The following is a 258,947-nucleotide window of genomic DNA, read 5'->3' on the forward strand; positions in this document are numbered from 1 at the left end:
ACTTCAATACAAGTTTTCCCTATCCTGAATAAGTTTTAGTGAAAACATTCTCTGTCTTTCAAAAAGAACAATTCAAAAATGGTCTTTCAATATTATCTACATATTGACTAAGGATTTTATGCCCAGTAATGGCAGAACCTGTGTTTTCATTCTGAGTACTGAAATGGCAGGTAAAGAGAGAGAAATAACATGCCTGTCTTCTGGATCGCGTGTGTCTCGGTTACAGGGACTCCGTCTCACTCATCCTTGTGCTCTGGTGCTTCGCACAGCATCTGACTCAGGGGAGGCGTTTAATTTTTAATCAACAGCCATAGTACTGCCAGTGAGCCAGGCACAGTTCAAAATACTTCATGATTATTAACTTCATTCTGATAAGAACTCTATGAAAAGGAAACTGGTATCATACTTAGGTCACAGATGGGGAAACTAAGGCAGAGACGGGATAAGCAACTTGCCTAAAGCCTCAGAGCGAGTAACAGATCCGGGATTCAGCCCAGACAGTCTGGCTCTAGCATTCCTGTTCTTAGACACTCCGCTCTGTGCCTCTCATCCATTTTGAATGAGTGCATGATCATTGGATTTATCCATGAAGAATGCTTTTGTTATTCAGGTCATTATTTTATCCTGCAAACACTTCATAAGTGCTTCCTATATGTCCAGCATCCTGAAAGAAATGTGGGAGAAGTACAGACCTACCAGGAGTTTATAATATTATTAGAGAGGACAAATGCGCTTACATACACACATATACCCACAGATGAACATTGCAGAAAGGACCTTGTGTCATATTAGCAGTTCCCATGTATGTTACAGTAATTCAGTAGAAGAAAAGGATTCTGTGAGGTGAAGGACCATGTGGCCAACAGACCTCAGGTGGCCTCAAGATTCCTGCCCCTGCTGTTTACATCCTTGAGGGTAAGACAGCACCTGTGACTTGCCTGCAGCTAATGAATAGGAATAGCCATCATGGTCAACAGAAGAGTCCGAAATGCAGTACTTGGACGCAATCTCAAAAACCAAAAAAAGATCTCTGTTTGTTTCCAAGGCAAACCATTCAATATCACAGTAATCCAAGTCTATGCCTCAACCAGTAACGCTGAAGAAGCTGAAGTTGAACGGTTCTGTGAAGACCTACAAGACCTTTTAGAACTAACACCCAAAAAAAGATGTCCTTTTCATTATAGGGGACTGGAATGCAAAAGTAGGAAGTCAAGAAACACCTGGGGTAACAGGCAAATTTGGCCTTGGAATACGGAATGAAGCAGGGCAAAGGCTAGTAGAGAGAGAGAGAGAGAACACACTGGTCATAGCAAACACCCTCTTCCAACAACACAAGAGAAGACTCTACACCTGGACATCACCAGATGGTCAACACTGAAATCAGATTGATTATATTCTTTGCAGCCGAAGATGGAAAAGCTCTATACAGTCCGCAAAAACAAGACTGGGAGCTGACTCTGCCTCAGATCATGAACTCCTTATTGCCAAATTCAGACTGAAATTGAAGAAAGTAGGGAAAACCATTAGACCATTCAGGTATGACCTAAATCAAATTCCTTATGATTATACAGTGGAAGTGCAAAATAGATTTAAGGGCCTAGATCTTATAGATAGAGTGCCTGATGAACTATGGACAGAGGTTCGTGACATTGTACAGGAGACAGGGATCAAGACCATCCCCATGGAAAAGAAATGCAAAAAAGCAAAATGGCTGTCTGAGGAGGCCTTACAAATAGCTGTGAAAAGAAGAGAAGCGAAAAGCAAAGGAGAGAAAAGGAAAGATATAAGCATCTGAATGCAGAGTTCCAAAAAATAGCAAGGAGAGGTAAGAAAGTCTTCCTCAGCAATCAATGTAAAGAAATAGAGGAAAACAACAGAATGGGAAAGACTAGAGATCTCTTCAAGAAAATTAGAGATACCAAGGGAACATTTCATGCAAAGATGGGCTTGATAAAGGACAGAAATGGTATGGACCTAACAAAAGCAGAGGATATTAAGAAGAGGTGGCAAGAACACACAGAAGAACTGTACAAAAAAGATCTTCATGACCCAGATAATCATGATGGTGTGATCACTCATGTAGAGCCAGACATCCTGGAATGTGAAGTCAAGTGGGCCTTAGGAAGCATCACTACAAACAAAGCTAGTGGAGGTGATGGAATTCCAGTTGAGCTATTTCAAATCCTGAAAGATGATGCTATGAAAGTGCTGCACTCAATATGCCAGCAAATTTGGAAAACTCAGCAGTGGCCACAGGACTGGGAAAGGTCAGTTTTCATTCCAATCCCAAAGAAACGCAATGCCAAAGAATGCTCAAACTACCACACAATTGCACTCATCTCACACGCTAGTAAAGTAATGCTCAAAATTCTCCAAGCCAGGCTTCAGCAGTACGTGAACCGTGAACTTCCAGATGTTCAAGCTGGTTTTAGAAAAGGCAGAGGAACCAGAGATCAAATTGCCAACATCTGCTGGATCACGGAAAAAGGAAGAGAGTTCCAGAAAAACATCTATTTCTGCTTTATTGACTATGCCAAAGCCTTTGACTGTGTGGATCACAATCAACTGTGGAAAATTCTGAAAGAGTTGGGAATGCCAGACCACCTGACCTGCCTCTTGAGAAACCTACGTGCAGGTCAGGAAGCAACAGTTAGAACTGGACATGGAACAACAGACTGGTTCCAAATAGGAAAAGGAGTTCATCAAGGCTGTATATTGTCACCCGGCTTATTTAACTTCTATGCAGAGTACATCATGAGAAACACTGGGCTGGAAGAAGCACAAGCTGGAATCAAGATTGCTGAGAGAAATATCAATAACCTCAGATATGCAGATGACACCACCCTTATGGCAGAAAGTGAAGAGGAACTAAAAAGCCTCTTGATGAAAGTGAAAGAGGAGAGTGAAAAAGTTGGCTTAAAGCTCAACATTCAGAAAACGAAGATCATGGCATCTGGTCCCATCACTTCATGGGAAATAGATGGGGAAACAGTGGAAACCGTGTCAGACTTTATTTCTGGGGGCTCCAAAATCACTGCAGATGGTGACTGCAGCCATGAAATTAAAAGACGCTTACTCCTTGGAAGGAAAGTTATGACCAACCTAGATAGCATATTGAAAAGCAGAGACATTACTTTGCCAACAAAGGTCTGTCTAGTCAAGGCTATGGTTTTTCCAGTGATCATGTATGGATGTGAGAGTTGGACTGTCAAGAAAGTTGAGCGCCGAAAAATTGATGCTTTTAAATTCTGATGCTGGAGAAGACTCTTGAGAGTCCCTTGGACTGCAAGGAGATCCAACCAGTCCATCCTAAAGGAGATCAGTCCTGGGTGTTCATTGGAAGGACTGATGCTAAAGCTGAAACTCCAATACTTTGGCCACCTCATGCGAAGAGTTAACTCATTGGAAAAGACTCTGATGCTGGGAGAGATTGGGGGCAGGAGGAAAAGGGGATGACAGAGGGTGAGATGGCTGGATGGCATCACCGACTCGATGCACATGAGTTGGGATGAACTCCGGGAGTTGGTGATGGACAGGGAGGCCTGGCGTGCTGCAATTCATGGGGTGGCAAAGAGTCGAACACGACTAAGCGACTGAACTGAACTGAACTGAATGAATAGGAACAGATAAAGGATTTTCTTTTCCTTTCTTTTTTGAAAGTGCTTGGTCTTCCTTTCAGCTTCTCTAGTTGCTCCGTGGTAAGTGAGATCTTAGTTCCCTGACCAGAAATAGAATCTGCATCCCCTGTTTTGAAGGGATTCTTAACCATTGTACCACCAGGGAAGTCCTCTGGATGATGGATTTTGCAAATGGAATTAAGACCCTAAATCACGATTTGGGTGTCAGGCCCTTGGATATTGAATACTGTGTGTGTGCTCTGACTGACTGACTCTTTGTGACCCCATGGACTGTAGCCCACCAGGCTCCTCTGTCCATGGGATTCTCCAAGCAAGAATCCTTGAGTGGGCTGCTATGTCCTCCTCCAGGGGATCTTCCTGACACAGGGACTCAACTCATGTCTCTCGTTCTCTCCTGCATTGGTGGGCAAATTCTTTCCACTGAGTCACCTGGGAAACCCTGATTTAATCAAATAAAAGCCCTTAAAAGAAGGACTGGGCCTTCCCTGAGCTCAGAGTCTCTCTCTCCGAGCTTGATTTAGTGAGCAGCCATGTTGGAGAAGGCCATGGTAAGGAAGTGTGGGCACATCTGTGACCTGAGGGTAGTATCCAGACAACAGCTGGGAAAAAGCTGAGACCCTCACTCAATAAGCTTCAGTAATTCTGCTTACAATCTAATCAAGCTTGAAAGTGGCTTCTTCCTCAGTCGAACCTCCAGATAAGAGCACAGCCTTCCATATGGGCAGGAGAGAGACTGCTTTCTATGCTTATATGATCAAGGACAGGGAATATTAAACTGCTATTAATAGAAACAGTAATGTCAGGCACAGAAACCAATCTGAGTGGAGGAAGGGGAAGAATAGGAAGATTTCAGTTTTGATGTGCTGGCTTTGGAGCAAACACAAATGCCTGTATTTATCTGGAATTTGGGACTAGGGTTTAGGTGAGAACTCGAGGCTGATGGATATGAGAGTTGGACCATAGAGAAGGCTGAGAGCTGAATAATTCATGTTTTTGAACTGTTTTGCTGGAGAAGACTCCCTTGAGACTCCCTTGGACTGCAAGGAGATCCAACCAGTCAATCCTAAAGGAACTCAATCCTGAATATTCATTGGAAGGACTGATGTTGAAGCTGAAGCTCCAATACTTTCGCCACAGGATGCGAAGAGCTGAGTCATTGGAAAAGACCCTCTTGCTGGGAAAGATTAAGGGCAAGAAGAGAAGGAGGCAACAGATGAGATGGTTGGATGAGATCACTGAGTCAATGGACATGAGTTTGAGTAAACTCCAGGAGCTAGTAAAGGACAGAGAAGCCTGGCATACTGTAGTCCATGGGGTCTCAAGGAGTCAGTCACGACTCAGCAAGTGAGTAACAAGGCTGATGGAATATTCAACTATGATCATTACAAAGGTGAGAGTAGAAGTCCTGAAAATTAAATACTTCTCCAAAGAAAGGGATTTCAGAGAGAGGAGCAGCAAGATTAAGATTAAATTTGGGGAAAAGGCCACCGAGGGATGAGGGACCAGAGAGGCAGAACCAGACATAGGAGAACCAGGGTAGTTGTGGCATCAAAGAAACGACTGTGATGAATTGGCTGTGAGGCACTGGGTATTCCATTTTTCCCTCCAAGTGTGATTATAATGCAACCGCTGGGAGGCAGCCTCTATATCACACGTAGGAAAATTGACTGGAGACCGAATATCCAAATCACTATCACACGAAACCGCAAGTGAAGGCTGGATTCAAATTCAGATCTCACACCAAAGCCAGAGATCCTTCCCTGGCACGTTTAAACGTACTTAAATTCCAACGGGGAGTGCGGGCGAGGAGAGGGAAGGTCGGAAAGTCACCCACGTGCCGGGAGAGGTGGGGGGGAAAACCCGGGCCGCCGCTCTCCGCGCCGCCAGCAGAGGGCGCCAGGGCGCACGCCCCGCGGGCTCCAGTGCGCAGGCGCAGGCGCAGGCGCAGGCGCGCGCGGCGGGGCTCGAGCCTGTGGGGGCGGGTCACGCAGGGCGCGCGGCCGGGAGCGGCGGTGGCGGTCTGGCTGCGGGCGAGGAAGCCGGCGCCGGGCCCCTGGTCCGCGGGACGCCGCGCAGTGCCCGCCGCTTGCCGCCGCGGAGCCATGGAGATCGGCACGGAGATCAGCCGTAAGATCCGGGTGAGGCCCGCGTCGGCGGGTGAGGGCCCGAGGCGGGAGGCCGGGCGGCGGCGGGCGGCGGGCGCGCGGTCGTCAGGAGTAACGGGGGCGGTGGGCCCGGCGCGGGCGCCGCGGCCTGCTCGGCGCTGGAGGCGCTCTTGCGGGGCCGCCGCGGGCCTGGGCGCAGCCGCGGCCTCGGAGAGCGCGGCCGCCGTGAGGCGGGAGCCCCCGGGGGGCGCGGGGAGGCGCGGGGGGCCGGCGGGAGCCGGGGGCGGGGGCCCGGGCGGGGCGGCCGGGGCGCCTGCGGGGCGCGCTCCGCCGAGTCGGCTCCGGGCCGCGGCCGGGCTGTTGCCCGGGGCCGCCGGCCTCTCACTGGCTTGTCTGTCTTTTCGCCCGCAGAGTGCCATTAAGGGGAAATTGCAAGAATTAGGAGCTTACGTGGGTAAGTTGCTATTAGCCTACCAGACTGTGAGCGTTCGGCGAGTTTCATTTCGAGTGACCGCCTTTTTCCTGTCATACCTCTGATTTTGGACAGCCGCCCTTTTTACCTTCAGATCTCACCCTGCTGGGTGCTTTTGCTTTCCTGAGTCTTGTCATTGGAGGCTCTCCGTGCGGCGTGTTTTGTGTGTGTTTTGTACCGTCCGCCACATCCCTTTCTAGGACGGTGTTTTGAAATTGTTATCTTCTTCTGTTGAGGCTCTGTCATGTTTTCCTTCATGTTTGCGTTTTATTTTTCTGGGTTACTGTTTTGCATGTGAACGTTTGATGCTTTTCGGTATTTGCCTCTGTCATGGTTCGTTGCCGTTTACTTTCGGGTCTCTATTTTTCCTGTCGGTTTTTTTCTTAACCTCCCCACAGTAAGCTCTTTTCTTTTTCTTTCTTTTTTTTTTAATGTTTTATAATTTGAGTGTTGACTCTGGGCCAGGCACTGTGCTTAAAATTGTTTTATATGCATTAGGTCACCGTAATCCCCAGGAGAACGGTGAAAGGTAAGTGGTAATATCCTGAATTACACAAGGAAGGAAACTGAGGCTCTGAGTGCTTGATTTGAGCAGGGTTTTATACTTTGAGACCTGGGTCTGTTTGGCTCCAAAGCTGGTGCCTCCTGTAAAAATACTTGACTTCCCTGATGGCGCGGACGGTAAAGCGTCTGCCTACAATGCAGGAGACCCGGGTTCGCTCCCTGGGTCGGGAAGATCCTCTGGAGAAGGAAATGGCGACCCACTCCAGAACTCTTGCCTGGAAAACCCCACGGACGGAGGAGCCTGGTAGGCTACAGTCCATGGGGTCGCAAACAGTCGGACACGGCTGAGCGACTTCACATCACATAAAAATAATAGCTTACACTCATGATAGTGATCTTCGAGGTGTGGGAGACCCCAAGAGTCTCTGAATTCAAAATTATTTTCATATTAGTACTGACAAGATATTCGCTGTGCTGGCATTTGGATTGTGCGAAAGTGGTGAGTAAAACTACAGGTACCTTAGCCTGAGTCAGCATCTCAGACCAGACTTCACAAGAAATCCTAGTATTCACCACCCTTCCACTTGCAATTACAAAGAGAAAAAAGGCTAGTTTCACTTAAGAAGATAAGTGATAAAATAGTCTTTTAAACCTTGTCTTTGATTACATCTTTTTAATACACAGTGTTAGGACAGAGGGAGTACTCAAGTGGTTCTGCCATACAGAAGCGTGATGGATTGTCTTGAAACAAATTTGTGTGATTGGGTTGAGAACTGAACCAGCCATTTTTTTTTCATGGAATTTTTTTTTTCTTTTTTTTTTTTTGGAACTTTATTTTTTTAAGTTCAGTTGATTTACAATATTGTGTTAGCTTTAAGCATACAGCGCAGTGATTCAATTATGTACTTTTTTCAGATTATTTTCCATTGGACACTTTTACAAAATTTTAGAGTTCCCTGGGCTCTACAGAAAATCCTTCTTGCTTATTTATTTTATATATTGTAGTTGGTTTGTGTTAATCACATACTTAAAATTTATCTATCTCCTCCCCCCACTTTACCCTTTAGAACATCATTTTTAACTTCTAAGAAGGACTGACATGCTAGTTCCATACATTGGGGTATTTGGCAGTCATTTTTCTTGAAAGTGAGCAAAGATAAAGAATTAATAGACTTTGTTGCCAGTGACAAAGGGTTGAGCTTTCAAATGAAAATTGGAATTTCGGGAAATTTGTGTCTTCCTCTGCGAATTTGACAGTGTGATAATATCAGCAAGTGATTCTTTTACGTTGAGTAATGAAAGGTATCCACCACGGCAGTGGTTTGTATAGCTCATGGACCATTATTTTTTCAAATGACCAATGCGAGATGTTTTAAAATTGCATAGGAAAAAAAAAATTGCATAGGGAAAAAAAAATTCATTGAAAGTACAGAATGGATCAATGGATTTTCATGTAACAAAATACAAAAAGACAGTGATAAAGTTTTGTTTCGGTGTAGTGTCACAGAAAAATATCCACATTCTCTGAAAAGGCTACCAAAATACTCATTTTTCAATTGCATATCTTGTGAGATCAGATTTTCTTCACATTCTTCATGTAGGACATACAAGAGATTAAATGCAAAAGTAGAAATTAGAATTCTTTTAAACCAGATGTTTAAGAAATTTATAAAAATAACTTACTTTTTGCATCTTCTTTTGGAAAATTTAGTTATTGATAAATATACTATTAATATAAATAGTTTTATTGTTAATGGGATAGGTATGTTATTTTAAATGAATTAATAAAAAATTCTCAGTTTTAGTTTCTAGTATGATAAATATTAGTAGATACATGCACATGAGTAAAAACTGTTAGGGATCATCAATAATTTTCAGTGGTATAAAGGGGGCCCTGAGACCAGATGGTTGGCCACATACTAATTATTTGTTGTCAAGATTGTTATTAGACTTTAACAGATAAGAAAATTGAGACTTAGAGGTTAAAGATGAAGCTGAACCAGCATTGATTTATTCTTTTATTCATTCAGTATTTAATGAATGCCAGCTTTGTGCCAGGAACTTGATTTAAGTCAAAAAGAAATCCACAGAAAACCTGCAGTGAGAACCTTCTTCATTGTGGCACATGAAAGCATAAAGACATGTTAATTGGGTTGACCTTCAATCATAGTGGTGATTCTGATCATTTATAAAAAATCTCAACAAGAATTTTAAGCCTCTTAAAAAGCTGATTACAAACTTGCTGTAGTCCAATGTGAAATGTAGTGAAGATACCATATATTTTATAGTTTTAAAAGTATTTTCATACATTTCTGTTACCTGAACACAATGCTGAAGTGGGGATGGCAAGTAATTTACTTCTTTTTATAAATAATGAAATTAAATATTCTGGGAGAGCTAAATAAGCTTGGTCAGCAGCAGATACAAGACCCAAGAACTCAAGTCTTCCTGGTCCCTGATGTTTCTGTTATTACTTACAATAGAAACTTGATGAGCTAACAGAAGAACAGGAGTCACTGCTGTATGCTTCTGTAGAACTGATCTGTGCCAGCTGTTAACAGGTCAGCACAGCTTCTCAGCTTGTTTGCCTCTGCTGCTTAACTGGATGTTTCCTGAGGGCGGAGACATCATATTGGTTGTGTCCCAGTGGCCTAGCTGAGTGCCTAGTTTTTTTCATAAATGTTGATTAAGTGGGTAAACAGGGATCACCATTAGATATTTTAAATAAAAAGATATTTAAATAAAAAATTTAAATAAAAAGACCCTGATGTGGGAAGATTTAGGGCAGGAGGAGAAGGGGATGACAGAGGATGAGATGGTCGGATGGCATCACTGACTCAATGGACATGGGTTTGGGTAAATTCCAGGAGTTGGTGATGGACTGGGAGGCCTGGTGTGCTGCAGTCCATGGGGTCACAGAGTCGGACACAACTGAGCGACTGAACTGAACTGATATATTATTCATTTACAATTAGCTATTTAATTATTTGTATGTATATGCATAATTGTCCTGAAAAGAGTAACTTTCTAATCCCTTTCTTTGTGTTAGAATCTTAAAACCTTTAAGGTTATGGAAATGATCCTTTAATAAATATTTGAGTATCTATTTTCAAACCATTGGGTGGGATACAAAAGTGAACAACTTTTTGTTAAGAGTTGATAAGGTTTCATTCATGTGTTTGTCCAAAATGAAATGCTTCAGGGAGGTGGCAGTTACAGCTCAGAGCAGCCTTCAGTTTATAATTTAGATGCATAAGCTTGCAGAAACCTTCAGCATTTTGCAGTTTTTCAGTACATAGATTTCAGATGATGCTATTAGAATTTTGTAGGAATGTATCATGAACACATTTACTTTTCATTATCTTATTTTTCATATTATGAATTTCTAACATTTTTGTTAAAATATAACTGTATACCATAACCACCCATTTAAAGTGTAGTTTGCTGTGTCTTGATATGTATACATCATAATCAAGCTAATGAACATATCCATCACTCCCAAAGTTTCCTTTTGGATTTTCTTGGAGCTCCTTTGTATCCCTCCCTCCCATCTTTCCATGTCCCCACCATTTGCCAGAGCAGTCACTGATCTCATTTATATAAAATTTTATATAGTGTCAGAAAACAGCTTATTTGTTTTCATTAGTGACTTTATGAGGGAGAAAAAGTGTCAAGACTGCCGCAGCACTGCGGCTTGTTTCCCTTTTTCGGGTCACCAGTGGCAGCCTGTGGTGGGGACACTGCGTAAATAAGGGAGGAGGCTTTTTGACTGAAGTTGCCAGAAAGCAGTCGAGCCTTTCGATACTTTACAAAGAAATAATAAATGAATGGCTGCTTGTTCTTGCTTTTATCCTCAGGTTGACTTGCATGCTTCCAGCAAGTATTCTGATTTCTGTTTCCATTTGTAGATCGATCTTCACATTATATTTGTGCTTTTCTTGAACTAGATTTTTTGATGTTTCTTCTTGAAACAAATGTCTGATAGTACTTCTGAAATGAACCTTCCTACCTACATAGAAATGTTATGAATATTTAAGGTATTAAAGAATCTAAAAGAATTGTTTTTGGGATCAGAGTTCCTGATAAATGGCTTTTGCTTTGTTTTTACTGTGGTGGTTTTTTGTTTTGTTTTTGGTCTGTTAGGGTGTAAGAATGAAACAGTGAGTTGAGTAGAAATTATTTAATCTTTTTAAGATATGATTTTTTAAATGATGTAGAATTTTGGGGTCATTTTAGTTTACTTGATGTTTCTGCCAGTTTGTTACCCTAACTGAAATGTGCCTTTACCAAGGATAAAGCTGTTCCTTGAAAAATGAGTGTCATTTTGAAATACAGAACTAAACAGAACTCAATATTATTCTTGAGAAATGTCCACTATGCTTTCTGGAAGCTTGTCTGAAATTAATGAGCATTACTAAAAAGGTTAAAAGAAGTGAATGCTCTCTCAAGCTTGATACTGTGATTCAGAATATTTAGTTGTATAAGTGTTCATTAGTTATTCCTAATTCCTGTTCTTCTAGTAATTCAAAAACCTGTGGAATAAAGAGAAAGCTATAATTTAAACCATCGTAATTCCAGTAGAGCTGAGGTGTTCTTTCAAGCACGTCAACTTCAAGTAGAAGAAAATATTAAGGAAAGCGTAAAAAGTCTTTATATACTTTTCCTTTTAAATAGATGAAGAACTTCCTGATTACATTATGGTGATGGTGGCCAACAAGAAAAGTCAGGACCAAATGACAGAGGACCTGTCCCTGTTTCTAGGGAACAACACAATTCGATTCACCGTATGGTATGTTTCTGAATATTTACCCTCAGAACAAAGTTTGGCACGAGCCAAGAGCAGGTATTCTGTCTGCAACGTGGTTCTTGACAGGAAAGTCAGATTTAGCCTTGTGAGGTAGGTTGTGAGCGTTGACAGCACAGCCTCTGGAGCCAGACTGCCAAGGTTGAATCCTGAATCTGCCTGTTTCCTTGGTTTTTCCATCCACGAAATGGGAATAGTAAATCACCTTTATGGGGTGGTTGTGAAAATTAAATGAGCTAATACATGTGCTTACAGCTGTGCCTGGCCCATAGCAAGTCCTCAGTATGTGTTGACTGTAGTTACTGTTTCTTTTTAAACTTCAGCGTTTTATCATTCCTTTTCCTCCACCAAAACCAGTTATAGATGTTTTTTGGACTCGGTTGACTTCCTAAATTGCTTTCTCCAATGAGCTAATAATCTAGGGGGCAAAGTTTTTTTACAAAGTTACAAATCATTTTTTTAAAGTTTGAAATTTTGAAATTGGCTTTGTGTTCAAATATAAATTAATACTATAATTTTTCAACGTTCTTTTTCAAACCACACGTTCATTCCTTTAGTTGAGCATACTGATTGAAAGCATGAGGTCCAGCTTAAGAAGGGAGACCAGGTTCTTGTGTAAGGTTTGAGGTAGAGTGAGAGCTGGGGAGGGTAACGATGTGGCTGAGAACAGAGCAGGAAGGACTCTGGTAAACTGGAAACCGCCAGTTCAGCACGAGTGAGTGACGATGGAACAAAGTTGCCTGAGCAGAGTGGCCGGCTTAATTTGAATAGCAAGAGACTGGGAGATGAGAGAGGCGAGGAGGGACGGGAAACTGATTGACTTGCCATTAAACCACAGTTCCTCTTAAAGGCGTTTTTGCCCCAGCAGGCAGCTGTGTCCTTTAAAACTATCATGAAGCTTTCTTGAAATTCCATACAGAATTCTCTGGGTTTATGTTACACATTTTCGAAGAACGTTGAGTGCAGTGTACATTCCATGGGTACATTCAAGGCACGTTTTGGTCCATGCACTCCTGCAGTGTGGGTGGCTTAACCCACTTACTACAGTTTGTCCTCAGAGTTTACCAAAAGCCTGAGGGAGGTTGTGGTGCTTTTGACTGGGGAAATTAACATTATAATGAGTATTGCTTTTTTTTTTTTTTTTGATTAAAGCCTTAAGCAGTTCAGGTCCTTGTTTTGTTTCATGCACATTTTTTATGACTGGACTTTGGTTCAACATTCGGATCCCTTTGAGTCCCAGTAATACGGGAGATTGACCTAGTAGATCCTTTCTCAGATAACTTGAGGGAGTTAGACAGATTTCTTACGTAAACAAACTGAACTGAGTTTGAATTTAAAATCAGTTCCACTCTTTCATTTTACCGTAAATTTAGTTCTTTAACATGTTCCGATAAAAGTAATGGTGTCCCTCTTCTGACCCTTTTGCTTTCTTAAGCGTCCACCAGCACCAACCACAGACAGACTGTTCTCATTCTTTGGAGCCCTGCAATAACTGTGATCTTAGGGGACAGTGGCACTTGACTGGGTTCTGGGTGAAACATTATTGTAATATTTTCAGAAGGCACGGCCTCCTAGAAGGATTGTTAGGCAAATTTGCCTTGTACATAACTACTAAAATAGATTATGTTATAGGTAAGATGGTGGTTTGTTTACAGCATTAGTTTTGAAAATAATACAGTAAAATGATGATGTAGTAATTTTGAAATTAAGTTTTTCACCTTGCAGAATTAGGTTCTTCTAGACGCCATCTAAGTAGATAAAAAATAAACGGTGCTTTCAACAATTTTAGCAATGTTCTATTACATATTTATGGTATTTTGTCTTATTTTACCATAAACTACCTTGAATCTTTTGTCCTTTTGAAACAAAATACTATGCTTTGTGGATCAAGACTGTGTGGTCAGATGATATATTTGCCCTTATTTTTGCAGAGGCTAGATGACAAAAATAGTGATGAAAAAAATAAGACTTTTTTTTATTATCCTACAGTGTTTATATAAAGCCTTTTTTAGAAAAAATGTAAAACTTTCTTTTAATACCATTTATCAGTATTTAACTGAAGAATTGACCTGTAATGTCAGATTTAGAGTGACAGTTGAAATCCAGTCTTTCATGATAAAAGGAAGCTTTAACATTTTGGGTTTGTTTTTTTCTTTTAGGCTTCACGGTGTATTAGATAAACTTCGTTCTGTAACAACCGGTAAGGTTCATAAAAATCATGTTTGGGATTTTCTGGAATTTGCTGTAATGTGATTGTTTTTCAAAAGTTATTTATACTGCTTTGGGAAAAAAATCCATGAATTTGAAAAGTTCATTTGAACTTTTTAAGGAAGCAAATGTTTTTATGAATTTAAGAGCAATAAATTTAATATAATTTGAAGACAGTTTAAGTAAAGAACGAAGAAGGCAATGGCACCCCACTCCAGTACCTCTTGCTTGAAAAATCCCATGGACGGAGGAGCCTGTTAGGCTACAATCCATGGGGTCGCTAAGAGTCGGACACCACTGAGCAACTTCACTTTCACTTTTCACTTTCATGCATTGGAAAAGGAAATGGCAACCCACTCCAGTGTTCTTGCCTGGAGAATCCCAGGGACGGGGGAGCCTGGTGGGCTTCCGTCTCTGGGGTCGCACAGAGTCGGAAACGACTGAAGTGACTTAGCATAAGTAAAGAAAGTGAAACTAGGCAGTTTATCCTAAGGAAATAATTATAGATGTGCGCAATGATTTAGCTTCAAGGATGTCTCAGCGTTGAAAATTACTTAAAAGTGCAGTAATAATGAATTGGATAAATTTATATCACTATGGGATAATGTTCAGCCGTTAAATATGTTGTCAAGCACACATATTTATTGCCTTTAAGTAATTGATATAGCTTAAAGGGACCATGTGTTTTTCTTTCTAGACCCCGCTAGTCTGAAGTCTTCTGATACCAACCTCTTTGATGGTAACGTACCTTCAAACAAGAGCAGTTTCAGTCGAGGAGATGAGAGAAGGCACGAAGCTGCAGTGCCACCTCTTGCAGTTTCTAGCACTAGACCTGAAAAAAGAGAGTCTAGAGTTTCTACAAGTTCACAGGAACAGAAAGCCACTAATGTCAGGTAAGAGTCCTGTGTAGACCTATGGGCAGATGGGTGTGTGTGACATTTACATTAGTTAATATGTCTTTTAAGTTGCTGTTTTCAGGCATTTTGAAAATAATGAAGTCGTTGAGAGCAGTTTTTTGGAATAAAATAAAGATAAGACCAAAGAATGATTATATTTTGCATAAAATGTAGTAAATCAAAGTAAAAAAAAAAGAATGCAATTTCATAGTAGTTTTTAATAGAATACATAAAGTTATTATCTATACTTTTTCGTTAAGATGTATCTGACTAGTCTTTGAATAGTGGAAGATGCTGCCTTAAACTAGTAACACACCATTTTTGGTTTTGTTTTCATTTTTTAACAGACAGACTTATGATGATGGAGCTGCAACCCGACTAATGTCCACAGTGAAACCTTTGAGGGAGCTAGCACCCTCTGAAGATGTGATTGATATTAAGCCAGAACCAGATGATCTCATTGATGAAGACCTCAATTTTGTGCAGGAGAATCCCTTATCTCAGAAAAAAACCACAGTGACACTTACATACGGTTCTTCTCGCCCTTCTATTGAAATTTATCGGCCACCTGCAACTCGAAACACAGACAGTGGTGCTCATTTAAACAGGTTGCAGTTTCAACAGCAGCAAAACAGTATTCATGCTGCCAAGCAACTTGATATTCAAAGCAGCCGGGTATATGAAACAGGACGCTTGTGTGAACCAGAAGTGCTTAACAGCTTAGAAGAGACTTACAGTCCCTTCTTCAGAAGCAACGCAGAAAAGATGAGTATTGAGGTTTGTATATACTTTTGAATTCTGCGCTGTTCTGCTGCAAATTGTCCGTTCTTAGTTGTAAGTTGTATATGAAATAACATCACATGTTGCAAGTTTGTTTTAAACTGATTTCTGAGCTGCTCAACATAATACACCAGTCTCATTTTCCTCTCCACAACTGGCTTCTACAGATATTTTGCATCTTGTTTAAACTTTTCCTAGGATGCTAACATTTGAGATAGCTTTAACCTTACGGTATAATTTTGGGAGGATTTTAGGTCATGAGATCCTTCATGGCTATGGTAAACAGTTGAGGAGCTCCACTTCACAGGCTTCCTCAACAGTACTGTACGCTGCCATGTATGAATGACAGTAAAGCGCTTTTTGCTTTAGCTTAAGATTGACTATTAGAGATATTACTTTTATAAGAAAGCAGGGAAATAGCCCATGAACTTAATTCTTAATATTGCTTAAGATTTAGCTTAAGATTGATTATTAGAGATATTACTATTGTTACTTTTATAAGAAAGGGAAATAGCTCATGAACTTAATTCTTAATATTGCTTAAGATTTAGCTTAAGATTGATTATTAGAGATATTACTATTATTACTTTTATAAGAAAGGGAAATAGCTCATGAACTTAATTCTTAATATTGCTTGGCTTTTTCTTTATTAAGTATTCTGTAGTAGAACTTTATCTTCTGAGACTAGGTAAGTGGAAATTTATATGATTGCAGGAAGAAAACTTTCGGAAGAGAAAGTTGCCTGTGGTAAGTTCAGTTGTTAAAGTAAAAAAATTCAGTCACGACGGAGAAGAGGAGGAGGAAGACGATGATTGTGGGTCCCGTACAGGAAGCATCTCCAGCAGTGTGTCAGTGCCAGCAAAGCCTGAACGGAGGTATCTGAGCATGTCTGTAAATTAACCTTTCATTGCCTGATAGAGTCTTCTGGGTTTCTTGAAGAGGACATCATGAAAGTACAAATTTAATCCCATGTAAGACTTCTATCCCTGGGTCAGGAAGATCCCCTGGAGGAGGGCATGGCAACCCACTCCAGTATTCTTGCCTGGAGAATGCCATGGACAGAGGAGCCATGGGGTCACAGAGTCGGACGTGACTGAGTGACCAACACACACACATGACTTTTCCATTGGTAATCTTTTTCCGTTAAAAACCGTAACATGGGTGGGAGGAAAGCTGATCCAAATCTGTTGTTTGAAAAGTTATAAGGTTCCAGTCCAGTTGGTATTTCCTAAAGACTACAGCTAGTTTGTTCCAGACCAGAGAAGGCTGTAGTAAAGATACAGTGGATGGCTAGCATGTAAAGAACTCCCATCTAAAGTTCAATTAAAATACCCTTCTTTTTCAGACCGTCACTTCCACCTTCTAAACAAGCTAACAAGAATCTAATTTTGAAGGCTATATCTGAAGCTCAAGAATCTGTAACAAAAACAACTAACTATTCTACAGGTAATTTGAATGTTTATAATTCCTGAGTAAGCTGTAGATGATTGCTCCTCAAGTGGTGATAAAAATGCCTGCTAAACATTAGGGCCAAGGCGAGAATGATTAAAAGGAGATGTGACCACTGTGAGAAACTTTCTCAACCATCAGTAGAACTTAGTTCTTTGAGCAACTGTAATGCCTTTTATTCCCTTTTTCTAATAAGGGTAAAATATATAATGGAAATCTTAAAAGGAGTTTTGGTAAATAAGAGATTTTCACGTTTATAGCATTATAGCCAACGTTAGATATACATTTATGTTGTATGAAAGGGAGCAAAATCCAGAATCGGTGGGAATTAGAAAAATTTGTATAGCATATGAACAAGTTGGTTTCTTTCCTTTCAATAAAACCTGTTAATGGAATGTGAGGCAGAGAATTGACTCATGTTCTTGCCCCAGTCCTAGTGGAAGTACTAAATGGTTTTATGAAAGATTATAAAGTATTAACACATTTTTAAAACAGAGGAGAAGAATGAGCTATAATATCTTACACGAAACCCGTCCTAAAGTGTAACCAAATGACGGGCCTCACATTGCTGTCAGGCTCGGTGCTCTGTGCCCTGCGTGCTGTGTCTAATATGCAGATTTTCTGCGAGTAAGCTGTAATGGTTATGCACTCTAAATTTTTTAATTTTAATTTTGCTACGGATTTGGTGACTGTCCTTTTAGCATTTTTCTGCTTTTCTCTTCTCTTGCATCTCTGTGTGTGACCCTTTCTTAAAATGAAGTAAACTGTAAGCTAGCAACTTTGAAGCCTGGTAGTCATCTGTACCCTTACTTCTTGTCATCCCTGATTTAACCCTGAACATAAACAGCGTTTGAATTATTAGGTAAAGGCCAACTTGACGTAACAATTCCTCTATTTACATTTTCTTTTTTGGTCTGTCAGCAATATTGAGTGTTTAGAAGGGTGAGAAATTTAGATACCACTGTGAACTTGAAATTTCCTACTTTTGTAATTGGAGAGAGTCTCAAAAGATTTTTGAGACATAGCATTGAAATTCTTTATCCAGGCTATCTAGATTATAATTTGAAATTATTGCACAACCATGAAGCGGAACCCAAACCGCATGTGGTAAGAGCACGTGCGCTGCAGCGCGTTCACTCACGCAGCGCACGGTGTGCAGACGCTTTTACACAGGCGTGGGTGACTCGGTGCTGCAGGGAGACGCGCGCTGTCTGTGGGCTGTGCCTAACAGCTCACGTACTCTAAACCCAAGGAGGCATTTATCGTTTAGTGTGATGCTCACTGTTGAGTTTTGACACATCACTTCATTTGAATGTCCTTCTTTTTTTGCTTTTTATGTAAAAGTCTCACAGAAACAGACACTTCCAGTTGCTCCCAGAACGCGAACTTCTCAGGAAGACTTGCTGGCAGAAGTGGCCCAGGGACACGGCAGAGTCCCCAGGATAAGCTCTCCTGTTAAAGAAGAGGAGGCGCAAGGAGGCAGTGTAGACGAAAGGCAAGGTAATAGTGTCAATGGGGTTTCGTTTTGTTAAAGAAGAGGAGGCGCAAGGAGGCAGTGTAGACGAAAGGCAAGGTAATAGTGTAAATGGGGTTTCGTTTCCTACTAGACTTTTTTCACATCACATATTTTCCAGTGAGGATTTATGAAATCTTGGTTATGCTGTGAGAAAAGGGCCCAGTAGGCCCATGAATAGGAAAAGGGACCATGAGGGGAGTCTACACCTTTTCAGAATTTAAAAAAGCATATTACTGGGGAAATTTTTAGTGTTCTCAAAAGTGGAAAGAATAGTACAGTGAATTCCCATGAATCCAGTCACCCAGTTTTTTCAGTATTTTGCCAGTCTTTAGTTATGTGGATGCCTGCACTCTTCCTTCCTTTTTGGTAATCCTAGCCCTGTTCCCTTGAATTTGAAGTCTTGCCTTTTAATCTGCCCTTTCTGAGCATCACTGTCAGAGCTGCCTCATTGTCCCGGTACTACTAGTTTATCCCCTTGGGTCTGACATACTTCCAGCTAATCTTTCTGCTTGCTTTCTCTCAGCCCCTCACCCCCGACTCTTGGACAGACTCTCCTGTCTAAGTGTGACTCTGATGCTGTGACTGCTTTGTGATAGCATTTCTGGCTCCTCTTCCCACCCTGCGTCGTCCAGGAGTGATGCCAGCAGCTTGGCCTTTCGGCAGCTTCATTCTTTATCTGCCCCTGGGCCTGCCCAGCCCTTCTCCACTGCTTTCTACCCCGTTTCTTCTGTTCCCATTAGGAAAGACTAGTTTGTTCTTTCCCTCTTCTATAAAAAACTCCACCAAAGCTGCGTGCTAATTGTGACTTAATACTTCTACAATGCTGGAGTATATTTTTTCATTCCTCCTCAGCTGGGTCCTTTAAATTGTTCCATGGTCCTCCCAGATTTATTTGTTTCATGAAACCTTACGCTTCCATCTTACATTTGTCCCTCTCTCTCCTTTTATTTTTTAAAAAGTCCTTAACCTAGGGTGTGCAGTTTGCTGCGTCCATATGTGCGGTTCCAATAAATTATGGTCCTGAAAATGGGAAAACCCCAAAATAGCCAGTAGGTACTGATTCAAAGAATAAATGGGCCAATTTGTTTCAAGCAGTGGAAACTGGGATTTGAGCTTTAGTTAAGGATTTGCAGTGAATTGGCATCTGTTAAACAGGTTTGAATGTGTGATTTCATGATGGTTCCCCCCCACCCCCATGGTGGTATTTTTAAGTAAACCCTTGCTGGTGGTGGTGTAGTTGCTAAGTCGTGTCCGACTCTTTGGACCCCAGGGACTGTAGCCTGCCAGGCTCCTTTCTCCTTGGGATTCAACCAGGCAAGCATACTAGAGTGGGTTGCCATTTCCTTCTCCAAGTAAACCCTTAATTGGTCCTTTTGGAGGATAACAGATACTAATTCATTGCTGTGAGAACCAGAAAAGTAAAGTTGAGCATTTATGCTTTCTTTCCTTTAAGGGTGGTACCACAGGGTGACAGAGTCATACAGGAGTTAGTGCTTGTGTCTGTAAGCGACGTTTTATCAGACTGAGCTCTGTCCGTGTATTTATGTATGGTCTCTGGCTCTCATACTACAGCCACAGAGTTGAACAGTTGCAACAGACCATGAAATCCACAAACTTAAAATTGAAAGTATTTGCTATCCCTTTTGATATAGTAGATGAAGGGAGCATCTTTTAAAATTATTTCAGCTTTTAGAAGTGAAACAAAATGATAGAATTATAGTAGTTTCCCCCCCCAACTTACAGTGAATTAGTGAATCTAGGCACTGATAATGGCTACTAAAACTTTTAAAAGTGAAAATCCATTATTTTGTGCTTCCTGATGAAAGAATAAAAGACGACCCTAGTCTTGCCAGAGGATGTGAACCTGAGTGATCAAGCCTCTGGTGCAGCAGTCAGCTGGCAGGAGATACTGAGGCGATGAGTGTGCAACAGGCAAAATGTAGTTTGGGGGCATTATATACATCAGTGGACTTACAGAATGTAAAGGACAAGGGTAGGACGTCGTGTCTGTGTATGTACACTTGTATGATAAAATCACAAACTAGGTATTACTCCGGAGAAGGCCATGGCACCCCACTCTAGGACTCTTGCTAGAAAATCCCATGGACGGAGGAGCCTGGTGGGCTGCAGCCCATGGGGTCACTATGAGTCGGACGCGACTGAGCAACTTCACTTTCAGTTTTCACTTTCACGCACTGGAGAAGGAAATGGCAACCCACTCCAGTGTTCTTGCCTGGAGAATCCCAGGGATGGCAGAGCCTGGTGGGCTGCTGTCTATGGGTCGCACAGAGTTGGACACGACTGAAGTGACTTAGCAGCAGCAGCAGCAGCAGGTATTACTCTAAAAAGCATCTGTGACTCCTTGTGGATAGGAGTACACAGAGGGAGGCTAGTGGGGTGGCTTCTTGTTCGGTTGCCAAGTTGTGGCTGCCTCTTTGCGACCCGATGGACTGCAGCATACCAGGCCTCCCGGTCCCTCACCATCTCCCGGGGTTTACTCAAACTCATGTCCATTGGATCCAACGATCTCATTCTCTGTCTCACTCTTCTCCTGCCTTCAGTCTTTCCCAGCATCAGGTCTTTCCCATGAGTTGACTCTTCACATCAGGTGGCCACAGTATTGGAGCTTCAGCCTCAGCATCAGTCCTTCCCATGAACACCCAGGACTGGTCTCTTTAGGATGGACTGGTTGGGTCTCCTTGCAGTCCAAGGGACTCTCAGGAGTCTCCTCCAACACCACAGTTTAAAAGCATCAATTCTTTGGCGCTCAGCTTTCTTTATGGTCCGACTCTCACATCCGTATATGACTACTGGAAAGACCATGGTTTTGACTATATGGCCGTTGGTTGGCAAAATAATGTCTTTGCTCTTTAATACACTGGTTTGTCAGTAGCTTTCTTTCCAAGAAGCAAGCATCTTTTAATTTCATGGCTGAAGTCACCATCCGCAGTGATTTTAGAACCAGAGGGGAGATCTATCACTGCTTCTACCTTTTTCCCTTCTGTTTGCCGTGAAATGGTGTGATCTTAGCTTTTTTAATACTGAGTTTTAAGCCAGAGTTTTCATTCTCCTCTTTCACCTTCATCAAGAGGCTGTTTCATTCCTCTTTGTTTTCTGCCCTAAATTTAGAGTGGTGTCATCTGCATCTCTGAGGTTGTTGATATTTCTCTCTGCGATCTTGGTTGTAACTCATCCAGCCCAGAATTTCACATGTTGTGGGGTGGCTTACTTAGTTCTATTTTCTAGCTGAATAAGATTATAATGGTGTTTTGCCTTACAAGAACTCATTAGGTGTTTTTGTGAGGCTTTCTGTATCGTTTTATTTTAAAGTAAAAGGTTAAGAAACTGAAAAGGGGTGAAGTGCCTCTGCTACTGAAGACTAGTACTGCTAGTACTGGTATCATTTGTTCACAAGCGCAGAGCCACACTGCGAAATTCATTAGTGTGCTTAGTCACTGTTGGTAGCTTTGTCTCCGACAGGTTTTTAAAAATCTAAATATGCACACATAATGGCTGGAGCTGTGGGTAGTGTTCGCCCATCCTTCTGACCTCTGTATTTTAATGAGCCTAGCCACCTCACAGTGCTTTGCTTTTGTCTTGGGTTAATCTGTCGCTCAGAGTGTATTTGGCCAGTCTTGAAACATTTATCAGAGCAGCAGCTCTTGCTTTACTGATTCTCTTCTGGTGTGTGTTCCCTTTCATTGATTTTTGCTCTTACTTTTAATATATATGTCTATATTTTCTCTTACTAACTTGTGTTAGCCTGATTTTCGCAAATGTAAGCATCTAAACCCTGGGTTTCTCTCGACGCGCCATTTTTGCTGCACATCACAAAGTTTTAGTTATTCAAGTGCATTTAACATATAGAATATGGGAGTTTTGGTTTGTCTTTTAATCGTTTTAACTATATACTATGGACTTACTTGCATTGTGATCAGATAATGTGATTTGTATAATTTTTTTTAAAGTAGTTTAAGACTTAACATAGTCCATTATGTACATCTTCTATGTACATTTTGAAAGAAAGTGGATTCTAACTGTTGAATTGAAATTTCTGCATTTAGTAGTTAAAACTCTATAGCTAGTATTATTCAAGTCCTGACCTTGCTGAGTTTTTGGTCTGCTTATCAGTGATTGAGAGGGTTTTGAAATTGCTTGTCAGGATGACAGATCTGTCTTAATTTCTCTGTACTTCTGGTAGATTTTGCTTCTTTTACTTTGAGGCTATTGAACTAGGCGCATATATATTTAAAATTGTCCTGATGAATTGAATCAGGAAGGTACATCTTCCTGATGAATTTAAACTTTTATCCTTATCTGTAACCCTCCATGTATTAAATGATGCTTTCATCTAAAACTCAGTTTTTTCCGATTTTAATGTAGCTAGTTAGTATTTGCCTCATACATCTTGTGTTCCATGCATTTGTTTTTAGTCTTCTTTGTCCTTGTTAGGTGTATGTCTTTTAATATTGTAAAGCTACATTATTGTTTTAAAATTCCGTCTGAGCTTGCTTTTTATATGAGTTTAAACCCTTCACATTTATGACGATTATTGATGGAGTTGGACTAGTTTCTGTCACTTTTTTGGGGGGGTTTTGTGTTTGCCTGCTTTTATTTTTTGACCTTTTTTAAAGATTTATTAATTACATTACATTGTAATTGTTGTTGATTGCCCAGCTTTACTTGTGTTTTTTTTAAATGGTTTTTGTTCTTTTACTGGTTACCACTGACATTTTACCATACAAATTTAGTATTCTAAAAGTCTATTCTGACCCCATCTGCAAACAGTAAATGGATCTTAGAATATCTTCGCTGCAGTCTGTACCTTCTCAGAATTTACATTGTGTTTCCAGTGCCTCATCTTGGTCCTTTTCTTTTTTTTTTTTTTTTAACTGCATAAATTGGGTACCATTATTATTTAACCCAGGCTGTGTTTGTTCAGATTTACCAAACATATTATGTTTATTTTTTTTCTCAAATCTCTTGAATGTTACTTCAGTTCAGTTCAGTCTCTCAGTCGTGTCCAACTCTTTGCGACCCCATGAATCGCAGCACGCCAGGCCTCCCTGTCTATCACCAACTCCCGGAGTTCACTCAAACTCAAGCCCATTGAGTCAGTGATGCCATCCAGCCATCTCCTCCTCTGTCATCCCCTTCTCCTCCTGCCCCCAATCCCTCCCAGCATCAGAGTGTTTTCCAATGAGTCAGCTCTTTGCGTGAGGTGGCCCAAGTACTGGAGTTTCAGCTTCAGCATCATTCTTTCCAAAGAACACCCAGGACTGATCTCCTTTAGGATGGACTGGTTGAATCTCCTTGCAGTCCAAGGGACTCTCAAGAGTCTTCTCCAACACCACAGTTCAAAAGCATCAATTCTTTGGCGCTCAGCTTTCTTCACAGTCCAACTCTCACATCCATACATGACCACTGGAAAAACCATAGCCTTGACTAGACGGACCCTTGTTGGCAAAGTAATGTCTCTGCTTTTGAATATGCTATCTAGGTTGGTCATAACTTTTCTTCCAAACAATAAGCGTCTGTTAATTTCATGGCTGCAATCACCATCTGCAGTGATTTTGGACCATCATTTTACAGTATTTGGAAATATTTTTTGATGTGTATTCTTTGGAAGTTTCTTTAGAACGGGTCTGTTGGTGGTAAATTTCCCAAGAATCTGTTTACCTACAAGCATGTTCAGTTCCTCTTGTTCTTGTGCAATGGCTTTGCTGCGTATCTAAATCTGGGTTAGCAGCAGTCATTTGTTCTCACCACCTTGTTTATATTATTCCACTGTCTTCTGGCTTCCATTGTTGTTGAATGGACTTCTGTTATTCTAATTGTCTGTCGTTCCTTTGTAGGTGATCTGTCCCTTTTCTGGCTGCATTCAAGATCTTCTCTTTGTCTTTGGTGTTCTGCAGTTTCACTATGATGTGTCTAGGCATGGATTCCGTTTATTCTTCTATTTGGTATATGTTGAATAAAATTTTACATCTAAAGTAAAATACATTACAAAATACATGCTCACCCTGGAAAATTTGGAAAAAGAAATTGTAATACTTGCTGATAGATTAGAAGATAAATAGTACAGAGCAATTTAAAATAACAAGTGACGTATTTTGCTTCTTTATTTTCCACGCTGGTTCTCCTGGAGGCCACCTCTTATAAATGCTCCTGTTTCTTTCCTTTTCTCCATGTAATAATATGCTTGTACCACTGTTTCCTAAGTCAGCTATATGGTATGTTTTGATCTCTTGCTTCAATATATTAGAATCTAACCCGCAGTTTTCCTTGCCTCCATGCCTATATAGTAAATTAACTGTTTTTAGTTCATCGATTGATTACTTTTTATAATTTTAAGTAATATACCTATTTCTTGTGTAATTAACTGTGTGTATCAGTGTATTTTGACTCCTGAAAGATAAAGATATTTATGTCCTTAAATTCTTACGTGTCTTTTCTCATCCCCTTACTTTTTAAATTCTGTCATCTCTGCTTCTGTATTGCTGAAGAAGATCGGATGCACAGGATGTTCTGATTTTTGTTTTGTTCTTTTGTTGTTGTTCTGCTTGTCTTGTTAGTACTCTGCTTTGTAGGTTGGCTCTAAAAGTTGAGAACCAATAAGCAGCATTTAAATCTTTAAGATACAAAACACTTCTCAGGCCCAACTTTAGATCGTCTCGTCCAGTTCTTGGTCTAGGATTTCCCTGGAGTTGTTTCTTTTCTTTTCCTTGTGTTCAATGTTTTGATTTTTTTAGGTTCTTCCCCCCTTCTTTCCTTGCCCTCCTGTATTATAGTTGGTGTCTTTGGGTTTCCCTTCTTTCCTTAAGTGCCTTCCTCCTAGAACCTCTGTCCTTGTCTTCTCATCCCCCTGGTCGCTCTCTGGTCTGCTTCAAGGTTCCGTTCCAGGATTTACTCCTCCCCTGAGTTCACGTTGCATTTCCTAGATCCCCTTTGTCTTCCATTTTTGTCACCAGATCATGAAAAAACTTAGGAGAAAGTATGGGAAATAAATTTTCTTGGCCTTTAGAAATCTAGTGTTTAATTGATACTAATTGATTCAGTACAGAAGTTTAATCCTCAAAAGTTGGAAGACGTGACTTCTTTGTCTTGAGGTTTCTTTGTTTATGCTGAGAAGTTGATTGCCCATCTGATTCTTAGTCCATTATTAATACTAGGGCTTTTCCTCTGGAAATATTTAGGATTTTCTCTTTTTCTTAATGGAAGAATAGTTGATTTCTATTTCAGGTGTACAGCAAAATGATTCATCTATACATACATATGTACATACACATACATACATACATATGAATTTTTTCCTTCAGATTCTTTTCCATTGTGGCTTGTTACCCTGTGTCCCTGATGTCTAACATTTACTGTGATGAGTCTAGGTACAGTTAGTTACTGTCTCTTTTGGGTCCTCAATTGTGACTTGATCATGTTCTACTCTGAAATATTTTCTTTTTTTTTTTTTTGAAATATTTTCTTGACTTTCTCTTCACTTCCCCTATTTTTTCTTTTTTTTCCAAAACGGGCAGATTTTTTAAAATTTCCACAAGTTCTCTCTTGTTTTGTTTTTCATATTATCTTGTGAATACAGGATCATTTCAAATTGTCTGAGGAACATAGAGGGTTTGAAGGATTTTTGTTTAAGAATTCTTTTTTGTTCCCCCCAAAATAGTTTCCTATCAGTTTTCATTTGCTCTTTTTGCTATTTCATTTGTAGGCTCTTTTCAACAAGTCTGATCCTAATTTAAGAAAGTGTTAGTCACTCAGTCCTGTCAGACTGCGATCCCATGGACTGTAGCCCGCCAGGCTCCTCTGTCCATGGAATTCTCCAGGCAAGAATACTGGAGTGGTAGCCATTGCCTTCTCCAGGGGATCTTGCCAGCCCAGGGTCTAACCCAGATCTGCATTGCAGGCAGATAAATTCTCTACCATCTGAGCCACCAGCAAAGCCCCCAGTTTAAGAAAAGGCAGTACAAAGACTTAGCTAGAGTTGGGCATGGGCTGGAAGCTTTATCGTTGGCAGGTTTTATTTTAAATAAAGCAGGCAAGGAGCTGCTTTATCGGCCTTGAAATTGCAGAGGAATTTCCCTGGGGGCGCCTTATACTCCCACTAGCTGCCTGGATTTTCCCCAGATCATTTGCTGAGTTTCTTTGGAAAAGAGTATTTTTTTTAATTAAAAATTTTATCATTTAAATGTTGTGTGCCTATACCATTCGGAAAACCTAGTTTTTTGTTTCATATCCTTCGAAATCTTTGCTGATTGCTCCAGCCTCTCATCCGGTGCCCCTGTGTTCATTTCATCTGGCTCAGCACTGCCAACTCTCAGCTTTGTGTTTGGACCTTGGACCTGAATTCCTATCCAACTGTTTTATATATCTCCTTAGATATATAGTGAACCCTCCTAAACTTGTCTAAAACCAAACTGCTAACATCTTCCTAGCCAATCTGTTCTTCCTCCAGCCCTCCTTGTTTTAGTTAATGGTAGCCATTCTTTCCAGTTGCTCAGGCCAGAAACCTGTGCTGTTCTTTCTTTCACACTTTCTGCCTTTCTTCCTTTCTTCAGTCTCCTTTCCTTCCTTCCCTCCTTTTCCCTCCTCGTCATCATCTACCTTCAGAATATATTAAAGTTCACCCACCCCTTATATCTCTGCGTCTTTTGCCCTTGTGAAAGCCATCGTCCACGACTTGCCTTGATGACTGCGGCGATGTCCTTCCTGATCTGTCCCTCGCAAACTTCCCTGTTGCTGTCTGTTCGCACAGCAGAGAGGGATCCTTTTAAACTGTGAGTTGGATCCCAGCACACCCTTGCTCAGAACCCTCTGCTGACTCCCTGTTATGCTCCCAAGGACAAAAGCCCTCCCCGATCTCATCACCTACCCTGCCAGGCCCCCCATTCTGTTCCTCTTGCTCTTCCCCAGACCTGCTTGGTGTGTTTCTCTTTCGGAGCATTCAGAGAAGAGCATGTGTGAGCTGCTTTTGCCCTCTTCTGGGAATGTTTGCTTCCTGTCATCTGTAAGCTTGCTCATCTCTGAGGCCTTCCTTAGGCTCCCAGCCCCATTCTCCCTAATCCACTTTCCTAAAACTTTTTTCCTCTGTAGCACTTAACTGCCATCTTTTTTTAATCCAGATTTGGGACTTTAAATATCAGGAACATAAAATATATTTGTTTTTGAGGCTCATCTTCCCCTCACCACCTCAGTGGAAGCTCTTTGGCAAGGGCCGGGGGAGGGGGTGTGTGTGTGTGTGTGTGTGTGTGTGTGTGCGTGCGCTTTGTTGGGGGGTGTGTGTGTGTGTGTGTGGTTTGTTGGGGGGGTGTGTGTGTGTGTGTGGTTTGTTGCTCTGTGTGTGTGTGTGTGTGCTTTGTTGCTGTTACTGAGCACCCAGAACACGGCTGGCATGAGGTAGCAGCTGAGTAGACGTTTGTTGCCTTCGTGGGTGTGTCGCTGCTGCCGCGCTTGCAGCTCTCGCAGTGCCTTGTCTATGGCTCTTCTGCTGGGCCTCAGCCAGTATTCATGTGTGTGTGTGCTGTTTTCCAGAAGTGGTTGAAATCTCACCTGCTATAATCTGCTCCCTAACCACACAATGCTAAAGTCATTTTTCAGTCTGTACACTCAATGTATGTATTTCGTTTATATACACACACTCAAATGCTATTATTGATATGTAGGAACATGTAAAAACAGAGTTCTAAGGAGTATCGAGATAAAAAATATTTTTAATATAATAGAATTTCTGATTTCCTTTCTCCACCTTCGTGGAGGAAGTGGATTATTGTCTTGGAAACCCAATTTGAAATCTACTGCTATATGTTGGTAAGAATTTGCGCCATTTTCACATTCTTTACTTCATTTTTATGGACTCTCCAGAAGGAGAGGCTATAAATGTATATACTTAATGTATATCATGTTGAACTGGAATCACTGTGAAGACTCCTGGTAAAAAGGAGTTTTCGTATTCAGAGAAAACAGGGAAAGTCCCCTCCGTCCTGCCCACCGCCTTCTGCAGAGTGAGCTCCACGCTTGCAGCAGGTGTGCGGCTGCAGTCTTCGTGTTTTTAACAATCTGTTTGTACATATCCATCCTTTCTGGGCAGAGCAGAATTCTAAGTGTATTTCTGTACACACATACACATATGTATAAAAAGAGTTATACCACATGGGTTTTCTTTGTAATGCGTTTTGTTCCATTTACTGCATCATAGAAGTGTCATAATGCAGAGGTTATGAGTAGGGGCTCAGGGAGATAGACTGCTAGGGTGTTAAACCAGGCTCTGCCACTCACTCGCTGACCTTAACCTTTCTTGAGTTCTGATTTCCCAAGAATATGTGAACTTTCTCTGTTGATGAATATTTACATTGGAGTCTGTGGAAGGATCGTTGCTTACTTTGCATTCTGAAGTTGAGCTGGGCATGCATGGGTGAGCAGGAAGCCTCCAGGGGGCTCCTTTTGGGCACCTGTTTCTTTGTGACCCATCCCCTGACACCCCCCTGCTTCTCTCACTGCAGCAATGTCTGCTGCCCTCCAGTGGCCCCTGACGTGCAGGCGGTGCCGGGCCCAGGGGGTGCCACGCCACCACCGTTAGCTGGCGCTCCTGAGGAATTCCATGTGGCTCCAAAGCCTTGTTAACTTTGAAAATTATTTTCTGTATAAAGATTTTGAAGATTTAGGTTAGTTTACAGGTAAGAATGAAGAAGTAAATAAAGATTCTTATATAAATGTCAGTACTTTTTATTTATTCTGTTACAGGGAAGCCAAAGGCTGCAGTTCTTTATACAAATTCTTTTGGAGGGGCTGTGGGGAGTCGTGTTCACCATCTTGCATCATCATATTTTGCACAGCTTATTTGTTGGCTTAGTGAGTAAAACAAAGTAAAAACCTTTCTCAAACTATAGCCATGGAGAGATATACTCTGATGCATTCTCTGAATGCAGCAGACATTCTCTTGGATCGGAGGGCTTTAATTTTGTTAAGATGATGATACTCCCCAAATAGATCTTGGATTCAACTCAGTCTTTGTTAAAAATTTCTGCTGGCTTTTTTCCAGAAGATGCAGGCTGATTCTGAAATTTACATAGAAGGGGAAAGGACTTGGAATAGCCATAACTATTGAAAAATAATAAAATTAGAGGACTTACATTTTCCATTTTCAAAACTTACTGCAGAGCTGCAGCTATGCCATCTCCTGGCACTGGCATAAGGGTGTACATATAAATCGGTCGAATCGGGGTGAGAATCCAGAAATGAACCGGTGTGCTTGTGATCTGTTGTATTTTGACAAGGACGTAAAGACTGTTTATTGGGGAAAGAAGTCTTTTCAACAAATGATGCTCGAGAACTGGATAGCCACATGCGAAAGAATAAAGTTGGATCCTTACCCTGCACCATATATGAAAATTAACTCAAAATGGATCAGATGCATAAGTGTAAGAACTAAAATGACAACACTCTTAGGAGAAAGAGTTTGGTATAACTAAGTGAAGTCGGACTAGACAGTGGTTTCTTGTATGTGGCACCAGCAGCACATACAGCTAAAGAAAAAATAGGTGAAGTTGGGCTTTATCGAAGTTCAAAGCGTCTGTGCTTCAAAAGATAACTATCAAGAAAAAGGCAACCCACAGAATGGCGAAAAGTCACCTATGTAATAATTATGTAGCAGCAAACCAAGGCCAAATCCTCATTGTCTCTGTCTTTAAATTTCCACCAGGTCTCATATCAGTACAGTTGAATTCCGTCATCACCACCATTTTTAATAAGGTTTGTGTCTCATTAGAGACACATGGGTGTGATCAAAGGTCCAGTTAGCTTCCAGATAGTGTCCTATTACTATTTTCAAGGGGAAATGAAATTCAAAATACTAGATAAAACAATTTAAAAATAATGCGAAGCTTGACAGTTACAGGTACATTGATGAGCAAAAGTACATTAAGTTCACGTCATATTCAGGTATAAAGTACTTTATCTTATATTGCTTATTTATGCCTCAGGTCTTCAGTGGCCCTTTTCATATGAGGTAAATAATAGAAAATTCTTGGTGTGTCGTGTGTCTGCTTCCAGCCAATCACAAGCCAGAGTTGTTTCCTGTGTAATAATAGGGTCTGTTGTTTGGAGAGGAGCTGTAAGTAAGACTTACAGGATACAGGGGGCTGTGTGTTAAGGCTTCTCGGTTGAAGCAGAGAGAAAATTGGGTCTGGTTTGTTGAGCATTTTCAGATTTACTTTGAGTTCTGACTCCAGAAATGTACAATCCTGTCTTTTCAATTACAGGTTTTAAAACGTTACTGATGGTTTAATACTTCTTAAAGTCACAGCCTTAATGATTGCTTTTACTTTTGATGAAAGCTTAGTGAGCTGTGAAAGAAAAATTACCAAATATTAAGGAGAGAGAATTTTATGAAAATGTCATCAAGGTTTCCATCACCATCTTTACCAATTTTCTTTTCACCTGGGCCAGTTGACTTAGGTTCAGTAACAAGTTCCTCTTATTCACTGAATGAGCTAGACAGTATTTCCCATCTTTTAAGGAAAATATCAACTGATATCAATGAAATTAAAGGGATGAAAGCAGCAATTTTGACAGTGGAAGCAAATCTGTTTGATCTTAATGTTAGAGTGTCACAGAATGAAGCAAAAATTTCATCTTTGGAGGTTAAAATGAATGAGTATTCAACGTCTGAAGGCAGCAGACAGTTTGAAGATCTGCAGGAGGAAGTAGATTTTGCATCACAGTCAAGGACTACTGATGTAAAAATAATTGGTTTCCTTAGAAACATTGAGAAAGGTAAATTTTTAGAATGTGGTATTGGGTAACTTGACTGTCGCTTTCATATGGAGGCAGCAGGTCACAGAGAACTTGAATTTTTCGTGGACCTTTAATGACAAAATCTTGTACATGATTTGTCTTAGAAACCTAGACTTTAGAATTCCATCCTTTTTCGTGGATCTCTAAAAATGATGTTTTGAAAAGGTTAGAGAGGTGAAACAAAACTTGAAATGTGAGAGAATGGTCTTCTTTCATCTGTCTATTTGGTGAAATTACTTTAAAATGTATAATTCTGTCACTGTTCACTGTTTATGCTAAAGAGACCTGTTAGTATTTGAATTGGAAGAGCATACTCCCTGTAACCTAATCACATGTCAGTTTCCCAGGCAGCCCTTCAGGAATACAACTTGGCTAAGTATCTGTTTCGGGTCAGCTCCTGAGGATTTACTGGATTTTCAACCATGGTAATTTTGGAAGAAATTAACTTATTCTGGGGAGTAGGGCACATCATTAGGGAGTAATGTAGTGTAACTCATTTAAAAGAAAATAGCGGATAACAATTTGGCAAATTTTAAACTTTTTTAAAAACCTCTTAATGAAACATGATAGTTGGTAAGCAGCTGCCAACTTAACATGCTTGCACTGAGTGAGTAAACTGTCCTTGTGAAACTGATGCAGTAGGTTTACTAAGCAGCAGCATGCACGCTCTCACTGATACTTCAGTAGTGTTTAGAACCCTATCAACTGCGTCCCTTCCTACACCGTACTGTTTGGCTTCTAAATCAACAAGTGAGGACCGAGTATCTGCTAGGCTGGGGTGTTCGGAGAAGTATGACACCCTTGCAAACCTCAACTTGAAGATAGAAAAATCAGTTCTATATCTCTGTTTTGTTTTGCAGTGTAACTGAGAAAATTGTGAATCCATGTAAGAAATAATGCTCGAGCTGTGTGTCTTTCTTGCAGGATCGCTAAGTGCTTGTCCCGCGTTCTGTGGTAGAGGGCCTGGGCTGCAGCGCTCTGAGTGTCTCCTTCCCTGTGTGCTGCTCTCTGCCCGTCCGAGCCTCAGTGTGTCCTTTGGGAACTCTGTTCTGCGGTGGGGGCTGCCTTACCCGCTGAGAGCCCAGCAGCAGAGGGAGACCTCCTCGCGGGGATCTTGCCGCCGGCTGTCGCCCGTCTCCCCGGGAGCCAGCCGAGGGCCCAGGCAGCTGCCCCGCTGGCTTCTGCAGCCCTTTGCCTTCATCACTGTGCTTCTCTCCAGTCCAAGGAAACCACCTTCCAGACAGGGAGAACCGTGGTCATTTTTGGTTTAACCTGAGTACAGGTTTTTGTCTTACAGACGTTTGGTCTAGGATTATTATTAAATTGTATTGTGGAAGCTTTAAGTTATTTTAAAGACTTTCAATTAGGAACCCAGAAAGATTATTTTGGTCTTAATTCCTGGGAAGCACATGAGCTGCTATTGTTCGTTTTTTTTAAGCATAGTGAAGTTTTAAAATTTATGTTCTAGGAACTCAACAGAGGCAGTTGTTATCCCGATTGCAAATTGACCCCGTAATGGCAGAAACTCTGCAGATCAGTCAAGGTTGGTGCTAATATTAAATTTCCATTTGTAATCTAGCATTTTTCAGTTGCTATTTCCATTCCTTACACCTCATTTAATGTATCCTGTGTCTCTTAGACCGTGCCCTAAGATGCTACATTAAGATCTGTGAAAATATTTTAGGGCCAGGAGTCGGGACCTGCGTTTTCTTCATGCTGAGTGGTGTTTACATTGTTCACCTCACACAGAAACTTGCTTCCTCTGACACCATCTCACCCCGGTCCCTGGAAACCGTTGGCTGTTCATGCCTCTGCTTTAGGGACCTCTTGAATCCTTACCCTGCTTTCCATTGAACTTTCTCCATTGCTCTGAGCTGCTTTAGTGTCCTCTGGCCTGTTAAACCTTATTCTCACTTTGATTTCGTGTTAGAAATGTTGTGGCCAGGTGTTTACCCAGAGCTTATCATTCTGAGAGCTGCTGTAACTTGTTTGCCTGTCTCCCTGACCCCCAGCACACATAGGCACATCCCACGGGCTACCGCAGGACCGTGGTGAGCACCTGATTTATGTCTGGTGGGACCGTTGTTGGAAGCTCTGGTTCCTCGACTACTCCGTGTCGACTCCTACTGAATTTTCCTCACCTGTGTTCAGGACTCCACAGTCAACAACGATATTCCCTTACCCTTCCTGGCCTGCTCAGAAAGGTGTGCTTATTCTCTCCAAGGATTACCTTCTACCCAGATGCCACATCATACCCAGTTGGCAAATACTTTGGTGTTGACACCCTTCTGTGACTTTCATCTCTCCCTCTCTCTGGTTTCTCCCTTCTGTCCGTCAGAGTGTTGAGATACACTGCATCCTTGATTTTGCCCTCATTCCCCAGCATTCCATCCTGCTTCTGCGTAAGTACTTTCATTCACAATGTGTGGTAGCTGCGGTCGGTGTGTTATTGGCACCGTCGGCACTTGCGCATCTCGTGTCTCCTTCGCTTACTTCCGTCCACAGTGCGTATTCTGTCTGCATCAAGCCGCTCTCCAAGGCTTACGTGTGAGTACAGCCGTTGCCTGCCTCCCGCTTTCTGTTGTTTCTGAGAGCCCTTTTGTTTCTGCGTATCCCTTTGTTTTATTAACACCCTGGCTTTATTTCATGTCCTCGGTGCCTTCTTACTTCTCTGAAGATACGAAAGGTGGTTTTGGACATTTTCTCCCCGCCCTTCTTGGTCTTGTTTTCTCCAGGTGGTTTGTTTTGATCACTGTCTTTCACGATAGAGGTTCTCAGGTGTCTGAGGATCCTTGCTTAACTTGTAATTTAAGAGCGGGGTGCTTAAGCTGATTGGCCTTTTGGGTTCATTAATTAGAGGATGAGGTAAGGGACTTTTGACTTCTGAATGCAGGTCCTGCAGTAAAAGAGTGGCTTGTCCGGCCTGTCTGCTTTGGCGGTGCTGTGATGTCTGTGTCTTTGAGTCTTTTAGGTTGGTCAGCTTTTCCAGAGAAAGATGGTTCAAGAAGTGGATTGGGTGCCAGGGTTCTGGGAGCTCAGTGGGGACGGAACTGAGGTAGGCACCTCAACATTAACTTCTGTGTAATGTTTACTACACACACACACACACACACACACACACACAGTTTTCAGAACAGTACTTCTTTCAACATGGCTGGCATTCATTAGTCTAGAAACCCTCTGTTTTTACCTTTTCAGGAGTCTAAAGCTCCACTTTGCTCCAGGGGAGAAGTGGTCAAAGATTATCAGGAAATCTAACTGCTTTTTACAGTTTTAATAGTATGCATTGAGTTAATTTTGCACCTTTTCTGTCAGACCATGATGCTTCATCCGTAAGCCTCTTGAGCAATGATCAACAGGAAAGCATATTTCCAGTTATTCCAAGTGTCTTCAAGGGTCGCAGTAGGGGAATAGCTGTGGTAAGGATCACAGAAAAGAAAACGGATACATAGAGTTTAGGGAGAGCTACCTGCTTCTGGATGGACCCTTGAACCTGCTTCTGCTGTGCCCTGCCTTCTCCCAGCCCCTGCCCAGGCCCCCTGTGCTGCCCACTTCTTGGCCTCGGAAGAAGCTTGGGATCCATATTATTCATTGTTAGTTGAAGACTCAGCTTTTAGAGATCTACTAAGTTTTCCCCTTTTAAAATGTGCTTATTGCCCCCGACATACCATGTACCCACTGCAGTTGTAGTTAAGTGTAGACTCTTAACCACTGGAACATCAGGACAGTCCCTGGTTATCTCTTCTTTTACAATTATTTTCTTTGTGAGGTGTTTTTTGTTTTTTAATTTAACCCTTTACTGACATTTTATTAGAGTTTCAGTTCAGTTCAGTCGCTCAGTCATGTCCGACTCTTTGTGATCCCATGAATTGTAGCACACCAGGCCTCCCTGTCCATCACCAACTCCCAGAGTTCACTCAAACTCATGTCCATCGAGTTGGTGATGCCATCCAACCATTTCATCCTCTGTCATCCCCTTCTCCTCCTGCCTCCAATCCCTCCCAGAATCAGGGTCTTTTCCAATGAGTCAACTCTTCGCATGAGGTGGCCAAAGTATTGGAGTTTCAGCTTCAGTATCAGTCCTTCCAATGAATAACCAGGACTGATCTCCTTTAGAATGGACTGGTTGGATCTCCTTGCAGTCCAAGGGACTCTCAAGAGGCTTCTCCAACACCACAGTTCAAAAGCATCAGCTCTTCGGCGCTCAGCTGTCTTCACAGTCCAACTCTCACATTCATACATGACCACTGGAAAAACCATAGCCTTGACTAGATGGACCTTTGTTGGCAGAGTAATGTCTCTGCTTTTGAATAGGCTGTCTAGGTTGGTCATAACTTTCCTTCCAAGGATTAAGCGTCTTTTAATTTCATGGCTGCAATCACCATCTGCAATGATTTTGGAGCCCCCCAAAATAGTGTCTGACACTGTTTCCACTGTTTCCCATCTATCTGCCATGAAGTGATGGGACCAGGTGCCATGATCTTCGTTTTCTGAATGTTGAGCTTTAAGCCAACTTTTTCACTCTCCACTTTCACTTTCATCAAGAGGCTTTTTAGTTCCTCTTCACTTTTTGCCATAAGGGTGGTGTCATCTGCATATCTGAGGTTATTGATATTTCTCCCAGCAATCTTGATTCCAGCTTGTGCTTCTTCCAGCCCAGCGTTTCACATGATGTACTCTGCATAGCAGTTAAATAAGCAGGGTGACGATATACAGCCTTGACGTACTCCTTTTCCTATTTGGAACCAGTCTGTTGTTCCATGTCCAGTTCTAACTGTTGCTCCCTGACCTGCATATAGGTTTCTCAAAGGGCAGGTCAGGTGGTCTGGTATTCCCATCTCTTTCAGAATTTTCCACAGTTGATTGTGATCCACACAGTCAAAGGCTTTGGCACAGTCAATAAAGCAGAAATAGATGTTTTTCTGGAACTCTCTTGCTTTTTCCATGATCCAGTGGATGCTGGCAATTTGATCTCTGGTTCCTCTGCCTTTTCTAAAACCAGCTTGAACATCTGGAAGTTCACGGTTTCACGTACTGCTGAAGCCTGGCTTGGAGAATTTTGAGCATTACTTTACTAGCGTGTGAGATGAGTGCAATTGTGTGGTAGTTTGAGCATTCTTTGGCATTGCCTTTCTTTGGGATTGGAATGAAAACTGACCTTTCCCAGTCCTGTGGCCACTGCTGAGTTTTCCAAATTTGCTGGCATATTGAGTGCAGTACTTTCATAGCATCATCTTTCAGGATTTGAAATAGCTCAACTGGAATTCCATCACCTCCACTAGCTTTGTTTGTAGTGATGCTTTCTAAGGCCCACTTGACTTCACATTCCAGGATGTCTGGCTCTAGGTGAGTGATCACACCATTGTGATTATCTGGGTCGTAAAGCTCTTTTTTGTACAGTTCTGTGTATTCTTGCCACCTCTTCTTAATATCTTGTGCTTCTGTTAGGTCCATACCATTTCTGTCCTTTATTGAGCCCATCTTTGCATGAAATGTTCCCTTGGTATCTCTAGTTTTCATGAAGAGATCTCTAAGTCTTCCTCATTCTCTTGTTTTCCTCTATTTGCATTGGTCACTGAGGAAGGCTTTCTTACCTCTCCTTGCTATTCTTTGGAACTCTGCATTCAGATGCTTCTATCTTTCCTTTTTTCCTTTGCTTTTCACTCCTCTTCTTTTCACAGCTATTTGTAAGGCCTTAGAGTTTCAGGAGGATGCAAATGTGTGGATTCAGCCTGTGGTCCTCACCCAGGAGGTGTCGCTAACTCTGCCATCTGTCTGCTCTGCCTGACCCAGGCCGTGCTCAGGAGTGTTGATGGGGTGACGAGAGGCTCGTGTCGAGAATAAAGCTGTTTTCTGTGCACACTTGTCTGCACTCTGTGATGTGTGGCCCTGATGTTCCCATGTTTTCTTCCATCTTCTGTCTTTTGTCTTCTGGGACTTCACTGTCTGTTCTTCCACTAGTTCCTTTTCCTTCTCCTTCAGTTCCCTTCCTCTCCTGCCCCTTAAAATGTTACCTTTATCCTGTATCCTGCCCTGAGCATTATTTTCATCTCGTCCATATTCTCCCGAGATGCAGACTAGTAGAACTGCTGTGCCTCAAAGAGGGAGAAGAGGGGGGTGAGGAGCCGCAGCCCACAGACTGCACCCTGGCCCCTCCGTCTGCTAGCTGTGCGGACACGGTGAACCAGAGCAGAACTCAGTGCAAACCAGGCGTCTGCAACCCAGGAGGGATCTGCTTCCTGGGCTGTCTATGAGGGCTCAGGGAGAAGATAGCCATGCTGAATATGTACAGTTGACCACACGTTGTCATCTCACCATCAGCAGAGACTCTGTTTCTTTCTTCTTTCCCGCTCGTAATAATAAAATCTGAATTTTCAACTTCTTTCTGAACACCTGAGAGTCCTGCAAAGACCTGAAGAAGCCTGAAGTGGAAACGTGTCTTTGCCCTCTGTTGAGTCTGCTCTCTACCCTGTCCTGATCGTGCTCCTCCCCCTCCTCCTACACTCATCTGCGTCTCTCCTGCCCTTGCAGGGGGAGGCAGGTTGCCTCTTCCTGGGACAGTCGTTTAAAACGCACCTGCTGTCACTGCTAGTGCCGCGTGAGTGTAGAACGTGTCTCCCCTCCTCTAGGTGTGCGAGAGGAAGGCGGCGTGGGCAGGAGCCCCGTGGCTGAGACCTGGGGCTCCAGTCCATTCCTCCCACTTTCTGTTTTTCTAAAAAAACATGCTCATGTCACTTCACTACTTAGAAACCCTGGTTTACTTCTTACTTCTTGACCAGAATCCAGGCTCATCGGCACGGGGGCACATAGAAGACCCTTTGGGCCTCAAGCCTTCTTGCTATTCAATCTGTTCAGCCTGCCACTGGGGTCCCTCTGTTTCTCTGCTTTTTCTTGGCGTAGCTCGCGCAGTGCTCTTAGGTTTCCGTTTTACTTAACGGGTGGCCCTGAATCCGCGTGCTCTGAGCTTTGGTCTCTGTTGCCTGTTGAGGAGCAGAGCCGCTCCTGACGTTGGTCGTGGCACCTGCTGGTGTGCGGGCGGTCTGTGTCCCGGGCCTCGGGTCTTGGTGTATTTTATAAAGTACTTGAGCTTGAAAATTGTATTGTCGGTGATGTGATCTGTGGCTGCTTGCATTAAAGTTCAGTGTTATCCTTGCTGTATTTTTATCGATGTCTATTCATCTTAAAATTCTTTTTCAAAGTAGTCTGTCTTCAACCAGGCGAAACTATGCCACTTTTATTGTTTTCATTCGGGTGTGCTCTGTTCTATAAGTGTGCAAAATGAGCAAAACAGATTTTAAAGAGTTTTTTAAAAATAGCCTTTGTATCATGATTCTAGGGCACATTAGGAGTCTGTATTCTTTGTTTATAGAAAATATTGTTGTACTTTATATTGTTACTAATATCCCATTAGGTACCTCATGGAAGAACCTTTCTTCTATCTGTAGGCAGGAAGTTCATTAGAATGCCTTGGTAATACGCTGTATGAGCAAAGGAATGCTTGACTTCTTTGAAAAGATGTTTGGCATAGAACTGCAGCCTTATTCCTAAGTTGAAGCATTGTAATTTTCCTTTAAAATAATTACAAATATATAAAGGGTTGACATTCTTCTCGCGTGTGTGATGTTGGGAATGCGAGATAAATTCAGAAGTAAACATTTGTGGCCAATTTCTTTGGCTCAGATTACTATGACATGGAATCCATGGTCCATGCAGACACAAGATCATTTATTCTGAAGAAGCCAAAGCTGTGTGAGGAGCTCGTAGTGGCAGCGAGCCAGGCGTCGGGGATGGAGACTGCAGACGCCCTTCGGGCCCGCTCGGGACACCTTGTGCAGACACGGTAGATGGCCTCTTTGCTTTGTAGCTCACGTGTGTTGATAGACAGTGGAAGTTAACCGCCAGCGCCCAGCCCCCTCCTGCCCGTCCTGGCCCCAGTGTAGATGCTGTGTTGACTGAGAAGTTAGGCCGTGTGTCATAAGGCACACCCAGTTCTCAAAAATTTCAGTTCATCTTTCTTATTCAGAAATCTGTTACCATACAAGTAAGTCAGTATATGATTTAGCTCTTTTAATAAGATTATTTTCTTTATGCACATCCAGGAAATGAAATTTTAAAAGCCAGATGATAAGAATTAGGACATCTCAGTCAGAGAGTTAGCAGATTGGGTTGGGGTGATTATCGCCATAGATAATGGACTGAATGTTCTGTAAGGAAACAAACGTAGAGTTAATAAACTTAGTGTGTACAGAATGGCTGGCTCTTGTGTTCTGAGCATAGATGCTGACTTCTCCATTTGTTTCCACATGACCCTGTGAAGGTCCAGTGGGTGCCGGGGTCAGGGCTGAGGGAGAGCGCCCTGAGGGCAGCCTGAAGGGCTGGTGCCGACGCCACAGAGATTGGCCCTAGTCATCGTGCGTGAGCAGGAATCTGCTAGCTGTCCCTGGGAGTCCTGTCAAGGCTTGTTTGTTAGTGAAGAAACTGCAGACCAGTCAGGGCAGTGGTAGTTTTTTGAAGAGCGCTGTAGGAGGCTCGGCTTTTTGTGCGTTTCCCTAATTCTGTGGTATTTTCTATCTGTCTGGCAGAGATCTTGTACAACCAGATAAACCTGCGAGTCCCAAGTTTATAGTGACGCTGGACGGTGTCCCCAGCCCCCCAGGATACATGTCAGATCAAGAGGAGGACATGTGCTCTGAAGGAATGAGACCCGCACAGCACCCTGCAGCCTCACACGGGGGCCTCGCGGGCCTCCTCCACCCGCAGCGGTCGCGCGTGCTGAGCAGGCAGCTTGAGGACCCAGATGGTAGCTTTGCAAACGGTGTGTGGGGGCTCAGCCCGCCCTCTCAGGGTGCCGGCGTCACGAAGGACGTCTTTGCCATGTGTCTCTACCTCGAATGAATGTTGGTTGGAGGTCTTTTAATTGTAACTTGGTGGTGGCCTGTATACTTCTTCAGACTAAATGGCCAATTGAATTTGAAACTGTTTGTCCTCTGTGTATGCCAAAGCGGAGTTCCACCGTGGAGGCTGACAAATGCCTCTCCACGATGCTTGTTAAAGGATGGATTCTTGCTTGGTGCCTTGTTTATCCTTTTTTCCCATTTAGAAACTGTATTTGTTATGTTCCTCTTGAACCAGCAGCAGTTGGTTACTCTTGTAATCAGTAATTAACTGGACAGAAAACTCTATTTGGATTTTGATGTTATTTCTACTTCAGTGAAATTCCCTTGAAAGGAGTTTCTTATCTGATACTTCAAAGTACTTCTTGGAGGTTTAGGAAAAAACCTTGTTTAAATTAATATAGAAACATTGTAGTAGAGATGAACTCAGTTCAAATGGTGACATGATTTTAGGCAGATGGACACTTCTTAGCAGTGCTTCTCTCACTGGAATCAGTGGCCAGTGCAGTGCCTTGAGCATTTTCATTCTTGATAGTGAATAGCAGTCATATTCCTCACAGCTTATAAAGATTTTAGGAACACCTTCATTGGTAAACCAGAGAGACAATTACTGAATATTAAATATGAAGAGCCTCAAAGAAAAAGCAATAATGGGTTCTGAAATTTTCCCACAGTAATCCTCCTCTTGTTAGAGATACGAAAATGTATTAAATACCTTTTTTAGTCACTAAAAATAGCCTTTAGGGGGAGATCGTCAGTGAGCAAAGGACATATTGCTGCTATCTTGAACAAAGTGGAGTGCTGTGAATCAGTTCTGATTGGTGGAGTGAGTTATAAAATCTTGACTTTTCTTTCAAAGGAAGAAAAATTGTACGTGTTAATAACAGAGGTGATAACTGCAGTAGTCAGGCAGTTCAGATTTCTTGACCCCGTATATTTTGTTTAAAATATGAGAAGATTTCAGTGTTTTAGTACTTTGGATTTCAGTTTGGTAGTTTAATTTTTGGTACCTTAGGGTCTTGTTTAGTTGCCAAGTCGCATCTGACTCTTTGTGACCCCACGGACTGTAGCCCCCCTGGCTCCTCTGTCCATGGGATTCTCTAGGCAAGAATACTGGAGTGGGTTGCCATGCCCTCCTCCAGGGGATCTTCCCGACCCAGGGATGGAACTGGCGTCTCCTGCACTGGCACGTGGATTCTTTACCCCTGAGCCACGCGAGAAACGCAGTTTCAGGTCTAATTTGGTTTAAACGTAGACATGCGTGTGCAGCTTTATTGGTGTATGCGCCACAGCAGTGACCCTCTGGGTAGCGGAAGCTGTCCCTCAGGCTGCGCGGTGCTGTGGCCGTCACGGAGACGCCTGTGATGGGGCGCTGCCTTCACGGCTTTGACCCGGGCCTCTCAGTTTCTCGCTCCTGCTCAAAGGCAGAGCTCTGTGGCGGAGGACGCAGGGAGGCCAAGAAGGCCCCATCAGGAGGCTCTCGTCCGGCCTGCTCTGCCCGCCCGGGTGGGGGTTTGACACTCGGTAGTTGCTTTCCTGTCCAGTGTTTCAAGGATGCCACCAATCGCAGCGGCTGTTTTAAGCCACCCTGGCTGGCCTTTCACGGCAGCCCAGATTTTATACTTTGCGATAAAAAGTGAATTTGCCTCTTAAAACTTAAACAGGAAGAGTGTTCATAGCTTATGAAGTAAACGTTAGAGAAAACCAGAGTTGTGAACTTTGTGGCGTTTCCTCACTGTGGGTGGGGTTGTACGGGTGGCTTGTCAAGGTTTCCTGGTTAGGGAAGCTTGTGTGGGTGTTCTGGTGGGTGGAGCTGGATTTCTTCCCTCTGGAGTGCAATGAAGTGTCCAGTAATGAGTTATGAGATGTCAGTGGGTTTGGAGTCCTTTTGGGCAGCCTGTATATTGGCGCTCAGGGCTGTGTTCCTGTGTTGCTGGAGAATTTGCGTGGTATGTCTTGCTCTGGAACTTGTTGGCCCTTGGGTGGTGCTTGGTTTCAGTGTAGGTATGGAGGCGTTTGATGAGCTCCTGTTGATTCATGTTCCCTGGAGTCAGGAGTTCTCTGGTGTTCTCAGGATTTGGACTTAAGCCTCCTGCTTCTGGTTTTAAGTCTTATTTTTACAGTAGTTTCAAGACTTCTCCATCTGCACAGCACCGTTGATAAAACATCTCCTTTCGAAGACACTGGGCTGCCTTTCTGGGTGCCTACTGTCCTCTGCCGGCATTCAGAAGTTGTTTTATGGATTTGCTCAGCATTTAAATGTTATTTTGACGAATCTGTGGGGGAGAAAGTGGTCTCCCCGTCCTCTTCCTCTGCCATCTTCTAACTTTGTGTATGTATGACATTTTTTTGTCAGAAAGATACTGTCCTTGTCCAGTGTCTAACTTCTTAGTGTTGCTCCTGAGAGCTGTCAGGAGCTACTTTACTCCGTTTCCAGAACACCCTGCTCTTGGGTATTCTCTTAATGTCTGGGTTCTCATGTATATGCCAGAGTTTAAAGCATGTTCTTTAGGAGGGGAAGGTGAAACACATTTTCTCTGCAGGAATTACACATCAAAAAAAAAAATTAATAATTGGAGAAAACCCTTCCTTCCAGACTATCGTAATTTGAGACTAAGGATACTTTTCTATCCTGGAGCTAGATAATGACCTTCACTGAGTTTAAAGGCACTTGGGCGCAGTCTTGGCAGTCTGGGGGTGCTCGTGGTAGGCTTCAGGGCCAGGCTCTGTGCCGTGTTCTCGTTCTTGAAGATGGAGGTGGGCGCGCTGGAGCAGGAAGTACTCCTTAAACTGGCTGTGGAACTGCCTTTGATCGATTGCCTGTGCTACATTCTTGTTTCCATGGAATCACAAAGCTCTAAGGAAGACAGTTTCTCTTGGTTTAGATGAGGAAACAGGAGTTCGGAGATGTTGGAGCACACGCCTAGGGTGTCTAGCTCAGCCGGTCAGCGACAGAGCCAGGTTTGAGCTGCAGGAGGACTTGGTGGTGTGGTTGAAGTGCTGTTTGCTCTCATAAACATGAATGAGAAATTTGTTAGTAAGACCCTTGGGTTTTTTTCCTAGGGTGTCGGATCAGTAGCTGGCATCTCATTATGGTCTTCAGGTGTTACTTGGTTTATTCTGTGTTTTAAGTTTCAGTTAGTTGCTGTCATTTAAAAATTAGATGGCATAGGGGACTTCACTGACCGTCCAGTCGTTAGGACTCCCAGCTCCCACTGCAGGGGCCTGGGTTCCCTCCCTGATCGGGGAGTGGAGGTCCTACATGCCGCACAGCTCAGCGCAAAAACAGAGTAGAGTTTAGATCCCAGACGAAAAGGTGTTTGCTTCCTGAGTCGGGCGCAGTCTGGTGGCACGAGTACCGTTTGCTGACATCGGCGTTGTTGAGGGTGTCGTTTGACGCGCCCGGGAGGGGTGGTGCTGAGCAGCACCTCGGGGTCACACGTGTGCTCTCCCCACCGCTCTTCTGAGCAGGTTTCCTCCGTGAGGCTTTCTTCCATCGTCACCTCACATCTGGACAGCCTCACGCTGATCTGTTAAGTGATCCTCTGGGCCCCTCTAGGTCCTAGGACATTTGTGGCGCTTTGGGCAGAATCTTTGCCTTCCTTTGTCCATTGATGTGAATTTATCACCTGTACCTAGAAAACTGCGCATGCCTTGGCAAGTGGGGACACTTGTTTGTAGACACTGACCGTCCTGACCTGAACATTAGAATTCGTGCACGCTTTTATCTCCTCGTGTTTCCAGTTCCCATTTCATTTTATTGGTTCCCTAGTTGACACTCTTTTCTCTTTTAATCTTCATTCAGCTGAAATAATTCTGAGAATTGGAGTTCTTCGGGGAGAAGTGACTCTTGTTGAGTGTCCCTGTCCGCTTTCCTCTTCCCGTTGAGAACACTAGTCTACATCCTAGTAATCTTTCTAAGATTCTAGTTGTATTATTTGGACTCATTTGTTTTGTGTTACTGTAGACATGGAACGTAAGGCTCTAAGACTGGGTGTTGAGGGAAGTTTACTAAAGGGGTCACGTCCTGAGTTGGTTATAATAAGTGAAAGACTTTTGGTTCGTTCCCCTCTGTAGCTGAGATGAGCGAGCTGAGCGTGGCGCAGAAGCCGGAGAAGCTGCTGGAGCGCTGCAAGTACTGGCCTGCCTGCAAGAACGGGGACGAGTGCGCTTACCATCACCCCGTGTCGCCTTGCAAGTGAGTCGCAGCAGCTCGCGCCTGGCTTTCAGGTCCCTTCCTCGGGAGAGCCTCCTGGCGCTCCTGTGACCAGGCGTGGGCTTTGTAACTGCGTGCAGCGGAGGCACTTGTGAGCCCTCCAGGACAGCGCACACTGGTGTCGTCTGAGCGCAAGGTGGCAGGGGTCGCCTCTGTGCCTCTTGAGGTGCTTAAACTTCTGGGTTTGAGGATTCTGTACATTGAAGGAGTAACAGACAGGTTTGGCCTTGGGAGTTTAAGATGAAGCAGGGCAAAAGCTAACAAGAGTTTTGCCAGGACGCACTGGTGGTAGCAAACGCCCTGCTGCATAAAGTGTTAGAGAGACCTCAGTTACAGAGTAGACGGTGTCTCTTCTTGTCCCAAGAAACACTTCTGTCTCTCATGGTGACTTGGCTTGAGATGAAAGTCTGTGATTCCCCCAGGCCTTGAAGTAGGCATCTGTGCCCTGTTTTGATGTCTGGCGTCATTTAGAAATGGGAGTTTGCTTTTTTTTTCTTGTTACTTCAGTGTTTCTCAAAACAAGTAGTGATGGAATTAAGAGCACAATGGACCATCTCTACAAAAAAACCATGTATTTGGGAGATTAAATGTGAATAATACGTTTTATTTTGTTTTATAGAGCCTTTCCCAATTGTAAATTTGCTGAGAAGTGTCTGTTTGTTCATCCAAATTGTAAATACGATGCAAAATGTACTAAACCAGACTGTCCCTTCACTCACATGAGCCGAAGAACCCCAGGACTGCCTCCAAAACCAGGTCAGTGACTGCACTTCTGCATTTGAGTGAAGAGGGGAAAGTTTTGTGACTGTGAACTGAATTAAAAAGAAATAGTTTGAGGTCATTGTGTAAGAATCAGTTAACTAGTTTTACAGAACAGGTGTGTCCATTCTGTAGCATTCTAAAGTGTTGTATCTTGAGTAGTGAATATTATAAATGTCCATTTTTTAAAGTAGTTCCCATAAAAACATCCACAAACTGCACTGAAAATTATTTTGCCAAATCTCATCTCTGTCCGCAGTCACAGCACCAGCACCGCCTTCCAGTAGTCAGCTGTGCCGCTACTTCCCAGCGTGTAAGAAAATGGAGTGTCCCTTCTATCATCCCAAAGTAAGAACTTTCACCTTCCCAAAAAGGAATTTAGTGGCAGCTTGTTCACTAGCAAACTATATATTGTCTTCCTTTTTTTTTCTTTCCCAGTTTAACTTTTTTGTTAAAAGTTAACGTCACGGTTTTTAAGACCTTTAAGTTATTCCCTAGTTGTCCCTGAGCCTGTGTGTGGCCCGTTAGGCCCAGTTGTCTGAACTGGTTTAATGTTAGTAGACTAACCTCCCGTGGGCTCAGACGGTAAAGAACCCACTTGCCAAGCAGGAGACCCGGGTTCCATCCCCGTGTCAGGAAGACCCCCTGGAGGAGGGCATGGCAACCTACTGCGGTATTCTTGCCCGGAGACTCCCACAGACAGAAGAGCCTGTGGGCTGCAGTCAGTGGGGTCGCAGGGACTCGGACGCGACTGAGCGGCCCAGCGCAGCAGCCTCCCGTCCCGGGAGAGGGGCGCTCCCTGCTGCTCGTCGGGTTCCGCTCTTCTTTGCCCCAAACGTGTGTCCCTCTCCCCACCCTCATGACAGACGGGAGGCGCTGAGGCGCAGCGGTGCTCAGTGACGCCATCTGTAGTCCACACGGGTACCCGCAGTTGGTCGACGCGTCTCCAGCTGTCTGGCTGCTCGGCATGAATCACCTTCTCTTTGAAAGGCAGCCTAGTGGCCACGTGAGAGGCCTTCAGTTCCCCAGCTGCAGTCGGATGCAGATGAGGGTGAAGATGGGGGTGCTGGGCAGGATGGGCAAGTGGTTATTACAGGAGTGAGAGGAACTCTGTTATACGCTCAGCGTCCTTTTGAAGTTTACCTTGTTACTCTTCGATTAGGATTTTGTCTTGGTGGGCGTGCCTGTTTGAGGGCTTCAGTAGTAGTAAAGGAAATGTGAACAGTCTGTGTCTGCTGCCCCGTTGCCCTTCCAGGCTGGCTCCTGTCACCCCAGGGGGCTGTGGGTTTCTGCGTTAGCTTTGCAGGTGTTGTTGAAACTGCTCTCTGTCTTCAGCACTGTAGATTTAACACTCAGTGTACGCGGCCTGACTGTGCGTTCTACCATCCCACCATCACCGTACCACCACGGCATGCCTTGAAATGGATTCGACCTCAGACCAGGTAAAGGTTAGACGTAGTTTTCCTAATGTCATTTCAAATGCTTTTCTAGTATATGTAGTACTTTCTTACATTTGTAAGCATACAAATTTGGGGGGAGCATCACTTTTTGTCTGCTGTTCACTTAAGGGTCTTTGGCAAAATAATTTACTACATAAACCAAATTTTGTTTGATTCAGCAATTGCTTGTTTGCCTCAGACTTTAACTTCTGAACGCACTATGTGAGCTCAAGGCCTTCAGATCACAAACTTTCACATCAGTTTTCTTAGACATTGTTAAACGTTGAAATTAAGTTTCAAAATGTTTTACTGTGACCCTTACATTTAAATGCGTATATTAGTATCTTTTATGTACCTTATATAATTTATTCTTTTACAAACTTTATCTTTACATTGTAATCTGTAGAGCAAATGTCTGAAAATACTCAACTTCTATTAACTGACGTTAATTAAAGCAGCTAATTGAAAAACTTTTGGTTTTGTTTATTCAGTGACTGACACCCAGTCCTGCCTGACAGAAGAGTGTGGCGTTTGAGAGTTTCCACCTGCTGATGAAAGACATTCTACAGAATTTGTCAAATCTTTGAAACTTGGAATATATTGCTTTCATAATATGAAGTTTATTGCCTATCTGAAGTGTCTAATTTTTCAAGTTTGTAAGTTTATTAAGTGATTTTAACATTGGGTCTTTTTTTGTTGTTTTGTTTTGACTGCAAAGACAGTTTAAGGAGAAGCTGAAATCTATTAAAACACTTGAGGCGCGTTTGTACTCTGTGTTCAGGTATCAGAATTTACAACGTGGTGCCTTCACTGTTGCTACTGCTGATCCAGCCGAGGCCCAGCAGTGCAGTGTGGAGAGTGCTGTGTGAGGGGAGGGTCCTTATTCCAGAAGTTGGATGGCTGCTCTCACGTTCCGACTCCCCAGAAGACACGAGTGGCCCAAAGTGCTGAGGTGGCATAAAACAGTTATTCAGTCCTGCTCTTTCAAGTGACTTTAGCCTGAAAAGCATGACTATGAAGGCTTTTTGAGTTGAATGCTGCTTTGGTGAACGGCTGCCAAATACCTGCTCCCTTGCTTCTGAGAAAGGGTGAGGGAGCGGGGTGTGCAGGATGAACGTGGTTGGAATGGCAAAGGCAAAAAATAGGAACAGCTCCTTAAAATGCTTGCATTTACTGTTAACGTATGCTTTTTAAATAAGTATTTTGGGGATCTACATTATCACAAAATTATACAAAAATTTTTTACAAGTATATACATAAGGTTATCAGAACAAACTTTAACTCACAAGATGACAGCTATACATACATATTCTCACGTTCTGAAAAATAACATTCTCAAATAACTCCACAGAAAATATAATTACTGAAGATAGTTTTTTAAATGTAAAAATTAGATTTAAATAGTGTATTTGAAATGACAGTCTATAATTACAGAGATCAGATGGGTCAGCTGCAAAACAGGACTAGGCTTTTGGGAACTGAGTGAAAATGCAGAGTTTTGTGTGTGTGGTTTTAGAATTGTTAAGGCAAGAAGTGTCGAATGCTTTAGAATTAAATAACAGCTCACTGATTTTTAAAGACAATGTAGCTTTTCAAAAAGTAAAACTAAAAGTTGGTTAGAAAAAAAGAGTTAATGCAGAAAGGATAGTAAAGATCAAAATATTCTAAGGACCAAATTAAACTATATAAAAAAAAGTTGTTTGACATGCTTATTAGTCATACATCCAAGAGATAAAGGGATAGTAAAACTACATGTGTGTAAAAGTCCATGTTTCAGATGCTAAAACCTGCAGCCTTGTGGCCAACTCTTTGCTGTTGGAAGAAGAAAGAATTAACCAGTTATTAAACCATCTTCTAAGTTGCATTTTGCTGAGCTTATAAGACTTGAAACATCAGAACAAGCAAGAGAGTACACAAGGGCATACGTAAGGCTCTCGTGTTGGTAGCCTTGGCTGAAATGCAATTCCACTTCATTCTAAAAAGTTTACTCCACCGAATCTAAGGTATTTGTTCATTCGAGTGTTGACTTGAGATGCTTTATTTCTGCAGAAGAAATTTGTTTTAAATTGTATTTACAGAAATTTAAACAGACTTTTTAGTATCAGTGCTCATAAATGGAGTATATTTGTATTCTCATAATTTCACTGTAAAGAATGTAAGCGGGAGACAAGAGCTCAAGTGATTTAGTTCAACCGTTTTGTGAGGAAATAATGTGCTGAAATCAGATTTTTTTCTGTTTAAGGAGACACATTAAGAGTTGCATCTTTCAGCCGCTATGCTTTATGGGCAGGCAGAGGTTCACTATAACTTGGTCCAAAATGAACCACCATCAAAAAAGTTCACAGAAAAAGAAGGGAGCAGAGGTGGCCGTGAGTGGCACCAGGATGTCTGGGCATGCGTTTCCCTACAGAGAGGCAGCCAGCGGTGCCAGGGGAGGGCTCAGTCAGTACTGCACACGGGAACAACCCTTTGGGTTAAAAATAAACGGTGTAATGCACGCGGCCTGTCCCGGCTGTTCACCTGGCCTCAGTTGATGGTTGGTGTGAGGACGGCAGTTGTGGGCTGACGACTGAACTCCGTGGGACCATGTCAGGACTCGGACAGCAGGGATTGAGGCCGCCGCCCGCGGGGAGAAGGACGGCGCAGGGGAAGCAGGTCATCTTCCTGCTTGCTTAAAGCAGGTCATCCGTGTGGTTCCACGATTATGGCTGGAGTTTCTGCCTGCGCTGTAATGAGACTGAAATTTCTCTTCAGGCAAAAGCAGGTAAACTTGACCCAAGGAACATTTGAAGCTGCACCGCCTCAGACAGGGGGGAGTGCGCTTCAGGGGAGTTGTTAGCTTTAACTTACTGACTGCTCCTATAGAAGCTTTAAATATTAGTGTTTCATCAAATTGGGCTTAAGAGAATCCATTGACACGAAAATGAAAGAGAATGATCTTAGGGTTTCAAGCTTCTTAAACGAACACCCCAGTCAGTCCTTCAGACGCAGCTGTTCAGAGCTCTAAAGCCGACCAGGTTCAGTCACTGGTTGGGCTTCCATGATGTAACTCGGCCTTTTCTGGTTTTAATATTTACAGGGTATTGCACATAGGAGACAGATGACCAGAACCCGAAAGGCTCTATTGCACACACAGATAATCACACGTGAAAATAAAAATCCACAGGACCAATAGCGCATCTTAAACTTCTTCATACTTAGAAAAATATATTTTTAAATAGCAGTCTGCATAATTTCCAGTCCTCAGGAAACTAGAGAGAAGCTAAATAGGAAGTTCCTGAATGGCAAGTACTGATCTTTGGCAGCATTTAAAGGGAACAGGAGTAAAGACCTAAGGTTCAGCCCCAGTCCACCAAGGAAGAATTGTAGATGAGTTATATAAGTGGACTGATACTCACTGGAAGTCCGCCTATGGGGTGGCATACATTAAACAAAATTTTTCCATAGAAAAAAAGGCTATAAAAATTTTATTTCAATAGTTACTAAATTGTGTAACTTTGTAAATGTGAATTTAATGCTTTAGTTTCCATGTTAAATGTTTCTATTAGATTGCATCTTTAAATACTCAGCATTCTCTCCCAGTTAAATAGTACTACTGTCTAAAACCTTAAACTGTACATCACTGGAAATGATGTTTATCATACTTTTTCATTAATGAGGCTATAATCACGTTCTACTGTTTGAGTTACAGAGATGAATTCTGGATGTTAAGAGTGACAGCTCAGAAATGAAAATGTAGTGATCGTATACTACTGCCTTGGGATTTGTTCTTGAATTTAAAACTTGCAGGAGAAAAATGTCCTTTATTAACGCTTAGGAAGCATTATATTCTCCAGTAGACCTCCTGTATGTTTTCTTAGGGAAAATAATGTTTGCCTTTTAGAAACTGATCCTTTTTAGGGTGATGGTATATTTCCTTATGTAAAATAAACCAAGGATAAAATACTAAACAGTTGAAAAGAAAAATTCAAAAAAATTTTTGCTAAAAAAGAGGATGAAAATTATCCAAGTTGGGTTTTTAAGGTTTTGGTTCGTTTTTTTGAGGAGCTCTGTCTCCCAAACCTCCCCAGCAGGGCTGCCAGATTTGCATACTCCCCAGAATGGAGGCTGGCTGTCACCATCGGTTCATTTAATCCTTTCTTGACATGGGATTACCTGGCAGTGTGTGGATTATGGACAGTTACCTTGTGCATATTACAAATATTTTGAACCGATCAGTCTTCATTTTGACAAGTTTGGGCATTTATCCCTGTTTCAGTCTTAAGTTAGCACCACTGACTGCGCAGGGCTTGGTTCTGATTATTTTTTCCGCTTGTGTAGTCCTGCTTTTCTCAAGGCTGTTAATTTACAGAATCTTCTCAGCATCCGTATCTTTCAGTGAGGCATATGTACACATTTCCAGACAAATAAACTGCAATCAGAAAAAACAGCAGTGAGTTCATGATATTTCTAGATTCTCAGAACAGTTTTTCAATTAAGCTTTCAAATCATACATGCATAAAATCTTTCCTTTTAAAGTCCTTTTATTCTCTATTTACACAGTATACAAACTCCAAAGAGCCATCTGGTTTTGCTACCTTAATGATGTTGACTAGCTGAGTCCATACAATGAACCTGTCAGAAGAAGTGACATTAAATCTCTTAACTAGTAAGCTGGCGTATCTTGGGCTGAGAATGTCACCAACCTGCAGTCATCACCGCCAGCACTAACAACGTGTCGATCACCGCTGGTGAATCGGATGTTCGCTACGTGGGGTGAGTGCCCCAGGAACCTTTTGTGTTTTGCCTAAAAAACAATAAAGACCAAGGCTCAGTGTGTGTGATAGACACAGAAGTCAAAGTTCTTTCTATCAGGAACCACCATCTCCATCACAAAGACTGGAGAGGAAGCAGTTTGGACCGCAGCTATTGATTAAATGTTTTTTCAGAGTGATGGGTCTGCATTGAAAAGCACTTGCAGTTTGGTAACAGGTGGATTAAAGCTCTGGTAAAAGGCTGAGTGCAGCTTTGTTAGGGTTGTCTGAGAGACGGCGTGACTTGAGGGAAGGGGAGATGATTTCTAACCGCTTTTATTTCAGATTAATGGATTTAGGAAGCTTGGAACAAAGTTTAGAATCACAAATTTCAAAATATTTTCAAATCATGAGAGGACAATATATTTTAGCACATAGTATGTGGGAAAATGTACTAATGATTAAAAGTAAATTGGGGGTAAAGTTACATAAAATACTAAACCCAAGATAAACTTACAAATTTTTCAGGACATGGGAAGTCAAATAACTTAACCATGCCAAAGTCATCTCCCGTTACCAGGCTGATTCCTGAACGAGAGACACAGGCACAGCTGACATCTGCTTTCTCAGCGTGTCTGGACCAGATTCCCATAACTTCATCTCCTAGAATACTACAGAGAAGGAATAAAAAAAAACCCACCATAGCAAACACAGGTTTACCATACTGAAAAAGTTTCATGGTAATTAATCTCTACCTAATTACATTATGTAGATATAAGAATAAATTATGAAAAGGCATTACCTGGAAGCCTGAATTTCTCCTGGGATGTGAGTCCCCCACACATACACCTTTTCTTTTTGAAATTTTACAGTTTTAAGGGTTTATAGACTAAACAATCTTTCAAAAATTCAATTAATACTTTACAGTAGCTGACAGAACTATTTTAAAAATTAAGTGTTTGTGCTATAGGAATTTGATGGCATCTTTCATTTTCACTGATGATTACTGATGGTTAACTTCCACAGCCAGCAACTTTGAACCCATTCATAAGGTTTCATTTCTAACAGCTGCTATCAATAACATTCCTATAGAAAGAGAAATAATACTATTGCCTAACAGTACATGTTTCTGTTTGTTATTAAACCTATTTAAGGAAATATCATGGTATCTTTAAAGTCACAACTTTGATTTCCTTTAATTAAATGAACTGACATAGAAATACACTTGATCAAGAGGGGTCCCACCCTGAGTATATCATTTTCTTAGGAAGAATTCAAGATGGTAACAAAAACTTAAAACTCAGTTACTTTCCCTCGGCGAATGGCTCTAGCTGTTCAGAAATAGGATTTTCTAACTTTCCTGACTTTCAGTTAGTTCTTCCCTTCTGAAGACACGAAATATTTACCTAGTCCATGTAGCCCAAGTGATTCTGTCAATGGCAGCCTGATCCATAAGGTGTTTTCCTGAAGGCACTTCATAGACATGCCGTTTATAGCAACCAGTGGAGACCTTTCATAATATTAAAATGGAACAAGAATCCCATCATGTGAGAAGTAAAAATCCAGAAATAGTTCATAGTATACTGGCAAAATGCTACTTGATTTACACTTCTAATGTAATTAAGACTAAAAGATGACTATAAAAATCTGAGCAAAAGGACTCAGAAGAACAGACTGGTAAGGAATTATGCAGAAACTGCGCAGTGGTAGTGAATGAAAGGCAAGAGCTGAGCTGGGAGCAGGAGTCTCAGAAGCACTAACCATGGAAAAGCGGAACTACTCAGAAGTGCAGTGTGCGTGCTGTACCTGGAGGTGTCTGCCGTCTGCAGAGAAGTCCATCTGAATGACGAAGCTTGGGATGTCTTTGCAGTAGCTGATTCTGTTAAGGGTGGGGCCCAGTGTTAGGTCATAAAAATCCACTGAATTCTCACTGGAACCCACTGCTAGAAACCGGGAATCTGGACTAAATCTGAACATACAACAAGAGATGACATGCAAAGATGCATTAGACCACATGGAATACAGCAGTGTAAACATTGACGGGACCTCCCTGGTAGCCCAGGGGCCGAGAATCCACCTCCCAGTGCAGGGGACGCAGCTCAGATCCCTGGTCTGGACACTGGAATCCCACATGCCTCGGGGCAGCTCAGCCCGGGCGCCACAGCTCGGGCCCCTCGAAGCCGCATTAACTAAAACCAGCTTAGACCAGTGGCTTCCTGCTTAGTCCTTAGTAAGTATTCAAGACGTGAGTGTGTGATTCGGCCTCAGATTTACCTGATAGGCAAAACAGATTTTGTAGACTGATAACCATATTTGTTTTATATGAACAGGTTTATATTTTACGTCAGTGTTAAGTGGTTCCTGATTTTTCATCTGATTTCACCTTTAAAAATATCTCAGCTTTTAAAAAACCACTAACAATTTACATATATTACTAAGTTACATAATTCAGTAAGGATTCTTTTATCTGCGAAGATTGTATCTTAACAGCAAGGGACACAGACCAGCTTAACTCATGTCAGGCTATTAGATGAAGGGATGCAACTTGGAGCTTGGAAGAAGTTTTTTTAAATAAAATACTATCTGCCACATAAATACAGAAAGTACTATTTGCCTAGTGATCACGTGAAGCCATATGGTTTGGTGCTTTGAAAGTGCTCCATGGTCTTGCTGACATACCTTCGGAACACTGGAGAGCTTAGAGAAGCCATAATTACTGTTTTATATACTGACATCCTGAGGAAGGTGTCAACTGTAAAAACGGTCTTACTGGTAAAAAGAGTGCAAGTTCTGACAGACCTGGGTCCAGTGTTCTGTGTTGATCACACAAGTGCTCAGTAAACAGTGTGCACGCATGCTAAGGTCACTTCAGTCGTGTCCCACTCTGCGACCCCGTGGACTGTAGCCCACCAGGCCCCTCTGTCCATGGGATTCTCCAGGCAAGAAGACTGGAGTGGGTGGCCATGCCCTCCTCCAGGGGATCTTCCCAACCCAGGACCGAGCCCAGGTCTACACTTCGGGCACTTACCACTAGCGCCACCTGGGAAGTCCCGGGTTCAGTAAACAGTAACCACCGGTAACAAAAGCTTAAGCACTGAAAAAGGCTCCAGAAAAATTTTAATGCAGATTCTGGAGCACAGATGTTCAGTGACAATGGATTAAAGGAATGAACTATATATTCAGTAGAGATTAAGAGAAGTAAAAGGTGTTTGCGGTTTAAAGTTTTAATTTTCTAGGCTTTGTAAGAGATGTTAGGGGTTTTCATTTTCCAGGTTTTTTTCACTGTGCCATGCTGCTTGAGGTACCCTAATTCCCCGACCAGGGACTGAACCCAGGCCGTGGCAGTGAAAGTGCCCAATCTTGACCACTGGGCTGCCAGGGAATTCCCGAACTTTGCAGGCTTTCAAAGGGCAGGTGAAAGGTAAGGCTTGGGGAGATGAGCTTGCTGGACACGTGTTCATCGAGCATCCCCGAGGACTTGCTGCCACAAGGCGCTGTGGCCCAGCAGACCCGTGACTCAGAACGGAGAAGCAGGCACGCACATGAGCAGCCAGGTCTCAGCGCCCAGTTTCTGGGGGGTGAGATGCTACAGGCACTAAGGACCTTTTCTCCAAGTTCAAGCTGGACCAGTTAGAGAACACCCTAGACACCCCATTCCGCTGGCTGACTGACCTGATGTCATGGATCGCACACCGTCTGTCTCTCTTCTTTCCCCATATCTTTAGGGAGCTCACAAGTAAAATGATAAATTCTCCGTTTTTCATCCCAATGGCCACCATGTCCCCTTCCGGACTGTAGCATACGGTACGAGCGGCGTGTCCCAGATTCACTTTGTTCAGCATCTTCTGCATCAGAACCAGGGGGGTCAGAGAGAATGACATTAAGTAGAGAGCTTACAAAGTAAACAGTCTCCCCCAAATTCTCCACACAGTTGTGAACTTGCTAAGTGCAATTTAGGACTCTGCTGCTTAGAAACCATAACATCTTTGAAAAGCTGCACGCACTCTGTCGACAATGTCCCAGAGCCTCACTGTCCCGTCTTCCGCAGCGGACAGGAAGAAGTCCCTGGAGGGGTGGGTGGCGAGTCCCCACACAGGGCCGTCCACGTGCCCGCTCACCAGCACACTGCACGCCGCGTTCTTCTCTCCAACTTCAATGATTTCAGCGCTCCTTGTCCCTACCAGTATCTTGCCCTGAAACACAAGTGGGGCCAAAACAGTTACTGGACCACCACAGCGGCCGCTCTCAGCAACCCCAGGATGGCCTGCCGACCTCTGCGATGCTGTGACCTGCAGCAGGAAATGCACACACCCTCCTCAAGCTGCAGCGGGGCTGCCTCTGATAAGCCCGTCGCAAGGTGAAAATGTCAGAAGTGCACTTCACACACCTAACCTACCAAGCGCGACAGCCCGGCCTGCCTCACACACGCAGGACGCTTAGCTAAGCCCATTCTGTAGCAACATGCTGGACGCCTCGCGTTGCTCACTGAGTCCTGTCCTCAAAGTGAAGAACAGTGTGACTGCCTTGGCACAGACAGTCGCTGTAGGGGAACTGCTGATCCCGAGACTGCGTGCTGACTGGGAGCTGTGGCTGTGCTGCCCTGTGTCACGAGAAGACTGGACCAGAGGTCGCTGGCTGGGGAGAGCAAAACCAAACATCCGAAGCATGCTTTCCACTGAATGTGTATCACTTGCATTACCTTAAAATCGAAAAACCTCAACTTGCAGACACTCAGTATGTCTGGTCTTGTTCCCAGTTACTGGCATAAAGCTCCTGAAAGTGAAAGTCTGACTCTGCGACCCCGTGGACTACAGCCCGCCAGGCTCCTCTGTCCATGGGATTCTCCAGGCAAGAAGACAGGAGTGGGTTGCCGTGCCCTCCTCCAGGAGACCTTCCTGAACCAGGAATCAAACCCAGGTCTCCTGCATTGCAGGTGGATTCTTTATCAGCTGAGCCACTGGGGAAGCTTCTACAACCCTTAGAATTCCCTGGGTGATGAATAAGATAGGTATCTTTTATGCTAATCAGGTGACACCTGGACCTCACGTAAGGGGGTGGTTGACGGCAGACCCGTGTGCTTAGAGACAGCCTGGCACTTTCACTCTCTCTTTCCCACACCTCGGCGATGGGAGAGGGGCTGATGTTGACCGATAGTGAAAGAGTTAATCAGTCAAGACTGCATAAGAAGCCTCCACAAAGGCCAGGGTTTGGAGCGCTTTCGGGCTGGTGAACAAGGGGAGATGCAGGCTGCGGGTCTGAAGCTCCACACCGCTCCATGTACGTCACGCTGGGCAGCTCCACGTCTGGCTGTGCCCGAGCTACACCCTTTACAGTAAACTGGCGACCCAGTAAGGAACACGTCTCTGAGTTCAGTGAGCCGCTCAAGCAAGTTAACTGAACCCGAGGAGGGGCCGTACAACTCTCTCATTTATAGCCCGTGGGTCAGGGCACAGGTGACTGACTGGTGTCTTAAGTCCAAGAAGAATTGTGGGAACCTCCAAACGACAGCTGACCAGAGGTACAGGCAGTAACAGCTTGGCATCTGAAGGGCTGTGGGGCGGGCCAGTCTGGCAGGACTGAGCCTCCAACCTCCTGTGGAACCTGAGGCTTTCTCTGGTAGATACTTTCAGGATATAGTTGAATTATGGACGCTGGAGAATTCCTTGGTGCTGTGTGGGAAGCACTCCTGAACTCAGCACCCACACACTGGATCTGCATCCAAGCCAAAACCACCTGCTCTCAGAGAAGTCGTCGCCTGGACTGATCTAGCAGCAAGCCAGGCACCAGCTCACGCAAAGCTTTCTATGGCCAGACGCGCACCCCAGGGGCACTCGGCCAGGCGCTAGGCCACGCTGACCGCCGCAGGCCTCGCTTCTCCAGTCCTCCAAGTTTTGACGTTGACTGTGTATCGCAGTCTAAAAATCTCCAGGAGGAGTAAGTGCATTGGGATATGGGAAGAAAGTACTGAATTTTAGTTAAAAGTAACTGTAAATGAAAGTAAGCATACCTAATATTTAATAGACTAAGGATAACACATATATGCATTTCATAAACACACTGTGAGTGCATGTGTAGTCAAAGGGTTTTAGAGCAATGTGTGGTTTTTCATCAAATGGAGACAGCTGCCTTAATCAAAACGAGTCAACTGGCAAAGAAATTCAACCGTCTACCAGAGTGGATTCAAGAAAACGAGGCGCTATATAGATACAGAGCTTAGGGGAGCAGCAGCTTGTCTTTCTGCAAACCAAGTAGCAGAGAAGAGGCAGGGAAGCTGGACGGCGCGTCTTTGCAGCGCTGTCCCGCGAGCTGCGGGGCGAGAGGCGCGGGGCGCACCTTGCCTCTGCACACGGAGCGCACGCAGTCGCTGGCCTGGCCCGTCTCCAGCCGGAAGGCACGACACCGCCTCAGCTCCTGGTCCCACAGCTTGACGGCTCCTCCCTCCTTTGACCTGAGAAAAGAACCGCCCAGACCAGAAGACGCACTTACTGTTGGCGCTTACAGATACTTTTCATTATAAACAGACTACAAGCAGAACGCTAAAAGACACTCCAGTCTTTACATTACTCTAACTTTCTATGGCAATTTTAAAACACACTGGGTCTCAAGCATTCAGTTCAAGCAAATTCTATGGAAATTAATGTTTCCGATGTCAGCATAAGCCTGCTTAGTCTGTCCTCGCCATTTGTACCTTTTACTCTCATAATACTTTTTACCAAGGAAATGCGCGAAATGATTCTTTTTTTCTGGCCATGCCACGTGGCTTGCGGGATCTTAGTTCGCCCACTAGGGATTGAACCCAGGCCACAGAAGTGAAAGCATCAAGTCCTAACCACTGGATCTCCAGGGAAGTCCCCAAAATGACTCAATGGTAGGAGGAAAATGGAAATGTAAGGTTAGATAACAGGATTAGCACTGATATGCTACAGAATATATTTTCAGGGCCAAAAGGGCACATTTCTTTCCGCCTATTATTATTAGATATGCTACAGTTTAATAGGTTACTAGTGAGTAGGAGTGTGTGAGGTTAGTTAAGGTATGGAAACACCAGTGTCACGGTAATATATGCACAAGATTAAATACAGCCTATTTACGGTTTTTCTTTTGGAAGAGGTGGAAAATATATTCCTTTATTTTCTTCTAGACGAACTGTCTTAGGACAAAACCGTGCTCCCACAGCACTGTCACACGGTCCTCCTCTGTGTGACAGGCAGACGCTGCGTGTTTGTGGGCTCTTTCAATGCTGTGTAGGAACGCACTTATGTCCTGGTCCCATATACATTCCACTTTAACGAGGATATGAAGGTATCAGTAGAAAATCAATGGTAAGTATCTTGTTTCCACTGGGAGATTTAAGTCACTGAGCAAAAGGCCTTTCTTCAGACTTAATTTTGAGGTCTTGCCCTAACTTTATCTGACAAGTCTGCCTTGAGCACAAGCAAACAAGGTACAGTCTATTTCTGACAACCCCTCGTCCTTTTCTAGTCCAGCAATACGCATCTTATCCCTTAGTATCCAGTCTGAACAAAACAGAAAGCAGTCAAGATGCATCCCAAACCCAACGGCAAGGATCCCCGCAAAGGTCACCAGCAGAATTCTACTCAGCAAATATTTACACAGGCAGAGAGACATGAAGAAAATTAATTCCTAACCTGCAGGATAGCTACCCATGAATATTTCTGAAAAATGATCACCCCAGTTGCTGGACCTTAGATCTACCTACAGTGTCAAAAAAACTGGGAGCGATTTAAGGCCAGAAATAAGAATCATCACGAAGGCACTTTTATAAAAGGCAATAAAGGAGAAGCACTTGAGGACGAAGGTCAGAGAGGCTAATCCCCGTGACCCTGACGTAACTGCGAAGCACAGCATCCTGACGCGGGTGTGCGGTGAGGCTGCGAAAAGAAAGGGGACTCACGGTTTCTCCTTGCCCCCGGTGACGATCAGCCCGTCTCGAAGGGTGGTGTACATGGCAAACACAGGCCCGTTGTGAGCTCTGGCCACGATTCTACACAATATGTGGTCTTTCCACACACAGACATCTCCACTGATGGTACCTGTAAACGTCAAGTTATTCTGAAAAGGAGTGGGGAAGGGGAGATAAACTCATCAAAGGTTCAGGCAGAGTCAAACAGCAATTCTCTACGTAAGCGTGAGCTGCGGTCACCCTTTTGATACAAGGAGCACGGATGGCAGGAGGAACAGTGGGGTCAGGTGTCAGAAAACCTGAACTCAAGGCTGTTAGGGCCACTTCCTTCTCCATGTCTGTTGCCTATTACCTGGAATAACCTTGGTCAAGACTTCTAACCCCCACCAATATCAACTTTTTCATGTGTAAACTGAGAACATTCACACTCTCTGAGTTCCCTTTGAATTAACAATGCTGTGATCCTGGTTTATTTCACCCCTTTGAATCGCTTCCCTCTAGTTCCCCAAGGAGTAACTTCAAAGTCACTAGTAACCCAGAGTGAAAAAAAGAACAGGAAGTGAAAATAACTTTCATAATAGTTTTGATAGGTTTGATAAAATATTTTGTCATGGAAGGTGAAACTTATCTGTAGCAAAATAGTAGTCTTGCAGTGTATATGAAAATTAACATTTCCCATGATTTCTTAAAATATAAAAGTCAATGCATTTCTGCAATGAATCCAAAAATAAGATAAATCTGTTAAGGTACCAAAAGTTTAAGAACGCTTTAGGTGATCTCAAGAATTTCGGTCTTGATATAATTCATTTACACAAAAACAAGAGAAATCAAATCCTGCATTATGTGCTATTCTGTCTCCATTTAACTTCCTTTTTAGAGCTACTTGTATAAGATCCTGCACCGAAAACAATATGGAAAGAACCAATCAGAATATAAGATTTGAATTATACCAAAAAACAGACTTTCTTTACTCTTTCTGAGAATACTAGTTTGTATGTTTAAATTCCCTGCAACAATTTAATACTATTTCAAATTCCTCATATTTATGCTTAATCTCTATAACTCACATTTAGAAAACAATGATGATACTTTTCATACAGGAGCATCTTTAGTTTATGCCTTATCTGCGACTGGAATGTAAACACTAGCATTTTACTTGCCCTGCTCTTCGCATAGCCCCTAGCGTAGTGGTGGTTTAGTGGTTAGGTGGTTTCCAACTCCTGCGACCCCTTGAACTGTAGCCCTCCAGGCTTCTCTGTCCAAGGGGTTTTCCAGGCAAGAACACTGGAGTGGGTTGCCATTTCCTTTTCCAAGGGATCTTCCCGACCCAGGGATCAAAACCTGGGTCTCCTGCATTGTAGGTGGATTCTATACTGACTGAGCCACCAGGGAAGATTAGAGCATATTCAAAAAGGCTTAAACTGAGTCAGTCCAGTTCAGTTGTTCAGTCGTGTCTGACTCTTTGTGACCCTATGGACTGCAGCACGCCAGGCCTCCCTGTCCATCACCAACTCCCAGAGCTTGCTCAAACTCATGTCCATCGAGTCAGTGATGCCATCCAACCATCTCAGCCTCTGTCGTCCCCTTCTCCTCCTGCCCTCAATCTTTCCCAGCATCAGGGTCTTTTCCAATGAGTCAGCTCTTCGTATCAGGTGGCCAAAGTATTGGAGCTTCAGCTTCAGCATCAGTCCTTCCAGTGAATATTCAGGACTGATTTCCTTTAAGATGGACTGGTTGGATCTTCTTGCAGTCCAAAGGACTCTCAACAGCCTTCTCCAACACCACAGTTCAAAAGCATCAATTCTTCAGCGTTCAGATTTCTTTATAGTTCAACTCTCACATCCATACATGACTGCTGGAAAAACCACAGCTTTGACTGGACAGATCTTATTTGGCAATGTCTCTGCTTTTTAATATACTATCTAGGTTGGTCATAGCTTTTTTTCCAAGGAGCAAAAATCTTTGAATTTCATGGCTGCAGTCATCATCTGCAGTGATTTTGAAGCCCAATAAAGTCTGTCACTGTTTCCATTGTTTCCCCATCTATTTGCCATGAAGCAATGGGACCGCATGCCATGATCTTGGTTTTTTGAATGTTGAGTTTCAAGCCAGCTTATTCACTCTCCTCTTTCACTTTCATCAAGAGGCTCTTTAGTTCCGCTTCGCTTTCTGCCCTAAGGCTGGTGTCATCTGCATATCTGAGGTTATTGATATTTCTTCCAGCAACCTTGATTTCAGCTTGTGCTTCATCCAGTCCGGCATTTCACACCATGTACTCTGCATATAAGTTAAACAAGAAGGTGACAATATACAGCCTTGATGTACTCCTTTCCCAATTTGGAACCAATCCATTGTTCCATGTCTGGTTCTAACTGTTGCTTCTTGACCTCCATACAGATTTCTTAGGAGGCAAGTAAGGTGGTCTGGTATTTCCCATCTCTTTAAGGATTTCCCACAGTTTTCTGTGATCCACATAAAGGCTACAGCATAGTCAATGAAGCAGAAGTAGATGTTTTTCTGGAATTCTCTTGCTTTTTCTCTGATCCAACAGATGTTGGCAATTTGACCTCTGGTTCCTCTGAGATCTAAATCCAGCTTGAACATCTGGAAGTTCTTGGTTCACATACTGTTGAAGCCTGGCTTGGAGAATTTTGAGTATTACTTTGCTAGCGTGTGAGATGAGTGCAATTATGAGGTAGTTTGAACATTCTTTGGCATTGCCCTTCTTTGGGATTGGAATGAAAATTGACCTTTCCCAGTCCTGTGGCCACTGCTGAGTTTTCCAAATTTGCTGGCAGATTGAGTGCAGCACTTTTGCAGCATCATCTTTTAGGATTTGAAAGAGCTCAACCGGAATTCCATCACCTCCACTAGCTTTGCTCGTAGTGATGCTTCCTAAGGCCCAATTGACTTCACATTCCAGGATGTCTGGCTCTAGGTCGTGGTTATCTGGGTCATGAAGATCTTTTTTGTACAGTTCTTCTGTGTATCTTGCCACCTCTTCTTAATATTCTGTGCTTCTGTTAGGTCCATACCATTTCTGTCCTTTATCGAGCCCATCTTTGCATGCAATGTCCCCTTGGGATCTCTGATTTTCTTGAAGAGATCCCTAGTCTTTCCCATTCTGTTGTTTCCCTCTATTTCTTTGCACTGCTCACTGAGGAAGGCTCACCTCTCCCTGCTGCTCTTCAGCACTCTGCATGCGATGGGCGTCTCTTTCCCTGCCTCTGTCTTCTCTGCCTCCTCTTTTCTCGGCTGTCTGTGGGGCCTCCTTTGTGCCTTGCTTTGTCTTGGGGGTTGTTTTCATCATCGCCTCCAGTACAACGTCACGGATCTCCATCCACAGTCCTGCAGGCACTCTGTCTATCAGATCTAATCCCTGGAATCCATTTGTCACTTCCCCTGTATAATCATAAGGGATTTGATTTAGGTCATACTTGAATGGTCTAGTGGTTTTCCCTACTTTATTCCGTTTAAGTCTGAATTTGGCAATAAGGAACTCATGGTCTGAGCCACAGTCAGCTCCTGGTCATTTTTTTTTTGCTGACTGTATACAGTTTCTCCATCTTCGGCTGCAAAGGATATAATCAAACTCATTTCAGTATTGACCATGTGATGACGTCCATATGTGGAGTCATCTCTTCTGTTGGAAGAGAGTTTTGCTATGACCAGTGTGTTCTCTTGGTAAAACTCTGTCAGCCTTTGTCCCGCTTCATTCCATACTCCAAGGCCAAACTTGCGTGTTACTCCAGGTGTCTCTTGACTTCCTACTTCTGCATTCCACTCCCCTGCGATGAAAAGGACATCTTTCATGGGTGTTAGCTCTAAAAGGTCTTGTGGGTCTTCATAGAACCGTTCAACTTCAGATTGTTCAGTATTAATAGTTGGGGCATGGAGTTGGCTTACCGTGATACTGAATGATTTGCCTTGGAATCGAACAGAGATCATTCTGTCGTTTTTGAGATTGCATCCAAGTACTGCATTTCAGACTCTTGTTGACTATGAGGGCTCCTCGTTTCTTCTGAGGGACTCCCGCCCACAGCAGCAGATGCAATGAACACCGCCCATTTTGTAACAAAACATTTGTGCTGATTTGCACTGTTGCTTCAAACATAAAAAAGTCAATTAGGACTAAAATGCTTATCTTCAAGTTTATTTTCCATTAGGAATGGGCAATTGATTAAATAAGGAATTTTGTATGTGAAGAAAGTTAATGTATATGGGCATAATAATGTCAAGCATTTGAGTGTGTACATTTTTCATCCAGAAAGGAAATTACTGGTCTTGTATTAAGAAACTCCATGATATTTAGCTGAAGTTTGACATGGCATACGAGCATTTTCAGTGGTGGTTTTCCTCAAAAATGTAAGTTTTAAAATTTCAGAATTATACTTTTCTTCCTTCAAGTGTTACACACCCAACATAAATACGTAAAGAAAACCAACTTAGGTTTTTGATGCACCAAAGGATTGAAAAAGCCTGGCCAGGACAAGATATTAAAGGAAAGACAAGTGTCTTGTAAACCTTAAGTCCAAGTGGCATGGGGGGTGGGGAAGAGACGGCCCTGGAGCACCCTTCCTAGGAAGCCAGGGCAGGGCTGTGCTCGCGCTGGTGAGACACGGGTCCCGAGCACTTCCAACCTCAGGATAAGCAGTGAGTTAAGATGACAGGAAGCACAGGAAATCCTAAACCAAGCACCCTCTTAAACACTGGAAAGTCATATGTCACAATATGTCTTTTATTCTGACAAATTATTAGGGCCTCGGAGACGTAGGGTGACAGAAAGTTAAGGCCAGCTTTTGGGAATGGCCACAGCCCAAGGACTCAAGTCTCCATTGTAACCTTTCTCCCTCGTTCACTTTCTTTCCCACTCCCTGACTCCTCAAAGTATCAGAACTGGAAAGATGAAATACAGGCAGGACCGGGACACAGGCTAGAATTAGTGGACTACAGTGCCATACACCCCACGTTCGTGTGGCTCATCTATCTAAGGCGAAAATCCCCAACAGTCCAGTCTGGGTAGCTACACGACCACAGGCAATTGAAGAGACATACTGCACCAAACGCAACAGCAAGCATGGTCTGCATCCGCGCGTCCTCCAGAGTGCTCAGGAGCCCCTTCTTGCTAAGAAGAGCTCTTCCTGCCAGGGTCCAGAACTTGACGTGCTTTACTCCCACAGAGACAAACTGGGAGTCTGAATCTGGTCGGAATTCAGCCACAAAAATACGCTGGTTGTGACCAGCTCTGCTGGCAATTTTGGCACCTAAGAAAAAAGATACAACAGAATTTTCCAGGTGAGTATAAGAACTAAGTTGATTTTTTTTATAGGATTAAGCAGTTATTGAAAACATACAGTTCAAAAAACAAATGCTTATGGAAAGAAAGTGCAGGGAATTCCCCAGCAGTCCAGCAGTTAGGACTCGGTGCATTCATTGCCAAGGGCCCAGGTTCAGTCTCTGGTGGGAGAGCTAAGATTCCACAAGCCTCGTGGTGCAGCATCCACCCCCTGCCCCCTACACACACACACACACACACGGGGCCTGTCCCTTGCACTGCTATCTAGCAATCCTGTGCAGACGATTACTAGTGCCCAGGGTCCTTTTTACACACTTTGCAAGTGATGTAGGATTCAAGGAGAGCTTCATTATAATTGAAGGGGCGTTTTAGATTGTAGGAACCATTCTCTCTTTTCTTTTCTACGCAACTCCATGACTTTCACTTTTTATTTTTTCACAGTTTGGGTCTTTGTTCTCTCTGCGCCCATCAGGTCATGAATTCACAGGGAATGGGCTCCCGCAGCTCAGGCTCCTTTCCACTGGTTCTCAGGAAGTGTGCTTCTCTGGGTGGACCAGCTGGAGCTTTGGCTGAACCCAAGTCCCTTTCTCTCTGGCTTCCTTCTTCTGATCATTTTCCTTCAGGCATTTCGGGAAGCTATCTTGGCTGCCAGTGTGTTTAAAATGCTCAATGCACACATTAACTCCCTTGGCAGGGATCCTGCCCCAGTTTGTTCACAATAAAGCCAGACAGCATGCTGGGTTACACTGCAGCCTCTCCCATTGTGCCATGGTGTCATTTGTGGGGCGTTCCATTTTAAACAGTATCTGTTCCCTTGATGTCTACACTATCACCTTTATCCTGGATTTGCAAGTATGTGGCCAAAGGACCAACGCAGGGCCATGCTTTCTGAGAGCCAGAGAACACGCATTAGGGGCTGCTCCTCTTGCCCTTCGTGCTGGTCACTCTGGCGAACTACTGGAAGATGGCAGTTCTGGCTGAAAGGTGAATTTCACTTTTTTTAACAGCTCTGTAACAGCAAAGTTTTGTCTGCAGTGTATTAAAGTAGCATTACTTTATTGCTCTTCCATTATCACTTACAACATAATTCATTTCCATTCTTCAGTAAGATACTTTATAACCAACCAAATAATAACTACAAGACCCTTTTATGCACAATTTCTTACTGAAAGGAGAGAGCAGTGAATCATTTTTAATATTAGTAACTCATTAATTTATGCTTTGTTTGCAATTTCACTGGGTTTTTAAGTGGAACCCACCTACAACAGCTTTGTATGTGTGCTGAGTAGGGCTGTAATGAATAATGGTTTCAATCAAGAAGTTAATACAAATATGAAATAGAAAATTCATTTCACCCTATATTTATTTATTTATTTAAATTACAAAGAGAAAAATCCTACCTTCTTGCCATCTCCAAATGGTAACTGTATGCTCTGGGTCTAGCCCCACAGAGAGCAGGAGTTTCCCAGTAGCACTGAAACTCACTGAACACACCCCCTTTGAATGGTAGCATCTTAGGATGGACAAAGTCTGCTTGTTCACGGCATCCCAGATGTGAATAGATGGAGCTGTGGCTAAACAAAGACAGCATCCAACAGCTGTGATACACCTGTTACAGACGTTTCCATTGCTAAGGCTGACGCATACTTATGTCTGAAACATGGAAAAAATACATACCAAAGGACTATATACTTAATAAAAAATAACTCAAAACTAAGACTAAATTTAAAAAAAAGGAAAGGAAAGAGAAAGGAGAGACAGGGAGAAAAATACAGACTACTTCCTCAGGCTATAGTCCAACTGCACTTTTGAGAAAATAGATTTTAGACAAACAAATTAGGCAATCACAACTCTAAACAACTTTTCAAAAAAAAGCGTGTTCTAGACACATGTTAAGTCTTTGTATAATTATGTATATTATGGAGAAATATACAAACATTACACAATAATTAAATACCAAGATATATTTAGTACTTATGTTATATGAAGAAGAGAATGAAAGTGAATACAAATTGAGAAAGGCAATAGGTAGGAAATCACATGACTAGATCACAAAGGAAATTTTCAACCGAATAGACATACATCTGGTAAAAGCTAAGTACATATCACTCTATAAGACGGTATTTTTTTTAAAAAAAACAGGATTTTATGGGAGAAATACTACTGCTTATCCTTTTAAAATTATACTTTTTTTTTCTTTGTAGCCATTTTTACTGGCTAAATATAAATTAATTTATATTTAATATATAAACATATATATTTATAATATATAAATAACTGGCTAATATAAAAAGATTTTGAATTTTCTAAGTTAAAAAACCATAGTTTTGAACTGTTCTTTTTTCATGAATTGCACCCTATAAAAAGAAACAGATTTATGTTCAGTCTCAGAACACAAGTACTTTTAGTAAAATAATTAATACATGAAAGTGCATTTGCTTCAAATTATAAATCTGCTACAAATATTGCAAAAATAGAGAAACAGTACATCTTGACAAGCTGTCTTAAAATCACTTGATGCAGAAAGAAATTCTAGTCTCTAAAGAAAACAGTCTGATAAATTTAGACTATATTTTACACCATCTACAATTTATAGTATACAATGACAAATTAAAGCTGACAGTTATTCAAACAAGGTTATAATATATTAACCCAAGGAGTTAAATTTTAGTATCATTAAGTAAAAATTATTCAAAGATTTATGCAACTGTAAAAAAATAAAACCAACATGGAAATAGACATAAAAATTTACCACATAATAGAGCATTTATGTGTGAAAAATTGATCACAATAATTTAAGCACTGGACTAAAATTAGTACATTCCTCATTCAATAAAAGTGAAAGGATATGAGGAATTGGTAAACTTAATTCAGTAAGAAATGCTAGATGATTTATACATGCACACACACACACATATACTGGAGATCATTCTATAATTTTTTGCCAGTGACAAATATTAAACAGGTCTTCTGTAATACAGAAATGCTTTTATATCTATAAAAAGAAACTCTGGGCAATCCATACACTGTATTTGTCTAAATGTGATGATGTAGCTAATGGATTTTTAAGAAAGAACACTCAATATTCTCCAAATTTAATATTTCATAAATTACAAAGCAAGTAACTTTCAGTAAACTGAATTCCCGAACTTTTCAAAGTTGTATTAAAAAAATCAAATGAGATGGTAAGAACTTATACCAAGAATTCACGTCTTAAAACATATAGGTCTGACTATGTTATGAGACTGTTACACACTTAGAGTGCTCTAAACGTACATCAGTAGCAATATTTAGGACTTAAATTACTGGACATTCTCAAGGTCTACCTTACAAAAGGTTAAATTGTGTCGTTTGACTTTCTCCTGTAATTTGAAAGTGGTCATGCCTGAAGCTGGAGTAGCTGAGATCCTACTCCTGCTTCTGCCCTTCCTGAGGTCACCAGAGAGGCACGTCTCATGGATTTGGCGTGTGACCAGGGACATCTCGTCCTTTCCAATCCCTGCCTCTGGGCGGTTCTGTGTTCCTGTGGACTCAGGCTCAGAGAAGTTAAGTGCCTTGCCCTAGGTCCCACACCGCGGTGTGGCAGAGCCAGCCTCTAGAGGCGCGTGCTGTCAGCGCCTAGCTGCCACATTGACTTTCTCCGGAGAATCAACCCTACCAACGATTAGTAACCATTCTTCACTCTCCATCTCCAGGACACAGATGCCACAGGGTCCCTCTCTCTCTTAAGTAACTTATTAGTTTATTTACGGCTGTGCTGGGTCCTCGTGGCTGCACAGCGCCTCTCTAGCTGCGGAGCACGGGCTCTTTGCTGCGGGGGCCTCTCTAGCTGCGGAGCACGGTCTCTAGGCTGCGCAGAGCTCCAGGCCCTTCAGCAGCGGAGGCACATGGGCTCAGGAGTTGCGGCTCCTGGGCTCCAGGGCACAGGCTCAGGAGTTGTGGCGCCTGGGTTTACTTGCTCCATGGCCTGTGGGATCTTCCCGGACCAGGAGTCGAACCTGTGTCTCTTGCATCAGCAGGTGGATTCTTTACTATGGAGCCACCAAGGGAGCCCATAAGGGTCTCTTAAAATTACAAATGGATTTCATAAGAATCAACGTTTTAAAGGATTTTTTTTTTCATCCCCTAGTTTGCCTTGATGCAGCATAGTAAACAGTGCATTTTAAAAACAAGATTTTAATATGGACCATTAAGTGTACCAATGGCTGAGATGGTAAAAAGCATCTGCCTACAATGCAGGAGACCTGGGTTCGATCCCTGGGTTGGGAAGATCCCCTGGAGGAGGAAATGGCAACCCACTCCAGTATTCTTGCCTGGAGAATCCCATGGATGGAGGAGCCTGGTGGGCTACAGTCCACGGGGTTGCAAAGAGTCGGACACGACTGAGCAACTTCACTTCTTCTATACTGGACAACATCACCACTGACGTTGGACCCAGCACTCCTTCCTCCCTTCTTAATAAAGCTCTGATTTTATTCAGGAATCCATGCCTCCCTCATGCAAATACAAGCAATTCAGGGCAAAGACACTGCGTAGTCAACTTAATAGTCTACGCCCATTGTGGTAAGACCTCCACACATCCTACAATCCTTCTCGTCCCATCCCCTCACCCCCTGACATCAGTGATTCAGTTCAAGTCTTTGCTTACATCTTAAAATGACTCACTCAGGCTAAAAGGCAGTACTAATTTTATTATTATTTTTTAAAATATTCATTTATTTGGCTGCACTGGGTCTTAGTTGCAACATGTGGGATCTAGTTCCTTAACCAGGGCTCAATCCTGGGCTCCCTGCATTGGGAGTGAGCGGTCTTAGCCACTGGGCCACCCAGGGAAGACCCAGGGAGCACTGATTTTAGGTCGTGGTTTTGAAAATGGATTTTATTCTCTTTCCCACTTGATGAAAAGGCAAGGAAACATATAACTCCAACCCTTCTATAACACAAACACAGCCTCGTGGGTGAAGCCAATGCTGTGGATGGCAGAGGGGAAGGGCCGGGAAGCACACTGGGGCTCCTGAATCAGCAAAGGCAGGTGGGCGCCCTCCCTCTGTACTCCAGGGCAATGATCAGTTTCCTTCTTTTCGGTCATGAGAGGGTCCGTGGAAGACCACTAAGTCATGTAATGAACTGCCTATAGGGACAAACAGGGACCTATTCCAGACAGAGCTCTCTCTCCTTGCCTTAAGGATCACAAGTGTCAGATTCTTACCTCCTTACACAGTCTTAGGTGGGCTGAAAACACTCTGCCAGAGACAAAAGATGTTCCCTTAGGGTCTACTCAAAACACAACTATTGTACTCAGATGGTAATTAGACCATACCCTCTCTAATACACACGTTTATTCTCCCACATTCCAAAGTGAGACTTTTGAAACTTCTCCCACTACCTCAGCACCGCCTCACCCTCAGATGATGAAATATCAACAGAAGCATCAGAGAGGATCTTCCTTATTTTCCCACCTCCAAACCTACCAGTTTTCCTGCATTTGAACCTACACTCCCTTCATTCCTAATGACTGCAGATAATTTCTTCCTGCCCAACTCTCTCTCCCAAAGTATTGCGCTATCTCATTTAGCCAGCTGCTCAAGCAAGAAATTAAGTTACTCTCTATTCCTTGCTTTCCATCATGCCCTCAATCCACTCTATCAGAAAGACTGCTGGATCTACCGCTAAAATCTAAGCCATCTTTGCCTAGTTCTATTTTCACTCCTACCACCCTGGTTTAAAATGTCTTTTGCTTGAACTACTGCAAGAGCCTCCCAATTTTCTGGAGGCTCTTTCCTCTCTGTATTCTTAGTAGTGCAGAGAGTGATGTACTCAGAGTATAAATTAGATCACATAAACTCCCTTGCCTACAACTCTCTGGTGATGGACTCTGTACTTAGTAGGAATGCAAACTCCTCTCTATGACCTGCAAAGCCCCACGTGACTGACCCAACCTCTTTCAAAGTTCATCTCAGAGGCCTTACTCCAGTCACACTAACTTTCCTGTTTCTTGATTCAGCTTTAGGGCCTCCACAGCAAAAAGTTAACACAAGCAGGACTGAACTCACCATCACTAGAATGGCCTGCTTGCCAGCGTGTAAGAACCTGACTTGTGAAATGTTTCCTGTGTTGATAAGGCCATTCTGTCCATCTGGGGCACCGAGCACCCGCCTTCTGCTGGGAGCATGCTGTTTCAGTCGTTGCGGCTCTATGTCTATGCGATCAGCCCCCAATAACGAATCTTGGTCTCTGAGTCTTCAGGGGGCTGCCCTGGGCGGAAGCTGGTAGAAGCAGGTTGTGTGTGACCCCCAGAGCAGTGCTTTGAAAGAGACACAGGCCCAGGACCACCATGCCTCGATCCTCTAGGACCTCTGAAGGTGTGGGTGGTCTAGGAGTCTGAAACCAGGCCTGAGTCTGGAGCCCCCAGACCGCCCTGTGGCCGTCATTGTTTAGTACCATTTTTGGCCTAGCTAGGTCTTACCACTTCTGAAAAACCACTGCTTTGTTGCTATCACCCTGTTGTTTTTTTATCATGTTGATCACTGTCTTAGATCATGCTGTTTTTAAAAATGTACTTATTTATTGCCTGTCTCCCTCTAGAGTAGGACTCAGCAAACTGTTACTGTAAAAGAGACAAATTGAAGATATTATGCAGGTTCTTATGTAATATAAGAAAACAATTTTCTTTTGTGGAAAACAAATTTCCACAAAATTTTTATTGATGAAATTCACTGAGTGAAAATTTTTATAATATTGATCTACTAATGCGAATTCATTTTCTGAGGGGGAATATTAATTCACTTAAGTGGGGTTCAAAGTCAATGTTCTTTATTTTTTTTAAAAAATTACAAATGTTCATCTGTTAATGATGACCTATAATGATTTTCAATTCTGACAATGTCTCACAGATAGGTACTGTCAAATATGAACATCAATCCATAAGCAAATGATTTTAACTGAATATGTTAATCACTTGGAAGGCATTCAGAAAACTGTATTAGAGTTCTGGCCTGATGTTTGTCTTTTTAGCATGTATTATATTGCAGAATAATAACTATAAATTGAACATTAGGTGGAAGTTCCTCAACTGTACAGTTAAACAGATTTTTTAAATATGGCAATTTTCTTTACACTTGTATCAAGATCTAAAAAAAATGCTGCTGGAACTGAAATTTGAGCCCAGAAAATATATTTGCTGCAAATTTGTGTGGGAAAGGAATCTGGTGTCTTGTCTTAATCTCTGACGGACGAGACACACACAGCGCAGTCTGGCATGACTCGTGGCTCAGAGGTCAGTTGTCTCCACGTGCCCTTCCTGCAGCGTGAGTCTCACGTATAAGCACTGCAATTTCAACGTATGTGACTGTGATTGTAGTTTCCTGGTAACTTCAGGTTGAATCATTAAGAAACATTAACAAATCTGCAGCAAAAACTAATTTCCAAAGCCATTCAGTTTTCCATAATAGAGACTGAGGGCAGTTAGTCTCAGAAAAATTTCAGTCCTGGCTCTGAGTGACGGAAATTGCAAAGAACAACAACAACAAAATGTTACGACTGCTAAACCACTAAACTGCTGTGGTAGGGCGAGTCCAGACATTCACCTTCTGTTTCTGACAGAAATGAATAACTGATGATGGTTAAGGCTATGAGAGCAAATAAAGTTAACTGCTGACTCTCAAAAACAAAATACGGAGGTTCAATTATACATGATAGATTGAAATATTTTTCACAAAGCAGCTGCTGAGGAATAACACAGTGAATAAACCATAGGCTTCAAGTGCCTTTAAAGTTTATAAGCCTTGTAAATTTTACAAACTATCCTCTTTTCTGCTCTAGCTCCACACATATTTTTACCACCCTCAGTTCTAGTACATCTTCACAGATTCTACTTCAGGTTGTACTGAATTGATGTTTTCTTAAGTTATTTGAAAATATTATCTTTTCAAGTTGTTCCATGGAGACCATTTATAGAGGCAAACTGTCACTTAAAAGTCAGCACTGATTCCTCCAGTAAACAACTGGCAACACCTGTCAACCTATCAAGAACCAAGGGAAACCACTCAGAATCACCCGCCCCCTTTTTTGCCTGTTTTTAGTGACTACTGATGTTCGCAAAACCCTCAACTGTTTTAGCAATGGTTCTTGGCAAAAGATCTTAAACAAGTTTACTTTCTCTGGACACTCATTCATTGTAGTCAAACATGACTTAATTAAGCCAGCAATAAACAGCCTGTCTTAATTAGCTAACAAATGAGTCATTCAGAACCTTACTTAGGTTTTAGCCACATTTTATTTTTATTTTTTGAAGAAACTCTGTTGTGATGAGATAGTGTGTTTTTTAAATAATTTTTTTAAATTTTATTTATTTATTTTTGGCCACACCACACTGCATTTGGGATCCTAGCTCCCTGACCCGGGACTGGACCCAAGCCGCCTGTGGTGGAAGCCTGGAGTCCCAGGCACTGGGCCACCAGGGAAGTCTCAAGATACTGTTTTAAAGTTCCTAATTTTTCTGATTTTTGCTTTCCTGTGACCTGGGGATATTGCAACAAAGTCAGTATGGAAATGTTGACATATACTGTATTCTTTCAGCACAGCTACAGTATCACTGCATAAAAAGTACAATGTTTTACCATTTCATTTGACAACAAAATCCACACTTAACTGTGCCTTTATAGTTTGACATTCAGTCTATTTTTCCTTTCCCCTCTCTTGTTTTGCCATGATAGATATACTATGGTTAAAAAAACCAAATGGCAGCAATGTGGATACACCTAGAGAATGTTGTATTCAGTGAGATAAGGCAGATAAGACAAATACTGTGCGATATCACTCATATGTAGACTCTAAAACACAACCCACATGAACGCATATGCAAAACAGAAACAGACGCACAGATGCAGAAAACGAACTAGTGGCGACCTAAGGAGAGAGGGAAGCGGCTGGGGCAGATGAGGGGTAGGAGATTAAGAGATACAAACTGTTTTGTACAAAGTAGGTAAGGATATATTGTATAGCGCAGGGGAATTGTAGCCATTATCTTATAGTAGCTTTTAGTGGTATGTAAGCTACAGAAATTGAATCCCAATGTTGTATACCTGAAAGTTACATGATGCTGTACACCAACTAGACTTCAACAACAACAAAATGTTGTGGAATACAGCAATACATGTAGCACTCAAAACCTGTCAAGCTTTAAAACAGAACCACTGCGATCTGTAGTGTGCCAAGCTGCACGGGAAAGCAACGAGTGTTAAAACAGTCTCTGCTGCAACCCTGCCATGAGGGCACCATAGCTGCCGTGGCCAGTACGTGACTGAACAGGCAGGGCTGTGCCAGAAACCTTATCTGTGGACACTGAAATCTGAATTCCATACACTTCTCATGTTTTCTGAAATTTTACTCCTTCTTTGATATTTTCCAACTATTTTAATGACTAAAAACTATACTCAGGCGGTGAGCAGATCTGGCCCACGGGTTCTAAGTCTGCTAACCTCTGCTCTTGGGTGCAGCCCAAGAGAGCAAGGCCATTGTCTGCTGTGCTGAATACATTTGTGGTTAAATAGTCAAATCACAAAATCATGCTTTATCCTGGAGGAGAAGGAAATGGATACAAATCACTGGGAAATGTTTTTTTTATCAGACTGTTAATACTTACTACATTATATGAACTGAAATTGAGTTGAAAAAGCCTAGCTATTATAATATCTAAAAACAACTGACATGCATTTGTTCATCTAAGAGCTTTGTAACTTCACAAAGTCATGGTCAAATTCAATAATAAAAAGTTATTTTCAAATCTTTAAATGTTCTGTTGATCTAACATATGCAATAATTTTGATGATTATATAAAAATAGTAATTGAAAATTTTTTATTTCTAGGCAATAAAATGTACTGATTCATACTTAAGATCAAATTTTAGCCCCACCGTTATTCCTACCAGATATATGATTATGGCAAGTTAATACCTACTATGGAGAATTCTTGTGACGACTAAATAGGTAATACAAGTAAAGTGCTTACAACAATTCTGAGCATACTAAGAAAGTCAAAATTCAGTTAAAAAAAATTACTGTAGATTGGGCTCAGTATCATGACATTAAAATGATGTATTCTTGACTTTTAAAAAACCCAAAATAGTTCAGCTATCTTATTACTCTGTAAAAATGTAGGCTATCACGACTTAAGAGTATGAGTAAAGTAGAAAGTGATAGGTTTCCTTACCTGACATGTCTGCCGAGTCACCTGCGATGGAAAAGCAGCAGAGAAACAATGATCCAGAAACAGCATCAACACCATATGCAAAACTTACAAAACTCAACCACCAGAAGGTAATTTTAAATGGTTTAAATAATTGTGTCATATATAAAATTACGTAAAATTGAGTTACACTGTAAGTGAAGCCACTAATTTCAATTATATATGGATATTAGTATTATATGCATATGACCTTTCAATCTTTAGATCAGTATTTTCTTTAGTGAGTTACATGAAATTATAAAAACACTTAAAATAGTACTGATATGGTTTAAAATTGATATGAGTTTATTTTGGTTTACAAATGCCCTGCTAATAGATCCTTCGGGCTTTCATGTAGCTCTACTTGAAGGGAAGAATCAGATCTAAATCACCTGAAAGAAATGATGGTAAAAGCTGGCATGTAACTCAAGGAAAGGAAGGCTCTTAATTCAGGCCACAAACGAACCCCTTTCTTATTTTTTTAACTAAACATTTTCTGAGTAAAAGACTGCCAAAAAAGAAAATATGAAATTCATTGTATTTACAGTAGAAATATTTATTAATCAAAATTTTAGAGTCAATAATCTTTAGCAAGAAAGAAAGCAGAAAAATTTAGAAACCTTTTTTAGATAGACGATTGTTCTCTGCTTTATTAGAACTTTATGTCCCTGTGTGCTTCAGTTGTGTCCAACTCTGTGTGACCCCATGGACTACTGCAGCCTGCCAGGCTCCTCTGTCCATGAGATTTTCCAGGCAAGGATACTGGAGTGGGTTGCCATTTCCTTCTGCAGGGGATCTTCCCAACCCAGGGACTGAACCCACGTCTCTTACGTCTCCTGCATTGGCAGGCGGGTTCTTTACCACTAGCGCCACCTGGGAAGCCTATGAAATTATTGTTTCAAGGACATATTGATAATGTAGATGTAGTGTCCTGACCTGGAATATGAGAGAAAAGGCAATAATGTACTTGACTTTGCTGAGAAGACCAGTCAGGATATACCACTTTTAGATTTGAACATGCTCTGATGACAACTAAATGATGACAGTACTTGAAACTATGTCACATGAAGAATGGTTTAAAACTGAGGGTTTTGGTTTTGGAAAACAGGCTTATCCTGGAATGTCTGTGGGCCTGGGGCAAAATAAAGAGTACAGATAAAGACCTAACCATCACAGGTCTAAATATCTAGGTGCCCCCAAATGAGGACCGGTGAACTACAATGAAAGAGAAACAGATTTCTGTTCTATATGAGGAAGCATTTTACAACAAAGCTTCCTAAGGAGAGGTTAGGAACACTTACATATAATAACATTCCTTCAGGCCCATAATAGATAATTGTTTTTCCTAAAGTCATAAAGTCAGAGAAACATTAATTGATACAAGTAAAATTACGCAAAGGACACATTCTCCAATGGTTTCTTAGGTCAATTTACAAAGGCAATAGAAATAAAAAGCAAAAATAAACAAATGGGATCTAAGGAAATTTAGAAGCTTCTGCATAGCAAAGGAAACCATAAATAAAATGAAAAGACAACCTATAGATTGGAAGAAAATATCTGCAAATAATTTGACCAACAGGGCTTAATTTCCAAAATATACGAACAGCTCATAGAACTGAATGACAAAAAACAAACAACCCAATCAAAAATTGGAAGAAAACCTAAACAGACATTTCTCCAAAGAAGACATACTGTTCAATATCACAAATTATTAGAGAAATGCAAACCAATCACTTGATACAGGTCAGAATGGCTATCATCAGAAAGCCTACAATTTTTTGCGAGGGTGTGGAGAAAAGCGAACCTTTCTACACTGTTGGTACGTATGCACGTGTTAGTCCCTCAGTCGTGTCTGACTCTGCGACCCCATGGACTGGAGCCCGCAAGACTCCTCTGTCCATGGATTCTCCAGGCAAGAATACTGGGGTGGGCTGCCATTTCCTCCTCCAGGGGACACTGTTGCTAGGAATGTGAATTGGTGTAGCCACTATGGCAAACCATGCAATTCCTCAAGAAACTAAGAACAGAGCTGCCATATGCTCTGGCAACCCCACTTCTGGGCGTATATCCAGAGAAACTCGACTTTGAAAGGACACGTGCATCCTAACGCTCACAGCAGCACTGTTTACAAGAGCCAAGCCATGGAAGCAACCTAGACGTCCATCAGCAGGAAGCGGTTAGAGAAGACGTGGTACACATGCACACGATGGAAGAGTACTCAGCCATAAGACAGAATGCAACAATGCCATCTGCAGCAACACGGACGGATCTGGAGATGAGCATACTAAGCGAAGCAAGTCAAAAAGAGAAAGCAAATCCCGTATGACATCACATACAGTGCAATCTAAAACAGGACACAAAGCAGCTCACTAATAAACAGAAGTAGACTCACAGACAAGGGAAAGGACACGGCGAGGGAGAGACCGAAGCTTGGGGTTAGCGGATACAAACTACCATATATAAAACAGATGAACACCACGGTCTCACTACATACCGCAGGGAACTCTATTCAATTTTCTGTGATGACCCGTAACAGAAAAGAACTGAACTACCTGCTGTACATCAGCACCTAACACATCACGTATCAACTGTACATCAACAGGATGTAAATAACTAATAAATCCAAAGCTTAGAATATTGTGTATGTAACAGATTCAGAACTGACCTACTTTCTTTTTAAAAGGAGAAAATTTTTACAGAAAGGAAGAAAGGTCTTTGTGGCATAACTCTAGAACTAATAGATAACAGAGAACAAGTTTCTAACTGATCATATTAAAGCATAAATTATCTTATTCAAGAAGGAAAAAATGCCTGGAAAGTTGCCTTAGCCATTGAGGCTCACTGAAATCCAATAAACCCAATGATTTTGATCATTTTTACAAACTATACAAGGGTTGTGAAGATCTCACTGATCAGGTAGGTCTGTACGTAGCAGTCACAGTGATCAATTACTGGTAGATTTGTCCTAAAGAGATTTGCCACCTGCTCATCATTTTGCTTGTGGAGTTACGACTTTTGTCAAAGTTTTCTAGAGAGTTGAAAGAAAATAGCAAGACAGGGGATTTCAAAACCAGGTGGCAAATACGATCACCGCCAGAAGAAAGGGCAGAAGGGCTCACCGGCAGCACAGGCTCGGCTTCTCCGCTTTCCAGGGTGTCCCCTGCCGAGGCAGAGGCTCTGCCCGCTCACCAGTCACTTCTCAGCTCCTCTTACTTACCACTCCCGCCTCAGACTCTTCCTTCCTGCTTTACGTGCTATTAAATACAAACTTTCTGCTGCTCATAAATTTCTGCTAAAGGATTAAATCCAACTATTTCAACCACTGTAAAATACAATGCTCTTCATTCTGAACTGTCTGAACCAATACAGATAAACAAAGTGAAAAAAAAGTGCCTGGAAGCAAATAATATGGTAAAACTGGACGTGCGCTTCATGTATAAATGCGTTTCAAACAATACACAAAAATGTTTTAGTCTTTTCCCCTAGGATACTGAATTAATTTAAAGAAGACAATTACTTAATACTATTTCTTTTTAAAATACAGAAACATACCTACTTGGCCAGTTGCCACTATGTTGATAAATTTGGGGTGCTGATTTACAGTGAGGCACAGAATATCATCATTATGTTCCTGATAAAAACTCTGAGTCCCTATAAAAAAAGAATTTGAAAATTAAATTTGAAAACGTAAAACGTGAAATAGTCAAATGCACTTTACTCGGAGTAATAAACTGCTGTGTTTCACTTCCTTGCTTATTTAACATATATTTTTTGAGCATAGTATATATCCTGCATCCTAAGGATGTAAACGTGACTGACAAATCCTTAAAGTAGCGAACCCTGAGAGGCATAACCATGTAAAACCAGGCTGGAGACATCAAGTGCCACAAGAGAGTTAAAGATCAAAGCGCTGTGCAAATACGCAGTGATCCGTTCTTCTTACGCACAGATGGCACTCCTGAACTGACAACAGACTCTGGAAACGTGAATGTGGCTGGGGCACATGTTTCAGGAAGAGGAATGCTTGAAGCAAAGATACAAAGTCAGGGAAGCCGTGGGTATGCATACAGATGGCTCGTTTGGCTGAAATACAGGGTAACAAAAAAGAAAAGTGAGAAATACCGTTGGACAGGCAAGTTTGAACTAGAATTACAGAAGATTTTGAAAACAAGCCTATTATTAAATTTTATATTTATTCTGTAGTCAGTGGGGGGGTACTGAAAAAATTCTGATCAAAGAAGTAATCTGGTTCATCTTGTGGCAGCGACAGTGGACAGGCCCTGGCAGACCGTGGCTGTGCAGGAGGCAAGGAAGGGAGGCTCCTGCAAGCCAAACGGAGAGGCGGGGACGAGGCCAGGCTGGCAGACTGGGCCCAGGCTACGGAGCACTGTCGACACTAGGTCCTCCCAAGAGCAAAACGAAACCAAAGGAAAACATTTTAAAATAACGTTTAATATATCTAACATTGCTTTTGAACTTCTTCTCAAAGTAAAATGTGCTTCATATTTCCCAGGGCTGAGTTCAGTTAAAGGAACAAACAAATAATTATATATGCTACTGACTAAATCAATAGATTAGTTAACACATCAGGACTTCTTGGACTATACACACAGCAATGTACCCGCAGAACGGAGAGAAGCCACTGGGGCAGGGGCTTGGTCATCTCTCTACCCCGGCTCTCTGCTGCTGCTGCTAAGTCACTTCAGTCACGTCCGACTCTGTGCGACCCCATAGATGGCAGCCCACCAGGCTCCGCTGTCCCTGGGATTCTCCAGGCAAGAACACTGGAGTGGGTTGCCATTGCCTTCTCCAATGCATGAAAGTGAAAAGTGAAAGTGAAGTTGCTCAGTTGTGTCCGCTCTTAGTGACCCCATGGACTGCAGCCTACCAGGCTCCTCCATCCATGGGATTTTTCCAGGCAAGAGTACTGGAGTGGGGTGCCATTGCCTTCTCCGATCCCGGCTCTCTACATCCCATCATTAGGAAGCTGAGTAACTAAAAACCAGGAAACTGAAGCAAACTACATGTATAAATATGCAAGTGTGTTTACTCTCCCATCCTTATGTAGTGTGTCTTTTCTTATCTTCTATATTCTCTGTGAAGGATAAATGAAGCCTCAAAGAGGATTTTCTATTAATAAGAGATATTTTGTAATGACCTAAAGTATTGAATAGAAAATTACCATTGATTTGTATAATCTTGATGAATCTTTTTCTTAAGGAAACTAAAACAGATATACCATATTAATGATTAATACTGACCAGGGGTAGGGGATTATGACTCACATAATCCATTCTATCTAATTAGAGTGAAGCTACCAGAGGGAAAAAAAAGCCAGAAATGTTTGTACTAGATAAACTGTATCTTCAATGCAAACAGTGACAGACTATTTTGTTGGGCTCAAAATCACTGCAAATGGCGACTACAGCCATGAAATTAAAAGATGCTTCCTCCTTGGAAAAAAAGCTATGACAAACCTAGATACTGTATTTAAAAGCAGAGACATCACTTTGCTGACAAAGGTCTGTCTAGTCAAGGCTATGGTTTTTCCAGTAGTCACGTATGGATGTAAGAGTTGGAACATAAAGAAAGCTGAGCGCCAAAGAATTGATGCTTTTGAACTGTGGTGTTGCAGAAGACTCTTGAGAGTCCTTTGGACTGCAAGAAGGTCAAACCAGTCCATCCTAAGGGAGATCAGTCCTGAAAATTGACTGGGAGGACCGATGCTGAGGGTGAAACTCCAATACTTTGGCCACCGATGCAAAGAGCTGACTCATTTGAAAAGACTCTGATGCTGGGAAAGATTGAAGGCGGGAGGAGAAGGGGACGACAGAGGATGAGATGGTTGGATGGCATCACTGACTCAATGGACATGGGTTTAAGCAAGCCCCAGGAGATGGTGAAGGACAGGGAAGCCTGGCGTGCTGCAGTCCGTGGAGGTCACAAAGAGTCGGACACGACTGAGCAACTGAACAACATTCTGACTTTATGAAGTTTATAACTTTATGTAATAAAGCAATTCAAAATTAATAAAGAGTATTACTAGTAGGATTATCACATCCTCGGTCATCAAATGATGCTTAGAGAACTTTTTCAACAATACAATCAGTTAAATAGACGTCAAGAAATATTTTCCCATCTCTTGGATCTAACAGACATCATCAGTCAAGTCACAGGCAAGCAGCTTTCTTAGTTAACCTTTTTGGCTTTCCAAGCCCTCAGCAGGAACACTGCCACTCCATCGCCAGTCCCTAGCTATCACTCACCCAACATGTCCCTTTCAATCACTAACTGTCAGAGACAACCACTTTCGGGGAAACAGAATAAAGTTATCAATGTTTCTGCTGTGAAACATGCTTTCAACACACAGTCATCCTTCACTTCTAATCAAGATCTATAAGCACTTTGCATTATGAAGTCCTTTTCTGCTGTGCTATACTCTCAAGATTGTAAATTCCTTAAAATATTACTAGGAAGTTCTACAGTATGAAATATTCATATTCAAGATTCATGTATTTTAATTATTTATATTTTTAACAGAGTTTTAAGATGCTAAGTCAGAGAAGGCAATGGCAACCCACTCCAGTACTCTTGCCTGGAAAATCCCATGGACGGAGGAGCCTGCTAGGCTGCAGTCCATGGGGTCACTAAGAGTCAGGCACGACTGAGCGACTTCACTTTCCCTTTTCACTTTCATGCATTGGAGAAGCAAACGGCAACCCACTCCAGTGTTCTTGCCTGGAGAATCCCAGGGACGGGGGAGCCTGGTGGGCTGCCGTCTATGGGGTCGCGCAGAGTCGGACACGACTGAAGCGACTTAGCAACAGCACCAGCAAGATGCTAAATAAAAAATACTCAATTATAAAAAGAGGGGAATGGAGAATTAGGGTTTCCTACCTGTAGCAACATTGTGAAGAATTCCAACAGATGCGGTGTGATAAATTATATCATCACCATCATTTAAATAGTGAACATTATTCCTGCAGTCTCTGCCTCGATAGCCAAAAACAAGCTCCAACACAAGGTCCTAAAACAATGATAAAACCATTACACATTTGCTCATGTCTAAATGTTCACCATTATTTTGTTGCATATAGTACTGGTGGTCTTCAGTCAAACTGGAGGATGCATTTTTGATTTATAAATTTCAAACACAAAACTAAGCTAGATGCGCCTCTCGAAGCTTTTTTGAGCAGCTGAAACACACATTCCATACTTTTCTACATAAATCTATAAAAATGAAAAGGGAAGCATACTGTCATCTGACTCCAAGAATTTTAGTTCTTAAGATTTTGTGTGTTAAACACCGAAATACTTTGTGTCCAAAAGAAAAATATATCAATTTGTGTTAACTGTTAGTCAAAAATATTTGATCTGTATATATAACTGAAGATAAATTAGGTCCAAGTGATATGTTTCCAAGGATCCAAAGAGTGTATCAGCTTCATGTACTAAGCAGCCATCTCTGATGACTCAGGTAAAGATAATTCTGTGACTCCAAGTGCCCATTTTCACTGACCCTGTGAGGCTGAGTGGGGCAGGAGGTACAACAATCACCCTCCCACAGCCTTACACCTTGCTTTTGACCTCACAGAGCAGTCTGCTTAAGGACTTCCCTGTAGCTCAAATAGTAAAGAATCTGCCTGCGATGCAGGAGACCAGGGTTTGATCCTTGGGTCGGGAAGATCCTAAGAATTCCAAGAACAGAGAAGTCTGGCGGGCTACAGTTCGTGGGGTTGCAGAGTCAAACACGACTGAGTGACTAACACACACCCAGCAGTCTGTTTGTTATTGCTGATACTGGGATTATGAAATTATGAAATGTGGAAGAACTTTTCTCTTTTGCTCAATTATTGTGGAAAGTTTCTTTGCTTGGAAACAGGGCTGTTATTAAACTCTACAGTGAATATATCATGGGGTAAAAGCTCCTGATTTAGTATAAATATTAAATCCTTAACTTATAAGTTCAAACCACTAAGTACAGGACACTCTAAGGTGACTATGCTTCTTTAAGCCATAGATCATTCCATACATTTACATTTAGAAGTTCTCTGAGATATGGTTCAATTCAGGGTATTATTCACAGAAAACTAAAATACTAAAAAAAAAAGAAAAAAGGGAACAGAGGATGTCAATCCAAGCTCAGACTTGACAGTTAGGCAATCAATTTTTACAACTGAACAAAAAAGAACACTCAACACACTTATTTTCATAAAGAATAATGGTAAGATCTGGGTGTTCTACAAACAGGAAACAGAATAAGCCCTGGACACATTCTAAGGTGCAAGTTAACACCAGGGGTGGATTTTCCTCACCTCTATGGGCCTCTTTTTCTTGCCAACGTTGTTGGTCTGGAGTTTTTCTGGTTGTGGCGGGGCCCTGCTCACCGGAGGCCTGAAACAGAGAAGCGGGAGAGAGGAGGGGAAGCATCACCCGGCGTCCTCACCCAGCTCCTCTCAGCCCTCCAGAGAGCAATGTCTCTGACATTCCACCCCAAGAGTGAACCCCATCTGTGTTTCTCACTAGACTCCATCCTCTATATCTTGGCATCTTCTAAGGCAACAAGGTAGAAAGAAAATGTCAGAACTTCTGTTCACTTTTCTTTTAATTTCTTTGATGTATGTTCCATAAATGCAACTAATACAACAGCATAAGAACAGATTGGTGATAAAAATATACAAATGTTAGTTTTACAAACTCAAAAGCTTCTTGATGGGGTGCGTTACCAACAACAGCCTAGACTACTGCTCTAACGTAGCTATCTCAGTATCTTGCACATGGCAAGTACTCAATATATTCTTCTTGAATTTTGAAAATATTTCTATAAACTTTCCATACTGTTGGCGATGTAAATCACATCTGAGTTCAAAAGTGTGCTCATCACTGGGTCCTCTGTGCCCTTTATCTTCTCCTCTGAAGTTCCTAGTGTGTTTATGGCAACACAGTCAGTTAGGCACATAAGACATTTTACGGCGACTCTGTAAAAGGTTATTACTATTGCCTCCAATTCCTCTTCCCTCGTTTTCACTATGTACTTCATATTTTGCAAACTTACACAGTAGCTCTCAAATCTATTCCTCTCCCTCTGTTTCCACCACTAAGTTCAGAATCTATTTATAATGTGTCATTAGGTATATGGAGCTCCCATTCTCAGCTATTTAAATGTGGCAACTCTTCCATAAAGAAAGCCTTTTGTTTATTGTTTTTTTAAAACCCACATCATTTAGTTTAAACTCAGATAGTCATTATTCAAATGTTTAATAAGCTGAACAGTGAATCTTAATCAGTCATATATCAACTCACCCTTCAAATTTTAATATTGAGTAACAACTAAATCAGAAAATGATACAACTTTCCAGTCAAGAAAACTCTAACATTTCTGAATAAATTCATAAAATGAAAGGCATAACAATATATTTGCATCTTCAAAGTGATTTTCAAGGTACACACCTATAAAAGTAAATAAAGTGTTATGTCTTGAACATGTGATATAAATGTGTATTTTCATACACATGTGAAGCAGTATGTACAAGTATATAACCATGACTGATGACATACAAGTTTTGCACTTGCAACACTACATGAAGGGCTCTTCACATTATCACAAAGATTTTTGATTCCAAACCTTTTTCATATACTTTTAAAATGTCTATACGTAATAAATATAATTAACTTTATATTATTTAGTATTTTAAAATATTTCTGCTAAAATCATTTTAAAGAATGGGAGCAGCCTTGCCTTCTCCTCCAAGTTCTTGACCTTTATTCAGTGTTATTGTCTGACAGCTTTAATAAGTATATAATTTTTATCTCTAAATCCTGTATAACAATTAAGCGTATTTTAATTTTTGTAAAGATAATTTATATAGGATATATTATTGCTTAAAATTATACAACTTGGAAAATTACACAAGTCAAATGGATTAAGTTTTAGTAAGGCAGTTACTTATATGTTATGAATCCAATTATTAAAGTGAAAAAGTCATGTCCGACTTTTGTGACTCCATGGACTGTAACCCACCAGGTATGACTCCAATTACTAAGATATAGTCATTTCAGGGATAGTAATTTCAAAGGAGAAAAACATGGAAAGCTGTGAACAGAGGTAAAGAACACAGCTCATTAATGGTAAATATCAAAGATAATAAAAAGACAACATTAGGCCTCATGGACTAGAGCAAAGAGAGAGGGTTACCTGGAGCCTCTTTCCAGCAGCAGATAAAAAAGGGAAAAGATTACAACACAAATCTGAATTTAAAATAGTAGTAAAATATGTCCTGTAATAAAATACTTTTACACATTTAACCCAGATAAACTATATGGTATATAGTAAAGGCCTATTGTTTTTATTTATTGCTGTATATAAAAAAAGGCTTAAATTATTCCATTAATGGCAGGGAAATCAGAAGAAAAAAGATGAAATGGAAAAGAATTCAACATGTTCTATGTTGTATATAGCTTGCCACTCTTATTTTCCACAGTGCAAACTGAATTTCAAATAAAATATGGAAGCTTATTTAATGTTTATTAACGTAAAAGGCTGGTAGCACTGCACTGCTATTAAGGACTGTCTAAGGAACTGAACCTCCCCCTCCTCTGACCCCAGAGGGATTCCCAGTCAGCCAATGTAACCAAGCATGCAGAGGGAGTCTTGAGACCATGTGGTATTTGGGACTGTTCCAACAAAGGAGGTAACTATAAAAAAATTCCCCACAGCAACATAATGGCTGAACAGAACTGGAAGGATCATAGCTGTTAATCTCATCCCCCCTCCCAATGAAACCAGAATTCTCTTACATGTCTAGAACATCCCTTCACAACCCTGATGACAAGTGGGCATTTACTAAACCCTGCATGAACAACTGCTTGTAAGATGGCAATTATCTCTCCACTTAGTTTTCTTTTTTTTGGGAAATGCAGTGATTCCAAAAACGATGAATTATCCTTTATGTGAAGCAGCCACCCAACTTTCCTTTACCCTGTGTTTCTTTTTTTTTTTTTTTTTTACCCTGTGTTTCTTTCTAGTTCACTGTAAATTGTCAAGGTCCCTTTAAAATGCAGAGCTCAGTCCTGAAGAAGCTATTCCAGGTCTGATGCTAGGTCTGAATGTTTTACTTCCGATAAAATAGTGTAAGATTATGCAGGCCTTTTCAAGAAGTCACATCACACTCCAGACTCGTATCTTTGCACACATCACCTCCTACTTAAAACAGAGTGAATTCCTGCTGCCTGCCAAATTAACTAAGGAGTACCTAACATTTGAAGTTCTGCACAATCTTTCTCAATTACTTGTTCATCTTATCTGTCAGCATTTTCCTGCTGGCGCCTTTTTTAACTTCCAAAACAGACGAGGCTTTCCCATACTGTCCTGTTTCAGAAACTGTCTGAAGACACTTTTATTTGACTAAAGGCAGCTATCAAACGACCCCAAACAGTCCTTTCTGGCACATATAATTTTATTAAATGTGTAAATATCACTATTGCCCTATGTTAATGTTTTGAAATTAATGAATATATTAAACAAGTATGACATGAAACTAACAGCTTTGCTATCAACTGGAAAAGTTTTCACAGATAAATATGTGTGATTACTGTTTTTACAAGTCTTGAAATTTAAGGAAAAACTAAAACTATTAGAGTACAGGAGTTTCTGAAAAGTCATCTGTAAAAACACTGATTATAAGGAAGACCCTTACAACAACACTTACATATTGTATCTTCAAATGCAACTCTTTTGTAGGATTTGTGCTCTTTCATTTTCTAATTCTTTCTCAGCAAAACTAGTGCAGTGTTTTATAAGGAAAAAAATCAGTACCTTAAAATACCACAAAGACCAAACAGAAGAATAAATTTTTGAGTAAAATATTCTCTTAAATAAAATAACTTACCTTACTACTCCCTGCCTTCAAAAGAAGCAAGAGAAAAAAGTAAGGAGATGAACAGATATGAAAATTGATTATGAATAAAATATATCAGTTTAGTAGACAGAATAAAGGTAACATGTCAATAAAATTCTAAGGAAATACAATAATGCCTAAATTTTATGTCATGTTCTGATTTATTAAAAAAATTGGAAATTTGATTGACAAGTAACTACTTTAAATACATTAAGACTTGTCATAAAAATACTTAAACAGAAAAAGAAAAACATAAAATTATTAATGTCATTTAGGAAAAAAGAATCCACAAAAAAATCAACTAAATAAAGTCAAATTGTCATCAGAAATATTTTCCTTTTAAGTAGATATTTGACAAACATTTGTTTTGTTTATAAAATGTTTTGTATTTGATGATGATGTATTTTATTTAAAACAGAAGACAATTATGTATACAGACCATTTAACCTCTTCACAAAAGTTCAAAGTTGATGAAAAAAAAAAACTTCATTTTCATCTCCTTTGATTCTTGCATTTGATGAAAATGAAGACTCATAACTGTGAATCACACTAATGACTTTTCTGCCTTGGCATTTTCAGGAGAATTTAGTAGAACTAAATTATAAAATAATTTGAGAACAAAATGTAAAATAAATAAAAAATAATTTTGAGAATACAAGTTAACAGCAAAGATTACAATTATGACAGTGTCAACCATTCTTTGTGAGCAGTAAAATATTTCTGTCAGAACTTGGGTCACTTCCACAATGAAGGAGGAAATTTAAGTGTTTTACCATGAGGGATGGTCTACAGATTAAAATTAGGTCATATTTTCTGACATACTCCATTTATCTGCTAAATGATAATATTTTCTTTAAAAATCAATATAATAAATGAAAAATAATAATGAGAATATCTAGAGTTTCTTCTTCCCTATATTACATTTTTTATTATGTGAGATATAATTTCTTTTAGGGAATACTAAGTACTATACTGAAAATATTCTAATTATGAACATCCACATTTGCATACTGAGTACATCATGAGAAACGCTGGACTGGAAGAAACACAATTTGGAATCAAGATTGCCAGGAGAAATATCAATAACCTCAGATATGCAGATGACACCACCCTTATGGCAGAAAGTGAAGAGGAACTTAAAAGCCTCTTGATGAAAGTGAAAGAGGAGAGTGAAAAAGTGGGCTTAAAGCTCAACGTTCAGAAAACTAAGATCATGGCATCCGGTCCCATCACTTTATGGGAAATAAATGGGGAAACAGTGGAAACAGTGTTAGACTTTATTTTTGGGGGCTCCAAAAATCACTGCAGATGGTGACTGCAGCCATGAAATTAAAAGACACTTACTCCTTGGAAGGAAAGTTATGACCAACCTAGATAGCATGTTCAAAAGCAGAGACATCACTTTGCCAACAAAGGTTTGTCTAGTCAAGGCTATGGTTTTTCCTGCGGTCATGTGTGGATGTGAGAGTTGGACTGTGAAGAAGGCTGAGCGCCGAAGAATTGATGCTTTTGAAGTGTGGCAAAACTGAACTGATGGCTCTAATTAATAAATATACAGGTAGTATTTATTACTCTGTGGATATTTAATTTCAGTACTAAAAGAAAAAGCTCTTAGGGAGTTCCCTGGAGTCCAGTCATTAGGACTCAGCACTTTTACTGCTGTGGTCCTGGGTTCAATTCCTGGTTGGGGAACAAAGGTCTCACAAGTAGTGTGACATGGCCTAAACCACAGTAAAAAAAAAAAAATTTTTAAAGGAAGTCTGTCAGTATTAACCAGATATCTCCTTAGGTTACTTTGTATTTTAGTCCAAGAAAGGGGTGGTGGAGAATTACTACCTAAATTCTTTATATACATTACTTCATTTCATGACATACTCCATAAACTGTGGATTATAATATTTATTTTACCTCTGAGGAAACTGAGGCTCAGAGAGAATGAAAAGTTTCTCAAGGTCAACAACTGGCAAATAATAAAAATGAGTATTTTAACCCATTTGCATGCTAAGTTGCTTCAGTTGTATCCAACTCCGTGTGACCCCATGGACTGCAGCCTACCATCTCCTCTGTCCATGGGATTCTCCAGGCCAGAATACTGGAGTGGTTGCCACGCCTTCCTCCAGGCAATCTTCCTGACCCAGGGACTGAACCTGTGTCTGCCTGCACTGGCAGGTGGGTTCTTTACCATTGGCACCACGTGGGATCTTATTCCAAAAACTATGCCCTTTGAACTGTCTTCAGAGTCAAGTCACCTCAACCTTGAATACCGTACAAGTATTTAGATCATGGTATGTTCAGCATTAAAAAAAAAAACATACCTCTAGTTTAATATTCTGCCCCTTCTTATGCCTTTATGGCTTCCCTGATAGCTCAGTCGGTAAAGAATCCACCTGCAATGCAGGAGACCAGGGTTCAATCCCTGGGTCAGGAAGATCCCCTGGAGAAGGAAATGGCAACCCACTGCAGTAATCCTGCCTGGAAAATCCCATGGACAGAGGATCCTGATGGGCTACAGTCCATGGGGCCACAAAGAGTCAGATACAACTTACACCACAAACAGATCATCACTGTTCACCCCCGTTTTAAGTGACTCTATGCAGTTCACTGATCCATATGCCTCTTCACTGTTTTCTATCTTCTCTAATGATTTTAAAAGCATCAGGCTCACAATTTTTCTCTTGATCTGTCATTACACTAAGATACTTTATTAAATGAAGTTCTCTTTCCTCATAAGACTGCAGTGCACATAGCCTTATTTTGATTTGCCAATTCTTGACAAAGACCAATAATTCCCAGAGACAAGCTATACTTCAACTTGCCTTTTTGGAAAAAATTAAAATAATGACTTTCTATCCTTGATCAAATGCACATGGATAAAAAGGCCTTTTCAAAACTTAAGCATCTCTCTGGTTCATGTGCATCCTAAAACATACTAGGTATTAGATTCAGTTTGTATTATTTCTTGAAACCCTACCACATATATTTATAAAAGTTAGCAAGTAAGATTCCTTTAATCATACAGACTTTATATATAGCATCATTCCCTAAGCTACTTGCAAAGGACAGCGTCATTACCAAAAAGTATTTCAGGACAAACATGCTTTCTAAGAGAAGCTGGGGCTGTAACATGCAAGAGCACCACCGATACTTATTTTCTACAAAAAATTCATTCAGTTAAACAATTCAATTTCTAATACTGATAACTTTTTCTTCATCTAGTTTTAAACTTGATTGTTACCTCTCATCAGTTGAGGGTTCTTTTTGTTGTAAATGAGGCTTGATTCCAAACATTGGGCGAATATTTGTTGATAAGGCTCTGATGGTGTAACTGATTTCATTCTCCCTTGTGACATCACTGTCATAGCCTAACATCAAAATATAAGAATTATTCTCTACGTTATAGCTGAGGATCTCAATTATGATCTTAAAAATCAGATACAAGGACATTAAACAATATGAAATAAGTTAAATACATCGTGTTATGGTCAAATTATGAAATAACAAACAGCCAGTAAAAATGATGTAGAAGAATATTTAGTGATAAAGAATGCTGATTAAGTGATAATAGCAAGCTACAAAAAAAAAACCCTCAATATGATGCCATTTTTGTAAAAAAAAAAAAAAAAAGATAATGTATATAAATACACATACCCCTATGGGTAACATCTCAAATGTTAACAGAAGTTACCTCTCTGAGTGTTCAAATTATGGATGCTGTGTTCATTTTTTTATTGCAAAATGTACTTTCTAACTTTTCTACAATGAGTGGGTATTACTAGTATAATAGGAAAAACACAGAATTATTTTAAAGGATGAGGTTCAATACTATAAATTTATTTTAGTAGTGCTTCTTTAAAGTATGATTATCACACACTGCTAAATGAAGAATAAGTCATCAGTATATGCCAACCTGTTATTTTAGAGTCGCAAAAAAAATTCTGGTGTTAAACAGACCAAAAAGACTGAAATGATAATTATTCAAGCATTATTATTACTTATTAAACTTCTGCAGTTTAAATCAGTTGTGCTAAATTTTTTCTATGTTTTTGTTAAAATACCTTAAAATGACATACCCCCATCTTCTTCAGAATCTATATCAGATTCTTCGCTATCACAAGGTCTTTTTTCTCGATAGCCCTCCATTTCATTTGTCCAAACCATTAAAGACATATCTGCGCCTCCTAAGGTAACCAACATGCTGTCATCGTAAGTCCAGCGAACATTTGTGACATGTGTACTATGGGCCACGTACCTCTTAAACTTTCCAAATTTTCCCTAAAAATTAAAAAAAATTCAAATTTCTGAGAAATTTTATTACTTGAAAAGTTTTTATAATTTTGAACTTCTTTCTTAATCTCTGATTGGAAATTAATCATTGCAAAGGCACTTTGTTAAAAAAAAAAAAAAGAGAGAATACTGAAACTCACTAAAATAAAAAGTAACCGCTCCCAAACTTAGTGAAGATAGGATAAACTAGTATTTTTGCACTCTGCTGTGCTATGGGCATAACTCTTTTGGAAATCAACTTGGTATTCTACATTGAAAAATATGAAAATGCTGACCTTTGTCTCACCAGCCCTTTTTAAGAGTATATGCTAAGGAGACCTTATCTATACAAAAAACATTCACCATAGTACTGACTTACAGCAGTGAAACATTTTATTTTATTTTGAAACATTTTAAATACTGTAAATATTCAACATAGTAATAGTTAATTATGGTGGATATCTTTAAAAAAACAATGGCTATGCAGACATATTATTGTCAGAAAGAAACACAATAACTGGGAAAATCAGGATACGAATGCCTATGTACATACAGCACGGCCATATTAACAAAAAGTAATTAGCAAACATTTCACTATATACTCATGTACATATCTTTCATTGTAATTCATTAGTGTGTTTGATTATAAGCAGATGTTACACACAGTAGTGTATTTTTCTTTTAAATATAAGGACAAATCCAAGATACTGATAACTTTTAAATCTAGAACACTAGCACTACTGGATTACTTAGGTAAATTTCAGATCAACACGGTGATCTGAAATTTTATATGGATATCTTCTCAAGGGTGTTAAAATAAGACATGTCTTAAATAAACAAAACGTGTTCAGTCGCTCAGTCGTGTCCAACTTTGCAACCCCATGGATTGTGGCCTGCCAGGCAAGTATACTGGAGTGGGCTGCCATTTCCTTCTCTAGGGAAACAAAACATAGTAATAGTTAAATTAGTGGATTCTTTGGAAACGAGGAGTCAATAAAATCAGCTGAAATCGAAGAGAAATCTGTCATGAAAACACCAGAAGAAGATCATTTCCCTACGATTTTCTGGTTCTTGCTAGTAAGGAGAAGAAGAAATCTGTGGACCAGCATTCTAGAACATACTCTTAGGGCTTCTACACCATCTAGAACACTAAGAGTGAAGCCTTTATTAATAAATGTCTTGTTGGAACATTCGTGTCAAGTAAGGTTCTACAACTTCAGTGTATCTAAAACAAGGACTTGTGAAATATTTTCTTGGGTACCTGAGTTCTCTATGGGAATTTTTAAAACTTACAGTTTCATTTCAATGCTGAAATGAATTAATTAAGACCATCATGCACCGAATATCATGATTTCAGTGCCATATTTCAAACTTATATATATGTTCATGTTGGTGCTAGATTATAACATACATCTGAATTTGTGACAAGGAAATGCGTATCTATACTTGATGTCATGAATTTTATTTTTGTGCTAAGTGAAAGCCTAATGTTTCCCAGTAGTTTGAACAGAAGAAAGCAGTAAAAGGATTCAGTCATCACATAGCACACAGTTAACGTGGGCACGTACACTTCAAAGAATCTCTACAGTTTGGTTTTATAAAAATAGCATTATTCATCACATTAAACCAATGTTGTTTACTTTGATTTTAGAGGTATTATAATTTATAGTGTTTTACATTTAATCAGCGGAGAAGGCAATGGCACCCCACTCCAGAACTCTTGCCTGGAAAATCCCATGGGTGGAGGAGCCTGGTAGGCTGCAGTCTATGGGGTCGCTAAGAGTCGGGCACCACTGAGCAACTTCACTTTCACTTCTCACTTTAGTGCACTGGAGAAGGAAATGGCAACCCACTCCAGTGTTCTTGCCTGGAGAATCCCAGGGATGGGGGAGCCTGGTGGGCTGCCGTCTATGGGGTCGCACAGAGTCGGACACGACTGAAGTGACTTAGCAATAGCAGTAGCAGTATATTTAATCAGAACATTTTAAATGTTAAAGTTGTAAATATCAAGAGTTTGTATTTAGTGTTAATGATATATATTTTATCATACGAATACTAAAATTATTTAATATTAGGACTAAAAGAAGGATTCTTCTAAAAGGAATATTTATACTACTCAATACTCAGAAACCATACAATATAATATGTAACTTAAGATATGGGATCATAAATTATAATACTACTTCTAGATAAAAGCTATAAACATGATGTCAAGAACAGGAAATAAATTATGAACCTTTCATATTACAACATTATGTATTCCACATGTGATATTCATATTACAACAGTGAAACGCTATGAAAGGGCATTACCTTAACCATTTTTATAGTTATGATCATTAGAATTAAAGAAAAACACATACTTTAGCAGGATATCTAAATAACTTCACAAATCCCAAATCGTCCCCAGTAGCTAGGACTGTTTTGTCACTGGTGAGGCAAGAGGCAGTTACGTCCGTGACCTCTCCAATTACTGGCCAAATTCCCTCACAGCAGAAACCAAGCACACTTGTCCATGATGCCCAACCAATTTTTTCTGCCTAAAAAATAAAAAAAGACTGCTCTAAGTTTATAATATCTCACTCTAAAACATTAACAACAAAAAACTGAATATTCTTCTTTGTAATTAATTATAGATCTCACAAGTAAAATTAAAAGTTTAATAAAAACAGTGAAACAAATTATTAGTTGCTCTGGTTCTGTACCTTGCCAAGTCCACTAGTTCCTGCAGAAAAATTTTAACATAACTTCATTCAAGATTTATTTATCCACTGTGTATTCTAGATGCTGAACATACAGTGACAATATTAATAAATAGGACTTTTTCTGCTCTTAGAATATCAGAAACGGATTCTTTCATTTCATGTCTAAACTTCTACTAGTACTTTTATAAGCATGTTTTCCAATTAATCATTATTGGAAATTAAGAATCTGACTTACAATCCCTCTCCTTACTAAGCCACTTTCAAATTAAATTTAGTTTCTCTTCCTTGGCCGTGTCAAAAAGTTTTGCTAATAATGTCAGTCACAAAACCACACACATTTTTTTTTCTTTTTCTTTTTTCCTTAAATAGAAATTTGCCAATAAGCATCTCAGGTACATGGGTTCCAAAAGATTCGACAGAGATGCAGTAATCCAATCTTAGACGACATGTCTTTTACGTGCTATTGTATGCTTCTTGTCTTTTAAGTAAAGTAATTAGAGAAGAGCTAGCCATACAAGTAAGCAATTTATTCCTTTTCTTAACATAGCATATTTTCCTGTACCCAGACAGGCATCTGCTTTCTAACCACTATTAGTCATATCAACATTACAAGCACTACTATCTTCCTACCTCTCCACTGGGAATGGTTTGTTTTTTCCCTCTGGGAGCTTCAAAGAATAACTGTTCTTTAGCACCAGTGTTGACCTGTAAAAGCTTTCCTTAAAAAAATTAAAAAATATACACATATATAAAATATAAATACATACACAGTTAGTATGATGTTTAACTTTTTTGGGAAAAATTTAGCCTTAACATAAAACCATTTTCCTTTGCATCAACCATAATAAAGTAATTAATATATAATAAAGTAATTAAATTCCTAAATGGCTTAATGTGTGTGTGTGTGTGTGTGTGTGTGTGTGTGTGTGTGAGCACGCGCTTCCCAGGTGGCTCAGCAGTAAAGAATCTGCCAGCCAATGCAGGAGACGTAAAGAGATATGGGTTCAATCCCTGGGTGGGGAAGATCCCCTGGAGGAGGAAATGGCAACCCACTGTAGTATTCTTGCCTGGAAAATCCCACGGACAGAGGCTCCTGGTAGGCTGCAATCCATGGGGTTGCAAAAAGTCTGACACAACTGAGTGACTGAGCATGCACGTGTGTGTGAATAAGTTATTTCTGTCATCATGCATATAAAAATCCTAGAAATAAAATTTGAAGTATCATTTAAAATAGGAAAAGGAGTACATCAAGGCTGTATATTGTCATCCTGCTTATTTAACTTATATGCAGAGTACATCATGAGAAACGCTGGGCTGAAGGAAGCACAAGCTGGAATCAAGACTGCTGGGAGAAATATCAATAACCTCAGATATGCAGATGACACCACTCTTATGGCAGAAAATGAAGAGGAACTCAAAAGCCTCTTGATGAAAGTGAAAGTGGAGAGTGAAAAAGTTGGCTTAAAGCTCAACATTCAGAAAACTAAGATCATGGCATCCGGTCCCATCACTTTATGGGAAATAAATGGGCAAACAGTGGAAACAGTGTTAGACTTTATTTTTGGGGGCTCCAAAATCACTGCAGATGGTGATTGCAGCCATGAAATTAAAAGATGCTTACTCCTTGGAAGGAAAGTTATGACCAACCTAGACAGTGTATTGAAAAGCAGAGACATTACTTTGTCAACAAAGGTCCATCTACTCAAGGCTGTGAGGGGTTGGACTATAAAGAAAGCTGAGCACAGAAGAATTGATGCTTTTGAACTCTGGTGTTGGAGAAGACTCTTGAGAGTCCCTTGGACCACAAGGAGATCCAACTTATCCATCCTTAAGGAAATCAGTCCTGAATATTCATTGGAAGGACTGATGCTGAAGCTGAAATTCCAATACTTTGGCCATCTGATGCAAAGAGCTGACTCATTTGAAAAGACTCTGATGCTGGGAAAGATTGAGGGCAGGAGGAAAAGGGGACAACAGAGGATGAGATGGTTGGATGGCATCACTGATTCAATGGACATGGGTTTGGGTGGACTCCGGGAGTTGGTGATGGACAGGGAGGCCTGGCGTGCTGTGGTGCATGGGGTCGCAGAGTTGGACACGACTGAGTGACTGAACTGAACTTTTAAAATATATATTTTAACTGTATTTGGAAAAACTAATTTACAATACCATATTTACAGAGGTGACTATCTGAAACAACAACCCCTCAAAATGGAGCATTTAAAATATTAACCTTTATTCAAATTATTAACACTGACATATGCCACACATTCTGCTAAAAAACAAAGATATTCATTAAATCCTGTATGTTAAACAACTATGATAATTTTAGGGAATGTATTTTATTGAATGCTGGGGAAATTACATTAAAATTAGGAATTCCCTAGTGGTCTACCGGTTAGGACTCCGGGCTTTCACGGCTGTGGCCTGGGTTGAGTTCCCCTGATCAGGGAACTGACAGCCTGCAAGCTGCAGAGCACAGCCAAAAAACAAAGAAAAAGGTCAAACACTGCTCTTAAAAAAACCCTAATTAACAGAACTATTTTCTAAAATTTCAGTGACTATTTATATCAAACTTATCCGGCAAAAACTAGGACAAATGACTAAAAAAGAATAATATTTAAATTACTTTACAAATTAAGAATCTATCACTTACTGTACTATCATTTGAATTATATTAGACGAGGTATTGAAAAGTCTAAACTCCCAGCATTCATCTTTAGATATGAAATAAAGTAGTGAAAATCATTTTGAGAATAATGTTTCTTTTTCACAGTGCTTTTGAACTCATCTGTCGAATTATTTGTCTCTAAAGTAGCTGTACTAAATCAATGAAACTTTATCAAACAGTAAGTTACTGAAATTCTTACCTCTAATATCCCAGTCGACATGGGTTATGTAACTGGTAGCGCCTTTGCATATTCCTACTCGTTTACTGCTCATGACATTGTATATATCTATAAAGCTATCATGCGATGCTACAGCAAGATATTTCCCAGAACCTATAATAGAAACATAATTGCTTGAAATTTTCTACAGTTAGAAATATTTTTTATACTGTACAACTAGAGTTAATTTTCTTAATTTTTTTGGAGGAACTTTAGGTGTTTTGCATTTTATAAAAAGACATATGAGTCAAGCAATTAATGGTAATATTTTTCATATATAATTAACACAATGAAATAAAATTTTAATGTAGTGAGGTAGTGTGATGGAAAGAAAATGTCAAAAATTACACACAAAGTAATTTTGATATTCTTTGCATTTAACAAAACTTTAAATTTAGGAAAAAATATAAGTAAGCTAACATAAATAAAATTTGCCTTAACATTAGTAATTCCATAGTAGGTTTTGTCATTAGTAATGAATACATGGAAACTGATAAAGCAAAATTAATGTAATTTCAAAAGCATTAGGAATACAATGAAAAGTTATCTAATCCCTCATGTTACAAATGAGGAAAAGGAAGCTCAAAGAAATGCCTTGGCCCAAGTCACACAGAAACTTTAGTGACAGAACTGGCCCTAAACCAGATATTTTGCCACTGATCTACAGTGCTTTCACCTCTCACTATACTGCCTCTTCTAGTAAAAAACTAAAATTCCGAGATAAAATAACAGTAAATAAAAAATCACACATTGAGATATTCACTGTCATACTCAAATTAATAATCAAATATGATTTCAATGAGATCTTACCTGGTGAAAATCGAATATCTGAAATAACATCTTTTCTGTGGTGAAAAGAGACAAGATCTTCTAGAGTATCTGCATTTGCCATTAAGAAGCTTCCATCATTGAGACCTACAGCTAAAGCTTTACCATCAGGAGAAAAACAGCAACACCTTCCACCTAAAAAACAAAGAAAGCATGTATCAGGGGATTTTCCTCTATTAAACAAAGTATATGCTTAAGAAAACTTTGATTTCACAGAGGAGGATTCCTATGTTTATTATAGCTTCAAATCAATATTAGAAATAAAGACGCAGATAATAAAGTTTTTTATTGAGAACAATGGTACAGAATTCCAAGCATTAATTAAGACAAACCATTCCTTTTCTGAATGTAGGAAAAGTTAGTACTGATAGTGACCTTGAAAGAAACTAAGCTGATGAAAAGAATGAGAGATTTTAACTACATAAAAAGCCAATAATATAATATATGTGGAAATTTTGTTGTTTCTATTAGGGGAGTTTGCTACCTTTGCAGTTTCTATCCAACAAACAAGACATTTAAGAAATAAGGTCATCTTTATAAAAATGATTTCAAATTTAAAAAAACCTGAAAATAGGCAATTATTAGTTTAAGCCAGGAAGATTTATACACATTTTAAAACTATACATGAAGAAATCATAATATTAATATTATTAACTAAAAAAAATAAGGGTTAATGCCGAACTGGCAAACACAAAAAATGGGCTTAACCCAACAGCAAAGGATGTAGCAGGCAAACTCATAGCCCTAAGGCTTTTGATATCTTGCATAAACTCTGGAGTGGGACAGATAAGGTACAGCTGTTACAGAATGAAAAGTTATAGAATGAATTGAGAATAAGCAATCACTTTAATCAAGCATACATTAGAAATCTAGGATGTGATTTCTGATATTTAAGAGTCAAGAGATGATGGTGACCTGAAGCAGAGTAGCAGCAGTGGAAGTAGTGAGAAATGGTAGGATTTGTATACCTTTTGAAGAAAGAGATGGCAGGACCTTGACCAACTGGGAGTAAAGCAGGAAACAAGAGAGAAAAGTAGAGGCTATGTTTTTTGTTTGAATCATGATGTTATTTACTGAGATAGGAAAAACTAGGGGAGGTGTGAGTGTTTGTGGTTTTGTGCCCTTAAGAATGCCTGTGAGAAATTCAAATGAAGACATCAAGGAGGCATTTTGTTATATTAATACTTCTCTGGAGCTCAAGGGAGAATATAGGGCAGGGATATATTATACATAAAGGAGGTAGCGGTTACAGCCATGAGACTGGAGAAGGACTGTTATTCATTTACTGCCTCTCAACTCCAAATCCGCCCTTATTTTTCCTGCTCTCTGATTACTGGGGGCTTCTCAGGTGGCTCAGTGGGTAAACAATCTGCCTGCAATGTAGGAAACACAGGAGATATGGGTTCGATCCCTGGGTTGAGAAGCTCCCCAGGAAGAAAGGGCATGGCAACCCCCCCCTCCCCCCCGCCCCAGCACTCTTGCCTGGAGAACCCCGTGGACAAGAGTAGGTTGGTGGACTTCAGCCCACGGGGGCGCAGAGACACAACTGAAGCGACTGAGCGTGCACGCACTGACTGGGGCTGGACCCTACAGATGTTTTTCCTTTGCCAGCAGAGGGTGCTGGAGGGAAGGCCAAAGAAGAAGGAAGACCCTTATCTTCCTTCCGATATGCTGTAACCAGAGGGTTAATGAGGGGACAGGAGCTGGGGGTAGGGGGGTTTCTCTGCCTTCATAGCAGAAGATCTAGATCAGCCCGAGGGCAAGTTTCTTTTCTACTGGCAGGCAGTATGTTCCTGAGGCACCTATACCTTTTCCAAAGAGATCTGAATCTCCGCCCCAGGGAAGAGGGGAGGGTTCACCCTTTAAGTTTATTCCTTGATCACTGTCCATAGCCCTGTGGGTGGCAGCTGCTTTCTGCAGCTGCTACTTCCCCTTAGAATCCTCTTTCACATCTTTTAGTAGTTAAATCACCTTTCATTAGCTAACAATCCATATTAAAATTTCCCTGTTCAAATTACTGGGGTGGTTTCTGTCTGTGATTGATACACAATAGTACTAAAGTGGTCAAAGGAGGCATATTGTTAAAGATAAGATTTGCGGAATTGGTTCAGTCATGCCTTTGGGCTTCAGCGTAGTGCTGGGTCCCTGCCAATGGGAAATGGGATACAAGCCATCCAGGGTGTGCACTGGCATAGCAACAAACTAAGCTGTGCCCTGTGGGTGACTGAAGTACCCACTGCAGAAAGTGCCTGGGGAGTCCGAGAAGCTGCTGCCCTTCACCACGACAACAATGACGATGACCACGAGCTCGGCACTGTACAGAAGATTACACTGAACGCAGAGTTAACAGAATGAAATAACAAGCCCAGGTCCTTTAAACTCTCAGCATGAGTCATGGTCTGAAGAGAGAGCTTCCGTGACAAACCTAAATGAATTTCTGATGGGGCCGATACTGCCAAAAACCTAAATGAATTTCTGACGGGGCCGATACTGCCAAAAACTTACAATGGTAATTGAATTCACAGACTCGCCAAGTTTTCTTGTGTGAAAGTGAGGGCACTGGTTGGGAAAAGAACTCTTCACCATGGACTGGGAGCTCCTGGCCGGACTTCGACAAAACTGAGTCTTGATCTTCTAAGTTGTTTGGAGTTTCACTGGCAGAGCAGAGAGCTTCCTCTCCTGAAGACTCACCTTCTGCAACAGATGCTTGCAGAGGATGTCTAACCTCCTGAAAAACCATTACCATCATTCCTTTGCCGTCACTAGACCCCTAACTTGGATCAAATCTCAGCATGCTCTAAGGCAGAGGTTGGCAAACGTCTTAAAGGACCAGAGAATAAATATTTTCAGCTTTGCAGACCACATCAGCTCTGTCACAACTACTGAACTCTGCTTCTGCAGTGCAACAGCACACGGAGACAACACGTGAAAAAACGGGCATGGCTGGGTTCTGACAGAGCCTGACTTACAAACTCAGGAGGTGGAGTGGACTGGATGCATGGGCTCACCTCTGACACAGAGGAAGGGATCCTAAACCTCAGGGAGGTAAGGATACTGGAGAAGATCTTTCACATGCATCCTGCATACCCTCCCATCAATTACAGATCCCCTGAAGAAGTCCAGAAAATAGTCCCTTCACAAAAGCATTGAGAGATACATTCATTAAGGGCAGCATCTGTGTCACTGAAAAGCTCTGTGTCCTCCACTTAGAGGTCAGGAAGTGGAAATGTCACCACAGGCTCCCTGATGAAAAAGACACTCCTGGAGAAGCAGACGCCAAGCAGCAGTGCTTAATCAACAAAAACAAGGTATGTTCTTTCACCAGAAAGGGCAGGAGGGATGTACTACTAATCACAATATTTTGGCTTGTGGAGATTTCTGTTGGTGGTTAATTAATCACAGGGTCCCCAGGAATGAAATAAGTAAGTTACTAGATTAGTGTTTGATCTACATAATAGGAAAAACTCCAGACCTGGTGGCTAAAACACCCGACTTAAATCATCACAGTGGAGAGTCATAGACTCCCAGCAACTTTTCAGACCTAAGCAAATCCATATACTCAGAGCCCCCTGACTGAAGGGAAGGCCAAGTCCCAGTGAGGAAGAACTATGAAGCACTGCTGCAGGTATGTCGGTATGTAGCAAAAATCTTCCTCCAAGGTTTGGGGGCCACTTAGTAAAATGACTATGAACTGAAGAAAAGGAAAGACCCAAACTTCTAGGAATTACTAGACATGGGCTCCGCAGTGACACTAGTTCTTAAGAACACAAAATGCTGCTGTTGTACAAGCAGTAAAAGTGGGGCCTTAAGGTGATCATGTGATAGACGGATTCTAAGTCCAATTTCAAATCACAGTGGACCCCATCCAATTCCTGAAGTGGAACAGATACACTTGGCAACTTGTAGAATGCTCTACGCTGGCTCTGTGGATCCAAGGGGTAAGGAAGAACTAAATGAAAACCCGTGGAAATTTCTCTGCTACTAAGACAATAAACGGAAACAAAACCGCAAGCCTGAGAACTGCAAAAATCAGTGATATTACCTAGGACATGAAATACGCAGGAATAATAATTCCTATCATATTGTCATTGCTTGTTTGGCCTGTACTGAAGTAAGATGGAGTTAGCTAATAACTCTGGATAATAAATTTAATCAGGAGATGATTCCAATTGAAGCTACTCTTTCAGATCTTTACTAGAACAAATTAACATAGTCCCTAGCATTTTACAGCATTTTACAAGCAGCTACGGCCCTGGCCAATATGCCCTTTTATCTCCATACCAATTGTAAAGACCACTAGAAGCAGTTTGCTTTTACCTGGCTTGCATCTGTGGACACCTTCAAATCCTTGCCTCAGGGCTATTTCAACTCTCCTGTTCTCTGCCATTGGAGAAGGAAATGGCAACCCACTCCAGTGTTCTTGCCTGGAGAATCCCAGGGACGTGGGAGCCTGGTGGGCTGCTGTCTATGGGGTCGCACAGAGTCAGACACGACTGAAGCGACTTAGCAGCAGCAGCAGCAGCAGCAGTTCTTTGCCATAATAGAGTCCCCAGAGATCCTTATCATCTTGACACTCCATAAAACATCTCAGTGCTCTACTACACTGATGACATTGTGCGGAGCGGATCTGGGGAGCAGGAAGCAACAAGTACTTCAGATGTCTTAGTAGGACACAAGTGAATTAGGACAGTGGCAGATAATTTCCACAAAGACATAGGAACCCTGTCACCTCAGTGATGTTTCTGGGGATCCAATGATCTTGGAATATGTCAAGCCATTCCCTCCACCATGAAAGACAAATTGCTACACCTCCCATCACCTACCACAAACACAAGGAGCAAAATGCTTGCTAGGCCTTTCGGGAAGCAACACAGCACATCTGAGTGAGCTGCTCTACCCATGTATCAAGGTGCTTATAAGCTTCCGGTGGGGGCCAGGACAAGAAAAGGCAAGCTGACCTTCCGCTCTGATCTTAGGATCAAGCAGATTTAATGACCTTCAAAGCATCTGCGGCGCCTCTGGAAAGGTCCCAAAGGAACATACCTCAGATGGGAGAAAGGCCACGTCCTTTACAGGTAACTATTTTCCTTTTGAGACGCAGCTTCTGGATTGCTACCAGGTCTCACTAGACAGCAAGTAAATGCCTAACTATGGGATATCGGGTAACTGTGTCCCGAGCGTCCTTTCATAAACTGAAAATGACATGACCAGGCAAGTTACTGACTGGGTGTTCAGAAGAGCAATCTGTCATCAACTAGACACAGAATAGAAAAGACCAGGCTTGGCGAGATCTGGAAGTTACAAGTAATTTGTATGAACAGGGGGCTCAGAATCCTTCAGCAATAAATCCTACTGCAATGTCTCTTCTCTCTCTCAATCTGTACTGATGGCCTCAGAAGGGTTCATTATGATCAACTGAGTGAAGAAGAAAAACACTGAGCCAGATTTTCAGATGTTCCTACATGGTATGTTAGTCTTGATGAAACTGAAAGAGGAGAGTGAAAAAGTTGGCTTAAAGCTCAACATTCAGAAAACGAAGATCATGGCATCTGGTCCCATCAGTTCATGGCAAATAGATGGGGAAACAGTGGAAACAGTGGCTGACTTTATTTTTTGGGCTCCAAAATCACTGCAGATGGTGACTGCAGCCATGAAATTAAAAGACACTTAATCCTTGAAGGAAAGTTATGACCAACCTGGATAGCATATTCAAAAGCAGAGACATTCCTTTGCCAACAAAGGTCCGTCTAGTCAAGGCTGTGGTTTTTCCAGTGGTCATGTATGGATGTGTGAGTTGGACTATGAAGAAAGCTGAGTGCCGAAGAATTGATGCTTTTGAACTGTGGTGTTGGAAAAGACTCTTGAGAGTCCCTTGGAGTGCAAGGAGATCCAAGCAGTCCATCCTAAAGGAGATCAGTCATGGGTGTTCATTGGAAGGACTGATGCTGAAGCTGAAACTCCAATACTTTGGCCACCTCATGCGAAGAGTTGACTCATTGGAAAAGACCCTGATGATGGGAGAGATAGGGGGCAGGAGGAGACAGGGACAACAGAGGATGAGATGGCTGGATGGCATCACCGACTCGATGGACATGAGTTTGAATGAACTCTGGGGGTTAGAGATGGACAGGGAGGCCTGGTGTGCTGCGGTCCATGGGGTCGCAAAGAGTTGGACACAACTGAGCGACTGAACTAAACTGAACTAAAGCATCACAGCCACACTAGGGGTAACCCGGAGGGACTGTAGTAAAACTCCCCAGTGGGCAGGTCTTCAAGCAGTGCACCTGGTTTATCACTTCTGTAGTGTGAGATGACTACACAGACAGATTTATACTGATTCATTAGCAACTGTTCACTATTTGAATAGATAGAAACTGGAAGAAACAGGATTGGACGATGAGAGGAAAGGAAATCTAGAAGATAAACGTGTGGGTAAAACTCTCAGAAAGGGCATACATAGGCTGTGAAGATTTTTGTGTCCAAAATAAAGTCCAATACGTGTACCTATTGCAGAGGAAGCTCTCAATAATCAGATGGACAAAACAATATGTTTTATGGACAACAGGCAGCCTCTTTTCCTAGCCAGCTAGCACTTGCTTAGTGGGTCAAAGGTGGCAAGGGCAAAGTCTCTGCTTGGGTTCAAAACCACAGACTTTTCTTTACCACAGCTGGTCTTGGTACTGCTCAATCTGCTAACAGTAGAGACCTACTGAACCTCTGATAAGGAACCAGTCCTCAGGGAAAATAGCCCAGCATCTGGTGGCAAGCTGATTACACTGAGCCTCTTTCATTACGGAGAGGACAGAGTCATCCTCAGTGGGACAGACAGGACTTTTGGATTCACCTTCCCTGTCCACAGAGCTTCTGCTAGCACCACTATCCATGGCCAGGATACCTAATCCACCATCACCAAATTCCAAGGTTCTGATCAAGGAACTCTTTCATAGTGAAGGATGTGCAGCGTCTGGCTCATACCTACGGAATTAGCTAGTTTTATCACATACCCTCATCTTCCACAGAGGGCTACTAACAAAATGATGGAATGGCTTACTGAAAACTGATGTATAGAATCTTTTGCAAGCAATATCCTGAAAGACCAGGGTTTTGTGTTACAGGATGCAGTATATGCGTTAAAGCACAGATCATTATATGGTGCCATCTACCTCAAAGTCAGAATCCATGGGTCTAGAAATCAAGAAGTGGAGATGGGAGTCCCTCTTCTCACTATTATATCTAATTGTGTCAAATATTTTTGCTGTAAGCTACTTTGTCATAGACACTTTGCCACAAACATATTCACCACATAACTAACTGATTATGAGGCAATTTTGCTATAAGAGATAAAATAACTAGTTGACAGTCTGGTTTGACATATGCAAAACAAAAATATGAATGATGATGAATTCTTATTTTGAAACAAACTACACCAGATGAGAAAGAGGCTGAGGGCCTACAAGGCACAGAGTTGAACCCACAGATCCCATGGAACTTTAGAATGTTTATCAACAGACATGGGACAATCCATGTTCATTAGTAAAAATGTCCACCAAAGCAATCTAAAGATTCAATACAGTCCCTATAAAAATTCCACTGGCATTTGTCAGATACAGAACTAATCATCTTAAAATTTGGATGGTACTACAAAATACTCCAAAGCCAAAGCAATCTTGAGAAAGAGCAACAAAAGTGAAGACCTCACTCTCTCTGATTTCAAACTATATTACAGAGCTACAGTGAGCAAAACAGCATGATGTTCACATAAAAACAGACACACACAATAATGGAAAAGAATAGAGCCCAGAAATAAACCCATGTACATATGGTCAGTTAATTTACCAAAGAAGTCAAGAATGTACAGTGGAGAAAGGAGAGCCTCTTCAATAAATTGTGCTGGGAAACTAGAATGGCCACATGCAAAAGAATGAAACTGGATCAGTATCTTACACACAAACAAAAATGAACTCTATAAGGACTGAAGACTTGAAATGTAAGATGTGAAACCAAAGAATTCCTAGAGGAAAACTTAGGTGGTAAGCTCCTTGACATAGATCTGGGAAATAATTTTTTGATCCTGACAACAAAAGCAAAAACAACAACAACAAAATAAACGAGTGAGATGATATCAAACTACAAAGCTTCTGCACAGGAAAGAAAATCAGCAACGAAAACAAAGCAACCTACATCATGGGAAAAAGAACTGCAAATCATATATCAGATAGGGGGTTATACATCCAAAATGAATAAAGAACTCATAAAACTCAATAGCAAAAAATCCACATTGGTTTAAAAATGAACAAATACTGAAATGATATTTTTCTAAAGAAGATATACAAATGGCCAAAAGGTACATGAAATGATACAGAGAACAGACAGCAGCTACAAAGGGGTGGTGGGATGGGCTGGGGGTAGTGGAAAAACATTCAGGTTTGATTATAATTAAAAGCTAAAGTCACAGATACAAGTTTTAAATAGGACATTCTCAATATATCCCTATACAGAAAATTGCAAAGGCTGGCAAATATTTATTTTACAGATATTAAGAATACAGACATTAACTCATGTTGCATATTAATACTTCTGGTTATTTTTATAACTAGTTACCATAAAACTGAATTATTTGGCAAAATTCTAGTTTATATTAACTATAATGTTAAGCCCCAGGATCATAATATTTGCATATTCATTTTCTGAAGAAAACTGTATTTGCTTACTGAATGTTTAAAAGAAATAACTGTGTTTTACAATATTTAAACCATTATGATATCAGTATTTTGTTATAATTAAGTCAATCAGCATAAAACCACATGCCTCTTTAAAGTTATGAAAATCCACTTGTTTTTCTCTTGAATTAATGAAGAAGTAAAAATAAAAGTTATTACAGAAGAATATTTAAGAACAAAAATACAGTATTATGACTCTTCTAAACAACCTAATACAAAGATCTACTTCTAGAAGGAGCCAGTAATACCGGTAGACAATTTTTCTGGTCTAATACATGACATAAATCCAAAGATTCAGAAAAGACAACAAATCCTAAATAACAGACCACATACATGCACAATGTTATTAAACCTCGAAACTATAGAAAAATGTAAAAGAGAACAATGAAAACCACTGAAATAATAACTCTGAGTTAAGGACTCTAGAAGCAGTTAAATTAGCATTCAAGAATGAGAGTTACAAAACAAACAAAACACGTTCAGCCTGCAGTACACGAAGGGCAGGGCAGCGGCAGCAGCTCACCCCGAGTGACACTCTAACGCCAATCAGAGGTTTAAAAACAACAACGAGAAGCGGCATGAAACAGATCTGCTTTTAAAGAACTGCAGTATCAGTGATAGAATATTTCTGTTAGAATAGGCCATTCCCACCACCCTATTCTTATATACTACTGGTTCATTCAGAAGACGATGAGAGCACTTCCAACCAATCTTCATTATGGAAATTCTAAAACTCTATTTCAGAAGAAAATGACAGAAGAAAATGTTTGAGATACAAGAAAAAAAGGTGAACAAACAAATGCATATGCATAGATAAATCTAAGTAACACTGACTGCATGAAATGACAATAATGTCCACTTGAAGGGAGGTTTAAAAAAACAGAGATCCTCAAAAAAATTAAAAGTAGAACATCATATGATCCAGTAATTACATTCGTGGGTATTTATCTAAAGAAAACAAAAACACTAACTCAAAAGATACATAAACCCCTATGTTCACTGCAGCATTGTTTACAATAACCAAGACACAGAAACAGCTTGGTTGTCCATGAACGCATTAAAGTGAAAGAAGTGAAGCTGTGTGACCCCATGGACTGTACAGCCTACCAGGCTCCTCCATCCATGGAATTTTCCAGGCAAGAATACTGGAGTGGGTTGCCATTTCCTTCTCCAGGAGATCTTCCCAACCCAGGGATCGAACCTGGGTCTCCCGCACTGCAGGCAGACACTTCACCATCTGAGCCACCAGTGATTAAAGGATAAAGGAAATGTGGAAATGTGGTATAGATGTGTCTGTATGTATGTACATATACATGTGTACATATACATGCACACTAACATATTCAGCCAGTAAGAAGAACAAAGCCTTGCCATTTGCAACAACATGGATGGACCTGGAGGGCATTACGCTAGGTGAAATAAATCAGACACAGAAAGACAAGACTATATCCCACTTACACGTACAATCAAAGGAAAAAGCTCCAAGATACAGAGAACAGACTAGGCTGCCAGTGGTGGGGGGGGGCGGGGGGACTGGGTAAAACAGGTAAAGGGAGTCGAAGGGTGTCAACTTCCAGCTACAAAGAAAGTAAGTCATGGAAGCGTCATGGACAGCATGGCAACTACAGTTAGTAATACTGCACTGCGTATCTGGAAGTTTCCGAGAAAACAGGTCTTAAAAGTGCTCATCATAATACGAAAATTTTTAAGTATGTGTAGTGATGTTACGGTGATTATTTCACAATATTTGCAAATACTGGATCAATATGTTGTATACCTGAAACCAAGGTAAAGTTCTGTGTCAGTTATATATCAATGTAAAAAAAGAAAGAAAATCTGATGGCAAGTGTGTTCTGAATTTGACTGGTCAGGACAGCCAATGGACTTGGGAAGGAAAGAATTTTTTGACACTGGTTTTCTATGCACAAAGATGAGATTGTGGTTTTAGACTCTAACTATAACTGTTCACATTGAAAGTTCATGTATAAAACCACTGGCAATTCTCACTAGTTTCTGAGAAAAAATAAAGAAATACAGTATGTGCAGGCACATGCATACACACACGCCAGAGAATGAAAATGCGAGAGATCAGTAATTAGCAGAAACGGGTGTGGGGGAAGGACAGCGCCTGGCACTCTGGTGCTCCACAGACTGTGAGTAACTTCAGGTGTTCAGTTAGGCATATAGGACAGCAGCACGAGAAAAAGAGAACTGACTCTTTTAAGTCAACAGAAGGAGGGAAAATAAATCAGCTGAATGAACTATAACAAGTTACCTAATTTCAACTTGGTTCTCATATTGCCAGGTAATTCCTTCCTTGATCTGTGTACTCTATCATATTTCTTAGTCACAATTCCCAACTTTTTCAGCTAGAGCTCCTCCTAAAATATATCCATGCTACAAATAATATTCTCTACCACTTTCCCAAGAAATCTGAAGCTCATCTAGCCTAATAGTAAAAATTTTGCTCCAACAATTGAACTCTTTGTTGTTCTGTATTGACAGGATATCCTACAAATGTTCCCTGGCAGTCCAACTGTTCAGAGTCCATGTTTCCTACGCAGAAGTTCCAGGCTTGATCCCTGGTCAGGGAATCCCTGCCCACATGCTGTGCAACATAGCCAAAAAATAACAATAAAACAAAATAAAATTAAATATCCTACTCTCAACTCTGCTACCCCCTTTTAAGCTAAGGCTTTCTTAGTTTCTGATTCTAAACTACATATAATCTACAGTCATAAAGGGTAGAAAGCTTAGTTTCTGTTTCCTTCCTATATTCTTTTTTCCAAAATGATATGGAAAACTGACTCAGGATAGGCATGAGCAGAGAAGGTCCCATAAAGCAAAGACTGAATATAACTCATTTTATTTATATACCATTATGAGCAAGCAGATACAGAATAAATACTTAAAGTATTTTTTATATATTTAGTATAGCTTTCTTACATTTGTGAGGGTTAGAAAACTGTGACAGTTTAATCTATGCTCAAGTCAGTGAGGCACTTACCTTTTTTAAGTTTCCGGACGGCCAGCATACAATGACTAGGAGAAAGATCCCATATTCTCAAGGTCTTATCATCACTTACAGTAGCACAGATGGGCAGATAAGGGTGTGTAGCCAAACCCCACACCTCTCCTTCCATGTGTCCCTGTAAAGAAAACATAGTTAAGATCATTTCAACCTAAAGATATTTGTGTTTAGAAGAAAAATAAAAACATTCAATAATATATGATAATGAATAATAGATAACTCTAGTAAAACTTCTCTTTCTTTGGAATATACCTTAAAATATCTTTGTAACAACTTTATCTTCAAAGTTACAATTTAATCCAGTTACTATTGAAACTAGCTTCAAAATCTTATAACATATATGGTGGTGGTTTAGTTGCTAAGTCATGTCCGACTCTTGCAACCCCATGGACTGTAGCCTGCCAGGCTCCTCTGTCCATGGGATTCTCCAGGCAAGAATACTGGAGTGGGCTGCCATTTCCTGTTCCATATAACGTGTACAGGGTAGAGAAAATAGGAACTGGCTGCCCAGGAATGCTAATGATTGCCGTAGGTGAGGGACTTCCTGCATGACAGAGTAAATAGTACTGTAGACTGGTGCACCAGTGAAACTGATAGAAATTGTTTTTTAAAAATTAAGCCTCTGGAAATGGTTTCAAGAAGATAAAACAAAGGAAGAAACATTTACCTAAGAAAATCTGCTAAAATTCAGTAAGAACAGTGAGAGTTTGCTGTATCTGAACTGAGACGCACTCTTGTCCTCCCTGCTCAGTGACACGGACACTCCATACCAGATGGAACCAAGAACAAGGGTGTGCTCTCTCCCCAGCCACGAGCTGGGAGCCTCCTCCCACACAGGGCAGGTGTCCGTGTCCTCCACCTGCTCCCGGCTCCCTGTTACTCAGGCTAAACTCCAGCGATCGCTGCTGAGAGGTGCGAGCTCCCCCCTCACTCCCGGTTCTGAGATGCAGGCTCTACCTCAGGTGCAGTGGCCGGTGAGAACACAGGGCCTCAAAGGCAACCCAAGAAGGGCTGAGGCGACCGCCTCCTCCACACGAGTGGGCACTCACATCTAAAGCAAAGGACACTCAGAAAAACAGAAGCATTCCACTGTTTTCACCCTCAACTCCAGACCCCTGGATCAGAAATTTTTCCTGAAGGGAGAAGCAAGTCATAACACAGCATCCAGCTTCTTCTTCATTCACTACAGTGTGGAAAAGCTGAAGACTGAGGGTGCTCTCAAAAACAACAGAGGTTGTGATGAAAGGAAACTGGGAAACAACCGAGACTCCCTGGACATGGCTAAACTGAAGTCGAGGAGAAACAGGAAAATCTCATAGATGGGAAGAGACTGATTAAATTCAGAACAGATCTGGATGCTTCTTCCCTAAAATCAGAAACAAGACAAGGATGTTTACTCTCATTACTTTTGTTCAACACAGTACTGGCAGATCCAGGCAGGATAATTAGGTAAGAAAAATAAATAACAGGCATCTAGATTGGAAAGGGAGAAATAAAACTATCTCTATTTGCACATGACATAATCTTATACAGTATGCAGAAAATCCTAAAAAAATTACCAAAAAAACTCTTAGAATATATGAAGTTATTTAAACAAAATACATACATGTACACTGAAAACTAAAAAACATTGTTGAAAAAGTTTAAAAAGATCTAAATAAATGGAGAGATCCATGTTCACGGATCAGAAGATTTAATATTATTAAGAGGTGCTAGCAACCCACTCCAGTACTCTTGCCTGGAAAATCCCATGGACGGAGGAGCCAGGTGGGCTGCAGTCCACGGGGTCGCTAAGAGTCAGACACGACTGAGCGACTTCACTTTCACTTTTCACTTTCATGCATTGGAGAAGGAAATGGCAACCCACTCCAGTACTCTTGCCTAGAGAATCCCAGGGATGGCGGAGCCTGGTAGGCTGCCGTCTATGGGGTTGCATGGGGTCGCACAGTCGGACATGACTGAAGCGACTTAGCAGCAGCACAGCAGCCCACAAACTGATTCACAGAACACTGCCGCTACAAACACGGTTGAACGTGGTTTTTTGGTACATACAGGAATGCACTTGTGTGGTATACGTATATTCCCACACTTTAAATTACTATAGTTTTATATTATCTTTATTTCTAGCATGGAAAGTTTCCCAAAAAGACTTTTTGACTACTTTTAAATAGTTTCTCTTCTAGATGATTAAAAAAAATCTTTCCAGCATTTGTGAAAAATCTCATTAGGATATGGATTAGGATCATACTGAATTATTTACTTGTAACTCTCTTACGTCTTTAGTAAAATAGTATAGCTTTCTTAATACAGGTCCTGCATTTTTTAACCATCTTTACTTCTGGTTACTATGCAGTTCTCTTTGTGAGTACCGTTTTTGTGCCATTTGTTTTAGCTGGTCATTGCTAGACCAGCTAGACCACGCAGAAATACTACTGACTTCTACATGCTGATTTTGCATAAATGCTTAAGGACTTAATTAGTTATAGTAATTTTTCAGTTTATTCTCTTGTTCAAGGCATAAGGTTATAACATCTTACAATACTGACATCCATCCAGTGTCACCCATTTGTTTCTAATACATATACCTTTTATGTTTTGTTTTACTGGATTGGCTCAGACCTCACACACAGCGTTGGAAAATAATGGTGAGACCTGGTATCCTTGTCTTGTTTCTGACATTTAGGAGACAGTAGATATTTGAAATCTTTAACTCTATAATAAATATTAGAAAACAATAAGATGTCATTTATTACTTCTAAAAATCTTTTCTTACAATTATGAAACCATCTGTATTTTTTAACAAGCCCATATATGGATTCATCTGTAAAAGTGTATCTGTGTAACTATTTTCCAGGAGATCATAAATATTTAAACACCATGACTCCAACATCTTTTTACTTTAAAGGAATATCATGTGACTGAAATTAAAGAGTAAGACAAGAAGGTTTCACAGGTAATCTACCATACACTGTTTTGCTCTTTGCTCACAATCTCCTTGTTACAGAAGGACAGCCTGTTAACGTTAAAGCACAGTGTTTTCATCTACACGTGCTCTTTGGTGACTTAACAGGAATGAAGTAGGGGTTGGAAGAAATCAGTCTGCATTAAGAAAGAAAACAATTCTTTTTCAGGGTAGAAGACAAAACTCAAAGGGTGTTACTATACACAGTTGCATGAGGGCAATTTTCCATTAGGATAGATCCTACCTCACCTGCTATGCCTTATAGGATCAATACCCATAACATACATAGGAAATGTAAACTGAAAAATTAATATAGCATTCCTGATAGAAATATCAAGGATTAGCTAATTCTGCTATTTCATTTATATTTCTACCACACAAAGTTTGTACTTCTGGATTTTCAAAATTATTAACATATTTTCACTCATAAATGTTTTCAGGAGTAAAATTTTGGCACACATTCAGTTTTTGCTTTTCTAAGTTAGAAATTTGAGAAAGAATGAACTAAAGAGTTTCATAGGAAAAAAACTGCCTTAGGTTCAACAAATATATTTCAAAGAAATAAAGTATAAAATAAATGGACTGGGTTAAATTAACTACAACTAGCTTTTCTTTCTACTGGTTTGTTCTGTAATAAATTACTGAAAATATTGGTAATTATTCCACATGATAATGTACCTATTATTTACTGATACTACTTATTTAGCTATAATTAAATTTAATTTTTTTTGCAAATATTAACAAGTATTTCCCTAAATAATTTAACAGTATTTTTCACCACTGTCAGCTTTTGGTTTTTATGTATTAAACTCATTATATACAAAGGGGGAAAAAACACATTAACATTTAAAATTACCTGGACCAGAAGTGTTATTGGGCCACTTTTATCCACTTCTAGTATTTCACCATTCTTTGTGCCAACTAAAATATGACCATGTCCTAATGATATGGCACGTATAGATGGGTTATCTTCCAAGAGAAGACCTAAAATGTTAAATGGAGATGTTCTTCTAGGTATGAAGTTAATATAATACAAGGATGTATATACTGCCAATGATGCTATTTTGACAATGCAAATCATGTTACGAAATTGCTTTCTCCTATATCTTAAATATTCTAATAAATGTATCATATTTTTCTCAATCATTCAATTTACTAATCTCAAAAGTGAGAACCACTTACATACTACAATCCCATTATTATATATTATCCCAGATCCCCTACTACCGGTCTGACAACTGTTTCTTTTCCTTTTATATTTGCTCCTCACCCACCTCCTGCCCCTCTTAGAGCATGTACAATATTCTGGTTCATAATTTTAATTCAATTTGACTTAAGATTAATTCATTTATGTTTATTGTGCCCTAGGCAGGCTTCAGAGATATACTGGTAAATGTGACACAGCCGAGTGCCTGCCCTCACAGAGCATACAGTGAGGAAAACAGATCCTGTGTGAGGAACATATTGAAAAGGGAAAAAAGGGAATTAACCCTTTTTTGAGGTGGGAGCGGGTGGGAGTGTAAGGAATCATTCTAGAAGAAACAGTGTTTGAGATCTGAACAATGAGTGTGCATGTGTGTGCGCTGTCATCTCCGACTCTTTGCAACCCCATGGACTCCTCTGGACCACAGGCTCCTCTGTCCATGGGACTCCGCAGGCAAGAACACTGGAGTGGGTTGCCATTTCCTTCTCCAGGGGCCTTCCTGACCCAGAGACTGAACCCGGGTCTCTTGTGTCTCCTGCACTGGCAGGTGCATGCTTTGCCACTGTGCCGCCTGGAAAGCCCCAAAAATGGTACATGGCCAGGTAACTGGAGGCAGTGGGAGGTGGGGAAAGGGGAAATTCTAGGACAAATGATAGCAGACAGACAGGCCTGGAGGTCAGAGACAGAACGCTGCAGTGCCTCGATGCAGGAAGGGTGAGAGAGGGAGGGTCAACAAAACTCTACGGCAAAACAAAAGGCCAAGTCTGAAAACACATCCCTGACTGGCGGTAAATGTGACATCCACATGGCGACTTTCTTTGAAAAATTACAAATGTTAAAAACAACCGCCTTGTATTTGTTTACATTTTACTATGTGTATCACTGAGAATAGATTTTGAAAGGACAGCCATGATTCTGGGATCCAGATAAGTAGTTTCTCTTTTTAATATTGAATGCTGACGCATGTTTAGTAAAGAAAGAAAACTGTACCCCATGTGCTCCACCTCAGTGATCACCATGTTAATGAGCAATTAATCTTTTTTCCTACAAACCGGCAAATCTCAAATCACCTTTAGATCCTGGGGCCAAAGCAGCTCTTTTTATAGCGTAGGTCTTGAGACATCTTTCAAAGGAGTCATCCCAAAGAGCAACTACCCCATCTTTCCCTCCAGTTACAAACCCCTATGAAAGTGAAAGGTTTAGTTATGTTAATAGAAGTCTAAGTATTTTTAGAATAATCATCTTCCTTTATAATGAAAAACTCTAGAGGAAACAAAATTTACAGCCAAAAATTATAGCATGTGAAAAAACAAACATAGAATCCATTACATTTTTTAAACATCAACATGGAACCGGCAAAAACATTTACAGTGACACAAAACATTCCAGTTTCAGATGAGGACTTTAAAAGCAGTTTCCAGTATGGAACCATAACGTAGCTCTACCACCTTCACCTGGAGGCTTCATAATTCCATCCTTTAAAAAGAAGGGACAGTAATAGTAGCTACCTCACAGGATACGGTGACAACATATAAAACACTTAATTTTCGACACATAGTAAGTGATTAATAAATACTATTAATAAGTTAAAAATTTTTTAACAGCAGACATATTCTATTCTGGGTTCAGGAGTTTGAACTCAGACCTTACTTTAGGTCAGGAAGACTCCAGCTCACGTATCATTACTGGGTAGCTCAGCTAAGGAGAAAGGCAGTGCTCTTGTACTTGTGAAAATGTTTTACATTCCATAGTCAAACTATGTTTAATTCAGAATTTAAGTGACTTACTTTTTCCAGTGCATGCATACTGAACACTGGTCCATCATGTGCTTTAACTGTCTTTACAAGAAAGATGTCTCGCCAGATACACACGTCTCCTGTGGACGTTCCAGAAAAAGCCATGTCCTCGGTCCGTCCGTATACTGCACACATCATGGTGTCACTTTTCCCCAGGGTGCCCACGTAGCCTTTTCTTCCAATCAGTCCTCCCCCTGGTTCAGAGAAAATATTATGGAAGTGCAACTTTCAAAACGTGTAAAATACAAAGCCATAACATTTCTTCTCTGCTATTTTTCTTATTTAAAGAGAAAGACATGTAACAGTAAGGGGAGTTAAAAAAAAAAAAAAATACAGGTCTCTCAATCGGTGACCTGGACAACATCTTGCTTGGCTGAGGCAGCCATACCCACGGGTGCATGAGGTCATAGCTTTTGGATAAACAAAAATATATACTAAAAGTCAGTTCAAATCCATCTCTCGATTAATTTTTAAGAAAACTATATATCACAGAGTTGATACAAAAAGTCATAAAAAATACAACAAACTCATCTATATCCATTATCAACTTACACAAAATTACTACAACAACCAAAATGGGTGCTGACTGCATCTCCTTTTTTCTCCTCCTATTCTGGATGTGATGATGATTATTCTCACACATTCCCTTACACATATTTTACTACTTATTTATGCATCCTTAGGTAATAGATCTTTTTTCATGTTTAAAACTTTCCATAAATATCATCCTATATGCCTTCTTTTGAAACCTACTCTTTTTACCAATGATTTGCTATGGAGTTTTACCCCTAGAAACCTCATTTTCATAACTATATAGCATTCTATCATAACATTTTGTATTCCATATAACATTTTCCTATAAATGGGGACTGAATAAAGTCGTTTCCAAGATGTGGCTATTGAAAACAATGCTGCTCTAAACATTCTTGCAAGGGCCTTTTCTATAGAAGTGCAAGAAGTAAGCCAGAAGGAAAAACACCAATACAGTATACTAACGCATATATATGGAATTTAGAAAGATGGTAACAATAACCCTGTGTATGAGACAGCAAAAGAGACACTGATGTATAGATCAGTCTTATGGACTCTGTGGGAGAGGGAGAGGGTGGGGAGATTTGGGAGAATGGCATTGAAACATGTATAATATTATATATGAAACGAGTCGCCAGTCCAGGTTTGATGCACGATACTGGATGCTTGGGGCTGGTGACCCAGAGGGAGGGTATGGGGAGGGAGGAGGGAGGAGGGTTCAGGATGGGGAACACAGGTATACCTGTGGCGGATTCATTTCGATATTTGGCAAAACTAACACAATATTGTAAAGTTTAAAAATAATATAAAATTTAAAAAAAAGTGCAAGAGATTGTCTAGGATCGCTTAGGAATGGTCAGAGAATATCTGCAAAAAAATAGCGCAGAGATGAGAGCTATCATCTCTGTCGCCAAACTGTCCTCTAAAGTTGATATAACAATGTATAGTCCCATTAATGGTGAAAAGAGTTCCTCTGCCTTCTCACCTTTCAAGAACACTTGGTCCTTATTGGTCATTCATTACCTATTGATATGTTTTGCCCATTTTTCCAAATGAACTCATTATTTAATCACTTATTCAAGTAATACATACGGGCTTCCCTAGTAGGTCAGTCAGTAGAGAATCTGCCTGCAGTGCAGGAGACCTAGGTTCAATCCCTGGGTCAGGAAGATCCCCTGGAGAAGGAAATAGCAACCCACTCCAGTACTTTTGCCTGGAAAAGCCTATGGACAAAGGAGCTTGGTGGGCTACAGTCCATGAGATCACAAGAATTGGACATGACTTCACAACTAATCCACCACCACAATATATATATATATATATATATATATATATATATATAATGACTTCATTTGGAAAAACGGGCAGAACATATCAATAGGTAATAAATGACCAATAAAAGCTCATTAACAATTAGAGAAATACGAATTAAAACCACCATAAGGTTTAATCGATATTTTACACCCCCAGTTTGGCACAGGAGAAGCCCAGGACTCTCCTCGTCATTACTGGACTCTACGCTGTTGTCTCAACTGCAGAGGACAGTGTGGCAACAGCAGCGCTGTGAGCATTGTAAGGATTTAACTTTTACTCTAAATGAGATAAAAAACATTTGGGTAGCGGCATGGCAAAACTCTGCATATCACTTACTACCAGGTTCATTTGGATTTCTGTGTTAAGGGTAATTTGAATAGTGGCAAGGATGAAAAGAGTTAGGCTATATGGATCATCTGGGCAAATGATAACGGTGGTATGGGCCTGGTGGCAGCACAGAAAAAGACGAAAAGCAATCATATTTCAAATGTATTTGAAAGATTGTCTTTTCTTAACATAGCAGCCAGAATTTTGAGAGCACTTGCAAGGGCAGTTAAAGTCAAGTGGTGAGGGGGAGAAAACAGATTACACTTCTCTCAAAAGAAGGAGAAGATAAAGAGTAAAGTTAAAGTGTAAATAGGGGCTTCCCTGGTGGCCCAGTGGTTAAGACTCTGCACTCCCAATGCAGGCAGCCCGGGTATGATTCCTGGTCAGGGAACTAGAGCCCGCAAGCTGCAACTAAGATCTGGTGCAGCCACATAAATTAAAAAACAAACAAACAAAAACAGTGTATGAAGTGTAAATAACTATTGGACATGTTTTAGTAGGTAGATTAGAAGAAAAATCGATTAGCAACTGGAGGGTAGAGCTGAAAGAGGGTTCCTGATTTACTTATTTAAGATGGAGCAATCACACCCAAGTGTATGCTGAAGGGAAAGAGCAGAGAGGGAAACTGATGGTCCGGGAGAGACAGCGAAGGAGAGCTGGAGCGATGTCCTTGAACGGATGAGAGACACGTTCTAGTGCGCAAGCGGAAGGGACTGGCTTTCACTAGAGCACACTTGTCCATTCAGGGCAGGGCCAGCAAACTATGGGCTGTAGGGCAAATCCTGCCACCACCTGCTTTTGAATGGTGCCCAGAGGAGCACAGCTGCAGGGACGATGTCTGTCCTGCTCTGTTCCCCAAGACTGCCTCCCTAACCTTTGGCTGCCAACTATTGACTGCCGTGGCCCTGAGCGGGTCACCATGTGTGAGCTGAGAACTTGACTACGGCAACCGCTGGGCCCTTCCTTAGCAGAGAAATCACAGTCCCAGAACTGCCTTGCCTCTGGCCATCTGCCCAACTGAGAGGGCAGTGCTTTCCAGAAGAAGACGCATGAGAATCACTGTCGCCAGGGCAGGGTGAGGCTGGCCATGGTCCCTCCAGCCCAACCTGCCAGTCCTGTTCACCACTGGTCTTACAGGGAATGTCTCTAGGTGACGGCAACTGGGTAGAAACTAGGGAAGAAAACCCACCTGGGTAGGAGTTTTCTCTCTTGTCCTGTAAGTTCCTACATCATATTCTTGATTTTTGTCTCTGGGTCTGAAAAGCCTAAAATATTTACTAATTTGGCCAGTTACGGTGTTTTCCACCTCTGCTTTAGATGATCATTATTGAGTTTCCTGACACACACAGCATAGAATGTCCATACTGTACAAGTTCATGTCATTGCTGCATTTAAAAACTTCCAGTGGCCCCGGCCCCACCAGCCATGGAAGACAGTGCAAGCTCCGTAGAGTAAACTTCTCTAAGATTGTGTCTGGGACAGGAGGTAAGACGCCTTTTCAGTCTCAGTCCTAAGTCATCTTTAACTTCATGTACATAAAGCTATGCATGTAGAAGATAGTCAGATGGCATTTATTCAGATTAATAAAGTGGCTACTTGTTTCCCAGTTGGCTAGTGAACTCTCAATCAGAACTGCAAAAGTGAGAAATGCTGAAATGCACCAAAATCTTAACATCGACCCTTTCCTGGTGCAGTTTCAGGTCTACTTTATGTCTATTCAAAATTAAGGAAAAAACATATTCAATGGCAAGTCTTTTCAGTTTAAATATATGCTTTCTTTAAGTCTCTTATTTCCAACAAATTTACAGTTTAATTTTTTTCAATACTGCAATAATAAGCATTACTTGCCTTGCTGGGTATTTGCAATTCCAAGTTACTAAGATACTTAAAAGTTTTGTCTAAACATATGGGAATGAAAATTACAAATGTGAAACTACTTTTCACTTTGCAAATGTATTAGTAGAACACTATGATACAGTGAATTTGTGACAAAGTATTAAATTCGAATCTGAAAATCGACTCACGTTCAAAGCAGTTAACAATCTGAAAGCTAGTTCACCCTGGGAAGTACCGTCACCAACCCTCTTCTCTCCTAACCTGCGCTTCATCCTCTCTGTAACTTCACATCATGTCCAAAAAGTTTAAGTGTACTGAGACTTTGTCAAACTGCTGGAACTTCTAAGTATACTATATGATTTGGAAAAGAGACTTTTTAATTTTAAAATGTGAACTTCTACTATCAGTAATTTACTAAATTATTAAGGTAATAAAACATTCTATTTCTATATCATTTTATAGCACATAAACAATTTTGAGAAAATTTTTCATTTTTAGTTAGGACTACAAAACATGTCTTTAATAGAAGAAGGAAGTCTGGACATCACTTGATTAATTTCATAAATTACATTTTTTTTTGCAAATATGAACACTATCAGTGCAGCCAATAAATGATGATAAAATATTTGTTTAAAATGTATCAAGAAAACTGTGGATTGTTTTTTAAAATAAACTTTATTTTGGATAATTTTAGATTTTCATAGAAGATGCAAAGATAACACAGAGTGTCCTATATACTTCTCACCCACCCAGCTTCCTGTAACATTAACATCTTAATATACTGTAGCTACTTGTCAAAACTGAAAAACCAACATGTTTGATACATTACTACTGACTGAATTCCAGACTTCAATACCACATTGCACTTTATCAAATCACTTTCAAAAGTAACACTTACTTAAAATTTCAAAGGGAACAAAACAGAAGCACTTCCTTACCTGCTCTACGCCAAAATTTCATGTGTTTAATTCCAGCTGTAATTAATTTATCAGGCACGTACGGGTTCATTTTTACAACAAAAATCTTATCTTTACTTCCTCTGAAATAAATACAGAAATACTTTAACACTAAAGATAAATTTCTCCTGTAATAACCTTTTGCCTAGTCCATACCCTATCTTGATTACTCCATTACTAAATGCTTGGTCCACCTGGGCTATGTGATCATGCTTTTGTACATTTGCTATTCTGTCATTATTTTAATCTATTAACTCTTCCCAACAGAATCTTAAAAGGAACAGTAAGAACTGAACTTGTTTTGGGTAGCATCTACTATAGTACTGTGCAAAGAGAATGTCATTTGTGGCATAAATGAGTTAAAGAAAAAATTTTTAATAGTACTCAGTTATAGCTTAATATAATCTTTACAAAGTCCTCTTAAACTATCTTTTATCTGGGTACTGTTTACATAGTATGAGAAAAGTATTTATCTATATTTTAAAAATGCTTTATGTATCTCTTTAGGGAACTCAAAGTTAAAAAATAGTCTCTGACACTGCTGACTATTTCCTCCTTTAAAGCAATTGTTAATATTTTTACTATTACAGAAATAATAATGTTCACTGTAGAAATTTAGGAAATGAAAACTACAACAGAAAATAATCTATAGCTTCTTTGTGATATGTGTATATGTATCTCCTTTCACTCAAATACATGAGCATTTTATCATGTTTTCAAATGACTACAGATTAGCTTATCTTACAGTGAAATTCACTCTATCTACCTATAAGTGGACATTTTAGATAATAGGTACTTCCAGTATCATATTATAGTTACATTAATAAGTGTGTTCATAAAGGATAAACCTACAAATGAATTCTGAAATCATCTGTCTTTTTACCACAATTACACTATTTATTCAATGGTAATAAAGGCAGCAGCAACTAAAGATGTAACATGTTTACTTCATTTCAAAACTGTTATAATTAAAAAAAAATATAAGTCCAAAGGAATTTCAGTCTTTTGCCAATGTGATAATCAAGTTTCTTTCCCTACCTTGCTACTGAAAGTTTCTCTCCTTTCTTCCAGTCCCACAGCACAACAGTGTGGCTATCATCTATTCCAACTGAAGCCAAACGTTTCCCATCCGCTTTGAAAATTAATCAGAGAAACAAACTGACCATTAACATTCAGAAGATAAAAACAGTATGTATTCTGTCACCACAGTGCCATATTTAAAATTTTATAAAATAATGTTAAATGGTAGGCATGCATATAGCTGGGCTTTCCTGGTGGTTCAATAGTAAAGAATCCACCTCCCAATGCAGGAGACTTGGATTTAATCCCTAGGTTGGGAAGACCCCCCTGGAGGAGGAAATGGCAACCTCCTCCAACATTCTTGCCTGGGAAATCCCGTGGACAGAGGAGACTGGTGGGCTGCAGTCCATGGGGTCTCAAAAGAGCTGGTCATGACTTAGCGACTAAACAACAATGCACATAGCTCTGAAAAAAGCAGGATTCATAAGGGGGAAGGGTAGTTTCTCAGTGCATTTATCTGCTGACTTTTCCTCTGATCTCATTTACCTCATCTATCTATCAGCCTGGGATAGGGGAAAGGAGGAAGATAAGGAAAGTGGGAAAAAGGTATTTAAAAGATGAGAAGGAAAGAGAAAACTAAGAAAGAAGGAAGAAGCGATACACACCAATGAAACTCACCAGAGGAACTCTACTGTGATGAAAGAAGTCATAGGAATTATAAAACGTAAGTCAAGTGAAAAAGATATAGGTTATAACTTCTCATATAGCTCAGTCAGTTAAGAATCGGCCTGTGATGCAGGAGACCCGGGTTTGATCCCTGGGTCGGGAAGATCCCCTGGAGAAGAAAATGGCAACCCACTCCAGTATTCTTGTCCAGCGAATCCCACGGATGGAGGAGCCTGGCAGGCTATAGTCCATGGGGTTTCAAGAGTTGGACATGACTTAGTGACTAAACCACCACCACAACTACATATTGCCATTAATATGATTGTTGTGAAAAAAAAAAAAAAACTTAGTGAAGATCAATTATGTTAGTTGTTACTACTGTCAAATAACAAGTAACGGATATTAGACAAGTGATTGAGCTAAGTCAGCCACACTGGCAAGTGTGCATGTGTTTAGAAGTTGGAAAGATTCAATCTGTAACAAAATGTTTGCCACTCTGCCATACTTTCTGCAAACCTTAATTGGTTTGTTATCGCTACCAGTTGTAATTTTCCCGTTGACTCTGCTATAATTCCATTTCCTAACTTTTGGCAGATATGTGTACGTGTAAATACATTCCTTCCCAAACTCTACTATGAATAATTCACCATCTCTTCAGACAGAGCTGCAGAAAGCACAACTTTACTGTTTCTTAATATAAAATTCTCTATTAGAGGCATTTCACCCCTCTTTCCCTACTGGCGAGCTGCAGTCCATGCAGTTGCAAAGAGTTGGACATGACGCAGGGACTGAACTGACCCCTCTTTCCAATCAACACCCTAGCCTTCACTGTAGATCCAGGTGTAGTTGTTCAACTTTTATATGTGTAGCAAAGACTTAACTTTGAGACCTAAAGTTATTCCTGTAAGATAGATTAGAACTGTCACTTCAAAGAAATGTTATAAAACAAGTATTTTAGTTTTCATCTCTTTCTTTCTTAGCTTTCACCCTGGTGGTGGTGGTGGTCTAGTCACTCAGTTATGTCCGACTCCTGTGACCCCGCAGACTGTAGCCCACCAGGCTCCTCTGTCCATGGGATTCTCCAGGCAAGAATACTGGAGTGGGTTGCCATTCCCTTCTGCAGGGGATCTTCCCAACCTAGGAATCATCGAAGGCAGACTCTTAAGTGACTGAGTTATGAGGGAAGCCCTGCTTTCACCCTGAACATTTTCAAAGTTTACTCTGTGACTGAAAAACATTAAGGAAGATCAGGGTTTGCCCAAGTGGGACACATATACCACTAGAAGTATCTGAGACGTCCCCAGAGTTTATATAGACAAACATCTTTTATTTTAATAAAAACATCTTTATAATAATGGGTATTAAAATTACACTCATTACATTATAATTATAAACCAGCTGGCAAACCCACACTTTCATAGTCTTGATAGGCTACGATCACAGTATACACACTTGATAATTGGTCTTTTTTTAAAAAATGCCAATCAGATAACCTTATTCCCTTCTTTAAAGCTCCAGTGACCTCTCATACATTTAGAATGAAATTCACATCCTAGGTCCTTTACAATGTGATCCATCTGCCTTCTTGATAGTCTCTCATGAAAGTCATTTTTAAATGACAAGTTTAGGCCACACTGATTAAGACAAAAATACTGTATACTGCCTCTGAATTTTGATCATTCTTATTGAGACAGAAATTCCCTTACCTGAGAAATCAACAGCACAGACACCATATTGGTGGTAGCCCTTTAATATCGACAATGGTTTAATGGTTTCCGTGTCCCATATGTGAATTGAGGGATCCCTACCTACCTAAAATAGAAAGAATGATAAAAGTCATTTTATGCAATTAAACCATTTATTTTCATACCTACAAAACAAAATAAAACAAGATATTTTGCAACTTTTGTCATATTTGCTACAGATTTCAAGTAAAAAATATAAAGATTATGTGATCAACATTTTTCCCATACGTTTGTTGAAAAGCTAATGAGACTAGGTTCAGGGTTTATAGGAATGTTCTAGAACTATATAGCTCCTAAACCTTATACTCTACTTCATCAATAGAGATAATGCTTCCTGAGCACCTACTACTGGCAGTGTTAGCAACCTAATGTATGCTAGTGTGCACTAAGACAATTAGATAGATTTTGCAAACTCACTGGGAAAATAAAAACATCTGGTATGTGCTTAATGAGGATGAAAGGCTGTAGAGAAAATCTTCATGGAAATTATGTTACTTGTCCTGGGCCTTCAAAAAGTGTAAGTCTTGGACAAAAAGAGAAGCAAGCAAGTACATTCCAGGCTAAGATAATGGTAGAAACAAAGATGCAGAGAGGTTAAAGCACCAAGCAGGTTCAGTTCAGTTCAGTTCAGTTCAGTCACACAGTCATGTCCGACGCTTCGTGACCCCATGAAGTGCAGCACGCCAGGCCTCCCTGTCCATCACCAACTCCCGGAATTCACCCAAACTCATGTCCATTAAGTCGGTGATGCCATCCAGCCATCTCATCCTCTGTCGTCCCCTTCTCCTCCTGCCCCCAATCCCTCCCAGCATCAGAGTCTTTTGCAATGAGTTAACTCTTCGCATGAGGTGGCCAAGTACTGGAGTTTCAGTTTTAGCAACATTCCTTCCAAAGAACACCCAGGGCTGATCTCCTTTAGAATGGACTGGTTGGATCTCCCTGCAGTCCAAGGGACTCTCAAGAGTCTTCTCCAATACCACAGTTCAAAAGCATCAATTCTTCAGCATTCAGCTTTCTTCACAGTCTAACTCTCAAATCCATACATGACTACTGGAAAAACCATAGCCTTGACTAGACGGACCTTTGTTGGCAAAGTAATGTCTCTGCTTTTCAATATGCTATCTAGGTTGGTCATAACTTTCCTTCCAAGGAGTGAGCGTCTTTTAATTTCATGGCTGCAATCACCATCTGCAATGATTTTGGAGCCCCAAAAATAAAGTCTGACACTGTTTCCACTGTTTCCCCATCTACTTCCCATGAAGTGATGGGACCAGATGTCATGATCTTCGTTTTCTGAATGTTGAGCTTTAAGCCAACTTTTTCACTCTCCTCTTTCACTTTCATCAAGAGGCTTTTGAGTTCCTCTTCACTTTCTGCCATAAGGGTGGTATCATCTGCATATCTGAGGTTATTGATATTTCTCCCGGCAATCTTGATTCCAGCTTGTGCTTCTTCCAGCCCAGTGTTTCTCATGATGTACTCTGCATAGAAGTTAAATAAGCAGGGTGACAATATACAGCCTTGACGTACTCCTTTTCCTATTTGGAACCAGTCTGTTGTTCCATGTCCAGTTCTAACTGTTGCTTCCTGACCTGCATATAGGTTTCTCAAAAGGCAGGTCAGGTGGTCTGGTATTCCCATCTCTTGAAGAATTTGCCACAGTTTATTGTGATCCACACAGTCAAAGGCTTTGGCCTAGTCAATAAAGCAGAAATAGATGTTTTTCTGGAACTCTCTTGCTTTTTCCATGATCCAGTGGATGCTGGCAATTTGATCTCTGATTCCTCTGCCTTTTCTAAAACCAGCTTGAACATCTGGAAGTTCACAGTTCACATATTGCTGAAGCCTGGCTTGGAGAATTTTGAGCATTACTTTACTAGCATGTGAGATGAGTGCAACTGTGTGGTCGTTTGAGCATTCTTTGGCATTGCCTTTCTTTGGGATTGGAATGAAAACTGACCTTTTCCAGTCCTGTGGCCACTGCTGAGTTTTCCAAATTTGCTGGCATATCGAGTGTAGCACTTTCACAGCATCATCTTTCAGGATTTGAAATAGCTCCACTGGAATTCCATCACCTCCACTAGCTTTGTTCATAGTGATGCTTTCTAAGGCCCACTTGACTTCACATTCCAGGATGTCTGGCTCTAGGTGAGTGATCACACCATTGTGATTATCTGGGTCGTAAAGCTCTTTTTTGTACAGTTCTTCTGTGTATTCTTGCCATCTCTTCTTAATATCTTCTGCTTCTGTTAGGTCCATACCATTTCTGTCCTTTATTGAGCCCATCTTTGCATGAAATGTTCCCTTGGTATCTCTAATTTTCTTGAAGAGATCTCTAGTCTTTCCCACTGTTGTTTTCCTCTATTTCTTTGCACTGATCACTGAGTAAGGCTTTCTTATCTCTTCTTGCTTTTGGAACTCTGCATTCAGATGCTTATATCTTCCTTTTCTCCTTTGCTTTTCGCTTCTCTTCTTTTCACAGCTTTCACCAAGCAGGTTAACAGGACTTAAACTTTAATTATTCCTTTGGACTCAAGTAATCACTTTCTCTATACCGATTAAGCTATATTACATAATAACTTTGTCTATAAAGGCAACTCCTGAAATAATAGGGCTGCCAATTAGCATTGATTTTGAGGTTCGTTTTTTATAAATATATAACAAAAAACAACACTGTGATCAGTCAACGTTTCACTAAGTTATTAAACACTTTCCTCTGTCCTGACATTTCTCTTCAGATCTACTATTTTCTATATAAGCTGGAATTCTAAATCACCATTTTGAGTTACTTCTGGTTTAGGTTTCTTCCAGGTGATATGAATTGCTCCTGTTAATGGCATAGGTTGCCATTCCCTTCTCCAGGGGAATCTTCCCAACCCAGGGATCAAACCCAGGTCTCCTGCACTACAGGCAGGTTCTTTACCATCGGAGCCACCAGGGAAACCTGGTCTTTTTGTCAGAATCCCAGCTAAAAGTCTAGGATAGGAGGAGGTAAGGTTTTCCTCCCCTACACTGGTTATCCAGGGATATCCTGTGGGCATCCTGACTTTTAATTTAATTTGGCCCACATTCCCTAAAATGCCAGAATCATGGTAGTAAATGACCAGTTTTTACAGTCTTATTCCAGGAGTATCAGAATAATGTCCAAACTCCTTCCTACAGCACTGCAGGTGATCCTTGCTACACACAATAGGCACATAACTGTGTGTTAAGAGGAACCTTGACATAAACTAGCAGTGAAGGTAAATGGTACCCCTGAAGCCCCCACTAACCCACTTAATTATTTCTCCCACTAAAGTCCACCAATAACTCTAAGATTTGTACTTTAGGTTGCTCACAGTTATTTAAAGAAGCTATGTTTTATTTCAGTTTTTTTTTTCTTTTTTTTCTTTTGCTCCACTGTTACACAATAAAACAGAAAACCTTCCCCAACCTCCCCTCTGTCAGGTAAACTATTGAGTTCAAATGGCACCATCTCTATGAGGGTTTCCCATTCCATTAGGCATGAATAATCAGTCCTATATTATATTTCAAGAGGGCTTTATACACACCTAATAGTGGGTCTCAGCAGGGGTGACTTTTGCCTTCCAAACGCTGTCTGGAGATGTTTTTGTTTGTCACAAGTCGGGGGCAGTGTGATTGGCATCTACTGCACAGAGGTCAGATACTCTGCTAACACTGTGCAATGCACAGGATTCCACTGTGCACAAAAACCCAATTATTTTTACAACAAAAAATTATCTAGCCCCAAGTGTCAACAGTTCCAAGGTAAGAAGCCCCGATCTATACTTCTGACCCTGTATCACAATTTTCTTGCATGTTTGCCTTCCCTCACAGATTATTAATGTTTTACCATGGCAAGAAGATGTTTTATTTATATTCCCAGAGATGTTCCTGGCACACAGCACATGCTCTATGAGTGTTTTTGAATGAATGGAAGAAAAGGGGAAGAAAAGGAGGAAGGGATGGGAAGGGGAGAAAAAAACAATGAGGGGAGATACAAACCCAGGGAGGGGAGATGGGAGAGAGAAAGAGTTTTCTCACTTTTCAAGGAAGCTACCTGGGATGATGCAAGCTGCCTGCCCCTGCCCTCAATATATCCCCGAAGGTATCCTTAACCCAGTGTTCAAAGCCAGACAGACTGAGGATGTTGGGTTTTTACCACGTATTAGCTGAGAGATTTGGAGAAGGCAATAGCACCCCACTCCAGTACTCTTGCCTGGAAAATGGGGTCGCTAAGACTCGGGCACGTCTGAGCGACTTCACTTTCACTTTTCACTTTCATGCATTGGAGAAGGAAATGGCAACCCACTCCAGTGTTCTTGCCTGGAGAATCCCAGGGACAGAGGAGCCTGGTGGGCTGCCGTCTATGGGGCAGCACAGAGTCGGACACGACTGAAGCAACTTAGCAGCAGCAGGAGCAGCTGAGAGATTGGAGATGGAAATGGCAACCCATTCCAGTGTTCTTGCCTGGAGAATCCCAGGGACGGGGAGCCTGGTGGGCTGCCATCTATGGGGTCACACAGAGTCGGACACGACTGAAGCGACTTAGCAGCAGCTGAGAGATCTTTGAGAAAATCATGTATTTTCCTTAAACCTAAAATTCCTCATTTATAAGCTGGGGGCAAATGGTTTCACTCTCATATAGGTGAGGTGAGAATAAAGCAAATATACATTAAGAAATTAGTAACATGCTTACACAGAGTAAAGTGCTTAAACACAGTGAGAATTTATAGGTACACCCCTTCCTTTCCTTCTCTAAGAATAAGAATATAAAGAGGTGTATCAGTTATGACTCTTCTGTGTTTTCTCCCTTGGTAAACCTGAACATGTTACTATCATGATAGAAAAATAGAAACACAGTCGTCCTATTTGTTACAGAACATTTCTTAGATAATTTATTTTAGATAATGAAAAAATCAGACTTCTTACCTTAATGTTACTCACAGATTAAAAAAAAAATATTATTCTGACAGAAAGAAGTGAACCCAGAGCTCACCGTTCAAAATTCAAATTATAATAATAAGTAAAACAATAAAACTCTAAGGAGAACTATAATAAAGAATTTTCATTTGTAATATGAAAATAAAATCCCATTCTAAAGAATTCATTTCCAAGAACACAAAAGGAAAAAAAATGGACTAATCTAACTTTAAACCCCAAGGTCTAGCCTGTCTAACCTGTTATCACATAGTCTTTCAAAGGACCTACCTGGCCTGTTGCCACGTAGTCTTTCAAAGGATGAAGAGCCAGGCAGAGAATGTCATCATCGTGACCCAGGTAAAAACGCTGTGTGTTCTGCTGGCGGTTATAAATGACACCCACTGCTGCCACATGGTATACAATTTCACCAATTTGAGTATAAAACAGATTACTTCGACAGTCATAACCTCTGTAACTAAATATAGAAAATATATCATATAACATTAACTTTGGTCTTTCACTGGTAAATACGGACTATACAGAGGATGTTTAATTTCCAGTTTTACAAGATATTAAATAATTTAAAAAAATACAAATATCTCAGATCCCAAAACTTTTGTGAACTGCTCTGATTACAGACACCTAAATCTAAGGTACAATACTCAGTGAAATAAAGTACAGAAAAGTGTATATTGTACATTACTATTTGCATAAATATAAATACTAAATTTAAATATTATAAAGCAAAAAGTTGCTTTTTTACAAGTGAAAGGTATAGAAAAGAATGTACATTTTTATTATATATAAATACATATACATAAAATGTACACTTGTATTATACATAAATATTTCTGAAATTAAGTAAAAGTAATTCCCTTTGGGTAAGATGGAATGATAGCTGGGAGGGCAGATGTAGGGAGAAGATCTTCAGAGTGTATCCTTTTACACACATTGTTGAACAATGAAAATATTATATATATATATAAACAAAAATAAGTTTAAACTACGATTTAAAAATAATATATACATCCAGAAAAAAGTAGCTAGGTCCTCTAAAAATGACCAATATAATTCCATTTATAGGAACCTGATTTGCACTTCAAAGAAACCCAATTCATAAAACCTAAGTACAGAGAAATATTGCCATTTGAGTCATTTGCAGTAACATGGACGGACCTAGAGACTGCCACACTGAGTGAAGCAAGTCAGAGAGAGAAAGACAAATATCGCGTACTGTCACTTACATGTGGAACCTTAAAACATGGTACCAGTGAACTTACTTACAAGACAGAACAGAGTCACAGATGTAGAAAACAAACAGGTTACCGGGGGGAAACTGAGGGGAGGGATAAACTGAGAGATGGGGACTGACATACACACACTGTACGTAAAGCAGGTAACTAATAAGGACATACCGCATGACACAGGGAACACCACCCAATACTCTATCATGGTCTACAGGGGAAAAGAGTCTAAAAAAGGGTAGACACATGTGTATGTGCAACTGATTCCGTTTGCTGCACACCTGAAACTAACACATAGTGAATCAACCACACTCCAACAAAAATAAACAAAAACCCCCAAATGCTTCCACTGGAGGTAAAAAAGCTTTTACTAAATAAATCTGTTTTCAAATTCTTAAAAACATTATAAGCCAGGTAAGAGGATTACAAGGTGAAGGGAAGGAAAGAGCTGGATTGGAGACTCTGGTGTCCCAGGATGAAATGTGAGCCCAGGATTGCCAGGTGTTCTAAGAGAACCCAGAGACAGTATTTTATTGAAATTAAGACATGAAGGCCAAATTGCTTAGGCTAAAACAAGCCACAATATCATTCCAAATTAGACATATTTAGGGGAGCAGAGAAGGCAATGGCACCCCACTCCAGTCCTCTTGCCTGGAAAATCCCATGGATGGAGGAGCCTGGTAGGCCGCAGTCCATGGGGTCGCTAAGAGTCGGACACGACTGAGCGACTTTGCTTTCACTTCTCACTTTCATGCACTGGAGAAGGAAATGGCAACCCACTCCAGTGTTCTTGCCTGGAGAATCCCAGGGACGGGGAGCCTGCTGGGCTGCCGTCTCTGGGGTCGCACAGAGTCGGACACGACTGAAGCGACTTAGCAGCAGCAGCAGCAGCAGCAGCAGGAGAGATGATAATCTCTTATATTTCACTTATTTTTTCTTGTTTTAAGATAGATCAATTTCTTATAAACACTAAATTTTCACAAGATAATTTTTTATTTAACAAATACTTACATAGTGCTTATTATGTGCCAGATAATACTCTAAGTCACTACAAGTATTTACTTATCTACTCCCCACCAGAACCCTATGAAGTAAAGCACTGTTATCTCCATTTTACAGATGGTGAAACAGAGACAGAGAAGTTAAGTGACTTGCTCAAAGTCACACAGCTGGTAAATGTGAACCAAAATTCAAACACATAAATGAAAAGTAGTTGTTTTGTACCCGTGAACAAAGTGTAACCGAATACTATTTCCTGGAGCCCGCTCTCTTCTTTTAGAAGTACCACTTTTTTGTTTCTCTTTGTATTGTTCTTTAAGCTGAGGTAGATCTTCTTTGTAAACCTTTAAATAATGTACATAAGTAGAAATATTCTTAGAATATAAATTAATAAAGGTGTTGTAGATTCCTAATGTAACTTCAGACATTGTGTAACTATGATCACTAAACTTCTAATAACTAAAATAGGAAGGTTCTTTTTGAAATTTACTTCCTTGGAAAGACAAACTAATTTACATTGTCTAAGTATCAAACTGACAGATACATATTCAGTTTCCATGAATTTTTTATACTTCGTAAGAGAACATTTTAAAGGAAATCAATGTAAGTGTACTGTGACAAAAAGCACATATATTATATAATAAAACACAATACAGGCACAGTTAGTATATCAAGCACTTAATATAAATAACATTTTATACAACTATACTTTAACTCTGAAAGAGGGAAACAGCCATACATTTCTTGGAAACTTACAAACCACGAAAGATAACAATAGATGAGTAAACAAGGAGCAAGATAAAGAAGAAATTTTTTCAGGAAAAGCTCATGTGGTAATAAAAATTACCTGCCGACGGTAAGTGAGCTGGGTCTCTTGCTCAATTTCAGAATCCAGTTCTGGAACATCAGACAGGTCTGAATCTGATTCATCACTATTAGAGTCTGCAAGACTTTCTGTAATTTATAAAAATGCATCATTACTTGTTTAAGTAAGATTCACTTTCAAAACAGCACAATAAAATTAAGGATTGCAAGCTGACTGTGCCAACTGACATGGAGACAGGCTACGAAACAATCAAATGAAATGACCTATTCAAGTGACACAGATGTCAGTAAACTGTACTACATATTCTCTTCCTCTCCACTCACTGCAAACTCAATAGTTCCTTTAAATCCCTTCACTGGCTCCCCAATGACCGCTACATCAAATTTAAATGTCTGTGCAAATATAAGTAAATATAACCTATAATTAACATGAAAAACAGCTAGAAAAAACGACATGTAAGAGCGGAACTGACATTAGATCATTTTTCTTGTCAAAAAAAAAAAAACAAAAACAAATATAAAACCCATCTCCCAGAGACTGTATTAAATATTTGCTTTATTAATGGATGTTTTTCACTCATCAGCTAGATTAAAGTGTAACCAAAGTACTTTGTCGTCCATGCTCTGTGACATTTGACTTTAAACATATAGACTTAATATTTTAATTTAAAATTTCCACTGATAATAATCTGTACTGTTAACATAAGGCTAGTGTACATTTCAATGGTAAAATCATTATTTGGGAGTTACATGAAGAGTTATTTGGCAGAAAAATTGTTCAGGCAGTATGTACTACTCACCTTGGGGTGCTATGTGAAGAGCATCCTTTAGTTTTCTTTCAGGAATAAATTTCCACTGAAAGACAGAGTGATCTGCTCCACCAATAGAAATAACCCACTGATAATCATGTGACCATCTCACATTCGTTACATGAGCTGAATGGCCAATATATTTTTTAAACTTGGCCCCTATAACAAAAATATACCTTTAAATTGATAAACAAATGCCAATACACACAAAAGCCAATATAAACAATAATTTCTCTACCTGAACCAATGCATCCTACTTCTATTACCTTAGTTATGATCAAAGGGGAAAAATATTAATTCAAAAACTCAGTGAACAAATGAATGAGTGTACATGAAGGGTAGAACTCTTTGCTCTACTGATTCACAATATAATTTGGTAAGAATCACAAGGGTTGTGAGGCATTATCTTACTGCTTTAAGAACTGCCTGCAGCAACAAGAGTTTTCATTTCACAATGTTTTCATATTAGGATATTTGAATGTTTTGGCCTGAGGCCTTCAGTCTTAAGTGACATTGACCAATCTAATCTTGCCCCACTATTCTCAGCCCTAGCTGAGGAATATCCTGTTAAAGCTTAAGTCATCAATAAAATACACATAAAAAGGACTACACACCAAAACTAAATGGGATTTATGCCAGGAATGCAAGGTTGGTATAGTATACAAAAATCAATGTAATATACCATATAACCAAAATAAAAAATGTTCAGTTGTCCTAACAACTGTCTTTTACAGTCATTTTTAAACCTATGTATTCTGTATAATGTCTTTCAACGGGGGTTTGCCCACTGTTTTAATGTCTAGATTCAGATGTGATTTCTGCACAGACAGTGGCGTGTCCTTTTGGATACATCACTCCCAGGGCACAGTTCTATCATTAGTGATATTAAGTAGCAGCATTCGGAAACGGATTTCTCCAATTGTAAACGAGTTGTTTAACTTTCTGGCTAATTTTTAACAAAATCCGTGTGATGATGGGAACCATTTTTGTGATTCTAAAGTTCAGAATACATTTTCTATATTCTGCTTAGATAAACCTGATATTTGGCAACATGCCCATGTCCCTGTGAGAGTACAGTAAACAGAATAATGTTTGACTTCATTTTGACAATGTTTTAAAAGCTTTATATGAAGTTATATAAGGCCTGTATTTCAGTATGACAAAGATCCATCAATTATAAACTTCAGAAAAACTTTCACCTTGGCCATGAAATTAGGGATAGCCATCTTAATCAAAGAATAAATGTTTTAACCAAAACTATATGAATTACAATTTACTTCTACCCAAGAGAAATGCTATTATTTCAGGAATCAATTTTTTATGTAGCTTAATAGAAGTCAGTAACCTTCTAGATGGGTAACTTGCCACAATTCACTCCACAAAGTCTGGTAAGTTAAGACTGAGTCCCATCCTTCTTATATGAGAATGCACTATTTGCCTGTCAAGAGGACTTTGGTTATTACTTCCTTTGATGGGGCCCTTCACATACTCTTGGGCACCAGAGCGTTCTAAACATTAACGCCAGAAATTTTAGCAAATAAATTCCAAGTTTTTTAAATGTACTAATTTTGTTATGTTTAGAGCAAATGAAGAAGAGTTATTCGAGCACCTATTCTATTTAACTGTATTGGGTTAACAGCTCCAAGAAAGGTACAGATAATCCTGTAAGGTTTTCCAAGTTATTTTCTCTGTGACTTTTCTAAGATAAATTGCTCTGGAAGAACCAAGGCAATTCAACAAGGAAGCTATGGAATAAGTTTAAGAGAAGCCAGCTATTTCTAATCAAAGTATTAGAAATACTTTGACTGTATTAATGACTATTCAATAACCAATACTGTTTAACTATGATAAACAGTTTATCTTAAAAGTATACCTTAGATATCCTATCTTTTAAGAAGTGACCCTGACTCACCAAGACCAACGACATCCTCTTACATGCTTCCAGAATTCCCAGTGATTACCCCATGTGACTATGACACTGAAATACAATAGTCTATTTACTTGGTAACCCTTCTAATAAACTATAAGCTCTTTGAGGATAGGATGGTATCTAATTTATCATACACCTCTAACGCCTGACACATAGAAATGTTCATTAGGTATTTGAGAAAAGAGAAAGAAAGGAAAAGAAAAAAAAAAAGATTCTATTTCCTCTCACTCTTGCCTATACACTTGAACTGAAACTCTAGATTTACAGGAGGCAAGAAGAGTGCTGAGAGGGCATGAACTCCAACCCTTATTATGAATCATTAAAGGGGACAAAAAGTCTGATGTAAAGAATATTAGAGTTGAAATCAAAAGACTAGAGTTTGAGCATTATCTTGATGACTTAAAAAGACAGGAGCTTGAGTACATCATTTAACCTCTCTTAGACTACATTTCTATTTTAGTATAAATTGGATTATAAGCTCTCAAAGGCCCTTCATTATTAATACTGACCTATGATAAGAAATGATTAAAAAAAACAGGTAAGACCTAAACAGTATGTCCTCAAATAGGACTAATATCTCAGAGAAAAGATTTACCAAGAAAAGCTGGTATGGTTACAGAAGCTTTCATAATTTAAATGAGAAGAGAATGACAATTCTTGGTGAGGATAAAGCAGTATACTGCAATATTTATGTTTCAGTGGTCTCATTTCTTTTCTCATTTATTTTGGGGTGTATTTTAACACAAAGTTAACACAAGCTAAATCTCTTCATTAAATTGTAGTAATGTGACAAAAGATTTTTCCCATTTAACAGTGTTTTGAGTGTTTGAGTGTTTTGAGTATCTTGAGAAATCTGTATGCAGGTCAGGAAGCAACAGTTAGAACTGGACATGGAACAACAGACTGGTTCCAAATAGGAAAAGGAGTACGTCAAGACTGTATATTGTCACCCTGCTTATTTAACTTATATGCAGAGTACATCATGAGAAACGCTGGGCTGGAAGAAGCATAAGCTGGAATCAAGATTGCCTGGAGAAATATCAATAACCTCAGATATGCAGATGACACCACCCTTATGGCAGAAAGTGAAGAGGAACTCAAAAGCCTCTTGATGGAAGTGAAAGTGGAGAGTGAAAAAGTTGGCTTAAAGCTCAACATTCAGAAAACTAAGATCATGGCATCTGGTCCCATCACTTCATGGGAAATAGATGGGGAAACAGTGGAAACCGTGTCAGACTTTATTTGTTTGGGCTCCAAAATCACTGCAGATGGTGACTGCAGCCATGAAATTAAAAGACGCTTACTCCTTGGAAGGAAAGTTATGAGCAACCTAGATAGCATATTGAAAAGCAGAGACATTACTTTGCCAACAAAGGTCCGTCTAGTCAAGACTATGGTTTTTCCTGTGGTCATGTATGGATGCGAGAGCTGGACTGTGAGGAAGGCTGAGCGCTGAAGAATTGATGCTTTTGAACTGTGGTGTTGGAAAAGACTCTTGAGAGTCCCTTGGACTGCAAGGAGATCCAACTAGTCCATTCTGAAGGAGATCAGTCCTGGGATTTCTTTGGAAGGAATGATGCTAAAGCTGAAACTCCAGTACTTTGGCCACCTCATGCGAAGAGTTGACTCATTGGAAAAGACTCTGATGCTGGGAGGGATTGGGGGCAGGAGGAGAAGGGGACGACAGAGGATGAGATGGCTGGATGGCATCACTGACCTGATGGATGTGAGTCTGAGTGAACTCCGGGAGTTGGTGATGGACAGGGAGGCCTGGTGTGCTGCAATTCATGGGGTCGCAAAGAGTCGGACACGACTGAGCGACTGAACTAAACTGAACTGAATAGTGTTTTGATGACCTTAAAACTTCTAGATGTAAAATATAGGAGAATATCTTTTTTAGCTCTAGTAAAAAGGCAGAGGAACCAGAGATTAAATTGCCAACATCTGCTGGATCATCAAAAAAGTAAAAGAGTTCCAGAAAAACATCTATTTCTGCTTTACTGACTATGCCAAAGCCTTTGAATGTGTGAATCACAATAAACTGTGGAAAATTCTTCAAGAGATGGGAATACCAGACCACCTAACCAGCCTCTTGAGAAACCTGTATGCAGGTCAGGAAGCAACAGTTAGAACTGGACATGGGACAAGAGACTGGTTCCAAATAGGAAAAGGAGTACATCAAGGCTGTATATTGTCACCCCGCTTATTTAACTTCTATGCAGAGAACATCATGAGAAACGCTGGGCTGGAAGAAGCACAAGCTGGAATTAAGATTGCCAGCTGCTGCTGCTGCTAAGTCGCTTTAGTTGTGTCCAATTCTGTGCGGCCTCATAGATGGCAGCCCACCAGGCTCCACCGTCCCTGGGATTCTGCAAGCAAGAACACTGGAGTGGGTTGGCATTTCCTTCTCCAATGCATGAAAGTGAAAAGTGAAAGTAAACTCGCTTAGTCATGTCCGACTCTTAGCAACCCCATGGACTGCAGCCCACCAGGCTTCTTCATCCATGGGATTTTCCAGGCAAGAGTACTGGAGTGGGGTGCCATTGCCAGGAGAAATATCAATAACCGCAGATATGCAGATGACACCACCCTTAGGGCTGAAGGTGAAGAACTAAAGAGCCTCTTGATGAAAGTGAAAGAGGAGAGTGAAACAGTTGGTTTAAAGGTCAACATTCAGAAAACTAAGATCATGGCATCTGGTCCCATCACTTCATGCCAGATAGATGGGGAAACAGTGGAAACAGTGGCTGACTTTATTTATCTGGGCTCCAAAATCACTGCAGATGGTGACTGCAGTCATGAAATTAAAAGACGCTTACTCATTGGAAGGAAAGTTATGAGCAACCTAGATAGCATACTGAAAGCAGAGACATTACTTTGCCAACAAAGGTCCATCTAGTCAAGGCTATTGTTTTTCCAGTGGTCATGTATTGATGTGAGAGTTGGACTGTGAAGAAGGCTGAGTGCCGAAGGTGCTTTTGAACTGTGGTGTTGGAGAAGACTCTTGAGAGTCCCTTGGACTGCAAGGAGATCCAACCAGTCCATCCTAAAGGAGATCAGTCCTGCGTGTTCATTGAAAAGACTGATGTTGAAGCTGAAACTCCAATACTTTGGCCACCTGATGCAAAGAGCTGACTCATCTGAAAAGACCCTGATGCTGGGAAAGATTGAGGGCAGGAGGAGAAGGGGACGACAGAAAATGAGATGGTTGGATGGCATCACCGACTCAATGGACATGAGTCTGGGTAAACTCTGGGAGTTGGTGATGGACAGGGAGGCCTGGCGTGCTGCGGCCCATGGGGTAGCAAAGAGTCGGACATGACTGAGTGACTGAACTGAACTGAAAAAGTAGAATTCCTTATACACAAAACAGGATTGTTCAGAAAAAAAGGAGAAACTGCCTTGAGTACACTGAAAGGAAAACTAGTCAACCAAAGATATCATTAAGAAAATAAAACGACAAGTCACAAACTCAGAAAAGACATTTGTAATCCATAAAAATTACAGATCATTTGTACCTAGAGTATATAAAATTATTTCCATTAAACAATAAAACAAACACCTCTAAAAATAGGCAAAAGATATGAACTTGTGTTTGATAGACAAGGAAGTGCAGAAAATTAAAAAATATTGGGAAAGATGGTCAACCTTATTATAAGTAGTAGAGAAATGTAAATTAAGACAATGTGACATCATTTACACTAACTAGATTTACAAGTAAAAACTATGGTGGCCAAGTGTGGAAGAAGATGTATTCAACAGGGTTGTGTAAAATGGTATAACTATTTTGGAAAACAGTTTGGCATCTTCTTATAAACTCTCTATGACTCAGCAATTTCACTCCTAAGTATACATCTCTGAAAAACTTGTAGTTATAACAAAAGACTGCAGAGAACCCACATGTCCACACAGGAGAATAAACACGGGAACTGTAGCTTGTCTCACAGCAGTTTTTACAGCAATGAGAGACAAACACGTAGCACGCTGCGCAGCAGCCTCTCAGAATCTGAGGCAAGCAAGCGGTGTTTGGGAAGTCTCTGTCACAGAGCTGTTTTATTGTTCGATATTTGTTTTTCCAAAGAAGTTTCTCCTGGAATCTAAAAATTTTTTTTTCCCCAATATAAATTTTCATTTGTCAGTAAGTATGGAAAGAGTCTTGGCAAGTATTAACGGTGATGAAGGGGTCAGACTAAATCACCCTGCCTGCACCTCTCCACCCGTCGCCACCCTGGCCTCCTCGCCCTCTACCACAGCCTCAGCGCTGCCGCCTGGGAAATGCCTGATCATTTGAGAGGGATTATGGTCAAGAGCAGAAGAATCCAGAGAGAAGGGGATAATAATAGACAGAAAGAAAGAAAGAAAAAAAGAAGAGTAATGCTTTGGACTGGGATTTGAGGGGGCTGGGCTTCCCTGGCAGCTCAGACAGTAAAGAATCCGCCTGCAGTGTGGGAGACCTGGGTTTGATCCCTGCATTGGGAAGATCCACTGGAGAAGGAAATGGAAAACCACTCCAGTGTTCTTGCCTGGAAAATCTGGACAGAGGAGCTTGGCAGGTTATAGTACATGGGATCGCAAGAGTTAGACACAACTTAGTGACTAAACCACCACCAAATTCTGGGTTAACTTCATTTTATGTTTCAATTACAATGATTCTATAACATAAGCAACTTCTATTAGTTAACTTCTTTCCACATTTTGTAAAAGCTATACTCCTTAGATTATAATGGATATTACCTAAGTGGTTAGCTAAAATACATTAATACATCAGTCTTTCCCAAACTTAAGTTGGATCAATGGTACAACTTACCACAATGAAGTAATGTACAACTGCCTAACTAATCTAAAAAAAAGATCCTGCCAGCTGTTTCATCTTGCCCATTTCTTATATAAAAAATTTCTTTTTTCTATAGTGATACTACTAGCTTTATGCTAGTTTGTAAATTCAATAAATACACAATCTTAAAATACTTCTACTAATCTTTTAAATATGCAGTTGTTATGTTTTGTCTTCTCTCCCAATTACCTACCCACAGTCTCAAGCTGACTCACAAATGCCTAGAAATAAAAACTCTTATCATAAAACAAAAGTCTAACAAAAATCTAAAAAAAGAGAAAATAAGAAAAACAATTTATACTTATATTCTTGAAGTAGTAACTGAAAAGACTAACTTTTCTTAAAGACTTTGATAAAATATTCCTACAGCAATTCAGAAAACTACTACATATTTTATAAATGAAACAAAATTATCAAGCAATAAAAATACTATCTTCTCTGTTGCAAAAGATAAAACTTGAGAGTAAATCACATCCATTTGATTAGGAAAATTCAGAAAATTAAAGTACTATTTTTTCCTGCATAGAGGTCACTATATGAAACAATGAGTTGAAGCAATGTCTAAGACGAATATTATCATGATTAATCTTACTAAATCTCATATCTTCTAAATAGGCAAGTATCATTTGAATCACAATAAAACTTGTGCCCGGTGACTCTCATGTCCTGGCTATGTGGTAGAATCCAGAAATAGGTTACTTCAATTGCTAGAGATTTAGCTAGCCTTTAACATCCTCAGCATTATTCATGGAGGCACTTTCACAGGCATCTGGGAAGCTGACACTGGCAGGCAGAAATGGGCAAGATGAAACAGCTGGCAGGATCTGGAGCTCACACTTGACTGCAGAGGCACAACAAATACCGATCTAGACTTCTGGGAAATGTGGGCCCTTAACCTTAATATCAGTGGACTACCTAAACTATTTGAATAAAACTATTTCTGCTGTTTCCAAAATTACCTTTTACTAAATTCCATTTTAACATTTTTCCAACCACTTTTATTAACATCCAGGTGAAAATTATGACTGTATCTGCTATAGATGTTGATACTCTTAAGAATATATTCAACTGTACCTAATATAAGGCCCCATACTATAGGAGAGAGGTCTTAGAAAACTAAATCTGAGAAGAAACTTGGCTTTCTCTGAGTAGCATGGTTTTATTTTTTTTAAATAGCTACAGTGAAAATTATTCTGTGCTTTACTTTATTTTTGGTTTCAGGAAGCTCAGATTCAGTTTTGATGTTTGACTACTGTCAATTTCTTTATCTGACTTTAACATGGTATTTCTATTTCCCTTGGTATGAATTCTTTACTTACATAATTATTTTAGTGCTGAGAGACTTGCCATAAGCTGACTCAAATACTTTCTGGAACAAGGCATGGAACAAATGAATAATAGAGTATTTCATGTAATTATCCTCATGTCTATTAACAGATCGATTAATATCATTTTAAAAGACACCCAAGAAAAAGAGGTCATACATAAAATATGTAGAAAATAACCAGTGATAAGACCCCTTAATTTTCTTCCACTGCCAGTAATGAAAAATAAATATCAGAACAATATATGTTAAGGGTTTAAGCAAAAACACTTTCTCAAAAACCAACAAACAAACCAATAGACTCCAAACTGTAACTTAAGCTTAGACAGCTGGCTACTTCATCAGAATTCTTAAGAAAATGTCAGAAAAATGTCTCATAAGAGATATACGTTCAGCAAGTTAAATGAGTAAAGATAACAAGTCATAAGAAAAGTATAACTATCATTGTATATTCTGACTATATGAAATAATTCTGGAAGTAGAAAGAAAAAATAACTTTAAAAAGAAAGAGGTAAAGTATTAGCCCATTTATAATATATGAATTAAAAAATAACTTTCTAGTACAGCCATTATGGAGAACAGTGTGGAGATTCCTTAAAAAACTGGAAATAGAACTGCCTTATGACCCAGCAATCCCACTGCTGGGCATACACACCGAGGAAATCAGAACTGAAAGAGACACATGTACCCCAATGTTCATCGCAGCACTGTTTATAATAGCCAGGACATGGAAGTAACCTAGACATCCATCAGCAGACGAATGGATAAAGAAAGCTGTGGTACATATACACAACGGAGTATTACCCAGCCATTAAAAAGAATACATTTGAATCAGTTCTAATGAGGTGGATGAAACTGGAGCCTACTATACAGAGTGAAGTAAGCCAGAAAGAAAAACACCAAGACAGTACACTAACGCATATATATGGAATTTAGAAAGATGGTAACAATAACCCTGTATGCGAGACAGCAAAAGAGACACAGATGTATAGAACAGTTGTTTGGGCTCTGTGGGAGAGGGCGAGGGTCGGATGATTCGGGGGAATGGCATGGGAACATGTATAATATCATATAAGAAAAGAATCACCAGTCCAGGTTCGATGCAGGATACAGGATGCTTGGGGCTGGTGCACTGGGATGACCTGGAGGGATGATACAGGGAGGGAGGTGGGAAGAGGGTTCAGGATGGGGAATACACGTATGCCCGTGGCGGATTCATGTTGATGTATGGCAGAACCAATACAATATTGTAAAGTAATTAGCCTCCAGTTACAATAAATAAATTTAAATAAAAAAAAAACAACAAAAAAAACTTTCTAATAAAAACTTCATATCCAAAGATAAAAGTAATAACATGACAATAATTTCTTAATTGCCAAAATATTGTAGCTATTTCTGTTCACTTTCATGATATCTTTCACCAGAGAGTCACTACACATATTTTAAAGAGTATAAACCCTCTTATTTATCTCAAGACTAATTTTCTGTAAGAACCTAAAGGTCACAGGTATACAGGATTCATTTTGATATTTGGCAAAACTAATACAATTTTGTAAAGTTTAAAAATAAAATAAAATTGTAGTTGAAAAAAAAAAAAAGAACATAAAGGTCTTTTGTAAGAGAGAGGTGAATTAATACTATTTTGAAAGAAAAGATACCTTTTCTTAAGCAAGGATATCGAAATAATTTTACAATTCCATAGTCATCAGCTGTAACTAAAACTTGGCCAATATAATTCCCATCTACTGAGTTTATATCATTAATATCTGAATACTTGGGCCAAATTCCATTTACTTCAAGGCCTGAAACGCATGTCCATGAAGCCCAATGAACACCTTTTATTTCTTCTTTACTTGCCACTTCTTTTCCTCCTAAAAATAAATTTAATTAATTAGTATTAATTTAAGAAGTTACTTCCTTTAATTTTTACTCAAGCATAAGTTATACTGATAACATGGTAAATTCCAAAATTTAAGGATCTTTCCAATCCAGTTAAAGGAGAATACATGAATAGGTAAGTGACTACAGTAAGGAAAAGAGAAAATTAAGTGCAAGGATAAAATTTAAAAAAAAAAAAAAAAGCCACTACCAATATTATACTGATTCAAAGAAATATAGCTCTGATGATGATGTAGCTTAGCAGGGTCACCCATGTGGACAATAAAACTGAACTATATTAAAGTCATGCTATAGATTAGTCACAATGGGGTAACTTCGAAGGAAAAGTAAAAGTTATAAGAAAGTAGCAAATCATGTATTAAAAAAGAAACCTAAGAAGATACATAGTTGAGGAAAAAAAAGATAATTGAAAGGATCATAAAAGAAGGATGAATGACAAGTAATACATTTACATTAGGCAACATGACTTCAGGATTGGTCAGTCTTCGTAAGATACAGACTGTTAACAAAAACTGAGTGATATATTAATTATGCAGCTAGTCTTATTAAATAAAGTACTGCAATATAGTTACTAATTCATTAAGCATCATACTAAAGTACTGAGAGATATTTTGATGATTCTGTCTTTATTCTTCTCTTTTTAAAGCTTTCATGAAAAGTCTGTTTTTCAAAATTAGTTTGTTAGCTACATTATTAATATTTGCAAAGTTTGAGATGATAACAGAAGACAAAACAATTTATAGTCAGACATTTATACCCATTATATTTAGTTAATTAGCTGCATCCATTAAAAGTGACATTTTGACTTTCTAATACATACTAGGACTTCACCATATGCTACTCGTACGGCATGGGATTCAACATAAAATAAGTATGTCTTAGATCCTCCAAACGAAGTTTTAATTAAGAACCAAAGGATTTCAAATGATAAGGCAGACTTGTAGAAGAGATCACAATGCCTCCAATATTAGCTCAGATTTTCTTTGATGTCCTATACTCAAATGTAACTGACACTCTGCCTCCAGCAAAATCTAAGATATTTTAAAGGAACTAAAAATCTACAAATTGTATAAAATTTGCAGGGTTTTTACCTGGCATCCTGTAGAGAAGTCTTTTACCGTTCCCATCATTCGTCTGTAAATACCTGCTGTCTGAGGACCAGTCTAGGTGAGTGATGAAACTAAGTGACCCAACACACTCCCCGAGCTTCTTGTAGCGCTGAGCAACCCCATAAACATCGACTGAGCTGTCGTTGCAGCCGACGGCAAGGTAAGCTCCGTCTGGTGAGTACTTTAACTCATGAATTGCCTCCTTCCGATCTTTAATATGCACAACTTCTGTCATATCTCTATAAAGAAAAACAAGAGAGACCATGGGGGAAAACGTCACTACAGAATTAGTTCAGTTTTCCAATGTGTCTAAAATGACTGTATCAAGTATTTATAAACCATAAAATAAATACAAATGATACAAGTAGTGTTAATTCAGGAACAATTTTGCTGAACAGAAATATATGAGGACAATACATGCTAGAAGTAGAGAAAAATGCTAAAGTTCAGTTCCTAAATTACTTAATTTTAAGTAGTTCAGAGATTCATATTAAATTTCCAAAGTAATACAAAAATAGAAATCAAGCCATGGGATTTTTATGATGAAGCTTCTTACAAGTACTGAGCTTATAAAAAAAATACTTAATTATAAACACCATGATATTCAAATTAAATTTTTGTAATGAACCAAATGTACAAAATTATACCCAGGAAATAAAGGAGACATTGATTTCAGTAATATACTTGAATATATATCTGTATATAGCTACCATGTTATTTTTAGTTCAACCTCTCTGACCTCTTTGAATAGAACACAATTCTTCCCAATTAGCGATCATTTCAGTCAGCAGTGTTAAACATTTTTTTTAATGATGGCTTATAACTGACTCTCCAGAATAATACAGGTATTGGTAGTGGCCATAAAAATGGATCAGCAGCTGAATACTGCTGAGTTTGAAAGCACATGGAGGTGGTGGAGAGGCAGAGAAGAGGGGGAGGCAAGGGAGGGGCAGGGGGAGGCGAGGGTCTTATTTCCAACTGTTGCCACAGAGTTTTTTCCAAATAAATTTTGCATTACCCATCTGAAATGCTCCCAATAGATAATTCCAAGAATAGAAGTTTAAATGGCTATTTCCCAATTTTTACAGTTCCCGAATAGACAATTCAAAGTAATAAAATTCATATTTCTTTCAGAAACACTAAGTATTTAACTTTGTTTTAGACTCATGGGATATGAATATGAACTCATCTTCTGTGAGAGATGGAGACAAAGTAATTATACTTCATAGCTAAGAAAATGCAGTGAGTGCTCGGAAGGTTATGCATGAAGTTCTGTAAGAAACACTGAAAAAGGGTTCAGACTACAGGCAGGAAGGGAGTAAGGAAGAGTGATACCTATTTGAGCCTAAAGCCTGAGGGGCTGGCTAATTAAAAAAGAGGAGTGAAGGTTTTCCAGAAAGAGCACACAGAACGAGCAATGCCAAGTACACGGCACACATGAAGAACAGAGCTGCCCAGGTAGCGCTAGTGGCAAAGAACCCCCTGCCAATGCAGGAGATGTAAGAGACGCGGGTTTGATCCCTGGGTTGGGAAGATCCCCTGGAGGAGGGCATGGCCACCTATTTCAGTATTCTTGCCTGCAGAATCCCATAGAGAGAAGAGCCTGGCAGGCTACAGTCCACACAGGGTTGCAAAGAGTAGGACAAAACGGAAAGCAACTTAGCATAGCACAGATAATACAATGTGGAAACAAGGTAAGTGGGAAAAGTAACGACCTGATGGGGTTAAAGAGACACACTGAAGACAGTGTGTAACGGGTCTAATATGTTACCAAGGAACCTGGGCTTCATCCTGGTGTTAATCGTATAAAACAAGAGATTAAAATCATCTTCTTAACTATAAAAGGGAGTAAGAACAAAACAAAACAAATGAAGTGAAAAAAAAAAACTTTTTAAAAAAAGCTTTCCTTGTCAACATCACTCTTGCCTTACACTCTGCAACTTGCAAGGCCCTCTTCCTAAGCATAAATGAATGTATTTTTAGCTACCTGTACCTTTCCAGTGACTTCTTCCTTTAAGTTCTAATTAAATTCTTGCATCTTATCTCCCTTTCTCCATACCCATTCATCCATCTATCCACCCAGTTCAGTTCAGTCACTCAGTCATGTCTGACCCTTTGCGACCCCATAGACTGCAGCATGCTGGGGTTCCCTGTCCGTCACCAACTCCTAGAGTCTACTCAAACTCATTTCCATTGAGTTGGTGATTCCATCCAACCATCTCATCCTCTGTCATCCCCTTCTCCTCCTGCCTTCAGTCTTTCCCAGCATCAGGATCTTTTCAAATGAGTCAGTTCTTCGCATCAGGTGGCCAAAGTATTGGAGTTTCAGCTTCAGCATCAGTCCTTCCAATGAATATTCAGGACTGATTTCCTTTAGGACGGACTGGTTGGATCTCCCTGCAGTCCAAGGGAATCTCAAGAGTCTTCTCCAACACCACAGTTCGTGGCTCAGCTGGTAAAGAATCCACCTGCAATGCGGGAGACCTGGGTTCGACCCCTGTGTTGGGAAGATCCCGTGGAAGAGGGAAAGGCTACCCACTCCAGTATTCTGGCCTGGAGAATTCCATGGACTGTATAGACCATGGGGTCACAAAGAGTCAGACACAACTGAGCAACTTTCACTTCCATCCACCCATCCACCCACTAATCCATTCATCTAAATCTGTATGGAGTAAGATTTTTAAGAAAACATCTAAAGCACAATTTGATAGCTTCTATTTTTTGTATATTATTTATTAAAGATACGATCATTCCAATATCAACCACAAACATTAGTTAAATTGCTCATGGAAAGTTCTTCAGAGTTATTTTGTCTTTTTTTAAAGCTTTTGTTCGAGAGATTTATCTTGCCCAGTTAATGAGAGAAATGTGTGGATATCTCAGGTTGTCTCCTGCTTTCTACCACTACGCCCCTGCCAACCAACCAACACTCAAGCACACGCGCATGCACACACACACACACACACACACACACACACAAAACCAACAGTGATGAAAAAAGAGATTCTGATTGGTTTTATAGTATGTATTATGTTACCGTGCTAAGTCACTTCAGTCATGTCTGACTCTTTGTGACCCATGGACTGGAACCTGCCAGGCTCCTCTGTCCATGGGATTCTCTACACAAGAATACTAGAGTGGGTGGCCAAGCCCTTCTCCCACAGATCTTCCCAACTCAGGGACTGAACCCTCATCTCTTGTGTGTCCCGCATTGGCAGGTGGGTTCTTTACCACTACTTAACGTGATTACATAAATCACAGATGGTGACTGCAGCCACAAAATTAAAAGACGACTGCTCCTTGGAAGAAAGTTACGAAAAACCTTGACAGCACATTAAAAAGCTGAGACATCATTTTGCCAACAAAGGCCCATAAAGTCAAAGCTAAGTTTTCTCCAATAGTCATGTATGGATGGAAATTAGACCGTAAAGAAGGCTGAGCACTGAAGAATTGATGCTTTCTAACTGTGGTGCTGGAGAAGATTCTTGAGAGTCCTTTGCACTGCAAGGAGATCAAACCAGTCCATCCTAAAGGAGATCAACCCTGAATATTCATTGGAAGGACTGACGATGAAGCTGAAGCTCTAATACTCTGGCCACCTGATGTGAAGAGCTGACTCATTGGAAAAGACCTTGATGCTGGAAAAGGCTGAAGACAAAAGGAAAAGGGCAGAAGAGAATGAGATGGTTAGATAGCACCACCAACTTAATGGATATGAATCTGAGCAAACTCCAGGAGACAGTGGAGGACAGAGGAGCCTTGACATGCTGCAGTCCATGGGGTCACAAAGAGTTGGACACGATTTAGCGACTGAACAGTACAAACAGCAGGATTAAGACCAATTAGAAGTCTACTATAGATGGTGGTGGCTCAGAGTTCAGAAAGAAGTGAAATGATTTGAAACATACAATAGTAATCCTTACTGGTATATATATAATATATAGTATATATTAAAGATATTATAATTCTAATCTTATTCACAAACCTTTATCAAAATGCTCCTAGAAAACTCATAAGGTAAGAAAAATCAACAAGATATGGTTACTGGATTAGAAATGATAGTTAGAGAGGTATCAATGATAAAGCCTAGTTTTTTGACTTATTCAAGAACATGGACTATAGAGGCTTTTGCCAGAATAGTTCCCTGGTGGCCCAGTGGTTAGGATTCTAGGCTTTCACTGCCATGGCCAGGAGTTCCATCCCTGGTTGGAGAACTGAAAGTGCACAAGCCATGAGGCATATATTTTTGAGTTGCTAAAATACTTATTAGAGATAAGAAATTATTCACCTAGTTTCTTTCAGACAATAATGAAAGGGTAAGTAAATGTATAAATGAAAAAATAACCATCACTATTTTTAATGCATAGCAGCTTTTTGATAGAAATTCTTAGGTGTTTTACATGCATTTTAAATTCCTGGTTGGGAAACAATGCAAATGTACTTAAAGAAACTAAATTTTACTCCTAAAAATGTTTAAATGGCAAATTATATATTATGTATATTTTATCATAATAAAAAAAAATTAAGAGAAAAATCTCAGCATATCTCATTATAGAAACCCACCCCAGAATAGTCATATCTATAGAAGCTCAGAAGTATAAAAGCTTGATGAATTAGTATCTGAGGAAGTGAAAGATATTTTATACATGTTAAAAGAAAGACACTGAAGTAGAAATAAACAGGCTGGAGAGATGGGCACAATAGGCTTTGTCAAGAATTATAAACGTCATCTTAGGGATAGTGCAGTGCTTTTATCATCCTTTAGAGAGAGGAGGAATGCAAACAAACATGTTTGAAAAGGCGTCACTCTAAATGGAGAGTGGGAAAGGAACCTGAGGAAGCAGGAGATAGGGAGACCAGATGAGATGCTATTTCACCAATCCACCAGAAAGAAGTTAGGAAGTAGCAGAGGTCAGTACAAGAGTACAATGGTGAAAATGAAAGGAAGCAGATTAATTTGAGAGCTACTTAAGGAGGTAGGTTAGTCAGAATTCTGTGATTAATTAGACATGAGAGACAAAAGAGAATGGTTTCTGGACTGGGCAACTGGGTGGACGGTCCCATTATTCAGTAAACTAGATATGAAAAATATTATAAATACTTACTCTCATGAACACGTGTGGCTCAACAGCAAATTTTTAAATGACTGTATAGAAGTCAACTGACTGCACCATATCTATAGATATTCAACACAAGATGTTAACTGCTTTAACAATTTCTTTAAACTTTCTAACTATCCAAGTGAAGGAGGAGATGCAGGCACTTTTTTCCAAAGCATAAAGCTGCAAACAGCAACAAAACTATTCACTCATCTTTAACTGTTTCAAGGTCTCCTTCTCCCTATTCTATGGCAGAAGATCATTACTGAAAATCAATACTACCAAGAAATAGAAATCAAGACCCAAACTTGTCTCAAAATTTTATTCATTAATTTACTAAGCAGTCTTAATCTTCAAAACCAAAGTTTGAGTTAATTTTCTGACAAAGCCATTTTTATAAACATATTTTTTTATATTTCATGAAACTAATATCTGAAAAATATATTAATAAGGGAGAGGGAAAAGTGGGTAAATGTAGGCATTACAGACTCCATCTCACTTAACAGAAGCTTGTGTTCCAGTTTCTTCCCTAACACATACCTTACTCTAAGTACAGTGAATGAGCCATCCTTCATTCCAAGGGCAAGGTGGATCCCATCTACGTTTACAGCTGCACAACGAATTGGCTCTTCCATATTACACCTTGCTATTAGTGCATGATCAACCAGGCTCCATATTCTGTAACATTTAATTAAAATAAAAGAGTAGTTAGCTAATGTGTGCTTTAAAATGTTAGAATATATGAAAAAATGTTGGTTAAAATAATAATTTCATTTTAAGGAAGAAAGATAAATATAGGTTTATAACTGTATGCTCTGTAGCAAAGAATTCTTATCTACAAACTAGAAATACTGTTAATACTTAAAATGACAAGTGTTAATAGAATCCTTTATTTTTAAGACAATGTAATGACATTAATTTTTTCTAATCAGTTATTTTAGATAGATGATTTCTACCCTGATAAAAGGGGACATCTATCTATCTATCTATCTATATATATATATATAGTATACTGACATATGTATACACCATATTTATAGTCTTTTAACTTAAGAGTGACACTTCAGATTATGCAAATTCAGTCTTTTCCAGACTCTAATGTTAAAAAACTGCAACAAGTAGTAAAAAATACCCATTGTTTGAAAGTTAAGAATTATACTTCCAAATAACCTGAACAAAGACCAAAATTACCAATGAAAATTAGTAACATTTTGAATGAAACTATAACAAACTTTTACAGATTATATCTCACTTCTAGTGATTGGTCTGTTCAAGTTTTGTTTCTTCTTGACTCAATTATCACAGTTATGCCACTAGAAATCTATCCATTTCTTCTATGTTGTCCAGTTTGTTGGCATATAAATGTTCACAGTATGCTGTAACAACATTTTTTTGTATTTCTGTGGTATCAGTTATTTTTTCCTCTTTTTCATTTCTTATTTTGTTTGGTTGGGTCCTTTCTCTTTTCTTCTTGGTGAGTCTGACCAGAGGTTTGTCAATTTGTTCATCTTTTCAAAATATCAGCTCTTGGTTTTATTGATCTTTTCTCTTAAAAAATATTCTCTATTTATTTCCTATTTGGTCTTTATTGTTTCCTTCCTTCTGCTTACTCTGGGTTTTGCTTGTTCTTCTCTTTCTAATTCTTGTAGGTGGTAGGTTAGGTTGCTTGAAATTTTTCTTGTTTCTGGAGGAAGGCCTCTATCACTATAAATCTCCCTACTAAAACTGTTTCTGCTACATCCATAGATTTGTAAAGTTGTATTTTCACTTTTGCATGTGTCTACCTAACTCTATGATTTCTTCTTTGATTTCATCATCAACCCATCTATTTTTTAATAGCATGCTATTTAGTCTCGGGATCTACCAGCCTGGGGCTGCCCTGCTGGCTCACTCAGCTGATAAAGAATCCACCTGCAACGTGGGAGACCTGGGTTCGATCCCTGGGTTGGGAGGATCCCCTGGAGAAGGGAAAGGCTACCCACTCCAGTATTCTGGCCTGGGGAACTAACGCCATGGACCGTAGAGTCCATGGGGTCATAAAGAGTCAGACACTACTGAACGACTTTCACTCACTCACACTATTTAGTCTCCAAGTGGTTGTTCTTTTCCAGTTTTTTGTTCTATGGCTTATTCCCAGTTTTATACTGTTGTGGTCAGAAAGGATGCTTGAAATAATTTCTAGTATCTTAAAATTGCTAAGGCTTGTTTTTTGACCTAGTATGTGATCCATCCCAGATAATGTTTCAAGTGCAATTGGAATGAAAGGGTATTCCAGCCTTTTTTTTTCCTTAATTGGATATCAATTAAGTCCAACTGATCTATTGTGTAATTCAGAACTTCTGTTGCCTTGGTAGTTTTTGTCTGGATGATTTGTCCACTGATGTCAGTGGAGTGTTAAAGCCTACTATTATTGCATTACTGTAAATGTCTCCCTTCATGTCTGTATTTGTTCTATATATGTAGATGTTCCTATATTGGGTACTAGTGGTAAAGAACCCACCTATGTGGGTTCTATTTCTAGGTTGGGAGAATCCCCTGGAGGAGGGCATGGCAACCCACTCCAGTGTTCTTGTGTGGAGAAATCCTATGGACAGAGGAGCCTGGCAGGTTACAGTCCATAGGGTTGCAAAGGGTCAGACACATCTGAAGCTTACCATACATGCACATGTGCACATGTTGGGTACGTATATGCTAACAAATGCAATATTCTCCTCTTATATTGATTTATTACTATATGGTGTCCTTCTTTTTCTTTATGGCCTTTGTTTTAAAGTTTATTTTGTCTGATATGAGTATTGCTATCTCCACTTTCTTGCTGTTTCCAATTTGCATAAAATATCTTTTTCCTTTCCTTCACATTTTTCACTCTTTGTGTTTTTTGCCCTGAAGTGAGTCTTCTGTAGGCAGTATATTGGAGATTCTTTTTTTTTTTTTTTAATCCAATCTGCCACTCTGTCTTTTAACCAGAGTATTTAGTCCACTGACATTATGCAAAAATACGGAATGCTGGCTGGATGAAGGACAAGCGGGAATCAAGATTGCTGGGAGAAACATCAATAACCTCAGATATGCAGATGATACCACCCTTGTAGTGGAAAGTGAAGAACTAAATAGCCTCTTGATGAAAGTGAAAGAGGAGAGTGAAAAAGTTGGCTTAAAATTCAACAGTCAAAAAATGAAGATCATGGCATCCGGTCCCAAAACTTCATGGCAAATAGATGGGGAAACAATGGAAACAGTGAGAGACTTTATTTTGGGGGGCTCCAACAGCACTGCAGATGGTGACTACAGCCATGAAATTAAAAGATGCTTGCCCCTTGTAAGAAAAGTTATGACCAACCTAAACAGCATGTTAAAAAACAGAGATATCACTTTGCCGACAAAGGTCCATCTAGTCAAAGCTATGGTTTTTCTAGTGGTCATGTATGGATGTGAGAGTTGGGACTACCAAGAAAACTGAGCACTGAAGAATGGATGCTTCTGAGCCGTGGTGTTGGAAAAGACTCTTGAGAGTCCCCTGGACTGCAAGGAGAGCCAACCAGTCCATCCTAAAGGAAATCAGTCCTGAATATTCACTGGAAGGACTGATGCTGAAGCTCCAATATTTTGGCCACCTGATGTAAAGAACTAACTGCTTAGAAAAGACCCTGATGCTGGGAAAGACTGAAGGCTGGAGAAGGGGATGAGATGGTTGGATGGCATCACTGACCGGATGGACATGAGTTTGAGCAAGCTCTGGGAGTTGGTGATGGACAGGGAGGCCTGATGCGCTGCAGTCCATGGAGTCACAAAGAGTCAGATACGACTGAACTGAACTGACATTAAAAGTAATTATTGATAAGTATGTACTTATTGCCATGTTAATAAATTTTCCAGTGATTTATTCAGTTCTTCATTTCTTCCCTTTTTGTTTTTCCTTTTGTGGCTTTATGATTTTCTTTTGTAGTACCTTGAGTTCCTTTCTCTTTGGTTTTTATGAACCTACTGTATATTTTTGACTTTTCATTACCATAGAGTTCAAGTATATTAACTCATAACTATATCAGCAATATTCAAGTTCAAACACATTCTATAAGATTTACATTTTTATAACTCCCTCTCCAACATTTTGAGATTTTGATATCTGATGTCTTATTTTACATCTTCATACTTATCCTTTTACTGTTTATTATAATCATAATCACTTCTACAATTTTTTTTGCACACTTCTACAATTTTAAACTGTTTTTAAATTTATATGTGGTTTATTGAAGTGACCGTCAATCCTTACTATATATTTGCCTTTCTTATTGTGATTTTTCCCTTTCAAACAGATTCTTGATTCTTTTCTGTTTACAGAATATCCTTCAATATTTCTTTCAGGATAGGTGCAGTACTGCCCAAGTCTTCTTTGTCTTAAAAATTCTTTATCTCTCCTATTCTAAATGATAATCTTGCTGGACAGAGTATCCTAGGTTGCAGGGTTTTTTTCCCTTTCAGGATTTTGAATACATGTCATTCCATTCTGGCCTGAAAAGTGTTCACAGAGAAATCAGCTGTTAGCTTTATGGAAGTTCCCTTGTAATGGACTCTTTTTTCTCTTGCTCTATTTAGAATCCTCTTTAACTTTTGTCATTTTAATTATATGTCTAGGTGTGGGTTTGTTTGAATTCATTTCATTTGGGACCCTCTGTTCTTCCTGTATCTGTATACCTGTTTCTTTCTTTAGGTTTGAGAAGTTTTTAGCTCTAACATCTTCAAATACATTTTTTATCTCCTTCTCTCTCATTTCTCCTTCTGGAACTCCTATTATACATAGGCTGGCACATTTTTCTTTATCCTATAGGTCTCATATATTGCTCTTTTTTCCATTTTGTCTTTCTGTCTGCTGTTCTGATTGGATGATGTCCATTATTCTTTCAGATCACTTCTTCATCCTTCTGTGTCATTTAGTCAGCTATTGTTGCTTCTAGATTGCTTTTTGCAGAGAAGGCAATGGCACCCCACTCCAGTACTCTTGCCTGGAAACTCCAATGGACGGAGGAGCCTGGTGGGCTGCAGTCTATGGGGTTGCTAAGAGTCAGACACGACTGAGCGACTTCACTTTCACTTTTCACTTTCATGCATTGGAGAAGGAAATGGCAACCCACTCCAGTGTTCTTGCCTGGACAATCCCAGAGATGGGGGAGCTTGGTGGGCTGCCATCTGTGGGGTCGCACAGACTGACGTGACTTAGCAGCAGCAGCAGCAGATTGCTTTTTATCTCAGTAACTGACTTATCTATTTTCTGTGTTGTCTATTTTTGACTGGTTCATCTTTATGGTTTTTAATTCCTTGTTACAGTGATCTGCATTCCTATCAATAATCTTTCCTAATTAATTTAGCATTTTTATTTCACCTTTTTGTACTTGGGGTCTGGTAGACTGGTGACCTCTGTTTCATTATTTGTAATCTTTCAGGGAATTTCTCTTGTTCTTTTAACTGGGAGTAGTTCATCTGCCTTTTCATTTTACTTTCTTTTTTAAATTTATTTTTAATTGGAGGGTAATTGCTTTACAATACTGTGCTGGTTTCTGCTGTACAACGTGATCAGTCATAACTATACATATATATCTCTCCTCCCCCCAGAGCCTCCCTCCCACTCTGTCTCTATAAATTTAGAAGAAACTGTTTTATACTATAATCTTATAGAGCTGTTTTTAAGATGATTTTATGTGTGAGTGTCCCTGTGTAGACTATGTGTGTCCAATGCCTTTGGTGCGAGGGTTGGCTTTGGGATGAATGCCAGTCACATCTTTTCCCAGGGTATGCTAGCCATTATCCCCTTGACAGGCAGGCAGAGGTGCTGGAGGATCTAAAGCCTGTTCAGGGAGTATAGCAGGACTTCCTCTCTGCTCCATGGCTATTGCCACTCTGTCAAGGACAAGACTGCCTTCTCAGCTGTTGCAGTAGAAGCCCTGATGATTGGGTTTGACGAGGCTCTGTTGCCGTTGAACATGTGCCCTGCCCCAAAGGAAGCGAGTGCTGAAGCAAGTGATGCTTGTGCACTCACAGAGGACCTACATGCAACCTGTGCAGGCGTCCATGGCTCTGTTTAGAAGCAGGCTGAGATTACATCCCTTCCTCTGTTATCTTCAGCCCAGATCTGTTACAAGGCTGTGGTGTGGAACAGGCTGAGGCTGGGCATCAGGGTGTTGTGGCTGTAGGAACTGAGGGGCTGCACTGCTGCCAGAGATCTGGGCTGCCTCAGTGGCAGTCTTTGCCCAGGATCTGTCTGCCCCAGGTCGAGCACGAATCTGCAGTGTGCAGTGGATGGGACCAGGGAACACTGCTGGGAGGCCAACTGCTGCATGCTCCTGTGTGTGATGACAATGGTCGCTACCACCCTGAGCCCCGTGGTCTGTCTCTGTGTCATTTCCCAGGGCCTGGTTGGCCTAAATCTTGTGCCAGGCTGTGGTGGAGTGAGCAGGGCCAGGACGTTTGCTCCACTCAGACTGAAGAGTGTGGGTGTGGTAGCAGCCACCAGCACAAGGCTCTCTCCATCTTGGCTACTGGCAAGTCAACGTGTGCCCACTCCTTCAAAATGGAGTTTAGACTTGAGGCCTCTGTCTGTCCCAGTGGCTGTCCCAGAAAGCAAGGGGGCTTATCTCCTCTGCACTGGACCCTAGAACTGGTTCGGCCAGATTGTGGCTCAGCCTGCTCGCTCTCCAGGGCTAGGTCCTCCCATGCAGACTGACTCCTTTCAAATCCCTCCCAGGGGTGCAGATTCCAACCTGATACTTTCATTTCCATCCTACCAAGTCACATGAAGATCTTTCTTGCAGCTCTGGTTGTATAGGAGTTCTGCCAGTTTCCAATTAGTTTTCTGTGAGAATGCTTCCATATGTAGATATATTTTTGATGTATTTGTGGAGGGGAAGTGAGCTCCACATCTTCCTACTGTGCATTCTTGATCCCCCTCATTTTTACATTTGTAAATGTTTGAAAAAAATTATCAAAGAATAACATTTTGAGTCATGAGAAAATTATATGAAATTCAAACTCAGATTCCAGTGTCTACAGATCAAGTTTTATGGGAACACAGCCACCCTGCCCTGTTTTCATACTGTCTGTGGCTGCTTTCACACTGCAGAGGCAGAGTTGAATGCTTACAGAACAGAGGCAGATGGTGGCACTCATCACCTCGTTCGGCTCCTCTGATGCACTACAAATTACACTGACACTATTATAACCCGACAGAATCTCAACTGCTACGTGTATTGTCACATCATGGCGTTTTATTATTTTTTATCTCCAATACATACCCATCACATCATAACAAGAAAGAAAAAAGAGAAAACTGAATGAATGTTGTGTTTTAAGGCACAGTAGAGTGTGGATTACGCAACTACTGAATTAGATGATAAAGCACTATGTTTATTATTCAATGATATTATAGCTATCCTAAAAGAGTACAAAGGTACATTAACATTACCAGACTAAGCACTTATCATGATATTTTCAACTCACAGGAAAGCAATAGTCAGAAAAATTAGAAAATTTAAAATCTCATTGTAGCAGAATTTCTTTACACATTCAAAAATTAAAATGAGGTTTTACTTTAAAAAACCTACGAAGAAAGTAAAAAACCAAGTGGCTCATTTTTTAGACAAGCAAAGAAAGTTGCTTATTGGTAATGGATTAACTAAATCATTTTGGATTGTTGCAGCTGAAGAACTCTCTCCAGAAAAAATAAATTTGTTTAAGACAACTAGCCATTGGGTGAGAACAGTTGCTTACAGAGTTGAGGGTTTGGGAATAACACCAACAGTTAATGAAAAACAAGGCAAATACTTTTTTAATTGGAGGCTAATTACTTTACAATATTGTATTGGTTTTGCCATACATCAACATGAATCCGCCACAGGTGTAAACGTGTTCCCACTCCTGAACCCCCCTCCCACCTCCCTCCCCATACCATCCCTCTGGGTCATCCCAGTGCACCAGCCCCAAGCATCCTGTATCCTGTGTTGAACCTGGACTGGCGATTCATTTCTTATATGATATTATACATGTTTCAATGCCATTCTCCCAAATCATACCCCTACCCCCACCCCAGAGTCCAAAAGACTGTTCTATACATCTGTGTCTCTTTTGCTGTCTCACATACAGGGTTATCGTTACCATCTTTCTAAATTCCATATATATGCGTTAGTATACTGTATTAGTGTTTTTCTTTCTGGCTTACTTCACTCTGTATAATAGGCTCCAGTTTCACCCACCTCAATAGAACTGATTCAAATGTATTCTTTTTAATGGCTGAGTAATACTCCATTGTGTATATGTACCACAGCTTTCTTATCCATTCGTCTGCTGATGGACATCTAGGTTGCTTCCATGTCCTGGCTATTATAAACAGTGCTGCGATGAACACTGGGGTACATGTGTCTCTTTCAATTCTGGTTTCCTCGGTGTGTATGCCCAGCAGTGGGATTGCTGGGTCGTATGGCAGTTCTATTGCCAGTTTTTTAAGGAATCTCCATACTGTTCTCCATAGTGGCTGTATTAGTTTGCATTCCCACCAACAGTGTAAGAGGGTTCCCTTTGCTCCACATCCTCTCCAGCATTTACTGCTTGTAGACTTTTGGATTGCAGCCATTCTGACTGGCATGAAATGGTACCTCACTGTGGTTTTGATTTGCATTTCTCTGATAATGAGTGATGTTGAGCATCTTTTCATATGTTTGTTAGCCATCTGTATGTCTTCTTTGAATTGTCTATTTAGTTCTTTGGCCATTTTTTGATTGGGTTGTTTATTTTTCTGGAATTGAGCTGCAGGAGTTGCTTGTATATTTTTGAGATTAGTTGTTTGTCAGTTGCTTCATTTGCTATTATTTTCTCCCATTCTGAAGGCTGTCTTTTCACCTTGTTTATAGTTTCTTTTGTTGTGCAGAAGCTTTTAATTTTAATTAGATCCCATTTGTTTATTTTTGCTTTTATTTCCAATATTCTGGGAGGTGGGTCATAGAGGATCCTGCTGCGATTTATGTCAGAGAGTGTTTTGCCTATGTTCTCCTCTAAGAGTTTTATAGTTTCCAGTCTTATGTTTAGACCTTTAATCCATTTGGAGTTTATTTTTGTGTATGGTGTTAGAAAGTGATCTAGTTTCATTCTTTTACAAGTGGTTGACCAGTTTTCCAAGCACTACTTGTTAAAGAGATTGTCTTTTCTCCATTGTATATTCTTGCTTCCTCTGTCAAAGATCAGGTGTCCACAGGTGTGTGGGTTTATCTCTGGGCTCTCTATTTTGTTCTATTAGTCTATATTTCTGTCTTTGTGCCAGTACCATACTGTCTTGATGACTGTGGCTTTGTAGTAGAGCCTGAAGTCAGGCAGGTTGATTCCTCCAGTTCCATTCTTCTTCCTCAAGACTGCTTTGGCTATTCGAGGTTTTTTGTATTTCCATATAAATTGTGAGATTACTTGTTCTAGCTCTGTAAAAAATACCGTTGGTAGCTTGATAGGGATTGCATTGAATCTACAGATTGCTTTGAGTAGTATACTCATTTTCACTATATTGATTCTTCCGATCCACAAACATAGTAAAACAAGGCAAATACTTTTGAGTGGTTTTCCTAGAGTCTTGATAAGTCAACAAATGTTATTGTTACTACTAAGTGGTTTATTTGAGGAGTCAATGCCAAGTTTGAAGTGATAAATAATTAGCTTTTATGAACAGTTTGCATGGAATAACTACAGGCTAGAATATTTTCAAAGACACTAGTGAGAAAGCAGTCATCCAGCACAACATCAAGTGGACTCAGACTGGGGTAAAAAATATGTAGGGGGGATTGGCTTATAGACAAATTATAAAGCCTATAAAAGTTAAGGTGTTTAAAGCCTTACGATTATTCACCATATTATTTCTTCACAATTTTGCACACATACACACACAATCTTGAATCATGTCTTTTAGAACCAATAATGTTAACAGTGAACTTCATTTTCTCCAGTGGATTTAACCATTGTTGGTTCTGAGTTTTTGTTAGGAACAGAAGCTAAAAATCCTGACTTGCCCTATAACACTTTCCAATTAAAACTTTCCCACTTTTGCTATTTGGGGAGATGCTAGTTTGGGAAAGATCCTGGTGTTCTTACGTGTTGCAGGTAGTAATACATCCTTTCTTCTCTTGATCTTTGCTTTGACTGTGTCTTTTGGTTTGACACCCACCAAGAGGTGAACCCAGTTTTCAGGCAACACAATTACTTTTTAAAGGACCAGCTGCCCTTTTTATGAAAGCAGCCAGTACCAGCTGTCCTCCTAAAATGGAAGAAACTCCTAGCAAATCATGTGAGTCAAGTGTAGCCCCACACCAAGTTTCCATGTGGACAGTGCTATGGCATCTTCTATCTACATAAAACCAAGTAGCACAAATATAGTAAGTGGCATGATTGATTAACATACCACTTAAAATATCAGTAGTTACCTGGAAAGAATCAGATTGCATCCCTATCTCACTTCTTACACTGAAGTAAATTTTACAAAGATTAGGAGTTAAACATAAAAAATAAACCCACTAATACACTAGAAGAATATACTAGAAAACTTTTTAACCTTAGGGAGGATTTCTCTATGCTAGAAAACTCAGAAGTCATAAAAGAAAATGTTGATAAATTCAGATGCATAAAACAAAATAACAACAAAAACTTTTTCATGACAAAAGATCTAAGCATAATAAAGAAGCAAGTAACAAGGTGGTGAAAAGTATTTGCAACTTACATTCCAAAAGTTTAATATCCATAATATGTAAGGAGCTGCTAAAAATAAAGGAGAAAGATATCTACAATGCACAAAAAAATGGCAAGAAATGTGAAGAGGCCATAGAAAGGATTCTATGGAACCAAGTATTTTTTACTTGTAAATATTAAAGAATTATGCACTTTTCTGCTTTTCCTGTGCAAATTTTATCTAGGATAATCAAACAGTTAATGAGGAGAAATTCTTTTTATACAAACATGGTAGCTAAAAAATGAATCATAAATGAAAGAGTTAGAATACAACTACTTGAAACTCAATAACATAACAGATTTAGGTCACATATTCTCGACAGGGGTAATATTGCCCCTCAAAAGCTAAAAATTAGTTCTTAGGGGTGAAAATCTTAAATATTACAGTAGTTTGTGGCTCTCTTAAGTGCCACAGTACAAATACATATATGTATATATACATACACACATTCATATTAATACATTCATACATACAATTTTTTGTGGTGCTAAAATTTCACAGGGAAGGAGTGCAATTAGGGGGAGCAATGTCTTAGTCTCATTAGGAGAGCAACAATTTTTAAAAAGTTTGAGAAGTACTGATCTAGATAACAACCATCAATGGCTGCAAATGTGGCAAAAAGGAGACTACATATTACCATCAAACAAGGATACACATTACTACCTAGGAAATATTCTAAGTGAAAATTCCTAACTGACTGCATCTCATCAAACTCTAGATCTAACTATCAGTTTACAGAATACAGGGAAGAGGGAATGCATTAAAATATACTATAGGTATTCAAATCCAGAATGTGGAGAACTCTAAAGGGCAAATATTAAGTTTCTTCAACAAATAAACTGTAAAGAGAAAAATCAGAAAGCGAAGAAGGGAAGCTATAGAATAAAAGAGATTCAAAGGACATATTAACAATTGCAATAAATGGACCTTATTATAAGTCTAATTCTAAGAAGCAAAAGGAATACAGTGATAACAGTGTTGTGGTGGTGTTTAGAGTTATCTTTTAGAGATACAAATGGAAATATTAATACAGATGAAATGGGGACAAAAGACAGTATCAAAGTGGGAAAAGTATCTCAACTGATATCACTGATCAGTGCTTCTCAAACTTTAGTGTCTAGAAAATCCTAAATTGGTGGATTCCTTATACAAGGTCCTGTATAAGGCATGATAAATTTGCATTGCTTACTAGTTCCCTTGTAATGTTGATGAGGCTGGTCTAGGAATCACACTTTAAAAACCAGTCATAGATAAAAGGCTAATTGCTGCTTGCATATATAGACAGGTATAGGATCCTATATTAACATAATTAGAAAAAGACCAATGAACTAAGAGAAAATATGCAAAGAGCTTGAACAAACAAGTCAAAGAAAAGGAAATATAAATGTCCTCTAAACATATGAAAACATACGTTTTTTGATTTGTATGTTGATCATACATTTGATCATACAATTGATCAACATATTGATCCCTCAATATGAGAGAAAAGCATATTTTAAAATATAACAAGGTATCATTTTTCACAGTTTGGGGTGATTAGTGCTGGCAAGAGTGTGGGAGAAAAGGCTCTGTCACACATTGCTGACAGGTGTGTAAATTGTTATTGCCTCTGTGTAAGGCACTATCTATTAAAATTTAAAATGCATGTATCTTTTGAACACTAGTAAGAATTTATCACAGAAATATTCTTATTTACACATGGACTAAACAGCAAAGGTACAATGATATTCACTGCAAGCACTGCATTTAGAAGTACAAAACTGGAAGAACCTAAACTTTCACCAAATGATAGTTTAACTGAATAAACTATAGTACATAGGGGACTATTACACAGCTGTTAAAAGAGGAGGTAGTTCTGTATATTTTTATATGAAACAAACTCCAACTTAGGCTTTTAAGAGAAAAACCCAAATCTTATAAATAGTTGTTAATGCTATACACTGTTGGCATCTGTTATGTTCATTTGTTATATCAAAGCTGATAAAATTTAAAACTAAGGTGTTTTTTTTAAGTTTTTCTTCTGTTGCTCTAAGGACAAATTCCAGCCTATGCAATTACTCTGTGATTTGCTTACCTGACTGAACGGTCATCGCTTCCAGTCACGGCCAAAGGTTTAGTAGGATGGACAGCAAGTGCCCACAGCTCGCCTTCACAATGCCCTTGCATAATTAGGAAAGGCTTGTTTCTTTCATGAACCACAATTTCAAAAATTTCGCCATCCTGTGTTCCAACTAGAATGTGGTCTCCTCGCCAACACACACTCCTCACAGACAAACCTAGTCAAAATGGAATTGCGCTTAAGGTCAGTACTGTGGTGACAGAGTGCTAACCCGCCTAACCCTACTAATTGTCCATCTTTTATGCCTGAGGTGTAAGATAGAAGGAACACATTTTCTTCATTTATCCATGCTCTTTTCTATGTGAAATATTTCTTTTTATATACCCAGTTTCTACCCACCCTTCAAGACATACACTCCTCTTCCTCATTAGTCAACATCAGTCGTAGTCTGATCACTTCCTCAGTCAACGTCTTGTAACACAGTGCATGTCATCCAGAGTAATTATTCAGGGGCTACCCTCATGTGCTTAGTCACTCAGTTGTGTTTGACTCTGCAGCCCAATGGGCTGTAGTGCGTCAGGCTCCTTTGTCCATGGGGATTCTCCAGGTAAGAATAATGCAGAAGGTTGTCATGCCCTCCTCCAGGGGATCTTCCCAACCCAGGTCTCCTACATTGCAGGTGGATTCTTTACCATTTGAGCCACTAGGGAAGCCCATAACTACCACCAAGCTGCTGCTACTGCTGCTAAGTCACTTCAGTCGTGTCCGACTCTGTGCAACCCCATAGACGGCAACCCACCAGGCTCCCCTGTCCCTGGGATTCTCCAGGCAAGAACATTGGAGTGGGGTGCCATTGCCTTCTCAAACTACCACCATAGAATTGTTTTATTTTTCTCTTAGAATAATCTGATTTTTATGTGTCTATATTTCACCTCTTCAATGCGCTCATAAAATCATTAAGAAGAAAGATTTCTACTTTTTCTGTATACAATCCCTTTTGCAACCTCAGGAAAGCTGGTGTCTCCCTCAGTTTCCTCATTTATATAGTATGGTCAGCAATGAGGTACTGTGTAACTTATAGTGTTATGAGAATCAAATAAGAAGTGTCAAATTATTTTATAAACTTTACAGTACAAAAATGCTCAGCAAAACTCTTGAAAACAGTATAACAGCTAACATTTACTGGATGATCATTATGTACCAGACACTCTCCTAAAATTTTTACATATATTAGCTCATTTAATCCTCTGAGATATTTCTTTTTCTCATTTTACAGATGATGGTATGCAGCCCAAGGTCACATGTCTAGTAAGTGACTACAATATGGCATAAACATAGGCCTGTGTAACTCCCAATCCTACTCCTACAATACAACACTAGTGGGTAATACGTTTACTTTTGTAGTGAAAGACTGTTTTATTACATCAAATTTTTTAAAATCCTCCAAAGAAAAAATTATATCTTGGTTGCTGACAAATTTGGATGGAGGAAAAACTCCATATACTTAAACATATACTTAAACAATCTTAAATTAAGTTAAAATAAGTTAAGATTGCACTTAAACTATCTTAAACAAAAGTTCCTCTAACTCTCAACACATTATTTTCAACAGTTTATTTGCTAAAGTTACATTTAGCATTCAAATAGTAAAATGTTTCCAAAATTTAAGGTTACCAAAGTAAGTACTTATCACATCTCTCTGTGGGTCCCATTATAGCTGGCATTAGACAAGAAAAGGAACTTTGTCATAACAGTAAACCTACACAGTCTTCAGGCAAAATTCCTCATCAGCAGAAGGATTTTAATTAAATGTATCCAGTATGAAGGAGTGAACGTAAGCCTCATTTACATTTATAAACACACTTTAAATTTGCGGAGAGAAGGAGACCGCCCTTGACACACTAAGACTCTGCCTGGTGACGAGGTACCTGCTCTGTCATTACCTTTGTACCCCTGGTCTGTTTCCCTGAGGTCAATCACAGTAATTGGTTTAAAAGTTAAATCCCAAAGACGAATGCAGCCATCTCTGCCGCCAGTAGCAAAGCCTTCTTCACAAGCATTCATGCTAAAAATTCCTGCCTAGAAGAGGGAAAAAAATAATTTAACAATACATGCTTTTTAAGAAAATACACTACATGTGAGAGTAGAAATCCACATAAAGATTTTTTGATATGGCAAAAGAACAGTCAAATGATCAGAAAATACAGATGATGATCCGGAAATAAATCTATGTATATATAGGAACTCATATATGACCAAAATGGTAATTAATGATATAAGAGAAAATGAAGTTAAAACTATAACATATACAAAAATGAATCAGACAAAAGCAAAAAATACAGACAAAATTCTAACTATAAAAAAAAAAAACACAAATATGTTAGAAAAGAGTCAGAAGAACACTTATGTAACTTTCGGCTGTGAAAGAACTTTATATAGTACGGAAGTTATCCACAAGCCATAAAGGAAGATTTTTAAATTTTTCATATGAGAAAAGATATAAGTAAAAACAAACAGACTGAGGAAATATTTGCAATGTGTTCAGTTCAGTTCAGTCGCTCAGTCGTGTCCGATTCTTTGCGACCCCATGAATCGCAGCACACCAGGCCTCCCTGTCCATCACCAACTCCCAGAGTTCACTCAGACTCACATCCATCGAGTCAGTGATGCCATCTAGCCATCTCATCCTCTGTCGTCCCCTTCTCCTCCTGCCCCCAATCCCTCCCAGCATCAGAGTCTTTTCCAATGAGTCAACTCTTCACATGAGGTGGCCAAAGTATTGGAGTTTCAGCTTTAGCATCATTCCTTCCAAAGAAATCCCAAAGCTGATCTCCTTTAGAATGGACTGGTTGGATCTCCTTGCAGTCCAAGGGACTCTCAAGAGTCTTCTCCAACACCACACTTCAAAAGCATCAATTCTTCAGCGCTCAGTTTTCTTCACAGTCCAACTCTCACATCCATACATGACCACAGAAAAACCATAGCCTTGACTAGACGGACCTTTGTTGGCAAAGTAATGTCTCTGCTTTACAACATGCTATCTAGGTTGGTCATAACTTTCCTTCCAAGGAGTAAGCGTCTTTTAATTTCATGGCTGCAATCACCATCTGCAGTGATTTTGGAGCCCCCAAAAACAAAGTCTGACACTGTTTCCACTGTTTCCCCATCTACTTCCCATGAAGTGATGGGACCGGATGCCATGATCTTCGTTTTCTGAATGTTGAGCTTTAAGCCAACTTTTTCACTCTCCACTTTCACTTTCAACAAGAGGCTTTTGAGTTCCTCTTCACTTTCTGCCATAAGGGTGGTGTCATCTGCATATCTGAGGTTATTGATATTTCTTCTGGCAATCTTGATTCCAGCCTGTGCTTCCAGCGTTTCTTATGATGTACTCTGCATAGAAGTTAAATAAGCAGGGTGACAATATACAGCCTTGACGTCCTCCTTTTCCTATTTGGAACCAGTCTGTTGTTCCATGTCCAGTTCTAACTGTTGCTTCCTGACCTGCATATAGGTTTCTCAAAGGGCAGGTCAGGTGGTCTGGTATTCCCATCTCTTTCAGAATTTTCCACAGTTTATTGTGATCCACATAGTCAAAGGCTTTGGTATAGTCAATAAAGCAGAAATAGATGTTTTTCTGGAACTCTCTTGCTTTTTCCATGATCCAGCGGATGTTGGCAATTTGATCTCTGGTTCCTCTACCTTTTCTAAAACCAGCCTGAATGTCTGGAAGTTCACAGTTCACATACTGCTGAAGCCTGGCTTGGAGAATTTTGAGCATTACTTTACTAGCGTGTGAGATGAGTGCAATTGTGCGGTAGTTTGAGCATTCTTTGGCATTGCCTTTCTTTGGGATTGGAATGAAAACTGACCTTTTCCAGTCCTGTGGCCACTGCTGAGTTTTCCAAATTTGCTGGCATATTGAGTGCATCATCTTTCAGGATTTGAAATAGCTCAACTGGAATTCCATCACCTCTACTAGCTTTGTTCGTAGTGATGCTTTCTAAGGCCCACTTGACTTCACATTCCAGGATGTCTGGCTCTAGGTGAGTGATCACACCATTGTGATTATCTTCGTCGTGAAGATCTTTTTTGTACAGTTCTGTGTATTCTTGCCACCTCTTCTTAATATCTTCTGCTTCGTTAGGTCCATACCATTTCTGTCCTTTATCGAGCCCATCTTTGCATGAAATGTTCCCTTGGTATCTCTAATTTTCTTGAAGAGATCTCTAGTCTTTCCCATTCTGTTGTTTTCCTCTATTTCTTCGCATTGATTGCCGAGGAAGGCTTTATTATCTCTTCTTGCTATTCTTTGGAACTCTGCATTCAGATGCTTGTATCTTCCTTTTCTCCTTTGCTTTTTGCTTCTCTTCTTTTCACAGCTATTTGTAAGGCCTCCTCAGACAGCCATTTTGCTTTTTTGCATTTCTTTTCCATGGGGATGGTCTTGATCCCTGTCTCCGGTACAATGTCACGAACCTCAGTCCATAGTTCATCAGGCACTCTATCTATCAGATCTAGGCCCTTAAATCTATTTCTCACTTCCACTGTATAATCATAAGGAATTTGATTTAGGTCATATGTGAATGGTATAGTGGTTTTCCCTACTTTCTTCAATTTAAGTCTGAATTTGGCTATAAGGAGTTCATGATCTGAGCCACAGTCAGCTCCTGGTCTTGTTTTTGTTGACTGTATAGAGCTTCTCCATCTTTGGCTGCAAAGAATATAATCAATCTGATTTTGGTGTTGACCATCTGGTGATGTCCATGTGTAGAGTCTTCTCTTGTGTTGTTGGAAGAGGGTGTTTGCTATGACCAGTACATTTTCTTGGCAAAACTCTATTAGTCTTTGCCTTGCTTCATTCTGTATTCCAAGGCCAAATATGCCTGTCACTCCAGGTGTTTCTTGACTTCCTACTTTTGCATTCCAGTCCCCTATAATGAAAAGGACATCTTTTTTGGGTGTTAGTTCTAAAAGGTCTTGAGGTCTTCATAGAACCATTCAACTTCAGCTTCTTCAGCGTTACTGGCTGGAGCATAGACTTGGATTACTGTGATATTGAATAGTTTGCCTTGGAAACGAACAGAGATCATTCTGTCGTTTTTGAGATTGCATCCAAGTACTGCATTTCGGACTCTTTTGTTGACCATAATGGCTATTCCATTTCTTCTTGCAATGTGTATGACTGTCAAAATGTGTATGTATATGTCAATGTGTATGACTAACACACAAATAAAATAAAATCCAACAACAACAATAACAAAAAAAAGAGCAAAGGATAAGTAAAGTCGATTAATAGAAAAGGAAATTCAAGTACAGTTGACCCATGAACAATGCAGGAGTTTTGTGGAGTCAAAAATTCTAGTATAACTTAGAAGTGAACCTTCACATCCAAGATTTCTCCATATCTGAAGTTCCACAGTAGCAGTGAATTTAACCAACCACAAACTGTGTAGTACTACAAAGCTATGGTTTTTCCAGTAGTCATGCGTGGATGTGAGAGTTGGACCATAAAGAAAGCTGAGAGCCAAAGAATTGATGCTTTCGAACTGTAGTGCTGGAGAAGACTCTTCACAGTCCTTTGGACTACAAGGAGATCAAACCAGTCAACCCTAAAGGAAATCAATCCTGAATATTCACTGGAAGGACTGATGCTAAAGCTGAAACTCTAACACTTTGGTCACCTATGCAAAGAGCCGACTCACTGGAAAAGGCCCTGATGCTGGGAGAGACTGAAGGCAGGAGAAGAGGGTGACAGAGGATGTGATAGTTGGATGGCATCATCAACTCAATAGATATGGGTTTGAGCAAACTCTGGGAGATAACACACAACTGAGCATAAGCGTGCATGCACGCGCACACACACATGCAGTATTTACTACTGAAAATAATCCCCATACAAGTGGACCCTTGAGGTTCAAACCTATGTTGTTTAAGGGTCAACTGTAGTCAGTAAATATAAGAAATTTCACAAATAGATGGGAAAGAAAATTAAAACAAATAGTTAATATTTTTTACCCAGAAGATAAGCAAAAATTTACAACAGTGATCACATCCTGGGCTAATGACTATGAGGAACAAACTGGTATTTTTATACTGATGGTACAAAATGTGAAATGTCACAACTCTAGCTAGAATCTGCTATTTCTGGTCTTCAGACATTTTGCTGAAAGCAACACCTGCTCTAAGCAGTTCTTAAATATAAGTAACACGAAATGTATTATATATTTAATAGTGATTCATATTAATATGTGTGTGTGTGCTCAGTCAGACATGACTGACTGACTCTTTGCAACCCTATATGGACTGTAGTCCACCAGACTCTTCTGTCCATGGGATTTCCCAGGCAAGAATACTGGAGCAGCTTGCCATTTCTTTCTCCAGGGGATCTTCCTGACCCTGCGACTGAACCCACGTCTCTAGTACATCCTGCACTGGCAGGTGGATTCTTTACCACTATGCCACCTGGGAAGCTCTCATGTTTATATGTTTAATAGCTTTTCTACTTGAGATGTTCCTGATAACAATATGGTGGCTCTATGTTCTCTAGTTCCCTTCACTATGTGAGGGACCCAACTGCTAAAAGGACCAAGTCAAAAAACACTAAAAGGTTTTCTTTTAAAAAAATTTGATCTTGTATTAGAGTATAGCTGATTAACAATGCTGTAATAGTTTCAGGTGAAGAAAAAAGGGACACGCATCCATTCTCCCCCAGACTCCCCTCCCATCCAGGTTGCCACAGAGCATTAAGCAGAGTTCCATGTGCCATACAGTAGGTCCTGTTGGTTACCCATTTTAAACACATCAGTGTGTACATGTCCTTCCCAAACTCCCTATCTCCTCTCTCATTCTTCCCGCCGTGACTTCACTCTCTATGTCTGTGAGATTCTTTCTGAAAAAACACTGAAAGGTTTTAACAACAGATCTTTTTTCCTGGTTTGGTAACTTATTATATGAAAATCTCATGAAGTACAAAAATTTGTCACTCACTCAATCAATGATATTAAAATTAAAAAGTTAATATTATTCTAGTATTATCCCCAAATTTCCCACTGGTAAATTAGCTACAAAAGCACTAGTTTTATTCTAATGTGGTTAATCTAGAATTCTTCTAGGTTAAATTTAACAAGCTTTTTCCAATAATGAAAAAGACACCATACTAAAACAATGGTTTGAACAAAATACTAATTATACTAGTTTAATTGCATAATGTTTGTTCATTGAAATCTTGAAAACAAATAGACAAATTAATTCAATTGTAATAGCAGTTTTCAAGTAACTGAATTGATTAGAATGTCTGCTATATTATGGAACTTTTCATTCTAAGACAAGGAAGTAAGTAATTAATACCTAAAAGTATTCAAAATATTTAAATATACTTACAGTATGAGCTCCTTGTATTGTTCGTATAAGATTGATTCCTTTCCAAACATATATATCCCCATTGAGTGCGCCAGAATATGTTAACTCATCCCTTGCACAGGCCAGGCACAAGATGGTCTGAAGGTCACCAGTCTTCCCAAAGACCCCTCGTTTTGGGGTCAAAGCATTTCCACATAAACTCCAGAACTAAAAAGTACACAGTATAATCAAATGACCATAGAAGGCTCCTAATATAAATACCTCCAGTACTCTGTGCTATATTAGAGCAGGAGACGAGAAGCTACCCGTGAAGCCCCCTTATGATTGCACACACTCAACGTCCACCTCCTCATCCTAGTGCTGCCATTAGCCTCAATGTCACAGCAGACAGACACTGGCTTCAATCCTCACTGTAAGAACAAAGGGGGCTGAACTGGAATATTTTTAAAAATATGCTATTTCCCTTAGTTTTCTGGGAGAAAAAAACTACATAAACTTAGATTAAAAAGTTGGGAATAGGTTAGCAATGAAAGCGAAGCTAATATTCATTTCCTCAGTCACCTTGGTATTTCAAATGCTCAAGAGCCACATTTGTCCAGTGGTCACTCTATAGCAGAGCACCGAGGTGGATTCTAGAACAACAGTTCTTAACTCCTGCTGAGCATCAGAATCATTTGACTATCTGGGCTTCACTCTCCAGAGATTCTCTCTCAGTACATCTCAGTGGGGGTTTGGGTATACTATGCTTTAATTTCCCCCAGGTGATTTTAATATGCAGCCGAAGTTGATAATCACTGATTTAGAAGAAAATAACAGACTGAAACTGGGACTTACTGAAAGGAAAAGAACAAGCTATATTTATGCACAGAAATCATGAAGCTTTTAAATTTAAATATCATTAAGTTTCATTGATGAGAGCATTCATTAGCTATTTGAATGGGTAAGTCACAATTTTTTGTCCTTTGAGGCTTCTGATTTTAAACATATGCGTGTGTGTGTGTGTGTGTGTGTGTATAAATTGCAGTGTGATGTGTGCTTAGTAGCAGAGAATAAGTAATCATGACTATTATAAGTAAGACTCTTCTAGTACCTTGATATGTTTTACACCACAGCTGACAAGTTTATTTGGCTGGTACAAATCCCAAGAAATATCAAATATCTGTAAAAAATATATATATCAGATTCATTGTTAAGACACTTATTTTGAGAACCATTTAAGAATGCTGTCCAAAAGCCCAAGTAGCCCAAAAGTCTACATATCAGAAAATTATATTCCTCAATAAATAAAAATCAGAATTTTACATTTCTATCAGAAACAAAAAAAATCCTATCAGAAATAAAGTAGCAAAACGAAACAAAACCATTTCTTAGTTTCTATGAACCATATGAAACAACTACTAGAGTGAAAATTAACACCTCTATTTTTAATTTAAAAAAAATTTTTGGTCTATAAATAACAAGAATGATTCAACAGAACTAGGGCATGAGGCAGGTACCTGCATAAATTCTGCAGAGGAAAGATAATGAACAGAACATACACTTAACACTTTTGCAGCTAGAAATAAAAATAAGAGAACATTTTTGCAGCTTTCTATAACATAGAACTACTTACATAAAGGATCCAAATATTTATTTCACAGTAAAAATTCTGTTTCCAGTTTTCTACATTGTTTAAATTTTTGTTATTGTATAAATTTTGGAAATCCCCAGACTTAATTTCTAAGACTCCGTAAGTTATAAACAAATAAATCTTTGTTACAAAATCAAACAAGAAAAAACCCAGATGAAATAAAATATGCATTAGAAATATGAACTTTAACAATAAATAACACTTAATATTTGAAAAAAAATTTTATAGCAGAAAAAACAATTCTGCTCTATGGTAGTCTTCACCATGTTTCTTTGACAACTGCCTGCATAATCACCTAACATGCTTACTACCTCTAAAAATTTACAAAGTGATAGTTTTTAGTGACAATGAAGAAAGAACACATCTTAAAAATAAACATTTAGCAACTCACCATAATATAGATTAAATGAAAAACATACTGATGAACCTTTAAAAGTACTTTTAATCAGTCTATTTACTAAGTCCAAAGTACTAATGTGTGAAATGCTTTGATCTAAGTAAGTCAGAATACATAACTGTATAATAAAATGCACCTAACACTTTATTATCTAAATTGTTTGTGTATAACAGACCCCTCTGAGAATATGCCAAAACCAAGTTTATCTTCCAAAATACAAATGCATACAAAAATTTTTATACAACTTTTACCAATTCATAGACTATCCCCAAATAGAATCAATGACTATAGCTCCTATGCTAGTTCAGGTTAGGACTTTACTATACACCAAAAAAATTAGACATTTTTAAGAGTTTATGACAAAATTTTTGATGTATTTTTATAAAAGTAGTATAATATTTAATTAAAAAGCTGACTACAATATATTCATTATGTTAATCTCATACAACATGGAATAAGGAATACATTTTTAACATGTTTCCAAAGTGAAAAATGTTAGGTCTCTAACATAATTTTAAATTTACACACACAATATTATTTACCCTAACTATAATACTTTTATAACAAATCAATGATAAACGAAACTAAATAATAAATAGAGCCTAGGCATGAGCCATTCAATTTTTTAATTTAGGTCTGGACAACTTAAAACTCATCATTTATGCCAAAGCAAACACTGGATTAAAGGTTTTGCGCTAAAACTACATATCAAGTTATGTTTTTGAGTATTACAACACATTTATGCCTTCTAAAATCTTATAAGCACTTTCAATTACACTTTAAATTTTTAATTACATACAAACAACTGACAGTAACAATAACAAAACACAGAAACATAAAATCCCCTGACTCTCTTCTGGCTTCTTCCCACCCAATACCCTTTAGAAACTCCAAGGCAGAATACTTACTCTATCTGTGTGACCTGGAGCCATAGATAACATTTTCCCTCTTTTCCAGTCCCAAACGCAAACTGCATTCTTTGAATCAAGTCCAACTGAAACCAAGCGCTGAGTTATGGTCGAGAAGTCCAAGGGCAAGGGAAATAAAAAAGCAACGAACACAAAACGAGCTGAATTATAAGTGGCAAACAAATACTACTCATGGCTATTACAAACATAAAAACTTACACACATATTTTATAGACCTCATAGAAAGGCCGGATGCATTTCATCTTATTAATATTTTCATATATGTGTAGCTTTTCCCATTAAGAAACAGAAGAAAGACCTCCATTTCTGACGGTAATGGTGGTGGTTTAGTCGCTAAGTCATGTCCGACTATTGCAACCCCATGGACTGTAGCCTGCCAGCAGGATTGACAAAACACCCTATTATACATCTCCTGCTAAAAACTAAAAATGCTAGATAAAATGTAAAAACATCTTTTTTAAATGCACTTTTGAGTTGTCAAGGAATTAAGAGAGAACCAAAATCACCAAAGTGATTTTCTATGGGAATCCTAGAAGTAGGAGAGCTCCTATACCCACTCAATTCTAAAGTTATCAGCTAACTCTGGGAAGCCTGATTTTTGTTCTGCAGACTGAAGATGAATAGAAGATAAACTTTAGGGCCTGCCCAAGGTAGGGAATTGAATTGCAGGCCTTTGGCTAAAGCAGTGAACTCCTCAGAGTAAGGGAGAACAAGAAACCATCCCTTTTCAAAGAGCGGGGCAGCAATGCACAATGGAGGAGAAAACCCCCTTGAAAGTGTGCAGCCACGGTGACCTTCACATAGTCGTAGGGTCTACAGCCACACTAATCGTGAATCCTTCAAATGAAAACTTTCATTCAGAGTAGTCCTAAAGACCGCAGAGTTTTTAAGCATTTTCAACAATGGGGCACAGGCAAATACAAATTCTATGTGGAGGACTGATCCTGTAATCCATCCCTCAAAGAATTCCTACAATTAGTAATTCAATAAAAATAAAACAAACAACGTCATACCGAACAACCAGAGGAAATAAGGGACCATGAGTGAGAATCAGCAAGCTACTAAAAACAGCAAAATCAACCTTGAAAAGCATCAGACATTGGAGTTCTTAATTATGTTTATTTTTCATTTCTAGAAATTCTGTTTCCTTCCTTACATTTGCTGGGATGCTTTTTGTAATCTCCCATTCTTTCCCCATATGAAGATATTTTGAAGTCTTAAATTTTATTTCTCTACTCATGTGCGCAGAGTAGGTATTTGGGAACTAGAGAGTATCTCTACTCATGTGAGCAGAGAAATAAAATTTAAGGCTTCAAAATATCTTAATATGGTGAAAGAATGGAAGATTACAAAAAGCATCACAGCAAATTTAAGGAAACAAACAGAATTTCTAGAAATGAAAAATAAATAAAATTAAAAATTCAGTGGAAGTTACATAGGTGATGAGAAGGAGATGAAGAGATAAAGAGTTGAAAAGGGGATGGTAAGATGGGAAGTATGACAGAGGTTAAGAAACATGAGAGATGACGTTTCAGTCATGAAAGAGTATCAGGGTCTGAACTTGCCCCCTGCCATAAATGACTAGAAAACCATACAAAATATATAAAACAAGTGCTTTTGGACATTTTTAATAGGAAGTGAAGCAGTATAAACCCTGAATGAGGGGGAAGCAAACAAGGTATATTCTGCAGTTGCCCTAGCCTTCATCTAGGAGGCAATTTACAGACTTCAGCACAGAAAGGTGGAATCCAAATAGAGCCCAGAAGATTTGCTGATTTGAGAATATGGAGCCTGGAGTTCAGAGAGGCCAAGACTGCTACAGTTTGCGGGCAGAGAAAGAACTCTAGAAAACCTGTTTACAGGTGCCCGGAGAACACCAATCTTTGTGTGCATAGGGTGAAATTCACGAGGCCATGCAAAGAACACTTCTGAAAAAAGAACAATTACTGGGGAGCTAAAGCTAAACAATTACGAGAGATCACAAAGGGTCAGGATTTTTCAGACTTCCAACAGCAAGAATGGAGATATATCTTCGAATTCAGTGTGTATTCAGCAGAGATTCCAGGAGCATCACATCAGAGTACTGAAGTTTAACTAGTAGTTTAACTAGAGAAAAGTTTTAACTAGAGAAAAGCTGCTCTAGCCTTGACCAAAAAAGCTCAAAAGCAAGCTTTTCTAAAGAACCAGACTGATTCACAAGGAACTTAACCACCTATAAGAACAATGTCCAAAATGCTTTAAAGGGATACAACAAAATCCAGCATTGAGCATATAATACACACAATGTCCAGCATCCAATTAAAAAATTACTGGACATGTTAAAAAAGAGGAAAATGGGACCAATAACCAGGAGAAAAATCAGTTATTACAAACAGACCCAGGTATCACACATATGATTAAAATTAGGAGACATTGGTAGTTAAGATGGAAATGTTCAAGATGCTCAAGAATTATTTTAAAACAAGCATATAAAGAATAAAAAGCGAAATGGAAGATATAAAAGAAAAAAAATGTTGAACTTGTAAATATAAATGTTAAATTATCAGAAATGAAAATTCACTCCAAAGGATTACCAGCATCTTATACAATGAAGAAAAGATAAATGAACTTGAAGACATAGCAACAGAAACTATCAAAAATAAAGCACAGAAAGACAAAGGAAAAAAATTAACAGAGCCTCATCATCTTTAGAAAATTTCAAGTGGTATAATATATAGGTAACTATGACAACAAAAGAAGAAAAAAAGATGAAAGAAAACAAAAACAAAAATGAAGAAATAATGGCCAAAACATCCTGCTGCTGCTAAGTCGCTTCAGTCGTGTCCAACTCTGTGCGACCCCATAGACGGCAGCCCACCAGGCTCCCCCGTCCCTGGGATTCTCCAGGCAAGAACACTGGAGTGGGTTGCCATTGCCTTCTCCGCAAAACATCCTACATTTGATTAAAACAAATACAAATCCACAAATCTGAGATACTCAAGATTCAAGCAGAATAATCTCACACACAGAAAAAACACATTAACACACACGGTCATCAAACTGTTGAACCAGTGGCCAAAAAAGACAGACAATTTTGGTGTGTAGAAACAAAGATTTAAAAATTACCCTAGGCTTCTCATCTGATGTTATGCACATCAAATCACAATTAATAGCCTCGCTAAAGTGCTGAAGGGGAAAAAACATCAATACAGACTTATATACCTACCAAAAATATTCAAAACTTGGGTCAAAATAAAGTATTTTTTGACTTTATTTTGAAAAAATCCATCATCAACAAAGCTGCACTATAAGATATGATAATGGAAGTTTCTTCAGGCAGAAAGAAAATGATACCAAAGAGAGACTTAATTTACATACATGAATGAAGAGTACCCAAATGGTAAATAAAAAAGACTTTTCTTATTTTTAATTTTCTTTGAAAACTGTTTAAGGCAAACATAATAACAGTTATTATAGAGTTTACAGAGCATGTAAAATGAATGAAAATGAAAGCTATAAAATAAATGACAATAATAGCACAATAAACAGAAGGAAAAAAAGAAACAGCAGAATACATACTTTTAAAGTGCACAGGAAACCACATGAAAGTAACAAAATTTTGAATTACAAAATAAGCCTAAATAAATTTAAAAAAATTAAAATACACGGTATGTTCTCTGACATAATTCAAAGACAAAATTCAATCAGAATGACAGAAAGTTACACAGAAAATACTCCAAATATCTGGTAACCATCAATACAATTCTAAGTAACTGAAGGGTTAAAGGAAAAAAATCACAGGGACAAAGCCACAACACATACTTTGAAAAACACTGGTTTAAAAGCAGGGGTAGGAATATTACAATCCTCAGACCTGCACCCTGTTTTAATAAACAAAGTTTTACTGGAACACAGCCACACCTATTCCTTTATAAGCTGTCTATGACGGCTTTCATTCTAACGCGGAGCTGGAGTAGCTGTGAGAGAGACCGTAGGCTCACAAGCTTAAAATATTTACTGACTTGTTATAGACAGCTTTGCCGGTCCCAGGTTTAGAGCACAGAGTCTGCCCAGGTTTAAACGCCAGTTCCACCTCTGTCCCTGACTGGATTCCCAATAGCAAGTAATCTGAGCAATTACTTAGCCTCTCTGTACCTTAGGTTCCTCTTAAGTGAGGAGAATAGAATAAAACCTTAGGGTTAATATGAGAATTAACACACATAGATGAGTTAGAAGAGTGCTCGGCATATGCTTAATGTTATATAAATGTTTGCTATCATCATCATTATTTTTACCATAACCATAATTAACTTTAAGAACCCATGCCTTCTACCCATCTGAATGAGACATGCCATTGAGTACCTAGTTAGAAAGTTTCTGCAAAGCAGGATTATTATTTAAGTCCCCAAATGGAGAGAATGAATGTCTTTCATAAAAAGATAACAGAGTACAGTTTGTCTCTGGCTCTCCATCAAGTCACAGTAGCAGGAATTCCAAGTGACTAGAAGAGACAACTTGCTCCTCTTAAGAGTCCTTAGTATTTGGGAACTAGAGAGTACCTGCATATGTTGAGCTAAAACAAAAATATCTACCTCTTGCTATGGTACACTGTGCAAAGATTACAATTTTACAAGACAAGTATAAAGCGAGGAACAATCAGCAGGGCAGTGGGCATCTGATCAGTGCCTCTTCTCTCTGGCCAAGCTGATCACACACAGTGAACCACAACTGTTAACTTTAAAACTCCAGGTTTCCCAAGTGGCTCAGTGGTAAAGAACCCACCTGCCAACTCAGGAGATGCCAGAGATTTGGGTTCGATCTCTGGGTTGGGACAATGCCCTGGAGAAGGAAGGACGTGGCAGCCCACCCCACTACTCTTGCCTGGAAAATCCCATGGACAGAGGAGCCTGGCGGGCTACAGTCCATGGGGTCGAAAAGAGTCAGACACGACTGGTGACTGAGCGCGCACGTACCTCTCAGCAGGGCCCCAGAGCATCTAGCTCTGTCCAGGCAGTGACAAAGTAGACCTGGGAGCACTTCCTCTGTGGCCCTGATAAACACTGCATGGCCCAAATCAACCTCCCTAACCACAGATGGCACCCCACTCCAGTACTCTTGCCTGGAAAATGCCATGGATGGAGAAGCCTGGTGGGCCGCAGTTCATGGGGTTGCAAAGAATTGGACATGACTGAGTGACTTCACTTTCACTTTTCACTCTCATACATTGGAGAAGGAAATGGCAACCCACACCAGTGTTCTTGCCTGGAGAATCCCAGGGACAGAGGAGCCTGGTGGGCTGCTGTCTGTGGGGTCGCACAGAGTCAGACATGACTGAAGCGACTTAGCAGCAGCAGCAACAACAACCACAGATTAAGCAACAGCAGAGAGGAAAAGGCAGAAACAACCAAGCAAATACTGCCGTCTTAGATTTCTATAATTTTGTACCTTATCATCCTTTCTCACAGGTGTGGATAAAGTTTTCCAGTGAAAGTAATGCTTCAACCATATTTTAGGAGACAGTTGGGCACAAAAGTAAAACAAAATGTATTTCAGACCAAAGTATACCAAGATGAGATAGATAATGGTGCTTTCAGGAAAGAGCTAGTACTTTGACGTGGCTGAGGGGAAGAGCTGCCTGCTGCGAAGTAGCAGGAGACAAGACTAGAGAGGTAGCCAGAACAGGAGAAAGAATAAGTTTTGTTTCTTTATGAGTTAGAATAAAGAGAATTCAGTTTTAAACATGTAATAAATGGTATATCTATATGACATTCAAGGAGGCTATATGGAGTTGGAGAAGGAAATGGCAACCCACTCCAGTACTCTTGCCTGGAAAATCCCAAAGACAGAGGTGCCTGGCAGGCTACAGTCCATAGGGTCACAAGAATCGGACATGACTTAAGTGACTAAATCACTGCATCATATGGACTTGTGGAGAGAAGCTGGGGCCACTGTTAATTGATACAGGAGTTAAAGTCATAGATGTCGTAATCCCGAAAGAGAATAACTAAAGTGAGGGGATGAAGGGAAAGAAAGCTATATCAGCAGGAACACTGATATTTAAGAAGCAGACAGAAGGAACAGCTCCTTTCAAGATAACTAAGAACAAGGGTGAGCATCGACATTTTAGGAATCAGTGAACTAAATGAACTGGAATGGGCAAATTTAATTCAGATGACCATTATACCTACTTGAAGAAAGAATACCACTCCAGTATTCTTGCCTGGAGAATCCCATGGACAGGGGAGCCAGGCGGGCAGCCATCCATGGGATCACCAAGAGTCAGACACGACTGAAGTGATTTAGCATTATATCTACTACTGCAGACAAGAATCCCTTAGAAGAAATGGAGTAGCCCTCATAGTCAACAAAGAGTCCAAAATGCAGTACTTGGGTGCAATCAAAAAAATGACAAGGCCAACCATTCAATATCACAGTAATCCAAGTCTATGCCTCAACCACTAACGCTGAAGAAACTGAAGTTAAACGGTTCTATGAAGACCTACCTACGAGACCTTCCAGAACTAACACCAAAAAAAAGATGTTCTTTTCATCATAGGGGACTGGAATGCAAAAGTAGGAAGTCAAGAGATACCTGGAGTAACAGGCAAGGTTGGCCTTGGAGTACAATATGAAGCAGGGCAAAGGCTAACAGAGTTTTGCCAAGAGAATGCACTGGTGTGCAAACACCCTTTTCCAACAACACAAGAGATGACTCTAAACATGGACATCACCAGATGGTCAACATCAAAATCATACTGATTATATTCTTTGCAGTCGAAGATGGAGAAGCTCTATATAGTCAGCAAAACAAGACCAGGAGCTGACTGTGGCTCAGATCATAAATTCCTTATTGCAAAATTCAGACTAAATTGAAGAAAGCAGGGAAAACCACTAGGCCATTTATAAATCAAATCCCTTATGATTATACAGTGGAAGTGACAAATAGATTCAAGGAATCAGATCTGATAAGAGTACCTGAAGAACTATGGACAGAGGTTCATAACACTGTATAGGAGGTGGTGATCAAAACCATCCCCAAGAAAAAGCAATGCAAAAAAGGCAAAATGGCTGTCTGAGGAGGTCTTACATATAGCTGAGAAAGGAAGAGAAGTGAAAGGCAAAGGAGAAAAGGAAAGATATACTGCCTGAATGCAGAGTTCCAAAGAATAGCAAGGAGAGATAGAAAGCCTTCCAAAGTGATCAAGGGAAGAAATAGAGGAAAACAATAGAATGGGAAAGACTAGAGATCTCTACAAGAAAATTAGAGATACCAAGGGAACATTTCATGCAAAGATGGGCACAGTAAAGGACAGAAATGGTGTGGACCTAACAGAAGTAGAAGATATTAAGAGGTTACACAAGAATACACAGAAGAACTATACAAAAAAGATCTTCATGACTCAGATAATCATGATGGTGTGATCACTCACCTAAAGCCAGACATCCTGGAATGTGAAGTCAAGTGGGCCTTAGGAAGCATCACTATGCACAAAGCTAGTGGAGGTGATGGAATTCCAGATGAGCTATTTCAAATCCTAAAAGACGATGCTGTGAAAGTGCTGCACTCAATATGCTAGCAAATTTGGAAAACTCAGCTGTGATCACAGGACAGGAAAAGGTCAGTTTTCATTCCAATTCCAAAGGCAGTGCCAAAGAATATTCAAACTACCACACAATTGCAATCATTTCACATGCTAGCAAAGTAATGCTCAAAATTCTCCAAGTTAGGCTTCAACAGTATGTGAACTGAGAGCTTCCAGATGTTCAAGCTGGATTTAGAAAAGGCAGAGGAATCAGATATCAAATTGCCAACATCTGCTGGATCATAGAAAAAGCAAGAGAATTCCAGAAAAACATCTACTTCTGCTTTACTGACTACACTAAAGCCTCTGACTGTGTGGATCACAACAAGCTGGAAAATTCTTAGAGATGGGAATACCAGACCACCGTACCCACCTCCTGAGAAATCTGTATGCAGGTCAAGAAGTGGACAGGGAACAATGCACTGGTCCCAAATTGGGAAAGGAGTACGTCAAGGCTGTATATTGTCACCCTGCTTATTTAACTCCTATGCAGAGTACATCATGCGAAATGCCAGGCTGGATGAGGAACAAGCTGGAATCAAGATTGCCGGGAGAAATATCAATAACCTCAGATATGCAGATGACACGACCCTTATGGCAGAAAGCGAAGAGGAACTAAATAGCCTCTTGATGAAAGTGAAAGAGGACAGTGAAAATTTTGGCTTAAAACTCAACATTCAAAAAGCTAAGATCATAGCATCTGGTCCCATCACTTCATGGCAAATAGACGGGGAAACAACGGAAACAGTGACAGACTTTATTTTTGGGGGCTCCAAAATCACTGTAGATGGTGACTGCAGCCATGAAATTCAAAGACCCTTGCAACGTGGAAGAACAGCCATGACAAATCTAGACAGCATGTTAAAAAGCAGAGACATTACTTTGCCAACAAAGGTATGTCTAGTCAAAGCTATGGTTTTTCCATTAGTCATTTATGGATGTGAGAGTTGGCTGAGTGCCGAAGAATTGATGCTTTGAACTGTGATGTTGGAGAAGACTTTGAGAGTCCCTTGGACTGCAAGGAGGTCAAACCAGTCAATCCTAAAGGAAATCAGTCCTGAATATTCATTGGAAGGACTGATGCTGAAGCTGAAGCTCCAATACTTTGGCCATGTGATGTGAAGAGCTGACTCACTGGTAAAGACCCTGATGCTGGGAAAGATTGAAGGCAAACGGAGAAGGGGATGACAGAGGATGAGATGGTTGGATGGCATCACCAACTCAATAGATACAAGTTTGAGCAAGTTCCGGTAGATGGTGAAGGACAGGGAGGCCTGGCGTGCTGCAGTCCATGGGTTCTCAGAGAGTCGGACACGACTGAGCAACAGAACAACAAAGAAGTAACAGGGAGGAAAAAACAGATAAAGAAGCCTCTATCCGGCTTCCCAAATTCCTTCCTGATCCTATTTCCAAAGAAAGTCTTGGTTGTGTCCTTAGTTAACCCAGAAGTAAAGCTTTGAAGTTGCTGGCTTCACTTACCCTCGGGTGCTCTTCAACAGTGAACCCTGCAGCACTGCGCGTCTGCAGCTGGCTGAGTCCACAGAGGCAGAGGCACCGTGTACACAGAGGGCCAACCACAAGTTTTATGTATGTTAAGCCCTGCATCGTTCAGTGGTCGGCTGTATTCATTAAAAAGTTCTAGCACACTAAATACTCAGATGAGAAAAACATCGCAATAGGCACAACTAGATGCATTCCACAAGTTTCTGCAAGTGTGAAACACACTCACACAGTAGGTAATTAAACTTAAAAGAGTCTAGTATTGGGTGGGGGGTCCTTGTGATTTCAATATTGAGTGAGGACTAGTTGTTACAGATGTCACAAAGTAAAAATCACAAATTGTGCAAAATATGTAGGACTCAACAGAGTAAACATTGGTCAAATCATATAGAAAGCCGCAAGAAATCAGGATCTGGCAAGCAACAGAAGAGATGAAAACTCAAAAACAATACAATAGCCACTTCAGATATGGCTAGATGTTAAGAGACTACTAAAAGGCCCTAGGAATAAAATCATTGAATTCCTTTAATATTTTTGCAAAAAGACTCTCTTCATAGTCATGTGTCAAAAATCAAAGGTAAAAGGCAAAGTAAAGCATTTTACTTTATATCAGCATAAAACTGACAAAATCAGGTTAAAAATTAACATTTTATTCTTAGTTCATACTATAAATTGGCAGAGTTTTAACTATAACTTAGATTTTGTTAATTATGTGAATGGCTTTTATAGATTATGGTTGTATTTTCAAGATAAAAGGATTAATGCCTTCCTCATATCTCCTCTCTCTCATTTACTATGAAATTTTAATCTCTGTTTGATGTGAATTTATATAGCCTTCTCATGCCCTGATTATTCCCAATAAGACAGACTTCCAGTATTAGCATGGATAGTCAATCCATTTAGAAAAAAACAGCTAGGAAAAAAAGAAAATTCAGCATACTACTAACAGGAAGACTCATTCACTGGATAAATCTTAATTGATCACTTACAGTTTCAAATCTAGTAAAAAATTCAAAAATTAGTATTTCCTAATTGGTATTTCACAAACAGTTACAGATATTAGTGGATAATATGTTCTCAAATTTCTTAACTAAAGCATCTTCTGATTAGCATAATTTCAGAAATACTCTTAATTTTCAATTGATCACAGTTCCTTACGAGTTTCTACTGTACTTAAGATGAATGAATTCCTCCTGAAATATAAATAATCACCTCCTTAGTTCCATGTTTGGGAGGCAGTAGGGTATTGGGGTTAAAAACATGAGCTTTGGAGTATGACTGACCTGGGTTCCCGCTCTGGCTCCATTTACTAGCTGTGTAACCTGGGGCAAGTTATTTAACCTCTCTAAGTCTCAGTTTCTTTATCTGTAAAATAGAGATAATAATAATATCTATTTCATAGGATTGTTGTGAGGATTAAATGAGATAATGTAAGCTTAGCACAATGCCTGGCAATTAGTATGTGCTCAATAACTTTTAGCTATGATTTTATAAGCTTACATTTTTAAGTAACATGTTCTTATGAAGATCTGTGATAATCAAATGCATGTACCCAAAATGTTTCTTATAAATTACTTAAAACAGGCAAAATTAAATAAAGCTTTCAGTTAGTAAAAGCTCCTGGCATCATTTCTCATTTCATATAAGAGAAATTCCTCAGCACCGCAATACATTTAGAAAGGGTAATTTTAAAATTAAGAAAAAAAAATCTATATTTGAAGTATACAAGTATAGTTAAACCATCTTAGATATCATAATACTTCTGGAAAATAATTTAAAAAACAACTTTTGTTGGTTTGTTTCATAAGACAATCTCTTGCAAAGTAAGGAGAGAATATTATTTTCTTCCTTTCAAGAAGGAAAATGAAATTCTGATATGAGGACATTAAGGGAACTGACAATAATAGCAAAATAGGACATGAATTAAGGTTCTGGAATTGCCAGTCACTGCTACCCAGTGATTCTAAACCTAGAAGCACATTTTTCTGCAAATGAGAAGTTCAAGTTACATCTTCATAGATTTTATAGATCTCTTACCAGACTCTTATCAGAAAGTCATATTAATCTATGCTACTCAAAGAAGCTATTCCTCAGAGTTATATATTAAAATACCTACTGGCTACCAAGTGACTCAAGCAAAATGTAATGTGTTTCTGTGAAATACAGATGTAAAAAATTAATTTTAAGAATTAAAAAGCAGACAACTAAAATTCTTCTAAAAGTTAAAATGATTTTTAAAGTTTAATTTCACTGTAAAACTTTTAAAGATTATAAATTAACTAAATCTGCAAAAACTAACTTCTTACCACTTCTTAACTAAGTGTTAGGTATAACAAGTTCCATGAAAGTACCACAAAACAGCTGTTGGCTTAGTGTTTTAAAAATCACTGACTAGAAGTAAACAGTAATTTTGGAACTGATTTGTAAGTAGAATGATGATTACATCTTTTGCTATGAACCTCGACTTTATATAAAATAGCTCATATAAGAACTACCTCATTGTTTTCAACTAAAAATATAATTTTAATAGAAATATATAAATAACTAAAAATTAAAATGGTTATAGCTCTTAGAGAAACATAAATTTTTCTAAGATACCTTCTTATCTTATAATACCTGGTAAAGAGTCATATGTAAAATTTTCTAGAACAACCAGGTAATGTTCCACTGACTCAGAATCACTTAGGCCTTTATAGTACAAATTAATTCAGCTGAAAAGTTCTTCATACAGTGAAATAAAAACTCATTATTCTTATTTTTCTTATATATATCTACCACCCACCCCATCTACCCACATCCACCTTGAACAAATGCTTTTTGTCAATTGCTTTCCAATTTAATATCTACAGGTTTACAATAATTTATAATACACATTTTAAAAACACAGCTTAGAAAAAGAGAAAAAATTTTAACATACCTGCCCATCTAAGTCGAATGCTAAGCAAGCTATACCATGTGTATGAACGTCCTTCAGAACTGACACGGTCTGCACAGTGTATGAATCCCAGACACAGATATAAGGCTCTTTCCCAACTTGTCCTGTTGCTACCAGTGCTCGTTCAGGGTGCAATGCAAGGCTGCAAAATCAATAATAAATAAACAGATTTAAAACTGCTTATGGAGCTGTTATATCAATGTAAAAATTAAGACTTTCATTATTTATCTACTTAAAATAATTTGGATTTAAAATAACTTCCATAAAAACCCATGCTAAGAGTTACTTCAATGGTACATGTGATAAGCAGTTACGACAGGCTTTATAATCCTGTTATATGACGCAGTGTGTGTAAACTTATCAAAAAAAAAAAAAGAATTCTCACAAGTACTCGACTGAACCACAGAAATGAATTAGTATCAACCCTACCACTTGCCATTTTCTTATTTGGTATTAACCTTCTTTTAAGCTCTCTCTCCCATTTACTCTTTCACTGTATAAAAGTTAGACAAATTCTTAGTGTTCAAGCAACTCCTATGATAACATAAAATTACAAATCCCATTTAAAAAAAACAGAAAAGTCACTCATAATTCACAGAAAGTAGTCTATAAGTCTTTAAAGATAAGACAAGGGCCAAACAGTTGATACTGCTTTACACACATCAGCAGAAGGCAGAGAATGAATATAAATTTCTACTTCATAAATTTTTCTACAAGTGTATTTAGATGATTAGCTTCCTCTTTGGGAGAAACAAAATCACTCCTGGCATCAGGGTGGAAGATGAACTTCCAAGAGGGAAGTTAGGAGGGAAGAGGGAAAAGTTAGGAGGCCAAAAACAGAATCAACAGATTTGACGTACTGAGTAGGGGAAAGGGAACAGTCTAAGACAACGCTTGGTTTCTGGTGGGCAGCTGGATGGTCAGGGACGGTATCATCGAGTCAAGGAGCACTAAAGTGAGAAACTACTGAGAGGAAAGATAAGCGGGAATGGAAGCTTCTTTCAACAAGTTTTGTTCAAATTAAAACCAATATAGTACATCAATAAATAAAAATCAATAAATCAATAAATAAAGGACACCCAAACTCCCATACACATTCATTTCATTAGATGCAGAAAAAATATTTGACAAAAATCCAACCTCTTCTGGGACTTCCCTGGTGGCCCAGTGGTTAAGCATCCGCTTGCCAGTGCAGAGGACATGGGCTTGATCTCTGGTGGGGGGACTAAGATCCCACATGCTAGCACCACAACCGTTAAACCTGGGCGCGTCACAAGAGCCTGCGCGCCGCAAACCATGCCGGGGCGCTGTGGAGCCTGCGCGGCACAACCAGAGAGAAGCCTGCACGCTGCAATGAAAGGTCTCACGTACCACAGCTAAGACCCGACACAATCATAAATACATACACAAATGTTTTTTAAAAAGAATAAAGAACCCAGGAATAAATGTATACAAAGAGACAAAAGACCTGTGCTCCAAAAACTATAAGACTCTGACAGAAAAAAAAAATGATGACACAGATAGACAGCATGTTCTTAGATTCGAATACTAAATGTTAAAAATGACTATACTACACATGGCAATCTACAGATTCAATGCAATCCCTATCAAATTACCAATGATATTTTTCACAGAACTAGAACTAAAAAAATTAAACTTTATATGGAGACATAAAAGACCCCAAAGAGCCAAAACAATCTTGAGAAAGAGAAACAGAGCTGGAGGAATCAAGCTCCCTGACTTCAGACTTTACTACAAAGTTACAGTCATCAACAGTGTGGTACTGGCACAAAAACAGAAACACAGGTGAATGGAACAGGGTTGAAAGCCCAGAAATAAACCTACATATCTCTGGTAAATTAATCAACACAGGAGGCGAGACTGCACAGTGATGGAGAGTCTCTTCAATACATGGTCTGGCAAAACTGGACAGCTACCTTTAAAAAGTGAAATTAGAACACTCTTTAACATCATCACAAAAATAAGTTCAAAATGGATTAACAACCTAAATGTAAGACTGGACACTGTAACACTCATAGAGGGAAAACACAGACAGAACACTCTTTGCCATAAATCACAGCACTATCTTTGTCAATCCATCTCCCAGAGTAACGGAAATAAAAACAAATAAACAAATGGGACCTAAATAAACTCAAAAGCTTTTGTACAGCAAAGTAAACCATAAAGAAAACAAAAAGACAACCCACAAAATAGGAGAAAATATTTGCAAATGATGTGACCAACAGTGGACTAGTCTCCAAAATTTACAAACAGCTCATGTGGCTTAATATCATCAAAACAAACAGCCCAATCTAAAACAAAGGGCCGAAGACCTACAGAGACATTTCTCCAAGCAGACATACAGATGGCCAAGAGGTGCGTGAAAAGATGTTCAACATCTCTAATTATTAGAGAAATGAAAATCAAAAATTTTATACAATATCACCTAACACTAGTCAAAATGGCCATCATTAAAAAATCTACAAACAATAAACACTAGAGAGGGTGTGGAGAGAATAGAATCCTCTTATACTGTTAGTGAAAATGTTAACTGGTACAGCTACTGCGAAGAACAGTACTACGGTTGAAAAAAACTAAAAAATAGAGCCACCAAATGATCCTGCAATCCCACTCACAGGCATATATCCAGAGAAGGACATGGTCTGAGAGGATACACGCACCCACATGTGCACTGCAGCACTGTTTACGACAGCCAAGTCATGCAAGCAACCTAAATGTCCACTGACAGAGAAATGGATAAAGAAGATATGCTAACGCTTAAGTCGCTTCAGTCGTGTCTGACGCTGTGTGACCCCATAGATGGCAGCCCACCAGCAGGCTCCTCCACCCATGGGAACTTCCAGGCAAGAGTACTGGAGTGGGGTGCCATTGCCCTCTCCAAAAGAAGATATGGTATCTATCTATATTTATATATACTGAGTCAGCCACCCATTCCAGTATGCTGGCCTGGAGAATTCCATGGACTGTATAGTCCATGGGGTCACAAAGAGTTGGACACAACTGAAGTGACTTAGCCCACACGCACGCACTGGATGGGACCTGGAGATACTAAGTGAAGTAAGTCCAACAAAGAAAGGTCATACAATATCACTTATAATGCAGAATCTAAAAAGAAATTATACAAATGAACTTATTTACAGAAAAGAAACAGAGTCAGAGACTTAGAGAATGAACTCATGGTAACCAGGGGGAAGGGTGGAAAGAAAGGATAGGTAGGGAGTTTGGGATTGTACACATATTTTAAATGGATAACCAGCAAGGCCCTACACAGGGAACTCTGCTCAATATTTGTAACAACCTAAATGGGAAAAGAATTTTTGAAAAAGAATGGATACACACGTATGTATATATTGGGTTGGCCAAAAAGCTGTCTGGGGTTTCCTATGCATTGAACTTTTTGGCCAACCCATCAACTGAGTCACTTCACTGTACACCTGAGACTAACACAACACTGTTCATCAACTACACTCCAAAAAAAAAGTTAAAAACACCCACAAATTGCCCAGAAAGCACCTTTGCTGCCGCTAAGTCGCTTCAGTCGTGTCCGACTCTGTGCAACCCCACAGACGGCAGCCCACCAGGCTCCCCCGTCCCTGGGATTCTCCAGGCAAGAGCACTGGAGTGGGTTGCCATTTCCTTCTCCAATGCATGAAAGTGAAAAGTCAAAGTGAAGTCACTCAGTAGTGCCCGACTCTTAGCGACCCCATGGACTGCAGCCTACCAGGCTCCTCCATCCATGGGATTTTCCAGGCAAGAGTACTGGAGTGGGGTGCCATTGCCTTCTCCGGAAAGCACCTTTAGATAAACATAAAAAGAAATTAGAACATTTCAAAATGTGTAAATAATACATGTGTATGAGATTGAAAATATGTAGAAAATACTCCATCCTTCTGTGATGGGTGTATGCAAGGCAAATATTTGGGTTCATCCAAATAAGATGCACGATTCAAATCTATTATACATCATGCCCTCTCTGACTGAAAACTAGTGTGTCAAGTAAATGGTGTTCTGCTGATGCCATAATGTTGAAGTATTATCTCTGTTAGTCCATTTATGACAAAAGTGGTATAATATTTGAAGGGCCATCTCGGAGAAGGCGATGGCACCCCACTCCAGTGCTCTTGCCTGGAAAATCCCATGGATAGAGGAACCTGGTGGGCCACAGTCCATGGTGTCACTAAGAGTCGGACACGACTGAGCGACTTCACTTTCACTTTTCACTTTCATGCACTGGAGAAGGAAATGGCAACCCACTCCAGTATTCTTGCCTGGAGAATCCCAGGGACAGAGGAGCCTAGTGGGCTGCCGTCTATGGGGACACACAGAGTCGGACACAACTGAAGTGACTTAGCAGCAGCAGTAGCAGCATGGTTAAGTCGTTGACTGAAGAGATACTGAGAGGGAATACTGTTTTCACTCATGTCTTTAATCCATCAGGAATTTATTTTTATATGTGGCATAAGAAAGAATTCAATTCAGTTTTATCCCAATTTTATTCTAGTTGAGCTAGCATCATTTGTTAAGTATATGATTTCTTTTAGATATTAAATATATATTAAATTTCTATGTCATACCTGTATCTGTATTCTCAATTATGTCCCACAGAACTTTTTGTCTATTCCCATGAAAAATCATATTCTATTTATTAGAGTGATTCTTTTAGTATGTTCTAGTACGGCAACCCACTCCAGTGTTCTTGTCTGGAGAATCCCGGGGACGGGGGAGCCTGGTGGGCTGCCGTCTATGGGGTCACACTGAGTCGGACACGACTGAAGTGACTTAGCAGCAGCAGCAGCAGTATCTATTAACACTCCTCCCCCTCACTATTCTTTTATTATATCTTTTTTATTTTTTAACTCAGCTTGTCTATTCCTATAGATTTATTCTTTCATATAAAATTTTAAATAACTTTATATCTAATTCTGATACCTCACAGAAAATCTGCTACAATGTTTAGTGGAGTTGCATTAAATGTATATATCAATTTTGTGAGCATCAGAATTAATAACATTAAATTTTTCCAACCAAGTTTTAAAATCACATATACTGTGATTGACACCCAAATTGTATCTCCAGCCAGGAGGAAAAGATGTGTTGTGGGCAACTCACATTTAACACATCCAGAACTTTTCCCTCCTTAATTCCCCACCCTAGTATACGACATCACTGGCCACTCAGTTGCTCAGACCAAGAAGCTAAATTTAACCCTCACCCCTTTCCCTTTCAAATTTATCACACACATTCTGTTAGCCTATCCAATGACCCTATCATCACCCCCATCTTCTCTGCCTCAACCTGAATCTGAGCCACCTGCCCTTCTTCCTCCATTGCATCCCTTCAGGGTTTTCTTAACATAACCAGAGTGATCTTTTAAAACAATATAAATTTCACCTAGTTAAAATCCCCCAACAGCTTCCTATTACAATCAGAATAAAATCCAAACTATTTATTACGGCACTTACAAGGCTCTACAATACATACCTTCACCTACTTCTCAAACCTCAACTTCTACAATTCTCCCTTTTGTTCACCACATTTCAGACACACTGGCCTTTCTGTCTGTTGAAAAGGCCAAACTTATTATGCCCTCAAAGGTCTTTGTCTCTAGAATGATCTTCCAAATCTTGCTTCATTCAAATAATTCATGCTTCAGGTCAAATGTAACTTGCTTAGCAAATCAAATCTAAAGGAGTATAAAAAGAATTATACACCACAACTATGTGGAATACTATCTGAGGTATTAATATCATTAGAAAATCAACTGATGGGTCCACCATGCCAATGGACTAAAAAAGCAAAATCATATGACCATATCAATAGATGCAGAAAAGGCATAGACAAACACTATTCCTTATAAAACCTTATACTGTAAGCATACTTACACTATAAGTATACTTATTCATGATAAAAACTCTCAGGAAACTAGGAATACAGAAGAACTTTGTGTCAACCTTATAAAGAGTATCTACAAAAACTCACAGCTAACATCGTATTTCATGGTGAGAAATTCTAAGCTTTCCCACAAAGATCAGGTCCAAGTCATCAATGTCCCCCTTCACCACTCCTTTTCAAATAATATACTGGAAGGCCTTGCTAATGCAATAATACAAGAAAAGGAAATAAAAGGTATATAGATTGGGAAGGAAGACATAAAACTGTCTTTGTTCATAGATGACACAATCACCTATGTAGAAAATTTAAAAAAAAATCAGCAAAAAAAAAAAAAAAAATTCCTGGAACTAATACATGACTATAGTAAGGCTGCAGGATACAAAGTTAACATACAAAATTAATTGTTATCCTAATACTGACAGTAAACAAGTGGAATCTGAAATTGAAAATGCAATACCATTATATTAACACCCCAAACAGAAATATTTAGGCATATATCTAACAAAATAGATACAAAATCTATATGAGGAAACCCACAAAACTCTGATGAATGAAATCAAGAACTATAAAAAATAGATATTCTATATTCATGGATAGGAAGACTCAGTACTATCAAGATGACAGTTATTAGGGTAAAAAAAAGATGTCAGTTCTTCCCAACTTATCTGAATGTTGGAGGAGGTTACTGAGAAGACATGACCACCAACTGACCTAAGAACTGAACCCAGGCAACTAGAGACTCCATACCCTGTTAAGGTCGCTATATAAATGCTTGAGATTCTAGCGGGCAGGTGTACAGAGATCTCCTTGTCACGCAGCTGCCCAAGACATGCCTCGTATGTAAATTTCCCTCCCCACTACCAGTGAGGAGAAACACCAACTCTGGGACCCCCAGCTCTGCCCAGCAGGGAACAAGCATTAGCCCTAGAATCCCTGAGGCCTCTGCCTCACCCACCAGCAGGCAAACACCAGCTTGGAACCCCCTGGCCTTGCAGCTAGAGACCCCAGGACCCAACCCTGCCTGCTAGCTGGCTGATAACAACTCCAACACACCCTGGGCCGCTTAGCCAGATGCCCCGGGATCTAGCCAGTCTCACTATTGGCCAACACCACTTTTGGGACACCCCAGACTCTAGCTATGCTGGGACTGGCCCCACCCACCTGCAGGCCAGTATATCTGGAACACCCCAGCACCGCAACCACCCACTCCAGAAACCAGCGCAAACCACCAATGGGCCAGCACTAGCTCCAGGACAGTCAGCAGCCTTGCTGTTCAACCCTGCCCACCAGTAGCCAGCATCCTCCACGCAAGTCAGTGCCTGGCAACTGACTGGAACGTGGGCCAGCCATATCTATCAGATGCTCGTAACAGTAGGACCCACACAGCCCATGTAGCGGGCACCCCCAGAGTTCTGATGACCGAGTGGGGCTGTGCTGTTGGGACAAAGAAGAACTGAGTGAAGGGAAATAGGCAAGCTACACTATAGAGAGTTCTAGGTAACGACTGTAGAAGTGTTCAGAGAATTTGGGAGAAGATTGGATGAACAGAAGTTTCTCATAGAAAGTTTAGAAAGATAAAGAAAAACCAAACAGAGATGAAGAACACAGGAACTGAAATGGAAAATACACTACAAGGAATCAACAGTATATTAAATGGTACAGAGGAACAGATTAGTGAACTGGAAGACAAGTAATGGAAATTACTCAAGCTGAACAAAAGAAAGAATAAAAAAAAAATGAGGACAGCTTAAGAGACCTGTGATACAACATCAAGCATATTAACATTCAAATTATAGGGGTCCCAGAAAAAGAGAGAGAGAGAGAGAGAGCAGAGAACATACTTGAAGACACAACAGCTGGAAACCTCCCTAACCTGAGGAAGGATATAGACATCCAGGTCCAGGAAGCACAGGAAGTCCCCAACAGGATCAACCCAAAGAGGACCACACCAAGACATAAAAATTAGAGAGAGAGAATGTTAAATGCAGCAAGGGAAAGTAGCAAGTTATGTACAAGGGAACTCCCACAAAGGACCTTTCAGTAGAAACTGCAGGCCAGGAGGGAGTGGCATGATACATTTTAAGTGATGAAAGGGATAAACCTATAACCAAGTAGGTAAAGCTTTATGACCTGGTAAAGCTTGTGTTCAGATTTTATGTAGAGATCAAAAGTTTTAAAGACAAGCAAAAACTAAAAGAGTTTAGCACCACTAAACCAGCTTTATAAGAAACGCTAAAGGGACATTTCTAAGTGAAAAAGAAAAGGCCAGAAATAGAAACATGAAAATTATGAAAGGGAAAAACCTCACTAGTGAAGACAAACATACAGTAAAATTAGTAAAGGCACCACAGCGAGGAGGTTGGTGGGCAAAAGTCACGGGATCATGTATGTACACAATACGCAGTTAAGGGACACACGAAACACAAAGATGTAAAACACGATGCTAAAAACAGTAAACGTGGTGCAGGTGCTGAAGGATTGGTAAAGAGAGTTTGAACTTAAGATATCAGTAACTTAAATACACACTCACACACACAGAGAAGGCTATGTACAGTGTGGAGAACACAGTCCCTAACTACGTAGCATCTTGTATGGTGACATATCTTAACTAGACTTACCACGGCGATCGTTTTGAAATGTTTAGAAATACTGAATCACTACGTTGTGTAACAAGAACTAACATAGTGTTGTAGGTCAATTATACTTCAAATATCAAACTCACAGAAAAAGAGGTCAGGTATCAGAGGCAGGGGATGGAATGGGGAATTGGATTAAGATGATCAAAAGGTACAAACTTACACTTATGAGATAAATAAAACTGAATAAAATTGGAAGAGAAAAAAAGACAATATGGCATTCGCAAAAGAGTAGACAAATATACCAATGGAAGAGAACAGAGACCCGGAAATAGACCCCCATAAATATACTCAACTGACTTTTGACGAACGAGTCAAGGCACTACACCGGAGCACAGACAGACGCCCTGAACAAACAGCGCTGGGACAACCGGGCGTCTGCACGTGAAAAAGAGTCCAGACACATTAACTCAAAGTGAATCACAGACCCAGACGTAAAACTACAAAATTCCTGGAAGACAACGTAGGAGAAAATCTAGATGACCTTGGGCATGGTGATGCCTTTTTAGATACAACATTAAACACAGGATCCATGAAAGAAAGCAAGCTGGACTTCATTAAAATAAAAATAAAAAATTCTGCCCTGTGGAAGACAATAGCAAGAGCACTAGAAGGCAAGCCAGAGACTGGGAGAACATGGGACGGAATATTTGTAGAAGAGTTCCAGAAAAACATCTGCTTCTGCTTCACTGACTATGCTAAAGCCTTTTTGACTGTGTGGATCACAACAAACTGGAAAATTCTTAAAGAGATGGGAACATCAGACCACCTTACCTGCCTCCTGAGAAATCTGTATGCAGGTCAAGAAGCAACAGTTAGAACTGGACATGGAACAACAGACTGATTCCAAATTGGGAAAGGAGTACGTCAAGAACGTATATTGTCACCCTGCTTATTTAACTTCTATGCAGAGTACATCATGCAAAATGCCGGGCTGGATGAAGCCCAAGCTGGAATCAAGACTGCCAAGAGAAATATCAATAACTTCAGATATGCAGATGATACCACCCTATGGCAGAAAGCAAAGAGGAACTAAAGAGCGTCTTGATTAAAGAGGAGAGTGAAAAGGCTGGCTTAAAACTCAACATTCAAAAAATGAAGATCATGGCATCTGGTCCCATCACTTCACAGAAAACAGATGGAGAAACAATGACAGATTTTATTTTGGGGGCTCCAAAATCACTGCTGAAGAATTGATGCTTTTGAGCTGTGGTGTTGGAGAAGACTCTTGAGAGTCCTTTGGACTACAAGGAGATCCAACTAGTCTGCCCTAAAGGAAATCAGTCCAGAATATTCATTGGAAGGATTAATGTTGAAGTTGAAACTCCAATACTTTGGCCACCTGCTGCGAATAATGGACTCATTGGAAAAGACCCTGATGCTGGGATAGACTGAAGGCAGGAGAAGGGGATGACAGAGGATAAGATGGTTGGATGGCATCACCAACTCAATGGACATGAGTTTGAGCAAGCTTTAGGAGTTGGTGATGGACAGGGAAGCCTGGTGTGCTGCAGTCCATGGGGTCACAAAGAGTCAGGCATGACTGAGTGACTGAACTGAATTGAAAATCACTGCAGATGGTGACTGCAGCCATGAAATTCAAAGACGCTTGCTCCTTGGAAGAAAAGCTATGACAAAGCTAGACAGCATATTAAAAAGCAGAGACATTACTTTGCCAACAAAGGTCCGTCTAGTCAAATCTATGGTTTTTCCAGTAGTCATGTATGGATGTGGGAGTTGGACCATAAAGAAGGCTGAGCACCAAAGAATCAATGTTTTTGAACTGTGGTGCTGGAGAAGACTCTTGAGAGTCTCCTGGACTGCAAGGATATCAAACCAGTCAATCCTAAAGGAAATCAACCATGAATATTCACTGGAAGGACTGATGCTGAAGCTCCATTACTTTGGCCACCTGATGTGAAAAGTTGATTCACTGGAGAAGACCCTGATGCTGCGAAAGAGTGAGGGCAGGAAGAGAAGGGTGCAACAGAGGATGAGATGGTTGGATGGCATCACTGACTCGACAGACATGAGTTTGAGCAAGCTCTGGAGTTGGTGATGGACAGGGGAGGCCTGGCGTGCTGCCGTCCACGAGGTCGCAAAGAATCGGACACGACTGAGCGACTGGACAACAACATTCAAAATATACAAGGAACTGAAAACTCAGCCATAAGAACACCCAATTAAAAAGTAGGGCAAAAACCTTAACACACTCCTCATCAAAGAAGATACACGGCTTATGAAAACTTGCTCCATATCATACGTCACTAGGAAAATGCAAATCAAAACTCTAAGACTCCACTACATGCCTATTAGAATGGCCAAATCAGGAACACCGACACCTCCAAATGCTGACAAGGGTGTCGAGTGACAGGGGCTCTCACACACTGCTGGTGAGAGAGCAAAAACAGAACAGTCACTTGGAGGAGAGTTTGCCAGTTTCTTACAAAACTAAACATCACCTTCCCAAACAATGCAGCAACTGTACTCCTTGGGATTTATCCAAAGGAGTGAAAACTTACGTCCACACAGAAACCTGCACGTGGATGTTTACAGCTTTACTCGTTATCGCCAAAACGTGGATGTAACCAAGAAGTCCTTCAATAGGTAAATGGGTAAATAAACTTGGTACAACCAGATAATACAACATTTGTCACTGATCAGCCACTCAGTGTCCAGCTCTTTGTGACCCTGTGGACTAGGGAGGAGCCCACCAGGCTCCTCTGTCCATGGGATTCTCCAGGCAAGAATCCTGGAGTGGGTACTCATTCCCTTCTGCGGGAGATCTTCCCAGCCCAGGAACTGAAGTCAGGTCTCCTGCATTGCAGGCAGATTCTTTACCATCTGAGCCACCAAGGAACCCCCCAAATAAATAAAATTATTTTTAAAAAATAGATAAATAGTGAAGGCTTAAAGTCTTATGTTACATACCTTATAAAGACTTCAAAGGAAATAATCTAAAACACAATAGTAGGATCTTCCCTGGTGACTCAGTGGTAAAGGATCCTCCTGCCAATGCAGGAGACATGAGTTCGATCCCTGAACTGGAAAAATCTCACATGCTGCCGAGCAACTAATAGTTGTGTGCCACAACTACTGAGCCTGTGCTCTAGAGCCCAGGAGCTGCGACTACTGAAGCCCGAGCACCCTAGAGCCTGCGCTCTGCAGCAAGAGAAGCCACTGCAGAGAGGAGCCTGCACAGTGCAGTCAGAGAGCAGCCCCTGCTCGCCACACTAGAGAAAAAGCCCATACAGCAACGACAACTCAGCACAGCCATAAATTAAAAACAATAAAAATAAATGAAACAAAGTAGTAATATCTCTAGATATAAGATTGTGGGTAAATATTTTTCTTTTTCCATACTTTTCAATGTTCTTTTATAAATAGGTATTAACAATTTTTAAAACATAATGATCTGCCTCTTGAGAAATTTGTATGCAGGTCAGGAAGCAACAGTTAGAACTGGACATGGAACAACAGACTGGTTCCAAATAGGAAAAGGAGTTCATCAAGGCTGTACATTGTCACCCTGTTTATTTAACTTCTATGCAGAGTACATCACGAGAAACGCTGGACTGGAAGAAACACAAACTGGAATCAAGATTGCCGGGAGAAATATTAATAACCTCAGATATGCAGATGACACCACCCTTATGGCAGAAAGTGAAGAGGAACTCAAAAGCCTCTTGATGGAAGTGAAAGTGGAGAGTGAAAAAATTGGCTTAAAGCTCAACATTCAGAAAACGAAGATCATGGCATCCGGTCCCATCACTCCATGGGAAATAGATGGGGAAACAGTGGAAACAGTGTCAGACTTTATTTTTGGGGGCTCCAAAATCACTGCGGATGGTGACTGCAGCCACGAAATTAAAAGACACTTACTCCTTGGAAGGAAAGTTATGACCAACCTAGATAGCATGTTCAAAAGCAGAGACACTACTTTGCCAACAAAGGTCCACCTAGTCAAGGCTATGGTTTTTCCTGTGGTCATGTATGGATGTGAGAGTTGGACTGTGAAGAAAGCTGAGCGCCAAAGAATTGATGCTTTTGAACTGTGGTGTTAGAGAAGACTCTTGAGAGTCCCTTGGACTGCAAGGAGATCCAATCAGTCCATCCTAAAGGAGATCAGCCCTGGGTGTTCTTTGGAAGGAATGATGATAAAGCTGAAACTCCAGTACTCTGGCCACCTCATGCGAAGAGTTGACTCATTGGAAAAGACTCTGATGCTGGGAAGGATTGGGGGCAGGAGGAGAAGCGGACGACAGAGGATGAGATGGCTGGATGGCATCACCAACTCAATGGACGTGAGTCTGGCTGAACTCCGGGAGTTGGTGATGGACAGGGAGGCCTGGCGTGCTGCAGTTCATGGGGTCGCAAAGAGTCGGATATGACTGAGCAACTGAACTGAACTGAACTGAACTAATAATTATTATTAGAAAAGTCACAGGGCAACCAAGTAATGATGACCAGTCTATGGATTCTGTAATTAGTTATCACCTATCTTTTAACACTTAACATAGCCTTCCACTTTCCACCCCCAGTTGTCAATTGTGCCCTGCCCCCAATCAATCTTAGTATCTGTAAAGATAGGGCCATCATCTTGTGGCTAATTTAAACAATACCACAAGCAATATCATACTATTAGGTTGGTGCAAACATAATTGTGGTTTCGGAATTATAATCATTATAATTAGGCTCAAACACATCTTAATCAAAATAGGAACCATTAAAATCAACATTTTTTTTGCCAATGAGAAATAAGTTTATTCCTACGGTGTAAAAACTCATGCTTCAGGATTCAACGAACTCTTGGAAAGCATTTTCTGCCTCCTGCTGGTGGTGGAAGTGTTTTCCCTGTAAAAAGTTGTCCAGGTGCTTGAAGAAATGGTAGTTGGTTGGCAAGAGGTCAGGTGAATACAGTGGATAAGGCAAAATTTCGTAGCCCAATTCATTCCATTTTTGAAGCGCTGGCTGGGCAGTGTGTGGTGGGGTGTTGCTGTGGAGAAGAACTGGCCTCTCCTGTTGACCAAGGCCAGCTTTAGGCACCGTGGTTTTCAGTGCATCTCAGTGATTTGCTGAGCATACTTCTCAGATGTTACGGTTTCACCGGGATTCAGAAAGCTTTAGTGGATCAGTTGGGCAACAGACCACCAAACAGTGACCATGACCTTCTTTTGGCGCAAGTTTGGCTTTGGGAAATGCTTTGGAGCCTCCTCTTGGTCCAACCACTAAGCTGGTTATCACCAGTTGTCATATAAAATCCACTTTTCATCGCATGTCACAATCTGATTGAGAAATAGTTCACTGTTGTTGCATAGAATAAGAGAGAACGATACTTTAAAATGCTGATTTTTTTTATTTTTGGTCAATTCATGAGGCACCCACTTACAGAGCTTTATCACCTTTCCAATTTGCTTCAAATGCTGAATGACCGTTGAATGGTCAATGTTGAGTTCTTGGGGCAACTTGTGGGGTAGTTGTAAGGGGAGCAGCTTCGATGATGGCTCTCAATTGGTCACTGTCAACTTCTGATGGCCAGCCACTACACTCTTCATCTTCAAGGTTCTCATCCCATTTGCAAAACTTCTTGAACCACCACTTCTTGAATGTTCATTAGGAGTTCCTGAGCCAAATGCACTGTTAATGTTACAAGTTGTCTCTACTACTTTACAACCCATTTTGAACTCAAATAAGAAAATCACCTGAATTTGCTTTTTGTCTAATATCATTTCCATAGTCTAAAATATATATAAAATAAACAGCAAGTAATAAGTCAGTAGCAAAAAAAATTTAAGTGAGAAATTCACATTAAAATGATGTATACCACAACCGCATTTAAGAACATATTCCAATAACAAGTAGCAAATTCCAACAATGCAAAACTGCAATTACTTTTACACTAACCTAACAAAAGTAAAAATTGCAACATTCTTAGGTGTAACTGCCTGTGGCAATTGTCATTACATGCCAGAAACTGAAATGAATACGTAATTCATTCACAGCAAAGGCAGTGTCTAGTACTGTATTCCTGACCAAGAAAGAAAGTCCTTTCAAAGTAATGAAAAAAAAGAGAATTAATGTCCTTTTTGGTTGGAAGGTAAAATAGGTACATGATTCCCGGCAACAGAAAGAGTGGCAGGATTCCTCAACAAGAGGATCAATGGCAACTGTGTATCCCAGCTCTTCTAACTGATCTGGGGAATAGGCTATGTACACTTCTCATACCAAAAATTTATTTCTGGCCCTTTAAGTTCAATTAGGTGCTCCTATTCTGCCACACATTCCATGATTCCAGGATCCATGACCATGACCTCTTCCTTGTTTGGGCTCCAATAAGAGGCTGAATACCATCCATAATTTGGCAACGATATAATCCAGAATTCTCACCTCACATCCAACCACTTTGCTTTATCGGTGTACTCCCCAAGCTGGGTATTAAAGTAAACTCCGTTATCTCTCCTTGATTGTGAAGAACAAGATACTCTTAGAGTGAAATCTGAGTTAACACCTCCTACAATCACAACTACTTATTTCCCAATCCAGCATTATGAGCCACCCATCCCAAAAGAAAAAATATACACAATTTAGTGGTGTTATGATGAATTCAGCCCGTCTGTGGCCTCAAGAACAGCTAGATCCAAGGTGCAGTGTCTAGCTTCAGTCCCATTGCCTCTCCTCTCATTCCAAGAACTTTTTAGTATTTTTTTGCCAAGCTTACTAATTTAGATGGATATAAGCATACCGGTGTTTTAAGGTGGGCACTGTATTTCACTTGATCTTTTAACAATCCAATCCATTTTTACATTACATTAGCCAACAGAGGGTGATACCGCAGACAGGAAATCCAGGAGCTGTTAAGGCTTTCATATAAGTTCTTGCAGTCTTTGGCCAATATAGTGAAACCATGTGCCACCTTATAATTAGAACAGATACCACTGCAGCAAGGCAGCTTGTTTACACTGGCCCGGTATAGCTCCTTCCAGCCCTCTGCTGTCGAAGAACACTGATCACAAAGGCAGACACTTGGCCTGCACAGCAGTCAGTCAGCTGTCAGTGGCTGCTTCATGCTTGGTTTGTGGCAATCTGTGGTCTCAAGCTTTACAAAACACAGTGTCCTAGCTACTGTGCCCTCTCCCGGAGTGAATCTAGGGTGCTGCAGCAACTATCCTTGTGAATTTTGTCCACTTTAGAATTTCACAGGGTGAGGGTGAGATCATTTATATGCCTCTTCAATACTAGCATATTGGATATTTGGTCTATTTCTGACTGGCAGACTCTGGCTCCAAAATGGAAATTTATTTACAGACACTCTTGGGCTTTTCATGGTCCAAACCACTGAGCCAAACTGACTGCAGCTGATCCGCCAGTCTGTTGAAATCAACTACTGGGTCACACCTCACTTGGTGCTGTCCAGGATGCACGTGATTTTGCCCATTAAGTGAACCTTCCGGGTCCCCAGTTTGTTAGCATTTTTCTGGACTGACAATGCAAGATATCTGTCTTTTCATGTTTTCAGCCACTGATGACACCGGGCAGATCCATTAATGGAAAACCCTACTACTAATCACTGCTTTTCTTGATGGGAAAAAAAAAAAAACAACTCCAAATATGCCTTGGGCAATAGGCCCAGACTTTTTAAAGAGGTCTTAATACTTGGCAAATGATCAATACTGTGATATAATTTGTTGTTATTGTTTAGTTGCTAAGTCGTGTCCAACACTTTGCAACCCCTTGGGCTGGCTCCTCTGTCCATGGGATTTCCCAGACAAGAATACTGGAGTGGGCTGCCATTTCCTCACCCAATGGATCTTGTATAATAGTAAATGAATAAATTCGGGTGGGCCTGGAGTTTTTTGAGTTTGACTTCCCAGCCCACCACCATGGATTACTTCTATATCTAGAGCAGTGGTTTTCAACCCTGGCTGCTTACTGGAATCATCTAGGAAGCTTAAAGACAGACGCAAACAGCAACAAAGAAATTATACCTGAGACCCATCATAAATAAATTAAACTGGAATTTCTAGGGATGAGACTCAGGCACTGGTGGTTTTACTTTGCTTTAACTCTCCAAGTGATTCTAGTATGCAGTCAGGATTGAAAATCAAGAATCTAGAGCAATGTTTTTCAAACTTCAGAATACATCAGTATCACATGGAGGTAACTCAAGTGGACTGTTGGGCCCCACATCTAGAGTTTCTGATCAGGTCTGGGATGAAGTTTGACAATCTGCATTTCTAACAGGCTTCCAGGTAATGCTAATGTGTTGGTTAAAGGCCAGCACTGAAAACCACTGGTCTAGAGTATGCTTTTCAAACTTTAATATCAAAACCCACAATTTTAATATTTCAAACCCATAACACTACCTGAGAATGCTGTTAAAATTCAGAGTCTAATTCAGCAGGCCTGGGGTTTGAGATCTGCTTTTTTAATGAGCTCCTAGGTAATGCTGAAACTGATGGTCTAAGGACTACATCTTTGAACAGCAAGTATCTAGAGCTACCAGCCATGTGCCATTTTAAAAATAATCAACCAAACCAGAAGCTGCTGGAAAGACCCTGAAGGAGGCCAGTTCTGTACACCTGTGATGACATGACTCATTCTGATGACTTCTTTCTGCTCCCTCTGTTCCCCTGATCATATAAACATCCGTACACAGTCTCCTCGACAGTCATGATCACAATGTGATTATTGCAAAACAGCTAACATCTCCACTAAGGTGAAGTGCTACTCATCTGACTTGATACAGCTGGTCACTTCCTTCTCCCTGAAACACTATTTTTAACTTGATTTCCTTGACTCTACACTCTCTTGGTTTTTCTCCTGTCTCTCTGGCTACTGTTTTGTCAGTTCTTTTTCATCTTCTGAATATTTAAATGTTGGAGGGCCACAGGAATTCATTGTTCAGATTCTTTATATTCACTCCCTCGGTGATCTTATCCAGGGTTATGGCTTTAAATACTACCTACATGCTGATAACACTCAAATTTAACCCACCGCAGACTGCTTCCCTGGATTATAGATATGTATGCTCCATTGGCCTAATGTACAAGCCCACTTGGTTGGTTGTCTATTAGTATCTAAAACAGCTCATGATCGTCCGTTTCTCCCAAAGCAGAAAGTCTGCCCTCCCCACAGCTTTTGCTAATTTACTAACGGGCAACTCCATTCTCAGGTGTTCTGGCCCCAAGCTGCAACCATCTCGTGACATCTTTTCTGTCACAATTTACACCTGGTCCACCAGTAAATCACGCTGCCTCTGTCTTCAAAGTCTATCCAGTGGTTTCTCAGCGCTCCTGTCATGACCGCTTTGGCCCAAGCCACAAACATCTCTTCTAAGTCTCCTAAGTGGTCTGTCTGCTTCCATCTTTCACCTCTCCCTCCGTCTGTCATCAACACAGGATCCAGAGTGACTTTGTCAAACCATTAACTCAAAGTAGGTCACTAATTTGATTAAATTGTTCCAATGGCCTCTAATCTCCCTCAGATAGGAAGGCAAAAAAATCTTCTCAATAGCCCACAAAGTCCTAAACAATCTGTCCCACCACTTCTTCATCAGACCTCATCTCTGTGCTCATCTCTGTGGGAATTCACTGCACTCCAGCCACTGTAACTTTCCTACTGCCCCTCAAACACACGAGGCATTCCACTTCAGGCCTTTAAACGTGACGTCCCTTTGCCTGCAATGCCATTCCCTCCAGACAGCCAGCTGGCACAGTCCCTCACCTCCACGGCTCCACTCAAGCGTTACACTTATATTTTAAGGAGGCCTTCCTGGCTCCCCTACCCAAACTTCTACCTAAACTCTTTCCAATAGTCTGTGTCTCACTTTCCTGCTTTTTTCCCCTAGCCCTTACATATTATATATATATATACACACACACACACCCCACTATATATACAAAATAATATATATGTACATACCAAATACATAATTCAATGTGCATAAATGTGAAATTTACCTTGGTTATTATCTCCCCCCAGTACATAAAGTGTCAATGAAGGTTGGGAATTTCACTTGTTTGGTTCACTGCTGTAATTCTAGTGCTAAAAACAGCCACTGGCAAATACGAATAGGTGCTCAATAAATATCTGCTGAAAGACTAAGTAAAGTAAGAAATACCTATTTTTACACCAATATGTGTCCCAGACACCACTTAAGAAAGTGTCTTTAGAACATGGGTATAACCAACTGTGGCAAATGACGATGATAAATCAAAAACGATGAGAAGAGAGAACTGACCTCTGGATGAGCACTGTGGAGGTCACTGGTGACCTTGACAAGAGCTGCAATGATGAAATAAAATAGAGCCAACACTGAATGGGAGAAAAAGAGCTGAAGACAGTGAGGGCAGATGACTTTTTCAGTTATTTTCTCTTAACATGAACCACTGCATACGACGCCACCTCTTTTCAGAATGCTATGCCTTCGCTCACTTCCCCTGATGACTCTGCCTCTCTGTTGTCCTTCAAGACCCAGCCTGCTTAGGTGTTCCACTCACTGGGACACATCCCTGGAACTGTTATACGCCTGCATATACCATATCCCAGATACACTAATGCTATCTCTGGTACACACAGGAATCTTACACTTGACTGACAGGGTTTAACTCCTAAGACCTTCAGGCTGAGACCCTTGCACAAAGAAGGAGTTCAATAAATATTTCTTGGATGAGTGAAAAGCCTTGAAGGAACAGTAAGCTGATGGTTTCTAAGGAACTATTCTTATTTCTTAATAGTTTCTAAGGATTTATTTACCATATGTTTTCCTTAATTTATATCCAAAATATATTTTATTAGTTATCTATATATTAGACATCATAAAATAAAAAGGGAAACAATTATAATACAAATCTAAAATTTCTCTTTTACCCTAATAATATACACTTAAGGTACATTTATGATAGTTTGAATTATTATTCTATATAATTCCAACCTTTGCCTGAAAACATGCTAATTTTACCTCTTAAACTATGCAGCATTTGAAAAACAACCATAAATATTTTGATATCCAAACACACAAAATGAAATCTTACAGAAAAAAATTATTATATAGTCTGTGAAAGTTAAGACCACCAATTCTAGTTACTTAAACATGGGGACATTTTACTAAATCTGTATGTTGCTTAATACTTTCTGAAGTACAGCTTCTGAATATTACACAATGCTTAAGAAAATTCTGGAATCAAGTTTGAAGGAAGGAGTTCTACCCATTTTTCAAACTGCTTATTTACTACTTCTACACATGCATGTTTTGGGATACAGACTGGCAATGTGCTTCCTAAACAGAATCATCTGGGGGCACTGTGTGAAAAACAAATTTCTGGGATCCAGCTCTAGAGGATTCTGCTGCTGCTGCTAAGTCGCTTCAGTCGTGTCCGACTCTGTGAGACCCCATAGACGGCAGCCCAGCAGGCCCTGCTGTCCCTGGGATTCTCCAGACAAGAACACTGGAGTGGGGTGCCATTTCCTTCTGCAATGCATGAAAGTGAAAAGTGAAAGTGAAGTCACTCAGTCGTGTCTGACTCTTAGCGACCCCATGGACTGCAGCCCACCAGGCTCCTCCATCCATGGGATTTTCCAAGCAAGAGTACTGGAGTGGGGTGCCTTAGTACATGTCATGAAAAGGCTAAAAAATGGCAAAAAGCTCCTTAAATGGTTCTGCTGATCAGTCAGGTTTGGGAAATACTGACCATATATCTGGAAACATTAAGTAGACAACAAGTAGGCTTGTGGTAATTCCCGCCAGACCTTAGAAAGTTGGTACCCTCAACCCATAAACACAAAAAACACTGATCCACCATGGAAACATCACACATTCCAAAACACTTTTCCAACAATAATTCTGACTTGTGTTGAATAAATGAAATTTTCATACTATGAGTACAGAGTGGTTAGAAACCACTTTCACTAGACTATGGTGAAGCCTGATCAGTACTTTTTCCTAAGAGCACCACCTGCCACAATTCACCAGCTGCTCTACCTTTCATTTTGTCTAAAGAAAAAAGAAAGTAGTACCAAAATGCACCGAGTTAACTACATTCCATTAATGGTCTTCAGTGGTGATACATGTTTTGAGAACTATCAGTAACATCCACTACTTCAAATACAAACTTGTCAAAAATGTGTTGATGGGTGGTATCTGGAAAAACTAATTTAAAAAGCTATTGTATCCTTTGGGAAGACAGCTGGCAAAAGTTTCAAAATATAGACCAGGCTACAGATGTGCATTTTATATTAAAACTGCCAGTAGTCTATAACTTACTCTTAAACCTGTAACAAACATTTAATAACTAGATAATTTTATCAATATAACTTGGGACACAGAAAAAAAAAGCAAATTAAGAAAAAAAAGTGACTAAAATTCTGACAGTGAAACAAATTTCTATATAAATCAGTAATACTGAAATAAATATAACTGAAGGACAGAACACTATATACATACATATCTAATAAAAAGAAGTAAGATAACTACACGTTAACACAGACAAAATGATAAAGTCACGTGGCACCACCGCTGGCAATGCTAGATGTAGTAAGATGACAGAACTGGAAAGCAAATAATCATTACCTTTGGCTTTCCAACCAATATGGCACTTACATTTTTAAAACCTAAAGACAATGACTTGCTCATTCTGGTACAGTCTTACATTCAGACTAAGTTATATTTAACAAGTTTACCTAAGTTTCAAGCAAATATGGAAACAACACAGATGATCAATACAGCAATGACGTTTTATTAATAAGGTAACATTACAGCAACATTGTTTTCCACCATGGTACCATTTATAAAAATTTCATTTTCTGCTGTGACATAATTGAAAAATTACAGTAGTAACTATACCTGTATTTCAGACACTGAATTGAAACAAATTTGAAAACGTTGAACTTTCACAAACAAGAATGATTTCTATCATTAATTGCTTGAAACGAAATTTCCAAAACTCTTTGATTGCTAAGTACAGTCTTGCTACTGCTGCTGCTAGGTCACTTCAGTTGTGTCCGACTCTGTGCGACCCCAAAGACAGCAGCCCACCAGGCTCCCCCATCCCTGGGATTCTCCAGGCAAGAACACTGGAGTGGGTTGCCATTTCCTTCTCCAATGCATGAAAGTGAAAAGCGAAAGTGAGGTCGCTCAGTCGTGTCCGACCCCCAGCGACCCCATGGACTGCAGCCCACCAGGCTCCTCCGTCCATGGATTTTCCAGGCAAGCGTACCACTATTGCTTGAAACAAAATTTCCGGAACTCTTTGATTGCTAAGTTATAGTCTTAGTACTGTATTAAATTTGTGCCACAATTTCAGGATGCAATTGCCATGGCAATTTTCAAGCAAACTTTTTACTGTTATAAATTATTCTGAGGGTGAATCATTTACATAAAGTCACAAGCAAGTATCCAATTAAGGCAAAAATTAGACTAATCTGTCATTTTGAAACATTTTGAGACACTACATGTATGGTTATGCAACTATGTACACCAAAGGAAAGCAAAAGCATCTCTTCCTTGCAGTTTACTGAAACACAATTTTAAAAATTCAAGCCATGTGACATATAGGTTCAAATTACTGCTGGAAGAATAAACAAAGCATCATTTACCCCATCAAAAAAAATTGTATCTAGTTTCAGAAGATCTTCATACCATATTACTCTCAACTACCAAGGAGTAAAAACAACAGAAGTGCACCTCAACACCCTTCACACCTACCTACCCGACCTACTAAAGGAACCTGACAGACTGAATATCTGGAGGAGGGCTCCAGTCAAGGCTGTTTCAACTAGATAAACTTAACTATCCCCTGAACTGTCGGAGACCTAATACATGGAAAAGAAGAGAGAAACTGGAAAGGATCAGGGAAAAAGACAAAGAACTGGGGTAAATTCTACTCTTGGGGTGAGTAACACACAAGATGGTAAAGAATCTGCCTGCAGTGCAGGAGACCAGGGTTCTATCCCTGCATGGGGGAATATCCCCTGGAGAAGGAAATGGCAACCCACTCGGGTACTCTTACCTGGAGAATTCCACGGACAGTGGAGCCTGGCAGGCTACAGTCCATGGGGTCTCAAAGAGTCTGACTAAGCACACACACACACTGAACCCCAAACACTGCCTCATTTCCTATTCCACAACCGGTTTCTGCTCTTTATTCTATCTTGCCCTACCTTTTGTTTGTCCTAGGCCTCCCTCCCTCTCGCATAAATGTGCAGACATGCAAAACAGATCTTTATTTATGGTATTTAAGTACCAGAGTGTTTTGCCTACAAAACATCAAACCATGATACCAAATGGGTTTTAATTGCACAGTTTAAGTTCTGTGGAACACAGATATGGGGATAAAACTGAGTAATCAAACCCAATCATAGGATCTCTTAAAAACACACACACACAGTCTCAAATGTTTTAAAACACATCTCTATTTATCAACGACAAATATGCTGTGCTTGAGACAATAATCAACAGTCTAAAATAATCTCTGCTGCTCTTAACTTCATTTGCCACAAAAGTTCTGCTGAGACACTGATGGAAAATACTATTTCAAATACACCGCTCACTAAAGAAATGGAAGCAAGCACTGGGACCAACTTTAAGACGTCGGTCAAAGAAGAATTAAAATGTAGACAAAATTGTGATTTAAGTAAAAAAAAAAAAAGTAAACTTATTTAGGAGTGCTTTACCAAAAAGGAAACAAGAGAAATGGAAATCAGAATTAGTTTAGCACCTAAAATGATTGCGGGGGGGGTGGGGTGTGGATGGGTTGAATCAATCCTTACCCTCAAACTGCCTTCAGGTGTGCAAATTTTAAAGTCCGATGAATTGCGGGAAGGTTGCCGGTATTTCTATCTGCTTATAACAGCAGGCGCTGAAACCTCAACTAGTTATTATGGCCAAGAGCCGAGTGCCCTCTAGGATGCCACCCGCGGCGCGCTCCCCGGGACCAGCCTAGCGCTTACGGGACTCTTCTGCGTTCTCTACTAGGTAAAGGACTTCCCTCTGGCAGTGTAAGAATTCGTTTAATAAGCAGTCTCCGACGAGATTTCAAGGGGTAAAAATGCAACCTAGGGCAGCTTTCGGTACACTGCACCCATCTGAGGAAGGGAGAAGGGAGGACCCCCGATTTGGGGCCATCGCAGCGACCCGAGGGGGAGACTCGGGGTACGAAGACGGGAAAGGGGGCCGGTTTCCCGGTGCCCAGAGGGCAGGGTCGGGACTAGACGGCCCCGGGCCTCCCCTTTGGGGCGCGGCGCCCTGCCCGAGCGGGCCGCGTACCTGATGATGTCGTCGCTGTGGCCCCGGTAGAACTTCTGCCGGTGCTCGCGCGGGCTGTACACCACGCCGACGCCCGCCACGAAGTACACGATCTCCTTGGCCGCCGTGTAGTAGAGGTTGTTGCGGCACTGGTGGCCCCGGTAGCCGTACACCCACTCGAGCCGCAGGTGGCAGCTCGGGGCGCTCCTGGCCGCCATGTCGGGGCGCCCAGCCCGCCGCGCCGCTCCGCTCGGGCGCCCGGCGGCGGGAGGCGGCGGCGGCCGGGCGAAGCGAGCCCCCCCCCGGCGGCCGGCACTCGCCGCCTGCCGCGTTCTCTACGCCGCGCCCGGCAGCCGCATGCCGCCTCTCCCTGCCGCCGCCGGCGCCGCCTCAGCCCACGGGCGGGAGGGGAGCCCTCGCCTCGCGGTGCATGCTGAGGGCCGCGGGCGCCGCCGGCCGTCAGGTGAGGTGGGGGATTGCCGCGCGCCCTCCCTTCGCCGCCTCGGCCGCCTGGTCTCCTCAGCCCGCAGCGCCCAAGCCGTGAGCCGAGCGAGCGAGGACCCGCCTCCCGTCTCCACTCCTCAGCCACCGCCGCCCCGGTCCCCCCGCGGCGTTCGCGTCCCGCCGCGGCCTCGTCCCACAGCTCGGCGGGCCCGCGCCGCGCGCGCCCCCGAGCCCAGACCCGCGGAGTGCGCGCGCTCTCCGAGCTCAGACCGGCGCCGCGCGTTCCCCCACCCGCGAGCCCAGACACGCACCGCGCGCGCCCCGAGCCCAGACACGCGCCGCACGCCCCCGGACCCCCGAGCCCAGACCCGCGGCGTGCGCGCCCCGACCCCCGACCCGCGGCGTGCGCGCGCCCCCGAGCCCAGACCCGCGGCCCCGGCCCCCGCCGCCCGCGCGCGCCTCGCCCCGCCCCTCCCAGCGGGGGCGCTCCCGGGACAGTCTCTGGGCCCTGGTTCTCCTGCTCTCCCTCTAGCTGCACGTTTCTAGCTCGGCTATCTTCGGCCAGGACCAATGACCTCGGCTGCCCTGATCGCATCCCGCTCCGGCTCCGGGCGGACTCTCGGTCGCCCTTGTCCCCTGCTGCCGCAGAGCTCCTGTAGGTCTCACCAGGGCCTCGTCCTCGGCCAGGACTACGCTTGTGCGTGGAAGAATCAACACCAGGATCTTAACCTCCCTGTTTAATTGTTCCTCTTACCTGGTGCGTGTGTACGCTTTTCTGGCCGCTTCATAGTGCTCGCTGTAGCAGACGTTGCGTGGGACTAAAACCTGACTTCCTGAATACACGTTTTCTTATTTGTATACGTGACCTCAAAGCTAAAAGTAGAATTTAACTCGTAAAATCACACGCCAGATCCTATTTCTTGATAAATAGCAATGGTATTTTCAAAGCTAAAAGTAGAATTTAAATCGTAAAATCACATGCCAGATTCTATTACTTGATAAATAGCAATGGTACGGGAGAGGGAAATGGCAACCCAAACCAGTGTTCTTGCCTGGAGAATCCCGTGGACAGGGGAGCCTGGTGGGCTGCCGTCGTCCATGGGGTCGCACAGAGTCAGACACTACCGAAGCGACTTAGCAGCAGCAGCAGCAGCAATAGCAGCAATAGTACCTGATTTTGTTTTTTTAGAGAACTGTTTTGAACTGCAACTGTTTTGATACTTCTCGAATGGTGGTGATGATGAAGATGTCTTCAGTCTTAATGACACTGGAGAATGAGCCTGTAAGCACAAATACTGGAAGCAATGAGTTCTAGGTCAGTTCCTCTCCTACTGAGTTTTCTTAAGATTTACAACAAGAAAAAATAATTTATAAAACACAAGTATGAGTCTTCTGTGTCTGGGAAAAATATCAGTGTTTTATTTCCTTGGGAAATACCAAAACTTGGAAATCTTAAAAAAAAAAAAAAACTTGGAAATCTTAAAAAAAAAAAAAAGCTAGAATAAACTAGCATATTTTTAAGAAAGAGGTGATGATTCCTAGATGGCATCCATACCTTGGACTAAATGTTACCCTATTTCTGCTTCCTCAAAGATGCAAATTACCAATTTAAGACAAGAGGAAACCTTTTCAGTTTTGGCTATGACTTCTAGTCGACATACAGGAAAGGAGGGCTATTTCAGAGGAAAGAATTTCAACCAGTGTCATGGAAAGTAAACTATGAACGTGTAAGCAGATTTGGTGAACTCCACCAGGCAGGTTGAAAGTAGAAATGGAATCCAATTAGTTCACGATAATCATCTAACAAAACAGTGAGGAACTACAATGCAGGAAAAACTGTCAGCACTTCATAAAATTTCCCAGCTTTTAAATTCTTCTTATTCTATTCCCAGGTGATTAGCTATAAAACTGTCAATGAAAATAATCAATATACCAATCTATACCTGGAGAAGGAAATGGCAACCCACTCCAGTGTTCTTGCCTGGAAAATCCCATGGACAGAGGAGCCTGATGGGCTACAGTCTATGGGGTCTCAGGGATCAGACACGACTTAGACACTAAACCAATCTGTAATAGAAATAGAAAAGTTTTGAGCCAAACTGAGGACGATAGCCTGGGATACACAGATCCAATAAGCACTTGAATTGTACTCCCCTGGACTACAAAATAGGGCTTCCCTGGTGGCTTAGCGGTAAGGAATCCGCTTGCAGTACAGAAGATGCAGGTTCAATCCCTGGGTTGGGAAGATCCCCTGGAGAAGAAGATGGCTACCCACTCCAGTAGTTTTGCCAGGATAATCCCATGGACAGAGGATGTAAGTGGGCTACAGTCTTTGAGGTCGCAAAGGGTCAGAATGACTTCAGTTCAGTTCAGTTCAGTCGCTCAGTCGTGTCCGACTCTTTGTGACCCCATGAATTGCAGCACGCCAGGCCTCCCTGTCCATCACCATCGACTGAATAACAACAACAAAAGTCTACAAAATGGAGAAGGGTTATACGGGCAAAAACTAAAATTACATAAATTGTTTGTCAAGTACTAGGATTGGCCCTGGAAAGGAGTAAGGGTTCTTGGCAAGCATGGATTGATTGGGTTCAAAATGGTTGCTTGGTTACAAGGGGAGACCTTGGGAACATAAGGTTCTGGCTGACAGTAGCTAGCAGATATTGTTTTGAGACTGATTGGTGGTGTCCTTGAAACTGATACAGTTCAGAAAATTCAAGTTCTCAGGGATGGAGAAACATACAGGAAACCACATCCACAATAGCCACCCAGCTCCACTTTGGATGCTTGAACCACAATTATTTGTTTTTATTTTTAAACATTTTAATTGTGATAGAAGTCACATAACATAAACAATTTTAATCACAGTTAACTGTGCTTCAGTGGCACCAAGTACACTCACATTGTGCAACTCCCAACATCATCCATCTCTGGAGTTTTTTACTCTCCTGAACTGAAACTTTGTTCCCATTTAAAACTAAGTCCCCATCCCCTCTCCCCACCCCTGCCTCTGGCATCTATGAATGTACTTTCTGACTCTATGAATATGACTATTCTCAGTTCAGTTCAGTTGCTCAGTCGTGTCCGACTCTCTGCAACCCCATGGACCGAAGCACGCCAGGCCTCCCTGTCCATCACCAACTCCCGGAGTTCAGCCAGACTCACGTCCACCGAGTCAGTGATGCCATCCAGCCATCTCATCCTCCGTCGTCCCCTTCTCCTCCTGCCCCCAATCCCTCCCAGCATCAGAGTCTTTTCCAATGAGTCAACTCCTCGAGTGAGGTGGCCAAAGTACTGGAGTTTCAGCTTTAGCATCATTCCTTCCAAAGAACACCCAGGACTGATCTCCTTTAGAATGGACTGGTTGGATCTCCTTGCAGTCCAAGGGACTCTCAAGAGTCTTCTCCAACACCACAGTTTAAAAGCATCAATTCTTCGGTGCTCAGCCTTCTTCACAGTCCAACTCTCACATCCATACATGACCACTGGAAAAACCATAGGCTTGACTAGATGGACCTTTGTTGGCAAAGTAATGTCTTGGCTTTTGAATATACTATCTAGGTTGGTCATAACTTTCCTTCCAAGGAGTAAGCGTCTTTTAATTTCGTGGCTGCAGTCACCATCCGCAGTGATTTTGGAGCCCCCCAAAATAAAGTCTGACACTGTTTCCACTGTTTCCCCATCTATTTCCCATGAAGTGATGAGACCAGATGGCATGATCTTAGTTTTCTGAATGTTGAGCTTTAAGCCAACTTTTTCACTCTCCTCTTTCACTTTCATCAAGAGGCTATTTAGTTCCTCTTCACTTTCTGCCATAAGACTATTCTAGTTACCTCATATAAGTGGAGTCAAATGGTGTTTGTATGCACCTACTGTATACTGAAGGGGCTCCCCTGGTGGCTCAGTGGTAAAGAATCTGCCTGCAGTGCAGAAGACCGCCTGCAATGCAGGAGACACAAAGTCAATCCCTGGGTCAGGAAGAACCCCTAGAGAGGAAAGGGCAACCCACTCCAGGTTCTTGCCTGGGAAATCCCATGGACAGAGGAGCCTTGCGGGCTACAGTTTGTGGTTGCAAGAGAGTTGGCCAAGACTTAGAGATGACTAAACTGCCACCACTGTATATTGAAATGTGTTCTTAAGGTTAACTTAATATGTGCCCTAAAAACAGATTGTACCTTTTTTCCCCGTGCCATACAGTAGGTTCTCATTAGTCACCCATCTCATACATAGTAGTGTATATACGTCAATCCCAATCTCCCAGTTCATCCCCCCACTTTTCTCTTGGTGTCCATAAGTTTGTTCTCTACATCTCTGTCTGTTTCTGCTTTGCACATAGGTTCGGCTGTACTATTTTTCTAGATTCCACACATATGCATTATGTAAAATATTTGTTTTTATTTCTTTCTGACATACCTTATATGACAGTCTCTATGTCCATCCACATCCCTGCAAATCCTTTTTATGGCTGAGTAATATTTCACTGCATATGTATTGTTGTTCAATCATGTCTGACTCTTTGTGACTCCACGGGCTGCAGCATGCCAGGCTTCCCTGTTCTTCACCATGTCCAGGAGTTTGCCCAACCTCATGTCCATTGACTCGGTGGTGCCACCCAACCATCTCATCCTCTGTCGTTCCCTTCTTCTCCTGCCATCAAACTTGTATATGTATACCACATCTTCTTTATCCATTCCTTTGTTGATGGACATTTAGGTGACTTCCATGTCCTGGCTATTGTACATAGTGCTGCAATGAACAATGGGGTGAATGTATCTTTTTGAATTATGGTTTTCTCCAGATACGTGCCTAGGAGCGGGGTTACTGGGTCATATGATCATTCTGGGCTTTCCAAGTTGTGCTAGTGGTAAAGAACATACTTGCAAATACAGGAGACATAAGAGACATGGATTTGACCCTGGGGTCAGGAAGATCTCCTGGAGGAGGGCATGACAATCCATTCCAGTATTCTTGCGGGGAGAATCCCATGGACGGAGGAGCCCGGTGAGCCACAGTCCATAGGGTCGCCAAGAGTCATACGTGACTCAGGCAACTCAGCACGCAAGCACGCATGGTCGTTCTATTTTTAGTCTTTGAAAGAACCTCCATTTTATTCTCCATAAAAAGTTCTTTCCTTTAATGGTTAAAGCAGATGTACAATGCATGTTTCAGTTCAGTTCACTCAGTCATGTCCGACTTTTTGTGACCCCATGGACTGCAGTATACCAGGCTTCCCTGTCCATCACGAACTCCTGGAGCCTACCCAAACTCATGTCCACTGAGTCGGTGATGCTCAAAGCAGGCTGTTCTAGTTAGCATAAGGTTTAAGTTAAATCATATATAAGCCAGAATGATTTTGCCATACTTCAGTATGTGAAAAATATCTTCCATCAAAACTCTTGTAATGAGGGCAGTGAAAAATTAGAAAGGGAAGGTGAGCAAGCATGGGGGATACGTGCCACACTCAACAGCTTGTCCTTGGCTTGGGATGACAAGAATAAAGAGAAGAGGACTGCAGGGTAGGCTCTGACACCTGCTAAGAAGAAGGAACTCAGGCTTGAGAAGTCGCTCTGAAGACATAAAACCACCTGTGTAGAGTTCCCTGGACAAGGGCATACACAATTTCTCTTTGTCACAAGTATTTGCTTTTTTTTAAATAAGAATATTTTGCTAACTCACTACTGAGTTCCCTGAAAATCCCTGGTGGGAAAAAGGAAATGTTGTTGGTTATTTAAATTTAAGCAGTGAACTTAGAAAAGATGGAATATTTTGTTACTGTATAATTGTGGCACATTCATTGCTGGCTATGTGTAGTTTTTATGATATGTAGGATGGTGAGGAATAAATATTTTTTTCCATGTTTCAGATTTTTTCAGTACACTCTCATGGATCCCATGATATATATTTAAGTATCATATTAATAACAGATCGAAATAATCTTTCCATTATTATATTTTCCATTGCACTCTTTAATGACCCAAGGGTGGAGTGTGAAGCGAAAACATTCTTAATTAAACAATCCTCAACTGACAACTCAAGGCCAAAAGAGACAGCTGAGGCAGAAGGGTGGCTAAAGAGTAAAACATTCCTGAACAACAGAGAGAAAAAGTCCTGATTGTTCTTACCCTTACTTTTTATGTAATGTTTTCACTAGTGTCACATCAGAAGGCTTAATCAACCTTTTATTGCTAGGTGTGTTTTCACATCTGTACATTTTGAAAGAATGTAAATAAGGATGCAGGAGAAAGACCCCTAAATTCTACACGTCAACAGGTGCACATTTGTTAGGCATTTTAAATATAAACTACACCACATTTTGGTAATCTATATCTTGAAACTTGGGTTCCTAGTGTGGTATATTCCAAACATTTGAAATATTAAAATGCAAGCAAATACATTTTTTTTTTGCTGCCTACCAATTTTAGTTACCCTCAGGTCTTTACAAAAAGAAATAAAAGACAAAGTATATAAAGCTTGGAAGGCAAAATTCACGCTACTAATTCTAACTAGCTCATTCGGCCAACTTATGGATTGTAACGATTTGATTTTTAATATGCTGTGCATAAAGTGTTTCTGTAAGCATAGCTTTAACATATTTTATGTACAGAGCCTAACATAGTGCCTGGCACTATGATAGATGTTTCATATGTATTTGTCAACCATTAAATATTAAAAAGAATACTTGTGTAGTCACAATAGAATTCCTTTTAGTTTTATCTTTAATAGTTGAAACTCTTGAAAACTTGAACCTTCTTCTGATCTCCAATACTGTATTAGTAAGAACTTTTTCAGTTATATGTGACAGAAACCTACTCAAAATGGCTTTAGATAAAAATGGAATTTTAATGTCAAAAAGGACTGAAACTAGAACTGGCATCAAAGCACTTGGATCTTAGGGGCTCAAGATGCCATCAGAACCAGGTCATCAGAATAAACCCAGTCTGAATTTCTTTTGAGTTGACGCCATTGCCAGAAAGCAAGAGAGGGGCCAGCAGCTGCAGTTCTACTATCTTCTCTCAGAAATCCCTGTGGGAGTTCATGCAGCTCAATCCCAGACAAACAACCCCATCAAAAAGTGGACCAAGGAACCAAATGGACATTTCTTCAAAGAAGACATGCAGATGGCTGATACACTCATTAAAAATGCTCAAGATCACTCATTATTAGAGAAATGCAAATTAAAACCACAATAAGGTAATCATCTCACGTTGGTCAGAATGGCTGCCATCAAAAAGTCTACAAACAATAAATGCTGGAGAAGGTGTGGAGAAAAGGGAACCCTCTTACACTGTTGGTGGGAATGCAAACTGGTATAGCCACTATGGAGAACAGTATGGAGATTCCTTAAAAAAACTGGAAATAGAACTGCCACATGACCCAGCAATCCCACTGCTGGGCATACACACTGAGGAAACCAGAATTGAAAGAGATACATGTACCCCAATGTTCATTGCAGCACTGTTTACAATAGCTGGGACATGGAAGCAACCTAGATGTCCATAAGCAGATGAATGGATAAAGAAAGCTGTGGTACATATACACAATGGAGTATTACTCAGCCATTAAAAAGAATGCATTTGAATCAGTTCTAATGAGGTGGATGAAACTAGAGCCTATTATAACAGAGTGAAGTAAGCCAGAAAGAAAAACACCAATACAGTATACTAACACATATATATGGAATTTATTTTTTATTTTTATTTATTTTTTGGGGGGGGAAGAATTTATTTATTTATTTATTTATTTTAATTTTGTTTTGCCAAATATCAAAATGAATCCACCACAGGTATACATGTGTTCCCCATCCTGAACCCTCCTCCCTCCTCCCTCCCCATACCATCCCTCTGGGTTGTCCCAGTGCACTAGCCCCAAGCATCCAGTATCGTGCATTGAACCTGGACTGGTATCTCATTTCATACATGATATTTTACATGTTTCAATGCCATTCTCCCAAATCTTCCCACCCTCTCCCTCTCCCACAGAATCCATAAGACTGTTCTATACATCAGTGTCTCTTTTGCTGTCTCGTATACAGGGTTATCGTTACCATCTTTCTAAATTCCATATATATGCATTAGTATACTGTATTGGTGTTTTTCCTTCTGGCTTACTTCACTCTGTATAATAGGTTCCAGTTTCATCCACCTCATTAGAACTGATTCAAATGTATTCTTCTTAATGGCTGAGTAATACTCCATTCTGTATATGTACCATAGCTTTCTTATCCATTCATCCATGGAATTTAGAAAGACAGTAACGATGATCCTTTATGCAAGGCAACAAGAGAGACACAGATGTAAAGAATAGACTCTTGGACTCTGTGGAAGAAGGCAAGGGTGGGAAGATTTGAGAGCATAGCGTTGAAACATGTGTATTACCATCTGTAAAATAGATGACCAGTGCAAGTTCAATGCATGAAGCAGGGCGCTCAAAGTCTGTGTTTGGGGAGAACCCAGAGGGATGGGGTGGGGAGGGAGTTGGGAGGGGGGTTCAGGATGGGGGGACACATGATTCATGTTGGTGTATGGCAAAAACCATCGCAATATTGTAAACTAATTATCCTCCAAGTAAATTTCATTTTTTGAAAAAAGAAATCCTTGTGGAAAGAGTTTTTCATCAGTTCTCCTGGAAACTCCTTGACTTTAACACCATTGACACTGATTGGCTGCCCACCCTTGGCATGACGGAGTAGGGCCAGGTGCGCTAAAACCACAGGAAGGGAGAGTGGAAGAGGGGTGATTCTTCCAAGGAAAACTGGAGTTATATCACAAGAATGAGAAGGAATGGATGCCAGCAGTAGCTATCCAGGGCTGACTTGGAATCTTTCAGATCAGATCAGTCGCTCAGTCGTGTCCGACTCTTTGCGACCCCATGAATCACAGCACGCCAGGCCTCCCTGTCCATCACCAACTCCCAGAGTTCACTCAGACTCACGTCCATCGAGTCAGTGATGCCATCCAGCCATCTCATCCTCTGCCGTCCCCTTCTCCTCCTGCCCCCAATCCCTCCCAGCATCAGTCTTTTCCAATGAGTCAACTCTTCACATGTGGTGGCCAAAGTACTGGAGTTTCAGCTTTAGCATCATTCCTTCCAAAGAAATCCCAGGGCTGATCTCCTTTAGGATGGACTGGTTGGATCTCCTTGCAGTCCAAGGGACTCTCAAGAGTCTTCTCCAACACCACAGTTCAAAAGCATCAATTCTTTGGTGCTCAGCTTTCTTCACAGTCCAACTCTCACATCCATACATGACCACATGAAAAACCATAGCCTTGACTAGACGAACCTTTGTTGGTAAAGTAATGTCTCTGCTTTTGAATAGTCTATCTAGGTTGGTCATAACTTTCCTTCCAAGGAGTAAGTGTCTTTTAATTTCATGGCTGCAGTCACCATCTGCAGTGATTTTGGAGCCCAAAAAAATAAAGTCTGACACTGTTTCCATTGTTTCCCCACCTAATCTTTAGTATTCTCCAATCTCCATTTACATAACTAAATCTGCATGCAATCTAAATTAAAGCAAAAACAAAAACAGGTGTTTACTTTAAAAAAAATGCAGCTTTAAGACAAGACTTCTTCTAACCAGGTTGCCACCCCAATGCTCTTCTTTTATAAGAATTATAAAGCTAGCTGCATATTTTGGACAAGAAAAATTACAGATTTTTCCCCCCACCAATAAACATCATCCCAAATGTCTGTTAGAATCCACTGAAAGCCATTAGAAATGAGTATATTATTCAAACAAAAAAAGCTGCAAGCCAAATTATCCTCTTCTACATATCTACACACCTTGTTATATAGTCTTTTTCTGTATTAGAAACATCAGTATACTCCCTGGCAGTATTCTACTCTGTCAAGTTGGAAAGCTAGGTGGTTTTCTTTGGTTCTTCAACTGTTTCCCTTTTCGCATAAGCAGTTAGCAAATCCTTTTGACTATTTTTAGAAATATCCCTAAACTGCCTCCCCATCTCTCTAGCCACACCCTCCTGAACTCCATTTGCCATAGTTAAGTCAGCTTCTGCTTGTCTTCTCCCTAGATTCTGCAGCACGAGTAATGATCTGTAAAGAGCATGATCTGTAAAGATCATGTCTGAGCATGCTACTTTCCTGTGTCAAGAAATTTTCCAGAAACAATGGAGGCCTCTTGAGGCTTAATATATTCTTATCATTTGACTCAATAACTTCTCATTCAGTTATCTGTCATACTGTAATAATTTAAAAGGTAGATCAAGATTTATGCGCCAAAACATTTACTATGGCTTAATTGAGAACAATAAAAATCCGGAAACCTAACTGTTCCACCTCAGGGAAACTTTAAGTAAATTGATTCGGCTCATATGAAAATATAAAACCATGAAAATTAGGTTTCAAAATTCATTTTGGCAACATTGGAAATTTCCCTTGATGTAATATCAAAAAATTTTTAATCTAGTTACAAAAAAGTGTATATACAGAATGAGCCCAGTTATGAAATATATTAAAGACTGGAACAAAAGATACCAAATATTAGCAGTTTATAATACGATGGGTGATTTTTACACTTTTATTGGTGTATTCATATGCATACATTTATTTGTGATACAACTCCAATATTCTAAGTTCTTTTTTAAAATATGTGAGAGAATTTTACCTCTCAATTCCTCATGGAAAGAGAATGATATTTGTTTGGGAAAAAAATACTTAAATGGGTGCTTGACACAGACAATGAGATACCAGAGGAGCTGAATGTCGCAGAACTCTTCCGCATGAGGAGCGAGAAATGATTTCTTGCTCCAGGAAGACGAGGAAGGGGTGGAGTCAGAGGGATGGGGAGCTGCGAGTTTTGCCATGCCGCCCTCTCCAAAGCCTCTCAGATCTTAAAAGTTTCCAAATACAGGAAGTGTTAGTTTTTTTCTTAATGGAAGCTAGAGAAACAGGGCTTCTTATCTAGGCTGATGTCATAGGAAGCAGCACTCCATGAAGAGAATTATAGTTTCTGGCAAGGAGCAGGGGAAGCCCAGGATACCCACAAATGGTGGGCGTGGGGCTCCAGCCCTCTAAAAGCCTCCAAGTGGTAGGCAAGTCCCAGCTGATATGACAATTACACACACCAATTGCTACTGTAATTAGGAAGAAGTAACGAAAGTCAGTTCAACAAACACTGGGTAGTTTCCAGTGGGCTCCAGAATAAAGGACCACCTCCTCCCTGGGACACACGAAGCCTCTAGCCTGCTTACCACAGCCATCTTCAGTCACTTCCTCCCTTGACCTAGCTCTACCATCCTGCCAAACTAGATTCCAGTCTTTCCCAAAATTAACCAGACAGTTCCCAAACTCCACGCACCCATGTGTCATTCATGATGTATGTAATCTCAGCTCTCGTCAGCTTGGCAAACTCCTGAACATTTGAGGTCCAGCTCAAATGTACCATCTTCTTATGGGTTGAACTGTGTCCCCCAAATTATACACTGAAGTCCTAATTACCTAAGAATGTGATCTCATTTGGAAATAGAATCATTGCAGATGGAATTAGTTAAGATGAAGTCATATTGGAATAGGGTGGGATGCTAGTCCAGTATGACTGGTGTCTTTATTTTAAAAAGGACATTTAAAGAAAGACAAATACCACATGAGTGAGTGAGTGAGTGAAGTCGCTCAGTTGTGTCTGACTCTTTGTGACCCTGTGGACTGTAGCCCACTAGGCTCCTCCATCCATGGGATTCTCCAGGCAAGAATACTAGTGTGGGTTGCCATTTCCTTCTCCAGGGGATCTTCCCAACCCAGGGATCAAACCCAGGTCTCCTGCATTGCAGGCAGACACTTTAACCTCTGAGCCACCAGGGAAGCCCAAAGGAAAGAGTAATCTGTCCAAATACCAAAGTTTCAGGACCCTGAATCCTCTGAGCAACAACTTAAATAACCAAAGCCATCTATGCTTAACAACTCCAATTAGGAGGCACAAAATATTTAAGGCAGACCTTTTCAGCACAATTCTAATGTAAAATTCACCAACGTGGTTATAAACTAAAAAAAAAGTTGCTTTACCTCAGCAGCGATTCATGTCTTAATTCTGTATTTTAGAGCCATATAAGACAAGTCAAACTCTTTGCTACTCTATTAAAACCTTTCAAAATTTTTGAGGACATTTAGAATGGGCTACCTTTTGCCCATTTCTTTGCCTTTTATCTTTTCTGTCCTTTTACCAACAACTGTGGAATCTAATAGAAATGATGCAAATGAACTTATTTGTAAAACAGAAACTGATTCACAGATCTCAAAATCAAACTTATGGTTGCCAAAGAGGAAATGTGGGAGGACGTGATAAACGAGGAGGTTGAGATCAACACATATACACTGCTGTAAATAAAGATCTACTGTACAGCACAGGGAACTCTACTCCGTGTTCTGTAATGACTTATAAGGGAAAAGAGTCTGAAAAAGAAGAGAGATATATAGCTATAGATAGATATAGTGGATCGGCCAAAAGTTTGTTGGTTAACACAAAATAAATAGGTTAAAAAAAAAAAGTTTGTTCGGGTTTTTCTGTAACATCTTACAGAAAACCCACATGAACTTTTTGGGCCAGTGTACATATCTGATTCACTTTGCTGTGTGCCTGAAGCTAACACAACTTTGTGAGTCGACTATAGTCCAACAAAAATTAGAAAGGGGGGATCCTGACCCAGGCACTCACGCAGGGAAAACGCCACGTAAAGATGAAAGCAGAGGGTTACACGCCAAGGAAGGGTCACTACGACCGCCGGAAGCTTGGAGAAAGGTGCAGCACGCACCCTCCCGCATGGCCCTCAGAGAGAGCCAGGGACGGAAGCACTCTGATCTTGAACTTCTTGCCTTCAGAACTATGAGACAATAAGTTGCTATTGTTTAAGCCACTCAGTTTGCCTAACTTTGTTTCAGCGAACCAGACAAACTAATACATACCACTTCCCTATGGTTTGCTGTGACATCCCCACCCACGCTTCAGAAGTAATCAGCTTTCATTCATGTCCCTAGTACATTTCATAAAATCATACATATTTCTAGAGTAGCACTTATCATATTGAATTTGGGGGATCGTTTATTTATACTTCTAGAATATATGTCCTTGAGAGCATATTTTTTGCCTATTTAACCTTTGACAGTCTATAGTCCTTCCCTTTACTTAGCCACTACCTTAGCCTGGATTCTCAAAAACAAACTGAGGCAAAGACTAAGGCATGGCTGTTTGAGCTGGGAAGGCAAACCCAGGGCAGTGAGGGAGACGAAAAGAAAGTGAGGCAAGAGAAACTGAAACGATGTGTGGTACGTGAGTGCCAGGCTGCAGCCACACTGCAGATGCACCCACCGGGCACACAGAGTTCCCCTTAATGGGCTGCAAGGACAAACGTGGACGGAGTGGCCCCTGGGAAGGCGAAAGGGGGGGGATTTATGTGTCCAGGCCCCCTCCCGCCTCCTCCTTTGCGCTGGTGAAAGGCAGCCCACGGGGGGCTGGAGTTTATGCCACACTTCCGGAGTGCATCACCCACTGTCTCTGTGATCTCTGAGCCACTGGCTCCTGGAGCCTCGATTCCTGCAGGCTCATACAAAGAGGGCCACGTAGTAACCACACACACACACTCACACACACATACATAGTAAGCTGCATCACAGGAGAAGAATCTCCGCACAAGTCAGGGAACCTACATCTTTTATAACAGGCAATAAGCCCGTTTGACTTTTGCCCTGAAGGGTGATATCATGGTTATTATACTGGACAGTAAATAGACTTCTGCTCCAAAGGGAGACACTTTATCTTCCAAGGTTTTCACTACACAAACATCCTTGAGAAGACAATCTGGAACAAAGGCTGTCAGTGCCTCTGTAAACAAGATGTGTGGAAACACAGGAGACCCTGGAGCATTGTTTCCAAACACAGATCAAACAGGCAGCTGCCCGATGCTTATTTCCTGAGTGGAAATGCTGCCAAACTGGGATCAACATGTAAAATACATTCCCGCAGCAACTGCAGGCAATGCAATATCACAATACAATACAATATTGTCAAAGACAAAGCTGTGCAGTAGTCCAAGCCGTGAGGACAGATTACATTTAGCAATATTATTGCAATAGGGTGAGTGTCTGCTGTGAGCTGAACTCAACTTCCCTGAAACAAAGGGCTGGAGACTTTTAAAAGGCTGGGTGTGTTCAGGGAAAGGCACTGCAGGAGGATTGAGGGGCTTTTCTGTGACTGAGACACCTGCAGTTGTTCAAGGGAGTTAATCTGGAGTAGAAATAAACTCTCCTATCCTCATGACAGGAGGCAGTGGTGCAAGTTGAAGTAAGTTAGGTCTTTATCCACTTAGCTCTTATTGTATTCAATTTTTGAAAATTGTTTACTTGTGCATATGCAGGGACTGAGGGTGAGAGGCTTATCTCCCTGGATGTTTGAAATTCAAAGAGACAGCTCTCAAGTTCTTGATGAAACAGTTTTGGATGGTAGATTTACATCTCAAAGGGCAAAGAAAGGATTTATCACCGCAAGCATTCTCGAGTAAACTCTAGGAGGGAGTTCAGGAGTCTACCACCAGTTTTGGGCTGGAACAAACAGTAAATTTTCCTGGAAGCATGGAACTTTCTCAGGCAAGCATTTTAAGAGGGGCTGAGGTCCTTCTCAGGTGGTGCTCAGTTCAGTTCAGTTCAGTTGCTCAGTTGTGTCCGACTCTTTGCGACCCCATGGGCTGCAGCACACCAGGCCTCCCTGTCCATCACCAACTCCCGAAGCTTGCTCAAACTCACGTCCATCAAGTCAGTGATGCCATCCAACCATCTCGTCCTCTGTCGTCCCCTTCTCCTCCCACCTTCAATCTTTCCAAGCATCAGGGTCTTTACTAGTGAGTTAGTTCTTCGCATCAGGTGGCCAAAGTATTGGAGTTTCAGCCTCAGCATCAGTTCTTCCGACGAATATTCAGAACTGATTTGCTTTAGGATGGACTGGTTTGACTTCCTTGCAGTCCAAGGGACTCTCAAGAGTCTTCTCCAGCACCTCAGCTCAAAAGCATCAATTCTTCGGCACACAGCTTTCTTTATGGTCCACTCTCACATCCATACCTGACCACTGGAAAAACCATAGCCTTGACCAGACGGACCTTTGTGGGCAAAGTAGTGTCTCTGCTTATTAATATGCTGTCTAAGTTGGTCATAAGTTTTCTTCCAAGGAGGAAACGTCTTCGAATTTCATGGCTGCAGTCACCATCTGCAGTGATTTTGGAGCCCAAAAAAACAGTCTGACACTGTTTCCACTGTTTCCCCATCTATCTGCCATGAAGTGATGGGACCAGATGTCATGATCTTAGTTTTCTGAATGTTGAGCTTTAAACCAACTGTTTCACTTTCCTCTTCCACTTTCATCAAGAGGCTCTTTAGTTCCTCTTCACTTTCTGCCCTAAGGGTGGTGTCATCTGCATATCTGAGGTTATTGATATTTCTCCTGGCAATGTTAATTCCAGCTTGTGCTTCTTCCAGCCCAGCGTTTCTCATGATGTACTCTGCATAGAAGTTAAATAAGCAGGGTGACAGTATACAGCCTTGACGTACTCCTTTTCCTATTTGGAACCAGTCTCTTGTTCCATGTCCAGTTCTAACTGTTGCTTCTTGACCTGCATACAGACTTCTCAGGAGGCAGGTCAGGTGGTCTGGTATTCCCAATTCTTTAAGAATTTCCCACAGTTTGTTATGATCCACACAGTCAAAGGCTTTGGCATAGTCAATAAAGTGGAAATAGATGTTTTTCCGAAACTCTCTTGCTTTCTCTATGATCCAACAGAGGTTGGCAATTTGATCTCTGGTTTCTCTGCCTTTTCTAAATCCAGCTTGAACATCTGGACGTTTGTGGTTCACATACTGTTGAAGCCTGGCTTAGAGAATTTTGAGCATTACTTTGCTAGCGTGTGAGATGAGTGTAATTGTTCGGTACTTTGAACATTCTTTGGCATTGCCTTTCTTTGGGATTGGAATGAAAACTGACCTTTTCCAGTCCTGTGGCCACTGCTGAGTTTTCCAAATTTGCTGGCATATTGAGTGCAGCACATTCACAGCATCATCTTTTAGGATTTGACATAGCTCAACTGGATTCCATCACCTCCACTAGCCTTGTTCGTAGTGAGGCTTCCTAAGTACCACTTGACTTAGCATTCCAGGATGTCTGGCTCTAGGTGGGTGATCACACCATTGTGATTATCTGGGTCGTGAAGATCTTTTTTGTATAGTTCTTCTGTGTATTCTTGCCACTTGTAATATCTTCTGCTTCTGTTAGGTCCATTTCTATTATTGTGACCATCTTTGCATGAAATGTTCCTTTGGTATCTCTAATTTTCTTGTAGAGATCTCTAGTCTTTCCCATTCTATTGTTTGCCTCAATTTCTTTGCATTGATCACTGAGGAAGGCTTTCTTATCTCTCCTTGCTATTTAGAACTCTGCATTCAGATGGGTATATCTTTCCTTTTCTCCTTTGCCTTTAGCTTCTCTTCTTTTGTCAGCTATTTGTAAGGTCTCCTCAGACAACCATTAAGCCTTTTTGCATTTTTTTTCTTGGGGATGGTCTTAATTCCTGTCTCCTGTAGAATTTCATGAACCTTGTCCCTAGTTCTTCAGGCACTCTGTCTATCAGATCTAATCCCTTGAATTTGTCACTTTCATTGTATAATGGTAAGGGATTTAATTTAGATCACACCAGAATGGTCTGGTGGTATTCCCTACTTTCTTCATTTTAAGTCTGAATTTGGCAATAAGGAGTTCATGATCTAAGCCACAGTCAGCTCCCAGTCTTGTTTCTGCAGACTGTATAGAGCTTCTCCATCTTTGGCTGCAAAGAATATAATCAATCAACTTGATTTCGTTGTTGACCATCTGGTGATGTCCATGTGTAGAGTCTTCTCTTGTGTTGTTGGAAGAGGGTGTTTGCTATGACCGGTGTGTCTCTTGGCAGAACTCTGTTAGCTTTTGCCCTGCTTCATTCTGTACTCCAAGGCCAAATTTGCCTGTTATTCCAGGTATCTCTTGACTTCCTACTCTTGCATTCCAGTCCCCTATAATGAAAAGGACATCTTTTTGAGGTGTTAGTTCTAGAAGGTCTTCATAGAACCGTTCAACTTCAGCTTCTTCAGAATTACTGGTTGGGACATAGACATGGATTACTGTGATACTGAATGGTTTGCCTTGGACTTGAACAGAGATCATTCTGTCGTTTTTGAGATTACATCCAAGTACTGCATTCCAGACTCTTTTGTTGACTATGAGGACTACTCCACTTCTTCTAAGGGATTCTTGCCCACACTAGTAGATATAATGGTCATCTGAGTTAAATTCATCCATTCCAGTCCATTTTAGTTCACTGATTCCTAAAATGTCAATGTTTACTCTTGCCATCTCCTGTTTGACCACTTCCAATTTGCCTTGATTCATGGACCTAACATTCCAGGTTCCTATGCAATATTGTTCTTTACAGCATTGGACTTTAATTCCATCACCAGTCACATCCACCACTGGACGTTGTTTTCGCTTTGGCTTCGTTCTTTCTGGAGCTATTTCTCTGCTCTTCTCCAGTTGCATATTGGGCACCCACTGACCTGGGGAGTTCATCTTCCAGTGTCCTATCTTTTTGCCTTTTCACACTGTTCATGGGGTTCTCAGGGCAAGAATACTGAAGTGCTTTGCCATTCCCTTCTCCAGTGGACCACGTTCTGTCAGAAGTCTCCACTAGGACCTGTCCATCTCGGGTGGCCCTACGTGGCATGGCTCATAGTTTCATTGAGTTAGACGAGGCTGTGGTCCATGTGATCAGTTTGATTAGTTTTCTGTGATTGTGGTTTTCATTCTGCCTGCCGCTGCCACTAAGTAGCTTCAGTCGTGTCCGACTCTGTGCAACCCCATAGACGGCAGCCCACCAGGCTCCCCCGTGCCTGGGATTCTCCAGGCAAGAACACTGGAGTGGGTTGCCATTTCCTTCTCCAATGCAGGAAAGTGAAAAGTGAAAGTGAAGTCGCTCAGTCATGTCCGACTCCTAGCGACCCCATGGACTGCAGCCTACCAGGCTCCTCCATCCATGGGATTCTCCAAGCAAGAGTACTGGAGTGGGGTGCCATTGCATTCTGCCTGCCCTCTGACAGATAAGGATAAAAGGCTAATGGAAGCTCCCTGATGGGAGAGACTGACTGATGGGAAACTGGGTCTTCTTCTGATGGGTGGGGCCATGCTCAGTAAATCTTTAATCCAACTTTCTGTTGATGAGTGGGGCTGTGTTCCCTCCCTGTTGTTTGACCAGAGACCAAACTATGGTGGAGGTGATGGAGATAATGGCACCTCCTTTAAGAGGTCACGTGCACACACTGCCACACTCAGTGCCCCCGACCCTGCAGCAGGCCTCCACCGACCCACGCCCCTGCTGGAGACTGCTGGACACTCCCGGGCAAGTCTGGGTCAGTCTCTCATGGGGGCACTGCTCCTTTCTCCTGGGTCAGCTGGTGCTAGTGGTAAAGAATCCACCTGCCAATGCAGGGTACACAATAGACATGGGTTTGATCCCTGGGTCCAGAAGATCCCCTGGAGCAGGGAGTGGCATCCCACTCCAATATTCTTGCCTGGAAATTCTGTGTGCAGAGGAACCTGATGGGCTATAGTCCATGGGGCTGCAGAGACATGACTGTGCATGAACGCACATTCCGGGGTCCCTCTATTGATATGGCCTCAGCTGCTAGAGACAAGCTAGAGTTTGTCACGCCTTGTTGGCGGCACTTCGAGGTATGCAGGGCCTTGGTTCTCTGATCAGGAATCGAAACCACGCTGGACCACCAGGGAAGCCCTCCTAGAGCCTGTCAGGTCTGTGAATGCGTAGGTTTGGATGGAATTACTAAAAGCTGAGGATTCTGCAGTTTTCAGTACAGCAGTTGTATGGCTAGCTACCAGTAAGAAGTATGAAGCATATCTCGACATCAGTCTAACAACAGAAAACACGAGAATTTTTTGTTTGATGAACTTTTAACAAAACACTTCCAGGACGATAAATAATTCTATTCGGAGAGGTAACTATAAATGCTCGCACAGATACGGAAGACCTTCTTACATACTGTAGTAGCAATTACTCTGTAATTATTGTTGACTTGTCTCAAGTTGCTTCATGTTCCTAATGCCTTCTAATACATCATCAAAAATTCTACTATTCCAAAGCATGCCAAAGAAAGAAAAAGGTTAGGAACCACCACCACAGTCATCTCAAACATAAATAGAGCACCCACATGTGAATACTGGGCTTGGTTATATGAAGGAATAATCAAGGAAAATGAACTCACAGTCTGTGCTTTGAAGAATTTACGTTCAAGAGAAGAAAACAAGATAAAGCCATAAGGACCTTTAACAACAAATAAAAAGTGGAACTTCCTCGGTAGTCCAATGGTTAGGATTTTCTGCTTTTAATACCAGAGGGTTTGATTCCTGCTTGGGGAGCTACCATGCCACACAGCACAGCCAAAAAATAAAATATAAAATAGCAATAAGAATAACAAAATAATTTTAAAAAGAAATATTTTAAAAAATAAAAACAAGTGAATTATAGATACATATTTTAATATAATTAAGGGCCATATCTAAAAAATTACAAAAGAATTACAGAATAAACATACTTATCAAATGAGGCTTTATTAAATTCTACCCTTCATTAACAACTACTACATTTAACAGATGGATGTAAGCAAGATAAAGAAAAGTAGATTTATCATAGGTTGTTCAAAAAAGCAAACTTAGGTGCAAAGTATTAAGTCTTAAGCTAATTTTAATATAGGAGAACATTTCTTAGGTAAATATAGCCAGTTATAGACACATCAGTTTTAGAAAAAGTAGATATGATAATTGAAGCTAAGAGAAGATAAAACTGGGACATATAAAAGACAGGACAGTAATAAAATGCCATATATATTTTAAAGTTAGAAACTTTACTATACTGGGAAAAGTCTTTTGGTCAACAAATGCAGCACCATGTATAAGTAATGTCTTAACACTGCACCTCCACTTCAAGGATTAGAGATCTTGAAACTGAACCATTAGAAAGTGTCCAAAATGAAGCATAAAGAGAAGACAGTAAAGAAAACGGAGCATGTAAGAGCTGTGAGGTGATGTCAAATTGTCAAGCACACGTGAGGTTGGAGTCTCATAAGTAAGAAAAGAGTGAAAACAGGGATGAAGACACATTTGAAGAAACAATGTTCATAATTAATGAAAAATTACAAACCGTTGATCCAAGAAACTCAGAGAATCTCAAGAAGGGTATTAGAACTTACACACACGTACTCCTGGACAGATCACAGACAAATGACTGAAAAGAGAAAAGACAAAGAGAAAATTTCTGGAAAAAAAATGACATTCAGAAGAACAAAGATCCTAAAGAGTCTACCCCCAAAAAACTACCAGAGCTAATAAGTGAATTTAGAAGGGTTACATAAACAAGGTCAATATCTCAGCATTCTTTTTTACTAATGGCTATTGTAATTTAAAAATGGTTGTTAAACTTCTTTGATGAAACATTAAAAGCAATGTGCAAGTAAATAGTCAACTTTGCAGAGGCATAATTCCTCTAAGACACTATAAAAGTTTTATGTACTCTAATCTGGATGACAATAATAAATGATTTAAAGCAGTATTTCTCATTCTGGGGCCTTTGGATCATGAGAAGCCTGTGAAAGTAATACAATTTCAATTATAGAAAGGCCATTGTCTACTTTCCAGCACAAGCTAAAGTATCAACTCGTTTTGAACTAGACCTCACTTTGGATACAATGGTTACTTAATTTGAATATGAAGTCTTTGTGTTCTTCTCATTTTTAATTTTAACCTTGACATAGTTTTAGATGGTTAGAAATGATAAAAGAATTTCTCTATATTTTAATCTTAATCCATATTCCTGATGCCCTGAATATTAGCACTTACATTTTCCTTCCATTCTCTCTCCCCGTATGTGTGTATGGAAATATGTATATACACATACAGGTATATATATATGCATATGTGTGTGTGTAAACTCTCTCAGAGTAATTTGCAGACATAACTCCCTTTTTTAGTGTGTATTATTTTCCAAAATGACATTCTCTTCCATAATTATAGGATAATTATTAAAATCACCAAATAAACATTGATACAATACTATTGTTTAAACTATGAATCTTATTTGAATTTTGCTTATTGTCCAGTTAATAGCCTTTATAGGAAAACTTTTAAAATCTGACCCAGGATTCTATTTACATGCTGTATTAAATTTTCAAGTCTCTTTAAATCTGGAGAAAGTTTCTGAATATTTTTCCATCATCTTGACACTGTGAAGAACACAGATGATTTATTTTGCTCAGTTGGTTTTATCTGATGTTTTCTCTTTACTAGATTCAGGTTATACATTCTTGGGAGTAATACAGAAAGCAGTGTTGTATCCATCTCAGTGCATCGTATGCAGAGGAAAAATGCTAACTCTGCATTCCATTTCTGGTTGACTTTGATGGCTTGGTTAAGGTGGTGGCTGCTGGGTTTCTCCTCTTTAAAGTAACAATTAATTAATTCCCAAGATATTAGTATCTTTGGAATAATAAAGAAATTTTAATATAAAATGTTTATTCATAAGCATTGACAAATAGAAAAATAATAACTATAGTTTGGTACACATAATTTCTCAAGGCATGCCTTGGATGAGGGGTGATTGAGGGGGTAATAAAAAGATTATACACTATTGCCTTATAATGTTATTTTAATCTCTGATTAACAAAAGCTTGTGGCAGCATCTTTAGTCTGTTTATGATGTTTATTAAATTCTGTAGACCATTCTCTATGAATGCATAGAATAAAAATCTCATTCATAGTAATCAACTTTGTTCAAAGGACAATCAGCTAATTGGTTACAGGTTGAAATTTTTTTTAAAAGGTCACAATGAAGTATTTTGAATACTCGCACATCTTAAAACACATTCATTCCTGCAAATTAATTTTTGCTGCTGAGAGGTTTTTTTTTTAATCCTTTTGTATTAATTTTTAAAGATCAGGCAATATGCAGGACTGTAAATAAAAATTTGGTTATAAAAAGTAACCATTAAGAATGTCTGATTGTTTCTGTTGACAAATATTTCAACAGGGTTCACACAGTGGAAGCTGTAGAGTCAGGGAGTTTTAGAAGCTGACAGGGTAAACAGGCTCCTTGAATTCATCATTCAGTGAGTCCTTTTTTTGTTTTTCCCTTTCTTTCCTGAGCAGGTCTGTGAAGAGGAAACTTTTTCATGTTGCTTTTTCTAATTGGAGGATAACAGCTTTACTGTGCTGTGTTGGTTTCTGCCATCCATCACCACGAATCCGCGGTGAATGTGTACACACGTGTACACACCCCCACCTCCCTGGGCCTCCGTCCCACCCTACACCTCTAGGTCATCACAGAGCACGCGGCTGAGCTCCCTGCTACAAGGCTGTGAAGAAATTTCAAGTTACAACGTGAACAAGGTTGAACAGTTACTCGGAGCATTAGCCTAAAAGCGGGGCTTCCCAGGCAGCTCAGCTGTAAAGAACCCCACACACCAGCAGCAGCCTAAAGAAATGGGCCCAGACTAGATCCCAGGGTGTGCAACAGTGTTAAAGCTGTTGTTGTTCAGCTGCTCAGTCGTGTCTGTTTTTTGACCCCACAGACTGAAGCCCGCCGAGCTGCTCTGCCCACGGGATTCTCCAGGCAAGAAGACTGGAGCGAGCTGCCATGCCCTTCTCCCAGGGATCTTCCGGACCCAGGGATCAAACCCATGGCTCCTGCATTGCAGGCGGATTCTTTATCACAGAGCCATCTGGGAAGCCCAGGGTTAAATTTGGGATATAAAAAATGCTGTGTAAGGTAGGACGGCAAGTATCCTCTAGAGGAATGTTAAGATTTAGTGAATAGACACAGTTTAAGCTGGGCCTAAATTTTGGTATGTAGATAACTGGTAAAGGAGAAGGAGGACATTCCTGGAATGTGTGAGGCTATTAAAAAGAATGGAGATGCACACGGGGTGGATGGAGACCAGAAGGCTGATACTAAATTTTAAAATTTACATTGTAAAAGTAGTACATTGATTTTCACTATAAAAATTGAAGATATATTAAAGGCATGCTCTTTTTCTCCTTGAAAGCTAAGTTTCTAAAAGTGAGATTAAAAAAAAAAACATATAAGTAAAAGTGAGATCAAAGGTTTTCTGTATTTCAATCTTTAGATTATTTTCTAAAGAAACTGTCAGAATCTCCAGTAATTCTATAGGGCATGAAAGGGTTTCTTTGTATTCTAACCAACACAGTTTTTTATCTTTCTAACTTTTCCTAATCTACTGAGTGAAAAAGAAGTGCTGCTTTCGTTTTTATTTCTCTGATTAATAGGGAGGTGGATCAACTCCAAATATGTTTATACTTTATCTCCTACAGTTTTTTAGGAAAATGTTATTCTTAGTTTCTTTTGTTTTATAGGAGTTTAAAATGGGTTCTATAGTCAAATAAACCTATCTTTTCAATGGAAATTTTTGGGTTTTGGGGCCTGTTTGGTACAGATTCCGTCTACCCAAGATTTAAAAAAAAAAAAAAAATCTTCCTAACTTTTTTTCTTTTACTTTTGGAGTTTGTTTTAACCAAGAGATCTTTATTTTTGTACACTGGTGAGTTGACTCATTTTTTTTCCCCAAACGGAAAGCTAACTATCCCCTACACAATCTGCCGGAAAGGCTATCTTTTCCTTACTGTTTTGAAATACCATGTTTGTCATATGTTAAGCTGTCACATATCTGTAACCATATCTGGCTTCTCTATTTTGTTCCATTGATCTCTTTGTGAACCTGTTCAGATACCTCCTTGCTGTAATTACTATAGCTTTACTGTAGGTTTTTGGGGTCTTGTAAGGCAAATCCCCCTTATAATTATTCTTTCTCACTTTTGGGGGTGGGAAGATACTCTTCCTGATGATTGTCAGATTCAACTATTCTAGTTATTAAAAAAACACAGAATTTACAGGGTAATTTGAAGAGAACTGAAACATCAGTATCTGATCTTTCAATCTAGGACCAGGGTATTTATTTATGTTTCTTTTTTATATGACTTTCAGTAAAATTTAGTAGTGTCATTCATGTGGGAGTTAGTGATATCTTGCTAATTAGTATAAGTAGATGTCCAAAATCCAATTATGGGAGACAAAGAAATGAGGATGAAGGTAACAGTGTTAGTCAGCTTTGCTGCTGTAACAAATGATCCAAACGTCTCGGTAACTTTCAACAATCACCTTTCTTTCTGGTTCACATCGCACATTGGCAGTTGTACAGAGCTGTGGCTTGGCTGCACTTGGCTCCATCCGTCTTTTCACCCTAAAACTCAGGCTGAAGAAGTAGAGGAGAAAGAGTAAGAGACAACCATAAAGGCTCTAGAAGATTCTGATAGAACACAGAGTGTGTTTTTTTCTTCTCATAATCCATTGACCGCAGCAAGTCACGTGGCCAACCCCAATGTCAATGGGGCCAGGGCAGTCACGTGGCGGTGCTGGGTGGATGTTTAGCCTTCCTGCAGAGGAGGGGGTACATGGATAACCGGGGACAATAATACAATCTGCCGCAGTATCCTCAGGAAAAGGAATTATGTAAGGGAATTCAACACTCTATAAATGCTTAAAACTTTGGAACGTCCAGAGTAAAGTGGAAAATTTTTCAGAATATGAGGGAGGGAAAAGGGGAATGCCAGGAAGTATAAATATGAGACTTTCACGAGAAGACAAAAATATGTTCCACCGTGCAGGAAAAGTTAACTCACTGCTCGACCTTCTCAGGTTCCAGCAGAGACTCAGGGATGGGCGGTCAGGCTGGGAACGAGAGTGGGTGTGCTGGGCAGATGACTCCTCTGGATTCCCTCTCATCGCCTTTCTCTCTGAATTCCATCTGGGAAGGACGCCATAGGGTAGCACTCTGTTACTGACTCAGGGCCAAGGCCAGGCATTGTGAAGAGATTGGCATAAAGGTGCAGAAATTCTTGAGATGACTGTTTTATGTTTGGTTTGATGATAAGGTATTATGTTCAGTTAAATAATCTATACTACCAAGTCTTAACGTTTATCAAGATGCTAATTAATAGTTAGATTTTAAAACTTAAGTAGTAAACCAGAACTTGTATTACTTAGTATAATATTATAGGAAGGAAAGCTATTTATTCAGAAATTTGGTTTTTTTTTTTTTTTTGAGCACGTATTATGTCCAAACACTATTCTAGGCACTGAGGATGCAGTCAACTTTCTACTTTAGGTGCTTGCTTTCTGGGGAAGAGTGCGTAAGGGTAGAGAGAGAGGTAAATATATACATGCATACATGTAAAATATATCAGGTGGTTACAGATGCTACAAAGAAAAAAGTGGCAGGGAGATGAAATGGGAATGGTTTTCAGGGAGGACCTCTTTAATAAAGTGATATATCAGTGGGGAGTTTTATGAACAGACAGCGTGATGTAGATGGCTACCTCGAGGCAGAGTGTGGCTGTCAGCAAACACTACCCTAAGCCCAGACAAGCACCAGCAAGGAGGCCAGTGAACCGAGTAAGCAAGTCAGAGGGGCTGAGATACGGCCAGAGAAGCAGGCAGGAGCTAAGACCTGCAGGACCTTCAGATCTTGGTAGAGAGTTTGGATGGTGGTGTTAGAGCCTTTTAGAACTTGTTTTTTTTTAAAAAGAGCAGTACTCTGGCCAAATCAAAGATACTGCCTTACTCACTGCCCTTCTGTCATAAGTGTATATAAGTGTCCTTGTGGTAGACCAAAGTAGCGAGCAGGGACGTAAGAATATAGTGCATATTGCACTTTAAAAACCAGTACTTTCAGTTTGCATTTAAACTTTTTATACCAGGATTCCCTGTAAATGCCATATGACAGGTAGATTTTGGTTTGATCAAAATGCCATTATTTTAGCTAAAAAAAAAAACTAGATTTATTTTTCTTTTTAAAAATAATTTAAAAAGGATCCTCATGACCCCTTCCCAATGAGTAGAAATAAGGCACTCTTTCAGATCATGTTCAATTGAATGAGGATGAGATGGAGTCAGAAGTGGTTGTCACATAAATAGGATTTATACCAACAGAGTTGTAAGCTTACTTCAATTGTTGAAATTAATTTGTTTTCAGACTTCAGAATCTGATTTTTGGAGTACAAGAAGCTTGATGGAAAAAGCAATTGAATGCAATCAGCCTGTCTTTATGTGCTTAGTTTAAAACTGTTTAGGCTGTCGTGTGTGATATGAATCAGAGAGACTCGGTAAACGTTCCTAAGAACACCTAGATGCTCACCTTTAGGGATGTGTAATTGCCTGCAAAATTCAGACTGAAACAAGCAAATTTAGAATAAAAGGGAACACTGAATCGTTGCATTTTCACGTTTCTGAGGCTTTGGCCAGGTGATGGCTTCACTGGAGAGTCACAAGAGAGAAGAAAACAGGTCTTGGCAGATGGTCAGTTATTTGAGGTCAATGTAAGGTCGCTCATGTACCAGGAATTGAGAAGCCTTTTATTTATTTTCAGGGAAGTCACAAGTTTTACAGTGTTTTTCAACTTGGACATTATAATGGCAGTAACAGAGTGAAGAGAATACATCCCATCAGTTTAGGAAAAATTATCATTCAAGTATTTGAAATGCCAGTAATATTTGATTGTGACTAACTTTATGGTATAAAATAGCTTTTCTGCAAATAAAGGCTAAAATAGGCTTGAAGACGTGAGAAAATGTGAAGATTTATAAAGAGAGCTTTAGTAATTAAAGCTGTGATACACTTTCTTAAATATTGACCTTCATATCACTAGCCTTGAATAGACAATCCAGAAACAGCATTCATTCTATGCTATAATTTGCAATATAATTAAGGTAGCATTCAAAAATCACCGAATCAGTGTCTAGTAAACTATGGAATACAAAATACACATAAAAAAAACAAACAAACAAACACCAAGAGCTTTCCTACATAACAACATTTCCTAGAAAGGCAATTATCTGCATTTGGCAAATAATAACTTTGGCTCTGCCCTTCCAATAGCCAAATGTATTATTATGTTCATGGCATTGACTATAATTTTCTGCACAATCTTAAATAATAGTGGTGCTAGCCTGTCTTGTCCCATTTTCTAATGGAGATGTATCTAAGGTTGTTCTGTGGAGTGTGGTTTAAGATAGGATACTCTAACAAGCCAAGGGGACTTCCTGGTGGCTCAGATGGTAAAAAAAACTGCCTGGAGATGCAGGAGACCTGGGATCTCTGAGTTGGGAAGATCCCCTGGAGAAGGGAACACCAACTCATTCCAGTATTCTTGCCTGGACAAGACCATGGACAGAGGAGCCTGGCAAGCTGTAGTCCATGGGACTCCAAAGAGACGGCCATGACTGAGCAACTAACACTTCCACTTTGACAACATGCCAAGGGAAAATCCTTATATTCCTGGTTTGTGGTGGTGGTTTAGTTTCTTAGTCATGTCGAACCTCATCACCTTATGGTGGGCAGACCGCCAGGCTCCTCTATCCAAGTTTACCAACAGCTATAATTTTCTCTCCCTTCCATGAGAGAGGAGAGTCTTTGCTACATCCCCATAGTTTAGAAAGTGTCTGGTACAGGTGGGCACTCAATAAATGCTTGGTGAGTAAATGAGAAGTTATTAAGAGGATTGAGTCAAGAAGACATGTGATGTGTCTATAAAATTATCTGGAAAAAGTTTGAGATCTTAAGAATAATTTATCTAACAATATTGGAATTATACCTATATCAAAGTTGTATTAGAAAAAATATATCCATTTTCTTAAAAGTAAGTGAATATTTTGATAGTTTGTACAATTAAGTTGCCTTTAAAATGCATAAAGATCTTTAAACTGTTTTTTTTGGCTGTTCTGGGTCTTCATTGCTGCGCGGGGACTACTCTTTCCTGCTGTGTGTGGGTGTCTCGTTGTGGTGGCTTTTCTTGCTGCGAAGCACAGGCTCTAGGACATGTGGGCTTCGGTCCTTGTAGCATTTGGGCCCAGCACTGGTTCTGTGCAGACCCTAGCGTATGCAGGCTTTAATCCCTGTAGCATGCGGGCCCAGCACTGGCTCTGTGCAGGCTCTGGGGCGTGCAGGCTTCAGTAGCTGTGGTGCACCGGCTTAGTTGCTCCATGGCATGTGGTATCTCCCCAAACCAGGGATAGAACCCACGTCTCCTTAACTGGCAGGCAGATTCCCATCCACTGTAACCCCTGAGAAGTCCTAAACTGATCATTTTGAAAAATAAAGACAAAAAACCAACTTGTCTGATTTTTATCCCCTTCAAGAGAAAAATAACTTTCAAATTGCCTTAGGAAAACTATACTTACATAGACTAATCTTCAAAGGCTTTGGTATTTTAATGAAAAAAGTTATATAGCACTAAGTTTTTGAAATGGTTAAAATGAGCTCCTTAAATTGGAGAAGGCAATGGCACCCCACTCCAGTACTCTTGCCTGGAAAATCCCACGGACGGAAGAGCCTGGTAGGCTGCAGTCCATGGGGTCGCTGGGAGTCGGACACGACTGAGCGACTTGACTTTCACTTTTCACTTTCATGCATTGGAGAAGGAAATGGCAACCCACTCCAGTGTTCTTGCCTGGAGAATCCCAGGGACGGGGGAGCCTGATAGGCTGCAGTCTATGGGGTCGCACAGAGTTGGACACGACTGAAGTGACTTAGCAGCAGTAGCAGCAAACATTTAAATAGATGCCAAAGTGCATATTAAAGCATTAAATTATTTATTTCAAAATGTAACTCTTAGTTTTGCATTTAGTAAGAAAAGTAATGCGTCTATTGAACTTAGCTAGTCATTCAACAAACATCTATGAGATTTTGTAAGGTTGAATAATATGAAAGTCTACTAGGAAGACACAGCATTACGATGTAGCACAAGTTTTATAGGAAGAGTACTGAGGATATTTGCAGAGAGGTCTTTGGAGAATTGGAGTTCAAATAAAGTTGACATTTGGCTTGGATCTATACCAACCAGACAACAGGCATGGGGAAAGGACATAAAGACATCGCAGGTACAGACTAACCAGTGCAAAGGCACTAAATCCTGAAACTGCATGAAGAGTACAGACGGTGCTATGTGCCAGAGTATCTTCTGCTTCCAAAAGTACACGTTGCACATTTGGTTGAGGGTGTAGGATCTTGGGGCCTCCCTGGTGGCTCAGATGGTGAAGAATCTGCCTGCAATGCAGGAGACCTGGGTTCAATGACTCGAATTCAGATTTGATTCTGCCACTTATGAGCTGAGCAAACAACAAAATCTAATTCTCAGTTCTTTTCCCTGTAAGATTGAGATAATACCAAACTTGCAGGGTTAGTTAGAAGATTTAAGGGCAGATGTAGAACCTAATTCACCTACAGTAAGACTGAGTAAGTGTTAGTGATCATTATATTGGTATATAGATAAATGTCAGTGACTTCTTATTAAAGTAATACCAAGTGGTGATTTGCTTATAGATTGCTGAGAATTATTTATCTCGTGGCTTTTGTTTTAGCTTAAAAAGCAGAGTAAGTCCTATGCTAGTGCTAATAATGAGCCACCTTTTCCATATAGAGTCCGAGGGTATCACAGTATCACTTCTTCCTGAACAACAGGAAAAAAAACTGTATACCTGTTACCTCAGATAATATCCATGTTAGAAAAAGATTTCTACCCCAGAATCAGTGGTTTATGCAACTGCCAGTAATAGAACTCTATAACTTTAAAATTCCAAAAGAACATCTTTTGTTGTTCAGTTGCTAAATCCTGTCTGACTTCCTGTGACTCCATGGACTGCAGCACACCAGGCTTCCCTGTCCTTCACAGTCTCCCAGAGCTTGTTCAAACTCACGTCCATCGAGTCAGTGATGCCATCCAACCATCTCATCCTCTGTCGTCCCCTTCTCCTCCTGCCCTCACTCTTTCCCAGCATCAGGGTCTTTTCCAATGAGTCAGCTTGTTAGGAAGCGTAGTACAAAATAGCCGTATTAGGAGAAAGTCCGTGGGAAAATGGCGAAGGGCCAGAAGTACCCCGGCTTTGTGTACTGCGGACAGAAAAACATCTCCTGCCTTTGGTTATGCTCGGCGCCAAGATTTAATAATAAATAGGGATGTTACTTGAGAAAACAGGTTATGGGATAAGCACAGGAGTCACTTAGAACACACTGTCCTTGAAATGTTTTTACTGATTGTGTTAACCCCATATGCGCTCTGCTGGCCGTATACTCTAAGCTCTTTGTTCCTGCTTCTGTAAAAAGGCTTGACTGCAGAAATAAACCGGTCAGTCCTTGCAAGAGACTGTCCTAGTGTCATTCTTTCAGGTTCATCGCTTCCAAGTCCCGGGGAAAATTCCCAACAAGTGGCGCCCGAACAGCGACTTGAAAGGAAGGCTGAACAAAGCGACGAGCCCTGCAGAAAGAGGCAAGCAGGATGGGACAACATAGCAGTAAGATTCCTTTCATTTCTATAATGCATCATTTTTTGAAACAAAATGGTATGTTTCAAGAGATCAATTGAACGACTGCTATCATATTTTACTGGAACAATTTATGGTTCCCAGAAGAGGGGACACTCAATCTAGACATATAGAAAAGGGTTAAAAATAGTGTTTTGCGAGCATATCGGCAAGGGTTACATGGTCACTCATATGGGCTATCATAGAACAAATTGAAGGGCATAACGTTGATTTGGAAGTAAAAACTATTCAATCTTTACATAAACATGAGCTTAAAGAACAAGATATGCAAGGTGCTTTGAAATATAAGAATGTTATGCTCAATCAGACACAATCCTTAGAAAAACAACTTAGAGACATATATATACAGGATGTGTCAAAATTGAAGCCACTTAGAACGGAGATCATTTCATTTAACAGACAGCCCAAATCTGAGGCTTTTCCTTCTGCTCTGCCTGTAACAGCAGTTGCTAACCTTGCTCGTACTAACCACTTCACTCCTCCTCCAGAGATGCCTGCTTGTGCTTTCGCTTTCCCAATACAATTTGATCAACCCATCCAAGGTCAAAATTCTTGGGACAGTGTAGATTTTTGGCATGCTGTCTAACTTTAAGAAAGCCTGTACTCTGTATGGACCTACTTCTCCTTACTGTATGGAATTTCTCAGAGGATGGGCTGACCATTGGACGCCATATGATTTTTTTCAGGTAGCAAAGATGGCTTTAAATCCTCAACAGTTACTGCAATGGCAAATATGGGTTAATGATGAGGCCCAACAGCTGATGATTGACCAGCAACCTCATGGTAACCCTGCCAATTTAACTTATGGTATACTGACTGGAACAAAGACTATGGCCGATGTAATGGCGCAATTAGCTGAGATATTACATTTCATTAAAGAAACTGCCTGCAAGGCATGGGCAAAGGTTGATAGTGCTAACTCTGATGGTTCATTTGTTAAGATTATTCAAGGACATGAGGAGGAATATTCTCAATTTATAGGAAAATTAAATGATGCAATTGAAAAATCTAATAAGGATGTAACTTTACAAAATATTATTTTAAAACAACTTGTTTTTGAAAACGCTAATGAGGAATATCAATCCATGCTTAGACCAATTCAAGAGACTAACTCTCTTACGGAATATTCGAAAGCTTATAAGGATATCAGATCTAATTCCCATAGAGCAAAATTGGCGACATTGGAAACCTTTGATGTACAAAAAACTGCTAATGCCAAATGTTTTAACTGTGGGAAGCCCAACCATATGAAAAAACAATGCCACATACCAACACAGGCCAGAAAAAATAATACTACTTCTAATAAGAAGAAACCCCCAAGAGTATATCCAAGATGTAAAAAGGAGTACCACTGGCTGAATGAATGTCATTCTAAATTTGATAAGGATGGAAACACCTCGACCCCCGGTGCACAACAAAAACAACAGGGAAACTAATAAAGGCGCCGTCCTCTAGCCCCGCTACAAAAGGAGGACCTAGCGTTATGACGCTACAAGCAGCCCTCTAGCCCCGCTACAAAAGGAGGACCTAGCGTTATGACGCTACAAGCAGCCCTCTAGCCCCGCTACAAAAGGAGGACCTAATGTTATGACGCTACAAGCAGCCCTCTAGCCCCGCTACAAAAGGAGGACCTAGCGTTATGACGCTACAAGCAGCTACATCTAAGAGTGCTTGCATTGATATACCTAGTCCTTATAATATGGAACTAATAGAATTATACAACCCCCACAAAATTCCCACTGGATATTATGGCCCGATTCCACCCAGGACAATGGGACTAATTTTGGGACATAATAGCTGCACAATGAGAGGTTTAATGGTATTGATCGGTGTTATGGACAAAGATTATGAAGGGGAAATACATATTATGGTAAATGTTATGAAAATGGGAAATATATACTTACAAAAAGGGGAACGTTTCGCACAATTATTACTTTTACCATATGTCAAACCAATGAAGGCATCTAATAAATTTCGGCAGGGAGGCTTTGGCAGTACCAACCTTACTGCTGCACTATCCACCTTATTAAAGGAACATCAGAAACCCATGCTTACTTTACGCATACAGAGAAAAAATTTCACAGGCATGTTAGATACCGGAGCTAACATTTCAATCATTAGAGCTACAGAATGGCCCCTTGATTGGGGTAAGGTTATGGCTCCTTCTAGACTATTAGGAATAAATAAAGCTAATGCCACACAAACTTTTGTCAACACATCCTATTTACAAATGTATGGCCCTAATCAAATTGTAGCTTATCTTAAACCATATATTACTAATATCCCAATCAATTTATGGGGACAGAATTTTCTCGAACAAACGAAAGCCACAATTTCTTTAAATGAACCTTTTTAATGGGGGCCATTGAGTTAACACTGCTACCCCTCGACTGGGAATCTAATATCCCAATATGGACACCTCAGTGGCCCCTAACTAAAGAAAAATTGGCAACTCTTATGCAATTAGTTAATGAACAATTACAAAAAGTTCATATAGAACCTTCATTTTCCCCATGGAATTCCCCTGTTTTTGTAATAAAAAAGAAATCAAGAAAATGGTGAATGTTGGTAGATTTAAGAAATGTTAATAATACCATGTTACCTCTGGGGCCCTTACAACCCAGATTGCCCTCCCCTTCTATGGTACCAAAAGGATGGTCTGTAATTATTATTGACTTACAAGACTGCTTTTTTACTATACCTCTGCACCCTAAAGATAGAAAACGTTTTGCCTTTTCAGTTCCTTCTTTCTATAAATCACATGGCTCCTGTTAAAAGATTTCAATGGAAGATGCTACCTCCGGGAATGATGAACTCTCCTACCATTTGCCAATATCTCATATCTGTTTTATTACAACCCATTAGAGATAAATATCCTACTACATTTATAATTCATTACATGGATGATATACTTCTGTCTATGGAATCTGAACTCTATTTGCAACAATTATACAATGAAATTACTACTACTCTTCAAAATCATGGCCTGCTTGTTGCTCCAGATAAAATTCAATGGAAAGCACCCTTTAATTATTTAGGACATGTTATGGAAGAATCTAAAATCAAACCTCAAAAAAATCAAATTGCTATGCAGTCTCTACACACGTTAAATGATTTTCAAAAATTGCTAGGAGGTATTAATTGGCTACAGCCATCTGTCAGCATCCCCACCTATGCCTTACAAAATCTATTTAAAATTTTAGAGGGATCCCCTGACCGTAATAGCCCTAGGCAACTAAAAAAAGAGGCCAAAGAAGAACTGGCCTTAATGGAAACACATTCAACAATCGTCTTCAACTCAGCTAGATTATGATCAACCAGTTTCTTTATATATATTCCCCACTGAACATTCGCCTGCTGCAATTATAGCTCAGCATAGCCCAATAGAATGGGTATATTTACACACTAAACAGTCTAAAAAAATTGTATCATATATTGAAAAAATAGGGCAATTAATTATGTCAGGAAAAAGCCATATACAAACTTTGACTGGCTTTAATCCATATGCAATACACGTCCCCTTGACAAAAAAGGTTGCAAATTGCCTTACAATATAACTTGACCATGCAAATGGCATTAAATGATTTTCAAAATGTTATCTCATTTCATTTGCCGAAAGGAAAATTACGGGACTTTCTACAATGGACTGAATTCATTATAACTAATATCATTGCATCCCAGCCTATTTCCAATGCACCCACCTATTTCATTGATGGCAATAAAAAAAGCCTGACAGGGATTGTCAGCCCTGATATCAAAGAGAAATTACCCACTACCTATTCTTCAGTACAAAGAGTTGAGTTGTATGCTTTATATGCTCTTTTATCACTTCAACCATTATCCTTCAATGTATATACTGATTCCAAATACCTTGCTTCCCTTTTTCCTGATTTTGTTACTGCCTTTTTATACAACCTAGATGAAGAATTATATACTCTCTTTTCACAGACTCAAGCTTTAATTCGCTCACGTATGGAACCTTCCTTTACTGCACATATACGTGCTCACTCAGGTTTACCTGGCCCTCTGGTCGCAGGAAATGATGCCCTTGACGGGCTCATAGCTCCCATTTTTACGTCTGCCAGTGACGAACATGCTAATCTTCATACCAATGCCAACAGATTGCACTCTAAATACCATATTTCTCTCACTAAAACACGGCATATTATTAAAACCTATGATGTCTGCACCCCTCTGCATTTACGGACTACAATTTAAAGAATTAATCCCTGGGGGCAACAACCTAATTCCCTTTGGCAATCTGACTTCACTCACTGCTCCTTAGGAAAATTTTGTTTACTTTTTGTCTCAATAGATACATTTTCCAACTTTATCTGGACAGTACCTGTCTCTTCAGAATCCAGTAAACACACCATTTTCGCACTCTTACTCACCTTCCCCATTATGGGGATTCCTTCTGTCTTGAAAACAGACAATGGACCTACATTCACCTCGCATTCATTTCGTTCATTTTTATCAGAATGGAACATAACACACATCACAGGAATACCCTATAATCCTCAGGATCAAGCCATTATTGAAAGAGCCCACCGCACCCTAAAAACTCATTTATTAAAACAGAAAGGGGGAATATGGAAGAGGAGATACACTTCTTATCCCATGAACCCTGAATTACTATTATCTTTAACTCTTTATTCCCTAAATTTTTTAAACTTAACAAAAAATAATTCTAATACTCGTGCAGATAGACATTTTGCAGAAGACAAAAACAGCAAATTAGAAATCAATACACCAATATGATATAAGCAATTTAATCAATGGCTACCAGGAATCTTACGACTCCTAGGCAAGGGTTATGGTCTTGTCATTGCAGATGGAGAGGAAATCTGGGTTCCCCTTCGCCATGTCCGTTACCGAGAGGGGCCCCAAGACCGGACTCCCTTGGGAAATGACGAAGTTGACGAAAAGGGTCTCGTCAATGACCTTGGAGGAGCCAATGAGGAAACGCCACCGTCTGAATCCTTACCCAACATGGGCTCAAGTGAAAAACATGACTCGTCAGGCTGAGCAGACACTGAAGAACACTGGAACTCCTATGACTCCAGAGAAGCTGTTTCTGGCAATGTTAGCTGTTCTTTCCTGTTCCTCTGGGGTAAATGCAAAATATGTTTATTGGGCATACATACCCAACCCACCACTTCTCCCCATAGTGGATTGGGTAGATGAAGCCCCTGTGATCTTTACCAATGATAGCATGCATTTTCCAAGTCCCTCGTCCATAAAGCGACCAATCCATGAAGAAGGTGAGGGAAAGCCAATCGATATTTCTGTGGGATTCAAAACCTTGCCTATCTGTTTTGGATCTCATCCCCTTTGCATGACTATCTTCCCACAGTGGTGGGCATACTCTGCCAACAATGGGACTACTTTACGTCTGGGAATGTTTGCTGTGGCATCTTTGTTACTTAATGGCTCCAAGCGACATTATCCAGGCCAGATAGCCAACTATTCGAACTCACTTTTTCAACCAGAGGAACCTACATGTCATACTGTATCTTGGAAAAGAAAACAGGAGATACAACCGTTACATTGGTCTGATTGTTGAGGCCAATTTGGGAAAGTTTCTATAATTCAGCAAAATCATACTAATCATACACTTATATTTGTTGACTGGGGACCTCACGGGTTGTTTGTGAACTGTTCTCAAGAGCAGGAGGAACATCATAACTGCTCCTGGTTTAATAGATCAAGCATTGGAGGCTTTCATAAATCTAAGACAAGTTTCTGGACTGATAAGGACATATTGCTGAATTGGTATAATGGGGGCTTATCACCCTCATGACCCAGGATTGTCATCCCCATTGTAGGGCCAGAACAATGGCACATTTGGAAAATTCCAGTAGCTTTAGAGCACTTTGTTAATGTTTATGGGACTATGGGTGTGTTTCATCCTTCTAATTATACCTTCCTATACAATAGTACTGGCTATATTCAATCATGTATTCACCTTCCGTACTTATTTATTGTAGGGCATTTTGATATCAACTTATCGGCCAAGATTGTCAATTGTACTGCATGTGCGTTGTATACCTGCCTTAATCACACCATTTCATATCACAATGCTAGCATTGCACTAGTTAAACAAAAATCTGAGTTACAGCTTCCCGTAAACTTAACTGAACCTTGGACTGATTCTGTATTTCTTTCTGTATTGTTGAAAACTGGGCTTAGGCGATCTAAGCACATCATTGGGTGGATTATTGCAGGCATCTTAAGCCTTATCTCCATTGTGACTGTAGGAACTTTGTCTGTATGGCTTTACATAATTCTATACAAAATCATGATTTTATCACTGCTTGGCACAAAGACTCTCATGATCTGTGGACTCGACAAGCTCAAATTACAAACACGAATTAATGAGTTACAAACTATGTTTATCCACTTAGGAGATCAAGTGCAGCAACTGACTTTCCAAACACGTATACTCTGTCACTGGAATTTTACTTCTTTTTGTCTGACTAACATGCCCTATAATAGCACTGAATATCCTTGGGATAAAGTTAAAGCGCATTTGCAGGATCTCACAGATGACTCAAGTTTAGACATCAATTTGTTGAAACAACAAGTTGCTAATTTTCAAGTTAGGGTACCTAAAGAATTACATAGCACTCAATTCTATGATACCTTAACCAAAACCCTATCGTCTCTAGACCCTAGAGCTTGGTTTTCAGGAAGCAATATTTTTATATATGTATTAATCACCCTGCTCTTTTTGTCATTGCTTGTAGGATACAGAAGTCTCTACTTAAGACTCCATGCTTCCCACAATGGAGTCCAACTAGCAGCCGCTATGCTTAAATTAAAAACAAAAGGAGGATATGTTAGGAAGCATAGTACAAAATAGCCATATTAGGAGAAAGTCCTTGGGAAAATGGTGATGGGCTAGAAGTACCCTGGCTTTGTGTACTGTGGACAGAAAAACATCTCCTGCCTTTGGTTATGCTCGGTGCCAAGATTTAATAATAAATAGGGATGTTACTTGAGAAAACAGGTTATGGGATAAGCACATGAATCACTTAGAACACACTGTCCTTGAAATGTTTTTACTGATTAGGTGTTAACCCCATATGTGCTCTGCTGGCCATATACTCTAAGCTCTTTGTTCCTGCTTCTATAAAAAGGCTTGACTGCAGAAATAAACTTGTCAGTCCTTGCAAGAGACTGTCCTAGTGTCATTCTTTCAGGTTCATCGCTTCCAAGTCCCAGGGAGAAAATCCCCAACACACCTCTTTGCATCAGATGGCCAAAGTATTGGAGTTTCAGCTTCAGTCCTTCCAATGAGTATTCAGGACTGATTTCCTTTAGGATGGACTGGTTGGATCTTCTTGCAGACCAAGGGACTCTCAAGAATGTTCTCCAGCACCACAGTTCAAAGGCATCAATTCTTTGGTGCTCAGCCTTCTTTATGGCCCAACTCTCACATCTGTACATGACTACTGGAAAACCATAGCTTTAACTAAATGGACCTTTGTTGGCAAAGTGGTGTCTCTGCTTTTCAATATGCTATGTAGGTTTGTCATAGCTTTTCTTTCAAGGAGCAAGCGTCTTTTAATTTCATGACTATCTATTATGTGGTAAATTGCCATAAAGTATAACACATCTTTGAATTCATGCATGTGCCTGTGGATTTACAAGTATTTTAAAATCATGTGCACAACTGTCCCTTGAAAGAGTAAATTGTATTTATATATCTATTTCTTTAGGTCTGTGTTTTGCTTGACTTTCTGGGACAGCCAGGTAGAGATGTTCTGCCGATAACTGGAGACAGATACATGTCAGAAACCATAGAAAGAGATCAAGGAAAGATAAAATTTGAGACTCATCTCATCATATATCTGCTCATTGAAGGCAATGGATGAGACCCCATGGAGAGTCTGTGGAATGAGAAGAGAAGAAAGCCAAAGAGAGAACCCTGCAGGCCTGTGATATCCAGGGGCAGGTAATTAAAAGACGAAGGATGAAACATATCAAGGAGAAACAGATGCAAGAGAGCAGATGTTGATCGAAACGGTATCTCATTTTACACTTTGCTTTTGTTTTGGGTTAAGTTTAAATGGCCTGCTGCTGCCGCTGCTGCTAAGTCACTTCAGTCGTGTCCAACTCTGTGTGACCCCATAGACGGCAGCCCACCAGGCTCCCCCATCCCTGGGATTCTCCAGGCAAGAACACTGGAGTGGGTTGCCATTTCCTTCTCCAATGCATGAAAGTAAAAAGTGAAAGTGAAGTCGCTCAGTCGTGTCTGACTCTTAGCGACCCCATGGACTGCAGCCTACCAGGCTCCTCCATCCATGGGATTTTCCAGGCAAGAGTGCTGGAATAGGGTGCCATTGCCTTCTATGTTAAATGGCCTGAGTGATTTCAATTTAACATTTAAGAAAATTTAACCTTTCACATTTAAAGTTACACTGACCTCGGTATCTGATTAAACTGAATTAACCTAAAGAGATACCCAGTTGCTAGAGAGCAAAAAATAAGGATCCCTGAACTGAAATCTAGCTCTCATTGTGAAACTGACCTTTCAAAAGAGATTAAGTTTTTTCTCCAGATTTAGGTCCATGAATGGGGTCGCAGGATCATATGGAAGCTCTATTTTTAGTTTTTTAAGGAACCTCCACCTGGGTTCGATCCCTGGGTTGGGAAGATCCCCTGGAGAAGGGCAAAGATACCCACTCCAGTATTCTGGCCTGGAGAACTCCATGGGCTATACACTCCATGTGGTCGCACAGAGTGGGACACAACTGAGAGACTTTCACTTTCACACTGTCCTTCATAATGACTGTGCCAGTTTCCATTCCTGCCAACAGAGTAGGAGGGGTCCCTCCTCCTCCACCCTTTCCAGCACTTGTGGATTTTTGATAGCTATTTCTTGTTGTGGATTTTTGATAGCTATTTCTTGTTGTGGATTTTTGATAGCTATTTCTTGTTGTGGATTTTTTATAGCTATTTTGACTGGTGTGAGGTGATATCTCATTGTAGTTTTGACTTGCAGTTGTCTAATAATTAGCGATGTTGAAAATCTTTTCACGTGCCTCTTGCCCATCAGTATGTCTTTCTTGGAGAAATGTCTATGTAGGTCCTCTGACCATTTTTTGATTGGGTTGTTTTGTTTTGATGATATTAAGCTGCATGAGCTGTTTGTTAATTTTGGAGACTAATCCCTTGTTAGTCACATCATTTGCAAATATTTTCTCCCATTCTGTGGGTTGTCTTTTCATTTTGTTTATAGTTTCTTTGCTGTGCAAAAGCTTTTGAGTTTAATTAGGTTCCATTTGTTTTTATTTGCTCTTCTCTGGGAGACTGATGGAAAAAGATATTGCTGTGATTTATGTCAGAGAGAGTTCTGCCAAAGTTCTCCTCTGAGAATTTTATAGTGTCCGGTCTCACATTTAGGTCTCTTTAACCTGTTTGGGTTTATTTTTGTGTGGTCCAAAAGGATATATGCAACCTCAGTGTTCAGTGCAGCACTGTGTACAAGAGCCAAGACATGGAAGCAACCTAAATGTCCACAGAGGAATGGATAAAAAAGACGTGGTAAGTATACACAAGGGAATATTACCCAGCCATTAAAAAGAATGAAATAATGCCGTTTACATCAATATGGATGGACCTAAAATGAGAGTAGGAGGATGAGGTGGTTGGATGCCATCACTGAGTCAACAGACATGAGTTTGAGCAAATGCCAGGAGATAGTGAAGGACAAGGAAGTCTGGCATGCTGCAGTCCATGGGGTCACAAAGAGTGACTGTGACTGAGTAATTGAAGAACAACTGAAATCTGAATAAATTGTGGAGTTAATAGTAATATTCCAATATAGGTTCCTTATTTGTGTCATATGAGCCATCCGTTCAGTTTAGTCGCTCAGCTGTGACCGACTCTTTGTGACCCCATGGACTGCAGCACGCCAGGCTTCCCTGTCCATCACCAACTCCTGGAGCTTGCTCAAACTCATGTCCATTGAGTTTGTGATGCTATCTAACCATTTCATCCTCTGTCGTCCCCTTCTCCTCCTGCCTTCAATCTTTCCCAGCATCAGGGTATTTTCCAATGAGTCAGTTCTTCGCATCAGGTGGCCAAAGTATTAGAGTTTCAGCTTCAGTATAAGTCCCTCCAATGAATATTCAGGACTGATTTCTTTTAGGATTGACTGGTTTGATCTTGCAGTCCAAGGGATCTAGTTTCCCCACCAGCTATTGAACCAGGGTGCCCTGCATTAGGAGTATGCAATCTTAGCCACTGGACTGCCAGGGAAGTTCCCATATGAGCCATAGTAACGTCATTAACAGCAGGGGAACCTGAGTGAAGAGGATACAGGAACTCTCTGTATTATCTTTGTAACTTTTCCATGAATCTGAATATATCCTAAGGAAAGACTGAAGGTGAGAGGATAAGGAGATGACAGAGGATGAGATGGTTGGATGGCATCACCAACTCAATGGACATGAGTTTGAGTAAACTCTGGGAGTTGGTGATGGACAGGGAGGCCTGGTGCGCAGCAGTCCATGGGGTCACAAAGAATCAGACATGACTGAGTGACTGAACTGAACTGAGTGTTTAGAAAATCTGTCTAATGTGGAACAAGGGTTGAGAATCAGTTATAGAGAAACCACTTACATTGCACCAGAAAAAAAAAAAGTGCCCCATGAAATACTGAGTCCAACTGCCAATTCCAGCATACACAGTCCTAAAAACCTGAACCCTAGAAGCAATGGGCTTCTGCTTTGGAACAGGTTACATTTCTAGAGGCACTTCCAGGGAAACAAAAATGGAGTAATTGCAATAAACATAACTGGAATAATCACAGTTCTGATAATTAATTGCCTCTAAGATACAGAAATTCAAGAAACACTGCTTAGTAAAGGAGAAAAAAACTACCCACAACCCATTTCTGAGTTTAGAAAGGTGTCATTTTGATATATATGAAAGGTATATATATCTGGATTCAATATAATGTCATTGTGGTACCCTCGTGCTTTGAGAAAATTATCATTTATCTTTGCTAAAAGCTGTTGTCAGTTTGCTTTTGATCTCTAAAGGAGATTTAGATCTGGTCAGAAAGTTCTTCAATATTGAGTTAACATTTCTTCTCCTGCCTCACCCATTGTGGTAGGAAGAAGGCAAGGAAAAAAGATCCCCTGGCCCTACATAATGAAGTTAACCTGGATTTAGCTTGGTCTCACGCCTCTTTTCCTAATCATTAAAGATATTTGTCATCTGTGTAAATCTCTAGAGGAAAGTTAGAACTGTATAAAGAAATCATTGTGCACAAGTAAACATTTGACAAACAAGTGCTTGGAGATGGCATTTCTAAAAGCTCCTTAAAAAATTTATTTTTTGCATACATTATTTTGTTTAGTAAAAATATCTGATTTATAAATCCAGAACCCAAAGGCATCTTCAAATTAACAAATGGTATTAGCAGTTTGTAATGATCCAGATAACAATCCAGCTCCTTAACTCCATGTGACAGCACATTAATAATTTCTCTGAGCCCATCTCAGTTTCTCATCTGTAAAATGAAAGATTTGAGAATACATTGAGAATAAGCAGTTCTTCTCCTTTTCGGAGAAGGCAACGGCACCCCACTCCAGTACTCTTGCCTGGAAAATCCCACGGACGGAGGAGCCTTGTAGCTGCAGTCCATGGGGTCGCGAAGAGTCGGACACGACTGCGCGACTTCACTTTCACTTTTCGCTTTCATGCATTGAAGGAAATGGCAACCCACTCCAGTGTTCTTGCCTGGAGAATCCCAGGGACGGGGGAGCCTGGTGGGCTGCCGTCTATGGGGTCGCACAGAGTCGGACACGACTGAAGCGACTTAGCAGCAGCAGCAATGTACCTTTTCATTGGGACACAAGAGACTCGGCGAGGACTTAAAGAAACAGACTGGAGTGTTTGCGGATTTAGGGCTTAGAGTTCTGGTGGGCGGGATAGTGCTGAAGAAAGGTGTTCCCTGTGTTTCTGAAGTCGGAGGGGTAACTGACAGGGGTATAGGAATTACTGAAGTGGAAGAGCAGGACAGCTACTGCTGGAGGATCAGTTCCCGGGACGTTTCTGGTACGGGCGGAGGACGCGCGTTAGGTTGCTAAGCAACCGGGGGTCCTCGGGGCGGGTGGAGGACCCCAGTAGAGGTGTCTCAGTCAATGCCTGCCCGTTTGGGCGCGGTACCGGCCTCGAAACTAACGAAGTAGGTCGTCTTTTCAAAGGTGCACAGTTTCTGGAGCCAAGACTTGGCAAGCCCCAGCGCCGAGTTCCGCCCGCGGCGCGTTCCTCTGACCCCGTCCTCGGGCGCGAGGCGGGGCGCCGCTCGGGCGAGGTCCCCGCCGCCGAGCGTTGCTGGGCGGGACCGGACGCCGCCGCCCGCGCCCTCCGCCCGCCCGGGTCCCGGCCCGAGCCCTCCGCGCCCGCCGGCCCGAGCCCTGCGCCTCCCCGGCCGCCCCGGTCCCGGCCCCCGCGCCCCCCGCGCCCCCCGCGTCTCCCGCCGGCCCGAGCACCCCGCTCGCCGGCCCGTCCCCCACCAGCCCCCAGCGCCCCCGCCCCCGCCCACCGGCCCCGCGCCCCGCACCCGCCCTGGCCCCCGGCCCCGGCCCCGCGCCCCCGCCCGCGGGCGCGCCGGCCTCGGACATGGAGCCGCTGCTCCTGGCCTGGAGCTACTTCAGGCGCAGGAGGTTCCAGCTCTGCGCTGATCTGTGCACGCAGATGCTGGAGAAGTCCCCTTGTGACCAGGTACCGGCCGGACCCCGCCGGGCCTGCGGGTCTTGGCAAGAGGGCTCCCGGGGCTCCCCGGGACCCCATCGGCAGGGGGCTGCAGGGAGGAGGACGCAGGGCGAGGGTGACCCTGTGGTCAGCACGGACGCGTGGAGCCCAGATCCTCTGGGACCGCGGCCGCTGGGTCCTGACTGCGGTGGCCGCGCCCTCTGCTAACTTCGGCCGTTGAAAGATGCTGAAAGACAGCAGCTAGGAGACCAGCCTCAGATGTCGCTGAAAAGATGATGAACTCTGTTAGGTCCTGTATTCTTGCGTACCAGTTCAGTCCAGTCGCTCAGTCGTGTCCGACTCTTTGCGACCCCATGGACTGCAGCACGCCAGGCCTCCCTGAACATCAACTCCCGGCCATCGAGTCGGTGATGCGTATATTCTTGCGCAGGGGTGGGCTTTTTAAGCTCGCTGCCTGTTACCTCTTAATTTCCAAAAGAGTTATGTATAAACTTAAAAATCTGTAACTCCCCGCTCCCCGCCCCTCCCCCCATTGAAATAGCTGCCTTTTTTTCTTTTGGATCAAACGTATAACCCTTCCAGTTCATCTTAAGACGGTTGTCCAAAAGTGGGGAGCTTTGGATTCTGAGCCTTGAGTGCAGCTTGAGGCAAACAATTCAAGTTAGAGGAATGAGAACCTAGGAAGGGAAAAGATACATTTATTATTGGGAGGGAAGGGTGAGAAAAATAATCCCCCTAAAAGAAGGCAATGATGGCATTGATTGTAGTTTGCTAATGCTCTCTTAAATAAAGTACAGTGTTAAATAAGTGAGTGAAAACAGTTACATGCTGCTCGTGAGAGGGGCACCACTGCGGTGGTCAGGGAGTTCTGGAGGAGGCCTAAAAAGGAGAAAAGTGCCTCTAGCAAATGCAAAATGTACTCGTGGAGTTCGAGTTCCCAGCTTTTCCTCTAGTGCTGTTGGCTTGCGGGTGTTAGAGAGAAAAGGAAAATATCACGGAGCTGTGACAGTTGTTGCTCCGCTCTGCCTTAGCTCCCAGCAAGCTTAGCACATCTCCCTCAGAACAGTCTACCTTAGTGAGAATGCTAAACTAGGTTCTGTTTGGGTTAGTTCCTATTGGTTAATAAGACTCTCATTTCCATAGGCAAGCATTTTTCCAAGTGTGTTTCTTAGCACAGTCGTCCCACAAATGCTGCTAAAAAAAAAAGATTCCACCCTCAGGTTTGTTTGGGAACCATGACAAAATATGGACCCCTTTACAGTTTGTACAACCAGAGTTTGTTACACACCAGTGGTGTACTAGACATTGTTTTTCCGTTGAGTCAGGGTAGTTTCCATTCCACAGAACAACAGTCCCCGGAGGAAGAAAATTTCCTCATTAAATGCATTTGGGAAACGTGTATTCCCTACTTAGAGATTCATTCTAAAGGCTCTGAGAATTTCTGCAGAAAGAGACTTAACTTTGCCTGATTCTGATGAATACAATAGTTATGAAATTTAATTGACCACCGATTCCTTTTGTGGCTGTGGGCAAGGGTCAGATCACCCTAGAGAGATGTCACATTGGGAAATGTGTTATAGGCAAAGCAGCGGTGTTTTCTATTAATAGTTAAGACATTGTAATCTTATAAAAACCATTTTTGTGTTAGTTTCAGATGTTAGAGTGAAGTGATTCATATGTATATATTTTTCAGCTTCTTTCCTATTGTATAGTTTGTTACAAGATATTGAATATAGTTCCCTGTGCTATATAGAAGGTCTTTGTTGGTTATTTATGTATAGCAGTGGGTATATGCTACTGCCTAAATCCTAACTTATCCAACTCCCAGCCCACTTCCCCTTTGGTAACCATAGTTTGCTTTCTGTGTCTCTCGTCTTAATGACATAGTCACAGTGACGTTCAGTATTGCAATTCAGGTTTCGTTTGTGCTGGGCACTGTGGTTGGGTCTTTACAGTGTTCAGTGACCTTTTATAGAGTGCTTACTACTTGCCAGGGATAAATTCTATAAATCATGTTTATTTCTTTGCTGAGAATAGCCTTGCAAAGTAGGTAACAGATCGCTAAAGTTTATTGAGTATTCATTGAGCCTCTGTCAGGCTTGATTCAGAGGGTTTTCTGTTATCTCATTTAATCCTCAGCTAGTTTAGGAAGTTGGCGCTTTTTGCACCATTTTGCAGGTTGAGCCCAGTGAAGCACAAGGCCTTGGGCCAGCCTTTCGTGCTGCGCTCCCTCTCTCTGCGCTTTCCTGAGCACCGATTTGTGCATGTTGTATCCAATTGTTATTTCGTTTTGGAAATATCTTCCAGTATGATTTTCCCCACGCTTAAAGAAAACGTGCTTTTTTTTCTTAATTCATTAACAAGAATTTAAATATTTATGTTAGAGTGCTGATGGAATTAATGAAGAGCCTTAGGAAGCTTAAGGAGGTTTTCCTATGATTAAAAGCCCCCAAAATTCTTCCTTCCTCTTAGCATGAGTCCAGGATGGCAGGTCTGCGTGTGGAATGGCAAGGAGTCTGGCACACGGGTGCCCTCATTACTTGATATTTGCTGAACGAGCGCAGCAGTCGTACTCATACGTGCATTTGGTGCATGCGTTTGGTGTGTGCCAGCTTCCGCTGTGTTTACCAAGATCACCCTAGTTGCCTGATGGCCTCTGCCTCTCTCTCTCTGCCCCCATCTTAATTCTCAGCACCATAGGCCCCCCCTTTTTTTTTCTCTTAATACTTATTTTTACTTATTTAATTATTTGGCTGCACCGAGTCTCAGTTTGCGGCACGTGGGATCTAGTTCCCTGACCAGGAATCGAACCCAGGCCCCCTACATCAGGAGCTTGGAGCCTTAGCTTGGACCACCAGGGAAGTCCCACCGGAGTTTCTTAAATGCATTCACCTTTTCAAATAAGTGTGATTGCATTATGGGGCATTCTTACTTCATTTCTTGTTTCAAGGATGAATTTTTTTTTTTTTTTAAACCAGTTGAGCAGTTTCTTCCTGGGTCCTTACAGGAGAGTATTTCTGGTAGTAATTATCACTGGTATTTCTTACGACTCTCTCGTTGTTCCACTGGAGGAAGTTCAGAGACTGGCAGTCAATGAAGGGCTAATAGAAATACATGATCAGAGCAGAAGCAGATGGTCCTCAGCCCGCAGTTAGTGGGTTTATCTTCGCCTGTCCCTTTAGCCTCATGGGCTTTGTTTTTGCTTTTTGAGGCGTCTATATTTTAGACTATTTTTCCTGTGCAGCTCCTTGAAGTACCATTTCTATGCCACCCAACTGATTTTAGTACAAACGAGTGACTCTGAAGCAGTGCTTGGACACATGGACGAGAAAGGAAATTAAAATATTTCTCCTGAGTGCCAGTTGGATTCATTTTTGCTCTTGCTTTTATTTTTTTCCTCCCAGAACAAAAATAGCTTTTGTTTTTTATGTTAATTTTCACTTTTTAGCTTTGCTTATTTTTCTCCCGGATGAGGAAAACCTCTCTAAAGTGATTTTCTCTTTGTTAATCTTTTTATAAGCTGGTCCAGGGAGCTTCATGAAGATAACATTTCAGTCGTGATACATTATTAATCTTTGGAGATGAAGCCCACCTCTAAGACTATTTCTTCTACATTTAGTTCTCCTTTAAGAGATAACATTTTGGTGTCATCTCAGAAATAATGAGTACTTTGTACTTTTTGTTAGGGCTTTCCAGGTACTCAGTGGTAAAGATTCCACCTGCCAATGCAGGAGGCATGGGTTCCATCCCTGGTTCAGGAAGATCCCCTGGAGGAGGAAATGGCCACCCATTCCAGTATTCTTGCCTGGGAAATCCCATGGACAGAGGAGCCTAGTGGGCTACAGCTCATGGGGTCACAGCGAGTTGGACACAACTGAGCGGCTGAGCATGCACACATACTTTCTATTAGCATGTATGTATTTAGTTTTGATTCTTGCTAACGTCAGAGTAGTCAGGTTGGCTGGAGAGGTATGATATGCTATGGACTAGCTTGTTTCCTTAGAGTAAAACGTTTGTATTTGGATACAGAAGGCCTGAAGGGTAGGTTGAAGATGATAACGTGATGTTTGGCAGTGTGGAAGGGCTCCTGAAAAAGATGGATTCTGAACTGCTTTTCCAGATGCAGAGTGGTGAGGGATAGAGGATAGGGTCCGTAAGCACGAAGGACTAAGGTGCTGACCAGTTAAGAATAAAAAAGGACAACCGATGAATTCCTCAGACTTTTCCCATTTGACAAAAGACAGTAAGAACAATCAGTTCATAGGGAAGTGTTGTCTTTTTTCAGAGTTTTTTTCTAAGTCATAACTGGGAAAGTGGTTAAAAGTCGTAAGATATAAAAAAGAGAAATGCAAAATGGCCTTCCATGCAGCAACATGACCTAGAGGGAATGCTTGCATTTACAGCTCATGTCGGTCATCCTGATTAGTTGCTTAATCTGATTACTGTTCTTTGTGTTCCATATGTCAGATTCATGGCTTTTAAAAAAGGCAGCCCCGATTTTAGCTCCAGTATAATTCAGCAGTTATGAAACATAAGGTTTTTCAGGTAGTGGTTTTGTTTTTTTTTAAAGATAATATACTTTTCTTAATGGGGTAGATTTCCAATAAAGTTTTAAAGTATTAGAATCAGTGATTCTGGGAGTGGGCGGGTGAGCTGTGATCAGAATGGGGGTAAGTCACATTTTCCTTCCCCACCACCAATCTCTGCTTATAATGAGAGATGTTGCAGCCAAGAGTTATGACTGTAAATGGTCTAAATGTGGAGAAAAGGCCGAAAGCCGCTGGCTTAGATGAACGGGAGGGAAGGAGGGGTCCCCAGTGAGATGTATGTGAGTAGTTGGTTGAGACAAGGATCTGGTGCTCCAAGCCAAATAAACATCTTTCTGTGTGATTACCTAATTTACTTCCTCACTGGGGCCATGGAGACTTACAGCCAGACAATCTTTTGATTCGAGACACTGCAGAGCAGTTCACTTTGCTGAGTTTTAAACACTCGCACTTGGCTCCCTGGTCACTAAATCTCGCTAAACCTTCTGAAATCCGTTCATTTCTCTCTTACATTCTTTCCCTTCCTGTTATTGCTAAATTCTGAATGATGACCCCGTGGTTTATGAGCAGAGCTGGTTAGACTCATTAGCCAGAGTAAGTATTGATGGCAATTAGGAAGTCACATTCAGAACTAGCTGGAGATTTTAATTCCCTAAAGTAATAGCAGCAACCTAGGGAAAGCTGTACCCTCGGGAGGAAGGAAGCCGCTGCTGTGAGTTGAGGTTTATGCTCATGAGTTTGCCCAGGTTCTAGGCAGAGCCCCTCCATTCTCCGTCTTCTTACTCACTCACTTCGAAGGAGATTCAAAGGGAAGCTTTGATTTGATGCGCCATAAATTGGGAGTCAGTTCTGAGTTCTGAAGAAGGAAGTAATAGAGAGCTGGCTGCTTTCCTGCTCATTAGATACATGTTTTTATAAGGAAATTCTGTGTGGTTGATACTTGTTGAAAGTGCTACCACCTTATACCTCATGAACTAAGATAGTATATGTAAAAGAACTCTGAAAACTATGAAATGGTCTTTAAGACGCCAGGTTTTATTTTTCAAGCTCTCCTATAAAGTAGGCACTAGGGCTCTTGAGAGGGGTCGGAGTCATGGAGGTCGCCCGACTTGTTCAAGGTCCTGCAGCTGAGTGGCTCCCTGGGGGTCAAGCTGAGGTCTTCTGACGCTGGTGCTGCTGCTTTCTACTCAGCTGTGCTGACACCCCTGGGAGTAATCCGCTAGACCAAGTGAACCTAACTTGTGGTTCCTTATGTGAGTGGGTTAATTTAAACCATAAAACTATAATTGACAGAGACCCAAAGATCAAGGTCTCAGTGATTTACAAAGAGTTTTGCCCTATCTCTAAATTAAAATATCCTGACTCTTTTCCTGCATTGTCCTGCCATTCCTGATGGGTCTTTAGACTAGCCTTTGTCTTTCACACCCTACAGTAGTCTGCTTTCCAGCCTTGCTATGATCTCAATACAAAGCTAAGTGCATGCTCTTGACTGACAGTGTCTAGGCTCATTGGAGAAGGGAATGGCAATCCACTCCAGTATTCTTGCCTGGAGAATTCCATGGACAGAGAAGCCTGGCGGGCTACAGTCTGTGGGGTCGCAAAGAGTCGGACACGACTGAGCGACTAACACAACAACACAGGCTCAAATATTCCCTGTACACTTTGACCTCTGAGTTTTCTCATCCATCAAATGGCCATGTTAATATGCCTGTCTCAAAGGACTGTTGTGTGGGCTAAGTTCATCAACACGTGTAAGTGAGCTCTTATTCTCTCTATACAGCTAGAGATAGGGAGAAGGAAATGGCAGTCCACTCCAGTATTCTTGCCTAGAGACTTCCATGGACAGAGGAGCCTGGTGGGCTGCTGTCCATGGGGTCGCACAGAGTCGGATGCAACTGAAGCAACTTAGCATGCATGCATGCATTGGAGAAGGCAATGGCAACCCACTCCAGTGTTCTTGCCTGGAGAATCCTAGGGATGGAGGAGCCTAGTGGGCTGCCGTCTATGGGGTTGCACGGAGTCGGACACGACTGAAGCGACTTAGCAGCAGCTAGAAATATTTGCAGGCAGGATTCTGCCATTTGTATTTGTCTTAAAGGATTGTTGGTAATCTGGAAACCATCTGTGAGGAAAGTGTTCAGTGAAATGGTGATAAAATGATGAATATAGCTCATAGATCGTTGGCACTCAGTAAACTTCCAGAATCATTTCTCTCTTCTCTGATCTCCTTGTCTCTCTTGTCGTGCTTTTCTCTCATCCCTCTAAGGCATCGACAGTTGGTTCAGGGTTGAGTATAGCATTTACCACATTGTACTGTAGTCTATTTAATTGTGTGCCTTCCCCCATAGGAAGTTTTCAGCGCCTGTGCAGGAAGCCAGGAGGATGTGGAATCAATGTTTTCTCTGCCTCCCTTGTGGTTCAGCCTCGTCTCCATCTTCAGCCACGTCACCTGGACCAGCTCTGCGCCTTTCCAGCCTCCAGGCCTCTGATTTTCTTCTCCTTTCGCGTCGTTTCCCTAATGTCCTTTACTCGAACAGGAAATCGTCCTTGTGATCCCCAGAGACAGAGAGACCCCGGAGGCCTTCATCAGTGAGCAGAGCGCTCAGGCTGGGCTGCTGGCGCCAGTTTGGGCTGCTGGAGGAATCTTCGTGCCCTTGGCTGAATAGGAGGCATCCCGCATTTACTTCCTCTCCGTGGCCCTTTTTCCTTTAACTTTTCTCTTCCTTGTCGGACGTTGTCTGCAGTCACCTCTAGCGAACATTTTTACCCCTTTCTATACGGAACTTATCTTGTACCTCTCCTTCACTTTACCTTTCAATCCTGCCTGGTTATATCCAGCTCATTTTTTATCTCTAAGGTGGACTGGCAAGTATGAGCTCTGGCTTCTTTGTGAGACCTTGAGCAAATTACATGACATCTCTGAATTTGTTTCCTTATCTGTAAAATGGATAGTAACACTTACCCGCCTCCCTGAGATGGTGGTGGGACTCATGAGAGAATGGGTCATTTAGCCATGTACACCAATAAATAAAAGGAAGAATAGAGGGGTTATTTCTTCTGTCATCTCATTGCTCGTATTGGTATCTTTCTCTAAATATGGACTGTAAGATCTAGGAAATCTGTTCTTTTTCCAGTTCTTTCTTATGCACACTGGCATTCAGTTCAGTCGCTCAGTCATGTCTGACTCTTTGCGACCCCGTGGACTGCAGCACGTCAGGCTTCCCTGTCCTTCACTGTCTCCCGGTGTCTGCTCAAACCCATGCCCATCAAGTCGGTGATGCCATCCAACCATCTCATCCTCTGTCGTCCCCGTCTCCTCCCGCCTTCAGTCTTCCCCAGCATCGGGGTCTTTTCCAGTGAGTCAGTTCTTCACATCAGGTGGCCAAAGTGTTAAGAGTATGAAAGAGTATGAAAGGCACTGGCATTGAAAAGCTGCAGTTGCTGTGTCTTATAAGTTGCTATTTTGTGTTTGGTTCAGCTAATTGCCAGTGTTAGTTGC

At 40.4% G+C, this 258,947-nt stretch overlaps 2 protein-coding genes across 19 annotated transcripts; one reads left to right on the plus strand and one right to left on the minus strand.

Moving 5' to 3' along the window:
• The first annotated feature begins 5,593 nt into the window (after positions 1 to 5,593).
• ZC3H14 (zinc finger CCCH-type containing 14) lies at positions 5,594 to 47,250 on the plus strand. 8 transcript variants are annotated; one of them, XM_061429652.1, is made up of 17 exons: positions 5,594 to 5,776; positions 6,155 to 6,197; positions 11,394 to 11,508; positions 13,683 to 13,723; positions 14,429 to 14,624; positions 14,975 to 15,404; positions 16,122 to 16,282; positions 16,753 to 16,853; positions 18,201 to 18,356; positions 32,642 to 32,716; positions 38,854 to 39,013; positions 39,756 to 39,988; positions 44,145 to 44,265; positions 44,903 to 45,039; positions 45,302 to 45,390; positions 46,378 to 46,484; positions 46,973 to 47,250. In XM_061429652.1, exons 1-17 carry the CDS (start codon positions 5,741 to 5,743, stop codon positions 46,977 to 46,979), a joined length of 2,208 nt encoding a protein of 735 aa, XP_061285636.1. In that variant the 5' UTR covers positions 5,594 to 5,740; the 3' UTR covers positions 46,980 to 47,250. The 8 variants fall into 8 exon arrangements, with proteins under 8 accessions (XP_061285636.1, XP_061285637.1, XP_061285638.1 ...); XM_061429654.1 differs by having other exon boundaries at positions 5,600 to 5,765; XM_061429653.1 differs by lacking the exon at positions 32,642 to 32,716 and having other exon boundaries at positions 5,599 to 5,776.
• Positions 47,251 to 47,636: 386 nt separating this feature from the next.
• Positions 47,637 to 207,535, minus strand: EML5 (EMAP like 5). Of its 11 annotated transcripts, none has more exons than XM_061429644.1 (42): positions 207,275 to 207,533; positions 183,446 to 183,605; positions 171,446 to 171,544; positions 169,601 to 169,669; positions 168,532 to 168,717; positions 163,092 to 163,227; positions 161,164 to 161,365; positions 148,883 to 149,020; positions 143,226 to 143,482; positions 141,894 to 142,106; positions 132,139 to 132,306; positions 131,361 to 131,467; positions 130,739 to 130,857; positions 128,555 to 128,745; positions 123,309 to 123,410; positions 120,955 to 121,048; positions 119,899 to 119,999; positions 114,944 to 115,146; positions 114,227 to 114,338; positions 112,809 to 112,936; positions 108,967 to 109,108; positions 97,222 to 97,374; positions 96,394 to 96,525; positions 94,154 to 94,242; positions 93,182 to 93,358; positions 90,627 to 90,828; positions 89,792 to 89,918; positions 82,975 to 83,053; positions 81,557 to 81,686; positions 78,212 to 78,310; positions 74,645 to 74,665; positions 65,835 to 66,008; positions 64,194 to 64,402; positions 59,130 to 59,287; positions 57,548 to 57,662; positions 55,219 to 55,407; positions 54,887 to 55,059; positions 53,021 to 53,093; positions 52,621 to 52,724; positions 51,732 to 51,885; positions 51,167 to 51,267; positions 47,637 to 50,892 (listed from the first exon to the last, which is right to left on the minus strand). In XM_061429644.1, exons 1-42 carry the CDS (start codon positions 207,469 to 207,471, stop codon positions 50,856 to 50,858), a joined length of 5,820 nt encoding a protein of 1,939 aa, XP_061285628.1. In that variant the 5' UTR covers positions 207,472 to 207,533; the 3' UTR covers positions 47,637 to 50,855. The 11 variants fall into 11 exon arrangements, 9 of the variants coding, with proteins under 9 accessions (XP_061285628.1, XP_061285627.1, XP_061285629.1 ...); XM_061429643.1 differs by having other exon boundaries at positions 53,021 to 53,183; XM_061429645.1 differs by lacking the exons at positions 47,637 to 50,892; positions 51,167 to 51,267; positions 51,732 to 51,885 and having other exon boundaries at positions 52,637 to 52,724; positions 52,976 to 53,183; positions 207,275 to 207,535.
• Between the last annotated feature and the right edge of the window lie 51,412 nt (positions 207,536 to 258,947).

Source organism: Bos javanicus, chromosome 10 (genome assembly GCF_032452875.1).
Source record: "Bos javanicus breed banteng chromosome 10, ARS-OSU_banteng_1.0, whole genome shotgun sequence".
NCBI classification, from domain to species: Eukaryota; Metazoa; Chordata; class Mammalia; order Artiodactyla; family Bovidae; genus Bos; species Bos javanicus.

Coding starts and splice junctions, on each gene's coding strand:
- EML5 (XM_061429643.1), bottom strand. CDS start 207,471: ATGGCGGCCAGGAGCGCCCCGAGCTGCCACCTGCGGCTCGAGTGGGTG. Junction 97,375..108,966: donor CGTCCGGAAACTTAAAAAAG/GTAAGTGCCTCA, acceptor TTTGTTTTTTAG/GTGGAAGGTGTTGCTGTTTT. Junction 81,687..82,974: donor AGAAAAAGAGGCCCATAGAG/GTGAGGAAAATC, acceptor TCATTGTTTTAG/GACCTTGTGTTGGAGCTTGT.
- ZC3H14 (XM_061429652.1), top strand. CDS start 5,741: ATGGAGATCGGCACGGAGATCAGCCGTAAGATCCGG. Junction 11,509..13,682: donor ACAATTCGATTCACCGTATG/GTATGTTTCTGA, acceptor TTTTTCTTTTAG/GCTTCACGGTGTATTAGATA. Junction 14,625..14,974: donor CAGAAAGCCACTAATGTCAG/GTAAGAGTCCTG, acceptor ATTTTTTAACAG/ACAGACTTATGATGATGGAG.